At 44.8% G+C, this 288,358-nt stretch overlaps 2 protein-coding genes across 5 annotated transcripts in view; one reads left to right on the plus strand and one right to left on the minus strand.

The window, feature by feature from the left end:
• The window catches only part of PAK3 (p21 (RAC1) activated kinase 3), a 228,843-nt gene extending 222,729 nt beyond the window's left edge, over window positions 1–6,114 (plus strand). For all 4 annotated transcript variants that reach the window (XM_073547658.1, XM_073547655.1, XM_073547657.1 and 1 more), the window contains one exon: window positions 1–6,114. This exon is cut by the window's left edge and continues 785 nt beyond it. The gene's annotated coding sequence lies outside the window, so the exon portion shown is untranslated.
• A 9,525-nt stretch (window positions 6,115–15,639) lies between these two features.
• On the minus strand, window positions 15,640–224,984 carry CAPN6 (calpain 6). The gene is made up of 13 exons (XM_073547659.1): window positions 224,812–224,984; window positions 171,026–171,200; window positions 69,982–70,113; window positions 69,630–69,838; window positions 69,070–69,262; window positions 65,809–66,002; window positions 65,066–65,143; window positions 63,180–63,375; window positions 57,912–58,034; window positions 41,802–42,004; window positions 39,304–39,425; window positions 35,742–35,878; window positions 15,640–16,394 (listed from the first exon to the last, which is right to left on the minus strand). Exons 2-13 carry the CDS (start codon window positions 171,188–171,190, stop codon window positions 16,212–16,214), a joined length of 1,935 nt encoding a protein of 644 aa, XP_073403760.1. The 5' UTR covers window positions 171,191–171,200; window positions 224,812–224,984; the 3' UTR covers window positions 15,640–16,211.
• Window positions 224,985–288,358: the final 63,374 nt, after the last annotated feature.

The raw sequence follows: 288,358 nt of genomic DNA on the forward strand, positions 1-288,358 counted from the left end.
TCTGTCACTTGGTTCAGTTTGATACTGTTCACCCTTTAAAGTGGATCTGTCACCAGGGTCAATTATGCTCCTATTTTATTCCTGCTGCTCCTTTAACTGTTCAGGGTTTTTTTTTTATCCACCATACATTTCCAGAGATATGAACCTTTATTCAGTGCTAATGTTTATGGTCTTTACTAAAGGGGCTTGGCTCACATGATCCTCTGGGGCGTGTCTTTAGGCTGCTCTGCATTATTACCCTTTGGGCCACGCCCTCTTGGTTCAAACCATGAGAAAATTTGCCATAAAATGGATCCAGAGAGGGCCACATGGCCGATTTTTAAAAAACAAAAAGCAGAATATTAAGGGAAGCACTGGGAATAAAATAAGAGCAGAAATTGTCTACTTTTGATCTGGTGACAGATCCTCTTTAAGTGCTGGTGTTTTACCATACAACATTATTTATGGCCAGATGGTGACTTCTTCTAGACGATAGAGAATAGAAACTCTGCACCTATAGCTTACACTCAGGGGACACTGTCATTTTGTAGGGAAAATTTTCATTTTGGTTCTTCAGGTTAGTCATAAAGGAATAAAATTCAGTTTATAAAATAGTAATTATTATTCGGGCCCCACTGGTCATGAAAGTGGGTCAGTGAGCTGACCACCCAATGACTGCCGATATTTGTGTATAGACCACATCCGTTATATGAAAGTTACTCTCTTGGTGAATCTGGCTAAACAGCACTGGAATAACCCTTGGATTACATTTTTTTTTTTTTTTTTTTTTTTTTTATTTTATGCACCAAAGACAGAATGGACGTAAAATCATAATTTTCCACCCTTAGAAATGCTGTACCTTTTGTCATACATATAGGCACGCCTGTACTAAAATGGCCTAGTTTCTTATATAAACTAGGATTTTTGGCTCTTTAAAACAAAAAGTTGTGATACATGAGGTCCATGGTATTCACTCCGTGACTGTGAGGTGTGAGACTGTGTCGGGCAGGATATCCATTTTAAGTGCCCTTAGTAAGGGAACCATTGGTGCCATGAGGATTCTGTCCGATGCCGCAGTGAGCGGTGTAAATGACAGGAGGCAGAGCAGAGATTTGTCTAGATACATGGGGATTATGACTGAACCCCCTCCTTAGATGCTAGATCTTTGTGACCAATTCCAAATCTACCAATCAACCGCAGAAATACTAATGATTTTCCCATTCATTAGCACAAAAATTACTATTTTTTTTTCCTTGAAAAGCCGTAACCACTTTAAAGGGATATTGTAAATTTAAAAGAATATCATAATACATGTTTTTTTTTTTCCTGATCTCCGCCATGCTGCATCACTGCATGGATTGTGCTTGCGGAGAGACCTTGTTAATTATGAAAGTCACAAGATGAGACATCGAAGAGTTAAAGGACCTAAAGTGTACTGAGCTACCTTCTTTTAATGCAATATCCCTTAAACTGTGGCTGTGATATTTTCTTTCAGGTCTACAGAAACTTGAACTGAGATTACAAATCCGAGTTCATTGCAAGGGATTAGAAATTTTTAGCTAAGAAACATGAACCAATATAATTCAAGAGATGAGCAAGAGTTGGGTCCCAGTAATGGTAATAGATCTTCATGTGTGGCACTGCAGTATCGGGGTGGTGGCATGCAATTTGCTATCCGCGTTCGATACACAAGTTATTTGAGCCTTTAAAGCAGTTAAATTGATTCTCAAAAGCCTGAACATATGAACAGCAAGTTGGTTTTACACTGCAGTGCACATGTTCATTAATTTTAGCGCTTTTTCAGGGGGCTTCCGGAGTGCCTGACAAAGACGTTGTGTCCACATACCCTAATAGTACATATGGTCAGGGATTATCCCAGTGCAGCAAGCATTTCTTCAACAGTCACGACACTTGCTTTCTGTGTTGTTTTATATATATATATATATATATATATATATATATATATATATTATAATATAATTATTTTTTTATTATTTTTCTTAAGGGCAGTGCACAGCCGAGACCAAAAAAAAATCTGTATAGTTTAGGCTTTAGGAGTGGTGCAGGTAAGCAACATTGTAACGGTACCTATAGAGGAGTTTCGGGTCTTTACTTGGAGTAGCACAAAGAGCAGAATATGGGAATTTTTAAAATGTAAATGTCCTTTTCCCTATCCTTGATATTGGTCCAAAATTAAAAAATAAGAGGAAGAATCTTTTTGTGTCCACATGTGGCAAAAATTGGCCAGGGGGAAAAAAAATTGACCTAAAGCGTCAGTTTAAATTTTCACTATGAGTCTCACCTGTTAAAGGTATAGAGTGAAATCCAACGCAAATCTGCCTTTTTTCACATTGTGAAGGTAAGATTTATTAGAAATCTCATCCAGTTTGCTGCTACTAGAATATGTTATGGATTTTCCACTCATAAATCCAGATGGGAAATCCGCAAAATGTCAAGCAGGCGTGAACATAGCCGTAACGATGTAAGATACATTTGTTGGACCATAGCACAGATGTCCCATCCTATATTTATTTATCAATTTTATTATCTTTATTTTTGCTTTTAATATCATTTTATGTTATGCAATTCGGTACAATTGTACAAATTTTTTTGGTGTTTTTCTGAATGTTTAGCGTTGTTTAATTTTCCTAATTTCATGAATAAAATGATTACCGGGCTTCTTCTGTAAAAGTAATAAGTACACACCAAAAAGGGTGAGGGAAAGCAGCCATGCAAAATTGAGTTACCGTAATTCTTGCCTCTGTGTGATCGAGGTGGAGAATATTCGTCAGTTGTGTGATCACGTCTCCATCTAATTTAGGATCTGAGGATCTGATTTCTTTTTCATTGCTGATAACATTTGGACAATATGTGCAGGTATGACATCAGCCATGATGGGAAGTCATGAAAGCAACAATCTAAATACTTCCAATATCTCTTATTGACAGATTTTGCTTGAGTACAATTGGTTTCCGTATTCAAGACGTCAGAAGTCATAGACGTGCTTTTATGTTCCTTATTGGTAATTTTGTAATAAAACTGATATCTAATGGAATCTTAAGAATGGGATCATTAAATAAGTCAGAACTCAGTTATTGCACTTGGTCAAAATTGCATTATTTTAACTGTCTGCTTCCATGTTTGTTATAAGAATAATGTTACAGGCCGATTATCAAAAAACATGTGACTCTAAAATGGCTGGAATTTTAATAGGTTATTCCCCAGGTTGTAAGTGATTTCATTTCCTAGAACCAGTAGTCAGAGCCCTGGGAATCCTGATATCAGGGATCTGGAACCCAGTTACCAAGCTTTACAGAGCCCAGTCTCGAATGAAGATGAGCCTTTGCCGACCTCCGCTCTATTCATTCTATATGCGACTGCTGGAAATAGAGTGCAACGCTCATTTTTCTCCTGCAGTCCCATAGACAATGAATCGAGCATATGTCGAGCACGATCCCCTCCTTTTCAGTCAAGATGGAGTTCTGCAGAGCCTGTTTAATTGGGTTCTGGAGATCCAATCTGTCTTAAGGCCCCGTTACACGCAACGATATTGTGAACGATATCGTTGCAACGTCACCAGTTTGGTGACGTTGCAGCGATGTCGAAATGACATCGTTGCGTGTGAAATGTAGCAACGATCAGTGGGCTGATCGTTAATCGTTGTCTTATGATCTGGGCCATAAATCTATCGTTGGTCTCCCGTTGGGCAGCACACATCGCTGCGTGTGACAGTGAGAGACCAACGATCAGCGAGCTCCCAGCGCCATACAGCAGACACTGGGAGCTGGTATCCAGGGTAAACAGCGGGTAACTAAGCGCCACGTGGCGCTTAGTTACCCACTGTTTACCCTGGATACCAGCGTGCTCGCTGGTCCTGATCGGGTATCCAGGGTAAACAGTGGGTAACTACGTGCCGCGCGGCGCTTAGTTACCCACTGTTTACCCCTTTGAAACCAGCATTCTCGCTGGTCCTGATCTCTGGTGAGTCTGCCTATGTGACAGCTCACCAGCAATCAGCTAACTATGTCTCAGCGATCCCATCCACGTCAGATCATTGGTGGGATCGCTGGGACATTGAAGCGTGTAACGGGGCCTTAACCTTGGCGATCAGTTATCTGCTATCTAGTGCATAAGGGGTAACTCTGTATGTTGGAAATAACCCTTTGAAGAGAACATGTCACCACATTTTTGCTATCTCATCTGAAAACAATGAAATGTGGAGAAAGAAACCCCGTTTTCAGCATTGTAACCCTTATTCTTTTGGGTGCAGCAGTTATGATACAATCAGAGTTTCTAGATGTAGCATAGCTCAGAAAGCTGACCCTGCCCACACTCCCGATTAGCAACTCTTTGTACATTGTATATGAACAGTAAGGGCAGAGACAGACTGCAGTATTTCTCGTGCGAGAATCGCATCATAAACCTTGTACTGGCTGTCGACTCTCCTGACCTGTGCTTGACAGCTGCATAGTAATCCATCATGTTGTCTTGCTCAGGTCAGGAGAGGTGTCGGGCCAGTCCCGTGCAGTGCGATGCAATTCTTGCACGAGTGATACGGACGTCTGACTCGGCCCTAAAGGGCGGAGTTGGATCAGGAAGCATGGGAGCTGCTGCTGATAAAACACTTGTATTGAAGCAGCACACAGCCTAATAAGTGACAAATCCCTGAAATCGGTGTCTCAGCCCCTATTTCATGCTGCACCCAGATTACATAGCAAAAACCTGCTGATAGATTCCTTTTAAGACTTATATGAAATATTGTGACCAGGTAATGAAATTGCTGCTGCTTTACTAGTATTAGTTTAGAGTCTTAAACTTGCATTACCAGTCAACTTTATTTCAAGGCTACGTGCACACATGCGGTTTGGGGTTCGGTTTTGAGAACCTGTCTCAGGAGTAGGGGGAAGGGGAGGAAAACATTACAAACGATGGAAAAGTTGAGCTTATGGATGCAAGTGTGCCTATAGCCAAGAAGTAGTGGGTATTCAGGGCATAAAAAAATACCATTCCAGATTTTTATTTTTTTATTTTTTGCTTCATTTACTTTGGTTGCCATCTTTAAGGTACTGTATGTATGACTGAGCCGGTTGTCCCCAACGTTCTAGCCATAATGTATAGATATTTGTACAGCAGAAAAGCCTTCTGGAGGTATCTAGCGTTTTTCCTAACCTGAACTTGTGAACGTGCAGCATCGTACTGAGCCAAACGTTACTAGCAGACATCTGCTATACATGATCAATGGTACAGGTGATTACTCTGTAACACAAAAACCCACTGTTGAATTATTTTCCTGTTACGCACTCTATGATCTATGGTACACCCTCTCACAAGTTTTATATGTTGGGGGATAAATCCGTAAAGAATTGTACTCTTAAATAAAAGTGTCACTTTGTATTCCACGTCCTTGGGCCATCATGTCTCATGTAATGCGTCATCCAGCAGACACCTAGCTTCTGTGTATGTGACCATACTGTCACCTGAAAATGATCCATCCACATCTGGAGTTCTAGTTTTACAATTTCTGACTGAGCAGTATAATTCACAGGGTACCTGTTTTTTTTTGTTTGTTTTTTTACAGTACTGTAACGGGACAGTTTGTCAATTTTTGCAAAATTTTCTTCCAATGAAAAAAAAAAAACAAAAACCGAAAAAACAAAAACAAAACAGGCTTACGAAATGAAATCTGGTGTTATAAATATGATATATTCCCATTGTCTCTCTCAACTGTAACACATTTGCTGTACATTCCTCTTTCTCTTTTTTAGGGTGTGTTATCTGTAAAATACAAAAATGTGTAGTGATATCATTCTGTAACTTTTTGAAGATTTTTTTAAAATTGCAATTTAAGTTATTTATGTTGGGTTTACGCTGAGAATGCAGGATGATCTGAATACCTCAGTGTCTAATCTTTCCTTTTATTTTTATTTCTTTTTTTTTTTTTTTTTAAAGAAAAACAAACAAAAAAAAAACTAAACCTTTTGCATTTTATTTTGAAACCTTTTTAAGTTTAATTTAAATTTGTGGTTGAAGCAATAGAAAATTGAAATATGGATTGTGCATGACTGTGTCTTGAGTGTAATAATATTGCAGTTTGAAACCTGGACCTGCAGTATTGTGAATAAAAGTTAGAAATTCTGTGGTTTGAGGCTTTTAATTTATGTAGTCTTTATGCTGACTTGTGCACACAGGTGACAAGATGATGGGAATGGCTTAAAGGGGCTGTCCACTGCCGGACGACCAAAGTAACCCAATTAAAATAAAAAACATTAACTCCCGTACTGGCGACGGTCCTCAGGGGTTGACTCCATGTCTCATGTTACATTCTTGTATCTCGTCACTGTTGCAGACCATCTCAGACGTCTGCTCTGAGAGAATATTGGTATATGTGGGAAACCCCAAAGTGACTGCATTTTACAGATACACGTCTGAGTATTCATCTAGGGTATATTGAGAAGTAGTAGTTTTGTTTGGGAATTTGCTAATATTTGTTTCTTATTTTAAGGAATCTTTAGCGTTATTTACCACATGGTTATGCCCCTCATATGGCTTTGGGTTAATTTGGGGGGCACTGCAAAAAATCCACTGTGGAATATTGCCTAAACTTTGGCTTAACTAGCTTCACGTATAGCAGAAGTCATTATTTCTTCTGCATCTACTATTTGTGAGTTCTTGCAAATAATTATGTAGGGTTTGGGGTGAAAAATTTCTGGGCGGATAATTTATTGAGTGCCATTTTGCATTATTGTGTTGCAAAAGCCAAAGTAAGTAGCATATGTTTAATTACTTTTATAAAACAAAAAACTCTTATGCCTGCATATTCTCAGAGCCATTACATTATTTTTTATTCTTATTATTAATCAAAGGAACTTTGTAATGGCATGTTTTTACATGGCTAGTTGACCTTTTCATTTGTGCCATTCCGTGTCATACATTACTTTTTGAACTCTTTGTTTATTTCTTATCCAATTTTATGGGGAGGTGGAATGACCAAAAAAAGGCAATTCTGGCATTTGCATTTTTTAAACTTATTTTTCTCATTTTATGGAATTTTTATTTTATTTTTTTGCATTTAGCTCCCCAAGGGGACTTTATCAACTGATCATTGATAATTTCATTAATGCATTACTTCTGTACTGCAATGTCTTAGGCCTGTTAAGGGGGTTTTACACTAAGTGATATCGCTAGCAATATCGCTAAAACGTCACTGATTTTGTGACGTTATAGCGATATCGCTATGTGTGATACTTACCTCCGACCGGCTCCCCCGCTGTCCATCGCTGATCACGCGAGAATGTCCGGCTCCATTTCTCGTCGGGCGCTTCCTGCTGGGCTTTCTGCTGTGACGACGAGCGACGCTTGGAGTTGGGCGGGAGGACGCAGGATCGCTGTGTGTGAAAGGTGAGTATCGTGCACTGCGTCGCTGCTGCATCGCTGTGAGGTCTTTCTGTATGAAAGCTCACTAGCGATCATTTAGCGATGCACCAGCGATCCTGACCGGGTCGGATCGCTGGTCGGATCGCTGGTGCATCGCTAAATGTAAAAGGGCCTTTAGTCTTACAGGGACTAAAAGGCTAAAGGTCCCGTTATATTTAGTGATGCACCAGCACTAGTGAGCTGTCAAACAGGCAGATCTCATCAGCGATGCAGCAGTGGTCGGCAGTCGTCACTTACCTGTCACACGCAGCTCTGGTGACATCTTCCGCCCGCGTCCATGGAGTCGCTCGTCGGCGCCAGCAGGAAGCCGATGACGAGAAATGGACCATCCCGTTCTCGCGCGATCAGCGATATCCAGCGGGGAGCCGGGTCGGAGGTAAGTGTCACATGTAGCGAGATCGCTAGCGGTATCGCTGTTGCGTCACAAAACCTGTGACGGCTTAGCGATATCGCTAGCGATCTCGCCATGTGTGAAGGGGGCTTTAGATACATGGTACAACCAGATGTTCGGGGGAGGGTGATGGCATTCAGAGAGAGCCTCATTCCACTGTGATCATAATCTTTGATAAAGGTCGTGGCAGTAGGAGCCTGGTTGTATATCACACTTGACTCCTGCTGCCAGTGGGCCCATCTGAGCCTGCTATTTTTTCTTACTGTCAATAATACACCCCCAATTCCAAAAAAGTTGGGATGCGGTGTAAACTGGAAAGAAATTAAGAATGCAATGATTTGGTAATCTCTTATAGCCATATTTTATTCACAGCACAACACACATCAGATCGTAGAAGTTAAACATTTTTCCATTTTATTTGGAAAAAAAACTCCTTTAGGAAATTGATGTCAGCAGCACATCTCACAAAAGATGGGACAGAGTTAACAAAAGATTGGAAAAGTAAGTGTTACATCGGTTAGGGTTGTGTTTTTTTTTTGTTTTTTTTTGTTTTTTTTACATCGGTAAAACGGCTGGAGGGACAATTTTCACATGTCTGTATAAAAAGGGCATGTTAGAGAGTCAGAGTCGCTCAGAAGAAAAAATGGTTAGAGGTTTACTAATCTGTGAGCAACTATGTCAAAAAATTGTGGAACAATTTCAGAAAGATTCCTCAACATAAAATTGATAAGATTTTTTAATATCCCTCAATCTACAGTACGTAATATCATGATATTCAGAGATACTGGATAAATCCAGGTGCACAAGGGGCAAGACCAATGGTATTGATAGACCTCATCAGTGATCAAAAGTCAATAGTTAGTAAAGCATCTTCCCCTGTGTCATCACCTTAGATTAGTTTTTTCATTTTATAATATTTAGTTTTGTCATTCTTTGCCGTTACGGTTGTTTTTTTTTTAAAAAGTTGAAGAAAAGACGAAATGATGACTAGTGTTGAGTGCCCAAGCTCGCTACTCGAGTTTGCATCGTGTGCTCTGCTATTCACTAAGTATTGCCAGCCGTACACCCTGCAGTCCCTACATGTTCTTTGGCTGTCTAACAGCCATGAAAAATATGGGACAGGGACTCGAGCACAGGACTAGTGTACGTCACTTGAGCACCCACGATACTCTGTACATACGATGCAAACTCGAGTAATAAGCACTTGCGCTCAACACTAATGATGACATTCAATATGACAACGTAATGTTACATAATTCTGTGTTGTACCTGTGGGTTCAAAATCCTCACTATACCCCTGGATAAAATCCTTGAGGGGTATAATTTCCAAAATGGGATCAGTAGTGGGGGGTTTCTGGTGTTTGGGTACCTTAGGGGCCCTGTAAATGTGACTTGTCCCCCGCAATCTTTCAGCCAAATTTGTCTTCTAAAATTCAAATATTGCTCCTTCCGTTCCAAACCCTGCCATTTGTTCAAATAGAACTTTTGATTACATGTGGGGTATCGTTGCACTTGTAAGAAACTGGGTAACCAACTGTGGGGTCCATTCTTTGCTGCTACTTCTTGGAAAAGTGAGAAATTTGGGGGCGAAAGCAAGATTTTTGTGATTAAAAATAAACTTTTTCAGTATGATGACCTAATGTTGCCAAATTCAATATCGTACTTATGGGTTCAAAAGGCTCACTATACCCCTGGATAAAATCCTTGAAGGGGTGTAGTTTCCAAAAGAGGGTCAGTTGTGGGGGTTTCTGCTGTTAGGCACCTTAGGGGCCCTGCAAATGGGACATGGTGTCCGCCATCTTTCAGCCAAATTTGTGTTCCAAAATTCAAATATTAATCCAGCTGTTTGTCCAAACAGGATTTTTTTTATTACGTGTGGGGTATCACCATGCTTGCAGGAAAGTGGGTATCAAACATCGGGGTCCACTTTTAGGTGTTACCTCTTGAAAAAATGAGAAATTTGGGGCTAAAGCAAGATTTTAGAGGTAAAATGTATTTATTTTTTTCATTCCAATTTGCATTAACTCCTGTGTAGCAACTGAAGGGTTAAAAACTTTCCTGACAACAATTTTAAAGTATTTGTGGGGTGCGGTTTTTAAAATGTTATCACTTTTGGGGAGTTTCCAATATATAGGCCCCTCAAAGTCCACTCTCCCAGTGGGTCATGGCATCCGCAAATCCTAAAAGTAAAATCTGCACTAAATTATGGTGCTCCTTACCTTCTGACCTTTTCTCCGTGCCTTAAAAGTAGTTCCTGATTTACTTGTAGGGTATTGTCATAGGAGAAATTGCAAAACAGAAGTCCATTTTTTCCTATTAGCCTTTATAAAAATAAAAAATTTGGGGCTAAAACAACTTATTAGCTGTAAAAATAATTATTCCTTCTTCACCTCTCAATGGTATAAAATTCTGTGAGGCACATGTGATCACTGCACCCCTAGGTGAATTAATTGAAATGTGTAATTTGTAAAATGGGGTCACTTATGGGAGGTTTTTTGCTGATCATCTTTGAACCCTTCTAAATTCTTAACAAAAAAATTGTTTAAAAACTGAAGCAGATGTAAATTAGACATATGGGAAATGTTATCTGATTTAAGGGCATAAAAATGTAGTTAAATACACATAAAAGGCCACTGTCTGGACAACCAAAAAGAGAAGAAAGGTAAAAGGACGTGCCACAGACTCGGGGATAAGGGAAGACTGAACCAGAGATAATGGTTTTATAGGAACATAACATGGAATGCAAGAGGCAAGGAAGGTCGTAAAATAGATAATAGGAAATGTATGTATTCAGGGTATAGCCGATGACCGCAGTGGATATTTTGACAATGTATTGAAGTGGAGAGGATTAATATTAATGAAAATAATATAGAAAGTAAAATAAAGGTGTGTGTGTGTATGTATATATGTATGTGTGTGTGTGTGTGTATATGTGTGTGTATATATATATATATATATATATATATATATATATATATATATATGTGTATATAATAACAAAAAATGAGGGTAAAATTTTTATTTCTTTTATCTTTGACATATCAGAGGATCATTTTTGCGTTTTCATTTATATTAGTTGCAGTCAGGATTGTCACCTAGCATAGCATTGAAACTGAAATCTGCATTAGTATAAAATATATATTAACCTTTTTTCCAGATCCTTCTTATTTTAGGCGATGTACGTGAACAGTGATTTGAATGATTTTATCTTTCTTAAGCGTTGAGGCTTCTTAAAAAAAAAAAAAGCAATGAATACAGGATTGCATAATGTGAATAGTTTTATTAGTCACGTGTGCGCCGGACACAGCATCTTGCATTTCGGCGCACCTTCAAAAGTGCGCAGCTCACGCCAAAATCCTACTAGCGCACGGCCAGCGCGCGATCTGCGCACCCTATGCTAAAGATAGGGTGCGCAGATCGCAAGCGTCCATGTGCGATAGTAGGCGGCGATGACTGGATGGGGCGGGCAGGGAGCCGGCAGGGGGTGGGGCTTAGTGGCGCTGTGTGGAATAAACGCTAGTGTGAAACTAGCCTTAGATACCCGATGTTTACCTTGGAAACCAACGTCGCTGGTCCTGATCGCTGGAGGGGCTGTCTTGTGACAGCTCACCAGCGATCAGCCTAGCGATGCCCCAGTGATCCCATCATGTCGGATCGTTTGTGGGATCGCTGGGATATTGTTATGTGTACGGGGCTTTTAGACATACTGGTGAATGTATGAAGAACATCAATGAAAGGTACAAGTGTTGGTGTGTACTAAATTACATAGATTGTTGGGTTTTTTTTCTTTAAATAAAAGGGTTGTCCATTTTGGGGGCCATTTTGATAACATTAATGTATGTAATTGGGGCTAAAATCATTTTTGCACATGGGGTTGATTAAGGCTGTGTGCCCACGTTGCGTTTTTTAAGCGTTTTTGCTGCGATTTTCGTTGCAAAAACGATTAAAAAACTCATACTGAACGCACCCCCATGCATTCCTATGGCATTCTGCACATGCTGTGCTAATGCTGCGTTTTTTTCCGCGGCGGAATCGCATCACGGAAAAAAAACGCAGCATGCTCATTCTTTTTGCGGAATCGCCGCGATTCTGCAAAGATTTGCCGCGATTTCACACCCATAGGAATGCATGAGATCCGCTTACTTCCTGCATGTGGCTATGCCCACCATGCGCAAAGTGAGCGTCTCGTGCGGTTGGTACCCACGGTGTGGAGGAGAGGAGACTGTCCTCCAGGCCCTGGGTACCATATCCCTGTTAAAAAAAGAATAAAAAATACAAAATCGGGTTATATTCACCTTCCGGCGTCTCGCGCAGCCTTCCCGGGCCTCAGCGATGCTTCCGTTCCCAGTAATGCCTTGGGGCAGTGGCAAGGGCCTGTGATGACGTGAGTCACGCGAGACCTCGTCATCAAAGGTCTCGCGATACTGTAGCGGTCTCGCGTGACTTCACGTCATCACAGGCCGCTGCTGCAAGACATTACTGGGGACGGAAGCAATGCTGAGGCCCGGGAAGGCTGCGCGTGACGGCGGAAGGTGAATATAACCTGATTTTTTTAATTTATTTTATTATTTTTAACATTCTATCTTTTACTATTGATGCTGCATAGGCCGCCTCAATAGTAAAAAGTTGGTCACACTTGTCAAACACTGTTTGATGAGTGTGACCAACCTGTCAATCACTTTCCAAGCGGTGCTTCAAATCGCTTGGAAAGTGTTTGAATTCCGCACGCGAAAATCGCGAAAATAACCGCGCAGAAAGCGCGTGGAAAAAAACACGCGTTTTCTGGGAAGGAGTCCGGTTTTAAGCGTTACGTGGGCACATAGCCTAAATATTTTAACACTGTCAATTGCTTGCTGAAAAATGAGTTACCGTAACTTAGAATATGTCAGCCTATTCTGACAGACTTTTTAACTTTCATTTATATTTCCTGAAAGCCTGATTTATGACCATGGACCGCATCAAAGTTGAATGTCAAGGAAAACAAAGGGCTCAAAAAGCCAAATGTTGCAACATTTTTGATGAAGCACATTTGCAAAAATGATTCTCGCTCGATTCCCCAAAACTAAAATTGTCCATAAAGGTGGATAACCCCTTGATATACGGTGAGGCAGCGCACAGTGAGATGTGATTTTTTTTTTTCTTTTCTTTTCTTCCCCCATCTGCTTTTTCTGACATTTCTGCTTGCGGACCTACAAGTTCAGTGGCCATTTGCTATAATTATCACTTGCTTTGAATGCTAGGGACAATAATGCACTTGTGCAACCATCAAATATAGCCTATAATCTGACCAAAAATTATGCGTTACGCCAGTAAATACAATAGTCTTTTGGAATACATATTTTATTAAAAATATAGCACATTTTTAAGAGCATTTTAATCAGGGCTGTGGAGTCGGAGTCGGAGTCGGTGCTCATTTTGGTGGAGTCGGAGTTGGAGTCGGTATAAAATGGACCGACTCCGACTCCTAAAATATATAATAAATTGGGTACAGTAATTCAATGCAGGATGAATATTTTTTCATAGGAATTTGGGAAAGTTATGAAATGTCCTATAAATGGCTGTTCTATTCCTGATCTAAGGCTACATTCACACACAGCGTTTTTCCTGTGTTTTTTGAGGATACGTTTTTCAGCTGCAAAAGCTGATCATCTATTTAAAAAACCGCATCACCTGAAAGGTTTTTGAGCTCATAGATAATGTTTTCAATAGCAAAAGCAGATTAGAAATCTGCTCTATCTATCCATTTATCCATATCTGTCTATCCATATCGTATCTGTACCAAAAAGAATGAAAACCGGGTAGTACACCAATATATATTCTGTTCTATCTAAATATCTTGATTATGGGATCATAAAAATGATTAAATGTCTGAGGTTCACATTGTACTACAATAAATTTTTCACTTAAATATAAGCAATATGTGTGGGAGTCGGAGTCGTGGAGTCGGAGTCGGTGTAAGGGAAATTGAGGAGTCGGAGTCGCAGGTTTGGCTTACCGACTCCACAGCCCTGATTTTAATAGTAAAACATCTGACCATATCTAAACAAACAAAACACTACATTAATGTGAACTACAACAAACTGCATTGCCCATTACAGACACTACATAACCGATATGGAGGAGGAAAAGAAATAAAAAATTGCTGTATAAATAAATGTAAAAATCAATATGTTATCAGAGTTACAAAAGATTTGTATTTTCGTGATTCTCATTGTATAGAATACGTACCTGTCCCTCAGGTTCCAGTTATGGCACGAGTAGTTTATGTAGTTTATGTACCATTGTTATTCTTGTCATACTGCAGTACTATGAGTGGGTTATCATAGTGTTATCTAGCGTATTGTTCTTTATCCTCCCTCATATCTTTTGTTAGCGCAATGTAAAATACAAAATAAACACTTTAAATAGGATAATACACAAGCAAATAAACAGGTAAATATTCTATTTTCTAGTACTATAAACCTTGAAATGTTTATTCTATACACAACACAAAGCTTTAAAAAAAAAAAAAAAAAAAAAAAAAAAAAAAAAAATCTAACTACCCACCTTAGGCTATGTGCACACGGGCGGAATTCCCACGGCTTTTATGCGTTTTTGCCACAAAAATGCTGTGAAAACACATAAAACAAGCAACCTATTGAGTTCAATGGCATTCCGCACATGCTGTGTTAATGCTGCATACTTTTCCGAGGTGGAATCGCATCGTGGAAAAATACGCAGCATGCGCATTCTTTTTGCGGAATCACGGGAATTCCGCACACATAGGAATGCATTGTCCCGCTTACTTTCCCCATGTGCCTGTGCCCACCATGCGCAAAGTAAACGGAAAATGTGCGGATGGTACCCAGGGTCTGGAGGAGAGGAGACTGTCCTCCAGGCCCTGGGTACCATATCCCTGTAAAAAAAAAAAAAAAATGATATTCTCACCTTCCGGCGTCCCTCGCAGCGTTCCCAGGCCTCAGCGATGCTCCCGGCAAGTCCCGCTCCCAGTGATGCCTTGCGACAATGACCTGTGATGACGTTGTCTCGCGTGATGCTACGTCATCTGGGATCATTGTCGCAAGGCATCACCGGGAAGGGGACTTGCCGGGAGCATCGCGAGGACGCTGTGTGGGTCGTCGGAAGGTGAGAATAACACGATTTTTTACTTATAACGTTAAAAATAAAAAAATATCTTTTTACTACTGATGCCGCAAAGGCTGCCACAATAGTAAAAAGTTGGTCACAATAGTCAAACACTATGTTTGACAAGTGTGACCAACCTGTCAATCAGTTTTCCAAGCAAGCAACGCTAGTATTCTGCAAGCTAATTACGCTTGCAAAACGCTAGTTTTCCGCGGCAATTATGCATGCGGATTTCTCGCGTATTTCCCACGGCAGGGAGTTGCGGAATTCCCACGGAAATTTCCGCGGCAATTCCGCACGGTTGCACATAGCCTTATGTTGTCAGATCAGGTCCTGTTTCAATGTTCTGTGACAAACCAATGAAAGTGTTATATTGAGGTGTTTTCATGAATTTAACCCTAATACTCTACAAACTACATCTATTCATTTAAAAGTTAAAACTGCTTCTGGTCCACTTAAGCCTATTATGTCCTGATGCTCATTCTCTGTAACTATTCTTTTTGAATTGGAGGTTCTTCTTTACCAGTATCCTTTCAGCACTATAGGTGCTGGATCTTCCATTTCTGGGTCTTCCATTTCCTCTATTTCTAAGCATGCATTATACTTGTTGTCCATAGGCTTGCTTGCCAGCTCCATACTCAAAGGATAACACTTGACAACAGGCAGGTAACAGCAAGTTAGCCAAAAGATATTCTTCCTCAAAGCCAGATTTATAACCAAACACCATATTTTATTGTGTTCTTGTAAATTCCCTGAAACTATTCCATATTTTGTCTAAATGGTCTCATAGTGCTAATATACATATTTTATATTTAGTCGGCTTTCACAATTTAAAGCCACTGGTCCAACTTCAGGATCTGTCATTGGAGAGCTTGAAAATGAGTGGAGTACAGGACCTGAAGCCTTAGTTCACCATTCTCCATAGGTCACCTTCATGATGTGATGTGGCTTCAAGCTAATATTGAGAATGGCTATTTACTCTTTATGAACAATTGCTCCAAAATAGATAAGTAATAATGTATACTGGCTAAGTATGTGAAACTATAGAGGCCTCTATCTGCCATCAGTATCTCAGGATTGCTTGTATGTATAAGATTTGATGCTTGAGAATAAGAAATGTAGTACATTTCTATGGTTTTGCCAGATGACTTGAAATACTGGATGTTCTCGACTTCAATACAAATCATCAGGGTATGTGCATGTGAACAGAGAAGACGTCATCTGCTCAGGCATGTCAGACAGTCTTTAGCTCGCAGCCCTGTCTGTATCTGGGAGACTCTATTCACAGTTCAAGCAGGTCATTAGAGGAGACAATCTTGACATTTATCCGGCCTGGCATCTGCTGCACTGCTTGCCCATCCTTGTTGTGCAGTTGGAGACTCTGCTCTTCTACTGAGTCATTCGGCGATGCCGCCAGAAGCACTTGACCCAGGAACTGGTCACACATGATCTTGCTCCCCCAGACCTGAGGGTCAAAGTAGGAGAATATGGCTTTATGTTGAATTAATTCAGCAAATTCTGTCTTAATACATTAAAGTGAGTTATTGCCTTTGGGATTCACATGCCATGCAGTGATTCAGTAAACAATTCAAGGGCACTGCAAACAATATGGCAAACCAACGCGACACAGCAAATAAATATACTAAAAAAACAGCAAAAGGAATATCAGAATGGTTATTATCCGTAACGGGCTGGAAAAGTATATAACAAAAAGCTCATCACGAGGGTGGGTTTTGTTGTAGTTTAATAACTGACTGGTTGTGACCCAACTTCTGGTATCTCCGCCAATCTGCATGATGTAAGGGCTGCCTAGGAAATGTTAGGAGAGCTAAATAAGTCATCAGTAGCAGGGAAAATCTCTGGTACTTTGCTCCAAGGTAGTCTGGAGCCCAGGCGGTTGAGCTCACAGAGCATTGCTGAGACTGGACTATATAACTTGGAGACATCCATGGTCAGACATGGCTCAAGTAACTCTAGTTAGTAGTAGTAGGATTCCTGTTTTTCATCCTTTTAGTACACTTAAGGCCCCGTTACACATAACAATGTCCCAGCGATCCCACCAACGATCCGACATGGATGGGATCGCTGGGACATCGTTAGGCTGATCGCTGGTGAGCTGTCACATAGACAGCCCCTCCAGCGATCAGGACCAGCGAGTAAGCTGGAATCCAACGTAAACATCAGGTATCTAAGAGCCGCTGCTCTTAGAAACCTGATGTTTACGTTGGATACCAGCATGACACTGGTTTCCAAGGTACACATCGGGTTTCTAAGAGCAGCGCGGTTCTTAGAAATCCGATGTTTACGTTGTATACCAGCGTGCAGCACCTCTGGCAGCGGGAGACCAGCGATGAAAAAACGGCCCAGGACAATCCAGCACGGGGGGGCGGTCGCTGCTGGATGTCACAAACCGCGATATCGCTGGAGAGATCGCTGATGTATCACAAAATCAGCGATATCGCTGTGTGTAACTGGGCCTTTAGCCTTTACTGCAGGAATCCTTGGGTAGTAATTTGTATAGAAGTCCAGCTCACCCACGTCTGACCTCACCGCACCTCAGACTCGGATCCGGCCCTGCCCTGGCCGCACAGCAATAATGAAAGAAGAAGCGATCCAGCTGAGTGCTCTGGTGATTTATTGAATGCTGTTCAAACAACAGAACGTTGTTTACGCGTTTCTGGCTAGACGCCCTTAATCATAACAGGTTATGTGTTAGCTGGATCACTTCTTCTTTCATTATCCTTGGGTAGTGTCCACACAAAACTACTGACCAATGGATCAAACCAGAGATAAAAAAAAAAGCAAGCTAGGTTGGAATTGGAGAGATGGGAGCAAGGACAAAATCAGATTCGATCCAAAGAGTCATGGGTCATCCACCAGATTAAGTGGAGATAACTGGCTAAGAGCTGTTAGTACAAAAAAACATGAAAGAAGGGGGAGAGAGATTTATCTGTACACTGCTCAAAAAAAATAACACAAAAAAAAAATATATACACTGCTTAAAAAAAAAATAAAGGGAACTCTAAAATACCACATCCTAGATACAGTGGGGCAAAAAAGTATTTAGTCAGTCAGCAATAGTGCAAGTTCCACCACTTAAAAAGATGAGAGGCGTCTGTAATTTACATCATAGGTAGACCTCAACTATGGGAGACAAACTGAGAAAAAAAAATCCAGAAAATCACATTGTCTGTTTTTTTTTTTTTCATTTTATTTGCATATTATGGTGGAAAATAAGTATTTGGTCAGAAACAAGCAATCAAGATTTCTGGCTCTCACAGACCTGTAACTTCTTCTTTAAGAGTCTCCTCTTTCCTCCACTCATTACCTGTAGTAATGGCACCTGTTTAAACTTGTTATCAGTATAAAAAGACACCTGTGCACACCCTCAAACAGTCTGACTCCAAACTCCACTATGTTGAAGACCAAAGAGCTGTCAAAGGACACCAGAAACAAAATTGTAGCCCTGCACCAGGCTGGGAAGACTGAATCTGCAATAGCCAACCAGCTTGGAGTGAAGAAATCAACTGTGGGAGCAATAATTAGAAAATGGAAGACATACAAGACCACTGATAATCTCCCTCGATCTGCTGCGCCACGCAAAATCCCACCCCGTGGGGTCAGAATGATCACAAGAACGGTGAGCAAAAATCCCAGAACCACGCGGGGGGACCTAGTGAATGAACTGCAGAGAGCTGGGACCAATGTAACAAGGCCTACCATAAGTAACACACTATGCCACCATGGACTCAGATCCTGCAGTACCAGACGTGTCCCACTGCTTAAGCCTGTACATGTCCGGGCCCGTCTGATGTTTGCTAGAGAGCATTTGGATGATCCAGAGGAGTTTTGGGAGAATGTCCTATGGTCTGATGAAACCAAACTGGAACTGTTTGGTAGAAACACAACTTGTTGTGTTTGGAGGAAAAAGAATACTGAGTTGCATCCATCAAACACCATACCTACTGTAAAGCATGGTGGTGGAAACATCATGCTTTGGGGCTGTTTCTCTGCAAAGGGGCCAGGACGACTGATCCGGGTACATGAAAGAATGAATGGGGCCATGTATCGTGAGATTTTGAGTGCAAACCTCCTTCCATCAGCAAGGGCATTGAAGATGAAATGTGGCTGGGTCTTTCAACATGACAATGATCCAAAGCACACCGCCAGGGCAACGAAGGAGTGGCTTCGTAAGAAGCATTTCAAGGTCCTGGAGTGGCCTAGCCAGTCTCCAGATCTCAACCCTATAGAAAACCTTTGGAGGGAGTTGAAAGTCCATGTTGCCAAGCAAAAAGCCAAAAACATCACTGCTCTAGAGGAGATCTGCATGGAGGAATGGGCCAACATACCAACAACAGTGTGTGGCAACCTTGTGAAGACTTACAGAAAACGTTTGACCTCTGTCATTGCCAACAAAGGATATATCACAAAGTATTGAGATGAAATTTTGTTTCTGACCAAATACTTATTTGCCACCTTAATATGCAAATAAAATGAAAAAAAAACAGACAATGTGATTTTCTGGATTTTTTTTTTCTCAGTTTGTTTCCCATAGTTGAGGTCTACCTATGATGTAAATTACAGACGCCTCTCATCTTTTTAAGTGGTGGAACTTGCACTATTGCTGACTGACTAAATACTTTTTTGCCCCACTGTATCTCTGAATGAAATATTCCAGTTGTAAATTTTTATTCATTGCATAGTGGAATGTGTTGAGAACAATAAAACATAACAATTATCAGTGTAAATCAAAATGAATATCCCATGGAGGTCTGGATTTGGAATAAGGCTGGGGTCACACTAGAGAGAAATACGAACAAGCGAGAGGCGTAAAGACCACGCATTGCACACAGTCCAATGATTCTCTATGGGGTTGCTCCCATGAGCCGTATATTTCTCGCCCATATTTTACAGTCCGTGCCAATCGCGGCATGCTGCGATTGTCAGCGTACTACGCCCATAGTACGCCAATGCAAATCTATGGGTGCGCAAAAACAATGCATTACACATGGACCAGATGTGTGACTTGCGAGAAATACGCAGGACTTTGGCAGGTGAAAGGAAATGGGCCAACCAATAATCAGTAAGCTTAGACATGCTAATTAGCTCAAAAAGGGCTCCAGACATCCAGGAAGTACGCCTCCACGGAGTCCTGCAGCATCATGGCACTCTACTACCTGAATGTGGAGATGCTGATTGTACTAGAGCAGGAGCGCCCGGAAATCTGGGACCAACGTGATGCCCATTATGCCAACTGGGCAAGAAAGGAGGCTGGATGGAGGCGCATATGTCGCCAGATGTTCCACGATTTTGGTGATCAGCCACGTGAGGAGCAGCAGCAGCAAATGATTAAGTACAACCAAAAAAGGGTTGAAAATTACCTCACATCAAAAAAGGCTTTTGGAATAAGGCCCCCCCTTCCTTCCTGTGCTTGGCCTTTTTGCCTCTTGAGACCTGTAGATTTTTATTTGACCCATTGTTTTACCCTGACATAATTGGTCCCTGTCCACAAGCTCCTCATCCTCCTAGGCAAACAATTTAAGAGTAGTTACTTGACCCCTGAGCTATTGTGACCCTGTGTATCTGGTCTGGTTGCCCCAATTATATATGCCACCCTGGATAGAAAGCACACCCTAAAAGGTCACATGACTATGCTACTTTTTGAAAATTTTATTTAGCAAATATGTGAAATTTAGAATATTTCCTGTCACACTGCAGTTGAAGATGTGATGAGACGCTGGTGCAGCATCCGCGACCAGCAGTGGGCCAGGAGTGGTGATGCGGGCCACACAAAGAGAAAATATGTGTATTATGATCGCCTCTCCTTCCTCGCTCCAATTCTGGATCTGAGACCGTAAGTAGATACCTCACACCACATTACACAGATACTTTACAGGGCCAAAACTAATGTTTCTTGTTTTGGCTATTTTATATTTCATAACAGAACTCAGTCTAACCTTATGGAAAGGGAAACTGGGTCAGATACAGAGCCCATCATCAATCCTGTGCCTGGAGGGGAAGAGGTGGCTGGCCCATCTTCTCCCCCTCCAAGAAGCATGGGTCAAGTTTCATCTCCTGATCACCCTGTGCCTGCCCTTGCATGTGGACCTGCACCACAAACCCCACCAACAGGACCACATCCACAAATAGGACCGTCTGCTGCAGCACCATCCTCCATACAGGATGATCAGGGCAACATCAGCAGCAGCCCAACTGCCCAGCTACAGGGCTCCCCACAGCCTGCTGGACCATCCCAGCGAGGAAGAAGAAGGCGCCAGATCCCTGCCCAAGATAGCCGACACAGGGGTACTCAACTATCTTGCTAGAGTGAATAATGATGATGGGGAGGAGGCGTACTCACGCAGCCTGGCCCGTTATCTTCGGTCCCTTCCCTGTGAAGAGAGGCTACGTATTCGAGGATGTTTTCAGATCCTGCTTGATGCAAGCACACCCCCCAATACCCCATATGAGTTATTTGAATATCTGGAGAGGTGGAAGCTTTCCCCAAGGAATCTGATGCGCCTTAGACCACAGACATACATGCTTGCTCAATCAGGCTCTGAGGATCCTCCAACACGTGGGCCTACACCTCACCCCCTTCCTCCCCCTTCCCAACCTTGCCCACAGCAGCCACATATGTTGGCCTCTATCCAACCTCACCAATATGGCCACTTGTTCCCACCCAGTGTTGGAGGCTGGTCCCAACCTGGTTGGGGACGACATTGCTATTTTGGGGGGTATGAGCCACAGGCCTAACAGCCCCAACAGGAGGCCCCTCTCCATTATCAGTCTGCCCAGTACCCACCACAATCACAGGAGGCAGTACACTCCCAACATCATGGTCAACAGTATGCCCCCACACAGGGTGACCTACGCCCGACCTACCACCATTTGTAATGTTGGAATATTGTTTTTGCAATTTTTTTATTTTTAGTTTTTTTTTTCTGCAAATGTGTTGTTTGTAACTTTTCTAATCTGTAAAAAGGGCACTTTGTGCCATTGACACATTTACCAGATGGCAATAATATGGTTTGAAAACCAAAAAAAAAATGGCAAAAGTAAAAATTTGTCAACACAATTTTATGTCTCTGTCTCAATTATGCAAAAAGTTCACGACATACTAACATACGCTTACCAAGGCAATTACAGAGTGAGAGAAAGATAAGGAATTGAAATATATATATTTACACAGACAAAAAAAATTATAACATAGACACAGCATGCTCTTGCCAAGAAGTTTCCCCCTCAGGTGACATAAAATAATTTGTGAAAATGTCACGCACTTTGAGACCAGAGAGCGGTCTACGTTGAGGGTTGATATGTGGTCTCACCCTGCGCACATTGTCCGACTCACGCACAACACCAGCAGAGGATGAACAATCATGTATCCTGGTGAAGTTATGAAGAACGACACATGCTTTTATAACTTCAATCACATTTTGTTCACTCAGCTGAATGGAAGACTGGAGGACCCGCCATTTGGCACAAAGAATGCCAAAGGAACACTCCACCAGTCGCCGAGCACGTGATAGGCACAAGTTAAAAATTCTGTGCCGGTGGTCCAGGTTGAGCTAGGGATATGGCCTCATTACATTGCTCGTTAACTGAAACACCTCATCTGCCACAAGAACTGATTCTTGAGTCGAGCTTGGTAGCTGGTGTGGTGGGGGTAGATCCAACTGGTTGGTGCGTAGCTGCCGACCCATAATGGAAGTATTGAAGACTCTTGAGTTTCCCGTCCTTCCATAGACCCCAATGTCGACAATTATAAACTTGTATTGAGGGTCGGCCAGAGCCAACAATACAACAGAAAAGTATTGCTTATAATTGAAGAATTGGGAGCCAGAGTTCGGCGGCTTACGCACCCGGATATGTTTCCCATGAAGGGCCCCAATGCAATTTGGAAACTGGCATTCCTCCTCAAAGTCCCTTGAGATCTTCAACCAGTCTTCCATCCTGGGCTCGGGCATGACGAGTTGATGTAGTCTTGACCAGATTTCACTACATGTCGACCTGACAATGCCAGAAATGGTAGATCTTCCAATGAGAAACTCATGGTGGAGGGCGGCATAAAACAGGCCAGTGGACAGGAAGCTGGAGAACAACAGAAATGTAACATTTTGAATCCAAAAATGAGAAAAACAACAGCTACATATATACCAAACATTTTCTTTTTTCAGATCTACTAACACACATATTTTTTTAAGCATAATGACTACGTGATATTCAGTACATATTACACATAACAGTCTGGTCTATAAGTTTAAATATATGTGGACTAAGATCAGGCCAAAAAAAGAGCACAAATAAGAAAATACACATACTTTGGGCCACACATCATGAACATAGAGAATGTGGTTGTGTAGTACATACCGTAATGTGAGTAGAAGTTGCTTCTCTGTAAATATAGCTTTGCGTATTCTTGTGTCCTGAAAAGTTATCCTAGGGCGCACTGTCTCCAAAAGTAGATCAAATGTTGCAAGGCTCATGCGACAGTATTGAAAAAAATTTTCCGGATGATCCTGCTGAGAAGAAAAGAGCCGGTGGAAATTACCTCTTGTGAGTCGTTGCCTCGAAAGTGGATGGACCCACATGCGTCGCCTCCTCCGCGGATCCACTATCACTGGGTATGTCTGATGAAAGCGGCGTGACAAAAGCCAGTGGAAGAGAACCTGCTCATTTGTGTTGAAACTCAGACTGTCCGTCATGTTGGCCATACAACACCAACACACCTAGTCAAGGCAAGGTCAAAAATGGACAGAATGGAGGCAGGCACCTGTTACAGAGCCAATAAATAGGGTGTAGGCTAATGATTTAAATAGTTTGCAGGCCTCAAAACCGTTAAATGTCCATTTTGCAAGTTGGAGAGAAAATCTCGCCTTACGGATGCCATCCGGATTACGTACAGATGCTTACATGCGCAAAATACGCGACCACACCTTGATTACGGCTGACATACGGAGCACGATTTACGGGACATTTCTCTGTATTAAGCATGTAAAATACGGACCGTATTTTGCGTCGGTTAGTGTGACCCCGGCCTAATACTCAAAATCAAAGTGGAAAATCAAATTACAGGCTGATCCAACTTCAGTGGAAATGCCTCATGACAAGGAAAAGATACTCAGTAGTGTGGTGGCCTCCACGTGCCTGTATGACCTCCCTACTGTACAACGCCTGGGCATGCTTCTGATGAGGCGGTGGATGGTCTCCTGAGGGATCTCCTCCCAGACCTGGACTAAAGCATCCAACAACTCCTGGACAGTCTGTGGTGCAACGTGACGGTGGATGGAGCGAGACATGATGTCCCAGATGTGCTCAATCGGATTCAGGTCTGGGGAAAGGGTGGGCCAGTCCATATCTTCAATGCCTTCATCTTGCAAGAATTGCTGACACACTCCAGCCACATGAGGTCTGGCATTGTCCTGCATTAGGAGGAATCCATGGCCAACCGCATCAGCATATGGTCTCACAAGGGGTCTGTGGATCTCAGTACCTAATGGCAGTCAGGCTACCTCTGGTGAGCATATGGAGGGCTGTGCGGCCCTCCAAAGAAATGCCACCCCACACCATTACTGACCCACTGCCAAACTGGTCATGCTGAAAGATGTTGCAGGCAGCAGATTGCTCTCCACTGCGCCTTCAGACTCTGTCACTTCTGTCACATGTGCTCAGTATAAACCTGCTTTCATCTGTAAAGAGCACAGGGCGCCATTGGTGAATTTGCCAATTCTGGTGTTCTGTGGCAAATGCCAAGTGTCCTGCATGGTGTTGGGCTGTGAGCACAACCCCCATCTGTGGACGTCAGGCCCTCAGACCATCCTCATGGAGTTGGTTTCTAACCGTATGTGCAGACACATGCATATTTGTGGCCTGCTGGAGGTCATTTTGCAGGGCTCTGGCAGTGCTCCTCCTGTTCCTCCTTGCACAAAGGCAGAGGTAGCGGTCCTGCTGCTGGGTTGTTGCCCTCCTATGGCCCCCTCCTGGGGTACTGGCCTGTCTCCTAGTAGTGCCTCCAGTCTCTGGACACTACGCTGATACAGCAAAACTTCTTGCCACAGCTCGTGTTGATGTGCCATCCTGGATGAGCTGCACTACCTGGGCCACTTGTGTGGGTTGTAGTCCATTTCATGCTACCACCAGTGTGAAAGCACAACCAACATTCAAAAGTGATCAAAACATAAGCCAGAAAGCGTTGGTACTGAGATGTGGTTTGTGGTCCCCACCTGCAGAACCACTCCTTTATTGAGGGTGTTTTGGTAATTGCCAATAATTTCCACCTGTTGTCTCTTCCATTTGCACAACAGCATGTGAAATTGATTGTCAATCAGTGTTGCTTCCTTAGTGGACAGTTTGATTTTTGCAGAAGTTTGATTTACTTGGAGTTATATTCTGTTGTTTAAGTGTTCCCTTTATATTTTTTGAGCAGTGTATATTCCCCCACCACCAATTATTCCGCAATAAATTCAGGGAAATGGCAAGAGTGTGGTAATAAAATGTAACTTTTACTAGAAAGTTCATAAAAAGAGGGTCAAGACCTCTATAAAATTATGTGCAAACAATGGTACCAACACACAAATACAATTAACATGCAAATACAAAAATTGGCTATATGTCAGGTATACAGTTGAGATTGCAGAAAGAGAGGAACAATCTCACCGGGTATTGCGTTTTCTCAGGGCTTTCTCTCCTCCTTCATCTGTAGGCATTGCCTACTTGATATCCCTGGCTGGAGGGATATGATGCCCAGTTAGTGCTGATAGGGCCTACATGTGCCATTCCCCTGATGAATCAAGCTGTTGAGAAAACACGTCGGGAGGTACACAGGGTCATAGAATCATAGAATGGTACAGTTGGAAGGGGCCATCTGGTCCAACCCCTTGCTCAAAGAAGGATTCACTAAATCATCCCAGACAGATGTCTGTCCAACCTTTGTTTGAAGACTTCTATTGAAAGAGAACTCACCACCTCTCGTGGCAGACTGTTCCACGCTTTGATCACCCTAACTGTCAAAATGTTTTTTCTAATATCTAATCTGTGTCTCCTCCCATTGAGTTTCATCCCATTGGTACTAGTCTTTCCTTGTGCAAATGAGAATAAAGATGATCCTTCTACAATGTGACAGCCCTTCAGATATTTGTAGACCGCTATTAAGTCTCCTCTCAATCTTCTCTTTTGCAAGCTAAACATTCCCAAATCCTGCAACCGTTCCTCATCAGACATGGTTTGCAGACCGGTCACTATTGTGGTCGCTCTTCTCTGAACTTGCTCCAGTTTGTTCATGTCTTTTTTTAAAATGTGGTGCCCAAAACTGGACACAGTATTCCAGATGAGGTCTGACCAAAAAGAGTAGAGGGCAATAATGACTTCACGTGATCTAGACTGTACGTTTCTGTTAATACATCCTAGAATTGTATTTGCCTTTTTTGCTGCTGCATCACACTGTTGACTCATGTTCAGTCTATGATCTATTAGTATACCCAAATCTTTTTCACATATGCTGTTGCTTAGCTTTATTCCTCCCATTCTGTATATGCTTTATCATTTTTATTGCCCAGATGTAGTACTTTGCATTTTACCCTGTTAAAACCATTCTGTTAGTTGCTGCCCACTGCTTCAGTTTATTTACATCTTTTTAATCATCTCTATATTCTCTAGTATTCGCTATCCCTCCTAGCTTTGTGTCGTCAGAAAATTTAATCAGTTTACCCTCAATTCCTTCATCTAAATCATTGATAAAGATGTTGAACAATACAGGGCCCAGAACAGAGCCCTGTGGTACCCCACTTGAGGCATTCTTCCAACTGGATGTGCATCCATTTACGACCACTCTTTTGGGTCCGATCACTAAGCCAGTTATGAATCCACCTAACAGTTGCCTTATCCATTCCATACTTAGTCATTTTTTATAAGGATTGTGTGAGATACTTTGTCAAATGCTTTGCTGAAGTCAAGATATACTATATCTACAGCATTTCCCTGATCCACCCAGTCAGTGATTCTGTCATAGAAGGAAATTAAGTTAGTCTGACATGACTTATTAGGTCCAAACCCATGCTGACTCTGTTTAATCACTTATTTCTTATCCAGTTACTTACATACATGTTTTTTAATAATTTGTTCAAAGATCTTTCCTGGTATAGAAGTCACTCACTGGCCTATAGTTCCCTGGGTCCACTTTCTTGCCCTTTTTGAAAATAGGAACAACATTTGCTCTTCTCCAGTCTTCCGGGACTTCTCCTGTTCTCCAAGACTTTTCAAAGATTATGGAGAGTGGTTCAAAAATTTCTTTAGCTATCTCCATCAGTACTCTGGGGTGTAATTCATCTGGACCTGGACACTTGAACTCATTTAGGTTAGCTGTTTCCTCACTATCTTTCTGTTTATAGATATCCTGGATTCTTCTATTCCCTTGATAGGACAGTGAAGATGAGTTGATCAGTCCAGGGCTGGCTAGTGCACAGGGCTAGCTATGGCTTGCCCTTGTATGAGTAGGAGTCTCGGGGTGCCAGGATCAGACTAATAACAGGGACTGAAGGGGATAATATCGGGACCCCCTCTGGAGGTCGCAGACGAAGGAGGAGAGAAAACCCTGAGAAAACGTAATATTTGGTGAGATTGTTCCTCTCTTTCTGCAACCTCTACTGTATATCTGACTTTTAGCCAATTCCAGTACTTGCATGTTAATTGTATTTATGTGTTGGTATCACTATTTGTACATAATTTTATAGAGGTCTTGAACTTCTTTTTATGAACTTACTAGTAAAAGTTAAGTTTTATTATCTCATTCTTGCTATTTCACCCAAAGAAATGTCGAACAGTCCAAGGGTCAAACTTGTTTCATGGGTAGTCGATGATTAATCAGAAGAATAGTCAGGATTCCTGACTATTCTTCTGATTAATCGCTGAATACCCATGAAGCAAGTTTGACCCTTGGACTGCCTGACATCTTTGCCAGTTATCTCAGGAACCAAGCTGAGTAATAACACAGAATAGAAATCCACAAGTGCACACAAGGATAGTATTACTATCACTTATCTGGTCTGCTGATCTGCTCCAATGATTGACAGCTCAGCTAAATCACCTGATTAGCCAAAAGGAGGATCTAGCAGATGCTGATCTTGGAAGGGTAGTAGTATAAGATAATATTGGTAATATGAGAAATTTATGCACAGCCTGAAAAACTCATTTAATAAGGGTGGATTTACACTTACCTTATTTTTGCTGGCCGATTTTACGGCCCCAATTGCTTTCTATGAGGCGGCAAAATTGGCCCGCATAAATTCAATGGTGCGCTGTGTGCCGTGCGGCTGTGAGGGCCATATATACGGCTGTGAAAAAATATAGAGCTTGCTCGATATTTTTCATGGCGTACGGACACGGCGCCCATTTAAATCAATGGGGCAGCAAAAACAAACCGAAATTTTTTTTTGCAGCGCGCCGTCACTTTCGGTTTTGCGGAACGCCATTTTTTTTCTTTCTCCAACACTATTTCCAAGCATTTTTTGAGGCCCGTTATTGTGGTACACCACAAAAAATGCGACGATAAGGCCTGCAAAAATGGGCCGCAATAACGGACCGCAAAAAATGCGGTAAGTGTAAAACCACCCTAAGTCTACCCAACATATGTTTAAAAATGTGGATAATGTTTCATTTACATAGAAAACCTCTTAAGGACTGAACCTATTTTGTCGTTCACCTCTTTGTGCACCGGTTCATACATGTACTGTATGTCCTGGTGGGGAGTAATTACCAAACCAAGAGCAACAGTATAACAGAAAACCATGAGGCGTTCAAAAAGTACAAGTTTTGATTAGAGAGTTGGAAGTTACTGCTCTAAAAACCTAGTGTGAACACATCCTTAGTCTCCTTTAAATACAGCTTTCAAAAGTTGGCAAATATTTGTAATAAACAAGTAAAGTTCCCACTGCTGGGACCGAAACGAGCACTGATCCCGGCAATGAAACCCCTCTAACGCTGTAGTCATTATTGTCCACGGCATTCAGGGAGATTTACATAGAAATCACATGCTGCCTCTCTGCTTTCGCCATGCCATATACAGAAGCCTACTGGATCTTGCTCAAGGCCTCATATGACTACATTGAAGCTCTTACAATGAGACAATTTAAAAAATATATAAAAAATAGAAATAAATAGAAAAAAATGTTTTATCCTAAATGCATAATAGTACCAAAATTGGCTGGTCCTGATGGATTTAAGTACTGCAGGAATATTTTTTTTTCTACATTCAGAGAATTAAACTTTTTATTTTTCCATCAGCCTGGATGTATAAGTGCTTGTTTTATTTGTGTTTTATTTGTGACTTGTAATTTTCACCATTTTGTGATGCATATAACTTGTTGATTAACTTTTACTAATACTTTTCAGAGGAATAAAAAAAGGAATGTGTGTGCTTTTTTTTCCCTAAATACTTCAGAATGAACAATTAAGCATGGCCTCATGGGCATGTAGCTAGAATATGGAGGCGGTAATGTCACGATGGGGGCAGGCTTTGCAGCATTGAGAATCTCTCCCCCCATGTGCTCACCCACCTATCCACTCTCTTTCCCCATGTGCTGACTTCTCCCGTCTGTGCTTTCTTCTTTGACCTGTCTACCCCATGTGCTATCCCCCTTGTCTGCTGTCTCTCTCCTTCCTGTGCTGTGTTCTCCCCTAATGTGCTGGCCTGTTTGAGCTTCTCTCTCACCCCTGTGTCTGACAGTGTACAGAACATACCACAGCTTCTGGGCAGGGGAGGAAGCAAAACACAATACTGACATTACAGCAGGAGATCGGAGAGGATACATTTTGTGAGGTAAAATATTGTTTATAAACAGTCAGTGAAATATTTGACCTCACAAAATGAATCCTCTGTGATCCCCTGCTGTAATGTCAGTATTGTCTTTTGCTTCCTCCCCTGCCCAGGAGAAGTGGTATGCTCCGTACACGGTCAGACAGACAATTTTTAAAATGAACTTTTGTTTGTGGGAAAACCCCTTTAATGTGACCGGCTTCCTCTGCCTGTAGACATATCGCGCATCTGCCACTGGGATCGCCGAATGATTCAATGCGCCTGCGTGGAATTTGCGCAGGTGCTGTGCTATGGTGTTCCGCTGGTGGTATCATGCAAGAGGCTGCGTGAGTGTGTGAGTCTGAGTGTGTGTGAGTGTGTGTGTGTGGTGCGATGGTGTTCCGCTGGCGGTACTACGAAAAATCTGGACAGAATAGGAAATGAAAACATTGCAAGGCAATTATATAAATAGATATATACGGTATATTATAATTTATGTATTGTGACAGCGTCTCACTAGTGCTGTATGTGAGGAAAGGTGTGTGTCACGAAGGTTGCTATCTTCCATAATGTGAAACCCAGAAGTTTCTCTCCAGCATGTTAGGTCTGAAGGGTTACTCAGCTATTACAAGAGTTTGTTTTTTTGTAAGTACATGTGAGAGATGGGCAGGATGCCTACTGGCCATATCTCCACCTCAAGGGTTTGGTTGGGGAGTCAAATGTCCAGCTCCATTTTTTTTTGTTTTCGTTTTCCTGCAGCTATGTGTTTGGAGACAAGGAAAGTCTCCAGGCTTGAGCTCCAGTGGGAGCTGAAGTGTGTTGTTTTCCTTAAGCTGGAGCCATGGTGAAAAGGACTTTTGTAAGAACTGTTTATTTTCACTTGTGCCAGAAAAGGCTGCTTTGTGTTACTATTTTGCTTTCTGGTTTATGAAGCAACAAACCATCTACAGACTTTAGTACCTAGTGTTCCTGTGTCTACCTCTGAGAGCAGCAGAGTGAGTAAGCCTACCACAATATATGTAAAAGTATATACACACACAACATTAAATCATTTAAATTTCTAAAATCTCATTTTTTTCTTGAATTACATTTTGCAATTTATCTCTGAGCTATATTTATTTCTGCCTCTACCTCCACTTCACCACACATAAAGAAGCGTGAGCGAAACGCTTGTTGGAGGTGGAGGGGACACAGCATTGTTTACGCACATGGATATTTTAGGTCTTATTGGTCCAAATGATCTAATTGAATATTTATAGTTTCGTAGTTTTTAAGGTTGAAGGTAGACATAAGTCCATTAAGTTCAACTTATAGCCTAACATGTTGGTCCAGAGAAGGCAAAAACCCCATGAGGCAGATGCTATTTGCCCCATAATGAAGAAAAATTCCTTCCCTACTCTTTACTTCCTTCTTTATATTTATTCCTGTTACATTTGACCAGTGTCTCTAACAGCTGGTGTAGATGACATTATTCTATTGGTCAGTATATGTTGTATATACTGATATTTATGTTGGTTGCTTACCATTAAGTCCATTGTTCAGTTATTTGCAGTTCTGCGTGACTTTGGATATTGACAATATTGACCAGTATATACGGTAATCTTTAGGTTGCTGTATTAATCGCATCTCTGTTTTTTAATCTAGGTCTTATGTTTTGTTTTTTCTTAATTGTTTTATTTCCAGTTAAATTATTTTATTTTTTTTTATCATTATTTGGGCTATTTGTTGAAGCACATTTGGGATATTCAGTTGCTACATATGATTAGAATACCATATTTTATATTAAGAATTTCTTTTTTATTATTTATTTATTGCGGATGTCCCTCTGATTAGGTGCTAAATATAGCCAAGGCAGGCCTAAGAACTTTCATGGTAACCTTATTGTGGAGTGCTTACCTTGTTAAACAATTTAGATGTCGTGTTACTGGCATAGAAATGTATAATACTGCCAGCACCAACTGTTCACTCTGACCATGCCATCCACAATACTGTAAATTGTCTCTTCAGAGAGGAAGAGGACTAGAACTCTAGCGCCACCTATAAGAAGTAACAATCCTAAAAGTCAATCTCAACTCTTTAACGAGCCTTGTCACCTGACTTAGGGTAAAAGCCAAATCACAAAATCTCAATTTGCAGACACTGTGTTTCAGGGTGCTGCCCCTCATCAGTGCAAAGTGTGAGATCTGGTTTAGCTGGGAGAGAGGCATCTGGCCCGGGATCCAAGGGGTAATGTTGCTCTTCTTGCAGAGAGTGACATGTCAAGCCTGACATGTGGAAGTGAGCAGACTTTTAAGCCACAGTGATCCTAGCCACCTAGGAAGTAGCAATCCTACCAACCACTTAGATTGCGGTCAGACTCCTCTCACCCAGCCAAACCAGGTTTCACACTTTGCACTGATGAGAGGCAGCACCCAGAAACACAGTGTCTGCAAATTGAGATTTTGGATTTGGCTTTTATCCAAAGTCATGTGACAAGCCTCGTTAAAAGGAAAATATTAACTTTTAGGATTGCTACTTCCTATAGGTGGCACTAGATTTCTAGTCCTCTTCCTCTCTGAAGTGACAATTTGTAGATTTCACAGAGGAGCTTTGCGGCTTAAGTCTCCTTACCTTGGCATGTCAGGCTTGACATGTCTCTCCCCAAATAAGTAACGTTACCCCTTGGATCCACAATATTAGAATGCCTTTTCGCCATCAGTACATCAAATATAGAACATTATATTAAATTTAACCCCTTTCTGACATCAGTCGTACTATTCCGTCCATGTGCCCTGGGCCCCTATGACCATGGATGGGATAGTACGCCTGAGCAATCGTCTGTGCACACGGATGGTGTGCAGCCGATCGCGTCCGGGTGTCAGCTGATTCTCACAGCTGACACCTGGCACTAAAGGCCAGAAGCAGTCATGGACCGCTCTCGGCACTTTAACCCCCGAAATGCTGTGATCGAACACGATCGCAGCATTTCGGGAGCAAGCAGAGGGCTGACAGCCCCTCTGCCTTTGGATTGGAGACTCCGCAGTGTGACGCGGGGTCCTGATCGCTGCCATGGCAACCTGATGTCATCATGACGACATCCCGGTTACCAGAGCTAAGAAACTTCCTGTCATGCGCAATGCATGATGAGGTAGTCTCTCAGGTCAGTGTGAAGTAAGTGCAGTGCTGATAGCTTCTATAGCATGCAGCTGCTGCTTCATCTGCATGCTATAGAAGCGATTAGCCTGCAAAAAATGATTGTCCCATAGTGGGACAAAGTGTAATAGATAGAATAAAGCAAAAAAATTAAATAATTGTAAAAATATTTAAAAAGTAATAATAAATCAATATTCTATCACTAAATAAATATTTGAATGGAAAAAAATCTAAACAATAAAAGTCCACATATTTGGTATTGCCGCGTCCGTAATGATCTGACCTATAAAACTGTCACACTAGTTAACCCCTTTAGTGAACACCATGAAAAAGGCAAAAAACAATGCTTTATCATCATACCGCCGAACAGAAAGTGGAATAACACGTGATCAAAAAACGGATATAAATAAACATGGTACCACTGAAAATGTCATCTTGTCCCACAAAAAACAAGCCCCCACACAGCTCTATCACCGGAAAAATAAAAAAGTTATAGCTCTCAGAATAAAGCCATGTAAAATAATTATTTTTTATGTAAAGTAGTTTTTATTGTATAAAAGCACCAAAACATAAGACCTCACATGACTATGTGGGCCAAACTATGGAAAAATTATAGCTCTCAAAATATGGTGATGCAAAAACTATTTTTTGCAATGAAAAGTGTCTTTTAGTGTGTGACAGCAGCCAAACATAAAATCCTGCTATAAGGCCTCTTTCACACGTCCTGATATTTCCGGTACCAGAGATGTCAGTGTCTGTGTGTGTAATAATTATTATTATTACTATACATTTATATAGCGACATTTACTCCATGGGGCTTTACAGGGATGGGTAAGGATACACTATGAGAGGGTAGAGCTGGTTGTGCTGGTGGTGGTAATACTTGCGGCACACGTGTGGCATGCATCTGCCGCATCAGTACCACAAGGACGGGCACCAGGGAAGAAGCGTTACAGTAAGCGCTGTTCCCTGGCGCCGGGTGCTGAACACAGCTCTCATCATTCTCCCTTGCTCTGCCGGCAATCAGCATAAGCAGGGGAGAATGATGAGAGCCGTGTTCAGCACCCGGCACTGGGGAACAGCGCTTACTGTGACGCTTCTTCCCCAGCGCAGATGTGTTTCACATGGATGATATCCATGTGTGTTATGCGTATGCACATGTGCTGGATGTTTTGAGGCCCATGCTGACATTAAAAACTGGATATGTCAGAGTGTTTTGCCCACAGACACACTGTCCGTGGAAACACGCTGACATGTGCACAGACCCATTCACTTGAATAGGCAAATGGCGCTCCATCCTCCCTAGTCTCTCAGCATGGCAAAGTAGCACTGTGCAACCACATATGGGGTATTGCCACGTTCAGTATAAATTGTGGGACAAATTTTGTTGCCATTTTTGCCCACTTGTGTGAAAATGTAAAATCTTTGACTAAAGCAAAATTTTGGTGGTAAAAATGAAGTTATTTTGTCCTCACTGCCCAATGGTATAAAATTCTGTGACATACCCATGGAGTCAATATGATCACTGCACCCCTAGATGAATTCATTTAGAGGTGTAAACTGGGGTCACTTAAGGGGGGTTCTGCTGTTTTGGCACCTCATGGGCTCTCCCAGTGGGTCATGGCACCTGCACACCATAACAGTAAAATCTGGCGCTCCTTCCCTTCCGAGCTCTGCCATGTGCCCAAACAGTGGTTTACCCCCACATATGGGGTATCAACGTACTCAGGACAAATGACACAATAACTCGTGGGGTCCAATTTCTTCTGTTATCCTTGGGAAAATAAAAAATTGGGGGTGAAAAGAACATTTTTGTGGAAAAAATGATTTTTTTATTTTTACGGCTCTAAGTTATAAAGTTCTGTGAAGCACTTGGGAGGGTTCAAAGTTCTCACCACACATCTAGATAAGTTCATTGGGGGGGTCTAGTTTCCAAAATGGTGTCACTGGTGGGGGGTTTCTACTGTTTAGGCACATCATGGGCTCTCCAAACGCGACATGGCGTCCAATCTTAATTCCAGAAAATTTTGCGTTGAAAAAGTCAAATGACGCTCTTTCCCTTCTGAACTCTGCCATGCTCCCAAACAGTGGTTTACCCCCACATATGTGGTATCAGCATACTCTGGACAAATTGCAAAACAATTGTTGGGGTTCAATTTCTCCTGTTACCCTTGGGAAAATAAAACAAAATTGGACCTGAAGTAATTTTTTTGTGAAAAAAAGTTAAATGTTCATTTTTTTTTAAACATTCCAAAAATTCCTGTGAAGCACCTGAAGAGTTAATAAGCTTCTTGAATGTGGTTTTGAGCACCTTGATGGGTGCAGTTTTTTAGCATGTTGTCACTTTTGGGTATTTTCTATTATATGGACCCCTCAAAATGACTTCAAATGTGATATGGTCCCTAAAAAAAAATGGTGTTGTAATAATGAGAAATCGCAGTTTATCTTTTAACCCTTATAACTGCCTAACAAAAAAATTTGGTTCCAAAATGGTGCTGATGTAAAGTAAACATGTAGGAAATGTTACTTATTAAGTATTTAAGTGCATGAAAATTCAAAATTGGAAAATTGCAACATTTTTAAAATTTTCACCATATTTTCATTTTTTTCACAAATAAACGCAAGTAATATCAAATAAATTTTACCACTGTCATGAAGTACAATATGTCACTAGAAAACAATGTCAGAATCACCAGGATCCATGGAAGCATTCCAGAGTTATTACCTCATAAAGGGACAGTGGTCAGAATTGTAAAAATTGGTCTGGTCATTAACATGCAAACCACCCTTGGGGGTAAAGGGGTTAAAGGAGGGAAGTGGTTAAACACAAAATCCCAGCTTTATAACTATTACCTACAGTATTATGAGTTTGGTCATTTAGTGCATTACCTGAATAGCGATTGGATCATTCATTCTCCTCCGATAAAAAATCACTTTCATATCAATAACGACACTTGTTGTATTCTTGTGGACTTCAGAGCGAACAATTTCATTTTCACATTTCATTAAAATGTACAGATCAGCCCCTGAAATTGTAAGAGATTTCCCATATGTAACAGTAGTTCACTAATAACATTAGCGGAAAAGTGTTTTAACTGAAGTTTAATTTTTGTTATAAAGATATCACTTTGCTTCATCAGAATCGGTCTGATAGGTTATTGCCTGATGACTGACGTCAATAGCACATGCACAGATATGAGGGTCCCAACTATGGGGCTGGACCAGTCTTCAGGAAAGCGGTATCCAATCCCCCATCCTGAATGGTGCCCCAGCCTCAGTGACCGCAGAGATGGCTGTGCATGCGCGGCTCTGAACAGTCACTGTTACGAGAGTTCAGAATACAACAGACAGAGTTGGAACGAGCATCATTTAGGCATTTATGACCCCTCCTGGGGACATGCCACTAATGTCTTCCATGAGACATCCTCTTTAATATTCTTGTTACATTTCCCCCAAAACTAAAGCTGTAAATATGTATTTTGTTTAGGAGTCAGGATCTTGGATGTCATTATGAAACCTTAAATGGTAAAGGAAATGAGTGATTGTGTTGTAGCTCTAAACCCCGGAGTGGCAAGTGTCTGTGTGACAGAAGGGCACAAATACACTCTGCCCTGGCAGGGTATTTCGATGCAGGGCTCTAGCTGCAAACTAATTCTTCACCTAAAGAAAAGCTTACCAACGACTTTTATATAGCTGCAAGTTATAGGTCTATTACATATGAATATACTGGCAGACACAGACAGAAGAGACCCCTGTGCAAGAACAATATATGGGCTCTTTGCAGTCTAATAACTCATCATAATGCACCATTCCACCTGCTCTGGAGGTGGAAATGGGCCTCCTTTCCTCTTGGCCCCCCATGCAGCTGCACAGGTTGCACCAATGATATATCCACCCCAGTATGAATAAATTCAACCATACTGAAATATAATCACAGCAGAGGACTCACCTAATTGCTTTGTAAATTAATCTCCATTAGGTTTCAGACCTGTGTTCTAATTTACACGGCAGCTGAAAAATTCCTAGACATTGCCAGCATTATTTACCACTTACAATAAATCAGTTCTGTAAGTTAACCATGGATCTGGCTCCTGGAGGCAATATTGTGCAGTATATAGAGGCAATTAGCGACCGCCGACCAGGCCAAGAAACTGGAGCTTACAAAACCAAAACTCTTTGATAGTAAATCTTTAAAAATTGTTACATTTTTTTTTTATCATTGGAGCCTATGAGCTGGGACCCCTACAAATCACTAGAAGGAAGGAGTCCCATGAGCTTTTATTATAAAGGGTAAATGTGCATTTACACTGCACAATTATCATGCATTCTTAGGCATGTTGGTCTCACTGTAAAGAAGCAGTCAGACAACAGTCTAAATTGGACCGAAATCTGAACGCAGTGCACGAACTGGCTGGCGGCTCTCCCGACTTGAGCGTGATCGCGTCATCTATTTGTATGCAGCTGTCGCCAGTCTGTGCACTGCGTTGCAATCTCAGTCCGATTTATATGGAGGTCTGACTGTGGGTTAATTGCGCAGGCAGTGGATCACCCAATGGAAAGAGCAAAATACCCATTTGTCAAGTGGTGAAATGATCTTACACAAAAGATGATCATTCTTGGCAGCAAATCGTCTTGTGCAAACACAACTTACGCTGTTGAGAATAATAGCAGCTGTGTGCAGTGATCTATTACATGGCTTAAACATCTCCATGCAATGAAGCACCCCAGCAGACTGATGCTGCCACCCTCCCCCCCCCCCCCGCACTTCACAGTTGGCAAAGTGTTCTTTGGTTCATAGGCCTCATTTTTCCTTCATACGAAATGATGGTGGTTACGGCCAAACCACTTCAGTTTTTTTCATTTTTGCTACAGTAAACTAGAGGACACTTTTCCAAAATGTAAGATCTTTGTCCTCTGATGCCATCACCAACTGTATCTGGGCTTTTCTTACGGCAGTTTTGAATCAGTGGCTTCATCATTGCTGAACGGCCTTTTAAGTCATGTCTATAAAGGACATTTGTACTTGTCTCCTACAGCAGCTTCACAAGGACTTTTGCTGCTGTTCTCCAGTTGATTTGTGATTTTCCCACTAAGGTACACTCTTCAGTAATAGACAGAACTGATCGTTATGATGGCTGCTGGTCCCATGGTATTTAAACCTGCGGTGTATTATTAAAGGCATGTCACACTAAGAGATATCGCTAGCCATATCGCTATAACTAGTGACGTTATAGCGATATTGCTAGCGATATCTCTGTGTCTGATACTTACCAGCGACCCGCTCCCCCGCTGGTTATCGCTGATCGCGCGAGAACGTTCAGGACTGTTTCTCGTCGTCAGCTTCCTGCGGCGCTTCCTGCTGTGAAGATGAGCGACGCGTGGAGCCGGGCGGGAGGACGCAGGATCGCCTAGTGTGACAGATAAGTAGCGACCCCTACGATGTCGCTGGTGAGATCTGCCTATGTGGCAGCTCACTAGCGACCACCTAGCGATGTACCAGCGATCCTGACCGCGTCATATCGCTGGTCGGGATCGCTGGTACATCGCTAAGTGTGACAGCACCTTTAGAGAAGATGAACGTGGCATCTTCAGAGATTTGGTCATTTCTCCCAAGAACGTACCAGCTTTGTGGATGTCCACAATTCTTTTTCTTACATCTTCTCATTTGTTTTAATTTTCCCACAATGTGAAGCAAAGAGGCAAGTAGGATTTGAAGACGAGCCTTAAAATATGGCCACATGAAACCCTCCAATTAACGCAAATGATGTCCATGGTTCTTATCAGAAGATTCAAAAGCCCCGAAACATTATTTTCTGAAACTTTCAATACTATTTATAAAATAACATGAATTCAGGCTGGCTAGCAGCCGCAAATCATGCAGCTACGGCGACAGAAACTAAATCTCCGAGCACATCCAAATACTCGGAGATCACCCGAGCATGCTCGAAAAATCTCGAGTGACGAGTATACTCGCTAATCACTAGAAAACACCCTTTTATAGTGACATCATGTTCCACAGCGCTTTACAGACACAATCACTGTCTCCACCGGCCAGCATAATCTATATTCCCTATCAGTATGTGTTTGGAGTGTGGAAGGAAACTGGAAACCCCGGAGCAAACCCACGCAAACATGGGGAGAACAGACAAATTCCTTGATGGCGTTTGACCTCCGGACCCCAGTGCTAACAACTGAGCACCGTGCTAGCATGTCCTTACACTGTTTCCATCCAGCTGTTCCTGGAGTTGGGATCGGTTGATCTAATGGGGGTTTTTGGTTGGAGTTCAACACCCATCTGGCAGGTCAGCAATATGTTTGTTATGGATAACCCCTTTAAACTACGGTTTCTTGATATGAAATCTGTGGAGGGGATAAATTAGTGTTTTGTTTTTTTCTATTTCCATCTAAGCTTTTGTAAACTTGTGATTTGATTTTAGTTTCCCCATATTACCTTCTGCTTTCCCCTGTGGGTCTACTCCTTCTACGCTCCGCACCACCACTTGACTGATTCTTTTTGGATATCCCAACAAGAAGTTCCAACAGGTAACACTGGGCTTGTCCTGGAGCAGCTCCCTGCGGAGGTCATCAGATAACATGTGAGAGGGAGGAGGCAATGCCGAAGCTAGAAACATCTCATCACTTTACTGAGGTCATTAGTTAGAACAGTTTTTTGTGTCAAAACATCTATTTATAATAAAAATCTAATTATATAACAACATAACTCATTATTATAGCAATAACAATTTTTTATTATGTTATGGCAACAAAATAACTTTAATTTATGTAACAAATATGAAATTTTATGTGCCATGTCTTTTAAGCCCTTTACATATCCATAGATTCATAATTGGGTTTAATGAATGGTGGAACTTAATACGTAGAAGGGGTTCTCCAATGAATTCTTACACAGGCAACTATAGTTTTTTTCTTTGTTTTTGGCCAAATGTGAACAAAATTTTTCTGCAGTACTGTTGGTCACCACATGGTGATGCAGTATCATTATACTAAACCTGTGGATACTGGAAATGTCACAATCGCAGTGTCACTACAGAATATACCATAGTTTTGCATAGTATATGTATGAAAGTATGCAATCATGAAAATAATGACTTTTTTTTACGAAGAATGAGTATTTTCAAGAATATAGGCGGATATAACACAAGGTAATTAACGAGCTACAGCCATTGTGGATGAGAAATCCATTCGTGATCACCTATTTTAAAAGTATACCGATATATACAGAAAGTTATTGAGGTTTAGCACCCAAAAACAGCACTAATTACATAGATGAACTTCAATTACTATTATACAAAAATATATTACTAAAAGAAGATGACAAATTATTGGCCAGAATCTGTAACGGTTGCAATTTTGTAGCAAAATGTGCAACCACTTTGGATAACATGTTATACCCCCAGCCGGTACTGTGATAATAATATGGAGGTGACTTTGAAAAGTAATGGATGTTGCTGATGCGCTTTATGTGGTTCCATCAAAAATCCACACATTTTATGTCTTTCTATGCACGTATCAATTATCAAGCTAGATCATAGATCAACTGTAATCTTCCAAGTGTAACAAACAATACGTCGGTGCACTGCACATAGACTCAAAATACACCTTGGAGAGCCCTTCAGAAAATAACCATTACAAGAATATCTTTGGGGCTCCATAACTTCTGGGATGTGCATGCTGGTTACCTTAAAGGGGTTGTCCACTAATAGGACAACCCCTTCTTCATCCCTATGTTTCCTTCTTGTAAGATAATAACTCCTATACTCCCGGTGCCAGAGCTGTTCCAGAGGTGGCAGCACTGGTTCTCCCAGAGATGGCATAACATTATGGCAAGCAATTCCTGGGGCCAGTCATGGTTGGCTTCACTCTTCTGTCAAGACACCCAGAGGAAGTGAGAGCTGCTGCTGCCCTCTTACTTCCGTCGGTTGTCAATTACTTACATAGGAGGGGAGAGTGAAGTCAGTGCTGATGGCTGCAGCGATCCCCAGGACAGCAAGTGGAATAGCGTCGACACCAGAGAATATTATAGTGCTTAGATGCGAATAAAATCGGTTCATTGCCGGAAAATCGGAGGACAGACGGATCCCTGGACAAGAAATCTTTGTGCGATTTCATACCGTTAAAATCGGACCGATTTTTTATTTGTTGAGTGTGACTCCAGCCTTAGGGGGAAAACCTAGTGATTGAAAAGGGATTGTCTGAGTAGTGGACAAACCCTTTAACTATATCTTGAAACAAGATCCCCAATTGGACCTAGTCTGTAGACCAATGCTTAATTTTTCCAGCTTCTTCATTAGCCTGCGATATTAAACTTGAGTATATACTTCTAGACTTGATAAAAAGCACATGATTGAGTCTGATATTGGAAATGCACACCTTTATTTTACATTGCAAAATTTATGTTTTTTCTTAGAATCTGCCCTACATCTTTTCACAGTCTAAAAATGAAACCCCCAAAATAATTAAAAAAAAAACATTTGGTATTGCCACACTTGTAAAAATCTGATCTATCTAAATTTATTGTTAATTGACATGATTGGTAAATGTCGTAACAAAAAAAAAAAAATCAAAGGGACACAATTGCGTTTTTTAATCATCGCAAAGCTGAAAAAAAATGTACAGAAAATAAGAAGCATCTAAAATGTATCTAACCCAAAGTAGTATAAATAAAAACCTCAGTTTGCCCTGCAAAAAAACAAGCCCTCACATAGCTGCATTGGCAGAAAAATGGAAATGTTCTAGGTGCAAGCTGGTGCAGGGAGAAAATAAGTTCATTATCTCTCTACAGCTGCACGTTAATAGGTGATTTACCTGCAAATAAATATGATTTACTTTTAGGTGACGGGTTCTCTATGTCTTTTCTGTAGGACTCCTGGAGAACTTTAATTTTAAGCATGGTAAGGAGAACCTTTTGGGTTATAGACTTAGTACTACCTGAAATTGGACGACACATCAGTAAAGATTCTGAGGTTGAATTCACAGGTGATTGCAGCCTGAAATGTTGTAGGGATAATGACGTATCTTCCTTTCTTCAATAACTTCCTCAAGAAAATAGACCTGAGGTTCATGTATGGGGAAGATGCGGCTCTTTCCTGTCCTTGCAGCTTGTGCATTCTGTATAATCTGTTCTGTTCCACCTACGGAAAAACTGCAATAAATTATTTTTTAAAAACTGTACTACATAATATAAGATAACACGTCCTTAAAAATAACTTGTGTAGCAGCTGGAGGTAAATCCTATCTCTGCCCACACAATAAGCAAAATTCTGCATTCTGTAGATTGCTTTTTGTGTTGCTATATTAGGAGCGTTATTGGTTCCTAATTTTATCATGACTAGCGGTCCCATAATACATAGTAACATAGTAATTAAGGTTGAAGGAAGACTTTAAGTCCATCTTGTTCAACCCATATCCTATCCTAACTTGCCCTAACATGTTGATCCAGAGGAAGGCAAAAAAAACCCATGTGGCAAACAGTAAGCTTCACATTGGGGAAAAAAATTCCTTCCCGACTCCACATACGGCAATCAGACTAGCTCCCTGGATCAATGCAACACTAAGGAAACTAGTGTATATACCCTGTAATATTATACTTTTCAAGAAAGGCATCCAGTCCCCTCTTAAATTTTAGTAGGGAGTCACTCATTACAACATCATATGGAAGAGAGTTCCATAGTCTCACTGCTCTTACAGTAAAGAATCCGCGTCTGTGAGTATGCTTAAACCTTCTTTCCTCCAGACGTAGATGATGCCCCCTTGTCCCCGTCACAGGTCTAAGAGTAAAAAAATCATTAGAAAGGTCTTGGTATTGTCCCCGCATATATTTATACATTGTAATAAGATCACCCCTAAGCCTTCGATTCTCCAAACTAAATAACCCCAAATGTAATAACCTGTCTTGGTATTGCAGACCCTCCAGTTCCCTAATAACCTTGGTCGCTCTTCTCTGCACCCGCTCCAGTTCAGCTATGTCTTTCTTATACACCGGAGACCAGAACTGTACACAGTATTCTAAGTGTGGTCGCACTAGTGACTTATATAGAGGTAAAATTATGTTCTCCTCCTGAGCATCTATGCCTCTTTTAATGCATCCCATTATTTTATTTGCCTTTGCAGCAGCTGCCTGACACTGGCCACTAAATGTGAGTTTGTCGTCCACCCATACACCCAGGTCTTTTTCAGTGACAGTTTTGCCCAGTGTTTTACAATTAAGCACATAATTATACATCTTGCTCGTTCTACCCAAGTGCATGACCTTACATTTATCCCCATTAAAGCTCATTTGCCATTTATCAGCCCAAGCTTCTAGTTTACATAAATCCTCCTGTAATATAAAATGGTCCTCCTCTGTATTGATTACCCTGCAGAGTTTAGTGTCATCTGCAAATATTGAAATTCTACTCTCTATGCCCCCTACAAGGTCATTAATAAATATGTTAAAAAGAAGCGGGCCCAAAACTGACCCCTGTGGTACCCCACTGCTAACCATGACCCAGTCCGAGTGTGCTCCATTAATAACCACCCTTTGTTTCCTATCCCTGAGCCAGCTCTTAACCCACCTACACATATTTTCCCCTATCCCCATGGTTCTCATTTTATGTATCAACCTTTTGTGTGGCACCGTATCAAAAGCTTTTGAAAAGTCCATGTATACCATGTCCACTGCATTCCCTTGGTCCAGTCCAGAACTTACCTCTTCATAAAAGCTAATCAGATTAGTCTGACAGGAACGGTGCCTTGTAAACCCATGTTGATATTGGGTCATAAGTTTATTCTTCTCCAGATACTCCAGTATAGTATCTCTTAGAAAACCCTCCAGGATTTTACCCACAGTTGAAGTTAAACTCACTGGCCTATAATTTCCAAGTTCAGTTTTTGTCCCCTTTTTGAATATTGGCACCACATTTGCTATACGCCAGTCCTGTGGTACAGACCCTGTTATTATGGAATCTTTAAAGATTAAAAATAATGGTCTATCTATGACTGTGCTTAATTCCTGCAGTACTCGGGGGTGTATCCCATCCGGGCCCGGGGATTTGTCAATTTTAGTGATTTTTAAACGCCACCGTACTTCCTGCTGGGTTAAGCAGGTGACATTTAATGGACAATTTTTATCCCTGATCATGTTATCCATCATGGGATTTTCTTGTGTAAACACTGTCGAAAAAAAGTCATTTAGCATATTGGCTTTTTCCTCATCCTCCTCCACCATTTCACCCAGACTATTTTTAAGGGGACCAACACTATCATTTTTTAGCTTCTTACTATTTATGTAGTTAAAGAATATTTGGGGATTATTTTTACTTTCTCTGGCAATGAATCTCTCTGTCTCAATCTTTGCTGTCTTGATTTGCTTTTTACAGAATTTATTTAATCTTCTGTATTTAGTTAATGCCTCATCACTACCTACTTGCTTTAATTCTCTAAATGCTTTCTTTTTGTCACTAATTGCGCCCCTTACTGCTCTATTTAGCCATAGTGGTTTCCTCCTATTTCTAGCATGTTTATTATGGAATCTTTAAAGATTAAAAATAATGGTCTATCTATGACTGTGCTTAATTCCTGCAGTACTCGGGGGTGTATCCCATCCGGGCCCGGGGATTTGTCAATTTTAGTGATTTTTAGACGCCACCGTACTTCCTGCTGGGTTAAGCAGGTGACATTTAATGGACAATTTTTATCCCTGATCATGTTATCCATCATGGGATTTTCTTGTGTAAACACTGTCGAAAAAAAGTCATTTAGCATATTGGCTTTTTCCTCATCCTCCTCCACCATTTCACCCAGACTATTTTTAAGGGGACCAACACTATCATTTTTTAGCTTCTTACTATTTATGTAGTTAAAGAATATTTGGGGATTATTTTTACTTTCTCTGGCAATGAATCTCTCTGTCTCAATCTTTGCTGTCTTGATTTGCTTTTTACAGAATTTATTTAATCTTCTGTATTTAGTTAATGCCTCATCACTACCTACTTGCTTTAATTCTCTAAATGCTTTCTTTTTGTCACTAATTGCGCCCCTTACTGCTCTATTTAGCCATAGTGGTTTCCTCCTATTTCTCGCATGTTTATTCCCATACGGTATATATTGTGCACAGGTCCTATTCAGGATGCTAATAAACGTCTCCCATTTTCTTTGTGTATTTTTATGTCTCAGGATATCGTCCCAGTTAATTGCACCAAGATCATCTCTCATCCGTTGGAAATTTGCCTTCCTGAAGTTTAGTGTCCTTGTAACCCCTCTACTACACATCTTATTAAAGGATACATGAAAACCTATTAATTTGTGATCACTATTACCCAAGTGACCCCCAACCCTTACATTTGATATGCGGTCTGGCCTGTTGGTTAATATTAGGTCTAGCAGTGCTGAGAGCAAGATTCTACAAATTGGATGGTCATGTATAATAAAATGTCCAGCACGCTCACAGTCCTAACAACATGGCACGGTAACTGCCGCCTTAATGGAAAACATGCCCAAAAATCTTAATGGAAAGGATTGGGGTCACTGTACAGGCACTGCTGGTGAGATGTACCAGGTCAATCTTGTATCACATAATTTCTTTCACTTTCTATCATTGCCGGGAAGACATTTGCCCTCCACTGTGCATTCAGTTATGATGAGAACAAATTGGACTATATGCACAGGAACATAGGAAAAGAATATGTCGGCATATTTTTGCTATGTAATCTGAGAGCAGAAGCCCAGAACCTGATACCAGGGATGTGTCACTTACTAGTCTGTGTGCTTTACTTTCAATACAATCATTGTTTTATCAGCTGGAAACTATGATTTATCACTACAGGAGTAGGTGTTTGGTGCAAGCCAGCAACCCCGCTCCTACCCCTGATTGGCAGCTTCCTTGTTCATTATAAGCCAGCTGCCAATTGAGTGGGGTTACACAGAGCTCAGCATTCACAGCACTGCTATGTCTAAAGCAGAGATAACAGGTATTCTATACAAACTGCACCAAGCAGACCAGTAACTGCTATATTGCTGGAATTAGGGTCTCTGCCCATACATCATGCTGTTCTCAGATTCCAAAGCAAAATGCTATTGACCGAGTCTCTTTAATGTAAAAGTTTAATTCAGCAGCAGACCACAGACTGCTGATTTACATCTCCGTTCATACCTTTGGGCATTTTTCTGTCTTTTTGCATCATGTGCATATAGAGGTGTGGCCTGCCTTTCCTTTGAGCTGGGTATTATATTGATGTGGTTCCCCATGGCTGTGTGTCCATTAGTTGGGCTCAGTCCCTCTCAGCCCTTATCCACATGCATGTCACTTGATAAACAGTAAGGTTTTAATATTAGAGTTAGGACTGTTCCAATTACAGTCACTGTGAAGTGGTGGGATGGCTATTGCATTTTTTCATAAAAAAACATTAACTAAGTACCCTATATTATTTTCCTGCAATATTGCTGTTTATTTACTGCAGGATATTTAATCATTGTTTCTGTTTTTTTCTGTTCACTGGCCAGTGTGAATGTCCACTTACATGCATACCAATTTATATAGCAGTTAATAACTTTTAGTTTTTTTTTTTGGTGTTTATTTACAGTAGCATGTATTCTGTTTATGGAGCAGCAGATTCAGGCTCCCATAAAATAAGAATTGAAAAATTTGTACCGTAGCTTCTCTGATCTAAATCAGGATTTGTTGGCAGCGGATTATTCAGGATACTCTCCAAGCGTGTGACAACAGATCTTCTTTATTCAGGAACAATATATGATGAGCTTGATAGACACACAAATGATTTATTCCTGATCTATCTGTGCATCATCTACAGCAGGCTGCTTCTCTCATACACAGACACAGAAAAACATGAAATACAGTCACATGCTCTCCCTGTGTGAGCCTCTAGGAGGTTTTTTTTGTTCTAACTTTATGAACAGCATACAAATCTAGCAACTAAACACTCATAGATAGGAATGGAGTTGTTGCACCAAACATTTTCCAACACCCAACACTCAACAACTTCTTATCCTGTTAGTCCCACTGAGGTTCTGAAGTCCACAAACTTGGCTTTTGATAATGGCTTCATCATACCATCAGCTATCATAGTGTCAGACTCGCAATAAACAAACTCGAGTACACCAAATTCCACTAAGTCACGTAAGTGGTGATGTTTTACATCAATGTGCTTAGTCCTTGCACTAATCTTCTCACTGCTGGCAAGTTTAATGTATCCTTGGTTATTCTCACAGATAACTGTTGGTTGAACTAATGGCTTGCCAAAATCTTCCAAAAGTTGTTTCAACCAAATTACTTCTTGCCTTGCATAAGCAGCTGACATATATTCTGCTTCTATAGAAGATAATGCGACTGACACTTGTTTTCTGCTGGACCAAGAAATTGAATTTTCCCCCAACTTGAACAAGTAACCACTTGTTGATTTACGATCACTTGAATCTCCAGCCCAATCTGCATCCACATAACCTCTGAGAGTGAGATCTCCTGATGCAGATATCTTAAGATATAGCCTTTGAGTTTCTTTAAGATATTGAAGAATTCTCTTAATTGCATTCTAGTTTCTTTGATGTGGCTTGTATACACGTCGGCAGAGAATTCCAACTGTGGCTGTGATATACGGACATGTTGTGGTTGTTATGTACAGAAGCGCCCCCCACTGCTTGTCTGTAACTCATTGCTGGGTAGCACATCTTTTTCCAACTTTAAGTAGGACGGATCCATTGGTGTTGACGCACCTTTGGCTTCTGACATTCCAAAACTGGTTTAGCACTGCAGAAATTTTATAACTTTGGTTGAGAAGAAAAATACCATCTTCCTCTCTCTGGATTTGGTTTCCCAAATTATATGTCACATTTCCAAGGTCCTTAGTCTAAAAGTGCTAGTTGAGAATTTCATCTAGCTTTGCAATTTCTCTTTCATTGTGGCAGCTCAGTAAGCTCCCATGTCTAGAGTTGGTGAAGGGATTCCATCTCCTCATTAGCGGCATTTATCCACTTCTGCTTCTCGTGGACAGGCAGTTTTTGCATCTCTTGCCATGACTGTGGCTCTGGTTCAGGAAATGTTCTGAACATATAAGAAAGGCGTCTAGCTGGGATACCTTTGTTTAGCATTTCTAATCTGACTGGAGGTTGACTTGGTTCTTCTGTGTCTTCCTTGGTGGATTCAGAGCTTATCCACACTTTAGTGTTTTCCTTTTCGGCATCTGGGTTTGGTGATTGAGATTCTTGTTCTTGCTTCTTAGGGTGAATAACTGGTGTAACTTCACGGAATTTGAATGATATAGAGTTTTCATCAATCACTACATCTCTGCTGATTGTTACTGTATTGGTCTCTGAGTGCAGGATTCTGCATCCCTTTTGAGTTTCGCTATAGCCCACCAGGACTCCTTGCTTTGCATATGATTCCCACTTGGAACATTTGTCTTTGGAAACATACATAAACGTTTTGCTTCCAAATATCCTTAGATGCTTCAGGTTAGGCTTCTCGCAGTTCCATAGCTCATATGGAGTTTTATTTGTGGCTTTACCTGGCACTCTGTTTTGAAGATAGCAAGCTGTCATAATGGATTCTCCCCAATACATGGTAGGTACAGTTGTGGCCAAAAGTATTGACACCCCTGCAATTCTGTCAGATAATACTCCGTTTCTTCCTGAAAATGATTGCAAACACAAATTCTTTGGTATTATTATCTTCATTTAATTTGTCTTAAATGAAAAAACACAAAAGAGAATGAAGCAAAAAGCAAAACATTGATCATTTCACACAAAACTCCAAAAATGGGCCAGTCAAAAGTATTGGCACCCTCAGCCTAATACTTGATTGCACAACCTTTAGCCAAAATAACTGCGACCAACCGCTTTTGGCAACCATCAATGAGTTTCTTACAATGCTCTGCTGGAATTTTAGACCATTCTTCTTTGGCAAACTGCTCCAGTTCCCTGATATTTGAAGGGTGCCTTCTCCAAACTGCCATTTTTTGATCTCTCCACAGGTGTTCTATGGGATTCAGGTCTTGACTCATTGCTGGCCACCTTAGAAGTCTCCAGTGCTTTCTCTCAAACCATTTTCTAGTGCTTTTTGAAGTGTGTTTTTGGTCATTGTCCTGCTGGATGACCCATGACCTCTGAGGGAGACCCATCTTTCTCACACTGGGCCCTACATTATGCTGCAAAATTTGTTGGTAGTCTTCTGACTTCATAATGCCATGCCATGTCAAGCAGTCCAGTGCCAGAGGCAGCAAAGCAACCCCAAATATCAGGGAACCTCCGCCATGTTTGACTGTAGGGACCGTGTTCTTTTCTTTGAATGCTTCTTTTTTCTCCTGTGAACTCTATGTTGATGCCTTTGCCCAAAAAGCTCTACTTTTGTCTCATCTGACCAGAGAACATTCTTCCAAAACGTTTTAGGCTTTTTCAGGTAAGTTTTGGCAAACTCCAACCTGGCATTTTTATGTCTCGGGGTAAGAAGTGGGGTCTTCCTGGGTCTCCTACTATACAGTCCCTTTTCATTCAGACGCCGATGGATAGTACGGGTTGACACTGTTGTACCCTCGGACTGCAGGGCAGCTTGAACTTGTTTGGATGTTAGTCGAGGTTCTTTATCCAACATCCGCACAATCTTGCGTTGGAATCTCTTGTCAATTTTTCTTTTCCATCCACATCTAGGGAGGTTAGCCGCAGTGCCATGGGCTTTAAACTTCTTGATGACACTGCGCAAGGTAGACTCAGGAACATTCAGGTCTTTGGAGATCGACTTGTACACAACTATATATTCGCATCAAAGAACATACTTCCATTTTCACAGAAAGTACGGTTCTTTCTCTCTGCAATGCCATTTTGTTCTGGGTTGTATGGAATGGTCGTCTGGAACACGATTCCATCCTTTTTGAAAATGGTTTGCACCTTACCACTTGTATATTCGGTTCCATTATCTGCACGCAGGGCTTTTGGCATTTTTCTAAATTTGTTAAACACTACAGCAAGATATTCTTCAAGTTTCTGTGGAACTTCATCCTTACTGTGAAGCAGGTAGGCAACTGTATATCTGGAGTAGTCATCAATAAATGACATAGAGAACATACTTTACTGGGATCTTTCTGCTTTGTGCTGAGGAAGCTGGACAGTGGAGGTGGCTGTCTCATAATCTTTCTGAAGTCATATAGTGACCATTAGCTTAGATGACCTTTTCTGACCTGCTTTCATTAAGGTCAATGAAGAAACCCTTGTTATTTGTCATATGACTGCTTGCACAAGAATCAATACACTATATATACTTTGCAGATGGGCCTGTACTGGCATTAAATGCAGCTTCAACACATGCAGAATCTTCCTTTACAGCTGTTTTAACCCTTTGATGACTGTTCTGAATTTTAAGCTGACTCATTATTGCTTTCCAAATTCTGTAGTCTGCTTTAAGGTGGCCAGGCTTTTTACAGTCTAAACATTCACGAATTTCTCTTAGAAAGCTCTTATATTTAGGGAAATCCTGTGTCTTTAATGCTGTTTCTGCTCTGGATTCATTACTGCTGCTTACATGCTGTGGCTTTCTTTTGAATTTATCCACAAGTTTGCATTTAGCAAACTCTAGTGTCAGCTCATCATCTGGCCGTGCATCTAATGCAGTCATGAGTTTGTCATAACTTTTTGGAATACCACTTAATAGAAGTGCAGCAATATGAAATCTTTAATTTCTTCTCCAATACCCCTGAGACGCTCCTCAATTTCTAGGGTGTTTCTTGTATAGTCCCGCATATTCTGTCCATCACTTAGCTTAGACTGATACAGCTTTCTCATGAGATAAAGCTTATTGCTGAGATTTGATCTTTCATAACTTTCTGCAACACATCCAACATCTCCTTTGCAGTTGCACATTTGCATATATTCACAATCTGATTATCATCTACACTGAGGGAGATCATGCTTTGTGCTTTCCTATCCTTCTCTAGCCAATCATCTGGTAATGGAGGCACTTGTTCCTGAGTATAGTTCCACATACCTTCTCTTATGAGTAGCATCTTCACCTTGAATTTCCAGAACTGGTAGTTCTGGTTAATGAGGCTTGGCACTGAGAACTTGACAAGATTGTTGCTAGTGGACATCTTCTCTGTTGTTCTGTGCTGCTTTGACTCTGGGCTTCTGTTGCTGTGTTACCCTGGGGTTTTGTGTCACTCTGGGCAGTGGATGAATTCAGGATAATCTCCAAATGTGTGGCAACAGAGCTTCTTTATTCAGGAACAATCAGGAAAAATATGCTTAATAGATCAGGAATAAATCATGTGTGTCTCTATCTGTGCAGCATCTACAGCAGACTGCTTCTCTCAAACACAGGAAAAAATGGAAAATACAATCACATGCTCTCCCTGTGTGAGCCTCTGGGAGGTTTTTTTGTTCTAACTTTATGAACAACATACAAATCTAGCAACTAAACATTCAGACAGGAATGTAGTTGTTGCACCAAACATATTCCAGCAGGATTGCTTTGGCATTTGGAAGGTGGGAATCCAGTGATCTGTGTATGATCTGGAGATTGTCAGTTCTTCTGTGCTTCTCTAATACAAAGAAACAGAATTTTAAGACCGAAATAAGTGCTGTTTCATTGCTTCACCGATTTCATAAGTACATCACCTGTAGTTCCTACAGTCCGGCACCATGTTCTACAATATTATAGATAGGAGTGATGCGCTATATACCAGTGAGCAGGTTGGCAGATGCAGTGACAGTCAGCAAGCAGATCAAGGGTTAAGAAGTTTTTACTTAGGCTGGTTTCACACTTGCGTTTTTTTGCGCTGCGTTTTTGCGCATACATGCGCATGCGTTTTTTTCCCTATATCTAACATGGGTGCGCATTGGTATGTGTTTGTATGCGTTTTTCGTGCGTTGCTTTTTTTTCCCCTGTGCGTCCATAATTTCCAGATGCTACATGTTGCATTTTTTGGTCCGCCCAACCGCTTTAAAAAAAAGCATGCCGTTTTGCGCAAAAAATTAACATTATAGTCTATGGGTGCGCATACGTGCGCATTGTCATGCGCACGTATGCGTTTTTTTTGCGCTTGCATTTTTTAAGTCAACATTGTCTAGACACATAATAACCCCCCCCTCCAAAAAAAACATGTCTATATAAAAGTAGGTGTCTGCCAGAACTGTACCACAACTATAGAGACAGCCTGGAGAGCAGACAGACTGCAAAAGAAGACACCATTTTCAATTCCTGCTTCAGCGCAAGAATGTGAGTATTATTACATCTAAATGTATGCCTATCCTTTTAAATTGTATATGTACTAATGCTTTGTATTATTTTTACATGCAGTATGTCTTCGGAATCTGAATATTCACCATCCCGGCAGGAACTGGCGCCAGCAGACCATGAGGTGATTATTTTTGTGCGTTTGGTAAGTATATCTGCTGCTTCTCAAAATATATAACTTTTTTCAGACATCGTCATCTTCAGCGGACGCGACTAGTGAGGGCGAACAGCATGAGCAGCCGAGCCAAGTCCTGGTGGTGATACGGAATGTAAGTATCAAATGATTTGTAATGTCCTTTATTTTTTATCTTCTATCTTTCCTCTTTTCTGGATCTTTTTTAACTTTTTATTCACACAAAATTCAAACATTCTAATGAATGTTTTTTCTCTAGGTTCCACAACGGGATGAAGACGTCTACCTGGATAATGAGTATATTATCCACCTGGTCCAGGAGCGTGCCCCATTGTGGGACAGCCGTGACCAGCTGTACAAGGACAATATGGTGACCTGGCAGCTATGGAGTGGCCGCAGCATTGATGGATGGCTGGGACAGCGCCCCCTGCAACCTCCAAAAAGGCCTTTAGTAAGCATTTCCCTGCTCTGCTATGCCGCAGTGACTATTGTCCTTGATGGCACTGTTGTGTTTGTTGCTAGATATATTCTAGCAGGAAACCCAACAGTGTCATCTGGCTCAACAGTGGCTGCTTTGGGTATTGTATTGCTGTATTGTGCCGCATTGACTCTTGTTCGTGATGGCACTGTTGGGTTTCCTGCTAGATATATTCTAGCAGTAAAGCCAACAGTGTCATCTGCCTCAACAGTGACTGCTTTGGGTATTGTATTGCTGTATTGTGCCGCATTGACTCTTGTTCATGATGGCACTGTTGGGTTTAATGATAGCATATATCGTGCATCATACACAATTGTTAAATGTTGTTTGTTTGTTTTTCCAACAGTGAACAAAGTCCGAACACGTTGGCGCTCGATCAAGGACCGCTTCAACAGTGATGTTCGTGCTGAGGGGCAAGTTCACAGGGGTTCAGCGGCAAGGACCAGAACAAAATACCGGTACTTTCAAGCTTTGCAGTTCCTAAGACTGGTCCTTGCCACCAGAGCGTAAGTATTATAATTTTTTGGTTTTTATTTTTATTAATCTGTGTTTTTCTCTTCCACAGCTGATGCTTCTTGTAAATGCATGATAGTAATGTTTTTCCTTTCTTTCACAGCACCTGGAGCAGTACCCTGCAACATGGCCCTGGAGCGGTCCTTCATCGGATGACCTCGGACCCGTCTCAGCCATCCGACAGCCAGGAAGCACCTTGCACGTCTGCAACACGGACAGCTGCTGACCAGGAAGCTGGTCAATCAGGTGTTTCCCTGTCCCAGGTCTCTGCCACTGGTTATGCGGGCACTACCCGCCAGCGGCAGAGGGCCTTGGACAGGAATGTCTTGCCCGAGTTTATGCACTTGAGCGAGGCCTTTAATGCCAGCCTCAAGTTGCTGTCAGACAGAGTGGAAAGCGGTTTTTCACTCATGGAACGTGGTTTTAACCACATGGAACACCGCTTCCACTCTGTCGAACAGCGCCTTGACCATCTGTAGGCCGACCTCAACAGACCAGCGCACCATTTTTTTAGTAAAATTGAAAAGGGCATGGCGGAACACCTTAGTCCTGAGCAACAGCTGAGTGTGCTGCAGACCTGCAACAATGCTTTCTTGCAGGCTATGCAGCAGAATCGGTACAGGCAGCAGTCAGTGGTGTCATTTCCAACTGTGCCACGATTGACTCGCTTCACCTCAGTACCGACTTGTGCTGCATACCACTGCACGGACACCTCTATTCAAAGCCAGGACACCTACCGTTACACCACCACAAGTCTGAGTGCTGCTGGTCACGTCACCGACACCACCATGGCAAGCGCTGCTCCTGTCTGGAGCACCACCGCCACCCCCATGCATGCTTGGAGCACAGCCACCGTGACCACTCCTCAAACGTGAAACAGCCCTGTCGCCAACACTATAACATGTACTAGCCCTGCCACCACCACTCCGCAAACCTGGACCATCACTGCCGCCACCAGTTCTCCTGCAAGGATGAGCACTGCCACCATCACAACAGAGCATCAGCAGCAGCCACAGCAACAGCAGCAGGCACAGCAGCAGGCACAGCAGCAGCAGCAGCCACAGCAGCAGACGGGGGACCCACATTCCTTATTTGCCCCAAGTTCCAGGCGGGGCCAAAAATCAAGGCAGGCATTGGGCACAAGGAGGTCCAGGCAGGCCAGTTTAAGGAGACAAAAAACAGGACCACTGTCGCTGAACCTCTGTCCTCTCCTCTTAGTGTGTCTAGCTCCATTCCCATCACTGGCCTCCCTTCCCCCACAAGTTTTGTTGCCCCTTCCCCTAGAACACCTTCATCCACTATAAGCTGTTCATCTTCACTGCACACCCCCAAGTTGCAACCATCTGCCACCAAATGCAGAAAAAAATAACGTTTTTTATAATTTTTTTGGTTAAAAATAAATTTAAATTTCTGGTTTAACATAACAAAGTTTGATTAATATTTTTTGCGCCACCTACACACACTGCGCCGTACACACAATGCGCCTTAAACTTTGCAAGGTGTCATAAAAAGTGTTTTGAGGATGGGCTGTTTTTACCATCCTCATTTCACTTATTGTGATAGTAGGCCAGGGGGATTATAGATATACCTTGTAATTAACAACATACTCTTACTAAGTGTGTGCTGAATCAACTGATGGGTAAAATACATGTCATATGGCCAATATCCAGGTCTATGGCCAATAGCCAGGCCTAGTATCATAACTATTTATCCATCATGGGCAGGTGAATACACATATGATGTTTAACCTTCAGCATCACTTACGTACCAATATATTTCACGCAGACTAGCGATGCTGCAGTTTAACTCATATGTGTATTTACCTGCCCAGGTGTGAGAATATCATGAATTCACAGGTATACATGGGAAGTTGTTTATTTTATTGGAATGTAAAAAGACATAGTGCACTCGGTACAGGTATCAAAACAGGTTTTTTATTGACATACGCACACGAAAACATTTTTACACCATTTCATCTTGCCAGTGCACCCGTCCTATATCAGAGATAAAGTAGGCCGCAAATTGGTCCCTCATTTGGCCAACTTCAATGGATGACCTGAGAGGGTGCTGAGTGAATTCAGGCAATGGGTTAGGAGCAGCATCATCGAGTTCAAAGGTCGGGTGCTCTTTAGCCATCACAAAATTATGAAGAACCACACACGCCTTCGCCACCTCATCCACTGTTTCAAGTTTAAGATTAATGGCTGTGCCGAGAATTCCCCATCTGGAGACAAGAATCCCAAAAGCACACTCTACAGTTCTTCTGGCCCTGGTCATCCTGTAATTAAAGATTTTTTTGGTGTGGTCCAAGTCACAGCTGGAGTAGGGTTTCAGTAGGTTTGCGCACATTTGAAAAGCCTCATCCCCAACCATTACAAAGGGCAGTGGCGAGCTTCGGTGTGGGGAAGAGGCCGTGGCATAGGGAAATTAAATTGGTTGCCATACAACCTCCGGCCCATGTCTGAGTTTTTAAAAGCCTGGGAGTCATTACCACGGCCAAATGCTCCAATGTCCACTGCTACAAACATACATCCGGCATCCGCAATGGCCATGAGTACTGTTGAAAAGTACTTTTTGTAATTATAGTACTCTGATCCAGTTCTTTTGGGTTTGATGATCCGTATGTGTTTACCATCAACAGCTCCCAAACAGTTGGGGAAATTGCAGACTGTCCAGAATTTGTCAGCAATTTCCATCCACTTTTCAGCGGTGGGCAGTGGCATAATTTCTGGACAAAGATAGTTCCAGAGAGCCCGGCAGGTGTCCGCAACAATTCCAGACAAGGTGGAGATTCCAATACGGTACTGGAAGTGTAGTGAAGATAGGGTCTCTCCAGTCGCCAGGAATCTGCGAAACAGAGAAAGAAGTAAAAAATTAGTACATTCACGAAAAATAATTAGGCCAGGTTTTGAATAGTACATGTCACAAAAAAAAAGAAGACACCCCCCCTTGGTTTTTAAATATTACGTACCGTAATGTCACCAGGAGCCGTTCCCCAGGAGGAATCGCACGACGGAGCTGTGTGTCCTGTCTCCGGATGGATTCTTGGACACGAGCAAGCAAATCCTTGAAGCTTTCTTGGGACATCCGGATATAATTTGTAAATATATCCGGGTTTGCCTGTAGCTCGCTGTAGAAGGTTTGGTACACCCCACGGCTCTCCCGAAGTTCAACAATCGGATGTATCCACAAACGCCTCCGCTGCCGTCTGAAGTGAAAACTCTTCCAGCGCAGATCCATGTTGACACAAGAAAAATAAAGCAAATGTGAAGAATACGGCTGTAGACAGGGTCTATATATTACCATACCACACCGCCACTGATGTCCCATTGGTGGTGTGTGTTGCAAGATTGTTATCTATTTTTTTTTTTGGTGAAGACAAACAATGTGCAAAAAAAAATGCAAACGCATTGAAAACGCATGCAAATGCATACAGGGCAGCACGGTGGCTCAGTGGTTAGCGCTGCAGCCTTGCAGTGCTGGGGTCCTGGGTTCGAATCCCACCAAGGACAACATCTGCAAGGAGTTTGTATGTTCTCACCGTGTTTGCGTGGGTTTCCTCCGGGCACTCCGGTTTCCTCCCACACTCCAAAGACATACTGATAGGGAATTTAGATTGTGAGCCCCATCGGGGACAGTGATGAAAATGTGTGCAAACTGTAAAGCGCTGCGGAATATGTTAGCGCTATATAAAAATAAAGATTATTATTATTATTTATACAAACGCTGCGTTTTTTTGCTTCATGCGCATGAAAATGCTGCAAAATAGAGCAGCGTTTGTATGTGTTTTTTAATGCGTTTGTGTGCGCAAAGAATGCAGCGCAAAAAAATGCAAATGTGAAAGTAGCCTTAATAGGGTATTACTCCACGCAGGGAGATAGGGAAAACATGAGGAAAAATGCAGGCAGTAAAGGGAATACAAGGGTGTAGTAGGGAAAAAATCAATGTAGGAATAACAAATAAAGTCGTTCTCAAAGAAGTCACTTATTGATCGAATGTCTTCCTGACAGAAAAGTTCCTGGAGTATATGATGGTGCCAACCGCCGTCGGCACGACGTGGATCCGGTGCTGTCCTGAAGGAGGCGACGGTACATGTCCAGTTGGCAATGTTGAGTCTTTGAAGCATCCTGTGGAGTCCTAAGTATGGAGACTCCTGTGACCTGGCAGAGTACGGGCCACTGTGCTGGCAGAGTAAAGCGAGGCTCGACAATTATTCACCAAGGGTTCAAGAAACCGTCCCCGGTAAAAGTCACAGTCTTGTGCACCTCAATGGGTCGGAGTCAACCTATACACGGCGGGCTTCTGGTCCGCGTCCCTGCTGTAGGTTTCTGTCACGGCCGGGCGCGAATCTGCGTCACTAACTGTCTCTAAAGCAGGAGTTCTCACTCTCCTCAGCTGCGCTGCTCCTTTCCACCAACTCCCCCTGTGTCCGCACGCTGCTCAGTCCCTGGTCACGCTTAGCCACGCCCCCTGTCAGCAAGCGTAGAGATCGGGCCGGTTGCTTAAACCTTTCCCTGGACAACAGAGGAGACAGCGCTGACAGTTCCAGACCCGACAAGCAGGTACCCGCGGTCTGGTCGTCCCCTTACATACCCACACGTATATAACATGAGGTGAGCTGGCTTTTACACTTCCCTGGTCTATAACACATGATCATTGTTATTTTTTTTCTTATCTTTGTCTTATCTTTATGTTTTCTACCTTGAGAATTTCAAAGCCAATAATGAAATAGTCTCCTTTTCCTGACTTCTTGTATAGTCGCTGATCCTCTTGTTGCAGAGACACCAGCACCTCATCTTCTTCTATCTTTATCTCAAAGATGAACTGAAAAATAAAATTGGAAGAACATGGTATAATACTTGTTTCGTAAAATGAAAAGATACTCTGTACATTGTCTAGCTACACATTTTCAGCTACCAAAACCATAAAACTTTTTATTGCGGGGTCTCACACAAGGGGCCTTTGCTTTTTGCTTGGTAAATGTTCTCTTACAAGGACTTGACTGCAGGGTTTTTAATTTTGAGGATTGTCACCCTAAGTACTGGTTAGCCATCCCTTACACGTAGAACTCTTGCCTGAAGTTGATAGACAAGATCCATAAATAAAAGCCCCCACATGATGTCCATATACTATACAGTAGGAAATGGGTATGTATAGCAGACAAACTACTAAAGCACAAATATATATTGTATGTGTAGGAAATATAAGCTCCTCGGAGGCCAATTTACTCCTTTACTATTGTACTGTCAGTAACTGTTCAGAATCTCTGCACTCACTGATAATATTTAAGGGATATGAAACTTCTGAGCTTCTCACTGAAGTAGTAGACCCTGCTCACAACACTTATCAGGACCCTCTGTTAATTCCTCACACTGTATGTTACAAATCGTTCCACTGATACCACCCACCTATATTTATTAATTAATTTTCTTTCCTCCCCTCAGTTTCCACATACTACATAACTTCTAATCATGATGCACAGGATGCACGGCCATTTATTAATATACAACAATAACCAATTAAAGAATTGGGGGAGATCCTTGAGCCTACAAGATCTGGCACATGTATAACAAAGTATCTTCCAATAGAATATTTACCCTCAGCCGTAACCCCAAGCTCGAGGGCACAACACCACAATCAGTAGTAAATGAACCCAACCATTGGCTTCCAGGTTAAACCCCTGTCCAGAGCCCCACTAAGTTCCAGATCAGCCGATCAGTAATTCCATTCTGAAGGGAACCATCTCTGTAAATTTTCCCAATCCTAAATTCCACCAACCCCAAGGACCCCCCCCCACTGCCCCAGCCACTGTGACTTACAGTAAAGATTTTGACTTTCAGCATAAGCCCAACCAAAGAATATAACAAGATATACATTTCCATAATAAATCCCTGAAACAAATAGAAGGTAGGCAGGACTCTTCTTACTGATATCCTCACAAGAATGGTCCCTTTTCCTGCACCTTTTCTTTTATACACCCCTTTTACTGCTCCCTCCCATGCTTTATTGATTCAATCCCATACTCACACTTTATTTTCCTCTCTGGCCCAATCACCATCATGTGGGCCTCTGTCTACAAGTATGGCTCAGGCCCCTTCTTTAGCAGCAGGCACAGTATTGTGAGCTGGGGGGGACTGATGCTCCTCAGTGCAGGAGAACCTCATAGTAGGTACAGTGGGTACGGGAAGTATTCAAACCCCTTTAAATTTTTCTTTCTTTCATTGCAGTCATTTGGTCAGTTCAAAAAAGTTCATTTTTTTCAATAATGTACACTCTGCGCCCCATTTTGACTGAAAAAAACAGATGTAGAAATTTTTGCAAATTTATTAAAAAAAAGAAAAACTGAAATATCACATGGTGATAAATAAGTATTAAGACCCTTTGCTCAGTATTGAGTAGAAGCACCGTTTTGAGCTAGTACAGCCATGAGTCTTCTTGGGAATGATGCAACAAGTTTTTCACATCTTGGTTTGGGTATCCTCTGCCATTCTTCCTTGCAGATCCTCTCCAGTTCTATCAGGTTGGATGGTGAACGTTGGTGGACAGCCATTTCCAGGTCTCTCCAGAGGTGCTCAATTGGGTTTAGGTCAGGGCTCTGGCTGGGACAGCCAAGAATGGTCACAGAGTTGTTCTGAAGCCACTCCTTTATTATTTTAGCTGTGTGCTTGGGGTTATTGTCTTGCTGGAAGGTGATCCTTTGGCCAAGTCTTAGGTCCAGAGCACTCTGTAAGAGGTTTTCATCCAGGATATCTCTGTACTTGGCCGCATTTATGTTTCCTTCAATTGCAACCAGTTGTCCTGTCCCTGCAGCTGAAAAACACCCCCACAGCATGATGTTGCCACCACCATGTTTCACAGTTGGGATTGTATTGGGCAGGTGATGAGCAGTGCCTGATTTTCTCCACACAGACTGCTTAGAATTATCACCAAAAAGATATATCTTTCATCAGACCAGATAATCTTATTTCTCATAGTATGGGAGTCCTTCATGTATTTTTTAGCAAACTCTATGCAGGCTTTCATATGTCTGGCATTGAGGAGAGGCTTCCGTTGGGCCACTCTGTCATAAAGGCCCAACTTGTGGAGGGCTGCAGTGATAGTTGACTTTGTGGAACTTTCTCCCATCTCCCTACTGCCTCTGTGGAGTTCAACCACAGTGAACTTGGGGTTCTTCGTTACCTCTCTCACCAAGGCTCTTCTCCTACGATTGCTCAGTTTGCCTGGACTGCCAGGTCTAGGAAGACTTCTGGTGGTCTCAAACTTCTTCCATTTAAGGATTATGGAGGCCACTGTGCTTTTTGGAACCTTGAGTATTCCAGAAATTCTTTTGTAACCTTGGCCAGATCTGTGCCTTGCCACAATTCTGTCTCTGAGCTCCTTGGCCAGTTCCTTTGACCTCATGATTCTCATTTGGTCTGACATGCACTGTGAGCTGTGAGGTCTTACATAGACAGGTGTGTGCCTTTACAAATCAAGTCCTATTAGTTTAATTAAACACAGCTGGACCCCAAGGAAGTAGTACTAACATCTCACGGAGGATCACAAGAAAATTGACAGCATGTGACTTAAATATGAATGTCTGAGCAAAGGGTCTGAATACTTATGACAATGTGATACAGAATAGATGTATATCTTTGTACCGTGTTATCCAGTAGATAGAAAAATATTCAGAATTGAGAGTCCTCAGTGGTTGATACCTTTTAATGGCTAACTGAAAAGATGGTAACAATGGTGTTACCATCTTTTCAGTTAGCCATTAAAAGGTATCAACCACTGAGGACTCTCAATCCTGAATATTTTTTTATGACCATGTGATATTTCAGTTCTACTTTTTAATAAATTTGCAAACATTTCTACATTTGTTTTTTTTTTTCAGTCAAGATGGGGTGCAGAGTGTACATTAATGAGAAAAAAAGAACTTTTTTGAATTTACCAAATGGCTGCAATGAAACAAAGAGTGAAAAATTTTAAAGGGCTCTGAATACATTCCGTAACCATTTCAGGTAAAACTAATCAGTAAAGATAGAGCATCCAATGGAGGAAAACTATTGTAACTATTGTAAAATAACTATTAGGAGTTAACGTGTGAACAGAAATGACTAATAGCAGGAAATTCACCTGGAATAATTATGTGAAAGCGGTGGAAAGAAAAGTTATGACTAGTATACTGGCAAAGAAAAAAAAACAACAAAAGAATAACCAGCATCAAGGTGAATAGATAGGATCACAAACTTTAGAGGACTTGTCACCAGATCAAAAGCGGTCAGTTTTTGTTCTTATTTTATTTCTGATACTCCCCTAAATATTCTATTTGTATTTTTATTCCACCATACGGTTAGAGATATGGACCTTTTTATTTAGTGGTCATTTTTGTGACCTTTACCAAGGGAGCTCACAAGGTAATAATTCAGAGTAATCTAAAGATCTGCCCCTAGAATATTCAGTGACGAATATGAATTAGTACAAAATAAAAAGGAACCATATAGTGGATTATAAAAAACAAACAGAATACTCAGGAGAGCAGCAAGAATGAAATGAGGGAAAAAAACTGGCCACGTTTGACACCATTGAGAAGTCAGAGGATCCAAACAGAAACACAGGACCGATTCATCAAAGCAATTTTGCCGGAATTCTTGTATAAATTGTTTTAAAAAGTTGCAACATTTTGGGGTTGTGCAAAAAAAAAATAAATTGCAACTTGTTGCGTTTTCACCCATCTTTCCCAGCTCCTCTAAAGTGGTCACCACTGCTCATCGAATTCATGATGAGCTGCAGTGTTTCCTACAGCAGAATTCTTATTCTAATAAGGGACGCACGCCGGTCATCAGATCAGGGCCGGCCCGAGAGATTACGGCGCCCTAGGCGAAACTATTTTGTTGCGCCCCTATTATTCTTGGCAGTAGATGAAAACTTGGGATATAAATTTAGGAGCAAAATAAACCACAACAACAATGATTAATTAACTCTCTCCTAACTCTATAATCTTCTGAGAAGTTGTATAGGACAAATATATACAAAGTAATCAATAACACAAAACAAAAACGACCATAGGTAATTAAAATTTTTGTTTCCTTGCCTTTTTTTTGAAAAGGATGACACTAAGTCACCGAGATTAATTTGTTTAGCAACTTCAGATTCTATCGAAATTGTTGCCAACCCAACCAACCTCTCTTGCGTCATATTTGCCCTTAAATATGTACACTTTTCTTTCCATCCCTAAAACTTTTTGCCTTTTGAAAAGATTTTTTATAATTTTTTCTATTTTTTCTCTGGCGCCCCCTTTGGGTCGGCACCGTAGGCGGCCGCCTAGTTCGCCTATACATTCGGGCCGGCCCTGCATCAGATGCTCCAGATTCATGAAGAAGTGTGCATCACTTCATGAATTAGGAGAATCTGACTCCAGCTCAGCCCCTCATCAAAACGATCAAGAAAATCACTAGTCTTAATGAATTAGGACCAAAGACTTTTTGGAGAATACCATGGATGCAGAAATCTTGGTGTAGAATACTTATGGGTCCTTGCATAATGCTGACAATTTAGCTTTGTTTAATTTCCCATTACCATTTTATAACCCACTTCTTTTATGCCACATTCTCAAGCTGCGCAGCTGCATGGGTCTGTGCTACCCAGAGGGTATCCCACTGCCTGTTTTTTTTTCTATATCCTAAAATTTGTGTAGTGCAAAAATGCCTACTATGATTTCGTTAAGGCCACGTTCACACTTTCAGTATTTGGTCAGTATTTTACATCAGTATCTGTAATCCAAGACCAGGAGTGGGTGATAAATACAGAAGTGGTGACAGGTTTCTGTTATACTTTCCTCTGATTGTTCCACTTCTGGTTTTGGCTACAAATACTGAGGTAAAAAACTCACCAAATACTGATGGTGTGAACGTGGCCTCAAGCAGCTTACGAGAAAGACCCCGGCTACTATATTTATAAAGCTGTCTCTAACAGTTTAGCAGTCACCTGTGGATTCTGAAAAAATGTACTTTTAGTATTGAAGCATCCTCCAGAACGATTGAGCAGAGCATCAGTGTTTTCCGTCCATTTCCCGCGAGCCTCTCCCCTCTCCCATGTTTTGTGTTGGCTGAGATATGAAGTGTTAATCATACGGCAGATGTCAGCATGAGTGAAGTTATTACACCAGTCCTCGAACGTCATCCTACGGGAAAGAGAACAGCGCTCAAACGCAGCATAAAGTAACTGAATGGTGTCTGCACACTGCACGGAGCATTAACCGTTAACAGTCTTTTTTTTTTTAACAGCACTCTTTTTTCACAGTTCTACAAACTAGATTATAAACATCTTTGTAAACTTTTTTTTAATTTATTTCAATGTATTTGGCATTAAAATATGAATTTTTGATGTTGGGTTTCATTAAACATGTAGCATTGTTTGGATTTTACAGCCTTTTTGTTTCTCTGCACGCTGCTAGCTGTTAAAGGAGTGAAATAAGAATCCGTGAATGAGCGCGTTCTGACAGGAGAAAGTAGAACTCTTTTATCTGTCTTTTTCTGAGCTCCTCTCAGCTGATATATTGCTACAAGGCTCAGCTCAATTTTATTGTGGTCATAAATCAGTATAGTAGAGCTCATAAAAAGACAAATATAACAGACTCACTCCTCAGTACGAGCTCACTGATGGATTCTTGGATAACCCATTCTGCAGCCAGCAATGGACAGTACTACAGAGAGGCTTGAGAAAGCAAACGGTGAAAAATGTTTAATGAAACCCAAATGCAAAAATAATTTCCAGTCAAAAAATACATGTCCAACTTAAAGCATTTGTGTCTATAGGCTAAATAAGGCCAAATAAATTACCAATGAAGATATAATCTACTGCTGTTGTAGTGTCTGCTATAAATTCACCTAGTAAAGTCACCCCCAAACACATTAGATAATTGTCATCTGAACCAGCAAGACTCGCCATCTAATGGGTAGGAAGGCAGGAGATTTCTAGGGTTGCATAGGGGGCAGAGCATAGGGCATCATGTTGAGTTTCAATTCAAGGGTTTGCTCACACGATCATATGTTTTATTGGATAGCACTTGGCCCAATGTTATATTATGGGGTAGTGCAGATCTGTGTTTCTTTTTCATGACGATTCGGCATGATAAAAAAAATAGCATCCATTTTTGACACGCACCCATACAAGTCTATGGAAGTATGTAAAACACCGGACTGCACTTGGATATAATCATGAGTGCAGACTCAGACAATGGAGAAGATGGAGAAATTAAATTCTCCATCTTCACACCTGTGATCCAATTTTCTCATGCGAGAGAATAAGATCACACTAAGCTGACACTCAGATCAAACTTGGGGCAGAATTTGAGCCAAGTGTCATTAACATAATTAATCCGATAAGCTCTCCGAGAGAAAATAAGATTGATCATGTGACCCCGGGCGGCCTCAAGTGGTATTCAACAGCAGCTTACTCCCATCTCCCTGTTGAAAACACATGCATGATTGATGAATGAAAGCAAGCATGTTATTTTTATAGAAGTTAACGCTTAGAGGGGATCTGTCATCAATTTTCACTGTGAAATAGTAAAATGCTGCACTTGTTTATTTTGCCAATCTTGGCAATTCCTATTGTTAGAGGTGTAACAAGTAACCATAACTAAATTATTTTCTCTATTTTGTTTTCCATCATTTCTTGACCAGTGGCCACCAACGGATATTGGAATATATCCTGGATTATGGAGTAATTTGTGAACATTGTGATAAATAACAACTTCCATTTATAAGAAAATAAAATAAAGTTTGATAAAAAAATTAAACCCTGCATTTAATGTGTATGGAATGTACAGCTGATCTAATTTCATTACATTGTTGGGGTCCTAATCTCACCAGAACTCGCCATCGTTCCGCACAGTTAATCCAAGCTTCCCTTTCTCCGATTTGCTCACTTTTTTCCACTCTTCAGATCTTCAAGACAAAAAAAAAAAGACTTTTCTGGTATCTCTTTTTTTTCCTTGGGAGAACTATGTATTGTTTGCAGTTATCCTCGCCTTTTATGGAAGAAAGTTCCTTTAGGCATGCATGATAAAGAACAGTAAGGGCCGTGGATTGGGATCCATTGTCTCTGCCAACTTGTATGCAAGCGGCTTAGCAAGGTATAAAGTTTTCTGTATCTCTTGGCAGGACTCAAAGATTGCGACATCTGTCTTAAATAAAGTTATATACCTCTACTGCTCAATTCCCCATCCTAGCATTTGTCAGTACCATATTCTAGCAATGGCTATGCAGAAATTGAATGGTCACTAGCAGTGGTTATGGAGTATTGTGTGCACTACTGGACTGGAGTGTCAAGGGCCCACCAATAACACTGACTCTGGTGGCCCACTGCTCAGCTACATGCAAATGTCACATTACCATCATTCACAAGTTTGCCTATGTTTCTATATAATATATGGAGTAGTTTGTTAAATGAATGATGAGATGCTGCCCTAGTCTGTACATTGTGAAACAAATGTATTGTGCCAACTTTAGGTTGAGTGGGGCCCACCTGAGGAATCTCCTGTGGGCCAGTCCAAACCTGATTCCATGCGTTGCACTATATTAGTAAATCATGCTAATTACATTTTACATACTCATCATGCCATGCGCCTCTCCACTCCCTCTTTCCCCATGGGTTCCTCATTCTGATCATGAAAAGTTTGGAGGTCTTTCCAAAGCAAAGGGTCTTCTCTCCCAAAGATACCTTCTTTATGTCTGTCACCGAATATGCATGTCCTTTGATAAGTCCCATTGGAGTCACTGCCTCCATATCTTTGGCAGAGACAGCCTTGGGAGACAGTAGGATAATATCAGATCAGCACATGTATAAAGAGCTCACATATCAAACCAGCTTTATATGTATAGTATAAGACTTGTCTGCACATATATGAATGTTCTCGATTATATTTTCTAACTTCTAAAATTAAAAGCATATTGGTAAATGTGTGCACTTCTGCTGAATTAAGGAAAACATTAAAGGGGTTGTCAGGTCTTCTGATAAAATTCTGTAGTCATTCACAGAGTGACTGCAGACTTCTGAATCCTAACAGCATTCAGTGCGCATGCTCTTAGCATGCACCGGTATTGCCGGTGGGAGCAGGTGGTCATGTGATGGCAAGTATGCAATATGCTTACATGTGTTCACATACTCACTAGACGTGCTCGACTCCTCTCAATTCACTTGTATTGAGGGCAGCCAGGCAAATCTAGTCATAATGTGGCTGGAAGTATTTAAATCACACTTTATCCTGAAGCTTGTTTTTGTCTTTTCTTGCTTATTTCCTGAGTGACTATAGATAATGCCTTCTATACTTACAGTTGTGGCCAAAAGTATTGACACCCCTGCAATTCTGTCAGATAATATTCAGTTTCTTCCTGAAAATGATTGCAAACACAAATTCTTTGGTATTATTATCTTCATTTAATTTGTCTTAAATGAAAAAACACAAAAGAGAATGAAGCAAAAAGCAAAACATTGATCATTTCACACAAAACTCCAAAAATGGGCCAGACAAAAGTATTGGCACCCTCAGCCTAATACTTGGTTGCACAACCTTTAGCCAAAATAACTGCGACCAACCGCTTCCGGCAACCATCAAAGAGTTTCTTACAACGCTCTGCTGGAATTTTAGCCCATTCTTCTTTGGCAAACTGCTCCAGTTCCCTGATATTTGAAGGGTGCCTTCTCCAAACTGCCATTTTTAGATCTCTCCACAGGTGTTCTATGGGATTCAGGTCTGGACTCATTGCTGGCCACCTTAGAAGTCTCCAGTGCTTTCTCTCAAACCATTTTCTAGTGGTTTTTGAAGTGTGTTTTGGGTCATAGTCCTGCTGGAAGACCCATGACCTCTGAGGTAGACCCAGCTTTCTCACACTGGGCCCTACATTATGCTGCAAAATTTGTTAGTAGTCTTCAGACTTCATAATGCCATGCACACGGTTAAGCAGTCCAGTGCCAGAGGCAGCAAAGCAACCCCAAAACATCAGGGAACCTCCGCCATGTTTGACTGTAGGGACCGTGTTCTTTTCTTTGAATGCCTCTTTTTTTCTCCTGTAAACTCTATGTTGATGCCTTTGTTGATGCCTTTGCCCAAAAAGCTCTACTTTTGTCTCATCTGACCAGAGAACATTCTTCCAAAATGTTTTAGGCTTTTTCAGGTAAGTTTTGGCAAACTCCATCCTGGCTTTTTTATGTCTTGGGGTAAGAAGTGGGGTCTTCCTGGGTCTCCTACCATACTGTCCCTTTTCATTCAGACGCCGACGGATAGTACGGGTTGACACTGTTGTACCCTCGGACTGCAGGGCAGCTTGAACTTGTTTGGATGTTAGTCGAAGTTCTTTATCCAACATCCGCACAATCTTGCGTTGAAATCTCTTGTCAATTTTTCTTTTTCGTCCACATCTAGGGAGGTTAGCCACAGTGCCACGGGCTTTAAACTTTTTGATGACACTGCGCACGGTAGACACAGGAACATTCAGGTCTTTGGAGATGGACTTGTAGCCTTGAGATTGCTCATGCTTCCTCACAATTTGGTTTCTCAAGTCCTCAGACAGTTCTTTGGTCTTCTTTCTTTTCTCCATGCTCAATGTGGTACACACAAGGACACAGGACAGAGGTTGAGACAACTTTAATCCATGTCAACTGGCTGCAAGTGTGATTTAGTTATTGCCAACACCTGTTAGGTGCCACAGGTAAGTGTCAGGTGCTGTTAATTACACAAACTAGAGAAGCATCCCCTGATTTTTCGAACAGTGCCAATACTTTTGTCCACCCTCTTTTTTATGTTTGGTGTGGAATTATATCCAATTTGGCTTTAGGACAATTCTTTTTGTGTTTTTTCATTTAAGACAAATTAAATGAAGATAATAATACCAAAGAATTTGTGTTTGCAATCATTTTCAGGAAGAAACTGAGTATTATCTGACAGAATTGCAGGGGTGGCAATACTTTTGGCCACAACTGTATACTATCGAGAAAAGCTGTTAAGTGATAAATCAAAATCGGCACAGAGAAAGTAATTTATTAATTATTTTATTTCTATATTTCCCTTTTGGACTGTATCCATGGCACTCTGAAAACAATGGAATATATTCTTATTATCCAGACTACACACTAATTTATAAAATGTGTTATATTTTAGTCTGTCTCATACTTTTTATCATTTCTGTTGTGAGGGCAGAGGGAGTCGTTACTACTTATGGGTAAGCAAGCTTTACTCACTGTTGCAGCATATGGTTTTGGTATTTAAGATACCGCATATATGCTGCTTACTACTTCTTACCAATCTTTTGCTGCCTTTAATCACATATTAGGTATTTACTTATTTTCCGGCGTCCCCTTGTCAGACTTTGATTTTTCCTCTCCCCTCTTTGCCTACCTTCATGTCTCCTCTATATTTTCCTCAATATTGGTTGTTTATTGTGCATTTTTACAACTTGTATGCGGTACTTTAATAAAATTCATGTTTTATTATTCTCTGTCGGCTTTTTCTGCACTCCATTTTTTCTTAGTTTGTAACATGTAAACCTTCAGTAAAGTCTATAGGAAATACCAAAACAGTACTAAGCTTGTATCTGCCATATAAAACAGAGCAAAATATCCCTACGCTGTACATCTGTGTTCTACCTACTGATGGACTGGGCCTGAAGCTTTTGAGATATTATTGTCTAGAAGAGTTTATACTCTTTATGTAATCTTTGGAAACTTGTTATTCTACTACTAATAAATAACCTGCAGTAAAGAGCTCCTCGAATTCTCCTCCCCAAATTGGAAAAAAAAGAGCTTACTATAATAGGACTTGGTATCAAAACTTATAATGCTGCTGTCGCCACAAACATTTAAATCATTACAATACCTTCAGGTGACAGCATATCAGTCCTCCTCTTTTATAAACTTTCAAAAGTTCTTCAAACAACTTTGTTTGTTCACTTATATTAACTTTGTATTTGCCATCTGATAAATCAATGCTTTCTGCCACTGCTCCTGTAAAATCCACGATGGCGTCTGCTGTGCTGCCACCATCAAGAGCTTCATATGATCCAGCCAACCTGCAGAGAAGCATACATCAGGGGTCAATATTTCACAATGGCCTAATACAGTAGCAGAAGTAGGGTAGTGGGTTCATTACCAAAAACTAGCTTCCATTCTGAGCCACAAGTAGTGAGTTCATTTCCAAAAATTATCTTCAATACTGAGCCACACTGATTAAAGGGACAATGTGAAAAGCAATACAGACCTAATCCAAATGCAGGCGCGCAATGGATGTAAATTTGATACAATAACTAAATAATGGATTTCACCTGCCAAAGCCAGAGTTGTTACAGAAAGAAATATAGCATTAGGAATCTTTTTGGCTTTCAGAAGAACCCTGGATCTATTTCAGCATTCACATCATGAGATTTAGAAGGTTCTCACTTGGCATACGCCTTCTCCAATAGAGCACACCAGAATTCATTCTTCACATTAGAATGGCAGTAGATCAAATTCCCATCTTCGCTTGGCAAACGATCATCAATTACAACATCGACCCAGTCTCCCAAGCACCAGAACTGGAAATGGAAAATTCCTGAATATCTGTGTGGTCTTTTTGGATCCCATTCCTGTTTATTCCACTGTGGAATAACCTAGAGTACAAGTACAAATGAGCTATGAAACAGTAAAATAACATGAGTAAATAACAAAAGATTATTGACCTTGTCTGCAAAGCAAATGTGTTCTATCTTTTATATCTAGACATTTGGATGGATAGTACATGTATTATTGGTACCTTTTTCCAAAGAGTCTTTCTCAGAGCAAGACAGGAGCAAGCAGCCACAAACCAGCAGTTTCCCAGCTTGCCTTGATGCAAATCATGATGGCTGATCCCATCTACAAACAGGTGAGGGTCATCACAGAGCTCCTTTAAATAAAGATAATATCATTAAGGATCTATCTGGGTTAACCATAGATATGTGTTTGTTACATTTTAGAGGCTCATTAGAGGGTCTTTAATCACTTTTAGGAATGCTACTTCCAATAGGTGGCCCTAGAGTTCTAGCCCTCTTCCTTTCTGAAGAGTCAATGTGCATATTTCCCATAGGAGCTTTGCAATGGTTAAGTCTCCTCCCCTTGGCATGTCAGGCTTAACATGTCACTCTCTGCAAGGAGAAACATTACCCCTTGGATCCCAGTCAGACGCCTTTCACCTAGCCAAACCAGATCTCACACTTTGCCCTGATGAGGGGCAATACCCTGAAACACAGTGTCTTCAAATTGAGATTTTTGTTTCAGCTTTTATCCTAAGTCAAGTGACAAGGCTTGCTAGAGGGTCGATATTGACTTTTAGGATTGCTACTTCCTATAGGTAGCACAAGAGTTCTAGTCCTCTTACTCTCTGAAGAGACAATTTGCGTTACATTTTAACTAATAACATAATTGACTACTTAGTGATATTGGATATTAAAGAGCTGCCATCATTTATTTATAATCCATACACGATAGTTGCAGATAACTGACATTATATGTATTAACCCCCTAAGAATCTGACGTTTTTTCTTTTTTGTGCTTTTGCTTTCACCTCCCCTTGTTCTGAGACCCATAACTTTTTTACTATTCCATACACATAACCATGTATGAGGGCTTGTTTTATTGTAGGATTTGTTGTAGTTTTGAATAACACCACTGATTTTATAATGTAACGTACTAAAAAATTAGCAAAAAACCCCAAGTGGGGTGAAACAAAACCATCATTGTTTTTTGGGTTTTGTTTTTCATTGCGCAGTAAAAGTGACCCTGTAGTACGATTTTGTATGCTAGTATGGTTACAACAATATCAAGTTTAAGTCTATATGTATATATATATATATTGTAAGGTAGCGCTCACTGAGGGTATTGAGGGACACTCACTTGGCTGCAAATAAACCAGGTCCGGCACAGGCTTTTCACATAACACAGTCCATACGGTTTATTGTATACGGCATAAACCATGGCAGCATGAGGAAATTATATCAGTCTTACAGCAGACCAAACAAATGGTCATAGTGGAGCTCCGTTCTCGTAGCCCTGTGTTCACACAGGCTGTGCTTCGTCCAGCAATCAGACTCAACAGTCTCTCAGTTAATTCCCCCTATCCGGGTTACCTCTTGGAGCTCCTGCTCCAGATGCTGACTCGCTTTTAGTCCTTTCTCTCAGGGGAGCGGCCGCACTGGGCTCACCGTTCCGGACAGTGCCTTATTAACTAGGCCACCTCACGGTTCCAGAACCACAGCCGGACAGTGGCTCCCCAAATGCAGACTGTCACAGACGCTGCTCTCACACGTGGTCTTCCGGGACCTTCCACATGGACCAATCAGATCCAAGCACTCTCCCCCTGTGACCTACTCTGGTCACCTTATATGGTCCGTAACCACGCCCACCGGTGGTTCACATGGCTATGACCTCATCACTGGTCCTATTTCACACAGACACATGCAGGCTTTATCCTGGGCGTTCAGATCCACGCCCCTGGATGGGTTTGTAGGTGACTAGTCCCACCCATCTCACCAAGTCACCTAGAAGCTTTCCCAATACACACTGTAACAAAACCTCAGCAGTACCTCTGCTGATCAACATGTTTCAGCTTCCATCACAAGGCACCCACCCTTGTGATTCATCTCGGCTATTTACAACCCTACCAGTCATCCTTTCTCCATTACCACAATGGATATGCCTGTGTGCATAACCCATACAGCGCCCCCTAGCTGTCACAGGGGTCACTGCATCACAATATATACACACATGTATATACACTCACTGGCCACTTTATTAGGTACACCTGTCCAACTGTGTGTTAAGACTTAATTTCTAATCAGCCAATCACATGGCGGCAACTCAGTGCATTTAGGCATGTAGACATGGTCAAGACAATCTCCTGCAGTTCAAACCGAGCATCAGTATGGGGAAGAAAGGTGATTTGAGTGCCTTTGAACGTGGCATGATTGTTGGTGCCAGAAGGGCTGGTCTGAGAATTTCAGAAACTGCTGATCTACTGGGATTTTCACGCACAACCATCTCTAGGGTTTACAGAGAATGGTCCGAAAAAGAAAAAAAATCCAGTGAGCGGCAGTTCTGTGGCCGGAAATGCCATGTTGATGCCAGAGGTCAGAGGAGAATGGGCAGACTGGTTCGAGCTGATAGAAAGGCAACAGTGACTCAAATTGCCACCCGTTACAACCAAGGTAGGCAGAAGAGCATCTCTGAACGCACAGTGCGTCGAACTTTGAGGCAGATGGGCTACAGCAGCAGAAGACCACACTGGGTACCACTCCTCTCAGCTAAGAACAGGAAACTGAGGCTAAAATTTGCACAAGCTCATCGAAATTGGACAGTAGAAGATTGGCAAAACGTTGCCTGGTCTGATGAGTCTCGATTTCTGCTGCGACATTCGGATGGTAGGGTCAGAATTTGGCGTAAACAACATGAAAGCATGGATCCATCCTGCCTTGTATCAACGGTTCAGGCTGGTGGTGGTGGTGTCATGGTGTGGGGAATTTTTTCTGGGCACTCTTTGGGCCCCTTGGTACCAATTGAGCATCATTGCAACGCCACAGCCTACCTGAGTATTGTTGCTGACCATGTCCATCCCTTTATGACCACAATGTACCCAACATCTGATGGCTACTTTCAGCAGGATAATGCGCCATAAAGCTCGAATCATCTCAGATTGGTTTCTTGAACATGACAATGAGTTTACTGAACTCAAATGGCCTCCTCAGTCACCAGATCTCAATCCAATAGAGCATCTTTGGGATGTGGTGGAACGGGAGATTCGCATCAGGGATGTGCAGCCGACAAATCTGCGCCAACTGTGTGATGCCATCATGTCAATATGGTCCAAAATCTCTGAGGAATGCTTCCAGCACCTTGTTGAATCTCTGCCACGAAGAATTGAGGCAGTTCTGAAGGCAAAAGGGGGTCCAACCCCTTACTAGCATGGTGTACCTAATAAAGTGGCCAGTGAGTGTATATATACACACATAATATGTTAGTGGTTAAAAAAATTTGAACCTTTTGTGGGGAAAAATTGTCACCATTTTCTGAGACCTTTTTTTTTTTTTACCACGGAGCTGGGTGAGGGCTTGTTTTTTTTGTGTGCAGAACTAATGTTTTTATTGAAATCTTTGGGCTACATACTGTATAACATTTTGATCTTTTATTATATTTCTTTTTAGTGAAGTGTGATGAGCGAAAAATGGCAGTTTTGACATTTGATTGTTTCTTTTTATTTCGCAATTTAAATGCTGTTCTATTTTGATGGGATCTGACTTTTTCTGGCATAATGTTTATTTTTTCATTTCTTTAATGTTGAATTTTTTCATTTCTTTAATGTTGAATGGGGAAAAGTGGGATGATTTAGACTTTTATTTAATTTTTAAAACTATTTTTAAAATTTTTTAGTCTCCCTAGGGGATTTGAGCCTGTGATTGTCTGATCCTATATACTGCAATATCACAATTCCTTTTATTTATCATATTTATTTCCGCAAAACTATTAGTCTTGACTTGATTAGTGGTTAAAACCATAGTTAACAAACTGGTTAGGTTACTGGTGGTGACCTAGGGTGGAACAGTGTACATATAATTTAATTTTATCTTATTTAAGCATTGTCTTAAACTATTTATGGAGGCTGACGTTCCATTTTGCTGAAATAAAACTCCAACTCCCCTACTTTGCTTCGGATGCTGTTTAGGTAAATTGATAAAAGGAAGCCTGACTGTGGCAGGTAGCGCCCATCATATGGATTTATATAGATCCCATTATGCGCAAAAGTAGCAGAGATAGTTTTAGCCTTGAAGGCCTTATTCACATCTGTGTTGGAGACTTTGTTGCAGATTCCAACAAAATGAAGATCACCACTAGAGATGAGCGACTTTCCCTTTTTTCGGGTCGAGTTGGGTTCGGACCACCCGACTTTCGCAAAAGTCGAGTCGAACGCAATCCGCCGATTATAGTGAAAAGTTGAAGGCCAACTGAAACACGAAACCCAATGCAAGTCAATGGGGAAGAAATGTCGGCAGTCAGTGGAGGACAGGAAACACACCTACAGTGCCCATTTTAATGCCAAAAACATCAATTCTTATTACTTAAGCTTGTCAACCTTAATTTACTTTATAATAATAGTTAGGCATTGAAAACTGGGGGTTATTTGGCTAAAGTTGTGGGGAGGTTAGGGCTGGCTCCAGATTTTCGTGGGCCCAGGGCCAAAGAGTGTCCCTGGGCTCCTTTAACACATGCCACAATTCATGATCCTCTGATACGGCAGAGAAATAGCGGTATAGCACAATGAAAAATACTTCACTTCTTACATCACATGACTGATATCCATTTTAAATTCTCCAATAGCTCCAAAAACGGACAGTATATTACGCCATACAGTATTATGGCCACCGCATAGTGCGCCATACAGAGTAATGAGGCCCATATATTTCTCCATACAGAATCATTGGTCCCATATAATGTTCGATACAGTATATGATGAGCTCCACATAATGCTACAGTATATGTTGGTCCAAATGGATGAAGCTCCACTGTCTTATGGGCCCAAATAATGCTCCATATACAATGGGCCCCATTTCTAATTCTCCAGTGTATAATGGGCCCTATAAATGCTGCTCCAGTGTCTGATGTTCCCCATTTGGAAAGCTCCAGCATATGATGGGCCTCACGGATGATGCTCTAGTGTACGACTGGTCCAAATAATGCTCCAAATATAATCTGCCCCATTTACAATGCTCCAGTATATGATGGGCCCCATGGATGATGCTCCAGTGTCTTATGGGCCCAAATAATGCTCCATATATAATGGGCCCCATTTCTAATACTCCAGTGTATAATAGGCCCTGTAAATGCAGCTCCAGTGTCTGATGTCCACCTTTGGAATGCTCCAGTGTATGGTGGGCCCCATATATAATTCTCCAGAGTATAGTGCTCCCCAAAATTTGCTCCCAACATTTAAAACAATTAAATAAGTCTCCTCGCTAGGGAATCCCTGTACTCTGGACTCCTCGTTGTCCCCATCTTCCATATCTCTGCACTTGGACTGTTTAGGCAGAGGGCGTACAGACATGATGTCATCGTGCTCTCTGACCAGAATGTCACTGTCAGGAAACGCGGAAGACGTCACGGCGGTGGAGCAGGGAGAGGTGTTTCAACTTTGCAAGTGCTGTGATCCTGAGCAAGCAAGGGGGGCCCACTCGTTGGCGACGGCACTGGCACAGGGCCCCTCATAGTACGGCGGTGTGTCTGACGGCAGGTGGGCCCTCCCACCGGCAGAGACACTTGCATACTATGAGGGGCCCTCTGCCAGTACCGTCGCCCATGAGTATGCCCCCCCACCTGCTCAAGGAACCTGCACTTTCATCTGCACCTTCCTCTTTGTCACCGTGTAAGGTGGTATAGTATGCGGGAAGGGGAACTTGAGTTTCATCAGGGTCAGATTCTGGCTGTGTAGAGTGCGAGGGGAATGTAGTGGTCTGGGTCAATGTACCAGCAGAATCATCTGACAGTGGCTGGGCATCAGTGCACTTGTGGCGCCCCCAGGAGTACGGTCGCCACAGTGGCATTACCTTCCTCCTAGGGAGTGTGATGTCATGCTTGGGAGCAACGAAGGATCTCTCTAGCAGTTAAACCAACACACAACACAGTTCCCAATCCAGGCCAGCAGGGAGAGCTCTGAACCTGACTGCTGAGGAGCTGCTCTCTGTGGTCGGGAGGAGGGAAGTTAGGGCAGTCTGTGAAGGGAAGGGGAAGTGTGTGGACGTGAGAAGGGGAGCTGGAGGATGAGCAGAGTTAAGGCTCACTCCTAGCTGGAGCGCATGGTCTGGATTCCGGTCTCCGAGTTTGTAGGGACACTGACGGTCCTGCAGCAGAAACCGGAGGAAGTAGCAGCTGTAAATGCTCTGTTCCCAACTAAGGCTCGGAGGCCCCAGCAGCGACGTGTGTGAGCCAGAAGGAAAAGGCTACGGCTGCCTGTCATACGAGAAAGTTCCAAAAGAGAGTCAACAGGGGGAACTTCAGTGAACCCAGTACTGCGAGTACCTCAGATAAGCGCTAGAACGGAGCCCTCACTACCTATCTGCAGAGAGAGAATTCCAAATTTGCTTCCAGGCTGACCAACTCCTTCTACATCTGTACTCTGGGTCCTGGACAGCACTTACCAAGTACAGGTAAAGGAACTGCACGACTGTGTCTGTCATCTTTCTCCTGCGCCTGGCGCACAGCTCTGCTACATCCTGCACTGCACACCATCTACCAACTCTTTCATCTGCCCTGCGACTACGACCCTACCTGTGCAGGGCTTCTACATTTTAGCTGCACCACAACATCTGTCCCAGAGAAGCAACACTGCAGCGCTGGTCAATCTGATCAGAAACCACAGGTGGTGTCACGTATCATTCACCTATAAACGTTATTCACCCCTTTGCATGGACGCCCAGGGCCACGGACCAGGTCACCACCACCGTGACACATCCCTCTGAGACACCGGTCTTGTACCGATTAACCCCACTGCCTTGGCTGGCGACCCACACTCCATGTCAGATTCATCTTGGACTGAGGAATTCACGATTTGACTTGATAACCCAGGCATGGTATGTGAAGCTACATGGACTAATGTGAAGTGTGGCCTTCTGCATCATTCACATTTGGTGGGGTGAAGGACACAAGGAAAGGGGTTCTTTCTGAGCAGGAGCCAGCACTTGATGACTCAGTGCTTGCATTTTTTGAAACTTCAGAAGAGGAGGGCATATTAGCTGGAGTCTGTTTCGGCAATGTAAGCCAAAACCATTTCCTGATGCTCTGGCTTTAAAAGCGGTTAACCTACTCCCAGAAAAGGTAGCCTTCCAGGCCTTCCGGAGCCAGACCATGACGCAGGCTCAACACCTCCTCCCTTAGCTGCTATTGTGCTTTTGCCACTACCAGCAGATGCACCACTACTATCAGTACCAGCTGGCCCCCCCACGCCCATGTCCGCGGCCTCTTCCACCATACTTCCAAATTTTGGAGAAAATGTACCCAAAATAACATCAGATATATGGTACTGTATCAGAAGCGTACAGTTCTATACAGTCAAAGGATAATTGCAAATGTCTGTATATATTTCATGAGTCACACAGAGACACTCACAGGCTCAGTATGGATTAGAATAGAATATAAAAAGTAGAAAAAGGGTACAGTATAGTCACATAGCAGGTATAGTATAGTTTAAACATTCTAAATCTCCATATATATTTCAGGAGGCAGACACAGACGCTCTCAGGCTCAGTATGGATTACAACACAATATAAAAAGCCGTAAAACGGTAATGGATCTGAAGCGTACAGCTGTATACAGTGTAGGGGTCATTGTCAATCTCGGTATTTATTTCCACAGTCAGAATCAGACTCTCACTTGGTCAGTTTGGATTAGACCAGAATATAAAAAGCAGTAAATGGGTAATGTATTACAAGCGTAGAGCTGTATACAGTGTTGGGGTAATTTTTAAATCTATATATAAATTACAGGAGTAACCCACAGACTCTCACACACTCAGAATGGATCACACCATAATATAAAAAGAAGATCTGCAAGAAATAATCACACATGTGGGCCAATGTTCCAGGTGTCAATGATACACTTAGAGTGGTGGGTGGAGGAGGACTTTCTGGCAGAAAGGGTACAGTATCACCAGATACCAGGTATATATAGCATAGTTTAAACATTAAAAATGTACGTCTATATATCAGGAGTAGTGTTGAGCCACCCCGCTAGTGTTAGAGTTCGGATCGTCGAACAGGAGGCAAGTTCATCGAATGTTCGTCGAACACCGTCGAACCCCATTGAAAACAATGGCAGGCAAACACAAACACATAGAAAACACATACAAAACACCTTAAAAGGTGTCCCAAAGCAGACAAAATGCTCAGAAGACACAAATAACATATGGAAAAGGGCAACTACATATAGAAAAGAGGTGGAGGAGTAAAAGGAGGAGGAGGAGACACAGATATAGGCATGTCATGCCCTTATAAAGTCAAGAAAGGCTGGAATAAAAATCTAAAATAAAAAAATTCTAAAATTCTAAAATCGAAGACGATCATATACCGTCGGACTTCCCACCATAAATTATGCCAACTGCCGATCGTGCGGCGTTTTCCCATGACCCTCCGAACAGCGTCCATGAAGGCAAAGTGTTTGGTTTCCTGGGGCAGTATGGTTGCAAAGCTGAACCTTAAAGGAAAGTCCAGAAGGGCACCACCTGGAGTGTAGCCTGCGGCTTATTTGGACTCCACACGGGCAACCTCAACCATGCTAGCCACGGGAAGGATGGACAGATTGCAAGCTTTGTCGATTCTGTGGGTGGTGGTGCATGGCCGTTTTTAGTTGTGCTAGCGATTTGTCAGCTTAATTCCGTTAACGAATGAGACTCCGGCATGCCCCCACGGTCCGCGTCCAGCTTACTAGAGGGACACGCGAGGCTCTGGCACGCGGGATCGAGCAATAACAGGTCTGTCATGCCCTTACATGTCCGGGGCTGCACGTGCGCTACACTGAAAGGACCAGCGTGTGTCGCTTACAGGTGCGGATAACCTGCTAAACCCCGTTAGTGATGTGGATCTGGGATTCCAATTCTTCCCCGCGAACGAGGATTTCCCAGTAAGTGCAGGTCAACCGGAATTCCGGAATTAGGCCTAACTGGCATTCCAGTAAGAATGTGAAAAAATTAAGTGTCCAAACCACAGGTGCTGTAGCTTGCTTAACAGCTGGGCTCCTCTGCTGAGTAGCACACAGTTCTTACATAAACAGGCGGCATAGCTTGGTTCATGGGTGGGCAACTCTGCTGAGTAGCAGACAGTGCTTACATAAACAGGCGGCATAGCTAGGTTCACGGGTGGGCTCCTCTGCTGAGCAGTAGACACAGGTACTAGGCCCAAAGTATTCACTGGGCTAAATGGAGTTAAAAAATGGTTCTTACATAAACAAGCGGCACAGTTTGGTTCACGGGTGGGCTCCTCTGCTGAGTAGCAGACACAGCTACTAGGCCCAAAGTAGTAACTGGGCTAAATGCAGTCAAAAACTGGTTCTATCATAAACAGGCGGCATAGCTAGGTTCAAGGGTGGGCTCCTCTGCTGAGTAGCAGACAGTGCTACAAGGCCCAAAAGGATTTTCTGGACAAGATGCGGTAAAAAATTATTAGAAACACACACGGTGTAGCTCCTTGACAGGTGTACTACACCGCTGGCTACCAGACACCGCTACTATGCTATGAAACTGTCTATTAACATTGAAAACCATTATTAATGTGAAAATAAAGTTACGCGTTTGGTGAACGAACCATTATCGAACGGAACATCGAACAGCCGAATTTTAAGCAAAGTGTTCGAGTTCGATGAATGGCTCGAACACCGCCCAAAACAGCTCGAATTTGAACTTGGCAAACAGTTCGACTCGAACACCGCTCATCTCTAATCAGGAGGCAGACTCAGACGGTCTCAGGCCCAGTATGGATTCGACAAGATTGTGGAAAGTTGAGAAAGGGTACAGTATCACCGGATACCAGGTATATATAGCATAGTTTGCGCATTAAAAATCTATGTCTGTATATCAGGAGGCAGACTCAGATGGTCTCAGGCCCAGTATGGATTCGACAAGATTGCAGAAAGTTGAGAAAGGGTACAGTATCACCGGATAACAGGTATATATAGCATACTTTAAATGTTAAAAATCTCCGTGTATATTTCCGGAGTCCGACAAAGACACTCACAGCCTCAGTATGGATTAGACAAGAATCTAAAAAGTAGAAAAAGGGCAATGTATTCATATATATTTCAGTCTCAGTAAGACAGTCCAGACTCTCCGCAAAAGGAAACGAGATGGATACAAGTACAGACAGAAAGTCGAGTGATTGCAGAAATTTTGGAATTACTAATCACGGGAAAAACTCCTGGGAGAATTCTCAGAGGCGATGCTGACCCTCAATTACTTTGTCTGTGGAGACAGAGAAAGCAGTTCTTTGTGAAGAAAGGGTTGCTGTATCGCAGTACCGTGGATTCCATCACTGTTACTCATCTCCATCAAATTGTGATCACAGGGAGAGATGTAGACATGGTCCTTACTGCCTATCATGATCTGTCAGGTAACTTTGGAGTGCAAAAGACAGAAGCCACAGGCCGTAGGCAATTATATTGGATTGGCATGAGAGGACACATTTAAAAATGTGGGCAGGAATGTCACACGTCTGTGAGTAGGAAAACTGTGAAAGCTGAAGATAAACCACCACTGCATTTCATTGTGAGTTGACGTCCATAACAAATGGAAGCCATTGATCATCTGAAGATAGAGCCCAGCAGGACAGGGCATAGCTACGTCTTAACCATCATCTATCAGTTCACCAAATTTGTAGTGGCAGTCTCAGTGAAGGATTTAACAGCCCAGACTACACTGCGGTGGAGCAGGGAGAGGTAAGTATTGCAAGTGCTGGGGCCCTGAGCAAGCTGGGGGGGCCCACTCGTGGGCGGCGGTACTGGAACAGGGCACCTCATAGTACGCCGGTGTGTCTGACGACGGGTGTGCACCCCCACCGTGAGAGACACTTGATTGTACTATGAGGGACCCTTGCCAGTGCCGTTGCCGAAGAGTGGGCCCACCCACCTGTCTAGGGCAACGGCACTCGCACGGGTTGCATGCGCCAGGTGGTGATCCCGGCGCTGGGGGGGAGGCAGCCCAGTTAGGGAGGTTGAAAAAATGGCATATGTTGATGTTGGACATTCAGCAGCTGCAAATGGAGGAATTGGAGAAGTCCAAGGAAGAGGAAGATAAAAGCGAACCATTTTTCTGGCAACCTATGTGTCAGCAGGGGAAGGTGGGACAAAATCCTTTGAAACCCTTGCATGGTTCATTTTAATGAAGGTTAGATCATCAACATTTTGGGAGACAGATGGGTCCTTTTTTCTGTCAGGATTGATCCAGCAGCACTGAAGATTCTTTCGGATAGCACACTAGCAGCAGGGCAAGCGAGCTCCTGTAAGGCATATTGTGCCAATTCTGGCCAGGTGTCCAGTTTACAGGCCCAATAGTCAAAGGGGAATGACCTGTGAGGAAGAACATCGATATGGGAGGAGAAGTAGTTTGTAACCATAGTTGACAACTGCTGTCTCCTGTCACTTTCAATCGATGCAGTATTACCAGTCGTGTGAGCGGTACTTGAAAAATCAGTCCACAACATGGTCGTGAAACCCCTGTCTCCAATGCCACTTCGGATGTGTGCACCACGAACATCTCTACCATGTTGCCCCCTACGGCTCGTGGGAGAACCATCACCGCTGCTGTGTGCTGGGAATGCCTCAAACAAATGGTTTACCAGAGTTGCTTGTTTGTTAGCCAATATTAGCTCTAGGTTCTCCTGTGGCATGATGTTTTGAAATTTGCCTTTATAGTGTGGATCCAGGATGCTGGCCAACCAGTAGTCATCTTCGTTCATCATTTTGGCAATGAGGGGGGGTCCCTTTGTAGGATTTGCAAGGCATAATCACACATGTGGGCCAATCTTCCAGGTGTCAATGATGCCCTGCGAGTGCTGGGTGGAGGAGCACTTTCTGGCAAATCAACATCCCTCCAGTCACGCACAAACCCTGTACCTGACCTTGCCACGCCAACATTTTCTCTTGCCCCCTGAGAAGCATCCTCCTCCCCTAAATAATCATCCCCATCATCCTCCTCCTCCTCTTCTTCCTCCACCTCCTCCAGGAGAGTTCCCTGAGCAGACAATGGCTGACTGTCATCAAGGCTTCCCTCCTTCTCTTCCTCTTCCTCCTCGGCTGCAGACGCCTGCTCCTTAATGTGCGTCAAAGTTTGCATGAGCAGACGCATAAGTGGGATGCTCATGCTTATGATGGCGTCGTCTGTGCTTACCAGCCGTGTGCATTCCTCAAAACACTGAAGGACTTTACATAGGTCTTTCAGCTTTGACCACTGCACACCCGACAACTCCATGTCTGCCCTCAAACTGCCTGCTCTTGTATCCTCCCACAAATGCATTACAGCCTGCCTCTGTTCGCACAGCCTCTCAACCATCTGCAGGGTGGAGTTCCACCTTGTTGCAACGTCGATAATTAGGTGGTGCTTGGGAAGGTGGAGCAATCGCTGCAGCTTCTGCATACGACTGGAGTGTACAGGCGACTGGCGGATGTGCGAGCACAGTCTTCGCACCTTATAGAGCAGGGCTGTTAACTCCGGATATTTATTTAGGAAGCACTGCACCACCAGGTTCAAGGTGTGAGCCAGGCAAGGTATGTGTCTGAGTTTTGAAAGGGCTATGGCTGCCACAAAATTCCGGCCGTTATCACTAACTACCTTGCCTGCCTCAAGATGTAGACTGCCCAGCCATGACTCAGTTTGTCGCTGCAAGTAGTCGCCAAGTACCTCCGCGGTGTGTCTGCTGTCGCCCAAACACATCATCTTCAACACAGCCTGCTGATGCTTACCACTAGCTGTTCGATAGTGGGACACCTCGTGTGCAACACTGGCAGCTGCGGATGGAGTGCTCGTGCGACTGCACTCTGTGGATGAGCTTTCGCTTCAGGAGGAGGAGGAGAGTCGAACGCCTACAGCCAAATGTTTCCTATACCATGGGCTAGGCAGCACTGTCCCACCGCCGCTGTCCCCTGTGGACCCTGCATCCACCACATTAACCCAGTGCACAGTGATGGACACATAACGGCCCTGGCCATGCCTACTGGACCATGCATCTGTTGTGAGGTGCACCTTTCCACTCACTGATTGCTTGAGAGCATGGACAATGCAGTCTTTCACATGCAGGTGGAGGGCTGGGATGGCTTTTCGAGAAAAGAAGTGCCGACTGGGTAGGTCATAGCGTGGTACTGCGTAGGCCATGTGCTCGCAGAAAGCTTCGCTTTCAACCAACCGGTAGGGCATCATCTCTAACGAGATTAGTTTGGCAATGTGGGTGTTCAAACACAGTGTACGCGGATGAGAGGATGAGTACTTTCTTGTCCCACTCAGAGTCTGGTAGGGTGACCTGGACTTGAGAGCTGCATATGGTGGAACTAGCGGTGGATATGGCGGACTGAGAGAGGGTTGGTGATGGTGTTGGTGGTCTTGATGATGGCCTAGATTCAGTCTTTCGCAGCAATAACATTGTGATTCCCTGACTGCTTTGGCCTTGCGACGACACCTCAAAATTTGCTGCGGGTGGTCTGCTAACCGGTGGGCTTACAGTGGGGGAAGCGATGCAGCATTGCTGACTACCTTCATTTGGAGCAGGTACACATGTGGTACGTGAGGTTTGGTAGTCCGTTCATGCTTGCAAGTACATGGTGGGTAAATGTCTAAGCATGCAACTGGTATTCAAATTTCTCAGATTTTTCCCTTGGCTAAAGGTCTTTGCGCACTTCTTACAGATAACCTTTGCCTGATCATTAGGATTTTGTTCAAAAAAGTGCCACACTGCACTCTTCCTGCTATGGAAGTCATTTTGAGGCCTTGCACGCTGTGCTAATTTGGCCATCTGGCCAAGCTGTCCTGCAACTCTTCTGGTTTTTGTAACCCATTTTTGGACTGCTACCGGCCTGCCAGATAACAGCTGTTGCGATGTCGATGCCGCCTCCTCTTCTGAGCTATTGGCAGCGGCACCCTCTTCCCCAATGGATGTCAATCTGGGTCAACAACTGGGTCATCCATCACCTCCTCTTCAATTTCATGTGCACCTTCCTCTGTGTCACCGTGTAAGGTGGTATAGTATGCGAGAAGGGGCACCTGAGTTTCATCAGGGTTAGATTCTGGCTCAGTACACTGAGAGGACAATGTAGTGCTCTGAGTGAATGTACCAGCAGAAAAATCTAGCAGTGGCTATGAATCAGTGCACTCCATGTCAGATTCATCTTGGACTGGGGAATTCACGATTTGACTTGATAACCCAGGCATGGTATGTGAAAAGAGCTCCATGGAGTAATCTGTAGTGTGGCCTGCCGCATCCTTCACTTTTGGTAAGGGTGAAGGACACAAGGAAAAGTGTTGTTCCTGAACAGGAGCCTCCACTGATGACTCAGTGCTTTTATTTTTTGAAACTTGAGAAGAGGAAGAGAAGGCCTATTGGATTCACGAGCTCAATACCCTGACACCCAAGGGGTTAAATAAAGACTATGATTCACAGGCCTTCTTACAAGTATAATGTCTGACACCATCCGATACGTTTACCCTTTGTTTCTCTACAATGTCACTACTGGGTTAATGCTATAAATAATGATCATCTTCATCTCTTTTTTAGTACTCTTGAATGCCACTGTATATTGAATGTCATGGATACTAATTTAATTATGTCTCATTTACAGAACCAACAACTGTGATTGTTTGAATAGTCACCCTCAAAGCACTGAATAGCCACTATCTTTACCACTGGCACCTACGATGTCGGCGCTGCGGTAGTTAACCCAGGGTAGTTCACTAATGTCCACCGCTCTGCCCTGTAAGCCAGCCTGACAGGCAGTAGTACACTCCCAGTGCTCTCTGCTGACACGCCCCCTCTATGTCTCTCTCGGCGTCCGGAGCTTATGGTGACGTGTCTAATACACGCCCACTGACTTCCGGTGGCGCGCCCCCAACCAGGGTTCATAATTCACAGGGTTATATAACCCTGTCACTCTCACACTTTGCAGCGCTTGGGATTCGCGGCGGATACCGCGTCCACACTCCACATACCACCACGGTAAGAGTTGTATGCCTCATATAGACAGATTTTGTGACTTTACGTCACGTCACTGTAGTATTACTCCAGCGCTATTCTTTGCCTTCAGCAGTGGGACGGCTTCATGTGCCTCCTCACAGGATTGGTATGTAACTTAGGTAACACAAACCATCTCATCACTCACTAAGTTATATTGGCTATTATAGCACTTTTATCCTCCCTCAGGTCTATCTCACTAAGCCCAGTCACTAAGAACCTCACAGTACAATATATCGGTATGTGTGTTCTTTTCTACGTTGATCTTGCTTTTCATGATTACTTATTGCCATTATCTATCATGTGCTATAATGTGACCGATGTCGCAGCATTTTTTCAAAAGTGTTTACCTGGAAAACCCATATATTGTTGTATATACTTTCTTTTTTAATTGTATTATTTTCATCTTTATTTATATTTCACAGTACATTGATGAAGGTGCTAAACCGAAACGTCTGTGTATGTATGTACTGTTATATTAAAATCACCTTTCTGCATCAGAAACCTTTGGTGTGTGCCAAGTCTATATATATTTAGCAATGTAAGCCAAAACTTGTTCCTGAAGCTCCGGCTTTAAAAGAGGTTTACCTACTCCCAGAAAAGGGAGCCTTCGAGGCCTTGTGGAGCCAGACGATGACGCAGGCTCAACAACTCCTGCCTTAGGTGCTATTGTGCTTTTGCCACTACCAGCAGATGCACCACCACCACCATCAGAACAAGCTTGCAACCCCCGCCCACGTCCATGGCCTCTTCCACCATACTTCCTCATTTTTGGGAAAATGTACCCAAAATACCACCAGCTATATGGTACTGTAAAACAAGGTACAAGGTGTATATAGTATTAGGGAAAATTTGAATTTTCCTAGAGATTTTAGGAGGCTGAACAATTATCTCAGGTCCACTATAGATTACACCTCAATTTAACAGGCTGAAATTGGCTGGTGTATGGCAAGGCACAAGGTGTATATAGTATTGGGAGAATTTGAATCTCCCTAGAGATTTTAGGAGGCTGAACTATTATCTCAGGCCCACTATAGAATACACCTCAATTTAACAGGCTGAAATAGGCTGGTGTATGACAAGGTACAAAGTGTATATAGTATTGGGGAGAATTTGAATCTTCCTAGAGATTTTAGGAGGCTGAACTATTATCTCAGGCCCACTATAGATTACACCTCAATTTAATAGGCTGAAATAGGCTGTTGTATGACAATGTACAAGGTGTATATAGTAGTGGGGAGAATTTGAATCTCCCTAGAGATTTTAGGAGGCTGAACTATTATCTCAGGCCCACTATAGATTACACCTCAATTTAACAGGCTGAAATAGGCTGGTGTATGACAAGGTACGAGGTGTATATAGTATTGGGGAGAATTTGAATCTCCCTAGAGATTTTAGGAGGCTGTACAATTATCTCAGGCACACTATAGATTAAAGGGAAGCATCGGCAGGGAGGGGGCTCCTTCCGTGCTTCACTGAGCCCCCCACGGCAGCGCAATGTGCAGCGCTGCTGCGGGGGGCTCCATCCCTGCAGGCCCCCGTATCAAAGATGGCGACGAGAACCTTCAGGGGCCTGCAGGGAGCCAGCTTCCTCAGTGCCTGCAAAGTGCAGGCACGAGGAAGCCTGCTGCACTGCCTGTGACAGATCGCTGATCTGTCACAGTGATCTGTGATGTGACAGATCAGCGATCTGTCACAAGACAGTGATGTCCCACCTGGGACAATGTAATAAAGCTAAAAAAAAAAAAAAAGTGTTAAAATAATTAAAAAAAATTTCGCCAAATAAATTAGGAAAAAAAAAAAATATTCCCCCAATAAATTCATTTTGTGGAAATAAAAAAAAAAACAATAAAAGTACACATATTTGGTATCGCCGCGTCCGTAACGACCTGCCCTATAAAACTGTCCCATTAGTTAACCCCTTTAGTGAACCCCTTAAAAAATAAAAATAAAAAACGAAGCAAAAAAAATGATTTATTATCATACCGCCGAACAAAAAGTGCAATAACGCGAGATCAAAAAGACGCATATAAATATCCATGGTACCACTGAAAACGTTATCTTGTCCCGCAAAAAACGAGCTGTGATACAGCATCATCAGCGAAAAAATAAAAAAGTTATAACTCGCAGAATAAAGCGATGCAAAAATAATTATTTTTTATATAAAATAGTTTTCATTGCATAAAACCGACAAAACATAAAAAAAGACCTATAGAGGTATCGCTGTAACCGTACCGACCCAAAGAATAAAACCACTTTATCAATTTTATCACACGCGGAACAGTGTAAACGCACCCCCAAAAGAAATTCATGAAACGCTGGTTTTTGTTCATTCTGCGTCCCAAAAATCGGAATAAAAAGCGATCAAAAAGTGTCACGTGCCCAAAAATGGTACCAATAAAAACGTCAACTCGTCCCGCAAAAAATAAGACCTCACATGACTCGGTGGGTGAAAATATGGAAAAATTATAGCTCTCAATATGTGGTGATGCAAAAACTATTTTTTTTTACAATAAAAAGCGTCTTTTAGCGTGTGACAGCTGCCAAACCTAATAACCCACCATAAATAGTAAATCAAACCCCCCGCTATCACCCCCTTAGTTAGGGAAAAATAATACAATTAAAAGAAAATGTATTTATTTCTATTTTCCCAGTAGGGTTAGGGTTAGGGTTAGGGCCAGAGCTAGGGTTATGACTAGGGTTAGGGCTAGGGCTAGGGTTAGGGCTAGGGTTAGGGCTGAGATTAGGGTTAGGGGTGTGTTGGGGTTAGGGTTGGAGTTAGAATTGGGGGTTTCCACTGTTTGGGCACATCAGGTGCTCTCCAAATGCAACATGGCCTCAATTCCAGCCAATTCTGAGTTGAAAAAGTCAAATGGTGGTCCTTCCCTTCCAAGCTCTGCCATGCGCCCAAACAGTGTTTTACCCCTACATATGTGGTATCAGCCTACTCAGGACAAATTGCAAAACAACTTTTGGGGTCCAATTTCTCCTGTTACCCTTAGGAAAATAAAAAATTGTGGGCAAAAATATCATTTTTGTGGAAAAAAATGATTTTTTTATTTTCACACCTGGGCGTTATAAACTTCTGAGAAGCACTTGGGGGTTCAAAGTGCTCACCACACATCTAGATAAGTTCCGTGGGGGGTCTAGTTTCCAAAATGGGGTCACTTGTGGGGAGTTTCAATAGTTTAGGTACATCAGGGGCTCTCCAAACGCACATGACACCCGCAGACCATTCCATCAAAGTCTGCATTCCAAAACGTCACTACTTCCCTTCCGAGACCCGTCGTGTGCCCATACAGTAGTTTTCTCCCACATATGGGGTATCAGCATACTCAGGACAAATTGGACCACAACTTTTGGGGTCCAATATCTCCTGTTACCCTTGGGAAAATAAAAAAATAGGGGACTAATTGATCATGTTTGTGGAAAAAATACGATTTTTTTATTTTCATGCCCGGGCATTATAAACTTCTGTGAAGCCCTTGGGGGTTCAAAGTGCTCACCACACATCTAGATAAGTTCCTTAAGGGGTCTAGTTTCCAAAATGGGGTCATTTGTGGGGGGTTTACACTGTTTAGGTACATTAGGGGCTCTCCAAAGGCAACATGACACTCGCAGACCATACCATCAAAGTCTGCATTCCAAAACGTCACTACTTCCCTTCCGAGCCCCGACGTGTGCCCATACAGTAGTTTTCTCCCACATATGGGGTATCAGCGTACTCAGGACAAATTGGACAACAACTTTTAGGGTCCAATTTCTCCTGTTACCCTTGGGAAAATGAAAAATGGGGACTAAAAGATCATGTTTGTGGAAAAAATACGATTTTTTTATTTTTACGCCCGGTCGTTATAAACTTCTGTAAAGCACTGGGGGGTTCAAAGTGCTCACCACACAACTAGATAAGTTCCTTCAGGGGTGTAGTTTCCAAAATGGGGTCACTTGTGGGGGGTTTCCATTGTTTAGGTACATCAGGGGCATTCCAAAAGCAACATGACACCTGCAGACCACTCCATCAAAGTTTGCATTAAAAAAGTCACTACTTCCCTTCCGAGACCCGACGTGTGCCCATACAGTAGTTTTCTCCCACATATGGGGTATCAGCGTACTCAGGACAAGTTGGACAACAACTTTTGGGGTCCAATTTCTCCTGGTACCCGTGGGAAAATAAAAGAATTGGTGACTAAAAGATAATGTTTGTGGAAAAAATACGATTTTTTTATTTTCACGCCCGGGCGTTATAAACTTCTGTGAAACACTGGAGGGGTCAAAGTGCTCACCACACATCTAGATAAGTTCCTTGGGGGGTCTAGTTTCCAAAATGGTGTCATTTGTGGGGGGTTTCCACTGTTTTGGTGCATCAGGGGTTTTCCAATCGTGACATGGTGTCCGATCTCAATTCCAGCCAAAAACGTCAAATGGCGCTGCTTCCCTTCCGAGCTCTGCCATGCGCCCAAATAGTGGTTTACCCCCACATGTGGGGTATCAGCATACTCAGGACAAACTGCACAATAAATTTTAGGGTCCTGTTACCCTTGGGAAAATAAAAAATGGGGGTGAAAAGGTCATTTTTGTGGAAAAAATATGATATTTTAATTGTACCGCTGTACGTTATAAACTTCTGTGAAGCCCTTGTGGGTTCAAAGTTCTCACCACATATGTAGATAAGTTCCTTGGGGGGGTCTAGTTTCCAAAATGGGGTCACTTGTGGACTTGTGGGGGTTTCCACTGTTTAGGTACATCAGGGGCTCTCCAAACGTGACATGGCGTCCGATCTGAATTCCAGCCAATTTTGCATTGAAAAAGTCAAACGGCGCTTCTTCCCTTCTGAGCTCAGCCATGCGCCGAAACAGTGGTTCCCCCCCACATATCAGGTATCAGCGTACTCGGGACAAATTGCACAATAAATTTTGCTGTCCAATTTTTCCTGTTACCCTTGGTAAAATAAAAAAAATTGAACCTGAAGTATTTTTTTGTGAAAAAAAGTTAAATGTTCATTTTTTTTAAATATTCAAAAAATTCCTGTGATGCACCTAAAGGGTTAATAAACTTCTTGAATGTGATTTTGAGCACCTAAAGGGGTGCAATTTTTAGAATGGTGTCACTTTTGGGTATTTTCTATCATATAGACCCCTCAAAGTGGCTTCAAATGTGATGTGGTTCGTAAAAATAAAATGGTGTTGCAAAAATGAGAAATCGCTGGTCAATTTTTAACCCTTTATAACTTCCTAACAAAAAAAAAATTTTGATTCCAAAATTGTACTGATGTAAAGTAAACATGTGGGAAATGTTATTTATTATTATTTTTTGTGCCACATCTCTGTGATTTAAGGGCATAAAAATTCAAAGTTGAAAAATTGCGAAATTTTCAAAATTGTCGCCAAATTTCTGTTTTTTTCACAAATAAACGCAAGTTATTTGAATGAAATTTTACCACTAACATGAAGTACAATATGTCACGAGAAAACATTGTCAGAATCACCGGGATCCATGGAAGCGTTTCAGAGTTATTACCTCATAAAGGGACAGTGGTCAGAAATGTAAAAATTGGCCCGGTCATGAACGTGCAAACCACCCTTGGGGCTTAATGGGTTAACAGGCTGAAATAGGCTGGTGTATGACAAACTACAAGGTGTATATAGTATTGGGGAGAATTGGAAGCTCCCTAGAGATTTTAGGAGTTTGAACTATTATCTCAGGCCCACTATAGATTACACCTCAATGTAACAGGCTGAAACTGTCTGGTGTGTGACAAAGTACAAGGTGTGTATAGTATTGGGGAGAATTGGAAGCTCCCTAGAGATTTTAGGAGGCTGAACTATTATCTCAGGCCCACTATAGATTACACCTCAATGTAACAGGCTGAAATTGGCTGGTGTATGACAAAGTACAAGGTGTGTATATAGTATTGGGGAGAATTGGAAGCTCCCTAGAGATTTTAGGAGGCTGAACTATTATCTCAGGCCCACTATAGATTACACCTCAATTTAACAGGCTGAAATTGGCTGGTGTATGACAAAGTACAAGGTGTATAAAGTATTGGGGAGAATTGGAAGTTCCCTAGAGATTTTAGGAGGCTGACAATGATGCTCTCAGCCCAAGTATGGCAGCAGGCAGCCTAATAAGCAGGACTGATGCACACAAAAGTGTGGAAAAATGAACACTTGGTAACTGTGCAGAAAAGAGGAAGAAAAGTATTTTTGCTTTTAAAAAAGCAGTTTGCACCGCAGTGTGCAAACAGCAATGCAGCTATCAGGGAGCCTTATAAGGCAGCCTAATAACCAACAGAGATAATGCACAAAAAATATATCCTCCCCTGTCACTGCACACAAACTGTTGTGTTGTACAGTGAAAATCGCTAACAGCAGGAGCAGTTTTCTTTTTTTTCCTTCACTTAAACACTCTCCCTATTCAGAAAGAGCAGCAGCAACCTCTCCCTATGCTAAGATCGGCAGAAGTAAGATGGCGGTCGGCGTGCACGCCCTTTTATAGCCCCTGTGACGCCACACAAAGCCAGCCAATCACTTGCATGCCCTTCTCAAAGATGGTGTGACCGCTGTCCATGTCATCGCGTTGCCCACAGTGTGCGTCCTCCATCATTGGCTGAAAAAGGGCGCTGGACGCATCATTTGAAACGCGATTTTGGTGCTCTGGTCGCCGACCTCATGGCCGACCTCACGCTATGGTCGGGTTTCGTTTCATGAAACCCGACTTTAGCGAAAGTTGGCGACTTATGAATTTGACCGACCCGTTTCGCTCAACTCTAATCACCACAACTCGAAATAGTTCAGTGTAAGGCAATAGGTTCCACCAAGCATGGATGACATCTGATGGATGGACCAATGAAGTAAAACATTATGGCATGCATAAAGAATAGAAGCCACAGCACAAGTAGTGTGAACATAGCCTAACCCCATGTTTTTCTTCTCATTCTACTCAGAGATAGCACTGAATCCATGGGTCCCTCAGTGACAGAGTGTAGTTGATGTATTTCTTTACGCTTTAAAAAAAAGGAGTATACTGCCTAACATTACGCTTTTATTTCCTATAGAAACATTTAGGAAATGAAGGCAAGGATGGGATAGTCACATTCCACAATATTATTTTTACTTATTTGGCAGTTAATAACACAGCAGCTAGATGTAATGTATTCATCCTTATTCCCTAATTCTCTAGACATTATCTTCAGGTATCTGAATCTTTAAGACTGTAGTTAGTGGTTATTTTGTACTAATCGCTGGATATCACTTTCCTACTCTAACCTTGTACCGTGTAGTATGCTTTCTGTTACTTAGTGTGTATTATATTACTATCCTGTATAGTGGACCTCTCTTGTCACTTTGGTTCAGTGTTCACTAGATTACATGCGTTGATGATTTCAGTTTTCCACTGTTCTCTTCCCCTTACCACTTTACCTGTCAACTTTCTTTTTCTGCTCCATTTAATGTAGACAGCGGGCAAAGTGCAATACACATCTCTCCCTTAGTGATCTGGTGTGTTGGCTGTCAATTAAATCTGCATCAATGAATGTGATTGGCCTTTTCCGTAGTTCTGTGTATTTCCAGGTGTTGTAGTTACTCTTTTCAGGTCACTTCTCTTACAATAATAACATGCCAAGTTTGTTGTTAGTAATATACAGTGTGAAATGTCCTTAATATAGGTCATCAATATAACATCATGGGGGCACGACAACGGCACCCCTACCATCTGCACTGCAGGTATCGGGTGATCGTGCCATATATCGGTCCTCCACTATTCCAGATAAGTTATCGATATATTAGTCCCAGGCAACCCATTTGTTCTTCTCTAATTTATGTAGACTCATCGGTGGCATTTGAGAAAGGCATAGCTTTTTTCAAATGCTGTGCTCTTTGTGTTGACAGGTTGCAGGTTTTATTGTGGCTCAGCCCCATTGACATCAGTGGAGCGGAGATTGAATGACATACAGAACATATAGAGAAATGGGACTGTTTCTAAATTAAAGCTGCCATGCATTTTCATTCCTTTACAACCCTTAAAAAATGTCAAATTCATGACGCACCTTCCATATCAACATCAGTACTTTTCACTGACGATCAAATTTGGGCTTACATGCCCAACGTTACCAAGCTGAAGGAGTTGTCTGGTGAAGATGACTGGACACTATAGGAGAGGGCTTAGTACTTTTCTATGAACAAGAATGTGGATCCAGCAGTCCCATGGTTACATGGTGTAAAAGACACAAGTCTGTCAAGTTCCAGTTTTTTCGGAAGAATTATACAATATTCATTACTACTGTAGGTAAATTGTAATCATAACTACTATTTTTATGCAAATCTTTAAGCATTTTTTTAAATGCTGATATATACTGCTCAAAGAAATAAAGGGAACACAAACAGCCTGTTGCAAATGAAATAGTGTTCCCTTTATTTTTTTGAGCAGTATAGTAACCGCCAATACCACTCCATTCATTCAAATGACGTCCATGTAATGTTACACTTCCTTACCCATGACTTTGAGAAGCAAAACATTAAATATGCTGCTTCTATGTATAATCTTCCATATATAACAAACAATGTACTGTATAAACTATGCAATAAATGAGACTTTCAGCAGATGTTTTAATCTACCCTGATAATATGTGAAATCTATTCCGTTTTGCTGAAAAGTCTTTTTTCCACTGTATTGTCCATGTCTGAAGATATATTAGATATCAGTATACCTAAAGACCAGTGATCGCGAACCTTTCTGAGACCGAGTGCCCAAACTGCAACCTAAAACCCAATTATTTATGACGAAGTGCCAACACGTGCCAAATACCCCATCATGATCGCCTTCTTGTAGTAATATGCCCCATCATGATCCCCTTCATGCAGAAATATGCCCCATCATGATCCCCTTCATGCAGAAATATGCCCCAGCATGATCCCCTTCATGCAGAAATATGCCCCATCATGATCCCCTTCATGCAGAAATATGCCCCATCATGATCCCTTTCATGCAGAGATATGCCCCATCATGATCCCCTTCATGTAGAAATGTAGAAATTGCCCATTCCGCCACCTCCATCATTTCCTCCTCCCCATCACTCCCATCATTGCCTTCTCCCCATCACTCTCATCATTCCTCTCTTCCTGTCTCTCCCATCATTAGCCCTCTCCCCATCACTCCCATCATTCCCCTCTCCCCATCACTCCCATCATTAGCCCTCTCCCCATCACTCCCATCATTCCCCTCTCTCCATCACTCCCATCAGTCCCCTCTCCCCATCACTCCCATCATTGACCCTCTCCGCATCACTCCCATCATTATCCCTCTTTCCATCATTGGCCCTCTCCCCATCACTCCCATCATTGCCTTCTATATCACCCCCATCATTCCCCTCTCCCCATCACTCCCATCATTAGCCCTCTCCCCATCACTCGCCTTCTCCCCATCACTCCAATCATTAGCCCTCTCCCCATCACTCCCATCATTAGCCCTCTCCCCATCACTCCCATCATTCCCCTCTCCCCATCACATCCATCATTGGCCCTCTCCCCATCATTGGCCCTCTCCCCATCACACACACACCAGCGGCCACACACACACACACACACACACACACACACACACACTCACCAGCGGCCACACTCACACCAGCGGCCACACGCACACACCAGTGGCCACACACACACCAGCAGCCACACACACATCAGCGGCCACACTCATTTCTCCGTGTGCTGGCATCTTCCTTCCTCTCACTTCCTCTCACACATTGAGCGGCGCGGCCGCTGCTGGTTGACATCATCATTCAGCTCCGTGGCTTCACCGCTCAATAAGTGAGAGGAGGTCAGTGGATGGAAGCTGCAGCTTCGGTGCAGTGAGGCAAGGCCACTTGCCAGCTGAGAGGGCTCTGCGTGCCCTCGGTTCGCCATCACTGCTATAGACCATGCTATGGAATAGACAGTCCTTAGTGCTGCCTAACATGGACAGTACTAGTAACTATTAGTAAAGTAAATATGAAATACTGCACAAATCTCATGAACTGCGCTGTTTGTCTCTTTTATTGTCAGGATTCCATTTATTAATGAAGGCCTAAAACATAGCAGAAAAAAGGCATCAGTATTTACCAAGACAGGTCACAAAACTAATGCACTAATTTAAAGGGAACTTGTCACCTCAGAAAAAAACTACCTGCAGATATAGGTTAAGTCTGCAGTTAAATAGCATACCAATGCTGACTTGCTGCATTACTGAAAGTGCAGCTACTGGCAGAAAATTAACTTGTTTCCTACAGGGAGCTGCTGGCTTTTAGTCATAGTGGCGTGCACAAAGCAATGACTTAGTGCCCAGTATGCAGTGTAGTGTGATTGGCGCTACTGTAATGGATAGCTCCCTCTGCACAGATGAGCTGCAGAGTGAGTTTTCAATCAAAGTGCCAGGGGGCGCTTACAGTACCTGTGAGCGATAACTGTAACCACTTTCGTCAACACCCCATGACTGAAAGCTGGTGACTCCTGGGAGAAAACAGGCCGATATTCTCTTCGCTACATCAGTAAGAGCTCATGTAGACATCCGTGGATATCAGTCTAACTACTGGCGCATGACTGCTTCATATATTTCTATGAGGCAGTCACACTCATGTCAGGAGACCCACAGCCAGTTTTGAGTTTTGTGATTGGACTGAGATGCAAGGACGTCTGCATGAGCCTTTAGGTGGTTGGACAGCATTGGGACTCTAGTTAAATGCAGAGAAACCCTATATCTGCAGATAAATAGCATTTTTCGAAGTGACAGGTTCACTTTATGTCCACATTTACCCCAGTATTGCATTCAGCATGACTTTTGCTCTGTTGCATCTGACTAGATGTTCCACGATCCAACCGCATAGATGACAATTTATATTTTCACTGACTATAAGGCTGAGTTCACACGTGGCGTTTTTTTTGCGTTTTCGCGGCGGTTTTAACCGCGCGATTTTGCAGCGAAAACGCGAAAAATAAGCATCCCATGCATTCCTATGGGATTCCGCAATGCTGTGCTAATGCTGCGGTTTTTACTGCGGCGGAATCGCTTCGCGGTAAAAAACGCAGCATGCTCATTAATTTGTGGAATCGCGGCGATCCCGCACCCATAGGAATGCATTGTTCCGCTTACTTCCCGCATGTGGCTGTGCACACCATGCGGAAAGTAAGCAGAACAATTGCGGATGGTACCCACGGTCCAGAGGAGAGGAGACTGTCCTCTGGGCTTTGGGTACCATATCCCTGTAAAAAATAGAATTTAAAATAAAAAATATTGTTATTCTTACCTTCCGGCGTCCCGCGCAGCATTCCCACCTCTCTTCACGCTCCCGTTCCCAGTAAGCCTTTGCGAAAATGCCCGCGATGGCGTCTGTTCTCGCGGGATCGCGAAGTCTCGCGGTCATTCGCGCGACGTCATCGCGAATTACCGCGAGACATCGCGATCCCACGAGAACGGACGTCATCGCGGGCATTTTCGCAAAGGATTACTGGGAACGGATGCGCGGGATGTTGGAAGGTAGGAATAACACCATTTTTTATTTTTTTTTACATTCTATCATTTACTACTGATGCTGCATAGGCGGCCTCAGAAGTAAAAAGTTGGTCACACTCGTCAAACACTATGTTTGATGAGTGTGACCAACCTGTCAATCAGTTCTCCAAGCGATGCTACAGATCGCTTGGAAAACGCTAGCATTTTGCAAGCTAAATACGCTTGCAAAATGCTAGTTTTTCCGCGGGAAAATCGCGGGAATTTAAAATGCGATTTCCGGAATTCTCGCGGTAATTTCCGCGAGAGTTCCGGTACATGTGCACTTAGCCTAAGACCTTATCAATTTGTTTTTTATTTTTGCTTGGTTTAAAAATAATCTGCCAATATATATTGTATCAATATAACTTTCCAGCATTTTTTGAACTAGTTAATATGCTACATACTTCCTTTCATTGCAGCAGTTTCTTGGAGCAGCAGTTTCTTGGAACAGCAGTGTGGGAGTCTGAAGTTACAGATTTTTTTCTTAAAACATTGCCAGCTGTTGCCTCCCACCCTATGAAGCTCAGTGGGATGTCAGGCGTTCATCATACTTTAAAGGTTCTCTCTGACATTATTTCACTTTTTTATTTACATGTATGAGAGTTTTCTAAAAAAAAAAAAAAAGTAAAATAAGTGTCAATAATAACATGCAGGTGCAGAGTTATAACCTGTGGTCCAGGAGACAGTTTGTGCTTCCGTTCCTTGAGGAATGGTCATAACTCAGTCTGCATCACTGATTGTTCTTAGTTATGCCGCCAACTCTCCCACAGACAAGTTATAAAATCCAGATGTTAGGTGTTGTGCAGAGCATAAAAGGACAGGAGATACAAAGGAAATACAGAATTTTTGTGTCTTGTAATCTTCTCAGTGGTTTTTGGCAAATGTTTTCTTTTCATCATCAGAGAAGATGCGAAAATAAAATGAACCTATCTTGAGTGACAGATCATCCCATGATAAAAGGGTTGTGTGGTTTTTGAGCTCCAAATGTTCAATCACTCTACCAGAGAATTTAGGAAAAAAACAGGCGTGTTCCTTATTTGACAACTTAAAGGAAATGTCCACTACTTTAAGACATTTTAGTAATAGGCTCATGGTTGCCAAAATGTACAAAAAACAAAAAGGATAGTCGCCTACCAAAACGGCTCCAGTCCTCCATACAGCTGCTGGCATCCCTGCTTGCCTGGTGGCTTCCTCTTCTGGTAATGAGATTATGAGATAACTGCTGCAGTCAATCAATGGCAGTTGATTGGTTGCAGCCTTGACATTCCATCTGAATAGGAAGAAACATATCCAATATTGTGGTATTTGACTTTTATGACTTAAGAAATCCGTGTCCTATTTTTTGGACCGTGGGGGTGGAAATAGTATCTGCCCCAATAGCTGAAACCTTTTTGAACAAACTGATTAATAGTAAACAGTGGTACAGCCAAATTGAAAAATGTATGTCCCTATTGGAAAAAATAACCTTGCATTACTCCAAAGGAATTGTCTATCTTTGGGACATTTTTTTTTCTTCATTTAAATGCAAGTGTGAGCAGGTTGCGGGATGCAGTGACGGACAGGAGGCAGAGCAAGGGTTAACAGATTTATTAACAGAGGTATACACCATGCAAGGAAATAATGGGTTAAGCAGGGGGGTAAGGGAGGTGGTATCAGCACGTTATGAGCAGGGGCGTAACTAGAACTGATTGGGCCCCTTAGCAAACTTTTAAATGGGGCCCCCTCAAAGACACACCCCCTCAAAGACACACACCCTTCGAGACACACCCCTTTCAAGACGCACCCCCTAGCAGTTCATACTTATCATTTAATTATAACCTTTATAATGTGACTCAACTCACCATAGGTTTTGAATGAGTGGGAGTACCTGGCTTGTTTCTCTGTTTCAGTGGGAGCACTGGGCTACTTCTACTGATGACCGTCACTGCTAATGATGATTGGAGCCTACAAGGAAATGGAGCATTGAGCACTTAGAAAAGATTGTACTGGAGTACTGTACATGCTGATTATTTTCTAATCATCAGAAAATGTATGTGTGGTTCCCCCCGTCCTGTCCAGCTCTGTGTGGCTCCCCCTGTTGTATGCATGGCTCCCCTGTCCCATCCTTGTATACATGGCTTTGCTCACATGCTCCCATCCTTGTATACATGACTCCGCTCCCACCCTCCCATCCTGTATACATGGCTCCGCTCCCACTCTCCCATCCTGTATACATGGCTTTGCTCCCACCCTCCCATCCTATATACACGGCTCTTTTCCCACTCTACCATCCTGTATATGTGGCGCCCCTGAGGGTTCAGTCTCCACAGAGGTAAGGTGTGGTACCCCACTATCCAGGTAAGGTGGAGACACCTGACCACACTCCAACACCTGCATCCCACACCACAAAGTAGTGTAGCAAAGCACCTTTGGCGGCTCCCTGCTTGGAGTGTAGCATAGCACCCCTTGGTGGCTCCCTGCTTGGAACACGAAACGTGCTGGGAGGTGGGTGGAGTTTAGTTCGCACAAAAAGAGTGAAAAGAGTTGAGTCAGTCAGTCTTTCATTCAGTCAGTGAGTGAGGATATAGAAGGACAGAGAGTGAGAAAGAGAAGATCCCTGGGAGAGGGATGGAAGAAGGAAGTGCTGCAGCAGGCCACAGTGATCTGGGTCTGCTGGCACAGGAAAGAGACAGAGAAAGGAAGCTTGATTCTCCATTGGAAAGAAGAATTAGTACGGAACGTAAGGAGAATAGGAGGACTAAGGATCGGGGTTGGAAGAGAGAACCCTTCCCAAGTTCTAAGCACAAGGCCGGGGTCCGGTCCCTGAGGTTGTATGGATACTAATGGTCCAGCAGCAGACACAGGAGGAATAGAAGTAGTGACCACTTTATTCCCACACAAGACTTGGGGGGCACAACAGCAACGATAGTGAGCCGGGACTAGGTAGTAAGGAGTCCCCGAAGCAGGCTACAGCTGTCTGCCGTACAAGTAGAGTTCATAGGAACATCTGACAGGAGGAACTCCAGTGTAACTCAGTACTGTGAGTACTTCACTCAAAGGTGCTATACGAGGAGATGTTCAGAAAAGGCACATATGTTGGCGGAGTGTTGGAAGGGAGTACTTCATCTTGCCTGGAAGTTGGCTGAGCTCCTGACCTGGAGGACACAGCATCGAGGCGGGCATCTGTATGCACAACAGACTGTGAGTAAAGCTTTGGAACTACATGCCCTGGTGTCCTCCACTTCTTCCTGCACCAACCCACTCAGCAATGCTACATCCCTAGCGCCCGACACTACACCATCTCAGTGTCACTTCACCTACTCTGCCCTGGGACTACAGCCCTGCCTGTGGAGGGCTATAACATCATTGCTGCACCACATCATCTGTCCCAGAGGATCTGTCTGCAGCGTCGGCTTACATCTTCCTTGCCGAACACCACAGGGGGCGTCACGAATCACTTATAAACTTTACCCTTTTTACAATGGGTGCCCAGGGCCACAGGCCGGGTCCCAGCTGCCATGACATCTCCCATTGAAGCTCATCGGGCCCGGTACCGAGTACCCCACAGCCCTGGGAGGGCGATCCATATACATGGCTCTGCTCCCACTCTCCCATCCTGTATACATGGCTCCCCTGTCCCATCCTGTAAACATGGCTCCGCTCCCACTCTCCCATCCTGTATACATGGCTCCGCTCCCACTCTCCCATCCTGTATACATGGCTCCCCTGTCCCATCCTGTATGCATGGCTCCGCTCCCACCCTCCCTCCCTTGTATATATGGCTCCGCTCCCACTCTCCCTCCCTTGTATATATGGCTCCGCTCCCACTCTCCCTCCCTTGTATATATGGCTCCGCTCCCACTCTCCCTCCCTTGTATATATGGCTCCGCTTCCACCCTCCCTCCCTTGTATATATGGCTCAGCTCCCTCTCCCTCCCTTGTATATATGTCTCCGCTCCCACCCGTGTATGTATGGCTGGGCTCCCCCATCCTCCCCCATCATACTCACCCTCATGTCGCTGAACTTCCCTCACTCCATCTCACGGTGCTTCAGCTTCTTCCTGTGTGGAGCGGTCACGTGCTATTGCTCATTAAGGTCCATGAATATGGACACCACGCCTATGGGAGAGGAGTGGTGTCCATATTCATGACCTTAAATGAGCGGTACACTTGACCGTTCGGCGCTGGATGGACCGCTATGCAGGGTATCAGCTGCTACACAGCCTCCAGCTCCCCTTGTGTCCGCGGACCGGCAAGAGCACTGCAACGGCCCGGTGCTAGGCCACGGACCGTGGTTGGGGATCCCTGATGTACTTAATTAAATTGCACTACCGGGTAGCGCCGATCGGAGCCGGGGACTCGGGCCCCTATATGGGCCGGGCCCCAAAGCAACCGCTTCGGCTGCTACCCCGGTAGTTACGCCAGTGGTTATGAGTGCAAGGTGATGTAGAAGGTAAAGCAACTGTTCATGAAAGGGTTAACTTATCAGTCCACCTCCTTCCTGGCAGCAGAGCTGTAGATTCCAACGGAATGCAAGTGGTGTTTGATGTCTCCGGTTTTGTCCTGAAGAAGTTGGGGGTCTAATTTCCGGTGACAATGATGAGTCCTCGTTGAACTAAGTGGGTTCCTTGATCCATGGTTCGTCGTACGGGATGCAGAGCAATCTGTGTCTGTGTTACTGCCGGAGTGTGACTCAGCTCGGCTGTAGCATGCGGGTAAGGAATTACACAGTTCAAAATGTGTCACCATTTCTGTCTTAGGTGGAATGCGTGCAGCAACGTATGGTCCGGAATGTCAGCAACTTTCGATCACTGGGTACAAATGGGCACTCGGCAGATTGCTGTCCACAGTCAATGTCCCTGGATGCGGGAGTCTACAGCTCGGGCCTGCGCTGTCACGATGCTCGAAGGACGGAGCACCAACCTTCCCATGCTGCGCGCTCTGTCTTCCCGCCAATTCTCCTTTCCCTTTCCTGTGCACAGCACCTTTTATCACAGACACGCCCCCTACTGTTGAGTGCAAAGGTCGGTCCGGGTCGGAAAGTTTTCCCCCGGGCAACAATGTTGACAGCCCCGATAGTTCCGGAAGCGGCGCAAGAGAGGTACCCCCGGTCTGGTCCATCTTCTTACACAAGCATATGGGGTTAAAAATAATTTTTACAATTGGTTTTAACCTCTATTTTTCATCTGTTAGATTTCTCTCTTCTTTAAAACATGTCAGCATACACCCATTTCTTAAAAACCATCCTTTGACCAGAACTGTGCTACTAACTACAGACCTGTTTCTAATCTCCCCTTCATTTCTAAACTCCTGGAACACATGGTCAACTCCTGTCTGACTCCTTATCTCTCAGATCACTCTCTTTTTGACTCTTTACATTCCGGTTTCCGCTTTTTACAGGCTACTGAAATTGCCCTCACTAAAGTCTCTAATGATCTGCTAACTGCTAATGTTGAATGATGAATCTCTCAGCAGCATTAAACACTATGGATCACCAGCTCCTCCGCACTTTGCTCCACTCTATCTGGCTCAATTATACTGTTCTCTCCTGGCTTTCCTCCTACCTCTCTGATCGCTTCTTCACTGTATCTTTTGCTGGCTCTTCTGCTCTTGCCCTTACTGTTGGCATTCCTTAGAGTTCAGTTCTAGGTCCTCCTTCTCTTCTACCTATATACTGCCTCTGTTGGACAAACCATCAGTAGATTTGGTTTTTAGTACCATCTCTATGCTGACATCCAATTATACACATTGCCTCCTCACACATCCCCTGCATTTGCTACAAAATACCAACAATTGTCTTTCTGCTGTCTCTGACATCATGTTCTCTCTCTATCTAAAACTGAATTTGTCAAAAACTGAACTACTTGTGTTTCCTCCCTCTACTAACCTTCCCAAATCCAATATTGCCACAGCACACCCGCTGTCTTGAGGTTATATTTGACTCAGATCTTTTCTCCACTCCTCACATCCGATTACTCACTCATGTCTCCTACACCTCAAAACCATCTCTAGAATTTACATTTTCTTAAATTTCACTATGCAACAACTCTTATTGTGGCTCATATTTATTCACATTTGCACTGCTACAACTCTGTACAAATCTTTTCCCTCTTAATAAACTCCCCACCTTCTCTAATCCATCCTGAATGCAGCAGCCAGGATCATATTCCTCTCCAATCCCTACTCCAATGCCACTACTCTGTGCCAGCCATTGCACTGGTTTCCCATCCATTATATGTAAGGTTAATGCCGGCGGCCCTACATAGTTCCCCTTCCCCCTTCATGCAGGGACTCTTACTTACTGCTGCAGCCATGGGTTACCCCCCCCCTTCTCCTAGCATGTAGCCTGCCTTCTGCAAATTATCTCTTCAGAGGGAAAGAGGACTAGAACTCTAGTGCTAAAAGCCAAACCAGAATCTCAATTTGCAGACACTGTGATTGGGGTACTACCCCTTGTCAGTACAATATGTGAGATCTGGTTTGGCTGTGTGAATGCACACAGCACTTTCTGGTGAGCGCGCTCCTCCGTTCTTATACCTATACCTGCAAAGCTGTCCCCAGCCAGTAGCTGGGAGAATCTTGCATGAAAGACTTGCAAAATTGACTTTTAGTCCCAAGTACATTACATTTAAGTAAAAAAAATATTGTCCTGATAGGATTAAAGAGGTTCTCCATCTTTCGTTGGGAACATCACCACATCACACAAAAGCAGTCATTTCTTAATAGACTAATAGATGCTTATGTAATTCTTACTGTAATTCTATTTCTTGATGTGTGTCTGACATTTATAAAATGTTTTCCTGACCTCACAACTCAGTAATTATTTTTATGGTGATTAAAAAATAAAGGGAGCCTGTCAGATCGGATATCGCCATTTCCCTGAAGATTTATGGTTAATCTGCAGGTTAACAGCAATATGTAGGTGCCCGGCCGTAGTACTGAAAGTGTAGCTACCGGGAGAACATGAATTTTATTCCTTGCAGGAGCTGCCGGCTTTCAGTCATGCAGTTATGTCAGCGCAGCAGCAGTCACTACTTAGAGTGCTGTTGGATGCTTACAGTCGCCACTCTCAGTCCTGTGAGCAGTAACTTAAGCCATGCCGGCACACCTGCATGACTGGAAGCTGGCAGCTCTTGGGATGAATGAAGTCATTTTTTCCTGGGTGCCGCAATTTCAGTACAGCAGCCAGATACCTTCATAACACAATTAGCATGCAGGTTAATGCAATTATCCTGCGCAGATATTTTGGGTTAATCTGCAGGTTAATAGTATTCTAAAGGTGTGCGGTTGCCGCACTGAAATTAACTTTATCCCCCACAGCCCACAGCTTTCAGTCATAGAGACGTAACTTCAGTCACCACTCAGTACATAGTGATCAGCAGCTGTAACCAAGCCCCCAGCACTGACTAACAGCAAAATATTCGTTGATGCACAATAGAGCAATTCACACCTGAATGCACTTTGTAGCACATATATTGCATAGCACAAGTCTGCCAAGACTTTAGTCTGCAGTGTGTATCCTAGAAGTGTGTATGTTAAAAGTGTGAGATGATATGAATATATGAATTAATCCAGAATTGAACCAGAAAGGAACAGAAGGTAACTGGAAAGAGTCATTGTAAACAATGTTTCTGTTTGTTTCCACTCTGACCCCTATAACCCTTCACTTTCTGTTAACCCCACTAATCCCTATACCAAGCAAGGAACTGTTCATCTCTTCTTCAATCCTTCCAATCCATCTCACCTCTTGCTCAGATCTGTTTCTCAACATACTATCCTCTGTCTCCAAACACAGACAGCCCCCTTATGCCCTCTCCTGCTTCCACCTGCTAACACTCTCTCTGCTCCTCCTCACTGCCGGCGATATCTCTCTAAATCCTGGTCCTCCTCACCACATTCCCACAGTCCTTTCTACCTCCCATCCATGCTCAATCACAATTTCCTGTAATCACTCCAACCTTATACACATTCGCCCGGCCCCAGCTTCCCCAGTCTCACTAACAGGAGCTCTGTGAAACGCTCGCTCTGTCTGCAACAAACTTTCCTTCATCCATGATCTTGTTATTACTAACAAACTTTCCTTCCTCGACATCACCGAAACCTGGCTCACCCCCTCTGACACAGCCTCTCCTGCTGCACTCTCGTATGGCGGATTCCACCTTTCCCACACCCCCTGCCCCAGCAGCAAGCATGGTGGAGGAGTTGGTTTTCTCCTGTCAGAAAACTGCTCCTTCACCCCAATCCCACTGCCACCCTCTGTTACCCTCCCTTCCTTTGAGGTACACTCTGTGCGCATCTACTCCCCCTCCAACCTCTAACTAGCTGTCATATACTGCCCTCCAGGGCCAGCCACCACCTTCTTTGACCACTTCACCACCTGGCTACTTCATTTCCTTTCTACTGATATCCCCACTATCATCTTGGGTGACTTCAACATCCCCATTGACACTTCCCTCTCAGCTGCCACTAAACTTCTATCTCTCCCTTCCTCCTTCGGCCTCACTCAATGGTCTTCTGCAGCCACTCACAAAGATGGCCACACACTAGACCTCATCTTCACCCGCCTCTGCTCCCTATCTAGCTCCTCTAACTCACCTCTTCCTTTCTCTGACCACAACCTACTTACATTCTCTTCCCTCTCCTCCTCAGGTCCACAATCCCCACCTCAAAAACTTGCACACTCTCGCAGAAATCTTCAACACCTCGATCTACACTCACTGTCTGAATCCCTCCTCCCTCTTTCAGACATAAGTTCCCTACACAATACGGATGCTGCTGCCGCTCTATATAACACCACAATAGCTGTAGCTTTGGAATCAGTTGCCCCTCTCAAACATACCAAAGCTCGGAAAATCAACAGACAGCCCTGGCACACCAGTCTGACCAAAGCACTGAGGCGGGCTTCCAGGGCTGCTGAACGGAGATGGAAAAGATCCCAATCCAATGAGGACTTTATCGCATTCAAACAGTCCCTCACTACTTTCAAGGCCACACTTGCTGCAGCAAAACAAACCTACTTCTCGTCTCTCATATCCTCCCTGTCTCACAACCCTAAACAGTTATTCAACACCTTCAATTCTTTCCTCCGCCCCCCAGCACCTCCTCCCTCCCCACTCATCTCCGCTGAAGATTTTGCCTCATTTTTCAAGGAGAAGATTGATAACATCAGAGACAGTCTTGGTCAACAACCCCCAGTACCCTTCCTCCTAACTGCCCTGCCCTCCTCCAAAACCAACTTCTCCACCATTACAGAAGATCGACTCTCCACTCTACTCTCAAGATCACATCTCACTACCTGTGCACTTGACCCGATCCCATCCAACTTCAACCCAAAACTCACCAGTCTTCATCCCAACACTAACCCACCTCTTCAACCTATCACTAGCAACTGGTGTTTTCCCCTCAAGCTTTGAACATGCCTCAATCACACCTATCCTCAAAAAGCCCTCTCTTGACCCATCCTCTGTATCTAGCTATTGCCCTATGTCACTTCTGCCCTATGCCTCAAAACTACTGGAACAACATGTCCATCTTGAACTGTCCTCCCACCTCTTTTCTTGCTCCCTCCTTGACCGATTACAATCTGGCTTCCGGCCACACCACTCCACTGAAACTGCCCTAACTAAGGTCACCAATGACCTACTAGCCGCCAAGGCCAAGCGACACTACTCTGTCCTTCTCTTCCTGGACCTGTCCTCTGCCTTTGACACAGTGGACCATTCCATATTACTACAGACTCTCTCATCTCTTGGTATCACAGACTTGGCCCTATCTTGGATTGCGTCATACCTAACAGACCGGACATTCAGCATCTCCAGCTCGCACACCACCTCCTCACCAAGCCCCCTATCCGTCGGAGTCCCACAAGGTTCAGTCCTAGGGCCCCTGCTCTTCTCCATTTACACCTTTGACCTCGGACAGCTCATAGAATCTCATGGCTTTCAGTATCACCTCTATGCTGATGACACACAGATCTACGTCTCTGGACCAGATATCACCTCCCTACTAAACAGAATCCCTCAATGTCTATCTGCTATTTCATCCTTCTCCGCTAGATTTCTAAAACTTAATATGGACAATACAGAATTAATCATCTTTCACCCATCTCACGTGACCGCCCCAATGGACCTATCCATTAAAGTTAACGGCTGCCCACTCTCTCCAGTCCCACCAGCTCGCTGCCTCGGGGTTATCCTTAACAGTGATCTCTCTTTCAAACCACATATCCAAGCCCATTCCACTTCTTGCTGACTTCAACTCAAAAATATTTCACGGATCCGTACATTCCTCAAACAAGAATCTGCAAAAACCCTAGTCCATGCCCTCATCATCTCCCGCCTTGACTACTGCAACATCCTGCTCTGTGGCCTCCCCTCTAACACTCTTGCACCCCTCCAATCTATTCTAAACTCTGCTGCCTGACTAATCCACCTGTCCCCCCGCTGTTCCCCGGCCTCTCCCCTCTGTCAATCCCTGCACTGGCTCCCCATTACCCAAAGACTCCAGTTCAAAACCCTAACCATGACATACAAAGTCATCCACCACCTGAGTCCTCCATACATCTGTGACCTCGTCTCCCGGTACTTACCTGCATGAAACCTCCAATCCTCACAAGATCTCCTTCTGTACTCCCCTCTTATCTCCTCTTCACACAATCTCATACAAGACTTCTCCCGTGCATCCCACCTACTCTGGAACTCTATACCACAACATATCAGACTCTCCCCTACCATGGAAACCTTCAAAAAGAACCTGAAGACCTACCTCTTCCGATAAGCCTACAACCTGCAGTATCTCACAATGAACTGAGCACACTACATAGAAACCATGGCAACAGGAGCCCAGCTGACCCAGCAAAAACTCCTTGCCCGCATAGGAAACCGGAACTTCGTCTACGCCGGGCGACTCAGAGATTACACGGTGCCACCGTTGAAGACCGAGGAGCTGCAATCAAAAAGCCAACAGACTGATAAGTTTATTTTCTCTTGAACATTCGTTTGCCCTTTTTCTACTCCTTCCTTCCCTTCCATTACAACCTTGCTTCATATCATACGCCATAATCACTTTCTCCCTGCAAGGAGTATTAATCTGTTAATAAAATCTATTAACCCTTGATCTGCCTCCTGCCAGTCACTGCATCCTGATTTCTACACTTGGCGTAGTTGGCAGGATGCAGTCTATGGTCGCAGAGGTGGTAGATTAAGCGGTTGGAGGAGCTCCAAGGGCCAGTATACCGCGGAGACAATATTTAGTAATCTCGCCAAGTTTACACGGAGCAACGTTCTGTTATGGAGCTGGACTGAGCGAGTTAGGGAAATGATGAGGCTGTACTCCATGACTCTTGCGTTAGCGGCAAAAATTGCCCTGATGGCCTTAGATGGAGAGGCCAGGGATTCCGTCATGCTACGACCCCCTAGAGAACAAGACACTTTTGACAAGGTGTTGCAAATATTAGAGGAAACACACGGAGACCCCACGGACGTAGGAGAATTGTGGATGTGGTTTTTCCGCCGTGTCCAAAGGGAGAGGGAGACGATGACCCAGTACATGAACATGTTACAGGAGATTCACTGTTATGAATGGGTCACCGAGGAGGAAAGCAGGAACAGACTAAACCACCAGAACACCAGAGAAGTTGGTAACTAAGCGGATTGCAGACCCCTGATCCTATCCACACAACTAGCAGTAGCCGTGGAGAGTACCTACGATGCCCTAGATGCCTCGGCACAGCCGGATAGCTAACTAAGCCTAAAGCAAGAAAGGTGAAATCTAAACTGCCCCGGAGCAGACCCCAAAAGGAATAGATAGCCCTCAAACATATATTGTTGGTGAGACAAGATGACAAACGCAGGCAGAAAAATAGACTGAGCAAACGATGGGGCCCAAACTAACTAGACAGGACGGGAAAGGAAAGACACTGTCTGCAATCACGCAAAAACCCTGAAAAATCCAACACGTCTGATGTACAAAAAAACACTGAAGTCACACAACTTCGCCCCCACTATATCAGCACTCTGGTATGAACTGGGAGCAAAGCAAAAGAGACCAATATAACAAGGGACTGAGCAAACTGACACAGGCTGTAACATATGGAGCGGTGGTCCAATAATCAAAAAATATTAATTTTATTTTTGGACACAACAAACAAACACTTTGTTTAAAAACAATTAAAAAGTCTGAACAAACAGACGCTGATGACAAAACAGAGACAATGGGTCATATTGATAAATAGTTAAATACTATGGGTCCCAAAACCAACCATTCAGTGTAATGCCAGGTATCTGCTAGTTATCATAACCTAGGGTCTATCAGCCCACTTGTACTGACAATCATGACCTTGAATCAAAGAGTTAACATACCATATTGTCAAAAACTACTATGGTTACATAGAAATTCTACATATGCCATAAATAGAAAACTGAGTACTCATCATGTTGCCAACACAAAATAATAAATTAGCAAGCCCCTTTCCCTAGCATGATATCACCTGGTTTCTGAGGATAAACAAGCCACCTGGTAGGTTACATGGGACCCCCAAACCCACGCGTATCGACACAGTAATATGTCTTTCTCAAGGACTGACCTTGAGAAAGACATATTACTGTGTCGATACGCGTGGGTTTGGGGGTCCCATGTAACCTACCCGGTGGCTTGTTTATCCTCAGAAACCAGGTGATATCATGCTAGGGAAAGGGGCTTGCTAATTTATTATTTTGTGTTGGCAACATGATGAGTACTCAGTTTTCTATTTATGGCATATGTAGAATTTCTATGTAACCATAGTAGGTTTTGACAATATGGTATGTTAACTCTTGGATTCAAGGTCATGATTGTCAGTACAAGTGGGCTGATAGACCCTAGGTTATGATAACTAGCAGATACCTGGCATTACACTGAATGGTTGGTTTTGGGACCCATAGTATTTAACTATTTATCAATATGACCCATTGTCTCTGTTTTGTCATCAGCGTCTGTTTGTTCAGTCTTTTTAATTGTTTTTAAACAAAGTGTTTGTTTGTTGTGTCCAAAAATAAAATTAATATTTTTTGATTATTTGACTTTTGTGGTGATCCCTATTTGTGTGCATATACTTTTTTCTCTTCATGTGTTTTCATGTCAATTTATCTATATGCACTAGGCGATCCTACCTAAATTGATATTGTGGATGGTGCCCGTTTATTCCTTACTTTATTAGATATGGAGCGGTGGTCCAGCACAGCCCCCAGAGGAGCAAGCTGAACCCGCACAACAAGGAGATAGAGACAAAACCAGATCAGATGCAAAGGATTAGCAAATGAACCACTTAGCTGAACAATGCAGGATCAGGGCAGGAGACATCAGACCTCTGAATGCACAGTAAAGCAATCACCAGCAGGGATTACAGGAAGTCTGCAGACTTAAATACTCCAATCAGTAACCCCAGATCTCAAATCATCATCATCATCATCAGGTGGCAGACCTCTGTCAATCTGACCAGCTCCACTACCTCCAGTAACCACCGGAGGGAGCAGGGGGAGCTTCGGCTCAGAAGTCTGAGCCAGGGAATTCACAACAATTCACACTGCCATTACTAGAAAGGAAGGTGTAGGCATAGGACCAACAGATGTGGTGCTGTGAGACCAGTTAGTGACTGGCCTTAGAGATGCGCTGCTTGGGCGACTGCGAGCTAATCCGCACATGACTTTTGCAGACATTGGGGCCAAGGTGCACATAAGCGAGCAGTGGATCGCAGCCTCGACAGGGATGGTCCGTAGCTGCGAGGTATCCACCCCAAACGAGGAAGAGCTGAAGTGGTCCCGCGACTTACAGCAAGGAATGAAAAGAATATGGGAAGAAGTCGAAAGCCTGAAGGAAGCCCTGAGTGCTGTCTTGGAGTCCAGTGTCATACCCCAAGGTAGAAATTAGAGGAGAGGTGTGGAGTATGAAAGAAACTCCAGTGGCATTTACGTAGTTTAACTACGTATCCTGGGGTGAAGAGCGAAAGCAGAGGAGATATGGTTCTCAGAGAGGACTGTGATCCAGACCGAAGTGCCCACCAGACAGGCGCAGGAGTGGGTGTTGGATGTGTGGAAGGATGAGACACCTGTCCAGAAGTTGCCCTACCTGGGACAGACAACGGTGAAGTTCCGTTCATCCCTCCAAAGGTCCTGCGAGTTGGAGAGAATGCCGCCCCTGGGAGAAATTGTACGGTGAGAAGAGAGGAGCCGCACCCAGAGCCAGGTGGAGCCACGAAGTCGGACACCGAGAAGAAAGGGAGAAGGTGTCAACCGTCTACGGTGAGACGACTGCATTGTTCAGGCACGTGGAGGCGAGTCTGGTGAAACTTCAACTTGGATCTGAAGGAGCTGTGTGTGAGACTCAGGCCGAAGGGAACAAAGGGACGTCCTTCCAAGGAGTCCACCGGAGTAAATTGCTACCTTGCCTATCACAAGTTCCCGAAAGAGAGGAAGAGTCAAATGTCTCCGAAACGCCCACTCCCATGGTTCCAGATTGTGCGAAGGAAGGATTTCTCGAATCGCCACGTGCTTACCCAGGAGAGGAGCAGGCTCCTGAAATATCCACCTCCACAAACTTGGGCGCATCCCCATCTTTGCCCACTCATCCTGAAATTCTTAGTACTCCTGGCAAGCAAATCCAAGAAGAGTATCAAGGTATTCAGTACGATCAGGCTGGTGCACGGAAGCGTTTCGTTCAGCAAGACGTAGTACAAGAGATACAGAAATGGATGAGAGAACTATGGCCGTCTGTCCCACCTCAGAAGGAGCACGAAGAGTTCTCGCCTGTGGAATGGTGAGGAAAAGGAGAGGGGGAGTGTAAGGGGGCCAACGAGACAGCGGGTACCTGCGATCGAAATCTGGAACTAGAGAGGCTGCATCCTCTGTTCCCAGGGGGAAGCTTTAGTGAGGCGGACCTTCCCCTGCTGTCTGGGGGAAGCCCTAGCGAGACGGAGCTTCCTGCTGTGAGAAGGGGATGGAGAGAGGAGAAAAGCGTGCGCAGCAGCGGGGGGGATAAGAGCAGAAGGCGTGCGCTGGAGGACAGTTTGGCGCCGACAGAGTGCAGTGCACAGAGAGGTGAGAGGCGTGCCCTGTTTCCCTTCCCTCAACACCGAGTATCGGCGCTGTGACAGGCCGCGTAGAGGGAGCCCCTGTCGCCCACAGAGGGATCATCTTAGATCAGAGCAGTGCAGAGCAGAGCCGTGCAGGACAGAGCCATGCACACAGAGCAGAGCAGGGCTCCAGAAGGACAGGGACTGCTGTGCTGAGGAGAGCTGTGGGTTCAGCCTTAGCAGCAGCCAGGGCGAAGCGTTCTTAATCCGGGGAGCACCAGCATCGTGCAAGCCAGCGTCCGCCATCGCCCACCACCAGCAGCGAGGACCAGAGGGAGAGGCACGTGCAGGGTGCTGGTGACTACCAGAGAGAAGCCGCGCCAGTGGTTGTCAGCACATGAGTCTTGGTGGGAACAGGTAGCGCACAGCAAACAGAAGAAAGTGCGACTTGCCCAGTAGCTGGCAGAGATCAAGGTGCCGTGCTCTTTTTGACCGTGAGTACAGCGCACATGCCGCAAGGAGAGAACTTAGGACTGTATAGACGTTTATAACCCACCTCACCAGCATACACCGCAGAGCAGAGCTACCCTCCGGCGGTATCTCACAACGAACTGCACACACTACGTAGAAACCATGGAAACCAGAGCCTAACTGACCCAGCAAAAACCCCTCGCTCGCATAGGAAACCAGAACTTTGTCTACGCCGGGCGACTCAGGGACTACACGTGCCGCTGTTGTCGGTGCCACCGTTGGAGACCGAGGAGCTGCAATCAAGAACCCAACAGACTGATAAGTTTATTTTCTCTTGAACAATCGCTTGCCCTTGTTTTACCCCTTCCTTCCCTTCTGTTACAACCTTGCTCCATACCATATCCCATAACCAATTTCTCCCTGTGAGGAGTATAAATCTTTTAATAAATCTGTTAACCCTTGATCTGCCTCCTGCCGGTCACTGCATCCCGCATTCCTGTGATTTCTACATAATGACACACTGAGCTCACAACGCACAGAGCACTTCTCACTTGCAGACTCCCACTAGGGTTGCTAACTGTCCATATCGATTGTCATAAATGCATTTGGAGAAAGTAATATCTCTGGCATCTAATCGAAACCTATTATTCAATGTATATCTACATACAATACTACAGTGGCAGGGACACAACAGCGGCTGTTAGCTTGAGTGACAAATTCTATGGGGGCACAACATTTTGGGCATCCACCACTCTTCACCCCAATAACAAATAATCCTGCCTTGGGCAATGAGCAGCGCCAACAAGAACCGTATTTTCTTAAAGTGGTGCACAGACACAGTGAATGCCCAGTTAAGCTCTATGAATAAAGCAGAGTGTTTCTGCTTTGTCATCTTGGTCATTGCCGCCAGTACTTATGCAGAGTACAGCAGTTGAGATAAGTTTGTATTCGGCTGCTGCACTCTGCATGGACAGTGACCGAGATCACAGTTTGAGTATAATGAAGTGTGCTTTGTCATCTTGGTCTCTACCCATGCAGAGCACAGCAGTTGATGGCAAATTTATCTCAATTGCTGCATTCTGGATACACATGGATATGGACAGATGGAGATTAGTATAACATAGGCTAAGTAGCTAATGAATGAAAACCATATTGAATCATGTGCAATGTTCTTGTCATGTACTGTGCTCTCTGCAAGTCCTTCAATCTAATCTCACTTGCAATTTTGTGATGGAAACCTGTTGGGAAAGCTAGCTCAAATTTAATTTGTGTCCTCTGTTAAAAAAAAACAAAAAAAAACAAAAGCAAAAAACCACTAGCATTATGATAAGTTTTTTTTCTACATACTTTTTCCAACCATAAGAAGGGCTAGGGCAATGAAATGGTTAAAAAAAAGCAAACAAGATAAATTTTCAGGAAAAAGTCAGAAAAAAACTAGAAGGCCAAAGGGCAAACTATAATTACCTCACTATTTTCTTAAAACACAATACATAAGTTTAGAAAATGATGGGCTCAAAATGGACTCATGGTAAAGGACTCAGGAAGTGCTAACCACCTTTTATGGGCTGCAAAATACGAGCCTTGCCCTGAACAACCCTCATTATGCCACTGCAATATCATGCCCCAACATTACAAAAGGTTTTCTCTTTTCAATGAAAATAAAGCTTACTTTTTTATTGTTAAGCAATAGCAAGTTTTCTAGAGAAAGCAGCTGTTCCTGTTTAATGGTTCTCCAAAACAGTAATTGGAATCTGTCCCCTCTGAAGCACTTTTCCATTTTATGTTCTTTTTCCTAGTTAAAATAACAATTCATATGGAATGCTCATTTGGAGATAATTTGTGCTGCCTACAAGGTAGATTAATAGGATACATATAGCGTGTAAAGCGTGTAAAATGATCTACGTTCTCTTTCTACTGATTAATTCTATTGGGTTTCTCATCCAGTGATGATGATACAATAATCTGCACCTTTTAAAATGTGTTGTGAATTTTTCGGTACAAACGGCTCAAATATTTCGGCATTAATATAACTGTTGAGCCAAAAAGCTGCTGACCGTTGAATCATGTTCTCCCAAATGAAGTGGGAGCATTTTCTTATGTTGCTGAGATAAGCAGGAAACCGTTTATATCCTCCTTAATGCTCAATAGATGTTCTATTCGCGTGTGCCTTTTTCAACCCTGAAAAGTGCATTGATGTTACAAGTTTGCTGTTTATTGATGTACTATTATTCATGAAAATGGTCAGACACACTCTTGTGACAGTTTGAAGTAGTCCGCTCAGTGGTGGACACAGACAGAAAAGGGCCTCTGTGTAAGAACAGTATATGGGCCCCAATAATTTAGCTACGACAGAAGCTCTTGGCTGTTGTGGAGGTGTTAGTTGGCCTCCTTACCTCTTCGACCCCCGGGCGGCTGCACCAATGTTTGTCCACCCCTGATTGTGCCTATAGATTTCACTTTTCTCCATGAGCCATTTCAGCATCTTTCAAAGCTGGAGAAACGTCTACATGGCTTATAACTAATGATTTTGAAAAGATACAAATTAGAAATGGTTACAAGTTGAGCATAACAAAATAAATTGTGTCTATGACTTTTGCATCTAAATTAATTAATTACTATTGTAAATCCCTGTTTTTTTTATTCTTTCTTTCTTGTTTCTCCTCTTACACATGCCCACTTGCCTTGGACAAGTTCAATAGTGCACCTAGACTTTAGATTGTGAGCCCCATCGGGGACAGTGATAATGTGTGCAAACTGTAAAGCGCTGCGGAATATGTTAGCGCTATATAAAAATAAAGATTATTATTATCATTATTACCTAGACTCTGAGCCTGTTTTGCTGCTGTTGACAGAATGAGATCACATCTAGTGACTGGTTTCTACAAAGGACATTCTAGTGATTGTGAGTTGTCTTGCAGCATTTGGTCAATGTTCTTTTTTTATTCTGTAGTACAATGTCTAAATTATATCTGTGAGACTTGATTCGAAAATATGGTTGCACCCAACATTTTTACTGTTCAAGCCAAAAGAGATGCTTATAATTAGGGAGGATCAGGCCAAGATTGGTGATCTTCTGGGTTATCTTGCAGAGTTCACGAAGGTTTGATACCAGAGGCATAGCTAAGGTTTTTCAGCACAGGAGGTAGATGGGGTATGGAGATGGGTGGAGGGGGGAACTTCTGAGTGGACCACTAACCAGGTTACCATATGTACAACCACGGTGGTGCACGCGAATAGTGGGCATGGGGGAACCTCAGCAGATGGTCATGCTGTTATTGAAAAAATGACTATACAAATGTCCACACCGATATTACAGCCACATGGACATAACATGTGTGATGAAGTTTAATGTTGATAATTGTAGAGAAATGCACCGCGGCTGCAATAACGATTTTGATCAAAGGAAATATAGCAGTGACTACAGAACAGAAGAGGGACTTTGGTATTCTGATTACAAGTAAGCTAAGCAGCAGTACTCAATATCAGGCAGCAGCTACAAAAGCAAACAAGGTTTTAGGGTGTATAAAAACTTGTAAGACCACATCTAGGATATGGGATCCAGTTTCGGGCTCCTCAGACAAAATCTCATTTATATGTATTGTGACAAAGTCACTGGTAAAGTGCTGGAGTGGAGATATGTATCGCAATGCCTAATTGCGTCAGTAATAGAAAACCCAGAGTATTTTCCTCCAGCACACTAAGTGTTGTGAGGGGTTAAGTCATTACCATAATGGGCTGGCTTTTATGTGGACATCCATAGAGTGGGTGGGACGATGTCTACCTTATCTCTGCCCCAGGATGTGGTCTGGGGCTTAAGTAGCTGACCTCGGGGTGTGGTCAATACAAAGAACTGGCACATGGCTTATTCCTTCCAAAGACCAGGGGTCATTGATAACGTGTGTAGAAAATGCAATTCCAGCTACTAAATAGGCATACTGCTTAAAGAGGTTCTCAGTGGCTACTTCAGGAGAAATGTATGGCTGGCTGTGATCTTGGAAGTTTGTGACTTCCAACCAAGGCACAATCATAGTTGTCTCATTTCATAAACTTATTGTTTAAAATAGAAAATTGTTTTAACTTGCTGTTGGATTTGTAGACCCAGGGGTGGACATACCGCCGATGCAGCCGGTGCAACTGCACCGGGGCCCAGAAGAGGAAGGGGGGCCCCTGCAGGTAGGGGCATACTGCCCATAGCAGCAGAGTATGCAGCCGCTATGGTGCCAGAGACAAGATTACGGGCGAGAGTGTAAGAGGCTCGGTGTTATGAAGCATCAGGCACCTCTCACTCCCTTCGGTAATCATGCAAATACCCAGAGTTGGGGAGCGAGCGGCGCGTGGAGTGCAGGAGTTCAAAAAGGAGGCATGTCATGCAGGGAGAGACGCTGGCCAATGAATGCTTTCCCCACCAGACTGAGGAGAAAGCTCACTGGCTGCCATCTCTGTTCTGCAGCATGGCGCATCCCAATGGTGAGTGCTCAGCCGTAGACAGGGCGCACAGTACACAGTGGACAGCAGTGGAAGGAGAGCAGGACTTACAGGGGGTTTTCTGCTCCCTCCACTGTTCCATTCCCAGAAGCCTGCAGCATTTCAGAGAACAGGTTGGGGGAGGTGGCTCCCTGCATGGGACAACTCACAGAGAGGAGGTTGGGGGAGGGGAGCTCACTGCACTGGAGAGCATGGCAGCAGCAGGGAGCTGAAATCCTCTCTGCTCTGTGTCCCCATCCCCCACAGTGGGCCCTGCAGTCTTCTCCAGCTGATCTCTGATCTATGAGGTCCATCTCCTCCATGGCTCATCTGAACAGAACACCTGAGGTCATAGAATAGTATGTGTGTGTTTCTGTATGTACATATTTGTGTATCTGTGTGTGAATGTGTGTATCTATCTGTGTGTACGGTATATGTGTGTGCATGTATGGTATATGTGTGTGTGTATGTATGGTATATGTGTATGTATGTACGGTATATTTGTGTTTGTCTATATGAATGTACAGTGTTTGTATTTGTGTATGTATATGTGTATACTATATGTGTATAGAAGTGTGTGTGTATGTATGGTATAGGTATGTACAGTATATGTATGTACGGTGTATGTGTGTTTGTATGTACAGTATATGTATCTGTGTGTATGTACAGTGTGAGACTGTTAGGCGTCGGATTCCTGCAGAGACACAACAGGAATCCAGAGCCTCACATGCTGCTCTGCAGCAAGCCATTCCTGAGGCTAAGTCCCTCTGCCACTCTACTGAGCATGCTCACGAGACGATCTCCCATTGGAGGTCGGGAGTCACATGCTCAGGTCCTTCTCCAGATCTGAATGGTCCATCTCAGAGATCTGGAAGGTCCCGGCAGCGCACGGCTATAAAAGGCCCGCCATGCGCTAGTATAGACTCTTCTTGCTAGATGTGTGAATGGTGATGGATGTAAGATTCTGGTCACTGACTTATTAAGATTCCCCTCCCCCTGATATTATGCATGTGGATAGGGAACTATAGAAAGAGTCAGCGCCAGTCAGTGGCAAGCCATAGGCCACTGTGCACACCGCACCTCTACACTAGCGTCCGGTGGTGTCTCGTCTCTCATGGCACTATCGCATAGTGGCTATGTCTGCTGCCGCGCTGCATTCAGCAGCACTTACCGATGTCCGCAGTAGCGATGCCGCACGCATGGTAGGTCTAGACGGACACCGTCCCCTGTCTTGGACCCGTGTCCTGTGACCTGACACTGAGCGTGCAATTTCGCTGAGACCTGTGAGTCTAACAGGCTCGGTGTTTATGTTTATGTTACAGTGCCTCTGTGAGTTAACAGAGTCTGCTCTGCGCATATCGGGTGACGTTGAACCCGTGCGCATTATACCACCATATAGCGTGTCTGCCGTTAATTAGCAGCAGTGTTAACACCTTCTGCACGGTGGACCCCGAGCGGCGAACGCACTTTATTATTTATTTATTTAGTGCGCTCTGCCATTGTGGTGAATGGCCGGTATGTGGCACAAAGGAGGAGGTCTTCTGCGCTGTAAGACTGGGATGTTCTCTGGGACTTGTAGTGAGCATCCCTGTTATGCAACCCAGAGTATTTTGTCTTTAGTGCACATGATAGCTAATATATCGATTAGTGCACCTGGGTCCGGGTTGCAGGTAACTATGAGAGATGGGAGGGTCTGGCTACCCATATTACCTCGCCTCTGGGTGAGGGTGCTCACTGTACCCCTGTTTTCCTTCAGGACATGCAGGTGTTTGAGCGCCTGCAGTGAGGTCATGACCATGTGACCAGCCCATGTGATCCATATCTCACCTGTGGGTGTGGTTACAAACTATGTAATGGAGGTGTGTTTAGCACATGGCAGTGAGTGTGTGGGAGTCTGTCAGGGTGGACAGATTTCCCTGTGTCCAGGCAGGACACTATAGAGTGGTATATGAGATACCTCCAGAGTGGATGGTCTGACAACCGAGAGTGATACTGACCGGGGTCATTGAGGGACTGTGGAGACCCATGTGCATGACTGGAGAGGTTGAGTTCTCCTGTGGAGTCCAGGAGGCACTGAGGATCCGGGCTGACATGACCTATATGAAGCCAGGCTGGAAAAACTGCAGACCTCGTAAGCAGGTAACCCTTAGCCTGGAGAACTGTGTGTGTTTGGCTCTGGACCTAGTCTGAATCCTGGACAAATAACCAGACCTGTGTGACCACAGGTCTGACGGAGCTAAGCCCTGTTTATGGACATTGTTATTTTGTTTTGCCAGATCGAAAGTCTGTTTTACTTTGTGTTTCATAGAATCATAGAATCGCAGAGTTGGAAGGGACCTCCTGGGCCATCTGGTCCAACCCCCTGCTCAAAGCAGGATTCGCTAAATCATCCCAGTCAAATGTCTGTCTGTTTGAAGACATCCATTGAAGGAGAACTTACCAATTCATGTGGCAGCTTGTTCCACTCATTGATCATTCTAACTGTCAAAAAGTTTTTTCTAATATCTAATCTGTGTCTCCTCCCATTCAGTTTCATCCCATTGCTTCTAGTCTTTCCTTGTGCAAATGAGAATAAAGTTGATCCTTCTACAATGTGACAGCCCTTTAGATATTTGTAGACAGCTATTAAGTCTCCTCTCAGTCTTCTCTTTTGCAAACTAAACATTCCCAAATCCTGCAACCTTTCCTCATAAGACAGGGTTTGCAGACCGGTCACCATTCTGGTCGCTCTTTTCTGAACTTCCTCCAGTTTGTTGATGTCTTTTTTAAAATGTGATGCTAGGGTTATGGAGCAATAAACCCAGGTGAACTTTTAAGAAAATACAGTCTTCCTGCATGTTATATCGCTGCCAAGCGAGTACACCCCAAACTCGCTAGTGATCGCTACATCACAACAGTATATGTGTGTATGTTTCTCTTGGGATGTGTATGTGTTTGAATGTACGATATATCTGTGTGTATGAATGTATGGTATGTGTATGTATGTATGGTATGTGTGTGTTTATCTGTGTGTATGTATGGTGTATTTGTGTATGTATGTTATGTGTATGTGTGTATGTACGGTATATGTGTGTGTATGCCTGTTTGGTATATGTATGTGTATCTGTGTGTATGTACGGTATGTGTATTTATGTATGTACGGTATATCTGTGTGTGTATGCATGTACAGTATGTGTATGTGTATGTACGTACGGTATATGTATGTATGATGTATGCGTGATCCAGCAGATCATGGATAACTTGCTGATTACTGGGGATTCGACTACTGGGCCCTCCAGCTCTATTCATTATCTACGGATATATAGATATACTAGCTAAGAACCCGTTCTACGCCCGCGTGGCGAGCATTTTTATTGGTATATGGTCTCCCATCCTGGTATGTGCTGCCCCCCTCCTATCCTGGTATGCATGGCACCCCTCATCCTTATTCTGGTATATATGGTCCCACCTCATCCCTATAATGGTATGTATGGCCCCCTCATCCCTATCCTGGTATGCATGGTACCCCCTCATTCCTATCCTGGTATGCATGGTACCCTCACCCCCCTATCCTGGTATGCATGGTCCCCTCACACCACAATCTTGGTATGCATGCTACCCCTCACCCCCAATCCTGGTATGCATGGTCCTCTCGCCCCCAAATCCTGGTATGCATTGTCCCCTCGCTCCCCATTACGTGGTATGCATGGTCCCCTCACCCTCCCTTTCGTGGTATGCATGGTCCCCTGACCCTCCTTTCATGGTATGCATAGTCCCCTCACTCCCCTTTCGTGGTATGCATGGTCCCCACACTCCCCTTTCGTGGTATGCAAGGATCCCTCACCCCCGTTTCATGGTATGCGTGGTCCCCTCACTCCCCTTTCCTGGTATGCATGGTCCCCTCACCCCCCTGTCATGGTATGCGTGGTCCCCTCACTCCCCTGTCATGGTATGCGTGGTCCCCTCACCCCCCTATCCTGGTATGCGTGGTCCCCTCACTCCCCTTTTGTGGTATGCGTGGTCCCCTCACCCCCCTATCCTGGTATGCGTGGTCCCCTCACACTCCTTTCCTGGTATGCATGGCCCCCTCACCCTCCTTTTGTAGTATGCGTGGTCCCCTCACCCCCCCTTTCGTGGTATGCGTGGTCCCCTCACCCCCCTTTTGTGGTATGCTTGGTCCCCTCACCCCCCTTTCGTGGTATGCGTGGTCCCTTCACCCCCCTTTCATGGTATGCGTGGTCCCCTCACCTCCCCTTTCGTGGTATGCGTGGTCCTCTCACCCCGCTATCCTGGTATGTATGGTCCCCTCACCCCCCTTTCCTGGTATGCATGGTCCCCTCACTCCTTTTTCGTGGTATGCATGGTCCCCTCACCCCCCTATCCTGGTATGCATGGTCCCCTCACCCTCCTTTCCTCGTATGCGTGGTCCCCTCACTCCCCTTTCGTGGTATGCATGGTCCCCTCACCCCCCTTTCGTGGTATACATGGTCCCCTCACCCTCCTTTCGTGGTATGCGTGGTCCCCTCACCCTCCTTTCATGGTATGCGTGGTCCCCTCACCCTATGTATGCCCCTGCTTGCAGGGCGGTAGTAATGAGGGCAATCTGGCTTGTTTCTCAGAGTCCGAGGCTCCAGGGGTCCCATTTCCAGATTGCTCTCATCATATGCAGCGTACTGGGCAGGAGGGGGCCCAGACACATTTCTTGCACAGGGGCCCCAAGCTGTCAATGTCCACCCCTGTGTAGACCTATACTTGTTTGGACTTAGATTATTTATTTCTGTATTTTTTTTTTGTATTTATATTGATGCAGCTATTTAAGGCTATGCATCTTCTATTTCTATTATATTATATAAAGCTGGCCTACATTTTAAGGGATGTGATTTTAGACTGTGAAGGTCGTAGTCTTAGACAATACAACCATACAACCAATTGATCTAGGATGTGATTTATGGCCTTGTCTGGGCTTCCAATGACCTCTTTGGCATACATTGCTTTTCCACTACATCATCCAACAGAATCCAAAAAATTCCAAAATGGCATATCTACTTTTTGACAGATGTCTGCTGTTATTCCCCGTCTGTCACACTTGTTTGTGTGAGAAAAAGATCTAAGGGATAAAATTTCTTCTTATGGAGAGAGTGAAGGAGACTACTTTGCCATACAATGCTCCTCTGAGAATATAAATATGTAAAGGTCCATAACTAAAAGGGAACCTGTCACCTAAAAAAATGCAATTAACCTGCAGATATGGGGCTTCTCCTGTGCTGCCAGGAGGAAATGAACTTTATTCCCACTGGCAGACCCCAGCATTGACTGACAGCTCACTTAGCATTAGGGCCGGCTGTCAATTAGTGCTGGTGTCGCTGTTACAGTTGAATCCGCACCTGTGTCACCCCCGTGAATGAGACCAGAACACTGCTGGGGAAAATCAAGTTAATCTCCTTCCGGCAGCGTGGCAGGAACCCCATATCTGCTGGTTAACAGGGTTTTTTCAAATGACAGGTTCCCTTTAACAGTTTAATCCTTGTTATCTAGTTTGTGCTTTAGGGTTAATTGCACAACTATATACTTACCTGTTCTTTGGCTGTTGTTTAACAGCTATGTAGTCACTGTTATCTTGGTTACAGATTGGTTTACTATTTTAAAAGTTTATTTAATAGGGGAAATGAGATGACAATCTGTGTGTACTTTGTACAATAAAGTGCACAGTTAATTTGAGACTTACTTTACTGTATAGTTTAGTCCCGACTTACACATCCTATTTCGTTCTGTAAATTCTCTACAGTTTAATCCTTTTGGAGGCTCCAATGGGTTGTGAGTTGTACAACACACAGAGCAGTCTTGATTCCATCTGCTAGAGGACTTGACATGTCATAGACTTCTTCTACAATATATTATCCAAGTCGTGTAGATTTATGGAGTCTGGCACAAACCAGACATACACTAGAGACGTGTCTCAAGACAAAGCATGAACGGTACAAGACACATGTTTTGTTTCAGCAGATTGAATAAGTCCCCTGAAACCAGACGTAAGCTCTGCATGTTTTAATAATGACACATTGCAAAATAAACCCAACAAGTAATTTATGACAAATAACACTGACAAATTATTAAATCACCACCTTTTGTCCTTCTCCTTAAATGGGGTATAATAGCAATTGTTGCACTGATTTTTGTTACACTAAATCAGATAATTCCAGCCAGTCACATCCATCTTCTTGTCATTGTATTGTTATTTCTATACAGTTTGGTAATGGAAGAAAGAATGAATGTTCTGAAATCTGATTGTGATTAACTCTTAAAGGGTTTGTCCAGGATGAAGAAAAAATGAGCTTCTTTCATTGATTACATTGCATTTCCCAAAACTCTGAACCTGGGCAAGGAGGGCATTAATCAGAGAGGCAGCACAGAGACCAAATGCAACCGTGAAGGATCGGCAGAGTTCACAAGCAGAGACTGGAGTATCTTTCCATACGACCACATTAAGACGTACAGTTAGGTCCATATATATTTGGACAGAGACAACATTTTTCTAATTCTGGTTCTAGACATTACCACAACGAATTTTAAACAAAACAATTCAGATGCAGTTGAAGTTCAGACTTTCAGCTTTCATTTGAGGGTATCCACATTGAAATTGGATGAAGGGTTTAGGAGTTTGAAGGGTATATGGACCTAACTGTATGTCTTAGCATGTTTTTCTGTAAATGTCTTCTTCAGGGAGGAAGAGGACTTGAACTCTAGTGCTAACTATTGAGGGTAGCAATTTTAAAATTAAAATTGGATGAAGGGTTTAGGAGTTTCAGCTCCATAACATGTGCCACCCTGTTTTTAAAAGGACCAAAAGTAATTGGACAATTGACGCCAAGGCTATTTTATGGACAGGTGTGGGCAATCCCTTCGTTATGTCATTCTCAATTAAGCAGATAAAGGCCTGGAGTTGATTTGAGGTGTGTGCTTGTATTTGGAAGGTTTTGCTGTGAAGGAAACATGAGGTCAAAGGAGCTCTCCAAGCAGGTGAAACAAGCTAATCCTTAAGCTGCAAAAACAGAAAAAACCCATCCGAGAAATTGCTACAACATTAGGAGTGGCAAAATCTACAGTTTGGTACATCCTGAGAAAGAAAGAAAGCACTGGTGAACTCATCAATGCAAAAAGACCTGGGCGCCCACAGAAGACAACAGTGGTGAATGATCGCAGAATAGTCTACATGGTGAAGAGAAACCCTTTAACAACAGCCAACCAAGTGAACAACACTCTCCAGGAGGTAGGCATATCAATATCCAAATATGTTATTTAGTGACCCTTATAAGTAGGTGCTAGTATCAGTACAAAATGGAGATCATACCAACCCTGGTTTCCTATGGTTCCCCTGCACACATCACTCCAACGCACGTTTCGCTATTGCTTCATCCCTGATCCCTCATTTTGTACTGCTACTAGCACTTATAAGGGTCACTAAATAACATATTGGTGAGGCACAATAAGACTTGCAAAGCACTTAGCACTTTATGTATTTATTTGCACAGTCTCACAATGACTAATTAAATTATCTATGCATAAATTATAGTGATTATAAACTTCATTTTGCACTAAGCACATCAGCATATGCATAGACTCACAATGAATAATTAATTTGTTATGGTTGCCCATGTATAAATTATAGGGATCTAGGAGATTCATTTTTTGCACAAAGCACTTTTTTCATTATATGTATTGCACAAATTTATATGGTGATATTCTTATTTATTATATGACACCACTTGTTTTGTTATAATGCACTAATTTTTATATTTATGAATTTCTTACATTATAATTGATTTTCCTGGTGCACTATTTTTTAATTTATATATTTTATAATTTTTTATTTTCTCACCAAATAATTTCTAATGGTGCTCTCTTGCCAATTGTTTGGTTTCCTTGTGTACCCCTGCATACATTTGTGTCAGATATGTTTGTTTTTAATGCTAAATTTTATTGCATTTTGTGTAAAATTTGCTGAAAACTGAAATAAAAATTCTTATTCACACAATTTTTTTGTCATTAATATATTATATGGAATATATTTTATTTTTATTTTTTCTTCGGTGGCATCTCAGGAGTAGTTGGTATTTTTTGAATATCTCTTTTTTTGGTATTCAGAGTAATATGTGGACTGCCTGGATGTTTATAGACTATGGGCAGTCCAGAAGTAATAAAAATTGATTTTGTTCTCAGCTAAGATATGCTCTATTTCATATTATGTAATATCTATGAAAAGGTAATGATGAAACCAATATTATTATATATAATATCCATTTTCTGTAGACTGTGAGACCTCGCGGGCAGGGTCCCCTCTCCTTATGTACTTTTGTGTCCCTTGTCTTACACATGTTTATTATACTTGTCTATATTTCCCCTTTTCGCATGTAAAGCGCCATGGAATAAATGGCGCTATATAAATGCATAATAATAAATAATAATAATAAATAATTTTCTATTAAGTAAACACTTGCATTTTTTTCAATGCATTTTCATCATGTTTTTGACTATGCATTTTTTTTCTTCTTTGTATGCCATATGTTATATAAAACTGCTTTGTTTAAGATGCTTCCTGGTATTTGACTTTGCCAAAAATTGATCGATTCATGCGCTATTCATGTGTTTGCGCCTCGAACACACTAAAAAGCATGTGAGTTTTTTCAACATCTAATGCATGTCTATGGGGAAAAATGTGTGCATAAAACTCAATGTACCCGCAAGAGACATTCTGCGTATTAGAAAAATGCACCACAGGTCAGTTTATACTGAGTAAAATAGAAGCACAGTGGGCATGAGATTTCTGTAAATCCCATCCACTTAGATGTAAAGACAAGATGCTGCATTTTTGATGCAAGGAAAATATGCAGCGTCAAAACCTCATTGTGGGAACACAGCCTAACAGAGGGAAATGCATGTTATTATACAGTGGGTATGGAAAGTATTCAGACCCCTTTACATTTTTCAGTTTGTTTCATTGCAGCAATTTGGTAAATTCAAAAAAAGTTCATTTTATTCTCCTTAATGTACACTCTGCACCCCATCTTGACAGAAAAAAACAGAAATGTAGATTTTTTTTGCAAATTTTATTAAAAAAGAAAAACTGAAATATCACATGGTCATAAGTATTCAGATCCTTTGCTCAGACACTCATATTTAAGTCACATGCTGTCCATTTCCTTGTGATCCTCCTTGAGATGGTTCTACTCCTTCATTGGGGTCCAGCTGTGTTTAACTAAACTGATAGGACTTGATTTGTCAAGGCACATACCTGTCTACAGCATCGGACTGGAACACCTTGGACCCACCAGAGAAAATCAATCTTGGGGCCCACTATGCAGCTACATAGAAATAAATACTAGACCACCAATTGTGCGGTAAAACACGCTAATATCCGGGTATAATATAAGGTAGTGCAAATCTTAATTATGTAGCAGGAGTTGGGGTAGCCTCCCTCATAGAATATAAAGCAGCCCCCTCATATAGTATAATGCAGCCCCATCATAGAATATAATGCAGCCCCCTCATAGAATAAAATGCAGCCATCTCATAGAATATAGCCCCCTCATACAATATAAATAAGCTCTCCATAGAATATAATGCTGCCCCCTCATAGGGTATAATGCACCCCTCAGGGTATAATGCTGCCCCCCCTCATAGGGTATAATGCTGCCCCACTCATAGGGTATAATGCACCCCCTCATAGGGCAAAATACTGCCCCCTCATAGGGTATAATGCACCCCCTCACAGGGTATAATGCTGCCCCCCTTCATAGGGTATAATGCTATATATATAGATACAGATAGCTAGGAAGAAATATCTATGGATAGATGGATAGATAGAAAGATAGATAGACAATAGATAGTGGATAAATAGATATAGAGATGCTAGATAGATAGATATAAAATAGATAATGGATAGATAGATATATACAGTAGATAGAAGACAGATAATGCATAAATAGATAGATATAGAGATAGATGATAGATAATGGATAGATAGATAGATATGTGGTGCGCCTGAGGGTTCAGTCACCACAGAGGTACTGCACCTCCTCCTGAGGTGTGGTACCCCACTATCCAGGTAAGGTGGAGACACCTGACCACACTCCAACACCTGCACCCCACACCACAAAGTAGTGTAGCAAAGCACCTTCGTCGGCTCCCTGCTTGGAGTGTAGCATAGCACCCCTTGGTGGCTCCCTGCTTGGAACACGAAACGTGCTGGGAGGTGGGTGGAGTTTTGCTCACATAAAAGAGCGGGAAGAGTTGAGTCAGTCAGTCTTTCATTCAGTCAGTGAGTGAGGATGTAGAAGGACAGAGAGTGAGAAAGAGAAGATCCCTGGGAGAGGGATGGAAGAAGGAAGTGCTGCAGCAGGCCACAGTGATCTGGGTCTGCTGGCACAGGAAAGAGACAGAGAAAGGAAGCTTGATTCTCCATTGGAAAGAAGGATTAGTACGGAACGTAAGGAGAATAGGAGGACTAAGGATCAGGGTTGGAAGAGAGAACCCTTCCCAAGTTCTAAGCGCAAGGTCGGGGTCCGGTCCCTGAGGTTGTATGGATACTAATGGTCCTGCAGCAGACACCGGAGGAATAGAAGTAGTGACCACTTTATTCCCACACAAGACTTGGGGGCACAACAGCAACGATAGTGAGCCGGGACTAGGTAGTGAGGAGTCCCCGAAGCAGGCTACAGCTGTCTGCCGTACAAGTAGAGTTCATAGGAACATCTGACAAGAGGAACTCCAGTGTAACTCAGTACTGTGAGTACTTCACTCAAAGGCGCTATAAGAGGAGACTGTTATGATGAGTCACCGAAGGAGGAAAAGACAAAATACAAGCTAAGTCCAGAAAAACCAGAGAGGTTGGCAGTAGAGTTGAGCGAAACGGGTCGAAAAAATTCAAAAGTCGCCGACTTTTGGCAAAGTCGGGTTTCATGAAACGAAACCCGACCCTAGGATGAGGTCGGCCACGAGGTCGGCGACTTACGCGCCAAAGTCGCGTTTCAAAAGTTTGTTTTGCGCTCTTTTTCAGCCAATCAGGATCCACGGACACTGTGGGCAACGTGATGACCTAGGCACGGGTCACCACCATCTTTCAGAAGGGCATGCAAGTGATTGGCTTGCTTTGGTGGGCGTCACAGGGGGTATAAAAGGGCGTGCACGCCGACCGCCATCTTACTTCTGCCGATCTTAGTATAGGGAGAGGTTGCTGCTGATTCTGTAGGGAGAGCGTTAGGCAGGGAAGAAGACAAAAAAACTGCTTCTGCTGCTAGCGATTTGGCCTGCACAACACACAAGTCACTGTGTGTGCAGTGCAAGGGGAGGCTATATAGTGGTGTATCAGTGGTGTTGGTTGTTGGGCTGCCTTTTAAGGCTTCCTGACACGCTGGCATTGCTGTTTACCCACTGCTCCGCAAACTGCTTTTTTAAAAGCAATCCAATCTCCCTTATCCTCTAGTCACTTTTGTCACAGCTGTGCCATCGAGCCTGTCACAAAGCGCTCAGATATCAGTGGGCCTCACACAATCCACAAGTGTCCAGTGTCCAAAAGTGTGCGCAGAGATTCAAAATCTCCATTATCCTCTCGTCACTTTTGTCACAGGCAGCTGTGCCATCGAGCCTGTCACATAGCGCTCAGATATCAGTGGGCCTCACACAATCCACAAGTGTCCAGTGTCCAAAAGTGTGCGCAGAGATTCAAAATCTCCATTATCCTCTCGTCACTTTTGTCACAGGCAGCTGTGCCATCGAGCCTGTCACATAGCGCTCAGATATCAGTGGGCCTCACACAATCCACAAGTGTCCAGTGTCCAAAAGTGTGCGCAGAGATTCAAAATCTCCATTATCCTCTCGTCACTTTTGTCACAGGCAGCTATGCCATCGAGCCTGTCACATAGCGCTCAGATATCAGTGGGCCTCACACAATCCACAAGTGTCCAGTGTCCAAAAGTGTGCGCAGAGATTCAAAATCTCCATTATCCTCTCGTCACTTTTGTCACAGGCAGCTGTGCCATCGAGCCTGTCACATAGCGCTCAGATATCAGTGGGCCTCACACAATCCACAAGTGTCCAGTGTCCAAAAGTGTGCGCAGAGATTCAAAATCTCCATTATCCTCTCGTCACTTTTGTCACAGGCAGCTATGCCATCGAGCCTGTCACATAGCGCTCAGATATCAGTGGGCCTCACACAATCCAAAAGTGTCCACTGTCCACAAGTGTGTGCAGAAATTCTAAATCTCCCCTGTCCTATAGACACCTTGTACCTTGTTTTACATTACTATATAGTTTGTTGGATTTTGTCTACATTTCTACCAAAAATGAGGAAGGCTGGTGGAAGAGGCCGTGGAATTGGGCGGGGGTTGGCAGCTGGTAATGATGGTGTTGGTGGTGGATCTGATGGTAGTGGCAAGAGCAAAATAGGACCGAATGCAGGAGGTGCTGACCCTGCGTCATCGTCTGGCTACATAAGGCCTCGAACGCTTAGTTTTCTAGGAGTTGGCAAACCGCTTTTAAAGCCAGAGCATCAGGAAAAAGTTTTGTCTTACATTGCTGACTCAGCCTCCAGCTCTATCGCCTCCTCTTCTTCAGTTGTAAAAAGTAAAAGCACTGAGTCGTCATTGGAGGCTCATGTTCATGAACCACACCTTTCCTTGTGTCCTTCACCCCAACCAAGATTGAAGGATGACGCAGGCCATACTACTGATTACTCCATGGAGCTGTTTTCACATACCATGCCTGGATTATCAAGTGAAATGGTGAATTACCCAGGCCAAGATGAATCTGACATGGAGTGCACTGATGCACAGCCGCTGATGGATGATTCTGCTGGTACATTCACTCAAATCACTACATTGTCCTCGCAGTGTACAGAGCCAGATTCTGACCCTGATGAGACTCAGGTGCCCCTTCCCGCACACTATACCACCATACACGGTGACACAGAGGAAGGTGCACATGACATAGAAGAGGAGGTGATGGATGACCCAGTTGTTGACCCAGATTGGCATCCATTGGGGGAAGAGGGTGCTGCTTCCAATAGCTCAGATGAGGAGCATCCACAGCAGACATCGACATCGCAACAGCTGTTATCTGGCAGGCCCGGAGCACTCCAAAGACAGGTTCCAAACATCAAAAGAGTTGCTGGACAGCTTGTCCAGAGGGTCAAAAGATCACAGCGTGCTAGGCCGCAAAATGTCTGCCAAAGTAGGAAGAGTGCAGTGTGGCACTTTTTTGAACAAAATCCTCATGATCAGGCCAAGGTTATCTGTAAGAAGTGCGCAAAGACCTTTAGCCGAGGGAAAAATCTGAAAAATTTGAATACCAGTTGCATGCTTAGATATTTAACCAGCATGCACTTGCAAGCGTGGACACAACACCAAACCTCAAGTGCCACATGTGCAACTGATCACAACGAAGGTAGTCAGCAACGCTACATTGTTTCCCCCACTGTAAGCCCACCGGTTAGCACAGCAGCAAATGTTGAGGTGTCGTTGCAAGACCACAGCAGTCAGGGAATCCCACTGTTATATCAACGAAAGACTGATTCTAGGCCATCAGAAAGAACACCAACTCCATCACCATCATCAACCCTCTCTCAGTCCGCCCTGTCCACCGCTACTTCCACCATATGCAGCTCTCAAGTCCAGCTCACCCTCCCAGACACTATGAGTAGGTCAAGAAAGTACTCAGTCTCTCATCCGCGTACACTGGGTTTGAACGCCCACATTGCCAAACTAATCTCGTTTGAGATGATGCCCTTTCGGTTGGTGGAAAGCACAGCTTTCCGCGAACTCATGGCCTATGCAGTACCACGCTATGACCTACCCAGTCGCCACTTCTCTCGCAAAGCCATCCCAGCCCTCCACCATCATGTGAAAGACCGCATTGTCCATGCACTCAAGCAGTCAGTGAGCGGAAAGGTGCACCTCACAACTGATGCATGGTCCAGTCGGCATGGCCAGGGCCGTTACGTGTCCATCAATGCGCACTGGGTAAATGTGGTGGATGCAGGGTCCACAGGGGACAGCGGTGGTGGGACAGTGCTGCCTAGCCCACGGTATAGGAAACAGTTGGCTGTAGGCGTTCGACCCTCCTCCTCCTCCTCCTCCTCCAGAAGCGAAAGCTCGTCCACAGAGCGCAGTCGTACGAGCACTCCATCTGCAGCTGCCACTGTTGCACACGATGTGTGCCCCTATCGAGCAGCTAGTGGAAAGCGTCAGCAGGCTGTGTTGCAGATGATGTGTTTGGGCGACAGACACACCGCCGAGGTGCTGGCCGAGTACTTGAAGCGACAAACTGAGTCATGGCTGGGCAGTGTACATCTTGAGGCAGGCAAGGTAGTTAGTGATAACGGCCGTAATTTTGTGGCAGCCATAGCCCTTTCAAAACTCAGCCACATACCTTGCTTGGCTCACACCTTGAACCTGGTGGTGCAGTGCTTCCTCAAAAATTATCCGGAGTTAACAGCCCTGCTCCAGAAGGTGCGAAGACTGTGCGCGCACATCCGCCGGTCGCCTGTACACTCCGTTCGTATGCAGAAGCTGCAGCGATTGCTCCACCTTCCCAACCACCGCCTCATTATCGACATTGCAACAAGGTGGAACTCCACCCTGCACATGGTGGAGCGGCTGTGCGAGCAGAGGCAGGCCATAATGCATTTGTGGGAGGATACACGGCCAGGCACTTTGAGAGCAGACATGGAGTTGACAGGCGTGCAGTGGTCGAAGCTGAAAGACCTTTGTAAAGTCCTTCAGTGTTTTGAGGAATGCACACGGCTGGTAAGCGCAGACGACGCCATCCTAAGCATGAGCATCCCACTTATGCGTCTGCTCATGCAAACTTTGACGCACCTTAAGGAGCAGGCGTCTGCAGCCAATGTTGATGAGGAGGAAGAGGAGGAGGGAATCCTTGATGACATTCAGCCATTGTCTGCTCAGGGACCTCTCCTGGACGAGGAGGAGGAAGAAGAGGAGGAGGAGGATGATGGGGATGATTACTTAGGGGAGGAGGATGCATCTCGTGGGGCAAGTGAAAATGTTGGCGTGGCAAGGTCTGGTACAGGGTTTGTGCGTGACTGGAGGGATGTGGATTTGCCAGAAAGTGCTCCTCCACCCAGCACTCGCAGTGCATCATTGACACCGGGAACATTGGCCCACATGTCAGATTATGCCTTGCGGATCCTAAAAAGGGACCCCCGCATTGCCAAAATGATGATCGATGACGACTACTGGTTGGCCAGCATCCTGGATCCACGCTATAAAGGCAAATTACAAAACATCATGCCACAGGAGAACCTTGACCTAATATTGGCTAATAAACAAGCAACTCTGGTAAATCGGTTGCTTGAGGCATTCCCAGCACACAGCAGCGGTGATGGTTCTCACACGAGCTGTACGGGCCGGGGGCAGCTTGGCAGAGGTGTTCGTGGTGCACACAGCAGAAGTGGCGTTGGAGACAGGGGTTTCATGACAATGTTGTGGACTGATTTTTCAAATACCGCTCACACAACTGGTAATACTGCATCGATGGAAAGTGACAGGAGACAGCAGTTGTCAACTATGGTTACAAACTACTTTTCCTCCCATATCGATGTTCTCCCACACAGGTCATTCCCCTTTGACTATTGGGCCGCTAAACTGGACACCTGGCCTGAATTGGCCCAATATGCCTTACAGGAGCTCGCTTGCCCAGCTGCAAGTGTGCTATCGGAAAGAGTCTTCAGTGCAGCTGGATCAATCCTGACAGAAAAAAGGACCCGTCTGTCAACCCAAAATGTGGATGATCTAACCTTCATTAAAATGAACCATGCATGGGTTTCCAAGGATTTTGTCCCACCTTCCCCTGATGACACATAGGGTGACAGAAAAATGGCTTGCTTTGGTCCACCTCTTCCTGGTACTTCACTTATTTCGCCTTTTGCATCAGCTGAATGTCCAACATCAACATATGCCACTTTCTAAAACTCCCTAACTGTGCTGCCTCCCCCCCATGGCCGGGGTCAACACCTAGCGCACGACACCGTGCGAGTGCCGTTGCCCTGGACAGGTGGGTAGGCCGACTCTTGGGCGCGGCCACTGGCACAGGGTCCCTCATAGTGCAATCAAGTGTCTCTGACGGTGGTGGTGCACACCCGCCGTCAGACACACCGCTTGACTATGAGGGGCCCAGTGCCAGTACCGACGCCAACGAGTGGGCCCTCCTTGCTTGGGCAGGGCCCCAGCATTTGCAATCTTTACCTCTCCCTGCTCCTCCGCTGTGTAATCTGGGCCGTCAAATCCATACTGGGCCTAACACCGTCTGAGCCTGCCTCCTGAGACATATATTTTGAATGTGTACGCTATCCATACATGTTATCCAGGGATACGGTACCCTTTCTAACCTTTGTGCAATCACGTGCAATCCATACTGGGCCTAACACCGTCTGAGCCTGCCTCATGCTGTATAGACATATATTTTGAATGTGTACGCTATCCATACATGTTATCCAGGGATACGGTACCCTTTCTAACCTTTGTGCAATCACGTGCAATCCATACTGGGCCTAACACCGTCTGAGCCTGCCTCATGCTGTATAGACATATATTTTGAATGTGTACGCTATCCATACATGTTATCCAGGGATACGGTACCCTTTCTAACCTTTGTGCAATCACGTGCAATCCATACTGGGCCTAACACCGTCTGAGCCTGCCTCATGCTGTATAGACATATATTTTGAATGTGTACGCCATCCATACATGTTATCCAGGGATACGGTACCCTTTCTAACCTTTGTGCAATCACGTGCAATCCATACTGGGCCTAACACCGTCTGAGCCTGCCTCCTGAGACATATATTTTGAATGTGTACGCTAGCCATACATGTTATCCAGGGATACGGTACCCTTTCTAACCTTTGTGCAATCACGTGCAATCCATACTGGGCCTAACACCGTCTGAGCCTGCCTCATGCTGTATAGACATATATTTTGAATGTGTACGCTATCCATACATGTTATCCAGGGATACGGTACCCTTTCTAACCTTTGTGCAATCACGTGCAAACCATACTGGGCCTAACACCGTCTGAGCCTGCCTCATGCTGTATAGACATATATTTTGAATGTGTACGCTATCCATACATGTTATCCAGGGATACGGTACCCTTTCTAACCTTTGTGCAATCACGTGCAATCCATACTGGGCCTAACACCGTCTGAGCCTGCCTCCTGAGACATATATTTTGAATGTGTACGCTATCCATACATGTTATCCAGGGATACGGTACCCTTTCTAACCTTTGTGCAATCACGTGCAATCCATACTGGGCCTAACACCGTCTGAGCCTGCCTCATGCTGTATAGACATATATTTTGAATGTGTACGCTATCCATACATGTTATCCAGGGATACGGTACCCTTTCTAACCTTTGTGCAATCACGTGCAATCCATACTGGGCCTAACACCGTCTGAGCCTGCCTCATGCTGTATAGACATATATTTTGAATGTGTACGCTATCCATACATGTTATCCAGGGATACGGTACCCTTTCTAACCTTTGTGCAATCACGTGCAATCCATACTGGGCCTAACACCGTCTGAGCCTGCCTCATGCTGTATAGACATATATTTTGAATGTGTACGCTATCCATACATGTTATCCAGGGATACGGTACCCTTTCTAACCTTTGTGCAATCACGTGCAATCCATACTGGGCCTAACACCGTCTGAGCCTGCCTCCTGAGACATATATTTTGAATGTGTACGCTATCCATACATGTTATCCAGGGATACGGTACCCTTTCTAACCTTTGTGCAATCACGTGCAATCCATACTGGGCCTAACACCGTCTGAGCCTGCCTCATGCTGTATAGACATATATTTTGAATGTGTACGCTATCCATACATGTTATCCAGGGATACGGTACCCTTTCTAACCTTTGTGCAATCACGTGCAAACCATACTGGGCCTAACACCGTCTGAGCCTGCCTCATGCTGTATAGACATATATTTTGAATGTGTACGCTATCCATACATGTTATCCAGGGATACGGTACCCTTTCTAACCTTTGTGCAATCACGTGCAATCCATACTGGGCCTAACACCGTCTGAGCCTGCCTCCTGAGACATATATTTTGAATGTGTACGCTATCCATACATGTTATCCAGGGATACGGTACCCTTTCTAACCTTTGTGCAATCACGTGCAATCCATACTGGGCGTGAGAACGGCTGGCGAGCTGTTAAGCAAGCTACAGCACCTGTCCAGACAAGTACAGGGATTCCCTAGCGAGGAGACTTATTTGATTGTTTTCAATGTTGGGACAGCAATTTTTGGGGAGCAATTTTGGGGAGCACTACCTTGGATCTAATCCTTATAAACAGGGAGGAAATGGTTGAGGAGGTAAAAGTGGCTGGAACCCTAGGAGGTAGCGACCATGCTATTTTAGAATTTTGGATAACTAGAGGCGGAAGACCTGTGAAGACTCAGACGTCAAGGTTAGATTTCAGAAAGGCAGATTTTAAGGGATTCAGAAAGATAATTGGAGGGATCCAATGGCTGGATATCCTTAAAGACAAAAATGTCCAGGAAGGATGGGAAATCTTGAAAAATGAAATTCTCAAAGCACAGTTGTTAACAATTCCGAAAAGAGGGAAGAATAGGAAGCATTTAAGGAAACCAGGATGGGTGAACACAGAACTTAAGCACATGCTAAAAAGGAAGAAAAAAATGTTTATAAAATGGAAAGAGGGAGGCATATCTAAAGAAGAATATAATGCTGTCTGCAGAATCTGCAGGGCACAAATCAGATTAGCTAAAGCTGAAAATGAATTGAGGCTTGCAAGAGATGTCAAAAGCAATAATAAAGGATTTTGGGGATATGTCAAAAGTAAAAGAAAAGTCAAAGATGCTATAGGATTTTTACAGGATGAAAATGATGAAATGGTAAGACAGGATGTTGAGAAGGCTGAACTTTTAAATTCCTATTTTGCATCTGTTTTCTCTCAGAAAGGAAATGTAACACCAACTGTTATTCACTGTCCTATTAAGGGAATTAGAAGAATCCAGGATATCTATAAACAGAAATATAGTGAGGAAACACTTAGCTAACCTAAATGAATTCAAGTCTCCAGGTCCAGATGAATTACACCCCAGAGTACTGAAGGAGATAGCAGAAGAAATTTCTGAACCACTCTCCATAATCTTTGAAAATTCTTGGAGAACAGGAGAAGTGCCAGAAGACTGGAGAAGAGCAAATGTTGTTCCTATCTTCAAAAAGGGGAAGAAGGTGGACCCAGGCAACTATAGGCCGGTGAGTCTGACTTCTATACCAGGAAAGATCTTTGAACAAATTATTAAACAACATGTAAGTCAATACCTGGATAAGAATGAAGTGATCAAACAGAGTCAGCATGGGTTTGTAACTAATAAGTCATGTCAGACTAACTTAATTTCCTTCTATGACGGTATCACTGATTGGGTGGATCAAGGAAATGCTGTAGATATAGTATATCTTGACTTCAGCAAAGCATTTGACAAAGTCTCTCATACAATCCTTATTGAAAAAATGACTAAGTATGGAATGGACAAGGCAACTGTTAGGTGGATTCATAGCTGGCTTAGTGATCGGACCCAAAGAGTGGTCGTAAATGGCTGCACATCCAGTTGGAAGAATGTCTCAAGTGGGGTACCACAGGGCTCTGTCCTGGGCCCTGTATTGTTCAACATCTTTATCAACGATTTAGATGAAGGAATTGAGGGTAAACTGATTAAATTTGCTGATGACACAAAGCTAGGAGGGATAGCTAATACTAGAGAAGAGAGAGAGAGGATTCAAAAAGATTTAAATAAACTGGAGAAGTGGGCAGTAACTAACAGAATGGTTTTTAACAGGGAGAAATGCAAAGTACTACATCTGGGCAATAAAAATGAAAAAAGCATATATAGAATGGGAGGAATAGGGCTAAGTGACAGCACATGTGAAAAAGACTTGGGTATACTAATAGATCACAGACTGAATATGAGTCAACAGTGTGATGCAGCAGCAAAAAAGGCAAATGCAGTTCTAGGATGTATTAACAGAAGCATACAGTCTAGATCACGTGAAGTCATTATTTCCCTCTACTCCTCTTTGGTCAGACCTCATCTGGAATATTGTGTCCAGTTTTGGGCACCACATTTTAAAAAAGACATCAACAAACTGGAGCAAGTTCAGAAAAGAGCGACCAGAATGGTGACCGGTCTGCAAACCCTGTCTTATGAGGAAAGGTTGCAGGATTTGGGAATGTTTAGTTTGCAAAAGAGAAGACTGAGAGGAGACTTAATTGCTGTCTACAAATATCTAAAGGGCTGTCACATTGTAGAAGGATCAACTTTATTCTCATTTGCACAAGGAAAGACTAGAAGCAATGGGATGAAACTGAATGGGAGGAGACACAGATTAGATATTAGAAAAAACTTTTTGACAGTTAGAGTGATCAATGAGTGGAACAGGCTGCCACGAGAAGTGGTGAGTTCTCCTTCAATGGAAGTCTTCAAACAGAGGCTGGACAGACATCTGACTGGGATGATTTAGCAAATCCTGCTTTGAGCAGGGGGTTGGACCAGATGGCCCAGGAGGTCCCTTCCAACTCTACGATTCTATGATTCTATGATTCTATACTCTGGAGAATGATAGATGGGGCCCACCATACACTGGAAAATTCCAAAGGTGGACATCAGACACTGGAGCAGCATTTACAGGGCCCATTATACACTAGAGCATTAGAAATGGGGCCCATTATGTTTGGAGCATTATTTGGGCCCATAAGACAGTGGAGCTTCATCCATGGGGACCAACATATACTGTAGCATTATGTGGAGCTCATCATATACTGTTTCAAACATTATATGGGACCAATGATTCTGTATGGAGAAATAGATGGGCCTCGTCATGAGATGTAAAAAGTGAGGTATTTTTCATTGTACTATACCGCTATTTATCTGCCGTATCGGAGCATGATGAGTTGTGGTATGTGTTAAAGGGGCGCTCTTTCGCCCAGGGCACATGAAAACCTGCAGCCAGCCCTCCCCCCCCCACAACTTTAGCCAAATAACCCCCATTTTTCAGTGCGTAACTTGTATTATGAAGTTAATTAAGGTTGACAAGCTTAAGTAAGAAGAATTGATGCTTTTGGCATTCAAATGGGCACTGTAGGTGTGTTTCCTGTCCTCCTCTCACTGCCGACTTTTATTCCCCATTGACTTACATTGGGTTTCGTGTTTCGGGACGACCCCGACTTTTCCCTATAATCGGACGATCTTGCTCGACCCGACTTTTGGAAAAGTCGGGTTTCACGAAACGAAACGCGACCCTAAAAAACCAAAAGTCGCTCAACTCTAGTTGGCAGCTATCGGATTGCAGACCCCTGAACCTATCCACAACAACTAGCAGTAGCCGTGGGGGGTTCCTACGGTGCCCTAGACCCCTCGATCACAGCCGGAGAATTACATAGCCTAAAGACAGAAAGGGGAAAAACTAAACTGCCCCAGAGCAGACCCCAAAGCAATAGGCAGCCCCCAACATATAATGACGGTGAAGCAAGATGAAAACACTAGCACAGATAGAAAGATAGGTTGAGCAAATGATGGGGCCAAGCTAACTACATAGGACAGGATAGGAAAGCTGCTGTCTGCCATCCGCAAAAACCCTATTCAAAATGAGCCAAACGACTGATAGGAAAAACAGGCCCTGAAGTCGCTAGGCTTCAAAAGACTATATCAGCACTCAGGTATATTCTGAAGACAGAGCAAAAGATCAACAGATCAGAGACAAAAATGAAATTCAGCTCACCCCCGGCCGGGGATGGCAGAACTCCCAATAAAACAAGGCAAAACAAAAACAAAACTGAGGAGTACAAAGCAGAGCAGAAAAACCTAGCTTTGAGATGCAGGAATCAGACTGGTCTCCAAGAATCCAGCAGGAAAATCACCAGCCAGGAAGAAGGGCGTCGGCAGCCTTATATCCAGTCCTCAATTCCAGCCACCCAGTCATCATCTAGCTGCCCAGGTGTTTGGTAATCAGCCTCACTACCTTCCTTCACTAGAGGAAGGAGTTCATCAGACCTCAATGGTGAAGGGAAAAATGAACTCAAAACAGTACCTCCCCCTTGAGGAGGGGTCACCGAACCCTCATCCATGCCACCAGGGCGATCCGGGTGAGCCCGATGAAAGGCACGCACCAATCTTTCGGCATGAATATCAGAGGCAGAGACCCAGGAATTATCCTCCTGACCATAACCCTTCCACTTAACCAAATACGGGAGTCTCCGTCTAGCCAGATGGGAATCCAGTATCTTCTCTACCTCATATTCCATGTTACCTTCAACCAATATAGGGTCAGGAGGTGCCACCACAGGAACTACTGGTTCAATAAACCTCAGTTTTGGAGGAAGAGAGGGCTGGTGATTCTGTTATGATGAGTCACCGAAGGAGGAAAAGACAAAATACAAGCTAAGTCCAGAAAAAACAGAGAGGTTGGCAGCTATCGGATTGCAGACCCCTGAACCTATCCACAACAACTAGCAGTAGCCGTGGGGGGTTCCTACGGTGCCCTAGACCCCTCAATCACAGCCGGAGAACTACATAGCCTAAAGACAGAAAGGGGAAAAACTAAACTGCCCCAGAGCAGACCCCAAAGCAATAGGCAGCACCCAACATATAATGACGGTGAAGCAAGATGAAAACACTAACACAGATAGAAAGATAGGTTGAGCAAATGATGGGGCCCAAGCTAACTACATAGGACAGGATAGGAAAGCTGCTGTCTGCCATCCGCAAAAACCCTATTCAAAATGAGCCAACCGACTGATAGGAAAAACAGGCCCTGAAGTCGCTAGGCTTCAAAAGACTATATCAGCACTCAGGTATATTCTGAAGACAGAGCAGAAGATCAACAGATCAGAGACAAAAATGAAATTCAGCTCACCCCCGGCCGGGGATGGCAGAACTCCCAATAAAACAAGGCAAAACAAAAACAAAACTGAAGAGTACAAAGCAGAGCAGAAAAACCTAGCTTTGAGATGCAGGAATCAGAGAATCCAGCAGGAAAATCACCAGCCAGGAAGAAGGGCGTCGGCAGCCTTATATCCAGTCCTCAATTCCAGCCACCCAGTCATCATCTAGCTGCCCAGGTGTTTGGTAATCAGCCTCACTACCTTCCTTCACCAGAGGAAGGAGTTCATCAGACCTCAATGGTGAAGGGAAAAATGAACTCACAACAGGAGACGTTCAGAAAAGGCACATATGTTGGCGGAGTTGCCTGGAAGTTGGCTGAGCTCCTAACCTGGAGGACACAGCACCAAGGCGGGCACCTGTTTGCACAACAGACTGTGAGGAAAGCTTTGGAACTACATGCCCTGGTGTCCTCCACTTATAGCTGCGCCAACGCACCAGCACGGCTACATTCCTTGCGCCCGACACTACACCATCTAAGTGTCACTTCACCTACTCTGCCCTGGGACTACAGCCCTGCCTGTGGAGGGCTATAACATCACTGCTGCACCACACCATCTGTCCCAGAGGATCTGTCTGCAGCGTCGCCTTACATCTACATTGCCGAACACCACAGGTGGCGTCACAAATCACTTATAAACTTTCCCCTTTTTTACAATGGGCGCCCAGGGCCACGGGCCGGGTCCCAGCTGCCGTGACATCTCCCATTGAAGCTCATTGGGCCCGGTACCGAGTACCCCACAGCCCTGGGAGGGCGACCCAGAGAGATATGGAGATAGATATAGAGATAGATAATAGAGATATTGGGATAGATAGATAGATACTGTAGATAGATAGAGAGATAGATAATAGATAGAGATAGATATAGAGATAGATAGACAAAAAAAATCTGACCAGCACCTCCTAAGTATCAATAGGTGTAAGCTGCAGTGACTGCAAAACATGTATGAAAAAGACACAGCAGCACCCTGTGAATGCCAAGACATATGATGTCAATGGAAATAACAACTTCCAAACGCTCTGTCCCTCAGCAAGATGTACTTACAAAAAAAGGGAAGGTTCTTAGCGCATGATTTGGCCAATTTATGTGTGCCTGTCAACCACGGAAAGGTGACACTTCTCTGACGGGTCCTGTCTTAACCCTTCCATATCCTATTGTACATGCCACTTTCTGGTTAAAAAACCTACAATAATGGACAAACATGTCTCTCCTGGGCTGCAAGCCTACAATTTGAATGGGCAAGTAGAACTGGTTGAGAACACCTGCAGGGTAATGGGAGGAGTGCATGTGTCCGAGCAGAGGGAGTCACCCCCCCCCAAAATAGCTATACGAAAAAACCTGACCAGCACCTCCTAAGTATGATAGATAGATAGATAAATAGATAGATAGATAGATAGATAGATAGATATTGGATAAATAGATAGATCTATGGATAGATGGATAAATAGACAGAAGTTAGATAATGGATGAATAGCTATAGAGATAGAGAGAAGATGGATAATGGATAAATAGATATAGATAGATAGATCGGTAGATAGGTAGAAGACAGATAATGGATAAATAGATAGATATAGAGATAGCTATAGATAGATAGAAAGATAGAGATAGATAGAGCTATAGATAGATCTTTATCTATCTATAGGCCCCGTCACACACAGCGATCTCACCAGCGAGATCGCTGTGTGGGACGGGGATCAGCGACCGGCACCCCTGCCGGGTATCGCTGATCGTTCTCGGCTCCTGGATACCCGATGTTTACATTTGAAACCAGCGTCCAGCGTCGCTGGTCCTGATTGATGGGGATGTCTTCTCAAGCTTGAGAAAGGCTCAGTTGAGCCGAAATGTTGCCTTGATATGTGGGCTGAATAAAACTCACCACCACTTGAAAAGAGCTAATATGGAGTGCTGCCTTTATTTGGAGTGAATATTGGATATTGTGGCTGAAAACGGGACTTTCTGTCAGGGGCCGGGCACCCGAAGCTAAGTACTGTGCTGTTTCCTTTTTTCTATCTATATCTATCTATCTATCTATCTATCTATCTATCTATCTATCTGTCTGTCTGTCTGTCTGTCTGTCTGTCTGTCTGTCTATCTATCTATCTATCTATCTATCTATCTATCTATCTATCTCATATCTATCTATATCTATCTCTGACTAAGATAGATAGAGAGATAGATAGAGAGATATAGATAGATATAGATTCAGGCGGCGGCTTTTCTTCAGTGTCAGGAGCTACCGTCTGCCAGACACACAGCAGGTGCGCGATAAAGTGACGTCATTGCACACCGGCTGTAAGTCAGAAGCAGAGGGGACTGATGGGAGAGAAAGCGTCACCTGACATGCTCTCTTCCATTACAGTTGAGGGTGGCGCCGGCTTTGACTTACTGCCGCATAGCGGCTGCCTGGGCTGGGGGCCCCTGGTCCCCCAGTCCTGATAGTGGGCAATGTTAGCCGGCTGCTGCGGCTAACACTGTCACTGACCAGAGACCACCTAAACTGAAATTATAATCACCCCTTTCCAAGCCCATGTGGGCGTGGGAAGCAGTGAATATTCATTTCTCTTTAGCAGCAGGGACAGGGGCTCCTGTCACCCGCTGCTGCTCCGCTGGCAGAGGCCCCCATAGTAGCTGCATGGTGTGTCGCTATTAGCAACATGCCACTGACTGGGGGCCCCTGGAGCAGTGGGGGCCCTAGGCAACTGCTGGCCCTGTATGCCAGCAGATGCCAGGGCTCAGTCTGTCACTGCCTGTCTATATAAGACCTCACAGCTCACAGTGCATGTCAGACCAAATGAGAATCATGAGGTCAAAGGAATTGGCCAAGAAGCTCAGAGACAGAATTGTGGCAAGGCACACATCTGGCCAAGGTTACAAAAGAATTTATGCAGTACTCAAGGTTCCTAAGAGCATAGTGGCCTATATAATCTTTAAATGGAAGAGGTTTGGGGCCACCAGAAGTCTTCCTAGACCTGGCCATCCAGCCAAACTGAGCAATTGTGGGAAAGAGCCTTGGTGAGAGAGGCAAGGAAGAAGCCCAAGATCACTGTGGCTGAGCTCCACAGATGCAGTAGGGAGATGGGAGAAAGTTCCACAAAGTCAATTTTCACTGCAGCCCTCTACCAGTTGGGCCTTTATGGCAGAGTGGCCAGATGGAAGCCTCTCCTCAGTGCCAGACTTATGAAAGTCCGCATAGAGTTTAACACATGAAGGACTCCCAGACTATGAGAAATAAGATTCTCTGGTCTGATGAGTCGAAGATAGAACTTTTTGGTGATAATTCTAAGCAGTATGTGTGGAGAAAACCAGGCACTGCTCACCCAATACAATCCCAACAGTGAAACATGGTGGTGGCAGCATCATGCTATTGTGGGTGTTTTCAGCTGCAGTGACAGGACGACTGGTTGCAATTGAAGGAAACATGAATGTGGCCAAGTACAGAAATATCCTGGATGAAAACCTCTTCCAGAGTGGTCTGGACCACAGACTTGGCAGAAGATTCACCTCCCAACAAGACAATGACCCTAAGCACACAGCTAAAATAACAAAGGAGTGGCATCAGAACAACTCTGTGACCATTCTTGACTGGCCCAGCCAGAGCCCTGCCTTAAACCCATTTGAGCATTTCTGGAGAGACCTGAAAATGGCTGTTCACTGTTCAGTAGACTCTGTATGGGAACTGTCTCTTATAATGTTTCGGCCACCACTACCCCCCCGGTTGCCCTTGTATTACACTTGGCGTAGTGGCGTCAGGATGGACCCCCAAAGCCTAAAGACTTATGAATCTGAAATGGGTGATGTGCTGCCTGAATTGGAAGAAATAGAGCAGTCGGCTGACAGCGATTCTGAATTTTATGACTGTGAATTTGGGAGTTGTGCTTTGTTGTCCGCCGTTGCAGTATTGCAGACAGATGATAGCGACTTTGACAAGTGGACTGCCGCAAAAGAAGTAAAGATGGCAGATGTTGCTGATCTACAAATGGCGTAGACCGCTATGGAGAAGATGGCAGTCGTTGGTGCGAAAAATGGGGAAATTGCCCCCTATTGGGGGCACCATGCAGAGAATTTGTCGCCAGGAGAAAATAGGCCGTGCCCCGTTGTGATGGATGCTCGCCCTATCTGGGTGCGGGCGAAGACAGAGCTCCTGCCCCCACAGTTGAACTAAGAGAAATGGGTGGGGCCACAGTAAATGACCCCACCCACGAATGGGTGGGACCCAGGAAAGACAAACTACCTGATGTTGGACGAGGCACCATTATCTGCTGACAGAGAGAGACACAAGATGTCACAACACAGCGGTATGGTCTGCCAAGACTGGAGGCAATCCAAGGTCCGGGTGGAGGTGGGCCTGCAGTATGAGGCCTGGTGTACAGAAGACCAAAAGGATCGGCCTTCATCCCGACGGCCGCCTTTGCTATCCACGGAGGCCAAGGACTATGAAGAGGAAGGACAAGGAGTACCCCGATGGAAGCCCGCAGGTGAACAGGATATGCTGGAAGCGGTTCTGCGAGGCATCGTGTCGGCCACAATTGCTGGACCCGGCAGCCATACCAGTCAGTTAACATGGGGCGTGGCGGTGAGTAAATACTCCCTCATCGGACTGTCCTGTCGGCCGGTTACCTGCTTCCCGTTGTCCCGCCTTCCTCACCGGAGCTGTCCCATGGGTCCTAGTCATCGGCTTTGGCAGCACAGGCCCCGGTGCTTCCTCGGGCCAAGCCTGCTCCGGCTGACACCCATGGCGAAGGTGTGGAGGAGCACCATGCAGCTGTGGAGGAGCCCTTTGTCCCTATAGAAGCCGAGTGGAAACACAAAGTGATCCGGGATAAAAGGCAGCGCCACATTCACAAGGAACTACAGCGTCCGGACAGAGGAACAGCAACAGGCCGGATGACCTGCGGCCTTGTCATGTACCTGGATCTGCGCAAGGGGTATGGCTTCCAGCAGGGGTTAAACACTGGGGCCAAGGTCTATTTGAATGCCAAGACCCTCATCTTCCGCGATCCTCTCTGGCAGGGGGACTATGTGGAGTTCATCAAAGAACAAGGGCCCTATTCTTTGGCCATAAGAATGGCCTCTGATTTTGACACCAGTTCTCCTCAGGGGACCCCGCAGGTGGAACAGTCGGCTGCTGCGGCCGCAGTTGTCCCGGCTGCACAGGAGCAAGCGGTGCCTGGGAGCAGTGAGGCGGCCGCAGAGGTGTTTACAGAGCCAGAGGCTCAAGGAGCTGCAGGATCACCACTGGAGGGAGTTCGGCGCCTGAAGAAAAGTGGGGACTCCTCCTCCTCCAGTCGGTCCTCATCCAGTGTGGACGTAGTAGTACAGGGTCCCCATGTGGCCCGTTATGCAACCCAGAGGCTGTCTACGGACTAAGCAGCCCCTTTAAGAGAAAAAAATGTTGTCGGTGCCCGTTGCACTCTATGGAGCAATACTCAGGGACTGTTCGGCGTCCTTAGGAGGGCAGGCATCCCTAGGAGAGCAGTCGGCCCTGCATGATGCATAGAGACAATGGTGTCTGATGTGGCCCCATGTTAATGGCCACAATTGCTTGTTTTCCCCTCCTCCCAGGTTTGTTTGCACCTGTTGGTGCTTCCCCTACTGGATCTCGAGATCAATACCCCATGGTGGTTGATGGTGGACTCCGCCGGATGTGGCTGCTGGACTGCATGTTCCTGATCTTTGTCCCTAATCTTAACCCTGAACTGGCCCCATGTTTAAATGCAGTCCACCACTGTCAAAAAGAGCCCGTGGTCCACCGATAGGAGGGAGGGGAAGATTGTCCCAGAAGGACCAGGGTCACGTGGACCCCTAAACAAAGAAGAACTGTCAGGTCCTAAGTGAAGCCCACTTTGAGGACTATGGCCACCAGTGTTAAAAAGATGATCGGCCAGTATAAGACTGTTTCTTTATGTGTTTTACTCAGGTTGCCATGGCCGGGGACGGCAATGTTAAAGGAGGGGAGAGTGTAAGGAGGTGGCCGGTTCCCTCAGTTATGCTCTTTCTTTCTGCCATGTGACCGCTGTGCACTTCCTATGTTTATATGTTTTATGCCTTATTATGTTGAGCTGTGTTTGTCTGTTCTTAATGTAATGTAATGTACCCGTTGTATTTGTATTGTAATAAGTATGTTGCCCCTTAAGATTGTCTAGTTAGGGACAGCAACAGTTAACAGGGGACTGGGCCAGCAGCAGTAAGGCCACAGGAAACTGCTGTTTCCCTCCAGAACTGCCTGAGATGTTGGACAGTGCAGACGTACATGGACACAGGGCACTGCCAGGCCTCCAGGACAGGAGGGAACTATTGTCCTGGATTCCCAAGGACTATGGAATAAGGAAGGCTAAGGACTGCAATATGGGCCTCAGGACTCCCAAAGGGCCCCCGCTTCTGAAGGATTAATCCCGGCACGGGAAATTCCCCTGTACTTTGGCTGCTTCAGCTGCTGTGGGTGCGGCTGGAGAGTGTGACAGGGACAGAGCAAGAAAGCCAGTATTCTACTCTTGTCTTCTTCCTTTTTTACCATCATCCAATAAAAGTTATTTTCCCCATTGGAAAGCTGCTGCATTCCTGGATCCTTTATTTCCTGGACTGCTGGAGCCCAAGGAAGGGAAGGTAACTTGTGAGAAAGACTGCAGCAACTAATATGACATGTACAAGGGGCCAGAGGGGGTACTGTCTGACTGTATGCTCAGTAGACTCTGTATGGGAACTGTCTCTTTAAATATCAACGTTGCCCTTGTATTACACTTGGCATAGTGATGGCAGGATGGACCCCCGCAGCCTAAAGACTTATGAATCTGAAATGGGTGATGTGCTGCCTGAATTAGAAGAAAAGAAGCTGTCAGCTGACAGCGATTCTGAATTTTATGACTGTGAATTTGGGACTTGTGATATGTTTCCCGCCCTTACAGTATGGCAGGCAGATGATAGAGACTTTGAGCAGCGGACCGCCGCAAAAGAAGTAAGATGGCGGATGTTGCTGATTTACAAATGATGCCGACCGCTATAGAGAAGATGGCGGTCGTTGTTGCGAAAAATGGAGAAATTGATGCCTTTGGGGGCGCAATGCAGAGAATTTGATGTCAGGAGAAAATAGGCCGCGCCCCGTTGTGATGGATGCCCGCCCTATCTGGGTGTGGGCGAAGACAGAGCTCCTGCCCCACAGTTGAACGTAAAGAAATGGGGGAGCCGCAGGAAGTGACCTCAACCATGAATGGGTGGGACCCAGGAAAAACAGACTACCTGGTGTTGGATGAGGTGCCATTATCTGCTGACAGAGAGAGAGACACAAAACATTTTAAACAGCGGTCGTATGGTCTGCCAAAACTGGAGGGGGATCCAAGGTCCGGGTGAGGCGGACCTGCAGTATGAGGCCTGGTTGACAGAAGAACTAGAGGAGCGGCCTTCATCTCGACGGCCACTTTTGCAACCCATGGAGGCCGAAGACTATGGGGAGGAAGGACCAGCAGTACCCCGACAGAAGCCCGCAGGCGAACAGGAGATGCTGGAAGCGGTTCTGCGAGACATTGTGAGAGCCGCAATTGCTAGACCCGGCAGCCGCGCCAGTCAGTTAACATCTGGCGCGGCGGTGAGTAAAAACTCCCCATCGAACTGTCCTGCCATCTCGTCGGCCTCTTACCTGCTTCCCGTTGTCCCACTGTCCTCATTGGAGCTCTCCCGTGAGTTCTCGTCATCGGCTTTGGCAGCACAGGCCCCGTTGCTTTCTCGGGCCGCGCCCGCTCCGGCCAACACCCGTGGCGAAGGTGTGGAGTAGCCCCCTGCAGCTGCGGAGGAGCCCTTTGTGCCTACGGAAGCCGAGTGGAAACACAAAGTCATCCAGGAGAAAAGGCAGCTGGGGAACCGCATTCGCGAGGAACTACAGCGTCCAGGCGGAGGAACAGATAACCAGAATTGTACTCGTGCCTTCTTCCTATTTCACCATCATCCACTAAAAGTTATTTTCCCCATTGGAAAGCTGCTGCATTCCTGGATCCTTTATTTCCTGGACTGCTGGAACCCAAGGAAGTGAAGGTAACTCGTGAGAAAGACTACAGCAAACTAGTATGACATGTACAAGGGGCCAGGGGGGTACTCGCTGAAAGTGTGCTCAGTAGACTCTGTATGGGAACTGTCTCTTTAAATATCTCGTCCACCTCTTCTCCCCCCCCCCCGGTTGCCCTTGTATTATACACACAACACACACAGCGCACACATGTATACACACATGCATGTATACACACAAAGTGCACACACGCATGTTTACAAACACACACATGTATACACAGAGCGCACACACAGGTATACACACACAGTACACATACACATGTATACACAGAGCCCATAAACACACACCCGTATTCAGAGCACATACATACACATATATGTCTTCACACGCACACATATACCACCAAGAGTCCATACAGTCTAAGCTTAACTGGGTTGCCCTCCCAGGGCTGTGGGGTACTCGGTACCGGGCCGGTGTCAGGGGAATGTGTCACAGCAGCGGTGACCCGGTCCGTGGCCCTGTGAGCCCAAGTAATGGGGGAATGTATATGTAGTTAATGGAATAGTTTGTGACGCCACCTGTGGTGTTTGGCAAGCAAGATGTTAAGCCAACGCTGCATGCAGATCCTCTGGGGCTGATGGTGTGTTGCAGCACAGATGGTGTAGCTCCCCACAGGTGAAGCTGTAACCCCAGGGCAGTGTAATTGCAATAGATGAGGAAAGGCGCAGGCGGTGTGAGGAATGCTGGTACTCAGATGTAGCAGTGCTGATGGTGTTAGCGCACAAATGAATGGAAGACACCAGGGCTTGCAGTTCCAAAGCTTTACTCACTGTTTGTGGTACACACTGGTGCCTGCCTCCGTGCCGTGTCCTCCGGGGCAGAGACTCAATCAACCTCCCGGGCAAGTCAGGATTCTCCTCTCCAACACTCCGCCAACATGTACCTTTCCTGAACGACTCCTCTATTGCGCCTTAAGGTGTGAAGAGCCTTGCGCTGAGAACCTATAGGCAGGGTTCCTCTTCCAACCCACGTCTCCTCTCTGTTCTCCTACTCCTTCGTTCCGTACTGATCCTTCTCTCTCCTATGGAAGCTTAGGTTGCTGTTCTACATCTTTCTCCTTCTGTTCCTTTCCCGTGCCAGCTGGCTCAGATCACTGAGGCAGCTGCAGCACTCCTTCTCCTCATACCCGTCCTCAGACTCTCCTGACTGACTGTCCTTCTCTCGCCTGACCTCCCGTCAGGCTGACCTGAACTGTCATTCTAAACCTTCCCAACCTTTTATATGGATCTCAACTCCACCCACCTCCCAGCACATCCAGTGTTCCATGCAGGGAACCATCAAAGGCACTCCTAATGTCTAGGAGGAGAAAGAACCCTCAATGTGGATGTGCTGAACTACCCTGTCGTGTGGGATGCGAGTGTTGGAGTGTGGAAAGGAGCTCCCAACTTACCTAGGTGGTGGGGCACTACACCTTAGGAGAAGGTGCAGTACCTCTGTGGCGACTGAGCCTCAGGGGCACCACATAACCACACACAGACACGCAGAGTAGACACAAACTCACACACAAATGCATTCACATCAATGAGCTGACTGTGTCACACAAGATGGGTCCCCCAGAGAGTGATGCTCTTTGTAACCAGTTATACTCTGGCCAAGAGATTCTGAATACAGGACTCCTTATATTAATTAAGAATTTCCTATACATGTTTAATAAAATATGTTTTCCAAACTGGATAGTTAGTAAGAAGAATATTTTCATAGGATCAGCTACATAAATTAATTTAAATTTGAATTAAGCACCATCCTTGTATTCGAAAATCCCTATGATAACACTTCCTGTCTTGTGCTGTTATGGAGTCACTAGGGTGCTCACTACTGGAAATGTTGAACTTATTGCCTTGTAAGCTCTGCTTGATAACTGTGCACACATTTAGAAATTAACGAGGTAGCCTAACCCTAATTACATTTTATAGATATGATAATTTTTTAGTAAGCTCACCATGAACATCCAAATTTGCTGCTGTTATTTACTAGGATTTTAATCCCTTCACCGCTGGGAGATTTTATGTTTTGTTTTTCTCCTTCCCTTCTTACAAGAGCCATAACTTTTTTATTTTTCTGTCCACATAGCGGTGTGAGAGCTTTTTTTTTTTTTGCAGGGCAAGCCGTACTTTTGAATGTCACCCTTCATTCTACCACATAGTGCACTGGAGAATGGGAAAAAAAATTCAATGGCTTTGAAATTGCAAGTTAAGTTTTTATTTACTGTGTATATGGTAAAACTGATATGATTCTCCGGGTCAGTACAAGTACGTAGATATGAAACATCAGAGCCGCCATCAGGTCATTACTGCCCTGACTGGCGTATGGGGCCCAGTGGGCAGAGTGGGCCCGCATCGGGCCTGGTCTCCTCTGCTCACCGGGCCCCTACCAGCAGGTAACCCGGGCCCTTAGCGCGGCGCTGTGGTAGCTGAGTGCTATTGACATGCGGGCCCAGCAAAAAGGCTCATAATAGAACCCACCACCTGTAACCAAATACTCCACAATATATAGGTTTACAAAAAGGCCCTGAGTGCATATAAACACTGTTAAACACCTGTTTGTGGCCTATTCCTTTCTTTCTCTGTTTAATGCTACAGGGGCAGAAGGCAGGACATGATGGGGGCAGAAGGCAGACATGAGGGCAGATTTCAGGCATGGGGGCAGAAGACAGGACATGGGGGCAGAAGGCAGGACATGATGGGGGCAGAAGGCAGGACATGATGGGGGCAGAAGGCAGGACATGATTGGAGCAGAATGCTGGACATGATGGGGGCAGAATGCTGGACATGATGGGGGCAGAATGCTGGACATGATGGGGGCAGAATGCTGGACATGATGGGGGCAGATTGCTGGACATGATGGGGCAGATTGCTGGACATGATGGGACAGAATCCTGGACATGATGGGGGCAAAATGCTGGACATGGGGGCAGATTGCTGGACATGATTGGGGCAGAATGCAGACATGGGGACAGAAAGCTGGACATGATGGGGGCAGAATGCCGGACATGATGGGGGCAAAATGCTGGACATGGGGGGCAGATTGCTGGACATGATGGGGGCAGAATGCTGGACATGATGGGGGCAGAATGCTGGACATGATGGGCAAAATGCTGGACATGATGGGCAAAATGCTGGACATGATGGGGGCAGAATGCTGGACATGATGGGGGCAGAATGCTGGACATGATGGGGGCAGAATGCTGGACATGATGGGGGCAGAATGCTGGACATGATGGGGCAGAATGCTGGACATGATGGGGGCAGAATGCTGGACATGGTGGAGGCAGAATGCAAGACATGATGGGGACAGATTGCTGGACATGATGGGGACAGAATGCTGGACATGATGGGGACAGAATGCTGGACATGATGGGGACAGAATGCTGGACATGATGGGGACAGAATGCTGGACATGATAGGGACAGAATGCAGACATGGGGGCAGAATGCTGGACATGATGGGGGCAGAATGCTGGACATGATGGGGGCAGAATGCTGGACATGATAGGGGCAGAATGCTGGACATGATGGGGACAGAATGCTGGACATGATGGGGACAGAATGCTGGACATGATGGGGGCAGAATGCTGGACATGATGGGGGCAGAATGCTGGACATGATGGGGGCAGAATGCTGGACATGATGGGGGCAGAATCTGGACATGATGGGGGCAGAATGCTGGACATGATGGGGGCAGAATGCTGGACATGATGGGGGCAGAATGCTGGACATGATGGGGGCAGAATGCTGGGCATGATGGGGGCAGAATGCTGGGCATGATGGAGGCAGAATGCTGGGCATGATGGAGGCAGAATGCAAGACATGATGGGGCAGAATGCTGGACATGATGGGGCAGAATGCTGGACATGATGGGGCAGAATGCTGGACATGATGGGGCAGAATGCTGGACATGAATGAATGGAATGTGGAGGGAAAAAGAAACATTTCCTTTTCTTTCACAAAAATTTTCCTTTAGACCCTTTTTTTACTTTCACAAGGGTAACAGGAGAAAATAGACTATACATTTTGCTTTGCAATTTCTCCTGAGCATGCCGATACCCCATATGTGGGAGAATACCACTGTTTGGGTGCACGGCAGGGCTTGAAAGGGAAGGAGCGCCATTTGACTTTTGGAATGCAAAATTGGCTGGAATCGATAGTGGACGCCATGTTGCGTTTGGAGAGCCCCTGACATGCCTAAACAGTGGAAACCCCCAACAAGTGACCCCATTTTGGAAACTAGACCCCTTAGGGAACTTATCTAGATGTGTATTGAGCACCTTGAACCCACAGGTGCATCACAGAAGTTTATAACATAGAGCCGTGGAAATAAAAAAAGCAACATTTTTCACAAATAAATCGTTTTAGCTTCATATTTTGCATTTTCATAAGGGTAACAGGAGAAATTGCTCCATACAATTTGTTGAGCAATTTCTCCTGAGCACGCCGATACCCTATATGTGGGACAATACTACTGTTTGGGCACACGGCAGGGCTTGAAAGGGAAGGAGCACCATTTGACTTTTGGAATGCAAAATTGGCTGGAATCGACAGCGTAAGTCATGTTGCGTTTGGAGAGCCCCTAATGTGCCTAATCAGAGATTTACACAGAAATCCTGGTGTAAGCGCTCAGCACAGAGCGCAGGATAAATGTGCGCCAAGCCTTACTGCGATCTTTGGGAGGCAGAATGAAAAAACCAATAGCCTGTGTAGAAGTAGTTTTTTTATTTATTTTTTATGCCGCTCCTTGTGCGGTATTAGTGATTAGGTGACTTTATTCCTTGAGTCGGTGCGATTGCAGCGATACTAGATTTATACCGGGTTTTTATGTTTGGCAGCTGTCACACACTAAAATAATGCTTTTTATTGCGAAAACTAGTTTTTGCCTCACCACTTTTTGAGAGCTATAATTTTTCCATATTTTGGCTCACAGAGTCATGTGATGGCTTGTTTTTTGTGGAATGAGCTGACGTTTTTATTGGTACCATTTTCGGGCACATGAAAATTTTTGATCGCTTTTTATTCTGATTTTTGGGAGACAGAATGATCAAACGCCAGGAATTCTGGAATTTTTTTTTTTTTATTTAATGACGTTCTGTGGGTAGTAAAATTAATAAGGCAGCTTTATTCTTCAGGTCAGTACAATTGCAGTGATACCACATTTATATTTTTTTTTTTACGTTTTGCTGCTTTTGCACAATAAAAACTATTTTATAGAAAAAATAATTGTTTTTGCATCGCTTTATTCTGAAAGCTATAACTTTTTTATTTTTCCACTGTTGGAGCTGAATGGCGGCTTGTTTTTTGCGGGACAAGATGACGTTTTAATTGCTACCATTTTTATTTTGATATGACTTTTTGATCGTGTCGTATTCTACTTTTTGTGTGGCGACATGACGAAAAAGCAAAGGTTTTTCCTCCTTTTTTTTTTTCTTTTTATGAAGTGCACTGAAGGAGTGAACAAGTGTGACCATTTTATAGGTTGGCTCCTTCCGGACACGGCGATACCAAATATGTGTACTTTTTTTGTTTTTAAAAATATATATATGCATTTATTGGTTTAATATTTTTTCTTTTTTTTTAATTTATTTTGTGATTTTTTTAAATAGTTTTAAAACATTTTTTTTCTTTTTTTTTACTATTTTACTTAGTCCCTGTATGAGACTTCAATTTTCATTTTCAGATCACTGGTCTCTTACAATGCAATAAACATGTATTGCATTGCAAGAGGACCTGTCAGTGCTGCAGAGGGAGATCCTTGTTAGACTCAGCTGCAGGCTGAGCCTAACAAGCCACCGTAGCTGACGGAGCAAGAGGACTTCACGTGACCTCTGGCTGCCAGGCAACGCTGATCTGACTGGGGGGGGCGTCTGAAAGGTAAAAATAGCAGGGGTCTCCTCCTGCTATCTTCTAAATGCCGCGATCGCGGCATCTAGAAGATAGCAAAGGGTTAACACCATTAGGACCTGATCTAATCAGGTCCCGATGATGTCACCTGTCAGAGCAATGGCTCTGCACAGGAATTGTAGCGCTTGCAGCCTCCTGGGGGTCCTGAGAGCTGCGAGACCACCCACCGTAGACAAACGTCGGCGCTGCACAAAGCCCAGCTAGCGCCGACGTTTAACTATTGTTGGCGGTCGGGAAGCGTTTAATTTTGGTCATTTTGTAATGAAATGTTTATGTGTTTGCATTTGGTTACTCTACCCCACAGCTTCCTCTTTGTGAGCAGCAGGGTAATTAACCCCGACATGATATAAACTGTCAACCTTTGATTTGTCTTCATCCTTGTACATCCGACCTGAGGAAGAGGTCATGGAATGGACCTCGAAACGCGTTGTCTTTGTATGTACCATGAAATAAAGCATTGATATTGGAACCTACTCCTAGAATCGACTGGATTTCCTCCATTCGAGGGTTGAAATATAGCAGCGCGGGAACCAGGTGTTTTTTTTTTTCCCTTTTGGGATCTGCTCATTGCTTATGGTATTGTCACTTGAATGTGTTACCATTATATAGAAAACTGTAATATATTGCTTTGTATTCCTGTATTATAGTATTGCATATATATTATGTGTTCTTGGTATATGTACAGTCAGGGAAAGTTAGTGTATCCTCCTTGGGACATTAGAGGAGGGCACTCTTAGTATATAGTTTCCCCTATAGACTGGGTAGTTATAATTATGTTGCAGGCCACTAGATGGGGGTATACTAGTGGGGTCTGATAAGAGCTTCATAGAGGATTAATTGTAGGAGGGGCTGCTGAGAGTAAAGGTTAGTGATGAAGAGTGGTTCAGTCAGTCGGGGCCATGGCGCCAAAGTGTCCACATGGGCTATAGGCCTGGACAGCTCGGCAGTCACGTAACGTTAAGTTGTTATTGCCCATGTTACCCATGGCCACTGCATGCCTTAGCAGTGGGTCAGAACAGGAAAAGGAAGATGCGGCATCTTAGCGCCTGGGCCAATGCTTTTAGGGCAGAAGTTGACTGGACTAAGGAGATGAAAGGAGTTGAATCTTTGACGAGATCGGTAAAGACGGGCCGGTTGCTTCATCAGGGGTCGCCAAACGTAGTGATTTATGAATTCATGTCTGCGGCGAAACAGGCTGAATGAAATGTCATTATAGTGAGGTCAGGCTTGGATGAAACAGGGAAGCAGTCTAGTATGGTCCGGTCCGGGCGTGTACTGCACAGAAGTGACAACAAGCAAGGGAAGGTTCAGGAAGCAAGCAAATGTTATAATGTACCAACTGTGTATGTAACGTGCAAAATCCTAAGTAAAGAAAGTGTTAAAGTTGTCTCGCACTGTGTCTCCATTGGTGGGGGTTGCCTAGAAGAGGGTCGGTTATGGCCTGGGAAGTGCCCGGGTGAAGCTGAATCTGGAGATGCAAGTATGCCAAGGAGAATAGTATTGTTACATGTAGGGGAAGGACTGGACACAGCTGCCACCGGAATACAGGTCATGACTACAGTCCTGTCCCTCCCTTACAATGGTCAACCATCAGATAACAGCCACCTCTTCCTCTTTGCTGCACTGAGCATGACCAACTTGACATTATCATTGTCACTGTGGAGAAAGTCTTTAAGATCCTCCTGATGAACCTGAAAACTTCTGTAATGGATCTGAGAATGAACACCACTGTTGTCTTTACAAAGAATTTTTCTTAATTTTGCCTATTTGGCACTTTTCTTTACTTCATACCAGTAGGGGGGAGTCACATAACCATTAATTGGATATTAATGGCATAATCCAATCCCAGTGCAGGAAACACCTTTTAATTATAGGTACTGGCAAAATAAGTTCCATTAGAAACACCTCTATGTGCAAAAGACCTAGCAGTTCTGAGAAAAATGCAAAAATAAACACTAACTAAATAAAATTTGAAGGATTTACATTGGCTGTTGCTTATATCCTCCTTTCCCTGCCTATCTTACGCCCAAAAAAACACACACATAGTGGAATCTCTCAGCTCAGAAGTATGAAGACTCTCTCAGCTGTCAAAATACAAAGACAATGGAGAACTGGGGGTTTGCATAACTTACTCTCCCATACTTTATAGGTTGTAGGTTTTATATCTGAAATAAACATGTTTTTTAAAGTATATTTGTGATATATGATATCATTTTGATTTCTGATGGAATTCCCCATCTAAATAAAGTTTGGCCCAAAACTGCTTGCTTCAGACCACTCAGCCCCCTCCCTTGGCATGCATAACACAAGGCCATAAAAAGCAATGCAATGTTTGTCTTTAATTAGAAACTCAAGGAACAAGCTCTTTGAAGCTCGGGTAACTAGCAATTAACACAAGGGTGTGAACTCTTATGAACTCGAAATGTAAAGGGCTGCAGAATATGTCGGTGCTATAGAAATAAAATTTATTATTATTAAAAATGTACTATTAACTCTCCTGCAGCTACAGCCAGCTGGCTCCCTTTGTCTGACCAAGCACATGGAGACCTCGTGGCACTATAGGTCACAGCAGGCTCTGAGGCATTGAAAATGGAAAATGACCTATAATAACAAAATGCAATATCTCTGAGCCTAATAGAGCACATTCTCTGAACCGGCATTCCTTCTCCAGACGCATGTGCCCAGCAGCCACCTGTAGCACTCTGCATTATTGAGTTATAAAGCATAGTAGCTACTAGGTATTACATATGGTAGGCATATTTAGTCTCTATGTACACATAAAATCCAGCAGAATCCAGTGGCACCACTGCCATTCCATTCAGAGCTTCGGGCGGAAAGTTATGAGCCTCCACGGTTCTGGACAGAAAAATCATACTCTCATATATGGGAGGAGAGAGGCTGCACAAGCCCATGGGTGGGCAAAGAATGTGGGAGGGAGCAGCCTAGGAGATATAAGGCAGCCCCTCATTTTGAACTTAGCTGACGCAGCATAGGGAAACTAAGATTTGGACCTGTGATCCATCAGCGCCTCCCTGTGGTCACATACTACATAACACCGTAATTGCAACCCATCTATACCCTATCCTTTTACTACACTCCTGACTGTATGCTTGTATATTGCTCTGTAAATATATACCTGTATATTTCTAGTGCGCCATTTCGGCGATTAAATGTAAATTAATCTTGGGCAGCTCTTTTATCTCGATGCACGAATCCCCACATCCACACACTCAGTTGGTTATATTATACACTACCCGGGTTGGTTTCTGACCTGATATAAGCCTGTTGTCGGACAGAGCGTATTTCGAATGAGGAACTGGTGCAACAAACCGTTTTAGTGAGGTACTCTGGCAGTGATGGCCGGGAGGTTTATATATATATATATATATATATATATATATATATATATATATATATATATATATCCCCAGTCTGGACTGGTGATATATATCCCCCCTCACAGGGAGTGCCTCATTAACTTGTACCTATAAGGTAAGCGACTAGTTGCCCTTGGTGTTCCCTGACTGACATGGGGCAAGTGGTGGTGCTGGAGAGCTGGGTCCTTCTCTCCCCTCCCCCGAGGTGAGCGAAGTCGACTCTCCCTTACCCTGTGTGATCCATCACAATATATATTTGAGAAAGTTTTATTTCTGGTCTTCTTTCTCCCACAAGGAGATAGGATCCTTCTGTGTGGATAAATAATAATTAATATGGTAGAACTATATGAGCAACAAGAGGTAAATATTGAATGGTCGTGTTATGGGTGAAGAAAGATATTTTCTAACATACTTCAAGATGTTTCCTAAAGAACAATTTTATATTATATATATGAGGGGCAAACATCCTTAAACATGTCTTCAAGTGATGTGTCTGGTTTGGCTTTTTATCCTAAGTCATGTGAGAAGGCTCGTTAAAGGGTTGATATTGAGCTTTAAAATTGCTACCCTCAATAGTTAGCACTAGAGTTCAAGTCCTCTTCCTCCCTGAAGAAGACATTTACAGAAAAACATGCTAAGACATACAGTTAGGTCCATATACCCTTCAAACTCCTAAACCCTTCATCCAATTTCAATGTGGATACCCTCAAATGAAAGCTGAAAGTCTGAACTTCAACTGCATCTGAATTGTTTTGTTTAAAATTTATTGTGGTAATGTCTAGAACCAAAATTAGAAAAATGTTGTCTCTGTCCAAATATATATGGACCTAACTGTAGAAGCCTGCAGATGCTCGTTGGATGACAGGGGAAGGAAATTAAATTAAAATAAATTACAGCAGCCTGTATTTCTAATATTGATACATATTGTCTCAAAAGGTTGTGAGAAACACAAAGCTTGCAAAAATCAGGAGCCTCAAAAGCTGTCAAGCTGATTCTAGGAATTACGTTAGTATCTTCTATTCATGATCATTTTACCAGATGGCAGAAACTTCCCTTCCACAAATATTTCCTTGCCTTGTAAGTATGTTAATATTGTTACATCGTCTACATATTTTTTTCCTTTATGAAATGTCTTAAAGTATGTTAGAAAATATCTTTCTCGACCCAAAACATGACCATTCTGATTAAAGTTGCTTATATAGTTCCATCATATTAATTATATTTCTGAACACAGAAAGAAAACCTATCCCGCCTTGGGAGAAGAAAGAAGACCAGTAATAAAACTTTCTCATTTACATTTAATGAAAAAACATCTTTCTCAGTTATAAAACTTATTAAGAGTTGGAGACTAAGATATTCAATGCTCAGACTCTCCATTGTCTTAGTATTTTGACAGCTGAGTGAGTCTTCATGCTTCTGAACCAGTAGATACCACTGCGTGTGAGGTGGAGATAGGCAGAGTGCAGCATTTAAGCATAGAAGAGATGCCCTGCAGCAATCAATGTAAAAACTTACAATTCATTTAGAGTTTATTCTTATATTTTTCGCAGAACTGATTGGTCTTTTGCACATAATGGAGTTTCAGATAGAATGTAGTATGCCAGTACATATATTTTAAAGGGGTATTCTGAGACTGTAATAGTTATTGTCCATGCTTGGATTATGGAATTAATATCTGATTGATGATCATGTGACACCTTGCCTCCCTACAGGTATGAAGTAAAGAAAAGTTTCACATGGGTAAAACCAAAAATCCTTCTGATTCTTAGAGAAGCCCTCTTCCCATCAAAGTTTTTATCTTCTTAATATATTGCAGTTATCATATTATATGACACTGTGTACTTACAATTGATCATTTTTCCTTTCTACACAGTTATTCTCTGCTATATGTTGAAACAGGAAGTCTCTTCTCCCTGCATGTGTTATTCCCCTCTTCAACTCCTGAACCAGCTGCTCCATCCTCCCCTTGCAATAGACTTTTGCAGTGACTCTTGACCTCATGTTTCTACATAAAACGTAGAAGGATTCAGCTAGTCAGTTTTTAATTACGTGATGTCATTGACCTAATGGAAAAGAGAAGAATTAGCAGGGTAGCAAGGCAAAATGATCAATTGTAAGTACACAGTGTAATATAATATGATAACTGCAAAAACATGTGTTTGGAAGTCGCCTTACTTCTCATCAGGAGAGCTTTAAACTAGAACAACATGGGAAGGGAAGCAAAAGACCAGAAAAAGCCATACACCTGACAAATACTATTGAGAACTCTGCTATTAGAAGTGGAAAGGAATAACAAAGACAAAAGAATCTAATTAATAAAAATATTGGAGAAAGAGAAACCAATCACAAACTAAAATGTTTCTATACTAATGCACAAAGCATGGGCAACAAACAAGGAGAATTGGAACTACTAACAGGAAAAGAAATATGATGTCATTGGAATCACTGAAACTTGGTGGGACGATACACATGATTGGAATACAAGGCTAGAAGGATACAACTTATTTGCTAGAAACAGACTAGATAAACGAGGAGATGGTGTCGTATTGTATGTTACAAAAGCGTATATCGGCACAGAGATTGAAGCTTCAGAGACTGGGAGTTCTGTGAAAACTGTGGGCATTTACTACAGGCTGCCTGTGCAAGCTGAAGATATGGATGAACTCTTTTTGCATCAAATGGCCAAGTTCTCCAAAAAATATGACATTATGACATAGTGGTCATGGGAGATTTCAACTATCCAGAGATTTGTTGGGAATCTCTCTCAGGCAAAACTAACAGGTCAAGCAAATTCTTATCTTCTCTTGCTAACAACTTTATCTTACAAAAGGTAGGGGAGAAAACAAGGGGAACTGCTACCTGGGATCTAATCCTTATAAACAGGGAGGAAATGGTTGAGGAGGTAATGGTTGAGGAGGTAAGAGTGGCTGGGACTCTAGGAGGTAGCGACCATGCTTTTGGATAACTAGAGGAGGAAGACCTGTGAAGACTCAGACTTCAACGTTAGATTTCAGAAAGGCAGATTTTAAGGGACTGAGAAAGCGAATCAGAGGTATCCAATGGCTTGATAACCTTAAGGACAAAAATGTCCAGGAAGGATGAGAAATCTTGAAAAATGAGACTCTCAAAGCACAATCGTTAACAATTCCAAAAAGAGGGAAGCATATGAAGCATTTCAGAATGGATGAACACAGAACGTAATCACATGCTAAAAAGGAAGAAAGAATTGTTTATCAAATGGAAAGAGGGAGGCATATCTAAAGAAGAATATAATGCTGTCTGCAGAATATGCAGGGCATAAATCTTACTAGTAAAGCTGACAATGAATTAAGGCTTGCAAGAGAGGTCAAAAGCAATAAAAAAGGATTTTGGAGATATGTCAAAAGTTAAATAAAAGTCAAAGATGCTATAGGATTTTTACAGGATGATATGATGAAATGTTGAGAAGGCCGGACTTTTAAATTCCTATTTTACATCTGTAATGGTGGACCATATCACTAGGAAGAAGCTCAGGGCGAAACACGCGTCGGAAGAAGCACAGCGTGAAACGTGCGTCGGGGCGCAAAGGGGAGACCTGTCCTGTCCATACACCGCACCCAGTGGTCCACTGATTGTCTGATGAAGGTATTTTACATTATAATGTTTCTACCTTCTTGCAGTTTACCTGTTATATATGCAGTATACTTAATGGTATTTAAAGGATACTTATGAAATTTACATATGTTTTACAGTTCCTTATGATATATCTTTGGAACTTTAAGCTGACCTAGGCTTTGTTCAGTACACTAACATATAGTATTATTTTCATTATATCTTCCAGTCACCACAATTTTGTTTACAATAGACAATAGAGATGAGCAACTTTGCCTTTTTAGGGTCGAGTTGGGTTTCATGAAACCCGACATTCTCAAAAGTCGAGTCGAACGTAATCGACCGACTATCTGGAAAAGTCGGAGGTCCGACTGAAACACGAAACCCAATGCAAGTCAAAGGGGAAGCAAAGTCGGCAGGGAGTGGAGGACAATAAACACACCTACAGTGCACAATTCAATGCCAACAACATCAATTCTTATTACTTAACCTTGTCAACCTTAATTTACTGTACTTTATAATAATAGTTACGCATTGAAAACTGGGGGTTATTTGGCTAAAGTTGTGGGGGGGGTTTGGGCTGGCTCCAGGTTTTCGTGTGCCCCAGGCGAAAGAGTGTCAGTGGGCCCCTTTAACACATACCACAATTCATGATGCTCCGATACGGCAGAGAAATATAAGTATAGTACAATGACAAATACTTCACTTCATTACATGACTGATATCTATTTTAAATTCTACAACAGCTCAAAAACCGGACAGTATATTCCTCCATACAGTATTATGGCCACCACATAGTGCGCCACACAGAATAATGAGCCCCATATATTGCTCCATACAGAATAATTGGTCCCATATAATGTTCCATACAGTATATGATGAGCTCCACATAATGCTACAGTATATGATAGTCCCCATATAATGTGCCATACAGTATAGGACGGTCCCCATAGAGTAGAATGAGCCCCACATATTGCTCCATACAGTATAGTGAGTCGCATATAAAGCTCCATACAGTATATGATGGGCCCCATATATTGCTCCATACAGAATGTGTTCCATATAATGCTCCATACCCTATATGATGCCCCATAAATAATGAACCCCACATGATGCTCCAGTATATGATGGGCCTATATAATGCTCCATATATAATGGGACCCATATGATGCTCCAGTATCTGATGGGCCCCATGGATGATGCTCCATTGTATGATGGGCCTGTATAATGCTTCATACATAATGGGCCCCATATGATGCTGCAGTATATAATGGGCCCCATGGATGATGCTCCAGTGTATGATGGGCTTATACACTGTGTGCAGAATTATAAGGCAAATGAGTATTTGATCATATCATCGTTTTTATGCATGTTGTCCTACTCCAAGCTGTATAGGCTTGAAAGCCTACTGCCAATTATGTAAATGAAGTGATTTGCATCTCTGTAATGAGGAGGGGTGTGGTCTAATGACATCAACACCCTATATAAGGTGTGCTTAATTATTAGGTAACTTCCTTTCCTTTGGCAAAATGTGTCAGAAGAGAGATTTGACGGACTCTGAAAAGCCAAACATTGTGAGATGTCTTGTAGAGGGATGCAGCAGTCTTGAAATTGCCAAACTTTTGAAGCGTGATCACTGAACAATCAAGCGTTTCATGGCAAATAGCCAACAGGGTCACAAGAAGCGTGTTGATAAAAAAAGGCTCAAAATAACTGCCCATGAATTGAGGAAAATCAAGCGTGAAGCTGCCAAGATGCCATTTGCCACCAGTTTTGCCATATTTCAGAGCTGCAACATTACTGGAGTATCAAAAAGCACAAGGTGTGCAATACTCAGGGGCATGGCCAAGGTAAGGAAGGCTGGAAAACGACCACCTTTGAACAAGAAACATAAGATAAAACGTCAAGACTGGGTCAAGAAATATGTTAAGACAGATTTTTGAAAGGTTTTATAGACTGATGAAATGAGAGTGACTCTTGATGGGCCAGATGGATGGGCCTGAGGCTGGATCAGTAAAGGCCAGAGAGCTCCACTCTGACTCAGATGCCAGCAAGGTGGAGGTGGGGTACTGGTATGGGCTGGTATCATCAAAGATGAACTTGTGGGACGTTTTTGGGTTGAGGATGGAGTGAAGCTCAACTCCCAGACCTACTGCCAGTTTCTGGAAGACACCTTCTTCAAGCAGTGGTACAGGAAGAAGTCGGTATCGTTCAAGAAAAACATGATTTTCATGCAGGACGATGCTCCATCACATGCATCCAAATACTCCACAGCGTGGCTCCCCAGTAAAGGTCTAAAAGAAGAAAAAATAATGACATGGCCCCCTTGTTCACCTGATCTGAACTCCATAGAGAACCTGTGGTTTCTCATAAAATGTAAGATCTACAGGGAGTGAAAACATTACACCTCTTGGAACAGTGTCAGGGAGGCTGTGGTGGCTGCTGCATGCAATATTGATCGTAAACAGATCAAGCAACTGACAGAATCTATGGATGGAAGTCTTTTGAGTGTCATCGTAAAGAAAGGTGGCTATGTTAGTCACTTTTTTTTTTTAGTTTTGAATGTCAGAAATGTTTATTTCTAAATTTTGTGTTGTTATATTGGTTTACCTGGTGAAAATAAACAAGTGAGATGGGTATATATTTGGTTTTTATTAAGTTGCCTAATAATTCTGCACAGTAATAGTAACCTGCACAAACAGATATCCTCCTAAGATAGCCAAATTTAAAAAAACCCCACTCCAACTTCCAAATATATTAAGCTTTGATATTTATGAGTCTTTTCGGTTGATTGAGAACATAATTGTTCAATAATAAAAAGAATCCTCTCAAATACAACTTGCCTAATAATAATTATGCAAACAGTGTATAATGCTCCATATATAATGGGCCCCATTTATAATGCTCTAGTGTATAATGGGCCCCGTATATGATGCTCCAGTGTATGATGGGCCACATTTATAATGCTCTAGTGTATGATGGGCCCCATTTATAATGCGCAGGTGTATGATGGGCCCCATAGATGATGCTCCAGTGTATGATGGGCCCCATTTATAATGCTCCAGTGTATGATGGGCTCATATAATGCTCCATATATAATGGGCCCCATATGATGCTCCAGTGTATAATGGGCCCTATCTATGATGCTCAAGTGTATGAAGGGCCCCATATATAATTCTCCAGTGTATAATGCTCCCCATATATTGCTCCAAACATTAAAAAAATGAAATACCTCTCCTCGCTGGCACTGCTCTACTCTAGACTCCTCAGCATCACCATCTTCCAGCACTCTGCACTTGGACTGTTCAGGCAGAGGCCATACAGACGTGATGTCATCATGCTCTCTGACCTGAATGTCACTGTCAGGAAACGTGGAAGAGGTCACAGCAGTGGAGCAGGGAGAGGTACGTATTGCAAGTGCTGGTGCCCTGACCAAGCGGGGGGGCCCACTCATGGGCGACGGCACTGGCACAGGGCCCCTCATAGTACGACGGTGTTTCTGACAGCGAGTGGGCCCCCCCACCGTCAGAGACACTGGCGTACTGTGAGGGGCCCTGTGCCAGTGCCATCGCCCACAAGTGGGCCCCCCACCTGCTCAGGGCACAGCCGCTTGCCTGGGTGCGCCAGGTGCTGACGCTGGCCCTGGTGGATACAGCCCAGTTAGGGAGGTGGAAAAACTGGTATATGTTGAGGTGTAGGCTGGACATTCAGCAGCTGCAAATGGAGGAATTGGAGAAGTCGGAGGAAGAGGAGGACAAAGCAAGCCATTTTGCTGGCAACTTATGTGTGTTATGAATGAGTCACCGTAGGAGGCAAAAACAGAAATACTAGCTAAGTCCAGAAAACCAGAGAAGTTGGCAGCTATCGGATTGCAGACCCCTGAACCTAACAACAACAACTAGCAGTAGCCGTGGGGGGTTCCTACGGTGCCCTAGACCCCTCGATCACAGCCGGAGAACTACATAGCCTAAAGACAGAAAGGGAAATCTAAACTGCCCCAGAGCAGACCCCAAAGCAATAGGCAGCCCCCAACATATAATGACGGTGAAGCAAGATGAAAAAACACTCACACAGATATAAAGATAGGCTGAGCAAATGATGGGACCCAAGCTAACTAAATAGGACAGAATAGAAAAGTTGCTGTCTGCAATCCGCCAAAACCCTCTCAAAAACAAGAGCCAACAGACTGATAGGGAAAAAAGCCCTGAAGACGCTAGGCTTCAAAAAGACTATATCAGTACTCAGGTATTATCTGAAGACAGAGCAAAAAGGAATTCAGCTCACCCAGCTGGGAAAGGCAGAATTCCAGAAAAACAAGGCAAAACAAAACCAAAACACAAATGCAAAAGGTAGAGCAGAAAACTTAGCTTTTGAGGAGCAGGAATCAGACTGGTCTCCAAGAATCCCTCAGAGTAATCACCCGCAAGGCAGAAGGGCGTCGGCTGCCTTATATCCAGTCAGCAATCCCAGTCACCCAGTCATCATCATTCTGCTCAGGTGCTTTGTAATCAGCCTCACTACCTTCCTTCACCAGAAGAGGGAGTTCATCAGACCTCAATGGTGAAGGGGAAAATGAACTCACAACATATGTGTCATAAGGGGAAGGTGGGACAAAATCCTTTGAAATCCTTGCATGGTTCATTTTAATGAAGGTGAGATCACCAACAGTTTGGGTCGACAGCTGGGTCCTTCTTTCTGTCAGGATTGATCCAGCAGCACTGAAGACTCTTTCTGATAGCACACTACCAGCAGGGCCAGCGAGCTCCTGTAAGGCATATTGTGCCAATTCAGGCCAGGTGTCTTGTTTACAGGCCCAGTAGTCAAAGGGGAATGAACTGTGAGGGACAACATCGATAGGGGAGGAGAGGTAATTTTGAACCATAGTTGACAACTGCTGTTTCCTGTCTGTTGCAATCGATTCAATATTAACAGTCGTGTGAGCGGTACTTGAGAAATCAGTCCACAATATCGTCATGAAACCCGTCTCCAACGCCAGTTTGGCTGTGTGCACCACGAACACCTCTTCCATTTGGCCCAGTACGGCTCGTGGTAGAACCTGCACAGCTGCTGTGTGCTGGGAATGCCTCTAACAAACGGTTTACCAGAGTTGCTTGTTTGTTCGCCAATATTAGCTCTAGGTTCTCCTGTGGCATGATGTTCTGTAATTTGCCTTTATAGCGTGGATCGAGGATGCTGGCCAACCAGTAGTCATCATCCTTCATAATTTTGGCAATGCGGGGGTCCCTTTTTAGGATCCACAATACATAATCACACATGTGGGCCAATGTTCCAGGTGTCAATGATGCACTGACAGTGGTGGGTGGAGGAGGAGTTTCTGCCAAATCCACATCCCTCCAGTCACGCACTAACCCTGTACTTGACCTTTGCAAGCCAACATTTTCTTTTGCCCCCCGAGAAGCATCCTCCTCCCCAAAATAATCATCCCCCTCATCCTCCTCCTCTTCCTCTTCCTCCTCCACCTCGTCCAGGACAGTTCCCTGAGCAGACAATGGCTGACTGTCATCAAGGCTTCCCTCCTCCTCTTCCTCCTCCGCTGCAGACACCTGATCCTTAATGTGCGTCAAAGTTTGCATGAGCAGACGCATAAGTGGGATGCTCATGCTTATGATGGCATCGTCTGCGCTTACCAGCCGTGAGCATTCCTCAAAACACTGAAGGACTTTACAGAGGTCTTACAGCTTTGACCACTGCACGCCCGACAACTCCATGTCTGCCCTCAAACTGCGTGCCCATGTATCCTCCCACAAATGCATTACAGCCTGCCTCTGTTCGCACAGCCTCTCAACCATGTGCATGGTGGAGTTCCACCTTGCTGCAACGTCTATGATTAGGCGGTGCTTGGGGAGGTGGAGCGATCGCTGCAGCCTTTGCATATGACTGTAGTCTATGGGCGAGCGATGGATGTGCGAGTACAGTTTTCGCGCCTTATGGAGCAGGGCTGTTAACTCCGGATAATTTTTTAGGAAGCACTGCACCACCAGGTTCAAGGTGTGAGCCAGGCAAGGTATGTGTCTGAGATTTGCAAGGGCTATGGCCGCCACAAAATTACAGCTGCTATCACTGACTACCTTGCCTGGATCAAGATGTAGACTGCCAAGCCATGACTCAGTTTCTCGCTGCAAGCAGTCGGCCTGTACCTCCGCGGTGTGTCTGTTGTCTCCCAAAGACATCATCTTTAAAACAACCTACTGACGCTTACCACTAGCTGTTCAATAGTGGGACACCTCGTGTGCAACACTGGCAGCTGCGGATGGAGTGCTCGTGTGACTGCACTCTGTCGACGAGCTTTCACTTCTGGAGGAGGAGGAGGGTCGAACGTCTACAGCCAACTGTTTCCTATACCTTGGGTTAGGCAGCACTGTTCCGCCGCCGCTGTCCCCTGTGGAGCCTGCATCCACCACAATAACCCAGTGCACAGTGATGGACGTAACGGCCCTGGCCATGCCTACTGGCCCATGCATCTGTTGTGAGGTGCACCTTTCCACACTCACTGATTGTTTGAGTGCATGGACAATGCGCTCTTTCACATGCAGGTGGAGGGCAGGGATGGCTTTTCGAGAAAAGAAGTGCCGACTGGGTAGGTTATAGCGTGAGACAGCATAGGCCATGAGCTCTCAGAACGCTTCGCCTTCAACCAAATGGAAGGGCATCATCTCTAATGAGATCAGTTTGGCAATGTAGGTGTTCAAAGCCAGTGTACGTGGATGAGAGGATGAGTACTTTCTTGTCCTACTCAGAGTGTCTGCTAGGGTGAGCTGGACTTGAGAGCTGCATATGGGGAAACTAGCGGTGGACATGACGGACTGAGAGGGGGTTGGTGATGGTGGTGGTGGTGGTGATGGCCTAGATTCAGTCTTTCGTTGCAAAAACATTGTGATTCCCTGACTGCTTTGGTCTTTCGACGACACTTCAACATTTCTTGCTGGTGGTGTACTTACCGGTGGGCTTACAGTGGGGGAAGCGATGGAGCGTTGCTGGCTACCTTCAGTCAGAGCAGGTGCACATGTGCTCCCTGAGGTTTTGTAGTCCGTCCACGCTTGCAAGTGCATGGTGATTAAATGTCTAAGCATGCAACTGGTATTCAAATTTCGGAGATTTTTCCCTCAGCTAAAGGTCCTTCTGCACTTCTTACAGATAACCTTTGCCTCATCAATAGGATTTTGGTCAAAAAAGTGCCACACTGCACTCTTCCTACTATGGTATATATTTTCAGGGCTTGCACGCTGTGCATCTGGCCAAGCTGTCCTGCAACTATTTTGTTTTTTTACCACGTTTTTGGACAGCTACGGGCCTGCCAGATAACCGCTGCTGCGATGTCGATGCCTGCTGCGGATCCTCCTCCTCTTCTGAGCTATTGCCAGTGGCACCCTCTTCCCCCAATGGATGCCAATCTGGGTCAACAACTGGGTCATCCATCTCCTCCTCTTCAATTTCATCTGCACCTTCCTCTGTGTCACCGTGTAAGGTGGTATAGTATGCGGGAAGGGGCACCTGAGTTTCATCAGGGTCAGATTCTGGCTCAGTACACTGCGAGTGTTCTGGGTCAATGTACCAGTAGAATCATCTAGCAGTGGCTGTGCATCAGTGCACTCCATGTCAGATTCATCTTGGACTGGGGAATTCAGAATTTGACAGTGCTTGCATTTTTTGAAACTTCAGAAGAGGAGGCGATAGAGCTGGAGGCTGTTTTGGCAGTGTAAGCCAAAACCTGTTCCTGATGCTCCGGCTTTAAAAGCGGTTTACCTACTCCCAGAAAAGGGAGCCTTCCAGGCCTTCTTGAGCCAGATGATGACGCAGGCTCAACACCTCCTGCCTTAGGTGCTATTGTGCTTTTGACACCAGCAGATGCACCACCACCCACGTCTGCAGCCTCTTCCACCATACTTCCTCATGTTTGGGAAAATGTACCAAAAATACCAGCAGATATATGGTACTGTATCAAAAGCGTACGGCTGTATACGGTGAAGGGGAAAATTGTAAATATCCGTTTATATTTCAGGAGTGACACACAGACGCTCTCAGGCTCAGTATGGATTAGACAAGAATATAAAAAGCTGAAAAAGGGTACTGTATCAGAAGATACCAGGTGTATATAGTGTTGGGGTAATTTTAAATCTCCGTATATATTTCAGGAGTCACACACAGACGCTCTCAGGTTCAGTATGGATTAGACAAGAATATAAAAAGCTGAAAAAGGGTACTGTATCAGAAGATACCAGGTGTATATAGTGTTGGGGTAATTGTAAATCTCCGTATTTATTTGAGAAGTCACACACAGACACTCTCAGGCTCAGTATGGATTAGACAAGAATATAAAAAGCTGAAAAAGGGTACTGTATCAGAAGATACCAGGTGTATATAGTACTCCCCTTGAGAAAGCGGTGCGGTGTACACGCGAAACGTGCGTTGGGGTTCTTTACCCGCTCCTGGGGTCTGGTCTATTGCCCTTTACTTCACTGGTGAGTCTTCTCTTTCGGTTTTGTACTTTGGCACTGGTTCCCATGAGACATTTTCAGCGCAGCTGTTCAACTATAGGTTTTATTTGCACATGCATACTGTCATATATTTACGCCTCATGTGTGAACTGCCACATATGCCTCAATCATCTACCGTTCAGAGTCCTCTCCTTGCATTTATACCTTTTTTGTCACGCTATATATTTGTTATTAACCTTTCACCAGGTGTTAAATGCATTTATTGGGGCATTGACTCCCTCCCAGTGACGCACCTGGATTATTCTGCTATGGTCCTAATATTTTTACATTTGTAATTATTGTAAGTCCTGACTATTTATCTAATAAAAATGGAATTTTTTTAGACTTCTTTACCTAACAGCTCTTGTTTCTCCTTATACATATGTCTTGTTTGAGCGGGTATTGTGTTTCCCTTGTTAGGGATTTTTGGCATTTCGCCAATTGGCGTTTTTTTCGCCACCAAGTTGCTTTGTATTCAGGTGTATATAGTGTTGGGGTAATTTTAAATCTCCGTATATATTTCAGGAGTCACACACAGATGCTCTCAGGCTCAGTATGGATTAGACAAGAATATAAAAAGCTGAAAAAGGGTACTGTATCAGAAGATACTAGGTGTATATAGTGTTGGGGTAATTTTAAATCTCTGTATATATTTCAGGAGTCACACACAGATGCTCTCAGGGTCAGTATGGATTAGACAAGAATATAAAAAGCTGAAATAGGGTACTGTATCATAAGCGTACAGCTGTATACAGTCTAGGGGTAATTGTAAATCTCCGTATATATTTCCAGAGTCACACACAGATAGTCAGCATGCATTTGTCCGTGATACCAGCCGGTACATGGTAGTGTGTGAAGAGCGCACAGCTCTATACGGTGTGGGAAAAAATGAACACTCGGTAAGTGTGCAGAAAAAAAGAATAAAAGTATTAGTGCTGTGTAAAAAGCAGTCTGCACAGCAGTGTACACACAGCAATACAGCTAGCAGGCAGCCTATTAACCAGCTCTGCTGCTGCACAAAAGAAAATCCTCCCCTGTCACTGGCAGGCAGCCTAATAACCAGCGCTGCTGCACACAACAAAATCCTCCCCTGTCACTGCACACTAACTGTACAGCACAATTGCTATCAGCGCAAGCACAGAATCACTTTTCTTTCATGCCTAATAGAGTTGAGCAACTTTGGTCGGATCGGGTTTCATGAAACAAAATTTGTTTCAGATGAAACTGGTCCGACTAGGGCAAAAAAAGTTGGCGTTTCGTCCAAAACCCGACCCCAATGCAAGTCAATGGGGAATAAAAGTTGGCATTGAGTGGATGAATGTCATCCGCTCAATGCCGACTTTTATTTCCTATTGACTTGCATTGGGTCGGGTTTCGGACGAAACTCTGACTTTTTTTGCCCTAGTCGGACCAGTTTCATCTGAAACAAATTTTGTTTCATGAAACCCGATCCGACCAAAGTCGTTCAACTCTACTGCCTAACTCTCTCCCTACTAAGAAACAGCGGCAGCAACCTCTCCCTACGCTAAGATTGGCAGAAGTAAAATGGCGGTCGGCGGTCAGGGCTTTTATAGCCACTGTGATGCCACGCAAAGCAAGCCAATCACTGCAATGCCCTTCTCTAAGATGGTGGTGGCGCTGCCCATGTCATCTCGTTGCCCACAGTGTGCGTCCTTGCTCATTGGCTGAGAAAAGGCGCCTGCAAGCATTATGGGAAATGTGACTTTGGCGCTTGGGTCGACGACCGCATGGCCGACTTCCCGCTATGGTTGGGTTTCGCTCGGTAAAATCCAACTTTGGCGAAAGTCGGAGATTTTTGAATCTGACCAACCTGTTTCGCTCAACTCTAATTGACAATATTGGGGCTACTTACAGCATTTATATAACAAACTTATTGTATTTCTTTGATTTATAGTACTGCATATTTGATAATTGTTTGTTGCTAGGATATTCTTGCTATAATTTGTGCCTTTAGTGAGCTTAAACAGCATTTACCCTAGAAAGTATGATGTTATGGGGTCAGACTCCCCTGCTAGACACATTGTTACTTACTGTTTTTTGCCATGTTTTATGTTTTAACATGATTCAAATAAAGCCTTTTATATTTTTATTAATATGGTTCTCTTCTTGCTGCAATTTTTATGTAGGTCCGCATTGGATTACATACTTCCTATAAATGTTATGTTACGGTGCATACAGTAAAACACTTACCCCCGGGCGTTTCCACTCTATTCTATGTGGAGGTGCTTTGCTGTAAAATAGGGATTCATTTGCTGCTGGGAACTCTGGATCTTCAAACAATCTTCCAGCTTTTTTGCATTCATTCTTCAGCTGCAAGTAATCCTGATTTTTCAGGTGTCTGATTGGTGATGTCATGTTCTATACACTGAAATTTAAAAATTGCCTTTTATTGTTTATACAATGATCTTCCTACTGTTTTTTTCTATCAGTATCATAATCAGGGAGATTCTGTACTTCCATTCATTGCATCTGCCATGAAGCACACTTACCTTTTTGCATCGTTTACACATGCACTGTATGTGTATTCACAGATTGCTGAGATAACTTTGACAAAGGTTTCAGACCTTAATTAGCCTGTTAGCATTATGGCTTGTTCACTATCATCATTAGGAAAGGCCAGATGATGCAAATATCCCAGCTTTATAAAATCCTATCCTCCTCTAACCATGTGCCAAAAAACAGCAGCCATGGGTACTTTTAAGCACAATGGTGGAGGCTCACAAAGCAAGAGAAGGTTATAAGAAGATTGTAAAGCGTTTTCAAGTTGCCTTTTCCTCAGTTAGAAATGTAATTAAGAAATGTCAGTTAGCAGGAACGGTGAAAGTCAAAATAAGGTCTGAAAGACCAAGCTAAATTTTACTGAGAGCTGCTCGTAGGATTGCTTGAGAAGCAAATCAGAATCCCTGCTTGACTGCAAAAGACCTTCAGAAACATTTAGCAGTCTCTGGATTTGTGGTACATTGTTATATTGTTCAGAGACACCTGCACAAATATGGCCTTCATGGAAAAGTCATCAGAAGAAAACAACTCCTGCATCCTCACCATAAAATTCAATATCAGAAGTATGCAAAAGAACATCTAAACAAGCCTGGTGCATTTTGAAAACAAGTTCTGTGGACCAATGAGGTTAAAATAGAATATAAGTGAGTAAAATAAAAAAATAAATAAATAAACTCTTTGGCCACAATGATCAAAGGTATGTGTGGAGAAAAAAGGGCACAGAATTTCAGGAAGAGAAAACCTTGCCAACCATTAAGTATGGGGGTGGGTCAATCATGCTTTGAGCTTGTGTTGCAGCCAATGGCACTGGGAACATTTCACGAGCAGAGGGAAGAATGCATTCAGTGAAATTTCAGCATCTTTTGTGTCATCTTTAACTTTAGGCCTTTTAGAGATCATTTAATTTTCAATTTGCTTAACTGTTCACAACAACAGTCATTTTGAACAGGAGTGCCCACATTTTACATGCCACTGTATCTGCCCATAAGTCACATCAATCGAACCCTAAAAATCCTGTGATGCGTCTTTGAATCCCAAGAACCAGAGCCCATCTTTGTTGGCATTGGATTAATCTCTGTACAGTCCAGCCATTCAACATTGAATATATGTTTATTCAAGAGCAAACACAGCACAGCTTTCATCTGGTATTTCTCCCAACTTTTGAGCTTAGCATCTTGTCTATCATCTTTCAAAGTGAAAGTAAAATGTGCTCCAGCTACACACAGACAATGAGTGAATAAGAACATCCTGTTTTTTTTTCTTTTCTTTGATAGTACTTTACAAGTAATATAACACTATTGCTGGAGAGAGAAACTCTCTCTATATATACTGTACATATATTAAGAAGCAACACCACTCAATAACTACTTAATCTGTTAATCCCATCGTGGTTCTGAATTCCTAAAATTTGGCTCTGGTCAGTCTCACAATAAATTAAACTCAATTTTGGCATGATCTATCAAATCACACAGGTGATAGTGTTTAGCATCAATATGTTTGGTTCTCGCATTGATCTTCTCATTGGATGCAAGTGGTTGTCTTCATAAATCATCATTGCACTGAGTTGATGGCTTACAATGATCGCCTAACAATTGGTTTAACCAAATGACCTCTTTACATGTATGGGCTGCAGACACATACTCTGCTTCTGTAGATGACAAGGCTACAGACACCTGTTTCTGCTAGACCAAGAAATTGAACTTTCTCTAAGTTTGAGCAAATACCCACTTGCCGATTTATGATCACTTAAGTCACCACATAGCCTGTGAGTTTTAGATCTCCTGTTGCAGCTATCCTTAAATTTATATCTCTTTCAAATATCGAATAACTGTCTTAACGGCATTTCAGTCTTTTTGGCGCAGTTTTTCCACATATCTGCAGAGAATTTCAATTGTTGCTGTGATAGCCAGTTGAGTCATAGTTGCCATGTATAGAAGTGCCACCACTGCCTGTCTGTATTTCTCATTGTTAGGTAACAGACCATCTTCTCCTTCCAACGTTAAGAAGGGTGGAACCATTGGGGTTGATATACATTTGGCTTCTGACATTCCAAAGTGATTCAGAATTGAGTTGATTTTTGTACTTTGGTTTAGAAGAAAGCTTTATTCAGCAACCTGGGCGTCAGATATATGAACTGACTTCCAGTTTCTTCCCAAATAGGGGCCAACAATTTCAGCAGGGTAGGCAATAAAATAGAAAACATAACCTTTAATGAAATCCCATAAAAACAAGGGGCTCATAGCCACAATGCATATACAGACAACCAAGCAATACCTTAAAGTGCAAGTGCTCAAAACCAATTGTGTTCAAGATAAAAAAAAAAAACTGGTATGGTCTCACCAAAGTAGAGTTTCCTTCTTCCCAGTTATAGAGAGGTCACTTGACAAAGGGATAAAGAAAGATAGGGGGGAGTATTTTTTAGTTTTACCACTCCGTGTTATGTATTGCTGCTGTTATGTTTTATATTCATATTGCCTACCCTGCTGAAATTGTTAGCAGAAAGCTTCCATCTTCTCTTTGGACCTGGATTCCTGGGTAATGTCACATTTCTAAGGTATTTTGTTCCAGAATGCTGATTTGGAATTTTAGTCATCTTTATAATTTCTGTTTCCTCTTGATGAACCATAATCACATCATCCACATATAAGAGAAAATACTTCCACCTTCCATCTTTAGCTGCACCTGACTATCTCTGCATATAAACAGACTAGGTGTTCATCTAAGTCAGTCTGCTGGGAAGGCTGGGCAGACTAGACGTGTTTTGAAGTTTGAGAGAAACAAGCCAGAATCTCTTTGAGAAGAGTCTGCACAGGCCATGTGCACCAAACTGCAAGTATCAGTAGATGTTATGGACGATAGCAGTTTTGCTTGACTTAATTGGGGCTAGTTCAGCAGTGTCTGAAGTAATCTGGGTCTATACTGTATAATTATTGTGGCACCCCAGGAGTACGGTTGCCACAGTGCCATTTCCTCCCTCACAGGGGGGTAATGTCATGCCTGGAAGCAATGAGAGGTCCCCTGACCAGGTGGAACCAGCATCCAACACTTGTTCTAATTCCAGACCAAAAGGGGTGGAGCTTAAGGGAGTGACAGTTGTTGGGAGCCGTTAGTGCTGAGGTAAGGAGATTGTTCTGGAAAGGGTCAGTCAATCAGAGGGGAATGAAAGAAGGAGTGAGGGCTGACAGAGTCTGCGTAGAGTTGGGGAGGAAAGGAGAAATCTGGGGAGTGGAGCTGAGAGAAAGCTCACCCCGGAGCTGAGCACTGGAAAGAGGATGCAGGAGTCCGTGGTTGCACCGGTAAAGAGAACCCAACAGCTAAATCAGGAGGGCGGGGGACTGCAGGCTTCCTAGCCCCATAAAACACTTGGCGGCACAGCAACATAAGAGAGCCCGTGCTGCCATGAAGGAGCGACACCTGTAAAAAAGGCTCAAGCTGCCTGCCATATGGGCAAGTGCTTCAAGAAAAGCAGGAATAGAGGCCCAAGCACAACTTTAGGCAGCAAGGACCTCAGAGGATAGCGCAGTAGGGAGGCCTCCATATCCATCTGGCTCAGTGGATCCTGAACTGCTTCCAGGCTAACCGGATCTCCCTCACCATCTGTGATCCCCTGGTCTGCACCCTGGACTATCAAGTAAAGATAAAAGGAAATTGCAACCCTGTGTGTCCTCAGCTTTATTACGGCATCATCTTCTCTGCATTACAACCGTCACCACCATTTTAAATAAAACATACAACTGCTCTGGGGCCTATCTCTACCCGTGGAGAGCTGTAACATCTATGCTGAGTCACCAACTACCCCAGTGGACCTGAACTGCAGCGTCGGCCATCTTCTCATTACTGAGTACCACTGGTGGTGTCACGAATTAATCCCCCATAATAACTATTCCCTTCATCATTTGAGTACTCGCCAAGGGCCACGGACCGGGTAACTGCTGCCGTGACATCCCCTGAAGTAACAGAACCGGCCCGGTGCCAAGTTCCCCACGGCCCTGCGGGGTGAGGCATTAGCACCTGGGCAAGGCTAAGGATTTATGATGATGATTTTGTGGTTTTGGTGCTGTTCAACATGTGGGAAGTAATAAAACCTGCATGTGTTTGGACCAAAACTACACTGCCTGTGTGAACGCTACCCAAGGCCTAATGTCTAGCAGAGCGAGTGAATCCCTACATCACCTCTCTATCTATTTTCTTTGCTGGAAAAGTTAGTAGAACTGACATCAGAAAGAGTAAGTAGTGAGGATTTTTAGGTCCTAAAGGTGGTATAGACTCCAGGGCATGTGGCACATGTAATTAACCTATATTCTTGCCCTAATGGCATGTTACTAAATATCAATATTTTAATAACTGGTAACCTTAAAGGGAATCTGCTTTCAGGTTTTTGCTGTGTAACCTGAGAGCAGAATGATGTAGGGACAGAGACCCGTATTCCAGTGATGTGTCGCTTACTGAACTGCTTGTTGTAGTTTCAACAAATTAGCAGGAGATTATCATGACAGGACAGACTTGTCATGAAGTCCTCCTGCTCTGTATAACCCCGCCCCATCAGTGATTAGCAGTTTTCTGTCAATGTTCAGTGTGCACTGAAAGCTGCCAATCAGGTGTAGGCGGGGTTATTCAGAGCTCAGCATTCAGAGCACTGCTATATCTACAGCCGAAAAACTGTGATTTTATCAAAACTATAGTAAGCATTCCAATAAGTGAAACATCACTGTAATCGGGGCCTCTGATCCTACACCGTGCTGCACTCAGATTACCTAGCAAAACATGAGTACAGATTCTCTTTAAGGAAATGATCCATAATTGGATGTATGGATGTACAAATGTAAGCAAGCACACACTAAGCTTGTACTATTCATCTCAATCATGTGTCTCATTGGTGGTATTCATACAGCAAGTACTTTAGCATGATTTTCCTTTATTTATTGTCATTTTAGACATGTATTCTCGCTGTCTGTTTTAGTTTATTGTATTCTGTGTAGTCTTTTCAACAGTTTTCTAAGTGCTTTCAGAAAACTGCAAACATTATGTCTGGATGTGAATGTATCTATTAGCTCAGCTTGGTCGTCTTGCTGCCGAATCAATGCAGTGATAAAGTCCTAGGTCAGCACTTCCCTGATGTACTCGTACATGAATTTGTATTTATTCCTTGAAATATCAAGGCTCTATGTGCCAAAATCATCATGATAATATCCAATATGGAGAAAGGAGAACACCAGATATATTTACTGAGAAGAAAATTCAGAATTATCACTGCAATGCTTTTGTCAGAAATTATGTCTGCCCACCATTTTCAGCATTACATATTGGGGAGTTGGGGAGGGCTATATTAACCCCTTCACTGCCAAGGGTGGTTTGCACGTTAACTCCCGGGCCAATTTTTACAATTCTGACCACTGTCCCTTTATGAGGTAATAACTCTGAAATGCTTCCATGGATCCCGGTGATTCTGACATTGTTTTCTCGTGACATATTGTACTTCATGTTAGTGGTAAAATTTCATTCACATAACTTGCGTTTATTTGTGAAAAAAATGGAAATTTGGCGAAAATTTGTAAAATTTTGCAATTTTCCAACTTTGAATTTTTATGCCTTTAAATCACAGAGATACGGCACACAAAAAATTTAATAAATAACATTTTCCACATGTTTACTTTACATCAGCACAATTTTGGAACCAAAATTTTCTTTTGTTAGGAAGTTATAAGGGTTAAAAGTTGACCAGCGATTTCTCATTTTTACAACACCATTTTATTTTTACGGACCACATCACATTTGAAGCCACTTTGAGAGGTCTATATGATAGAAAATACGCAAAAGTGACACCATTCTAAAAACTGCACCCCTTAAGGTGCTCAAAACCACATTCAAGAAGTTTATTAACCCTTAAGGTGCGTCACAGGAATTTTTTTGAATATTTAAAAAAAAATGAACATTTAACTTTTTTCACAAAAAAAATACTTCAGGTTCAATTTTTTTTATTTTACCAAGGGTAACAGGAGAAATTGGACTGCAAAAGTTATTGTGCAATTTGTCCTGAGTACGCTGATACCTGATATGTGGGGGGGGACCACTGTTTCGGCGCATGGCAGAGCTCAGAATGGAAGGAGCGCCATTTGACTTTTTCAATGCAAAATTGGCTGGAATTCAGATCGGACGCCATGTCACGTTTGGAGAGCCCCTGATGTACCTAAACAGTGGAAACCCGCCACAAGTGACCATATTTTGGAAACTAGACCCCCCAAGGAACTTATCTAGATATGTGGGGAGAGCTTTGAACCCACAAGGGCTTCACAGAAGTTTATAGCGTACAGCAGTACAATTAAAAAATCATATTTTTTCCACAAAAATGATCTTTTCACCCCCAATTTTTATGTTCCCAAGGATAACAGGACCCTAAAAGTTATTGTGCAATTTGTCCTGAGTACGCTGATACCCCACATGTGGGCGGTAAACCACTATTTGGGCACATCCCTCGGAAGGGAAGCAGCGCCATTTGACTTTTTTTGGCTGGAATTGAGATCGGACACCATGTCGCGATTGGAAAACCCCTGATGTACCCCACAAATAACACCATTTTGGAAACTAGACCCCCAAAGGAACTTATCTAGATGTGTGGTGAGCACTTTGAACCCCCCAGTGCTTCACAGAAGTTTATAACGCCCGGGCGTGAAAATAAAAAAATCCCATTTTTTTTATTTTCCCAAGGGTAACAGGAGAAATTGGACCCCAAAAGTTGTTGTCCAATTTGTCATGAGTACGCTGATACCATATATGTGGGAGAAAACTACTGTATGTGCACACGCTGGGGCTCGGAAGGGAAGTAGTGACGTTTTGGAATGTAGACTTTGATGGAATGGTCTGCGGGTGTCATGTGCGTTTGGAGAGCCCCTGATGTACCTAAACTATTGAAACTCCCCACAAGTGACCCCATTTTGGAAACTAGACCCCCCACGGAACTTATCTAGATGTGCGGTGAGCACTTTGAACCCCCAAGTGCTTCACAGAAGTTTATAACGCCCGGGCGTGAAAATAAAAAAATCATTTTTTCCCACAAAGATGATATTTTTGCCCCCAATTTTTTTATTTTCCTAAGAGTAACAGGAGAAATTGGACCCCAAATGTTGTTTTGCAATTTGTCCTGAGTAGGCTTGTAGGGTCGGTGGTGGGGTGCCGAGCTGGGGGGGGTGGTCCTACTTTTGTACCGCGCAGAGATGATGACAGAGACACGATGAGGCAGATTCTGGGTGCAACAGGTCCAAGTTTATTTCATTACTTGCCGTCCGCCTGACGGCCTCCGCAGCACACCGCACGTTTCTTCACTTATCGGCCCTCCGTTTCCAGAGCCGTTTACACACCGTACTTTTACAATAGGGACGTACATATGCGTACTGTCCCTCCTTCACTTGTTCGACGCTCCTGCCAGGTCCGCCACTGTGGCCGCCCTAGGCCCAATAACCAACAGCGCTTTCACTGGTCAGTCGTCGTGTCAAATACGGTATGTGGCACTCACTGCCTCGTCTCTTCTGCGGTATCTTTCTGTCAGGACCACCCCCTGACGTTTCCCTCTCCTCAGTCCCCTTGGTCGGATTCTCCTCAGGGCACACAGACTGGCGAAGTCCTCCTGTCACCTGGGCTCCCCCTGGGGACTGGAATCTTCTGGAACCCTCCCTCAGAATTTATAACTTCCCCGGTTCCTTGAAACTGTCACTAACTATCACCACGCCCCCCATGACCAACGGTTTCTAAAGCCCTAAGCTGCTGTAAAGTCCTTTGCTCACACTCCACCCTGCCATCTAATGGTCATCCCAAGGTACTGCACGTCCACTACACTTTCCTAGCTGTTTCCCCTCTATAATAACTGACACCTACCTATACTGTGCATACCTATCTTTCTCCATTCTGACACGTCCGTCCGTACGTCAGGTCACCTTCCCTACACTCCCCCTTCCTTTGTCCATTGTCGTCCTCGACAATCGTCATCCCTGCCTTCGTCGTTCTGAATCTACACCTACATTCTGTTGTCGGACCAGAAGTTGAGCCAAGCCCACTATCTGCGGGGGCCGAACTATACTGGGAGCACTATGCTCTGAGCAGCCTACTGCTACTCACCAGCGCGCACGCCACATGACAACGTCTTTCAAATTGGGCAAGGTACACCCGTATTCTCTCTACGGCGTGTATCTTTCCCCTACTCTCCCCTACTGTTACCTTTCACTATCCGGTACGCCATGATCGAGGCCACTCACCTACCAGATCATTGCCGGCGCCCGCCTTTCCTTCTTCAGGGGTGTCCGTGGTGTTGGGGACCTGACCTAGGACGGCTGTCTTTCTCACGTCTTCCAACTCATTTTCCTTCTTTCAATTACATGTCATGGTCGGCGTCCCGGTCTCCCAGACCTCCTCAACTCTTAGATCCCTACCGGATCTCACACTTTCCTTTGGTCCCGCAGACCTTCCCTTAACCCGGACCTGTTGCATTTTACTTTGCATATTATACATCATACAACTTTATAATAGCACAAGTACCCCATTTTTTTATAATTTTTTTTTTTTTTTCTCTTGCTTTTAAAACCAAAATATAACATAACATTGCATTTCCTCTTTCTTCCTCTCCCCCTTCCTTGGACCTGGACACTCCTCCACTTTTCCGTATCCCCGTTCTGTCAGGTAAACATATTTTCGTATATAAAGAACATAGAAAGAAGAAAGAAAGAGAGAGAGAAAATAGTTGCATCAGTTAAACAACAACAAAACTTTTTTCTAAATGCAACTGTCCTTATAATCTGCACAACGGTGCATCGAACTCCTGACAGTCTATACCACTCTCAATGGACAGAGGTGAGGGCTCCACAGCCGTGGAGCCCCCGGGGATACTGAGGGTGTCCATTCAAGTCCTCTTCTTTTCCATGACGGCCTCTCCTTGAGTGTGGAGCAGGTTCCACACTTCCTACTCCTGGGCCTTTTTCTTCCTGATCACCTCCGCTTCCCACACGGAGGGAACAGCACGGGCCCTGGAGTCCGGTGGGCGGGACTCCGCTGAAAAAGACCGCAAGACAGAAACGGCCGAAGATTTCTGCGGCCCAGCAGCCGCTGGGGTCAGGTGGCAAATGGGGAGAACCGGGTCCTCGGGGGCTGGAATCACAGGGCCCGCTAAATCGGTCGCAGCCGACTCCAGCAGCGGCATAACCGCGGCCTCAGGACAGGCCGCATCCACTACTTCCAACGGAGTCGGAGTAACGGCCGATTTCAACAATGCAGCTGCTATTAGCAGGGAAAGCGCAGCAGCATCTTCTTTGGGTGAGCTCTGCACTGGTGACTCCGGGCGGGGTAGTTCGGGGACATGAGCGGGGACCTCGCTCAGCTCTGCATACACCACGGGGCCCGTGGTAACTAGGCCTTCCGGTGCGCAGGGGGCCGCGTGCTGCAGCAGAATGGTGGGGGCCGCTTGCGGAGGCACTGGTAGGGCCGGGGGTACTCTCACCTTCCCTGGCGCTGCGGCCTCCGTTCCATCATCACGCAGTTTCCCCCGCAGCCTCCGTTCCTTGCTCCACTGTCCTGCGGGCCTTCCCTCCAGACTCGGGGGCTCCGCTGAGAAGTCCTCTGCTGGTATTGGTGACAGCCGTTCTCGCTGACTCCCCTCAGGCTCCGCTCCCCGGCTCAGCATCCCGCTGCCTGCCCGTAAATCTGAAGATGACTTCTGGTGCAGCTCCATCTCTCGCCGCCATTGCCACTCTAGGCGGCCGATGCCCCGACACCCGCAGCATCTCATACCGTCCATTGGGCAGCACTCGAATGGCGTCAGACAGCCGCAGCCAAGTTTTTCTTCTGTGCCACTCCTCCTGCTGGGTGGGGCGTTGGCAGACCTTTCCATCCATCTGCCAGGGTCCAATATATGGAAACGTCGGTCTCCGGGCATATACTGCTTCCTTTTGGGGTACGTTGGAGGGGGTCCCAGTCCATTCTGAACAACTGCAAACACCCGGACCTCTCCTCTGCGCTGAAGTAATACCGCCATCTTGGGCAGAATCAGCTACTGCCTTGGATCCTCTGCAAGCAACACAGATCCGACACAGCGTCCCAATTTGTAATCCACAGGTCAGTAATTGGTAGTCCACAGGTATTTATAATCCGAAATAGAGCAGTCCAAGTTTTCCTCAGTCCTTCAGTTGCAGGCCTGCCGCTGAAGATAGCGTATTAGCGGCGGCGATCCTGCCGACTACGCCAAATGTAGTGTCGGTGGTGGGGTGCCGAGCTGGGGGGGGTGGTCCTACTTTTGTACCGCGCAGAGATGATAACAGAGACTCGATGAGGCAGATTCTGGGTGCAACAGGTCCAAGTTTATTTCATTACTTGCCGTCCGCCTGACGGCCTCCGCAGCACACCGCACGTTTCTTCACTTATCGGCCCTCCGTTTCCAGAGCCGTTTACACACCGTACTTTTACAATAGGGACGTACATATGCGTACTGTCCCTCCTTCACTTGTTCGACGCTCCTGACAGGTCCGCCACTGTGGCCGCCCTAGGCCCAATAACCAACAGCGCTTTCACTGGTCAGTCGTCGTGTCAAATACGGTATATGGCACTCACTGCCTCGTCTCTTCTGCGGTATCTTTCTGTCAGGACCACCCCCTGACGTTTCCTCTCCTCAGTCCCCTTGGTCGGATTCTCCTCAGGGCACACAGACTGGCGAAGTCCTCCTGTCACCTGGGCTCCCCCTGGGGACTGGAATCTTCTGGAACCCTCCCTCAGAATTTATAACTTCCCCGGTTCCTTGAAACTGTCACTAACTGTCACCACGCCCCCCATGACCAACGGTTTCTAAAGCCCTAAGCTGCTGTAAAGTCCTTTGCTCACACTCCACCCTGCCATCTAATGGTCATCCCAAGGTACTGCACGTCCACTACACTTTCCTAGCTGTTTCCCCTCTATAATAACTGACACCTACCTATACTGTGCATACCTATCTTAAAAAAAAAAAAAAAAAAAAAAAAAAAAGAGTGTAGGGAAGGTGACCTGACGTACGGACGGACGTGTCAGAATGGAGAAAGATAGGTATGCACAGTATAGGTAGGTGTCAGTTATTATAGAGGGGAAACAGCTAGGAAAGTGTAGTGGACGTGCAGTACCTTGGGATGACCATTAGATGGCAGGGTGGAGTGTGAGCAAAGGACTTTACAGCAGCTTAGGGCTTTAGAAACCGTTGGTCATGGGGGGCGTGGTGACAGTTAGTGACAGTTTCAAGGAACCGGGGAAGTTATAAATTCTGAGGGAGGGTTCCAGAAGATTCCAGTCCCCAGGGGGAGCCCAGGTGACAGGAGGACTTCGCCAGTCTGTGTGCCCTGAGGAGAATCCGACCAAGGGGACTGAGGAGAGGAAACGTCAGGGGGTGGTCCTGACAGAAAGATACCGCAGAAGAGACGAGGCAGTGAGTGCCATATACCGTATTTGACACGACGACTGACCAGTGAAAGCGCTGTTGGTTATTGGGCCTAGGGCGGCCACAGTGGCGGACCTGTCAGGAGCGTCGAACAAGTGAAGGAGGGACAGTACGCATATGTACGTCCCTATTGTAAAAGTACGGTGTGTAAACGGCTCTGGAAACGGAGGGCCGATAAGTGAAGAAACGTGCGGTGTGCTGCGGAGGCCGTCAGGCGGACGGCAAGTAATGAAATAAACTTGGACCTGTTGCACCCAGAATCTGCCTCATCGAGTCTCTGTTATCATCTCTGCGCGGTACAAAAGTAGGACCACCCCCCCCAGCTCGGCACCCCACCACCGACACTACATTTGGCGTAGTCGGCAGGATCGCCGCCGCTAATACGCTATCTTCTGCGGCAGGCCTGCAACTGAAGGACTGAGGAAAACTTGGACTGCTCTATTTCGGATTATAAATACCTGTGGACTACCAATTACTGACCTGTGGATTACAAATTGGGACGCTGTGTCGGATCTGTGTTGCTTGCAGAGGATCCAAGGCAGTAGCTGATTCTGCCCAAGATGGCGGTATTACTTCAGCGCAGAGGAGAGGTCCGGGTGTTTGCAGTTGTTCAGAATGGACTGGGACCCCCTCCAACGTACCCCAAAAGGAAGCAGTATATGCCCGGAGACCGACGTTTCCATATATTGGACCCTGGCAGATGGATGGAAAGGTCTGCCAACGCCCCACCCAGCAGGAGGAGTGGCACAGAAGAAAAACTTGGCTGCGGCTGTCTGACGCCATTCGAGTGCTGCCCAATGGACGGTATGAGATGCTGCGGGTGTCGGGGCATCGGCCGCCTAGAGTGGCAATGGCGGCGAGAGATGGAGCTGCACCAGAAGTCATCTTCAGATTTATGGGCAGGCAGCGGGATGCTGAGCCGGGGAGCGGAGCCTGAGGGGAGTCAGCGAGAACGGCTGTCACCAATACCAGCAGAGGACTTCTCAGCGGAGCCCCCGAGTCCGGAGGGAAGGCCCGCAGGACAGTGGAGCAAGGAACGGAGGCTGCGGGGGAAACTGCGTGATGATGGAACGGAGGCCGCAGCGCCGGGGAAGGTGAGAGTACCCCCGGCCCTACCAGTGCCTCCGCAAGCGGCCCCCACCATTCTGCTGCAGCACGCGGCCCCCTGCGCACCGGAAGGCCTAGTTACCACGGGCCCCGTGGTGTATGCAGAGCTGAGCGAGGTCCCCGCTCATGTCCCCGAACTACCCCGCCCGGAGTCACCAGTGCAGAGCTCACCCAAAGAAGATGCTGCTGCGCTTTCCCTGCTAATAGCAGCTGCATTGTTGAAATCGGCCGTTACTCCGACTCCGTTGGAAGTAGTGGATGCGGCCTGTCCTGAGGCCGCGGTTATGCCGCTGCTGGAGTCGGCTGCGACCGATTTAGCGGGCCCTGTGATTCCAGCCCCCGAGGACCCAGTTCTCCCCATTTGCCACCTGACCCCAGCGGCTGCTGGGCCGCAGAAATCTTCTGCCGTTTCTGTCTTGCGGTCTTTTTCAGCGGAGTCCCGCCCACCGGACTCCAGGGCCCGTGCTGTTCCCTCCGTGTGGGAAGCGGAGGTGATCAGGAAGAAAAAGGCCCGGGAGCAGGAAGTGTGGAACCTGCTCCACACTCAAGGAGAGGCCGTCATGGAAAAGAAGAGGACTTGAATGGACACCCTCAGTATCCCCGGGGGCTCCACGGCTGTGGAGCCCTCACCTCTGTCCATTGAGAGTGGTATAGACTGTCAGGAGTTCGATGCACCGTTGTGCAGATTATAAGGACAGTTGCATTTAGAAAAAAGTTTTGTTGTTGTTTAACTGATGCAACTATTTTCTCTCTCTCTTTCTTTCTTCTTTCTATGTTCTTTATATACGAAAATATGTTTACCTGACAGAACGGGGATACGGAAAAGTGGAGGAGTGTCCAGGTCCAAGGAAGGGGGGGAGGAAGAAAGAGGAAATGCAATGTTATGTTATATTTTGGTTTTAAAAGCAAGAGAAAAAAAAAAAAAAAAAATTATAAAAAAATGGGGTACTTGTGCTATTATAAAGTTGTATGATGTATAATATGCAAAGTAAAATGCAACAGGTCCGGGTTAAGGGAAGGTCTGCGGGACCAAAGGAAAGTGTGAGATCCGGTAGGGATCTAAGAGTTGAGGAGGTCTGGGAGACCGGGACGCCGACCATGACATGTAATTGAAAGAAGGAAAATGAGTTGGAAGACGTGAGAAAGACAGCCGTCCTAGGTCAGGTCCCCAACACCACGGACACCCCTGAAGAAGGAAAGGCGGGCGCCGGCAATGATCTGGTAGGTGAGTGGCCTCGATCATGGCGTACCGGATAGTGAAAGGTAACAGTAGGGGAGAGTAGGGGAAAGATACACGCCGTAGAGAGAATACGGGTGTACCTTGCCCAATTTGAAAGACGTTGTCATGTGGCGTGCGCGCTGGTGAGTAGCAGTAGGCTGCTCAGAGCATAGTGCTCCCAGTATAGTTTGGCCCCCGCAGATAGTGGGCTTGGCTCAACTTCTGGTCCGACAACAGAATGTAGGTGTAGATTCAGAACGACGAAGGCAGGGATGACGATTGTCGAGGACGACAATGGACAAAGGAAGGGGGAGTGTAGGGAAGGTGACCTGACGTACGGACGGACGTGTCAGAATGGAGAAAGATAGGTATGCACAGTATAGGTAGGTGTCAGTTATTATAGAGGGGAAACAGCTAGGAAAGTGTAGTGGACGTGCAGTACCTTGGGATGACCATTAGATGGCAGGGTGGAGTGTGAGCAAAGGACTTTACAGCAGCTTAGGGCTTTAGAAACCGTTGGTCATGGGGGGCGTGGTGACAGTTAGTGACAGTTTCAAGGAACCGGGGAAGTTATAAATTCTGAGGGAGGGTTCCAGAAGATTCCAGTCCCCAGGGGGAGCCCAGGTGACAGGAGGACTTCGCCAGTCTGTGTGCCCTGAGGAGAATCCGACCAAGGGGACTGAGGAGAGGAAACGTCAGGGGGTGGTCCTGACAGAAAGATACCGCAGAAGAGACGAGGCAGTGAGTGCCATATACCGTATTTGACACGACGACTGACCAGTGAAAGCGCTGTTGGTTATTGGGCCTAGGGCGGCCACAGTGGCGGACCTGTCAGGAGCGTCGAACAAGTGAAGGAGGGACAGTACGCATATGTACGTCCCTATTGTAAAAGTACGGTGTGTAAACGGCTCTGGAAACGGAGGGCCGATAAGTGAAGAAACGTGCGGTGTGCTGCGGAGGCCGTCAGGCGGACGGCAAGTAATGAAATAAACTTGGACCTGTTGCACCCAGAATCTGCCTCATCGAGTCTCTGTTATCATCTCTGCGCGGTACAAAAGTAGGACCACCCCCCCCCAGCTCGGCACCCCACCACCGACACTACATTTAAGTGTAGGGAAGGTGACCTGACGGACGGACGGACTAGTCAGAGTGAAGAAAGAAAGGTTTGCACAGTGTAGGTAGGAGACAGTGATTACAGTGGGGAAACAACTAGAAAAGTGTAGTGGACGTGCAGTACCTTGGGATGACCATTAGATGGCAGGGTGGAGTGTGAGCAAAGGACTTTACAGCAGCTTAGGGCTTTAGAAACCGTTGGTCATGGGGGGCGTGGTGACAGTTAGTGACAGTTTCAAGGAACCAGGGAAGTTATAAATACTGAGGGAGGGTTCCAGAAGGTTCCAGTCCCCAGGGGGAGCCCAGGTGACAGGAGGACTTCGCCAGTCTGTGTGCCCTGAGGAGAATCCGACCAAGGGGACTGAGGAGAGGGAAACGTCAGGGGGTGGTCCTGACAGAAAGATACCGCAGAAGAGACGAGGCAGTGAGTGCCACATACCGTATTTGACACGACGACTGACCAGTGAAAGCGCTGTTGGTTATTGGGCCTAGGGCGGCCACAGTGGCGGACCCGGCAGGAGCGTCGAACAAGTGAAGGAGGGACAGTACGCATATGTACGTCCTTATTGTAAAAGTACGGTGTGTAAACGGCTCTGGAAACGGAGGGCCGATAAGTGAAGAAACGTGCGGTGTGCTGCGGAGGCCGTCAGGCGGACGGCAAGTAATGAAATAAACTTGGACCTGTTGCACCCAGAATCTGCCTCATCGTGTCTCTGTCATCATCTCTGCGCGGTACAAAAGTAGGACCACCCCCCCAGCTCGGCACCCCACCACCGACACTACATTTGGCGTAGTCGGCAGGATCGCCGCCGCTAATACGCTATCTTCTGCGGCAGGCCTGCAACTGAAGGACTGAGGAAAACTTGGACTGCTCTATTTCGGATTATAAACACCTGTGGACTAAAAATTACTGACCTGTGGATTACAAATTGGGACGCTGTGTCGGATCTGTGTTGCTTGCAGAGGATCCAAGGCAGTAGCTGATTCTGCCCAAGATGGCGGTATTACTTCAGCGCAGAGGAGAGGTCCGGGTGTTTGCAGTTGTTCAGAATGGACTGGGACCCCCTCCAACGTACCCCAAAAGGAAGCAATATATGCCCGGAGACCGACGTTTCCATATATTGGACCCTGGCAGATGGATGGAAAGGTCTGCCAACGCCCCACCCAGCAGGAGGAGTGGCACAGAAGAAAAACTTGGCTGCGGCTGTCTGACGCCATTCGAGTGCTGCCCAACGGACGGTATGAGATGCTGCGGGTGTCGGGGCATCGGCCGCCTAGAGTGGCAATGGCGGCGAGAGATGGAGCTGCATCAGAAGTCATCTTCAGATTTACGGGCAGGCAGCGGGATGCTGAGCCGGGGAGCGGAGCCTGAGGGGAGTCAGCGAGAACGGCTGCCACCAATACCAGCAGAGGACTTCTCAGCGGAGCCCCCGAGTCCGGAGGGAAGGCCCGCAGGACAGTGGAGCAAGGAACGGAGGCTGCGGGGGAAACTGCGTGATGATGAAACGGAGGCCGCAGCGCCGGGGAAGGTGAGAGTACCCCCGGCCCTACCAGTGCCTCCGCAAGCGGCCCCCACCATTCTGCTGCAGCACGCGGCCCCCTGCGCACCGGAAGGCCTAGTTACCACGGGCCCCGTGGTGTATGCAGAGCTGAGCGAGGTCCCCGCTCATGTCCCCGAACTACCTCGCCCGGAGTCACCAGTGCAGAGCTCACCTAAAGAAGATGCTGCTGCGCTTTCCCTGCTAATAGCAGCTGCATTGTTGAAATCGGCCGTTACTCCGACTCCGTTGGAAGTAGTGGATGCGGCCTGTCCTGAGGCCGCGGTTATGCCGCTGCTGGAGTCGGCTGCGACCGATTTAGCGGGCCCTGTGATTCCAGCCCCCGAGGACCCGGTTCTCCCCATTTGCCACCTGACCCCAGCGGCTGCTGGGCCGCAGAAATCTTCTGCCGTTTCTGTCTTGCGGTCTTTTTCAGCGGAGTCCCGCCCACCGGACTCCAGGACCCGTGCTGTTCCCTCCGTGTGGGAAGCGGAGGTGATCAGGAAGAAAAAGGCCCGGGAGCAGGAAGTGTGGAACCTGCTCCACACTCAAGGAGAGGCCGTCATGGAAAAGAAGAGGACTTGAATGGACACCCTCAGTATCCCCGTGGAGCCCTCACCTCTGTCCATTGAGAGTGGTATAGACTGTCAGGAGTTCGATGCACCGTTGTGCAGATTATAAGGACAGTTGCATTTAGAAAAAAGTTTTGTTGTTGTTAAACTGATGCAACTATTTTCTCTCTCTTTCTTTCTTCTTTCTATGTTCTTTATATACGAAAATATGTTTACCTGACAGAACGGGGATACGGAAAAGTGGAGGAGTGTCCAGGTCCAAGGAAGGGGGGGAGGAAGAAAGAGGAAATGCAATGTTATGTTATATTTTGGTTTTAAAAGCAAGAGAAAATGAAAAAAAAAAAATTATAAAAAAATGGGTACTTGTGCTATTATAAAGTTGTATGATGTATAATATGCAAAGTAAAATGCAACAGGTCCGGGTAAGGGAAGGTCTGCGGGACCAAAGGAAAGTGTGAGATCCGGTAGGGATCTAAGAGTTGAGGTCTGGGAGACCGGGACGCCGACCATGACATGTAATTGAAAGAAGGAAAATGAATGGGAAGATGTGAGAAAGACAGCCGTCCTAGGTCAGGTCCCCGACACCACGGACACCCCTGAAGAAGGAAAGGCGGGCGCCGTCAATGATCTGGTAGGTGAGTGGCCTCGATCATGGCGTACCGGATAGTGAAAGGTAACAGTAGGGGAGAGTAGGGGAAAGATGCACGCCGTAGAGAGAATACGGGTGTACCTTGCCCAATTTGAAAGACGTTGTCATGTGGCGTGCGCGCTGGTGAGTAGCAGTAGGCTGCTCAGAGCATAGTGCTCCCAGTATGGTTCGGCCCCCGCAGATAGTGGGTTTGGCTCAACTTCTGGTCCGACAACAGAATGTAGGTGTAGATTCAGAACGACGAAGGCAGGGATGACGATTGTTGAGGACGACAATGGACAAAGGAAGGGGGAGTGTAGGGAAGGTGACCTGACGGACGGACGGACTAGTCAGAGTGAAGAAAGAAAGGTTTGCACAGTGTAGGTAGGAGACAGTGATTACAGTGGGGAAACAACTAGAAAAGTGTAGTGGACGTGCAGTACCTTGGGATGACCATTAGATGGCAGGGTGGAGTGTGAGCAAAGGACTTTACAGCAGCTTAGGGCGTTAGAAACCGTTGGTCATGGGGGGCGTGGTGACAGTTAGTGACAGTTTCAAGGAACCGGGGAAGTTATAAATACTGAGGGAGGGTTCCAGAAGGTTCCAGTCCCCAGGGGGAGCCCAGGTGACAGGAGGACTTCGCCAGTCTGTGTGCCCTGAGGAGAATCCGACCAAGGGGACTGAGGAGAGGGAAACGTCAGGGGGTGGTCCTGACAGAAAGATACCGCAGAAGAGACGAGGCAGTGAGTGCCACATACCGTATTTGACACGACGACTGACCAGTGAAAGCGCTGTTGGTTATTGGGCCTAGGGCGGCCACAGTGGCGGACCTGGCAGGAGCGTCGAACAAGTGAAGGAGGGACAGTACGCATATGTACGTCCTTATTGTAAAAGTACGGTGTGTAAACGGCTCTGGAAACGGAGGGCCGATAAGTGAAGAAACGTGCGGTGTGCTGCGGAGGCCGTCAGGCGGACGGCAAGTAATGAAATAAACTTGGACCTGTTGCACCCAGAATCTGCCTCATCGTGTCTCTGTCATCATCTTTGCGCGGTACAAAAGTAGGACCACCCCCCCAGCTCGGCACCCCACCACCGACACTACATTTAATGTAGAGTCGGTGGTGGGGTGCCGAGCTGGGGGGTAATAGGGGGTGGTCCCACTTCTTACCGCGCAGAGATGATACAGAGACACGATGAGGCAGATTCTGGGTGCAACAGGTCCAAGTTTATTGCTCACCGTCCGACTGACGGTCCTCGCGGTACACCGCGATATCTCTCTCTGCCCTCCGTGTTCAGGGCCGCTCCAACACCGTATGTTACACTAGGGACGTATTTATACGTCACGTCCCGTCTCACACTGTGACAATCTTGACAGCTCGGTCACTGTGGCCGCCTTAGGCCCGTACACCAACAGCACTTTACTGGTCAGTTTCGTCGTAACACATACGGTGTCTTCCACCCAGAGCCTTGTCTCTGCTGCGGTCCTTTCCTGTCAGGACCACCCCCCTGACGTTTCCTCTCCTCAGTCCCCCTGGTCGGATTCTCCTCAGGGCACACAGACTAGCGTAGTCCTCCTGTCACCTGGGCTCCCCCTGGGGACTGGAACCTTCTGGAACCCTCCCTCAGTATTTATAACTCCCCCGGTTCCTTGAAACTGTCACTAACTGTCACCACGCCCCCCATGACCAACGGTTTCTAAAGCCCTAAGCTGCTGTAAAGTCCTTTGCTCACACTCCACCCTGCCATCTAATGGTCATCCCAAGGTACTGCACGTCCACTACACTTTCCTAGTTGTTTCCCCACTGTAATCACTGACTCCTACCTACACTGTGCAAACCTATCTTTCTTCACTCTGACTAGTCCGTCCGTCCGTCAGGTCACCTTCCCTACACTCCCCCTTCCTTTGTCCATTGTCGTCCTCGACAATCGTCATCCCTGCCTTCGTCGTTCTGAATCTACACCTACATTCTGTTGTCGGACCAGAAGTTGAGCCAAGCCCACTATCTGCGGGGGCCGAACTATACTGGGAGCACTATGCTCTGAGCAGCCTACTGCTACTCACCAGCGCGCACGCCACATGACAACGTCTTTCAAATTGGGCAAGGTACACCCGTATTCTCTCTACGGCGTGTATCTTTCCCCTACTCTCCCCTACTGTTACCTTTCACTATCCGGTACGCCATGATCGAGGCCACTCACCTACCAGATCATTGCCGGCGCCCGCCTTTCCTTCTTCAGGGGTGTCCGTGGTGTTGGGGACCTGACCTAGGACGGCTGTCTTTCTCACGTCTTCCAACTCATTTTCCTTCTTTCAATTACATGTCATGGTCGGCGTCCCGGTCTCCCAGACCTTCTCAACTCGTAGACCCCTTTCGGATCTCAACTCTTCCTTTTGGTCCCTCGGACCTTCCCGCACTCGGACCTGTTGCATTTTACTTATGCATATTATACATCAAACAACTCTATAATAGCACAAGTACCCATTTTTATAATTAATTTTTTTTTTTTTCATTTTCTCTTGCTTTTAAAACCAAAATATAACATAACATTGCATGTCTTCTTTCCTCCTCCCCCCTTCCTGGGACCTGGACACTCCTCCGCTTTCCATATCCCCGTTCTGTCAGGTAAACATATTTTTGTATATAAAGAACATAGAAAGAAGAAAGAAAGAGAGAGAAAATAGTTGCATCAGTTAAACAACAACAAAACTTTTTTCTAAATGCAACTGTCCTTATAATCTGCACAACGGTGCACCGAACTCCTGACAGTCTATACCACTCTCAATGGACAGAGGTGAGGGCTCCACAGCCGTGGAACTCCTGGGGGAACCGAGAGTGTCCATAACAGTCCTTTTTCACGGGGGGTCCGCTTTGCTCAGGCTCCGCCAGCACTGCCACCGCATAATACCCGCGGGGGCAGTATTCCTTATAATAAGAGACCAAGTCCCCTACTTCCAGAGCCCGGCCATGCCGTATAGAGGCCACGTTCACATACACTTTCTGGCCAGTCTTATCACGGATGAAACCGTACCCCTTCTCGAGGTCGGTGTATACCAGCCGCCCCTGTGATCTCTTCTCTGCCATGCCAGCCTCCCCCTTGTCATGCAGCTGTTTCCAAATCGCTTTCTCCCGTGTCTTCTTTCCCTTAATAACCTCCGCAACCCAAACGGAGGGTACCGCACCAGTCCCAGAGTCCGATGGGTGGGACCTTGCCGAGAAAGGGCGTGGGGTAGAGGCGGCCGATGATATCTGTGGCCCAGCAGCCACTGGGGCCAGGTAGCGGATGGGAGCAGCCGTGACTCCGGAGGGCTGGTCCACAGGGCCCGATAAACAGACCCCAGCCGGTTCCAATACTGGCTTCACCGCGGCCACCCGGTAGGCCGCATCCACAACTCCCAGTAAAGCCGGGGTAACGGCCGGTTCGGGCGATGAGGCTGACACCGGTCGAGGGAGCGCAACCGCGCCTTCTGTAAATAAGCTCCGCCCTGGTGACTCCGGGCGGGAAGGTTCGGGAACGGGAGCTAGGGCCCTGCTCAATTCCACGTATAGCATAGGGCCCTCCGCAGCCGGGCCTTCCGGTACACTGGAGGCTGCGTGTTGTGGCAAAATGATAGGGGCCGCTTGTGAAGCTGTCGGCAAGGCCGGGGGAACTCTCACCTTCCTCGGCGCCACGGCCTCCGTCACACCACCGCACGGCTCATCCCGCAGCCTCCGCTCTCCAACTCGCTGCTCAGCGGGCCTAGCCTCCAGACTCAGGGGCTCCGCAAGGAGACTCTCCGCCGGTATCAATGGCGGCCGCTCCTTCTGGTTCCGCACGGGCTCCGCACAGATTCCTCTTCTTGCCCATGGACCCGAAGATGACGTCTTCTGTCTCAGCTCGTTCTCCTGCCGCCACTGCCATTCTAGGCGGCCAATACCCCGACTTCCGCAGCGTCTCATACCGTCCGGTGGGCAGCAATCGAATGGCGCCAAACAGTCGCTCCCAGGCTTTTCTTCGGTGTCACTCCCTCTGCGGGGTGGAGCGTTGGCAGGCCTCTCCACCCACCTGTCAGGGTCCAATGCTTGGAAACGTCGGCCTCCGGACACATACTGCTGTCCACGGGGGTACGTTGGAGGGGGTCCCAATCCATTCGGAACTACTGCGAACACCCGGACCTCACCTCTGCGTTGAAGGAGCGCTGCCATACTGCACTGTCTCTGGTTCCGGCCCGGATCCTCTACTGGCCACACAGATTCGTCACTGCGCTCCTCATTTATAATCCACTGGTAAACAAATTGTAATCCACCGGTAATTATATTCCAGACTGAGTAGACTAAGTCCTTTTCCATTTTTTTGAGGCAGGCCTGCCGCAGAAGATGATGTATTAGCGGCGGCGATCCTGCCGACTACGCCAAATGTAGAGTCGGTGGTGGGGTGCCGAGCTGGGGGGTAATAGGGGGTGGTCCCACTTCTTACCGCGCAGAGATGATACAGAGACACGATGAGGCAGATTCTGGGTGCAACAGGTCCAAGTTTATTGCTCACCGTCCGACTGACGGTCCTCGCGGTACACCGCGATATCTCTCTCTGCCCTCCGTGTTCAGGGCCGCTCCAACACCGTATGTTACACTAGGGACGTATTTATACGTCACGTCCCGTCTCACACTGTGACAATCCTGACAGCTCGGTCACTGTGGCCGCCTTAGGCCCGTACACCAACAGCACTTTACTGGTCAGTTTCGTCGTAACACATACGGTGTCTTCCACCCAGAGCCTTGTCTCTGCTGCGGTCCTTTCCTGTCAGGACCACCCCCCTGACGTTTCCTCTCCTCAGTCCCCCTGGTCGGATTCTCCTCAGGGCACACAGACTAGCGTACGCCAAATGTAGGGTCGGTGGTGGGGTGCCGAGCTGGGGGGGGTGGTCCTACTTTTGTACCGCGCAGAGATGATGACAGAGACACGATGAGGCAGATTCTGGGTGCAACAGGTCCAAGTTTATTTCATTACTTGCCGTCCGCCTGACGGCCTCCGCAGCACACCGCACGTTTCTTCACTTATCGGCCCTCCGTTTCCAGAGCCGTTTACACACCGTACTTTTACAATAAGGACGTACATATGCGTACTGTCCCTCCTTCACTTGTTCGACGCTCCTGCCAGGTCCGCCACTGTGGCCGCCCTAGGCCCAATAACCAACAGCGCTTTCACTGGTCAGTCGTCGTGTCAAATACGGTATGTGGCACTCACTGCCTCGTCTCTTCTGCGGTATCTTTCTGTCAGGACCACCCCCTGACGTTTCCCTCTCCTCAGTCCCCTTGGTCGGATTCTCCTCAGGGCACACAGACTGGCGAAGTCCTCCTGTCACCTGGGCTCCCCCTGGGAACTGGAATCTTCTGGAACCCTCCCTCAGAATTTATAACTTCCCCGGTTCCTTGAAACTGTCACTAACTGTCACCACGCCCCCCATGACCAACGGTTTCTAAAGCCCTAAGCTGCTGTAAAGTCCTTTGCTCACACTCCACCCTGCCATCTAATGGTCATCCCAAGGTACTGCACGTCCACTACACTTTCCTAGCTGTTTCCCCTCTATAATAACTGACACCTACCTATACTGTGCATACCTATCTTTCTCCATTCTGACACGTCCGTCCGTACGTCAGGTCACCTTCCCTACAGGCTGATAACCTGTATGTGGGGGTAAAACAATGTTTGGGCGCATGGCAGAGCTGGGAAGGGAAGGAGCATCATTTGACTTTTTCAACGCAGAATTGGCTGGCATTGAGATCAGACGCCATGTTGCATTTGGAGAGCCCCTGATGTGCCCAAACAGTGGAAACCCCCCAATTATAACTCCAACCCTAACCCCAACACACCCCTAACCCTAATCTCAGCCCTAACCCTAGCCCTAGCCCTAACCCTAATGGGAAAATGGAAATAAATACATTTTTTTATTTTATTATTTTCCCTAACTAAGGGGGTAATAACGGGGGGTTTGATTTACTATTTATGGCGGTTTTTATATTTGGCAGCTGTCGCACGCTAAAAGACGCTTTTTATTGTAAAAATAGTTTTTGCATCATCACATATTGAGAGCTATAATTTTTCCATATTTTGACCCACCGAGTCATGTGAGGTCTTATTTTTTGCGGGACGAGTTGACGCTTTTATTGGTATCATTTTTGGGCACGTGACCTCTTTTGATTGCTTTTTATTCTGATTTTTGGGACGCAGAATGAAAAAAACAGCATTTCATGAAATTCTTTTGGGGGGTGCGTTTACACCGTTCCGCCTGCGGTAAAATTGATAAAGCGCTTTTATTCTTCGGGTCAGTACGGTTACAGTGATACCTCCTGTAGGTCTTTTATGTTTTGGCGCTTTTATGCAATGAAAACAATTTTATATAAAAAATAATTATTTTTGCATCGCTTTATTCTGCGAGCTATAACTTTTTTATTTTTTCACTGATGATGCGGTGTGGTGGCTCGTTTTTTGCGAGACAAGATGATGTTTTCAGCGGTATCATGGATATTTATATGCGTCTCTTTGATCGCGCGTTATTTCACTTTATGTTCGGCAGTATGATAATAAATCATTATTTTTGCTTCGTTTTTTATTTTTATTTTTTAAGGGGTTCGCTAAAGGGGTTAACTAATGGGACCGTTTTATAGGGCGGGTCATTACGGATGTGGCGATACCAAATATGTGTACTTTTATTGTTTTTTTTTTTATTTCCAAAAAATGAATTTATCAGGGAATATTTTTTATTTTAATTTATTTAGCGATTTTTTAAAAATTATTTTTACATTTTTTTAAATTTTTTTTAACTTTATTACATTGTCCCAGGTGGGACATCACTGTCCTGTGACAGATCGCTGATCTGTCACATCACACTGTGACAGATCAGCGATCTGTCACAGGCAGTGCTGCAGGCTTCCTCCTTGCCTGCGCTTTGCAGGCATGAGGAAGCCAGCTCCCTGCAGGCCCCCGAAAGTCCCCGTCGCCATCTTGGATCCGGGGACCTGCAGGGAAGGAGCCCTCCGCAGCAGCGCTGCACATTGCACTGCTGTGGGGGCTCAGGGAAGCACAGAGGGAGCCCCCTCCCTGCCGATGCTTCCCTTTAACCCCCGGTACACCGCGCGATCATGTTTGATCGTGGTGTGTAAGGGGTTAACATGTTGGGGGCAGTCCGTGACCGCCCCTGACACATTGTGCCGGGTGTCAGCTGTGATAATCAGCTGACACCCGGCCGCGATCAGCGCGCTCACCACATGGGCGCCGCTGATCGCTATGACGTAATATTCCATCCATGGGAATTAGGTCCAGGGTCACATGGACGGAATATTACGCCCATTGTAGGTAAGGGGCTAATATATATATACACTACCGTTCAAAAGTTTTGGGTCACCCAGACAATATTGTGTTTTCCATGAAAAATCATACTTTTATTAATCAAATGAGTTGCCAAATGAAATTAAAATTTAGTCCAGACATTGACAAGATTCGAAAAAAAGATTTTTATTTGAAATAATAATTTTCTCCTTCAAACAATGCTTTCGTCAAAGAATGCTCCCTTTGCAGCAATTACAGCATTGCAGACTTTTGGCATTCTAGCAGTTAATTTGCTGAGGTAATCTGGAGACATTTTACCCCATGCTTCCAGAATCCCCTCCCACAAGTTGGTTTGGCTTGATGGGCACTTTTTGCGTACCATACGGTCAAGCTGCTCCCACAACAGCTCAATTGGGTTGCGATCTGGTGACTGCACTGGCCACTCCATTACAGATAGAATACCAGCTGCCTGCTTCTTCCCTAAATAGTTCTTGCATAATTTGGAGGTGTGCTTTGGGTCATTGTCCTGTTGTAGGATGAAATTGGCTCCAATCAAGCACTGTCCACAGGGTATGGCATGGCGTTGCAAAATGGAGTGATAGCCTTTCTTATTCAAAATCCCTTTAACCTTGTACAAATCTCTCACTTTACCAGCACCAAAGCAACCCCAGGCCATCACATCACATTACCTCCACCATGCTTGACAGATGGCGTCAGGCACTCTTCCAGCATCTTTTCAGTTGTTCTGAGTCTCACAAATGTTCTTCTGTGTGATCCAAACACCTCAAACTTGGATTCGTCTGTCGATAACACGTTTTACCAATCTTCCTCTGTCCAATGTGTGTGTTCTTTTGCCCATATTAATCTTTTCCTTTTATTAGCCAGTCTCAGGTATGACTTTTTCTTTGCCACTCTGTCCTGAAGGCCAGCATCCCGGAGTCGCCTCTTCACTGTAGACGATGACACTGGTGTTCTGCGTGTACTATTTAATGAAGCTGCCAGTTGAGGACCTGTGAGGGGTCGATTTCTCAAACTACAGACTCTAATGTACTTGTCTTGTTGCTCAGTTGTGCAACGAGGCCTCCCACTTCCCTTTATAATCTGGTTAGAGCCTGTTTGTGCTCTCTTCTAAAGGGAGTAGTACACACCATTGTAGGAAATCATCAGTTTCTTGGCAACTTCTCACATGGAATAGCCTTCATTTCTAAGAACAAGAATGGACTGTTGAGTTTCACATGAAAGTTCTTTTTTTCTGGCCATTTTGAGAGTTTAATGGAACCAACAAATGTAATGCTCCAGATTCTCAACTAGCTCAAAGGAAGGTCAGGTTTATAGCTTCTCTAATCAGCCAAACTGTTTTCAGCTGTGCTAACATACTTGCACAAGGGTTTTCAAGGGTATTCTAACCATCCATTAGCCTTCTTACACAGTTAGCAAACACAAAGTACCATAAGAATACTGGAGTGATGGTCGTTGGAAATGGGCCTCTATACACCTATGAAGATATTGCATTACAAACCAGAAGTTTGCAGCTGGAATAGTCATTTACCACATTAACAATGTATAGAGGATATTTCTGAATCATTTAATGTTAGCTTCAATGGAAAAAAAACTGTGCTTTTCTTTCAAAAATAAGTAAATCCATTTATATGGATACACCTAAATAAAATGGGAATGGTTGGTGACCCAGATCGGCGCGCTGAATTTGCAGAATGGGCAAAACAAAAATTGGAACAGGACCCTCAGTTTACACAGAACATTATGCTCAGTGATGAGGCAAACTTTTTTGGGTGGGCCATTTATATAGATAAGAAAAAAATCACTAATTCATGGAGATTGGAAAAAACTTTGTGTACATAAAAATCCCCTTAAAAAACACAATTTTTATTAATGATCATAAAACACACCTTCCCAGTGACGTTGAAAAATGTCAAAAATTAGACCAGATGGGCACGCTGAATTTGCAGAATGGGCAAAACAAAAATTGGAACCAAACCCTCAGTTTACACAGAACATTATGTACAGTGATGATGCAAGCTTTTTTGAGTGGGCCATTTATATGAACACACAAAAAATAAAATGGGAATGGTGACAGTTTTCTTGCGTAGGATGTCTTGCATTGAAATCTGCTGCAATGACCTGGTTACTGCGCTCACCAGACATCACCACAATTTCTATCCGTTCCTCACGTGTTAACCTCTGCAACATGTCAATAGTTGTAAATAAAGAGAAACTTGTAAATAACTCATGAAAGACTAAAGTAATGTTAAAACCAAGCACGCTATTGTTTTTCTTGTGAAATTCTCAATAAGTTTGATGTGTCACATGTCCCTCTTCCCATTGAAAAAAATTAAGTTAGATCCAAAATGGCCAACTTCAAAATGGCCGCCATGGTCAGCACCCATCTTGAAAAGTTTTCCCCCTCCTATATACTAATATGCCACAAACAGGAAGTTGATATCACCAACCATTCCCATTTTATTTAGGTGCATCCATATAAATGGCCCTACCTGCATATATATAATATCTAATATATACTTACCTTGTAATGTCTTCCCAGAATTCCAAGTGGCAGAAGTTTACCGACCGCCATATTGGGACACCCAAGTGATGGGTGTCTCAATATGGAAACTGCTGGTGGTACCAGCCTCTTGTGTGGTACCACCAGCGGAATATCATCGCACCACACACACACACACACACACTGTAAATGCCATACACACCACACACACACTGTATACGCCGTACGCAGCCTCTTGCGTGATATCACCAGCGGAACACCGTCGTCAACACGCTGCCGCCCTGATTAGCCGAAATATTCACTGACTGCCACCATCTTTGTACAGGAGGAGTGCATCCGCAGTTTTAGCCTATGTGCACACATTGCGGATTCTCCCGCGGTTTTTTCCGCACTAAAACCGCAGCTGCTGGCTGAAACCGCTGATGCGGTATTGCTACGGTTTTTGATGCGTTTTGCTGCGGAAAACATGCGTTTTTACCTGCGTTTTTGGTATCAGGAATTGTCTGCGTTTTCAACAGCATCACATATCAATAAAGTTTTACAAAGTTTGCAATTTTGCTTTGCTAAATATAGTCATATGCATGTACACACACACATACTCACACACATTTCACACACACGTACTCAAAGATGTACTCACACACGTACTCACACACACATACACACGTACTCACACACGTACTTCACATGCACTCACACACACGTACTCACACACACATGCACATGTACTTAGAAACACGTACTCACACACGTACTCACACATACATACACACGTACTCACACACGTACTTCACATGCACTCACACACATGTACTCACACACACATACACACGTACTCACACATGTACTTAGAAACACGTACTCACACACGCACATACTCACACACGTACTTCACATGCACTCACACACAGGTACTCACACACACATACACACGTACTCACACATGTACTTAGAAACACGTACTCACACACGTACTCACACACACATACACAGGTACTCACACACGTACTTCACATGCACTCACACACACGTACTCACACACATACACACGTACTCACACATTTACTTAGAAACACGTACTTCAAATGCACTCACACACACGTACTCACACACACTTTCACATGTACTTAGACACATCCCATAGTTTAAGGTTAATATGACGGTCTCTTTTGCTGTTGACGATCTAGGTTGTGGCACACACTCAACCAGGGAGATCTGACACCGTGAGGAACCACTACCAATACATGGAGTGTCTCAGGGGCAAGAAAAATGGTGTGAGGCACTATGACTGCTGTAACTAGAAGGCCGGCTCAAGGAAGACACAAGTGTGTCTGACAAAAGGGTATGTGCATGATACAAGACAAGACCAAGTGTGGACACAGGGCAGGACGGTGGCTCAGTGGAAAGCACTGTAGCATTGTAGCGCTGGAGTCCTGCGGACTATGTTACTATGTCATATAACATATTACTATGTCCTGCGGAATATGTTACCGCTATATAAAAATAAAGATGATTATTCTCATCATTAAAGCGTGTGTTAAGGGTAACAAGCGTGTAAATACTTAATTATGAGGACAAAGTGATACACATCAAGGTGCGTGCGACTGCACGCCAACATCCAAGGCATGTTATGTTAGTCCGCTCAACCTGCATCATACATAGTCCTTTTTTTGTTTTATTGCAGCTCATTTTTCCTGATTTTTTTTCTCCTATTAGAGTGCTCCCATCCGTATCCATCTACATTGGTTGGTTGCAAACACTATATGGGAGTAGATAGAGGAGCCTTTTTTCTGGCTTTTGCCCTGCAGCCGCAGCCAGATTAGTATTAGCCTATTTTTTGGAGCCTCATCTATTGCATTGTAGGTTACCTTCCTGCATTGTAATAGCTCCAAAAAGTTTGTGATACTATCACTTTCACATCTTTGGTCACATCCTTTTTGTTTTTTTGAAAAAAAAAACCACGTAAATAAAGTTCACCAAACACTCCACTTGACAGTTGTGTAGGCCACATTAGCTCATATTAAAGTGTAGTGCATACACTTTATAAAATTACTGTTTCTTATACCTGTTAGCAACTGTTCAGGAATAAGCACACTAAGCCCCCCCTTTGTACTTTTCTGCCTATCTTTATCAGTCTACCAAGATGAAGAAGGCAGGGAGTAAGGCACGTGGTCGTGGGCGTTGAGTTTCAGCAGGGAGAGGACGTGGGGATTCTGTGCCTGCTGCGGGCACCAGTGACACAGCATCCCCTAGTTTTACCAGGCAACAGTCCTTTATGGGCAGCTTTGTAGGACCTCTCCGTACCCCACTGCTGCGGGACGAACAAATTGAAGCCGATGTCGGATGGATGGCAGCTAACGCATCGACTTCAATTACTTCCACATCCTCTCAGGGCCAGGGCCAGAGCACTGAAGAGCAACCATCTGTCTCTTCACCACCTGCCAAATTGCCCAGGCAGTCAGAGAGCCCTGGACATGAGCCATCTCTACTTCTGTTCTCTGAATCTCTTTGCTTGGAAAGAGGGGGCCAGCCAAGCTCATTCTAGATGCGCAACTGCTTTGTCCCTCTGAACCTGAAGAGGCGGGTGGGCCAGTGTCTATGATCAGCACACCTCAGTACGCATCAGATGATGAGACTCAGGTGCCACTTTCTGGTGTGTACTGTGCTGGCGAGACTACCCAGGAGAAGCAGGTGTTTTAAGAGGGGTGTATAGATGATGAGGTCCTTGACCCATCATGGCATGAGGAACAGGAAAGTGGTGGAAGCAGCTCTGAGGAAGAGATTCCCCGAATGGCCAAAACAGGAGGGAGAGGGAGGGGGCAGACTTGGTTGCCTGTAGCCTCCACTTCGGCACCCGTTAGGAGCATTCCTCTTCCAAAGCCCAAAACGGGCGCTCCCAGGATTTGCAGTACGTGGTCCTTTTTTGACACAGTTGCAGATGACTTTTGCTTTGTCAAATGCAAGCTGTGTAATCAGAAAGTCAAAAGAGGGAAAAGTGTCAGAAACCTCAATACCACAAATATGTGGAAACATGTGCGGACCAAGCACATGGTGGAGTTACAAAGACACATTGAAGATGTAGGCCAACCTACAGCACCACCTACCACCTCTTCAGCTCGTGTTGTAGCCTCATCCTCCAGCTCACACACAGCTGGTTCGGCTTCCTCACAGGATTGCCATGGAAGAACCTCTGGCACTGTTGTCCAGAGACCCAGTGACATTCCACCCACAGCACCACGTACCCTGCCATCCTCACACTCCCAGGCCACTCTACAGCCATCGGTAGCACAGGCATGGGAGAAAAGGCGGCCATACTCGGCAAACCATCCCCGAGCACAGGCTCTGAATGCTAGCATTGCAAAACTACTGGCCCTTGAAATGCTCTCATTCAGGCTGGTGGAGACTGACACCTTCCGTAACTTCATGGCATTGGCAGTCCCACAATTCACCGTGCCCAGCCGCTTTTATTTCAGCAGACAAGCTGTCCCTGCCCTGCAAAAGCATGTGGAGGGAAAAATTAAACATGCGCTACAAAACGCCATCAGTAGCAAGGTCCACCTGACCACCGATCCAGTAACCATGGACAGGGACGATACCTTTTGGAAGTGCATTGAGCAGCAAGGTGGTGTGCTGGTAAAAGGGGAAAAAAAAAAAAAAAAAAAAACTCTTTTAAATCTTCTTCCTGAGCGAGTGTGAACGAGCTGAGTGTGACCTGAGCGTAAGTGTGAACTGTGGTAAGTGTGTGACTTGAAATTCAGTGACTTTAGATTCAGGGAGTTTCCAAGGGAGGTCTTACTGAATTGCTGTTATATTAATACTTTTTTTTTTTTTTAAATTTATTTTTGCTTATCTTATTGTCTGGTGCAATCCCCATTAGGATGTGCTCCACTATTGCCAATGCCATCCAGTGCACGTCATGCCGTATGTATGGAATCCTTGAACAGCCGGTCGAGGGTGCATACTGCTGTGCAAGATGTGAGCACGTTGTGCATTTGGAAGCCCAGATACTGGATCTAAATGTGCAGCTGGCAACACTGAGATCCATAGACAATATGGAAAGGAGTCTTCTGCTCACTGAGCAGACGCTCAATGGGATAGATGAGGGGGGGGATGCTAGGTTGGAGCTGCAGGACAATGAAGCAGCTAGCTGGGTGACAGTTAGAAGGCGGGGTAGAGGGAGGAGCACCAGGGAGGCTAGTCCTGATCTGGCACACCCCAATAAGTTTGCTAAGTTGGCAGATGAGGGGAGTGTTAGTGGAGGAGTAGCACTGCTGCAGCAAGGCATGTCCTCTGAAAGCCGGAGGAGTGTCTGCTCCAGTAAGGGGGGAAATAGGAGAGCAGGGCAGGCCAGACAGGTTCTGGTAGTGGGAGACTCAATTATTAGGGGAACAGATAGGGCAATCTGTCACAAAGACAGGGATCGTCGAACGGTGTGCTGCCTACCTGGCGCTCGAGTCCGACACATCGCTGATCGGGTTGACAGATTACTGGGAGGGGCTGGAGAGGATCCAGCGGTCATGGTGCACAACTGCACAAATGACAAAGTTAGAGGTAGGTGGAAGGTCCTTAAAGATGATTTCAGGGAATTAGGCTGTAAGCTTAAAGCAAGGACCTCCAAGGTGGTATTTTCGGAAATACTTCCTGTACCACGTGCCACGCCAGAGAGGCAACGGGAGATTAGGGAGGTTAATAAGTGGCTCAGGAATTGGTGTAGGAAGGAGGGGTTTGGGTTCCTGCAGAACTGGGCCGACTTCTCAGTTGGCTACAGGTTCTACGCTAGGGACGGGCTGCACCTCAATGGGGAGGGTGCAGCTGTGCTGGGGGAGAAAATGGCTAGCAGGTTGGAGGAGTGTTTAAACTAGGGACGGGGGGAGGGTATTCCTTTTATAGGAGGGGAAGACAGTGCAGATAGAGACCTGGGCACAAATAATGACATTGGGGGTGGAGGTGGCATGGGGGGTGGGGTTAGAACAGTTAATAATTTAAGAAAGAATAGAGGTACAGAGAGATACATAAAGTGCATGTATACTAATGCCAGAAGTCTCGCCAACAAAATGGAGGAATTGGAGTTAATGTTGTTGGAACATAATTATGACATGGTGGGGATATCTGAGACATGGCTGGATGAGAGCCATGACTGGGCGGTTAATTTACAGGGCTATAGTCTGTTCAGAAATGACCGTACAAATAAGCGAGGGGGAGGCGTGTGTTTATATGTAAAATCATCCTTAAAACCCATCCTTCGTGATAATATATATGAATCTAATGAAAATGTAGAGTCCCTGTGGGTAGAGATAAGGGGAGGGGGGAAAAATAATAAATTACTGATAGGGGTTTGTTATAAATCTCCAAAAATAATGGAAGCTACAGAGAATATCCTCATAAAGCAAATAGATGAAGCAGCGACTCAAGGAGAAGTCATTATTATGGGGGACTTCAACTACCCTGAAATACATTGGGGAACCGAAACCTGCAGTTCCAGCAAAGGTAATAGGTTTCTGACAACGATGAGAGACAATTACCTTTCACAACTGGTTCAGGACCCAACAAGAGGGGGGGCACTGCTAGACCTAATATTAACCAACAGGCCAGACCGCATATCAAATGTAAGGGTTGAGGGTCACTTGGGTAATAGTGATCACAAATTAATAAGTTTTCATGTATCCTTTAATAAGATGTGTAGTAGAGGGGTTACAAGGACACTAAACTTCAGGAAGGCAAATTTCCAACGGATGAGAGATGATCTTGGTGCAATTAACTGGGACGATATCCTGAGACATAAAAATACACAAAGAAAATGGGAGACATTTATTAGCATCCTGAATAGGACCTGTGCACAATATATACCGTATGGGAATAAACATGCGAGAAATAGGAGGAAACCACTATGGCTAAATAGAGCTGTAAGGGGCGCAATAAGAGATAAAAATAAAGCATTTAGAGAATTAAAGCAAGTAGGTAGTGATGAGGCGTTAAATAAATACAGAAGATTAAATAAATTCTGTAAAAAGCAAATCAAGACAGCAAAGATTGAGACAGAGAGACTCATTGCCAGAGAAAGTAAAAATAATCCCAAAATATTCTTTAACTACATAAATAGTAAGAAGCTAAAAAATGATAGTGTTGGTCCCCTTAAAAATAGTCTGGGTGAAATGGTGGATGAGGATGAGGAAAAAGCCAATATGCTAAATGACTTTTTTTCAACAGTATTTACACAAGAAAATCCCATGACGGATAACATGATCAGGGATAAAAATTCTCCATTAAATGTCACCTGCTTAACCCAGCAGGAAGTACGGCAGCGTCTACAAATCACTAAAATTGACAAATCCCCGGGCCCGGATGGGATACACCCCCGAGTACTGCAGGAATTAAGCACAGTCATAGATAGACCACTATTTTTAATCTTTAAAGATTCCATAATAACAGGGTCTGTACCACAGGACTGGCGTATAGCAAATGTGGTGCCAATATTCAAAAAGGGGACAAAAACTGAACTTGGAAATTATAGGCCAGTAAGTTTAACCTCAACTGTGGGTAAAATCCTGGAAGGTTTTCTAAGAGATACTATACTGGAGTATCTGAAGAAGAATAACCTCATGACCCAATATCAACATGGGTTTACAAGGGACCGTTCCTGTCAGACTAATCTGATAAGCTTTTATGAAGAGGTAAGTTCCGGACTGGACCAAGGGAATGCAGTGGACGTGGTGTACATGGACTTTTCAAAAGCTTTTGATACAGTGCCACACAAAAGGTTGATACATAAAATGAGAACAATGGGGATAGGGGAAAATATGTGTAGGTGGGTTAAGAGCTGGCTCAGGGATAGGAAACAAAGGGTGGTTATTAATGGAGCACACTCGGACTGGGTCACGGTTAGCAGTGGGGTACCACAGGGGTCAGTTTTGGGCCCGCTTCTTTTTAACATATTTATTAATGACCTTGTAGGGGGCATAGAGAGTAGAATTTCAATATTTGCAGATGACACTAAACTCTGCAGGGTAATTAATACAGAGGAGGACAATTTTATATTACAGGAGGATTTATGTAAACTAGAAGCTTGGGCTGATAAATGGCAAATGAGCTTTAATGGGGATAAATGTAAGGTCATGCACTTGGGTAGAACGAACAAGTTGTATAATTATGTGCTTAATTGTAAAACACTGGGCAAAACAGTCACTGAAAAAGACCTGGGTGTATGGGTGGACGACAAACTCACATTTAGTGGCCAGAGTCAAGCAGCTGCTGCAAAGGCAAATAAAATAATGGGATGCATTAAAAGAGGCATAGATGCTCATGAGGAGAACATAATTTTACCTCTATATAAGTCACTAGTGCGACCACACTTAGAATACTGTGTACAGTTCTGGTCTCCGGTGTATAAGAAAGACATAGCTGAACTGGAGCGGGTGCAGAGAAGAGCGACCAAGGTTATTAGGGAACTAGGGGGTCTGCAATACCAAGACAGGTTATTACACTTGGGGTTATTTAGTTTGGAGAATCGAAGGCTTAGGAGTGATCTTATTACAATGTATAAATATATGTGGGGACAATACAAAGACCTTTCTAATGATCTTTTTACTCTTAGACCTGTGACGGAGACAAGGGGGCATCCTCTACGTCTGGAGGAAAGAAGGTTTAAGCATACTCACAGACGCGGATTCTTTACTGTAAGAGCAGTGAGACTATGGAACTCTCTGCCATATGATGTTGTAATGAGTGATTCACTACTAAAATTTAAGAAGGGACTGGATGCCTTTCTTGAAAAGTATAATATTACAGGGTATATACACTAGTCTCCTTAATATTGCGTTGATCCAGGGAGCTAGTCTGATTGCCGTATGTGGAGTCGGGAAGGAATTTTTTTCCCCAATGTGAAGCTTACTGTTGCCACATGGGTTTTTTTTGCCTTCCTCTGGATCAACATGTTAGGGCAAGTTAGGATAGGATATGGGTTGAACTAGATGGACTTAAAGTCTCCCTTCAACCTTAATAACTATGTTACCTTTCCCTCACTGCCCATTGGGTCAATGGTGTGGAGGCGGGTACAGATCTTGAGAGTGGCACTGTACGTGTTCTGTCAACTCCAAGGATTGCAGGAATCCAGTCTGTACACATTGACTCCTCCTCATACTCCAATTCCTCAGAATCAGCGCTGCAGGAGCCGTCATGGTCTACCTCCACATGGACCCGTGAACGCTTACCCGATATGAGCACAGCCATGGCCAAACGTCAGCAGGCCGTACTGAAATTAATTTATTTGGGGAATCGAAGCCACACAGCGCAGGAGCTCTGGAATGCCATCAAGCAGGAGAGCGACGTGTGGTTTGTGCCAGCGAATCTCCAGCCAAGCTTGGTAGTGTGTGACAATGGCCGAAATCTGGTGGCAGCTCTGGGCCTAGGCAACCTCACTCACATCCCATGTCTGGCACATGTGCTCAACTTGGTCATGCAGAGTTTTCTGAGGGACTATCCGGATCTTGATGCACTGCTGCACAAGGTCCGCATAGAGTGTGCTCACTTGCGGCGTTCCAGCATGGCAAGATCGCGCATTGCAGCTCTGCAGCGCCGATTCCGCCTTCCGGAACATCGCATCATATGTGACCTACCCACCAGGTGGAATTCAATGTTACATTTGTTGGAGCGGTTGTGTGAGTAGCAGGCAGCAGTAATGGAGTACCAGCTGCATCAGGTGCAAACAAGTCGCACTGTGCGCCGGTCACACTTCAGCACCACTGAGTGGGCCTCTATGAAGGAAATCTGCCACGTTTTGCGTGCCTTCGATGATTCCACGCGGATGGCGAGTGCAAATGATACACTAGTCAGCATGACTGTCCTCCTTATATGCCTGCTTCAAAAAACACTGCAAGCACTAAGGGAGGAGGTTTTGGAAGAGGTGGAGGATGAGGAGTCACAAATGCCATCTGCTTCTGGACAGTCTGTGCAACGTGGTTCCTCACAAAGGCCTAGGCAGGGGACACTTTGTGAGGAGGATGAGGAGGAGTCAATGGAGGAGGAAGACATCTCTCCAGAGGAGGGAGGTACACAATGCTCTAGTAGTCAGTATGTAGAGCGAGGGTGAGGTGATGCAGAGCAGGCAGAGATGACGCCTCAAGCAGGGGACAGCGTTTCTTGGGCAGTTGGGAGTCTGCAGCACATGGTTGATTTCATGCTGCAGTGCCTGAGAAACGACCGCCGCATCGCCCACATTCTCAACACGGCTGATTATTGGGTGTACACCCTCCTAGATCCTCGCTACCGGGACAACTTACAAAGCCTCATAACACCATTGAACCGGGAGCGTAAAATGCGGGAGTACCAAGATACACTGGTGCATTCCATCATGTTCTCCATTCCACCCGAGAGCAGTGCTGCTGGTGCTTTACAAAGCAGCTCTGTGCGTCGAGGCAGTGGAGGAAGCTCTGCACAAAGAGGGAGCAGAGGCAGTGCCTCAGCACAAGGCAAGACCAGTATGGCCCAAATGTGCCCGCCACAAATGTCTACACCATCACAGACGGCTCCAGTCAGCAGGAGGCAACCTTTCCATCAGATGGTGACAGACTACATGTCTTGCCCTCTCAGTGTACTCCAAGACGGCTCTTGCCCATTAAAGTTTTGGGTCTCTAAGCTGGATACATGGCCAGAGCTTAGCCAGTATGCATTGGAGGTGCCGGCTTGCCCTGCTGCTAGTGTATTATCGGAATGCGTCTTTAGTGCCGCAGGTGGTGTACTAACAGACCGTTGCACGTGACTATCCTCCGATAACGTTGAGCGGCTTACTTTTCTGAAAATGAACAATGCCTGTATCTCGCCAGAATTTGCCAAGTCCTCTTCCAGAATAAATAATTGGTTGGCAACAGTATCCAGGTCTCCTGTTGTGTTCATGCTTCTACCACGTGAACTGTAATCCCTGGGCTCCAACACCGCCAGTTGTTGCTCAGAAGTGCCGTCTGCACAGAGAAAAACACATGCTCCAGTGTTAGTGGGGTTCAGTAACGCCAGATGCTACCCTGCTGTGTGTCCGGCAATATCTCCTGCTCCCTCCACATTCATCCCAACATCAGATATTAAACTTGCTCCAATTCGGCCTTAGCTTACTCCATGAATGACCCTGGGCTCCAACACCGCCAGTTGCTGCTCAGACGTGCCGTCTACACAGAGAAAAACACTAGCTCCTGTGTTAGTGGAGTTCAGTAACGCCAGCTGCTCCCCCCCTGTGTGTCCGGCAAAGTCTCCTGCTGCCTCCACATTCAAACTACATCAGATATAAAACTTGCTCCAATTAGGCCTCTGGCTCCACTCTGTCTCTAGTATTTACCCTGGCCTCCAACGTCGCCAGTTGCTGCTCAGAAGTGCCGTCTGCACAGTCAACATATGCTCCAGTGTTATTGGGTGTAACAACTATAGTGGATACTACAGGGGTCTCTTGGCAAGAAGCACAATCACAGCAGAGTCCAGAGTTAAGTGAATCAAGTTTATAAGAACACAGCAAAACCATGCGTGCACAGTGTGAACAAGGCAAACACAAAAGTCAATAAACTGCCGCTAGGGGTCAGCGGCCAGTTGCAGGGTATACGCTTTTCAAAGTATCGAATGCTTGGAGCATAGTTTAGAAACAAAGTCCAGAATGTTATAACCGGCCACTATGGAAACAGATGCCGTTATCAGTACGGTATAGTTCTCAGAAAGTCTATCCAGTGGGTACCCTAACCCTGGTCCGGTTAGGGCACGGCACGGCCGCTGAGTCAGCCGGAATCGCAGAACCACAAGTAGCAAGCACACGGTAGATTCTTTAGGACGGAGCAAACAGTAAGTCTCACCGATCAGGTGGCAGCGGGTAACGAGACAGCAGAGCAGCGGAGACAGCCAGCGGCTGTGGAGCGGGCAGCAGCAGAGGTGTGCAGTATAGTCTCTTGAAGCAACCACGAATGGAACAACCTCAGCAGGCTACAGCAGCTGTGAAGCCAGGACAACCCAGTACTCAAAGGAACACAGGCAGAATACTCCAGCATTGATTAATGACTGGGGTGGAGTCTTAAAGGCAGCAGACAGGAACACATGAAGGCCCGACCACCATCTTGGAGAAGGGCAAAATTCCAGAACATAGCAAAAGTGTCCAGAGTCCTGACATTGCTCCCTTCTTAGAAGCGGCCTCAGGACGATCCCGAACCTGGTTTCTCGGGGAATCTCTGATGGAAAAGAGAAATCTTTCTTTGAGCGCTGATGTTCTCCACCGGTTCCCAAGAGTCTTCTTCAGGGGGATACCCCTGCCATCTAATCAAATACTGGAGCCGACCTCTGCGAATTCTGGAGTCAATAATGTCATCGACCACAAATTCCTCTTGCCCATCAATTATCACCGGCCGTGGAGGTGGCACAACACGACCCTGAAAAGTATTGGGTGAGACAGCCTTTAGTAGGGAAACATGAAATACGGGATGTACCTTCATAGTCCTAGGTAACTTCAGGCGACAGGCCACAGAGCTCACAATGCCATTAATCCTGAAAGGGCCGATGAACTTCTGTCCCAGCTTCTGTGAAGGAACATTCAATTTTAAATTCTTGGTGGATAACCATACGGAATCCCCTACCTTGAACACAGGTGCTGGTTTGCGGAATCTATCTGCCGATCTTTTGTAGCGCTCTTGGGCTGAAGTCAGGGTCTCTTTTAGAACCTCCATATTCTGTTTCATCATAGTAAGTCTTTCCTCTACAGCCGGAACCGGAGACTTTATTGGAGACCTGGGAAAGATACTGGGATGGTAACCCAGGTTTGCAAAAAACGGTGTTACCTTAGTAGAGGCGTTCTGAGAGTTGTTATAAGAAAACTCCGCCAAAGGAAGTAAGTCCAGCCAATCATCTTGAAGGTGGCTGACGTAGCACCGAAGATACTGTTCCAAGGTCTGATTGGTCCGTTCTGTCTGACCATTTGTCTGGGGGTGATAGGCGGAAGAAAGGCACACATCTATATTGAGTGTAGAACAGAACTCTTTCCAGAATCTTGACGTAAATTCGGAGCCTCGATCAGAGATGATCTCATCTGGGACCCCATGCAACCGAAACACATTCAGTAGGACCAGATCTCCAGTCTCTTTAGCTGAGGGAAGACCGGCGCATGGGAAGAAATGAGTGGCCTTTGTTAAACGGTCTACAACCACTAAGATCGTATTCATGCCTTTAGAGATGGGCAGCTCCACAATAAAGTCCATAGATATCGACCCCCATGGGCGGGATGGAATAGGTAAAGGTTGCAGGAGGCCTGTAGGTGACATACGCGGGGTCTTATGACGAGCACATACCTCGCACGAGAGAACGTAGTCCTTTGTGTCCTTCAGGCATGTTGGCCACCAGAAGAAGCGACTTAGGAACTCTTGGGTCTTCTGTACCCCCCTATGACCTGCCACCTTGGAATCGTGAACCACTCTGAAGATTTTGAGACGGACCGCCTCTGGGATGTAAACACGTTGTCCTCTGAACCACATGCCCCCTTTAAGGACCAGATTGACATCAGCAGGTGGGTTAGTCAAGAGTACGTCACCTACATACGCTTCCTTGATGTCCTTCCACAAGTCCTTATCCTGGATGACCCCGATGAAATTGGCATCGGAAAGAATCGTTTTCGGCGAGGGTCCTGGTAAGGCATCTGCAGCATGAATCCGAGATAGTGCATCTGCTTTTCCATTGCGAGAACCTGGTCGAAAGGAGATAATAAAATCGAATTGATACAGAAATAAGCTCCAGCGGGCCTGACGAGGAGAGAGACATTTCGCGGATCTAAGAAACTCCAGGTTACGATGGTCTGTCAACACAATAACTTGTTGAGCGGCTCCTTGGAGATGGTGCCTCCATTCTTTAAAAGCCGCAATAATGGCCAGCAGCTCCTTATCCCCTACATCATAGTTCTTCTCTGCTGAGGTCAGCCTACGAGAAAAGAAAGCACATGGATGAAGTAAGGCCTTCTCTCCGACTCTCTGCGAAAGGATGGCCCCCAAGGCGTTGTCTGAGGCATCCACTTCCACGATAAATGGAAGTGTCGGATCAGGGTGGACCAACAGTGGGGCTGAAGTAAAACAGGTCTTAAGCCGTATAAATGCTTCCTGAGCTTGTGCGGACCATTTAAATGGATTCTCCTTCTTTGTCAATGCAGTGATGGGACGGACAATGTCAGAAAAATTTCGGATAAAACGTCTATAAAAATTGGCAAAACCGATAAAACGTTGTACCTGTTTTATATTTTTGGGTACCGGCCAGTCGGTGATTGCCTGGATCTTTCCAGATTCCATATTCAGCCCCTGAGGGGAGATGACATAGCCCAGAAACTGTATCTCGGAGCGATGGAACTCGCATTTCTCCAGTTTAATATATAGGTGGTTCTCCTTCAGCCGTCTTAAAACCGTCTTGACATGTTCCTCATGTTCCTGCAATGAGTCTGAAAAAATCAAAATGTCGTCCAAGTATATGACCACGAACTGGTCCAATAGATCCCTGAAAATATCATTGACAAGGTGTTGGAAGGTCGCTGGCGCGTTACACAGTCCAAAGGGCATTACTAGATATTCAAAATGTCCATAACGGCATCTGAAAGCTGTCTTCCACTCATCCCCAGGACGAATACGCACTAGATTATACGCCCCACGAAGGTCTAATTTGGAAAAGACCCTTGCTTGGCGGACTCTCTCCATTAATTCAGGTATTAGCGGTAGAGGGTAGCGGTTACGTATGGTTACCTTATTAAGTCCCCGATAATCGATGCATGGTCTTAGTGTCCCATCCTTCTTTTTCACAAAGAATATAGGCGCCCCAGCTGGCGAGGAAGAAGGGCGTATGAAGCCCTTGGCGAGATTTTCATCGATGTACTCTTTTAGGGCCTGAAGTTCTGGTGCAGCCAGAGGGTAGACATTACTAAAGGGGATCGCTGCCCCGGGAAGGAGTTCAATAGGGCAGTCATAGTGTCTGTGTGGCGGGAGCTGGTCCGCCTTCTCCTTGTCACACACATCAGAAAATTCTTTATAGACAGTTGGTAACCCCACTACCTGTATAGGAGATTCGGCCTTCAAGGATGTAGAGATTGTCTCCGTAGCAGACTTCTCCCTTGTTGGGAAAGTGATCGCCTTAGTCTCCCAGTTGATGGTCGGGTTCTGAGAGCGCAACCAGGGAATACCTAGGATCACGGGAAAATGTGGAGAAGAGATTAATAAGAACGACAATTGCTCCTGATGATCCGGCTCCAACAAGATCGTGAGAGGTATTGTCTCCTGGTCTACAGGGCCAGAGATTAGGGGTGAGCCGTCTACTGTCTCCAAATTAATTGGAGAAGCCTTCTGACAAGACTGAATGCCATGTTCCTTGGCAAAGGAAATGTCCATAAAATTGCCCCCCGCCCCTGAGTCGATCATAGCTGAGCTGGAAATCCATCTTCCAGCACACAAGATTCTAATAGGGAGGGAACAATGAGAGCTCTTTTCCTTCACTTCCCCGGGGGGTGAGGTCATAGCAAGCGACTGAAACACTGCATCTATAGGCAGGCTCCACTCAGAAGTGTCGGATTCCGTATCACTGCCATCCAGCTCCCCAATCGCAGCTACCACTTTGTTCTGACGTCTAGGACATTTTGGGCAGTTAATCAGGAAGTGATCTGACTGGCCGCAATAAAAACACAAACTCTCCCGAAGGCGATGTTCCCGGCGTTCATTACTATCACGCCTCTGAACTGAGTCAATCTGCATCGGTACCTCCTCCGCACCCCGAGATGTCTTACCTGCAGTTTCTTTGGGAGGAAGGGAAAAATTAGACATGCGGTTATACACAGCCAGCTTTTCCTGCCTGCGCTCTGTAAGGCGAATGTCTATGCGCACGCAATGCTGTATAAAAGCCTCGAGCTCCTGTGGGGATTCTGAGCGGGCTAATTCATCTTTTACCACGCTGGACAGGCCTCTCTTAAAAATGGGAACCTGTGCATAAAGGTCCCAATTAGTATCTACTGCTAGTCGCCTGAAGTCGGTCGCATATTCAATAACCGAGCGCTTGCCCTGGCGCAAAGATAGCAGCGCGGTCTCAGCAGAAGCGCGACGATTTGGATCATCAAACATTAGTGCCATGGCGGCCAAAAAATCATCTAGCACATTCAGGCGTGGGTCACGAGACTCGATCATAGGGTTCGCCCAAGCAAGCGCACGTGAGGTCAGCAGCATGATTATACATAGCACTTTAGAACGGCCCGTTGGGAAATGATCAGCATGGATGTCAAAGTACAGCATACATTGGTTCACGAATCCACGAAACTTGTCGCGGTCGCCATTGTATCTAAATGGTGGTAATTTAGGAAGGCTAGGTGGTGGTACGTGCCCTGCAGGCAAAGTCACGGGTCGAGCCCCCTGGGCTGCCATTTGTGTACTGATGTCCTGGAAGTTTTGTCCACACTGGGTCTCCAATCCAGTCAATCTGCTTTCCTGTGCTGCAACTCGAGCGTCTAAGTCCTGCAGGTTCTGCCCAAAAACCCGTTGACTACGTTCCACGCTCTCAACTTTCTTTTGCAGAACATTCATATCCTGCTGCAGGGAACGGAGCATGGTGTACACCTGTTCCATCTTGCTGTCTGACATAGCTCCTGCAAACCCCTCTTTTTTGGGCTGGAGTATCCTGTAACAACTATAGTGGATACTACAGGGGTCTCTTGGCAAGAAGCACAATCACAGCAGAGTCCAGAGTTAAGTGAATCAAGTTTATAAGAACACAGCAAAACCATGCGTGCACAGTGTGAACAAGGCAAACACAAAAGTCAATAAACTGCCGCTAGGGGTCAGCGGCCAGTTGCAGGGTATACGCTTTTCAAAGTATCGAATGCTTGGAGCATAGTTTAGAAACAAAGTCCAGAATGTTATAACCGGCCACTATGGAAACAGATGCCGTTATCAGTACGGTATAGTTCTCAGAAAGTCTATCCAGTGGGTACCCTAACCCTGGTCCGGTTAGGGCACGGCACGGCCGCTGAGTCAGCCGGAATCGCAGAACCACAAGTAGCAAGCACACGGTAGATTCTTTAGGACGGAGCAAACAGTAAGTCTCACCGATCAGGTGGCAGCGGGTAACGAGACAGCAGAGCAGCGGAGACAGCCAGCGGCTGTGGAGCGGGCAGCAGCAGAGGTGTGCAGTATAGTCTCTTGAAGCAACCACGAATGGAACAACCTCAGCAGGCTACAGCAGCTGTGAAGCCAGGACAACCCAGTACTCAAAGGAACACAGGCAGAATACTCCAGCATTGATTAATGACTGGGGTGGAGTCTTAAAGGCAGCAGACAGGAACACATGAAGGCCCGACCACCATCTTGGAGAAGGGCAAAATTCCAGAACATAGCAAAAGTGTCCAGAGTCCTGACATTGGGGTTCAGAAATGTCATCTGATCCCCAGCTGTGTGTCCGGCAATTTCTCCTGCTCTGTCCACATTCACACAACTACAGATTTTAAACTTGTGCCAATTAGGCCTCTGTCTCCACTCTGTTTGTAGTATTTTCCCTGGGTTCCAGCACCGCCAGCTGTTTCCCGGCATTGTCTTTGGCACAGGTACTCCCTCCTGCCCAGCCTGGTTCCAGCACGCTTGCTGTTTCCGGGTAGTGTCAACGTCACTTTGCCACCAATACGTTGTCCTGTCGTGTTGCGGTCGGGTTAGCCGTGTCTATGGTGCCTGCAGTTTATGGGCTTCCTATGTGGGCTGTGGGATCTGGCAACAAAGGCTGTTTACGTAGTGCCAATAGGACAAGCACCCCCTGTAGGACTGTGGGTTTCGGTAACTGCGGCCGGCTCGCGGCCTTGCAACTTTGATTTTCATGGGTACCTTCTGCTACCCATCCGGGTTCCAGTACCGTCAGCCGTTTCTCGGCAGTGCCTTTGGCTTAGGTGCCTCCTTCTCGGTGTCCGAGTTCCAGCAACGTTTGCTGGTCCTTGGTAGTGCTTTCTAGCACAGGTACCTGCTGCTTAGTAACCAGGTTCCAGCACCGTCAGCTGGTCCTCGGTAGTGCCATTGGCTCTTGTTCCTTCTGCTGCCCCTCCGGGTTCCAGCACCGTCGGCTTGTCCTCGCTAGTTCCATTGGCTCTTGCAGCTTCTGCTACCCATCCGGGTTCCAGTACCGTCAGCTGGTTCTCGGCAGTGCCTTTTGCTTAGGTGCCTCCTTCTCGGTATCCGAGTTCCAGCAATGTCTGCTGGTCCTTGGTAGTGCTTTCTAGCACAGGTACCTCCTGCTTAGTAACCGGGTTCCAGCACCGTCAGCTGGTCCTCGATAGTGCCATTGGCTCTTGTTCCTTCTGCTGCCCCTCCGGGTTCCAGCACCGTCAGCTGGTTCTCGGCAGTGTCTTTGGCACGGGTACTCCCTCCTGCCCAGCCTGGTTCCAGCATGCCTGCTGTTTCCGGATAGTGTCAACATCACTTTGCCACCAATACGTTGTCCTGTCGTATTGCTGTCTGGTTAGCCGAGTCTATGGTGCCTGAAGTTTATGGGCTTCCTATGTGGGTTGCGGGATCTGGCAACAAAGGCTGGTTCCGTAGTGCCAATAGGACAAGCATCCCCTGTAGGACTGTGGGTTTCGGTAACTGCAGCCGGCTCGCGGCCTTGCAACTTTGATTTTCATGGGTACCTTCTTCTACCCATCCGGGGTCCAGTACCGTCAGCTGTTTCTCGGCAGTGCCTTTGGCTTAGGTGCCTCCTTCTCGGTGTCCGAGTTCCAGCAATGTCTGCTGGTCCTTGGTAGTGCTTTCTAGCACAGGTACCTCCTGCTTAGTAACCAGGTTCCAGCACCGTCAGCTGGTCCTCGGTAGTGCCATTGGCTCTTGTTCCTTCTGCTGCCCCTCCGGGTTCCAGCACCGTCAGCTGGTCCTCGGTAGTGCCATTGGCTCTTGTTCCTTCTGCTGCCACTCCCGGTTCCAGCACCGTCAGCTGGTCCTCGGTAGTTCCTGTCATGGTCACACATATGTCTGGACGCAGCGACTACCGCAAGGCGAACCCATAACACACGTGACCCTGGATACACCGCCTCCAGTGGGGCGAGTTTAAATAATAAAACGTGCAACTGGATACGCCGCCTCCAACTGGCGAATTTAGGTAATACACGTTATGTACAATAGTCTGGAAACCCCGCCTCCAGTAAGGCGAATTTAAATAATAAGGGGGAACCTGGGTAACATTAACAATGGTGGGCCCTGCGATAGGGAATAGGGACGTGGAGACCTCCTGTGCTCCCCTGAGCCAGTGTCCCTGCACTCCTAACGTTCCCTATGCCGGTTCCACACCGGGCGACACACGCGTACCTCAAACCCTGACTCGCCCTGACCTAAACCCTCACTAGGGAATTGGACGGTGCGGAAACTAATCCCACTACCTGCACTAAACACACATGAGGAAAGATGACAAAACAGGGGAAACACCACTTAGCTTTGCTCTGTTGCGTACGTTCCTAGCAACAGAGCCCACTACCTGCGTGCATCTTCTCCACCCGGATCCATCACCAATATCGGATCCTTCACCATAGTGCAGCCTTGGAGCAGAGTCCGCCACCAATTGCAGAAGTCCAGTACCATCAGCTGGTCCTCGGTTGTGCCATTGGCTCTTGTACCTTCTGCTACCCATCCGGGTTCCAGTACCGTCAGCTGGTTCTCAGCAGTTCCTCAGCCTTCTTGTACCTTCTGCTACATTTCCAAGTTCAAGCTTTTGGGAATGGTTTTTGGTTATCACTCTGGATCTCCCTGATGACTACCCTGAAGATGATGACCCTGAAGACCACCCCGAAGAAGACAACGACCACAAAAACGATGACCCTGAAGACGACGACCCGGAAGACCACCCCGAAGAAGACCAAAAAGATGACCCTGAAGAAGATGACCAAGAGGACAAAGAACATGAAGACAACCACCAAGATACAGAACAACAAGAGACAGAAGACCAAGAAGCAGAAGACCAAGTAGCAGAAGAACAAAAAGCAGAAGAACATTAAGCATAAGACTAAAAATCAGAGCAAAAGATATTATCTAAATTATAAGCAGAAGAAGACTAAGCAGTGTATGGGGGTGAATCTGTTCCTCCTCGTGGTGCCCCTGGAAAATGCCTGCTGCTGCAGGGCAAACTGAACGCGGACAAATCCTGTTGTAAATCTTTTGTGACAGGCAGAACGGAAGGTGTAATCTTCAAACTTTTATAGATAACAACTACAGGAATGCCTGTCACAAATAAGAATATGATAAAGAAGAAGAATAGGAAGAAGATGAAGAAGTAGAATATGAAGAAGAATAATAGTTGAATAAGAAGAATATGAAGAATGTAAAAAAAAAGAATAATAGGAAGAAGGTGAAGAAGAAGAAGATGAATAAGGTGAAGAAGAAGTTGATGAAAAAGATGCTGCTGCTGAGGATCATGAAGGAGAAAGTGTGGGAGAAGTAAAAAAGAAGGTGAAGAGCATGGAAGTAGTGAAACATAAATATCTGATAAAATATAAAAAAGGTTAACATAGTCAATATCTTTGTAACTCCGAAAGTCTTAAAAAAATTTTTTATTCCTGCTATTCCATTTGATTGGGCTAAACCTCTATGCCTTTAATGTCTCCTCCACCTCCCCCAATACATTCTACATTATTATTAGTTGTTTTTCTTCATGTAGAATTAACCTATAAGGAAAGAAAGGGTTTATTTTTATTACGATATTTCTGTCCCATTGACTTGCATTGGTTTCCGGTATCGGAATCGGCAATATCCGATACTTTTTGGGTATCGGTCTGATCCAATCCGATCCAATATTTCACGATATCGGATGGTATCGCTCAACACTACTGGTGAGTGGCATGTGCCTCCTTGTGCCATGCCAGAAATTTTACTCCAGTCAGGGACTGGAGTGAGATTTCTTGATTAGGGAAGCCCACATCTCATCATAAGTTAGATGATCTGTGGAGTTATGCACCTAGTCTGGACCCAGTTTCAGTGATTTTAGCTGGGAGAAAACGCCAAAAGGCTGAGATGGGCCAGAATAATGTGACTTTTCAAAGCAATTTACTCCAGAATTCTGGAAAAATTGCTTTGATGAATCAGGACCTATATTTTAACAAATTAACCAATAAAGTTATTGTTTTTAATCAATGTGAACATAGTACCAAAATTTTTCTTTTGCTAAACAAAATTCTTTCAAATCACATATAAAAGAGTCTAATCCTCCTATGTTCCCACAGGGAAATAGTGATTACCTTAAATCTATTTATGCCTATTGTTCATAAAATTGGAGTTACAACTTGAATTAAAATCTAATCAGAACTCAACGCACAGCAATAAATCTGTAACATTTCATAATCATTACAAATAAAACTCACTTCATTCACAGCTTCACCCAGAGGACTTCTTTACCCTCATCCTGCTGAGAAAAAATCCCCCTGTAATAAACAGAAGTGCCCTGTAACTAATCCACCTCACAAGGATCATAATGCGCATGAAATTGGACACAGTATCTAACTAGTTGGATTAAAGGTGATGATTTATTTCCCTGCGCAGCTTGCTTATTATTTCCTCTTTATCTTGTTTTTATCTATAAAGATAAGTGCTTGAATTGATAACATAGAATGTTTTTTTTTTTGAAAAGTGAAAATATGTAATAAGGAAAAAAATCGGCGCCGCACCTGTTAATCAGTTAAATCCCACTGTCAGTCACTGATGGCGGGATTTAACACATGGCAGACGGGGGTCAGTCATTCATCCCCACGATCACGTGATCGGGGCGCTGATGGGTTGTCGTGACAGCACAGCTGGGAGTCTGTTGATGGCCCTCGTGTCTGTCATTATGATCCTCCTGTGAAGTCAGGCGCGTGGACTGTGTTCATAGGAGATTGTGATTTTTGCTATGAATAACGGTAATGATGCTATAGCACAAGACATTAGATGATCGCAGCTTCAAGTCCCCTAAGAGGACTGTTCAATACAGTAAAAAGTAATATAAATAAATATGAAAAAGAAAAACCATAAGTTCTAATTACCCCCGTTTTGCCCCTTTAAAAATAGAACAATAAAATAATACCAAAAACACATATTTGGTATCGCTGCTTTTGTAAAAGTTTGATCTATGAAAATGTAAAATAAATTAATCTGATCGGTAAAAAGCTTAAAGAGAAAAAAATAAAAATGCCACTTAAATAAAATAATAAAATGTAATAAAAAGTGATCAAAACATTGTATCTACCCCAAAATGGTATACAAAAAAAAATCAACCGAGGGCACAAAAAATATTCCCACTCACAGCCACATATTCTAAAAAATGAATATTTTACGGGTCTCGGAAACAGGCAATATAAGTGAAATTTGTTTTCTGTGTACTCACACTGACCTGGAGAATCATATTACCTGGTCAGTTTTACCATATAGTGAACATGTTAGATAAAAGCAAAACAGCAATTGCGGAATTGCCCTTTTTTTAAAAAAATGTTTTCACACTTTTCTGTGCATCAGATGACAAAATGAATGGAGTCATTTAAAAGTACAACTTGTTCTGAAAAAAAAAAGCCCTCATATGGCTACAGGGACAGAAAAATAAAAAAGTTAAGGCTCTTGGAATAAGGGGAGGCAAAAACGGAAAATTGCAAGGTTATGAAGGCGTTAAAGGGAAAGAAAGGCGCACTGCCAGGCGGAAAGTGCAGCTCCAGGGAGAAAATGAACTTTATTCCTCCCTGAAGCCACCAGCTTTCAGTCATACAGATGTGCCGGTGTGGCTATGGTCACAATTTTGAATATGTCTTGCCACGCACAGAAATCCCTGCACTTGTACATCTCGGCTGCTGTCAATGAGGTTTTTAATGGTTGTCTCAGGAATGTTCTGCCGTGCTGAATGCACTTGGGCAAGTTATCAAGATCCACTGCTGGCACATGGTGGCATATTTGCTGGCCAATCAAGCACAGTGATACTGTTGTTTTTAAACCAGGAATTGGTACGTTTGGCAGTGTGGACAGGTGCCATGTCCAGCTGGAGAATGAAATTTCCATTTCCATTTCATTCTCCAGCAGGACTTGGCACCTCTCCACACTGCCAAAAGTACCAATACCTGGTTTACAAACAACAGTATCACTGTGCTTGATTGACCAGCAAACTCATCTGACCTTAACCCCATAGAGAATCTATGGCATATTGTCAAGAGGAAGATGAGAGACACCAGACCCAACAATGCAGACAAGCTGAAGGCTGTTATCAAAGCAACCTGGGCTTCCATAACACCTCAGCAGTGCCACAGGCTGATCGCCTCCATGCCTTGTTGCACTGATGCAGTAATTGATGCATAATGAGCCCCGACCAAGTACTGAGTGCATTTACTGAATATACATTTCAGTAGGCCAACATTTTGGAGTTTAAAATAATTTATCAAGCTGGTGTTATAAAGTATTCTAATTTACTGAGTTAATGACTTTTGGGTTTTCATTGGCTGTAAGCCATAATCATCAACATTAACAGAAATAAACACTTGAAATAGATCACTCTGCTTGTAATGACTCTATAAATTATATGAGTTTCACATTTTGTATTGAAGAACTGAAATTAACTTTTTGATGATAGTCTAATTTTATGAGATGCACCTGTAGATGGAAAAGACTATGAATCAAAAACATTTTATTTGTTATTTATATGCAAGCAGTAGCAGGTAATCAACATACTTAATTCTGCTCAATATTGAGTGTTAAAATTATTACGGTAAAGTAACACGGGCGCTACCTATCCAAAAAGACTCAGATGCAGCTGGTGAAGAGACAGGACTGTGTCGGCTCCTGTTATAAAGTCTGAGCGAACTGTATATTTGTGTGATTCACCGCGCTATGCTTAAGTAAGTACGTATAACTGCTGTTGAGTGTTAAAATTATTATTAAGCAGAATTCCATTCAGCCTATTGGTTTGGCCCTCCACAACAGGCATGGACTCTCATGTGGACCCTTAGGAAAATTAAGTGCCAACCCCTGGTATGGATCGTTTTATTCAAACCTAGATGAATATGTATGGTATATTTGTTTTCCTAATTGGTCAAATTATATGAAACCCCCTGGTATTTTTGTAGCTTTTATCTATGTGACACTTTAACACATCCTTTTATTTTGAATAATTGGATATAATGATACCTTACATTGTGCCGCTTGGATGTTATTGGTGGACTGGTATTATAGTAACATAGTAACATAGTTATTAAGGTTGAAGGAAGACTTTAAGTCCATCTAGTTCAGCCCATATCCTGTTCTAACCTACCCTAAAATGTTGATCCAGAGAAAGGCAAAAAAAACCCATGTGGCAAACAGTAAGCTTCACATTGGGGAAAAAAATTCCTTCCCGACTCCACATACGGCAATCAGACTAGCTCCCTGGATCAGCGCAATATTAAGGAAACTAGTGTATATACCCTGTAATATTATACTTTTCAAGAAAGGCATCCAGTCCCTTCTTAAATTTTAGTAGAGAATCACTCATTACAACATCATATGTCAGAGAGTTCAATAGTCTCACTGCTCTTACAGTAAAGAATCCGCGTCTGTGAGTATGCTTAAACCTTCTTTCCTCCAGACATAGAGGATGCCCCCTTGTCCCGGTCACATGTCTAAAGACCCCGTCACACTAAGCGAGATCGCTAGCGATATCGCTTAAGCGTCACCAATTTTGTGACGCAGCAGCGATATTGCTAGCGATATCGCTATGTGTGACACTTACCTCCGACCGGCTCCCCTGCTGGCTATCGCTGATCGCGCAAGAACGTCCTGGGCCATTTCTCGTCGGCCACTTCCTGCTGGGCTTCCTGCTGGTGCCGATGAGCGATGCGTGGACGCGCGCGGGAGGACGTCTTCATCGCCACGTCTGACGGTAAGTAACGCCCGCCGACCGCTGCTGCATCTCTGGTGAGATCTGCCTGTTTGGCAGCTCACTAGCGACCATTTAGCGATGCATCAGCGATCCTGACCGGGTCGTATCTTTGTCGGGATCGCTGGTGCATCGCTAAATGTGACGGTACCCTAAGAGTAAAAAGATCATTAGAAAGGTCTTTGTACTGTCTGCGCATATATTTATACATTGTAATAAGATCACCCCTAAGGTTGGGTTCACACGTAGCGGAATTCCCGCGGAAGTTACGCGAGAATTATGGAATTCCATTCCGTGGGAAAATCGCATTTTAAATTCCCGTGATTTTCCCGCAAAAAACTAGCAATTTGCAAGCGTAATTACCTTGCAGAATGCTAGTGTTTTCCAATCAATCTGTAGCATCGCTTGGAGAACTGATTGACAGGTTGGTCACACTCGTCAAACATAGTGTTTGACAAGTGTGACCAATTTTTTACTATTGAGGCTGCCTATGCTGCGACAGTAGTACATAGATCTAATGTTAAAAATATTTTAAAAAAATAAAAGATTGTGTTATATTCACCTTCTGACGTCCCGCACAGCGTCGCTAGGCCTCCGCGATGCTCCGGCAAGTCCCGTTCCCAGTGATGCATTGCGGCAATGACCTTTGATGAAGTTGCGGTCTCGCGAGACTGCTGCAGCATCGCGAGACGCGACATCAGCAAAGGTCATCGCCGCAATGCATTACTGGGAACGGGAGCTGCCGTGCGTATCGCTGAAGCCTGGGGACGCCACGCGGGATGCCGGAAGGTGAATACAACCTGATTTTTTATTTTAATTCTACTTTTTACAAGGATATGGTACCCAGTGGGTACCATCCGCAAATGTTCTGCTTACTTTTCGCATGGTGGGCACAGCCACATGCGGAAAGTAAGCAGAACAATGCATTCCTATGTGGGTGGAATCGCCACAATTATGCGAAATAATGAGCATGCTGCGGATTTTTCTGCGATGCGATTCCGCCGCAGGAAAATCCGCAGCATTAGCACAGCATTGCGGAATCCCATAGGATTGCATGGGATGCTGTTTTATTGCGTTTTCGCGGCAAAATTGCGCAGTAAAAACCTGAACGTGTGAACGCAGCCTAAGACTTTGATTTTCCAAACTAAATAACCCCTAGTGCAACAACCTGATTTGGTATTGTAGACCCCCCAGTTCCCTAATAACCTTGGTTGCTCCTCTCTGCACCCGCTCCAGTTCAGCTATGTCTTTCTTATACACCGGAGACCAGAACTGTACGCAGTATTCTAAGTGTGGTCGCACTAGTGACTTACATAGAGGTAAAATTATGTTCTCCTCATGAGCATCTATGCCTCTTTTAATGCATCCCATTATTTTATTTGCCTTTGAAGCAGCTGCCTGACACTGATTATGTGCTATATATACAGCAGCACTAATTTTTAGATGCAAATTTGGTATAAAATATAGTAACAGCTATCATAAAATGCACAATACAGACCCTCAATAGCCAATGATCAGCATGACCTTCTGAAATGCTCTGACTCAATGGGAAGTGTCAATTTGCTGGAGTGTAAGTAATGTGTCTGTTGTAGGAGCAGTAAATCACTCCGGTTGTCATTTTTTTCATGCTGCTCTGACTTTCTGGAGTAAGAAAAATCTCATTGCCTTGTTACTATTTAACCTCAATGAACAATGGTTTCCAACAGCGTTATTAAATCAATAACAAATATGTCACTTCCCGCAGATTTGTGGATGTAAATCAATATTTCAGATTCAGTTATGCTTGCCAAAAATGTGACAGCTTACTAGAGACTGCGAAAGTCAGAATCACGGTATGATTGTCATTCTCTTTTTCTCACCTTGAATAAACTACATTGTAACTTTGTAACAACTTGCAAATTCTGATAATAATAATAGTAATAATAATATACTTGCAATTAAGATCCGGTTTAATTATATTTTTAAATATATTTACAAATATAGCAGAACTAATTGTAATTTTAAGGCAACGCTTTGCTTATGCAGTGTAGACTACAGTTCCAAGTAAAGTAACAGAAATCTAATTTACAAGTGATCATAACAGGTTGTGCAACATGACTGTTGTTCAGCTACGTCTGACAAACTGAGCACAGATACATCAGGATATTCTGTTATCTTATAGGTTCAAAACTTGTTCATGATGAATCTTACCTCTGCTGTGCAATTTCCTAAAAGAATGATCTGTGTCCGTCAGAGTGATGAAAAGCAATCCCAAAATGTAATCCAACTTATGCGTTCCAGCTGACAAAACTGAATGGTTGCTGTTTGCATTAAATAGGCAGCTGAGGACTCCTGAGGGCTGTCGAAAGTTTTCAAATGGTATTCTAGCTTTCTTTTATATGGCAGTGAGTCATAGTAGAGGGCTGGATTTCTGATGTGTTGAAGAGGACCTGGGGGGGTGGATGTTTTAAAGTTACACTCTGGATCTATTATGGGAGGTGAAGAGTGGAGATTGCCATAGGAGAAAAATGAGTTCCATTTGACCTTCACTGATTAACTACAGCCAAGTTCACATGTAATACAGCACCATAATACCTATATTGATTTAGTTGCACGGAGTTAAAAGATTTATATCGAGGAGTTAAAGGAGATGAACTTTTCTGGTTGACAGCGCTGCTGCTGGAAAAATAGACATACCACGCGGTGGTAGTATTAAATAGTAGCTCTTCTACGCGTTTCAAGTTCATACCAAACTTTTTTAAGTACTCGTTCACACGAGCGTATAACAAGACCAAGTGCTAGCTGATGTTTTTTTGAATAGTACTCGGCCCTATGTTATACTATATGACAGTGCAGATCTGCTATTTTTTTCTCATGCCTATGTGGAAGGACCGGCCCCCGTCGAGTGTCCGGGCCGGAACCAAGGGAGCCATCATCTAGGTATCGGGGGGAAACTATTCCCGGGGGACAGAGTTCGGGGATGGACCATTGAGATGGAGAGCTGGGCTAGGGGAGGGGCAGTATAAAAGGGGCGGGGAGCGCCAGTCACGATGAGTCAGCAGACCGGGACAGAGGCAGCAAGAGATCGTGGGAGCGACTGAGAGCTAGAGCGACTTACCATGCCAGGGAAGACGCTCACTGAGGACTTCAGAGGGATGGCACCGAGACGACCATCTGAGACTTGCTGCCCCGCTCCAGCCAGCAGCCGCCTCACCACAGCCCGCGGCTGCGGCCTACCCGTGGTCGCCCGCGGCCGTTGCCGTCCCGCTCTGGCCCGCGGCTGCTGCCTGTTCCCCGCCACCCGCAGCCGCCCTGCTCTCACTAGTGGCCGTGGCAAGTCCAGTGCCGTCGGCGGCCACCACTGTCCTGCTCCGGTCCACGGCAGGGGCCGAGCCTCTGCTCACCGCGGTGTCCCCGTCGCAGCGGCTAGCTGCACAGGTGGCCTGTCACCTGCCACCCCGCATCACTGCCACTTGCCCCCATCCAGGGGCTGCGGCCTCCCCCGTCCAAGGACTCCTCCGGGGCCGGAGGCACCCCAGCGCCACAGGAGCGGCGGACCGCTCGAAGACTACGCCAACTCTTCAGCAGCTGAGCCCAGCAGCTGCACCGCTGAAGAACCACCGGCCAGAACGCCGAGGGACGTCTGGATGGCTAAGTTGACTATATAGTTAAGGACCCATAGTCGGCCATACCGCGGCCCTATAGTGACCGGTTCTCACCGGACGTTGTCGTGTTCTCCTCTGTTTGTGTGAACTTTATTGAGCCCCGGTGAGGGCAACACTTGTTACCCCCTTTGGTTGAACAGGCTGAGACTGAGGAAAGTCTCCTTTAGGCCTATAATCGTTATTATAAAAATCAAGCCGACTCGTGACTCGTCACTGCATCCTGCTTACCTGCTAGTACCACACCTATTCAGCATGAGAAAAAAGCTCTTCTGTTGTCCAGGGAAAAGAGTAAGAGACTGGGCAGACCTTTCCACTAGAAAGCAGGGGATGTTGCTAAGGGGCAGCAGTGACAGCGTTCGCAGAAGCAGTCAGTTTTGGCAGGGAAAGAAGAGTGCTCTGTCCCTCGAGCAGCGGGACTGCGCCAGCCCGCGTCCGTGTACTCCCGCCATCACCAGCGGGGATTCCAGAGAGAAGTGCAGTGTGCCCGGTAACAGCCAGAGAGCGAGGTGCCGTGCGCTTTGTGATCTTGAGTACAGCGCACGTGCCTCATAGATAAAACCGGGTACTGGACAGACATTTGCGGCCCAACTTGCCAGTTTATACCTGCCCACTCACGTTGGACCCTGATAGTGCTGTGGCCTTGTTTGTTCCTGCTACACATGCTTATGGACTAGGGGCTCAGCAGAAGGTGCCGGAGACCTACCGCTGCCACCAGAAGATAGACCGCTGTTACCAGCAGGACCTGCTTGGAGAAGCACCGCGCCAGCCTTGTTGGCGCTGCTAACCCCTAAGTAGAATCTGCAGCCTGAGGAAGTTCTGACAAGATAAGTGTACAAAAGAACTGCCCTTACCTTGTGTTAGGGCTGACAGAACGCACCAAATTACAAAATAATAGTAGGTGCGTTCGCAGCCCGGGGTCCACCGTGCAGAGGTGGTACACTGCTGCTAGGTAATGGTATAAAGCAGTGTGGAAAGGTCACACGTGGGTTAATGTTACCCAATGTGAACAGAAGCAAATTCTGTTAACTCAAAGAGCCGTACTACCGCTGAACATAAATGCTGGAGCCTGTTTAGCTCACAGAGCCTGGCCAAGGAGCGCACAGAAAGCGGTCACAGAACTCTGCCCCAAGGACATGGGGTCAGAGTCCCTCTAGACCTTCTGAGCGCGCATTGTCGCAACTGCGGACGCTGCTATAGACGCTGACTACGGAATGTAGAGCACGTGCACGTGATGCCTGTCTCAGACTCTGCCCTACCTACACCTAAGCCTGGGCGCTTAACAGGCAAGGCTGCACAACACATGCGTACCAAGGGTAGGGGTTTCTTAATGAGTAAGTCACCAGAGAAACTCATACATGCATACAACACTCACTCCTCATAGTCTGATAATGCAGTCTATACTAGAACATGGCCGAGTGGCCATGCAAACCTTTTATCGCCGCGTGCTTCCGGGACCTTCCTGGCCTTTCGGATGGACCAATCCAAGCTGGAGAAGGACCTGAGCATGTGACCTTCGGTGTCCAAAGGGAGATCACTCCACGGGCATGCTCAATAAGCGAAAGGAGGACTTAGCCCCTGGAGAGACTCGCTGCTGGCCAGCCTGCGTTGCTATATGTGGACCAGAGGTGGCAGCAGCCAGCAAGCCCACAGTGCTGGGGTCTGAGCATAGCGCTGGGCCGAAGGAGAATGGAAGACCGCCGAGTGCAAGGCTCTGGATTCCTGCTGTGCAGAGGCAGGAACCTGACGCCTAAAGGTACTGTCACACTTAGCGATGTACCAGCGATCCCGACCAGCGATATGACGCAGTCAGGATCGCTGGTACATCGCTAAGTGGTCGCTAGTGAGCTGCCACACAGGCAGATCTCACCAGCGACATCGCTGGGGATGGGGGTCGATACTTACCTGTCACACTAGGCGATCCTGCGTCCTCCCGCCCGGCTCCACGCTCGTCGCTTGTCTCTCAACAGGAAGCGCCGCAGGAAGCTGATGACGAGTAACAGTCCTGGACGTTCTCGCGCGATCAGCGATAAGCAGCGGGGGAGCGGGTTGTAGGTAAGTATCACACACAGCGATATTGCTAGCAATATCGCTATAACGTCACAAGTTATAGCGATATTGCTAGTGATATCGCTTAGTGTGACAGTACCTTAACACCTTGTTCATTAACTGTGCATATCCTTTGCAATTGAACTGTTTATTCCCTCTTTTAACCCTTCATCTCCCTGAGAGGAGTTAACCCCCCCGTTCAATTAAAACGGTTAAAGTCGTTAACCCTTGCTCTGTCTCCTGTCTGTCACTGCATCCCGATCCTGCTTTCACTATCATGAACCGTTATAGGGGATTCACATATGGCATACTTCTCCACTGCAGCAAATCCACCATGAAATATAAATTCAAACTTGCTAGGGGTCTCATCTTGCAAAGAGAAAAATCCTCAGCTAATCCACAAACAAAATATCATGTTATTTATATGTAAAAAGGCAACATCTGTCCATATGCCCTGATTAGACTTCCCTTCTGTTAGTCAAAGCCAAGAGATGCTCCTCCTCCAACTCCGAACCATTGGTATATTACTTGTTCCGCCATTCATGTGAATGAGCAGCATTTAATACTACAGCAGCCAGCCTACAGTATGCTTCACCCAGCAAGAATTGCTGATTATATCCAGAAGTCCAAATTCTTGTAATGGTAATAGACTACATTACATCGCCTGATATATCCACTTGTAAGTTCAAAGCAATTGTAGATAGTTAAGCCTAGTAAATCATTAATATGCTTAACCCTTCCCATCCTATCTTTAAAAAAAAATATTTCCACATCATATTTTGTTACTATAACTACAGAAAAGAGATTGTATTTCACAAAAAAGTAATTTCAAAGGTTTTAGCTTTAACCTCTTCTTGGTGAATGCTGAAAATCTGTCACATTGAAAACTATATAGTGAGCTGTGTCTGGGAATGCTTTAAATTCTTTCCTAGCAGATTAATTTATCATATGCTTACACAATAGCAAAGCTTTTGCAATAGGTAAAGGCAAAGTACTTTACTACATTCCTTTTTACTTATTCTGTTTACTTTACACTTTGTATATTTACGTTTTTAAATTAAATGCTTAACCCCTTAGTGACAGAGGCAATTTGCTACTTAATGACCAGGCCAATTTTTACAATTCTGACCACTGTCACTTTATGAGTTTATAACTCTGGAACGCTTTAATGGATCCAGCTGATTCTGCAAATGTTTTTTCGTGACATATTGTACTTCATGCTAATGGTAAAATTTCACCGATATGACTTGTGTTTATCTATGAAAAAAAACAGAAATATGGTGAAATTGTTTAAAATTTTGCAGTTTTCAAACTTTGAATTTTTATGCCCTTAACTCAGTGTAATATGTCACACAAAATAGTTAATAAATAACATTTCCCACATGTCTACTTTACATCAGCCGGTGAAATACTAGGGATACTATTGAAGAGAAATAGCGCAATAGTGCACTATCCAGTGTAGGTATATCAATTTAAAAATAATACACTCACCAGACGGAGCTTGTAATAAGCATGGAGGATTTGCTGCTGCAGGAACCACAGATCCACGAGGGACCGACGTAGAAGATGGAGGATAGGAAAAAAGTGGTCAGACAATCCGCACTGAGAATCACTATCAACAATGATTATTACAGTGGTTTTTATTCAACGCGTTTCGAAGTTTCACAGAACTCCTTCCTCAGTGTTTTTTTTCCTGAGGAAGGAGTTCCGTGAAACTTCGAAACGCGTCGAATAAAGACCACTGTAATAATAATTGCTAATAGTGACTCGCAGCATCTAGGACCACCGTAGGCACGCTCCACGGCTACTGCTAGTTGTTGCGGATAGGATCAGGGGTCTGCAATCCGCTAGTTACCAACCTCTCCGGTTTTCTGGGCTTAGCTTGCTTTTTGTTTTTTCCTCCTCAGTGACTCATTCATAGCACCTAACCCTAATCCCAATGCTAACCATAACCCTATCCACAACCCTAACCCGAACACACTCCTAACCCTAATCCCAACTCTAACCATAACCCTAACCACAAACCTAACCCTAATCCAACCCTAACCCTAATCCCAAACCAAACCGTAATCCTAACTTTAGTCCCAACACTAACCCTAACTTTAGCCCCAATCCTAACCCTAACTTTAGCCCCAACCCTAACTTTAGCCCAACTCACTTTAGCCCATCTCTAACCCTAATGGAAAAATGGAAATGAATACTTTTTTTTATTTTATTATTTTTCCCTAACTAAGGGGGTGATAAAGGAATGTTTGATTACTATTTTTTTTATTTTGATCACTGTTATAGGGTCTATCACAGTGATCAAAATGAACCAATAGGGAAAATATATTGTTTCCGGGTACTGGCTGGCAGATCTCGGTGGGCGTACTGCTCATGTGCCTGCCATTTTCTTCCCAGAAGCAGACGCTGGTGGCCTTGGGGGGAAGCAGGAGGGCCCACAGACACCAGGAGGTACCGGGGGGTGATCGGGGACCCTATTTCTATCTCCTCTGATATACTATCACATCAGAGGAGAGAGAAATTAAATGGGAAACAGGACTTTTTTTGCGGGTGCCGTTATACCATTAATAACGGCGATCGCAACACCGGGGTCGGTAAAAACTGACTCAAATCATGTTCTCTGGGGTCTTGGCTACCCCAGCAGCTGAGACCCTGGAGAAATTCCAACTCTGATGGTGCTGTGGTTTAAGTACCATTAATTGCTGCCATTAAAAGGCGTATCGGCAGTCATTAAGGGGTTAACTTTAGCCAATGGGAGCAAAAGGGTTATAGTTACTTTATTATATTATTCATGTTACTTTTTTCCTTTTTCTTTCACTAGCAAAAATTATACTCTGCTTTTTTTTCTGTATTACATTAGAACTCTGTGTCATCACAGTCTATGTCCCCATCAAGCATTTAAGTGGATGTGCGAGACCAGCAATACCTTACACAATGCTATGGACAAGAATGGTGTTGTGATGTAGAGATGATTGAAAAGATCCAATGCCAATCAAATTTGAGTGGAATTTGTTGAACCCGATAATTTAAAGAAAATTGCCATTTGATCTGCCCAAATTGCCTGAAATTTTACCACCATTTTACACATCAAAGAAGATTGCATCAATCAGTCGAGGCTCACGTGACCTCAGCACAGCGATACGGGCTCTCTCACAATGTCTTACATGTATCATATTACATTGTATAGCACAACCAATTGCAAAGGTCTATTAGTGCCTACGTAAAAGCAAAAGCAGAGAATTCAGCAGCCATTTTATGGTGAATCCGGATAGTGAATGGACGTCACAACTCATAGATTAGCCATTCCATAGAGAGAAAGCCATAAAACACTGAACCATTTTGTACACATAGTGTACGACATCAAGGCAATGAAGAAGATTACTTTGTGAAGAATTGATAGAGAGAGATAAGAGAACTGGCAGTGGCAACTGCTGCTTGATTGATCCTGTGCTGCTTACCTGCTGCATTTTAATTAAACATTTTTTTGCAATTATGTAGAAGCAGGTCACTAATCCAATTGAAAGAAAACAAATATTTACGTACATCTGTGACTGCTTCACAATGTGTGCATATTACACACCACACTACTACTGCAGCCTGTTCATTTTTTGGAGTGCCGTGTACAGAGCATTTCTTGGTCATTTCTGGGAACAGGGGAATTATGTTACAGACACAAAAGTGAAGTAAAAAAATAAAGACATTTGACTGTGTGACTGCCTTTCAAAGTAAGAGTTTACCAACATTTTTTTGCACACCATTAATCAATTTTGAGATGTGTCCATACTACACCAATACTGTGGACTGTTTTTGCTGTTGTTTTATGGACATGTACCTAGCATTTTTTTGTTGGTCCTTTTGGGGCACAGAGAAACAAGGTGATGTCATCAGAGGAAAAGGGTGATTGCATCAGCGATAAAGAGTGGAGTTTATTTTAGGCCAAATTATGTTCCAAGCAGAGACCTGCTTCTTCTGCAGTCAATTCCAGAGCAGGTGATGCCACAGCTGCTTTTGGTGGAAGAGACACAACAGGGCTTAACTCCTTCCTGACATGGTTAATTTCCATTTTTGCCTTTTTATTTTTGCTCCCCTTCTTCCAAGAGCCATAACTTTTGATTTTTCTGTCCACGTAGATGTATGAGGGCTTACTTTTATTGCAGGTAGAATTAGACTTTTTAATGACACTAATCATTTTACCATTCATTGTACTGGGAAACTGTAAAAAATTTTCAAGTGTGGCAAAATTCTGAAAAAAAGCATAGCTATATATTACTCTAGTTAACATTTCAAGTACTTATGCGCTGATTAGTATGTCTTCAATGTTCAATAAAGCTGCACACTTCAACTAGCAGGACTTATGGACTCAGGATATGCAACACTGATGACCTCATAACAATTTTTGCACCTCTCTGTTGCTGCCTGCTTATGATTGGTCAACGTCAAACAGGAGGCAGAAGCACACCTCCCCCAGTGAAAATTACCTAATAACATCTATATGGATTGATAATATCTCAGCAACAGAGATACAAAGAACAACAACAACAAAAAAATTTAATTCCACCCTGCAGGCAATATTACATCAATTGTCCAGTTCAATATGAAACATTTGGTGTAAGGCCCTATTTAGCAAGCAACTAATCTGTTGCTACTTCCCAAATAAGGACAATTTTGGACCACAACTTGTCAAAAAGTCATTACTTTACCTGTGCTTATCACGTGTGTATAAAAACCGTCATGGCCATCATGTACCCCCCAAAAGGGATCACTTTTAGTAATTGTAACATTTTAAAAAGCAGAAAATTTTTCATATAGTACCCTGAGGATAGGGAATATAAAAGGGACAGCACCACACAGTATCTAAGTGCAATATTAAAAATGTCCCAAATAAAAATACAAAGCTGATGCACTCACCTAATTGAGGTTGAAGGAACAGCGTATAGGCCCTGGGGGAATGTCCCAAACCAAGGTCCTAATTATTCAGTTTGCTGCACGGCGCCTGGTCAACGGAATGGTCCTCAGTTGTCCGCAGGTACAAGATAAAAGAAAAAAAATCCAGTCTGATGCCAGCGCTCCCGAAAAAAGTGAAATTTGAGAGATCGGATCACTTAAAAAAAATTTTTAAAAGATTTTTATTCTGAAGTAAAGTAGTAAAAACAACTGCTTTACGTCAGAATAAAAATCTTTAAAAAATTTTTTTTAAAGCGAACCGATCTCTCAATTTTCACTTTTTTTGGGAGCACCGGCATCAGACTGTATTTTTTTTTCTTTTAAAAAGCAGAAAATGTATGTGAGTACAATGTGCTATTAAACAGGTTGTCTCATCAAAGATCTTGCTGTTTACAATGTCTTTCTACTGTATTGCATACTGCCTTCTTTAACATAAAGTGTTGCAATATATCACCATACTCTAGTCTTCAATTCTACCTGCAGAAGCTCTAACAGTACTCACCAAATATTTTATCAAGTACAGTAGGTACGATAGAGAACTAAAGGAATTTCTGGTTATGTCATGGTCTCCTTTTTCAGACACATTTTTTTTTTCAGTTTTAATTAGGAATATTATTTTAAAGTGAAAGGTATGTCCATAGGGTCAAATTCTCATACTTATTCGCTATTTTATAATTGTGTGTTTGGGATGAAGAATATCTACTTTCTATGGATTGGTTTGGCCATTTCATAGACATTTGTTTGGAAAGGGTCTAAAAATAAGTTTCATGAATGAGTTGCCTTTGTGAATCGGAATTATATGAATTTGTTATTTACAACTGTTTATGGAAAATGTCAAATTTAATTCTTTGACATTACCCTAACAAGAGTGAAGGGCAGAGTTTACACATCACCATATAGACAGAGCTCATATGCTATATGCCACCTTTTGCCACCCATACCATGCTATTATTAATAGCCCAAATGGAGAATTCACAAAACCTTGCAGAGGCTGAACAGATGAGAAGGTGTTTATATGAGAAGCATTCCCCTTGTGTGACAGACAATGTGGGCATTCATAAGCAGTAATTAATTAAGCAATGGCAGATGTGCATAAATTAAGTAGGAGAACTCTGTAGAGAGAGAAGTATTGTGAATAGATCAGGCAAGACAGAAGCATAATGTCATGTTGGTAAATCAGTATTCAGTTTTCTCAAATTATCAAAAAAACAAAACAAATCAAATGCACTCCTCAATATTGAAATTTCAACACCAATAAGGAAAAGTTATAAACAGAAAACTTCTAATCAACATCATGATGGTTTATGCATGCATATGCAAAGAGTGCCAATATATTAGGTTTGATAGCAACTCAATCAAATATCAATATGAAGAGAAACACCAGCGGATGCTATACCATAAAAGTCATTTACAGTTTATTAGAACAATTTTAAAACAAAATTGTAAGCATACAAACACGTAAGCAAAATTAAGCAAAATATAATAATAATAAAGGTGAAACCAGTGACACTAGAACCAGAGTAGATAGAGCAAGGGGTGCTATATGTGTAAAATAACCGTTGTGTTAATGCCAACAGAATAATCAAAATATTGCAGCCATCCTATACACAGTCAGGGTGACAATGCACATAGTAATAATATTTACACATGTGTCATTAAATATTCAGTGCAGCGTCTATGTGGACTGCAACAGTGTATTGGTACCAACAATCTAGTGAAGGTTGGCAAAAACGTAGATATGGATGAAATATAGCGGCCATTACCCATTGATGTGATGTGAATTTGGTAGCACCCCAGCTCTCTGTCCCCAACGCACGTTTCGCTAGGCGGTAGCGTCTATTCATAAAGTGTCACGTTCATGATGCATGTACCTGCACGCCTCCCCCTGGGGTCCTTCACTATACATCTTCCTATCTTTTTTGTCTGGTGCGGCTGCGTGGTCACAGCCAGGTGCTGGCTGCCCCATGTGACCGCGCGGGCTGTCTGGTGGATGCACACTTACAGGACTTTACAGGTATTGCTGCATCATGAATGGTTCCAGCAGATCAGCTGATTGGAGGAACCGCATACATATAGAGAGACATCTAAAATATAAAGCCAAGCCCCCTGAGGAAGCTACCGCCTAGCGCACCCTTATCATTTTCTTGATTTGAACACTCCTAACTACTTTTTACTGACTTCCTGAAGCACTAAATTGGTTGTAACCTCATTGAGCTTTGAACTTCATAGCCAGGTGTATCAAATCATGAGAAAAGGTATTTAAGGTGGCCACTTGCAAGTAGTTCTCCTATTTGATTCTCCTATGAAGAGTGGCATCATGGGCTCCTCAAAACAACTCTCAAATGATCTGAAAACAAAGATTATTCAACATAGCTTTTCAGGGGAAGGATACAAAAAGTTGTCTCAGAGATTTAACCTGTTAGTTTCCACTGTGAGGAACATAGTAAGGAAATGGAAGAACACAGGTACAGTTCTTGTTAAGCCCAGAAGTGGCAGGCCAAGAAAAATATCAGAAAGGCAGAGAAGAATGGTGAGAACAGTCAAGGACAATCCACAGATCACCTCCAAAGACCTGCAGCATCATCTTGCTGCAGATGGTGTCACTGTGCATCGGTCAACAATACAGCGCACTTTGCACAAGGAGAAGCTGTATGGGAGAGTGATGCGAAAGAAGCCGATTCTGCCAGCACGCCACAAACAGAGTCGCCTGAGGTATGCAAAAGCACATTTGGACAAGCCAGTTACATTTTGGAAGAAGGTCCTGTGGACTGATGAAACAAAGATTGAGTTGCTTGGTCATACAAAAAGGCGTTATGCATGGATGCTAAAAAACACAGCATTCCAAGAAAAACACTTGCTACCTACAGTAAAATTTGGTGGAGGTTCCATCATGCTTTGGGGCTGTGTGGCCAATGCCGGCACTGGGAATCTTGTTAAAGTTGAGGGTCGCATTTATTCAACTCAGTATCAGCAAATTCTTGACAATAATGTGCAAGAATCAGTGACGAAGTTGAAGTTACACAGGGGATGGATATTTCAGCAAGACAATGATCCAAAACACCGCTCCAAATCTACTCAGGCATTCATGCAGAGGAACAATTACAATGTTCTGGAATGGCCATCCCAGTCCCCAGACCTGAATATCATTGAACATCTGTGGGATGATTTGAAGCGGGCTGTCCATGCTCGGCGACCATCAAACTTAACTGAACTGGAATTGTTTTGTAAACAGGAATGGTCACAAATACCTTCATCCAGGATCCAGGAACTCATTAATAGCTACAGGAAGTGACTAGAGGCTGTTATTTTTGCAAAAGGAGGATCTGCGAAATATTAATGTCACTTTTATGTTGAGGTGCCCATACTTTTGCACCGGTCAAATTTTGTTTAAATGCAGATTTCACATTTTCTGTTAGTACAATAAACCTCATTTGAATCCAGAAATATAACTGAGTCCATCAGTTATTAGATATATGAAACTGAAATAGCTGTTGCAAAAACCAAAATTGTTATAAAGAAAAAAGGTTAACATTAATAGGGGTGCTCAGACTTTAACATATGACTGTATATGTCATTGGTGACATTGCACATATAACTACTTTCTTCAGTGTGGATGTTGATTTGGATGTGCAACAATACTTGACATTATGCTGATATCGGTCCCAATATATTGTTGAAGTCCACATAGACACCACACTGAATATTTAATGACACATGTGTAAATATTATTACTATGTGCACTGTCACCCTGAAGGTCTATAGGAAGGCTGCAATATTTAGATTATTCTGCTGGCATTAACCCAATGGTTATTTTACACATATAGCACCCCTTGCTCTATCTACTCTGGTTCTAGTGTCACTGGTTTCACCTTTATTATTATTATATTTTGCTTAATTTTGCTTACGTGTTTGTATGTTTACTATTTTGTTTTAAAATTGTTCTAATAAAATGTAAATTATTTTTATGGTATAGCATCGACTCATGTTTCTCTTCATATTGAGGAATAATCTTTATATAGCACTAACATATTCCGCAGCACTTTACAGTTTGCATACATTATCATCACTGTCCCCGATGGGGCTCACAATCTAGATTCCCTTTTTGGAATGTGGGATGAAACCGGAGTACCCGAAGGAAACCCATGCAAACATGGGGAGAACATACAAACTCCTTGCAGATGTTGTCCTTGGTGGGATTTGAACCCAGGACCCCAGCGCTGCAAGGCTGCAGTGCTATCCACTGATCCACTGTGCCACCCATGAAGAAGGAAAAGTTGTGGAATTATGGAAATCACAGAATAGATAGACATGTTAATGACATGGAAATGATGAAAAAAATGGAAACAAAATTTTCAAAAGCATCTTGAATTATTTAGTATCAAATGTGAGCTCCACATGCAGAAATACTTACACCTTGGCTACTATCAGTGAGGTTACTAATAATCATCTGAGGAATCTTCTAACACTCCGAATGCACTTGGGCAAATCGTCTAGATCCGCTGCTGGCAGCTCCCTTTGCAATTGCCGACCAATGACATTGCAGATATGTTCAATGTGAGATAAGTCCAGACAGAGATGTTACAGTCCATGGTGGCACGATTAGACCACGCAGACTGTTACTGGGATTATAAGAAAGCAAGAGGTAAGGTCCTGTATTGCAGGTATGTGTCACCGGTGTGGTTGGCCTTGGTAATGTGAAGTCTGTATCAGTAACTTTGTGTTAAGGCCCCGTCTCACTAAGCAATCTCGGTAGCGAGATCGCTGCTGAGTCACAACTTTTGTGACGTAACAGCGATCGCACCAGCGAGATTGCTGTGTGTGACAGCGATCAGCGAGCGACCCCCCTGCCGGTATCGCTGATCGCTGCAAGAAATCTCTGGACATTTCTTTTGTCGCTGGTCTCCCGCTGGCCAGCACGCATCACTGTGTGTGACAGCGGGAGACCAGCGATCAGCTGTAAAAAATAATAAAAAAAATAAAAAATATAGTTATTCTCACCTTCCGACGTCCCGTTCAGCCATCCTGCCTCTCTCCACGCTCCGGTCCCAGTGATCCTTTGCACGAATGACCGCGAGACTTTGTTATCCCGCGAGACCGTGACATCTCGCGGTCATTCGTGCAAAGGATCACTGGGACCGGAGCGTGGAGAGAGGCCGGAAGACTGCGCGGGACATCGGATGGTGAGGATAACAATATTTTTTATTTTGATTCTATTTTTTACAGGATAGCAAGCGATGCCAGGCGCTCGGCATCGCTGTGCTGATCGCTGGTGAAGCTGTCTGTGTGACAGCTCACCAGCGATCACATAGCGACTTACTAGCGATCCTGACACCTTGATATCGGTGTCGGGATCGCTGGTAAGTCGCTTAGTGAGACGGGGCCTTTACTGAGAGAGTGTTAATTTGACTGGATTTAGAATTTAGGAACAACCAAAGAGTCTATTTGGGAAAGGTTGTGCACATAATCCAGCCTGGGTCTTACAGGCCTAATGACCGGCAGCTAGTTCAGCTCAGGAGAGTGGAGTTGTGCTAGAATTGAACATAGGTGTTTATCTAGTAAACACGTTTACTGTAATACTATTGCTAATTGCTACTATTGATAATTCTGCCTGGAATAATGAGATTGGTGGGGTTCCTACATTTTCTTTGTTCATTGTACCTGAAGAAAGGACTATTTATGCTATGCATTTTTACTGAAGGAAGGCTGTGCTCGTTTTGGAGCTATAAAATTTACGATGAACAAGAAACCTTATGCTGTTTTGATCTAAAAACCTTGTGCATGTTGGAATCAAAACAGCTACCAGAGAGCTGAAGCCCAACAGGATACTTTGGAGAAATGACCTTAACACTGGTCCACAAACAATCCATTCTGTACTGCAAGGGAAACTAGACGTCACATACCAAGTCTAAGATTTCCTCTGGGTCAGATTCTGGCTGTGTAGAGTGCGAGGGGAATGTAGTGGTCTGGGTCAATGTACCAGCAGCATCATCCAGCAGTGGCTGGGCCTCAGTGCACTTGTGGCGTCCCCAAGAGTACGGTCGCCACTGTGGCATTGCCTTCCTCCTAGGGAGTGTGTTGTCAAGCTTGGAAGCAACGAAGGATCTCTCTAGCAGTGAAACCAACACACAACACATTTCCCACTCCAGGCCAGCAGGGAGACCTCTGAACCTGACTGCTGAGGAGCTGCTCTCTGTGGTCGGGAGGAGGTAAGTTAGGGCACTCTGTGCAGGGAAGGGGAAGTGTGTGGATGTGAGAAGGGGAGCTGGAGGATGAGCAGAGTTAAGGCTCACTCCTAGCTGGAGCGCATGGTCCGGATTCCGGTCTCCGAGTTTGTAGGGACACTGACGTTCCTGCAGCAGAAATCGGGGGAAGTAGCAGCTATAAATGCTCTGTACCCAACTAAGGCTCGGAGGCCCCAGCATCGACGTGTGCGAGGCAGAAGGAAAAGGCTACAGCTGTCTGCCATACAAGTAAAGTCTGAGGAACATCTGTTAGACAGGAGGCGTTTCAGTGAACCACGGTCCTGTGAGTGCTTCCCCCCACAAGCGCTAGAAAGGAGACGTTCAGGAAGGTACATGTTGGCGGAGTGTTGGAAGGGAGCTTTCCATTCTGGTCCCGGAGGTTGGCAGAGGTCCTGACCCGGAGGACACAGCACGGAGGCAGGCATCTGTGTAACCTGCAGACTGTGAGTAAAGCTTTGGAACTGCACGCTCTGGTGTCCTACAGTTATTCCAGCACCGCTACATCTGGGTACCAGCACCTACACCGCCTGTGCCTTTCCCCCATCACTACATCTACACTTCCCTGGGACTCCAGCTCCACCTGTGGGGAGCTTCACCATCTTTGCTGCACAACACCATCAGTCCCAGAGGATCTGCATGCAGCGTCGGCCTAACATCTATGTTGCCGAACACCACAGGTGGCGTCAAACTATCTATATAAACTCTTTACCATTATACCACGCCATTTACATGGGTGCCCAGGGCCACCGTCCGGGTCACCGCTGCTGAGATACATCCCACTGACACCGGCCCGGTACCGAGTACCCCACAGCCCTGGGAGGGCGACCCATATGCCGACTGCTGATCAGGCGACGTTATTCCCATGAACCTTCAAACAGCGTCCCTGAAGGCAAAGTTTTTGGTTTCCGGGGTCAGTATGATTGCAAAGCTGAACCTTAAAGGAATGTCCAAAAGGGCACCACCAGGAGTGGAGCCTGTGGCTTAATTGGACTGCACCCGGGAAACCACTACCATACAAGCTACAGAAAAGATGGACAGATTGCAAGCTTTGTCGATTCTGTGTGTGGTGTGGTATGTCCGTTTGTAGTTGTGCTAGCGATTTCTCAGCTTTATTCCGTTAATGACCAAGACTCCGGCATGGCCCCGCGGTACGCGTCAAGCTTACTAGAGGGATACGCGAGGCTGTGGCACGTGAGATCGAGCAATAACAGGTCTAGCATTCCAGTACATGTCCGGGGCTGCATGCACGCTACACTGAAAGGACCAGCTTTTGTCGCTTACAGGTGCAGATAACCTGCTGAACTCCGTTAGTGATGGGGATCTGGGATTCAGATTATTCCCCGCGAACGGTGATTTCCCAGTAAGTGCAGGTCAACCGCAATTCCGGAGTTAGGCCTAACCGTCATTCCTGAAAAAATTACGTGTCCAAACCACAGGTGCTGTAGCTTGCTTAACAGCTCGGCAGCCGTTCTCAGGCCCAATATGGATTCAACAACATTGTAGAAAGTTGATAAAGGGTACAGTTTCACTGGATAACACAAATATATGTAGCCTAGTTTACACATTAAAAATACATGTCTATAGATCAGGAGGCAGACTCAGATGTTCTCAGGCCCAGTATGGATTTGACCAGATTGTACAAAGTTGAGAAAGGGCACTTTATCACTGGATAGCAGGTATATATAGCATAGTTTAAACATGTAAAATCTCCGTGTTCTCAGTATGGATTACACAGCAATCTAAAAAGTGGAAAAAAGGAAATGCATTTGAGGCGTACACAACTATAAACTTTTGGTGTTATTTTTAAATCTTCATATATATTTCTGTCTCAGAAATACAGTCCAGCCTCTCCGCAATAGGAAATGAGATGCATACAATTAGTGACATAAAGGCTATTGATTGCAGAAATCTAGGAAATATTATTCATGGGAAAAACTTCTGTCACAATTCTCATAGGCGATGCTCACCCTCAATTAATTTGTGTGTTGAGACAGTGAAAACATTTTTTTGTGAATAAAGTCTTGCTGTATCGCACTTCCGTTGATTCCATCACTGTTACTCATCTCAATCCAATTTTTATCACAGGGAGCGATGTAAACATGGTGCTCACTGGCTATCATGATCTGTCACGTAACTTTGGAGTGCAAAAGAATGAAGCCACAGGCCGTAGGCGATTCTATTTGATTGGCATGAGAGGGCACATTTTGAAATGTGCGCCGGAATGTCACACGTTTGTGAGTAGGAAAACTGTGAAAGCTGATGATAAACCACCACTGCATGTAATTGTGAGTCGACGTCCATAAGAAATGGAAGCCACTGATCATCTGGAGCTAGAGCCCGGCCAGCAGGACTGGGCATAGCTACATCTTAACCATCATCTTTCAGTTCAATCAATTTGTAGTGGCAGTCCCAGTGAAGGATTTGACAGCCCACACTACACAGCGGAGGAGCAGGGAGAGGTAAACATTGCAAATGCTGGGGACCTGCCCAAGCAAGGGGGGCACACTCGTGGGCGTCAGTACTGGCACTGGGCCCCTCATAGTACGGCGATGTGTCTGACGGTGGGTGTGCACCACCACTGTCAGAGACACTTGATTGCACTATGAGGGACCCTATGCCAGTGCCCGCGCCCAAGAGTCGGCGTACCCACCTGTCCAGGGCAACGGCACTCGCACGGTTTTGTGCGCTAGGTGGTGACCCCGGCCATGGGGGGGCCGCCCACTTAAGGAGGTTTACAAAGTGGCATATGTAGATGTGGGTCATTCAGCTGCTGCAAAAGGCGAAATAGGTCAAGTTCGCGGAATAGGAGGAGGACCAAAGCAAGCCATTTTTCTGGCAACCTATGTGTCATCAAGGGAAGGTGGGACAAAATCCTTGGAAACCCATGCATGGTTCATTTTAATGAAGGTTAGATCATCCGCATTTTTGGTTGACAGACGGGTTCTTTTTTCTGTCAGGATTGATCCAGCTGCGCTGAAGACTCTTTCCGATAGCACACTTGCAGCTGGGCAAGCGAGCTCCTGTAAGGCATATTGTGCCAATTCAGGCCAGGTGTCCAGTTTAGCGGCCCAATAGTCAAAGGGGAATGACCTGTGTGGGAGAACATCGATATGGGAGGAAAAGTAGTTGTTAACCATAGTTGACAACTGCTGTCTCCTGTCACTTTCCATCGATGCAGTATTACCAGTTGTGTGAGCGGTCTGTGAAAAATCAGTCCACAACATTGTCATGAAACCCCTGTTTCCAACGCCACTTCTGCTGTGTGCACCACGAACACCTCTGCCAAGCTGCCCTCGGCCCATACGGCTTGTGTGAGAACCATCACCGCTGCTGTGTGCTGGGAATGCCTCAACCAACCGGTTAACCAGAGTTGCTTGTTTAGTAACCAATATTAGGTCAAGGTTCTCCTGTGGCATGATGTTTTGTAATTTGCCTTTATAGCGTGGATCCAGGATGCTGGCCAACCAGTAGTCGTCATTGTTCATCATTTTGGCAATGCGTGGGTCCCTTTTTAGGATCTGCAAGGCATAATCTGACATGTGGGCCAAAGTTCCCGGTGTCAATGATGCACTGCGAGTGCTGGGTGGAGGAGCACTTTATGGCAAATCCACATCCCTCCAGTCACGCACAAACCCTGTACTAGACCTTGCCACGCCAACATTTTCACTTGCCCCACGAGATGCATCCTCCTCCCCTAAGTAATCATCCACATCATCATCCTCCTCCTCCTCTTCTTCCTCCACCTCGTCCAGGAGAGGTCCCTGAGCAGACAATGGCTGAATGTCATCAAGGTTTCCCTTCACCTCTTCCTCCTCGTCAACATTGGCTGCAGACGCCTGCTCCTTAAGGTGCATCAAAGTTTGCATGAGCAGACGCATAAGTGGGATGCTCATGCTTAGGATGGCGTCGTCTGCGCTTACCAGCCGTGTGCATTCCTCAAAACACTGAACAACTTTACAGAGGTCTTTCAGCTTCGACCATTGCACACCTGTCAACTCCATGTCTGCTCTCAAAGTGCCTGGCCATGTATCCTCCCACAAATGCATTATGGCCTGCCTCTGCTCGCACAGCCGCTCAACCATGTGCAGGGTGGAGTTCCACCTTTTTGCAATGTCGATAATGAGGCGGTGGTTGGGAAGGTGGAGCAATCACTGCAGCTTCTGCATACGAATGGAGTGTACAGGAGACCGGCGGATGTGCGCGCACAGTCTTCGCACCTTCTGGAGCAGGGCTGTTAACTCCGGATAATTATTGAGGAAGCACTGCACCACCAGGTTCAAGGTGTGAGCCAAGCAAGGTATGTGGCTGAGTTTTGAAAGGGCTATGGCTGCCACAAAATTACGGCCGTTATCACTAACTACCTTGCCTGCCTCAAGATGTACACTGCCCAGCCATGACTCAGCTTGTCGCTGAGGGTACTCGGCCAGCACTTCGGCGGTGTGTCTGTCGCCCAAACACATCATCTGCAACACAGCCTGCTGACGCTTTCCACTAGCTGCTCGATAGGGGGACACCTCGTGTGCAACAGTGGCAGCTGCAGATGGAGTGCTCGTACGACTGCGCTCTGTGGACGAGCTTTCCCTTCTGGAGGAGGAGGAGGGGGGTCGAACGCCTACAGCCAACTGTTTCCTACACCGTGGGCTAGGCAGCACTGTCCCACCACCGCTGTCCCCTGTGGAACCTGCAACCACCACATTAACCCAGTGCGCAGTGATGGACACGTAACGGCCCTGGCCATGCCGACTGGACCATGCATCAGTTGTGAGGTGCACCTTTCCACTCACTGACTGCTTGAGTGCATGGACAATGCGGTCTTTCACATGATGGTGGAGGGCTGGGATGGCTTTGCGAGAGAAGAAGTGGTGACTGGGTAGGTCATAGCGTGGTACTGCATAGGCCATGAGTTCGCAGAAAGCTGCGCTTTCCACCAACCAATAGGGCATCATCTCTAACGAGATTAGTTTAGCAATGTGGGCGTTGAAACCCAGTGTACGCGGATGAGAGACTGAGTACTTTCTTGACCTACTCATAGTGTCTGGGAGGGTGAGCTGGACTTGAGAGCTGCATATGGTGGAAGTAGCGGTGGACAGGGCGGACTGAGAGAGGGTTGATGATGGTGATGGAGTTGGTGTTCTTTCTGATGGCCTAGATTCAGTCTTTCGTTGATATAACAGTGGGATTCCCTGACTCCTGTGGCCTTGCAATGACAGCTCAACATTTGCTGCTGTGCTAACCGGTGTGCTTACAGTGGGGGAAACAATGTAGCGTTGCTGACTACCTTCTTTGTGATCAGTTGCACATGTGGTACTTGAGGTTTGGTGTTGTGTCCACGCTTGCAAGTGCATGCTGGTTAAATGTCTAAGCATGCAACTGGTATTTACATTTTTCAGATTTTTCCCTCGGCTAAAGGTCTTTCAGCAACTCTTTTGATTTTTGGAACCTGTCTTTGGAGTGCTCCGGGCCTGCCAGATAACAGCTGCTGCGATGTCGATGTCTGCTGTGGATGCTCCTCCTCCTCATCTGAGCTATTGGAAGCAGCACCCTCTTCCCCCAATGGATGCCAATCTGGGTCAACAACTGGGTCATCCATCACCTCCTCTTCAATGTCATGTGCACCTTCCTCTGTGTCACCGTGTATGGTGGTATAGTGTGCGGGAAGGGGCACCTGAGTCTCATCAGGGTCAGAATCTGGCTCTGTACACTGCGAGGACAATGTAGTGCTCTGACTGAATGTACCAGCAGAGTCATCTATCAGTGGCTGTGCATCAGTGCACTCCATGTCAGATTCATCTTGGCCTGGGTAATTCACCATTTCACTTGATAATCCAGGCATGGTATGTGAAAACAGCTCCATGGAGTAATCAGTAGTATGGCCTGCGTCATCCTTCAATCTTGGTTGGGGTGAAGGACACAAGGAAAGGTGTGGTTCATGAACATGAGCCTCCAATGACGACTCAGTGCTTTTATTTTTTACAACTTCAGAAGAGGAGGCGATAGAGCTGGAGGCTGAGTCAGCAATGTAAGACAAAACTTTTTCCTGAAGCTCTGGCTTTAAAAGCGGTTTGCCAACTCCTAGAAAACTAAGCCTTCGAGGCCTTGTGGAGCCAGACGATGACACAGGCTCAACACCTCCTGCATTCGGTCCTATTTTGCTTTTGCCACTACCATCAAATCCACCACCAACACCATCATTACCAGCTGCCAACCCCCGCCCAATTCCACGCCCTCTTCCACCAGCCTTCCTCATTTTTGGTAGAAATGTAGACAAAATCCAACCAACTATATAGTAATGTAAAACAAGGTACAAGGTGTCTATAGGACAGGGGAGATTTTGAATTTCTGCACACACTTGTGGACACTGGACACTTTTGGATTGTGTGAGGCCCACTGAATATCACAGCGCTATGTCACAGGCTCGATGTCGCAGGTGTGAAAAATGTCACTAGAGGATAACGGAGATTTTGAATTTCTGCACACACTTGTGGACACTGGACACTTTTGGATTGTGTGAGGCCCACTGAATATCACAGCGCTATGTCACAGGCTCGATGTCGCAGGTGTAAAAAATGTCACTAGAGGATAACGGAGATTTTGAATTTCTGCACACACTTGTGGACACTGGACACTTTTGGATTGTGTGAGGCCCACTAAATATCACAGCGCTATGTCACAGGCTCGATGTTGCAGGTGTGAAAAATGTCACTAGAGGATAACGGAGATTTTGAATTTCTGCACACACTTGTGGACACTGGACACTTTGGATTGTGTGAGGCCCACTGAATATCACAGCGCTATGTCACAGGCTCGATGTCGCAGGTGTGAAAAATGTCACTAGAGGATAACGGAGATTTTGAATTTCTGCACACACTTGTGGACACTGGACACTTTTGGATTGTGTGAGGCCCACTGAATATCACAGCGCTATGTCACAGGCTCGATGTCGCAGGTGTGAAAAATGTCACTAGAGGATAACGGAGATTTTGAATTTCTGCACACACTTGTGGACACTGGACACTTTTGGATTGTGTGAGGCCCACTGAATATCACAGCGCTATGTCACAGGCTTAATGTCGCAGGTGTGAAAAATGTGACTAGAGGATAAGGAGATTTTGAATTTCTGCACACACTTGTGGACACTGGACACTTTTGGATTGTGTGAGGCCCAGTGAATATCACAGCGCTATGTCACAGGCAGAAATTGGCTAGTGTATGACAAACTACAAGGTGTATATAGAATTGGGCAGAATAGGAATCTCCCTAGAGTGTAGGTCTGTAAGAACGGAACAAGTCCTCGACTTATCCTTACAGAGCGACACACAGATAGCTTCACTGTGGCTGTGATAACAGCCGTTACACGGTACTGAGAGAGGAGCGTGCACGTACACGGTTGTCCGGTGTACGTAAAATTGTTAAGCTCCGTGTTTTTTAAGTATACGGACTGACACACGCTGTCTCTCTATAGTTTTGAATGTGATTAAACAGCAAATATATTTAACTGTTTGAAAACTAGACAAAACTAGAAGGTGCAGGTCTGTAAGAACAGAACATGTCCTCGACTTATCCTTACAGAGCGACACACAGATAGCTTCACTGTGGCCGTGATAACAGCCGTTACACGGTACTGAGAGAGGAGCGTGCACATACACGGCTGTCCGGTGTACGTAAAATTGTCAAGCTCCATGTTTTTTAAGTATACGGACTGACACACGCTGTCTCTCTATAGTTTTGAATGTGATCAAACAGCAAATATATTTAACTGTTTGAAAGCTAGACAAAACTAGAAGGTGCAGGTCTGTAAGAACGGAACATGTCCTCGACTTATCCTTACAGAGTGACACACAGATAGCTTCACTGTGGCTGTGATAACAGCCGTTACACGGTACTGTGTGAGGAGTGTGCACCGCTGTATGGTGTGAAAAAATGCACGCTCAGTACCTCACCAGGACAAAAAAAAAAATTGGGATTGCTTTTAAAAAAGCAGTTTGCAGAGCAGTGGGTAAACAGCAATGCAGCCGTCAGGAAGCCTTAGAAGGCAGCCTAACAACCAACACCGCTGATCTAGCAAAATATAGCCTCCACTTGCACTGCACACACCGTGACTGGTGTGTTGTGCAGGCAAAATTGCTAGCAGCAGAAGCAGTTTTTGGTGTCTTCTTCCCTGCCTAACGCTCTCCCTACAAAATCATCATCAGCAGCTCTCCCTATTCTGAGATCAGCATGAGTAACATGGCGGTCGGCGTGCACACCCTTTTATACCCCCTGTGACGCCCACCAAAGCAAGCCAATCACTTGCATGCTCTTCTGAAAGATGGTGGTGACCCCTGCCTATGTCGTCACGTTGCCTACAGTGTCCGTGGATTCTGATTGGCTGAAAAAGAGCGCAAAACAAACTTTTGAAACGCGACTTTGGCGCTTAAGTCGCCGACCTCGTGGCCGACCTCATCCTAGGGTCGGGTTTCGTTTCATGAAACCCGACTTTGCCAAAAGTCGGTGACTTTTGAAATTTTTTGACCCGTTTCGCTCAACTCTAACGATCACTGATCAGTAAAGGTTACCGATTGGCAGTCATATCGTGCCGTTGTTCGGTCTGTATAAATGGATCCTTCCTGGATGTTTGTACTTCAGATCTGCCGATCCAATGGCGTAAATGTACATCAGGATTTTATATGCTACCATGCTCCCTGATATGCATATATACTGCTTGTTTTGTATCTGTGTTCACAGGTAAATCCAAACCTGGCTACATACATGGGAAATATTTTATGGCAGATTTCTCAATGTGTCGTTAGAGGTGAGCTGATGTACATGTGCCCTGGTTTTTATAGCACTAAAAAAGGCTACCATAGGTGTGTTATTTGGCTATGGCTTGTTAGCTGTAGCTGTTCCACAGGTTTATCAATGTCTTATCATAGGTTTTGCTGCCCAAAAGTGGAACTCGTGTAGGACAAGAATTGTGTGGAACTGATGCCTATTTCAGAACATTATTAACACGCAGATAATGGGGTCAATCTGCAGGTTAGAGTCTTGAAGCTGCCTATGTTACGTATGGTACAAATGCACCCTATGTTATTTATATCCACTACTGCTCTTTAATTACAGCAGGGTACATATTCATTTTGTTTCTATCTTGGGTTTTGTTTGTTTAATGGCCACAGTGTGAACATGCTCCTACAGATTGCATGCATACCAACTTATTCTCTGGTTCATTTTTTTTTTTTTTGTTTTGCTTTAGGATCTTGTACTCCATTCAAACAAGGGTTCTTTGAGCTTGGCGTTACATTTATATAACTTCCCATTGATGGGTGCCCACAGTTTGGGCCCTGGACCTGCTCAGCCCTTATTCACATTGAGGTCAATTTTAACCCATGGTAAGGTTTTAATTCTAGAGGTTAGAACTGTCCCGACTGGGTACACCTTGTCGCGGTGGGATGGCTTTTATGCTTTTTTTGGGGTCAAATCCAGTTTTTACTAAGTACCCTATGTTATTTATATGTGCTATTACTATCTACTTAAAGCTGTGTATATGTTCATTTTGTTTTTATCTTAGAACGCTATTAACATGATAATAGTCGGCAATAAATAATGCAAGATTATTATACCAATAGTGTAAATATATGAGGTATATAAAACATTTAAGTGAAAAAATACAAGGACAAATTCAAGGTCCTGACGAAGGCCAAGTCAAAACGAGCGTTGGGGTGGGTGCGGGTGCCACGGTATTCCGGACTTTGTAATTTGTGGTAAGATCTATTATGGATGTTTCTATATTCTTATACTCTCTATGAGTGTCATCTGATGAAATCTATGTTGTTTATATTTGCTACTACTATTTCTTGTAGACATTTGATCTGGATATGTACTAATTTGTACCTATATACTAGCCACTTTCTCCCTGCACCCTATGGATGTTCTTTTTTGACACACATATGCACTTTGTTCTCCTTTTCCCTTTTATGTAATGATTTATAATAAAGTATAGATTTTTTTTATGAGCTGTTGGATCTTTTTGGTTGCTTTTTTCTTGTTTTTCAATGCTATTAACATGCAGATTAACCCCATATCTGCAGGATAATAGCTTTTTTTACTACACAAGTTCTCTTTAAGAGACATTTGTCATTAGCTATGCTGTATTAAAAATAAGATTTTTTCCAGACATCACTCAAGTAAATTATTTTTATGACAATATGATACTCTATTATGTGTAATTAAATTCAATATTTTACAAATTGGAAACTTTTTGTGAGTGTATAGAATATTTCACATATTTGACTTAAAGTGAAACTCACATTTACGAATGTATTAGTTCTGGCAGCCATTGGATCAGGTGGTCTAGCTTAGTCTGTATTTGCTCCTAGGTTTTCTCTCCATTGCTCAGTACACTCTGGTGTAGCAATACACTCTGGTGTAGAGCTTCCCATTGTAAGCTCTGTTGCTACAGTATGCAGCTGCTTTTGATGATCTAACTAAGATCTGTCTAATAACCCAGTAAGTGCCATCATTCCATGGCCTGAGGGTCCACATACAATACACAGAACAGATCCTATGTCCAGTTCAATCTAACTGCTAGTCTGTGTGTGACCACATTCCAGTCCTGCATTTTTTTCTGGACCCTTTGCATGACTAAATAGCTGTCAATCGGCAGAAGGTGGGACCCAGCTCAGAAGACATCCAGGGAATTCATGAAAATAGCTGCAAGAAAAAAAGTACCGTAAGTAGTACACAGCGAGAATCAGGGTTTCTTTAGATTACGCTGAACTCAGATACATAACAAACCTGGTGATATAATCCCTTTAACAATGCACCGGTAATTGTAAGCCACTAGATTTAGAACCTCAATAGGAAGCTGCGGTCCCATACCTGTGCACAGGTTGCATATTTGTATATGGCATGTCCACCACTTAATAATGCGCTGATTTCCGCATTGGATAGAACTCTTGCATGATACCTATTGATGATGCATGCGTCCTGGTAGTTGTCTGTCAATGTAATGTCATCTGTACCACTCACCAAAACAGCCAAATGGTCAACAGTATTAGCGGCCTTTCTAGATAACGTATTCTACGTTTTGTGATGTCATACTGGCTTTGTAAAATAGTTTAATCCTAGAAAAATTAATTATGATTATTCTAAATTATCAGCTAATTAATAATGATTATATGGATGAGGACAAGTGTATGGCCATTTAGTGTGTAAATTAAGCTCTATCCACTCGCAGTGGCAGTAGCGTAACATGAAGCTCTTGGGGCCCAATGAAAAATCTCCATAGGGCCCCCAATTATCACAGATTGGTAACAATATTAGTCTTTTCATATAGGTCAAAAGGACCTTTTGGGCCCCATAGGCTCCAGGCCCAAGTGTGATTGCAATCCCTGCATCTGTGGATGTCGGGCCCTTAGACCATCCTCATGGAGTCGGTTTCTAACTGTTTGTGCAGACACATACACATTTGTGGGCTGCTGGAGGTAATTTTGCATGGCTCTGGCAGTGCTCCGCCTGTTCCTCCTTGCACAAAGGTGGAAGTAGCGGTCCTGCTGCTGGGTTGGTGCCCTCCTACGGTCCCCTCCACGTCTCCTGGTGTACTGGCCTGTCTTCTGGTAGCACCTCCAGCCTCTGGACACTATGCTGACAGACACAGCAAACCTTCTTGCCACAGCTCGCATTGATGTGCCATCCTGGATGAGCTGCACTACCTGAGCCACTTGTGTGGGTTGTAGAGTCCATCTCATGCTACCACGAGTGTGAAAGCACAAACAACATTCAAAAGTTACAAAAGACAAAATGAAAAAATACCTGCTGTAATTAAATAAGTAAAATGCAAAAGTGCATTTAAATCATACAGAATTCTTAGTAATACTGTGTTTGATCAAACATAGCATAAAAGCCATCCCACCATCGACAAGGTAACTCTGTGGTCGGGGCGGTCCTACACTGTCTAATATTAAAAACCTTATCATGTGTCAAAGTTGACGTCTGTGTGAATAAGGGCAGACAAGGACCGGGTCCCAACCACTGGACACCAGTCAGGGGAAGCCTTTAAATACAATTTCCAGCTCAGGAGAGGGAGGCCACACCCCAGCTTGCATAGAATGCAAAGCTGGTGTCCAGTGGTTGGGACCCGGTCCTTGCCTGCCCTTATTCACACAGACGACAACTTTGACACATGATAAGGTTTTTAATATTAGACAGTATAGGACCGCCCCGACCACAGAGTCACCTTGTCGATGGTGTGATGGCTTTTATGCTATGTTTGATCAAATACAGTATTACTAAGAACTCTGTATGATTTAAATGCACTTTTGCTTTTTACTTATTTAATTACAGCAGGGTTTTTTTCATTTTGTCTTTTGTAGGTTTTGTATGCTTTTTTGGCCATGTGAACATGCATTTATCTGCTGCATGTGTACCAACTCAAACCAAGCTCAATTTTTGTGTTTTTTCTTTGGATTTTTGCATTCTGTGCAAGCTGGGGTGTGGCCTCCCTCTCCTGAGCTGGAAATTGTATTTAAAGGCTTCCCCTGACTGGTGTCCAGTGGTTGGGACCCGGTCCTTGTCTGCCCTTATTCACACAGACGTAAATTTTGACACACGATAAGGTTTTTAATATTAGACAGTGTAGGACCGCCCCGACCACAGAGTCACCTTGTCGATGGTGGGACGGCTTTTATGCTATGTTTGATCAAATACAGTATTACTAAGAACTCTGTATGATTTAAATGCACTTTTGCTTTTTACTTATTTAATTACAGCAGGGTTTTTTTCATTTTGTCTTTTGTAGGTTTTGTATACTTTTTGGCCATGTGAACATGCATTTATATGCTGCATGTGTACCAACTCAAACCAAGCTCAATTTTTGTGTTGTTTCAACATTCAAAAGTGACCAAAACATCAGCCAGAAAGCATTGGTACTGAGATGTGGTCTGTGGTCCCCACCTGCAGAACCACTCCTTTATTGAGGGTGTTGTGATAATTGCCAATAATAGCATGTGAAATTGATTGTCAATCAGTGTTGCTTCCTAAGTGGACAGTTTGATTTCACAGAAGTTTGATCCACTTGGAGTTATATTCTGTTGTTTAAGTGTTCCCTTTATTTTTTTGAGCAGTGTAGTTATGCCCCTATGCAGTGAGCCAATGGCTGCATGATTGTGAAATGTAATTATGCAACAGTTGACTATAATGGTCAGCATAGTTCTGGCCATATGTAGCCAACCGCACCATCTTGTAAACCCTAAGGTCTCATTCAGACGTCTGATTTTGGCCTGACAACATGCACAGAAGTTGACACAAATGGGTTTGAATGGCTACTAAAAGTAACATCCTCACCTGTGACCTGTTTGCTTGTAATCAGTGTGTGTGCATAAAAGCTGAGTAAGTTTCAGGGATCCAGACAGACTCCTGCATCTTTCATCCAGCCACTGAAGTTTCTGGATTGCAAGTCATGGGGAAAGCAAAAGAATTGTCAACGGATCTATGGGGAAAGGTAGTTGAACTGTATAAAACAGGAAAGGGATAAAAAATAATATCCAAGAAATTGATAATGCCAGTCAGCAGTGTTCAAACTGTGCTTAACAAATGGAAAATCAGGGGTTCTGTAAAAACAATACCACGGTCAGGTAGACCAACAAAAAATTTTTCCCAGAACTGCCAGGAAATTTGTAATGCAAATATAATTGTGATACAAAGAAAAACGCACAAATAACATCAGCTGAAATATAGGTCTCTCTGAAAACAAGTAGTGTGGCTGTTTTAAGATGCACAATAAGGATGCACTTGAAGAAAAATGGGCTGCATGGCCGAGTCGCCAGAAGAAAGCCATTATTACGCAAATACCACAAAGTATCTCACATACAATACGCAAAACAGCACAGAGACAAGCCTCAAAACTTCTGGAACAAGATAATTTGGAGTGATGAGACCAAAATTGAACTTTTTGGCCACAACCATAAACGTTACATTTGGAGAAAGGTCAACAAGGCCTATGATGAAAGGAACATTATTCCTACTGTAAAACACGGAGGTGGATCGCTGATGTTTTGGGGATATGTGAGCTACAAAGGCACAAGAAACTTGGTCAAAGTTGAAGGAAAGATGAATGCAGCAAATTAAGAGCAAATAATGGAGGCAAATTTGCAACCATTAGCCCAGTAGCTGTGCATGGGATGTCTTTGGACGTTCCGACATGACAACAATCCAAAACACGAGGCCAAGTCAATCTGTGTTAGGCCTCGGGTTCCTATCGCTGTACAGCAGGAATCCCAAGCCTTGCATTCGGCATTCTCCCATTCCTCTCCAGCCGCAGAGGAGGCTGCTCAGCAGACTCGTCGATCCCGGCGCTCTACTCAGACCAGCTATGTGGGTTTGGTTGCTGCCACTTCTGGTCCAGCTATAGCAACGCATGCTGGTCAGCAGCGAGCTACTCCAGGGACTAAGTCCTCCTTTCGGTCCACTGAGCATGCCCGTGGGACGATCTCTCATTGGAGATCAGAAGTCACATGCTCAGGTCCTTCTCCAGCTCGGATTGGACCATCAGAAAGGTCAGGAAGGTTACGGAAGGACGCTGCTATAAAAGGTTCGCATGGCCACTCTACCAAACTATGAGGAGTGAGTGTTGTATACATGTATGAATGTCTCTGGTTAATGACTCATTAAGAAACCCCTACCCTTGGTACGCATGTGTTGTGCAGCCTAGCCTGTTAAGCGCCCAGTCTTAGGTGTAGGTAGAGGCAGAGTCTGAGACTGGCATCAGTGTCCACCGCTGACTCTGCACGCAATGGTGCACGTGCTCAACACTCCTCCATAGTCAGCGTCTATAGTGGCGTTCGCAGGTGCAACGCCACACGCACAGAAGGTCTAGAGGGACTCTGACCCTGTGTCCTTCTGTGCGCTCCCTTGCCGAGCTCTGTGAGCTTTAAACAGACTCCGGTATTTATGTTCTGCGGTATTGCGGCTCTGTGAAGCAACAGAGCCTTCCCCTGTACACACCGGGTGACGCTAACCCACGTGTGTTTTTCTATTATACCGCCATATAGCGTCCACTATTACTGAACAGAAGTTTACCACCACTGCACGGTGGACCCCGGGCTGCGAACGCACCTTATTATCATCTTTTAATATTTGGAGCATTCCGCCAGCGCTAACAACCTGTCATTGGCTGCAGCAGAACAAAGTGAAGGTTCAGGAGTGGCCATCTTAGTCTCCTGACCTCAATATCATTGAGCCACTCTGGGGAGATCTCAAGCATGCAGTTCATGCTTGACAGCCCAGGAATTTAAAGGAACTGGAGGCTTTTTGCCAAGAAGAGTGGGCAGCTTTACCATCTGAGAAAATAAAGAACTTCATCCACAACTACCACAAAAGACTTCAAGCTGTCATTAATATTATAGGGGGCATACATGGTATTAAGAAATGGGGTATGTGAACTTTTGATCACTATCATTTGGATGTTTTGGGTTGTGATTTAAAAAGAGAAAACACAGTAGTTTGACAATAAATGGCTTCACCCAACCACTAACCATGAGTGGAGAAAAAGTTTTGGTGTTATCAATCATATTCTCTGAAAAAAGGTCAAGAAAGCAAAAATTCTGCCTGGGTATGTAAACTTTTGAACACAACTATATGTGAATGCACCACCCTAAAGAGATCCTAAGGAGGCATATTGAGGTGTGAACCAGTGATCATTGCTTATTTTCAGCGACTGATGCATAAGGCTATGTGCACATAAGGCGGATTTGTTGCGTTTCCGCAGCGTTTTTTCTGCGTGGAAATGTTCCAAAAAATGTAAATGATTACTTAAGCAATGTTAATCAATGGCATTCCTGAATTGTTGTTCAAATACTGTGGAAATTGCCGTCCTTATTTGCAGCGTTTTATTTTCCACAGCATGTGAATTCTTTTGCAGATCTGCAGCGTTTCTGCACCCATTGACTTCCACTGAGTCAGTCAAATCCGCCGGCATTGTCGGTCACAGCACTGCGTGATCATGCTGGCAGATGTCAGTGTGATTCCGCAGCTGACTGTGACCCGGAGCTGTTACCTGCAGTAAAAAAGCAGGCGTGGGCCGATGAGACTACTGCTCCCATCGGGCCTTGTCTGCTGTCACTGATAACAGTAGAAGGGAAAATGACGAGCACTCTTGCTAAAATAAAGGTGCAGACTGAACGTGGATCTGTATAGAAAATATAACGTGCTACTGTTGTGAGTGGTGCCTAAGTAGGATCCCAACCCGTGAGTAATATCAAGAGAAAACTGGGCACTCTTATGAAAATTTTAATGCAGTCCAAAATCAACAACGTTTCGGTCCCAAAGTGAACCTTCATCAAGTACGGCAACAAATGTGTATCATATATAATAAGTAAACGACATATCTCAAATACGTGATACTTTGAACATAAACATGAGACAAAAAAATATAAATGTCAAAACTGAAAATTAATCAACAGCCAATCAGGCATCATATACGTGCTTAAAGTGCAAAAGAGAAGTTGGGAAGGAAAAGAGGGGTATGGGGATACCTACCCGATTGCTCAGTGTGAACACATTCCAATATGTTGGGATAGAAACCAGCCTGAAAATATTAAATAATCAACCTGAGTGGTCATGAATACTAGATTGAGGTAAGTATCTCAGGTAAGTGAACGTACCGTGTAGACTGGGGTGCACTTTCCAGAGGGATAGTTAAATGATCAGTGGGTAAATTGACCCTATGGAGATAAATAAATCGATTGACATATCATATTGAGTGTGAGGGATTTGTGTCAGTAATCATTTCAAAGCAGTAGTACCAACCAAATTGCTCATTTGTATAAATTGCATCTAATGATCATCCACTACCATGAGTATCAAAAAATCTGTAAAAGGAAGAGATATGTATGAGCATGTAAATAATAAGTAAAGAGCGCTCAAAATTAGTAAAAATCAGTGGTGCTTACTTTCATGGATGGCATAAGGCACTTAAATATGGCCAGATGTATTCAGGAGAAAACGTCCTCTAATAGGATAATGGAAAAGTGTTTAAATCTCTCATATAGGGAAAAGCCTTTACCTATAATGATAATATGTCCAATAAATATAAGAAAAAATATGTCCAGTTAGTGTAAGAGGAAACAACAACATATGGGGGAACTGGAGCCAGAGATATTCTTACTTATGTATGGTCTCACTGTGTCCCCAGGCAGTATTAGCGTCAGCCCTAAGAAAATAATATGGCCCATTACTGCTACTAGTGGAAAGCATTATAGGGTTAAATGTATTCAGAAGCACAGTGTATCTACCAGTGGTGGTTCAGTGGGCGGTGTGTCAGACTCATCAGCATGGTGTCCACCGCTTGCTGTGGTGAGCTGAAGTGTCTCTGAGACGCTGTATAAATGGGAAAGGGGCGGGACATGCCTGTGTGATCATGCAGGCAGTGTGTCACAAGAAGTGATGTCATTTGCCCGGTTTGTGTTCCAGCAGCCATATTTGAATAGATGTAAGCTAAATCAGTATGTGAAAACAAGAAATAAGCGCTATGTAACTAGAAACGAGTAATCTATATAGCAGCCGAGCTGGGGGTAGGAATCCAGAGGGATGAATCAGGTTAGAGAGTTTTCAAGGTGTGTTCAGTAAAGACGGCTCTGTATGGAAAAAGATATAGGTATTAATAAAATGCCCATAAATACAGTTGATGAAAGAACAAGTCATATAAAGATATACTATATATATATATATATATAGTGGAACAATATGCAAATACAGAATTGATTGACTTCAGATAACCACAATAGTTCTCAGAGGCATACGTAAAGGATACAGTACAGACAAAAAACCCATATAAAAGAATGTAGATCGTACTCTCTATTTAACCCCTTGGGAGACAAGGTCTGTAATTGATGGATCCAATAGGATTCTCTCCTCTTCGATGTTAGGATCCGGTTGCCCCCTCTTCTGGGAATAGGAATGTGCTCAATCACCTGAAATTTCAATTGGGCTATGGTATGCCCCTTGGTGATGAAATGAAACGGAACCGGTAATAACATATTCTTGCAGCGGATGGTAGATTTATGTTTTGAGATGCGGTCCTTTATGGGTTGTGTTGTCTCGCCTACATATACAGTAATAGTCCGCAGGGGCATTTTATTAGATAAATCACGAAGGATGAGTCACATGTGGAATAATCTTTTACTGTATATTTTTTGCCTGAGTGGGGATGGTAAAAAGCGTAACCCTTTAATACATTATTGCACTGATTACAATGCAGGCAGGGGTACGTGCCTAACTTAGGCGTATGGAGGAACCTCTGTGTGGATAGTCGTGTCCGGGTGCCAACGTCTGCACGCACTAGTGAGTCCTGGATGTTGGAGGGGCGTTTGTAGCATGGCAAAAAAGGGTTGTAAAACTCACTGACATTGGGATAGGCTGTCTGTAATAGGTTCCAGTGTTTACGTATCGTGCGGTGTAAGATGTGCACATATGGATGGTATGTGTGTACCAGTGGAATGCGCTTCTCAACCGATCACCGTGGTGTATCAGAGGGTTTCTTGGCTTCTGCTAGCAGTGTTGGAGGATAGCCACGTTCTACAAATTTCATCTGCATCTCATTAATCCTCTGTACGCTCTTAGTGGGGTCAGTGACAATATTCTGTACTCGTCTGAACTGTGACCTAGGAATGGATTTTTTTATGGATGGAGGGTGGAGACTGTTATAGTGCAGAAGGCTATTCCGATCGGTAGGTTTGGTATATAAATCAGTGCTAATTCTGCCATGTTCATCTTTGAGTACAAGGGTATCCAGAAAGCTCACTTGGTCACTGTTATGGGTCATTGTGAAAGATAGGCCTGCCCAGGATGAATTGAGTTTAGAAAAAAATAGATTCAGAGAATCCAAAGTACCGGTCCAAATACAGAAGATGTCGTCGATAAATCTTCTCCAAAGAAGACAATGGGATTTATAGAGGGGGTCAGTGTATACTATTCCCTCCTCAAATGCAGCCATGTATCTATTTGCATAAGGAGGTGCTACATTCGATCCCATCACGGTGCCCCTTGTCTGTAAATAGAATGTGTCTTCAAACATGAAGTTGTTACGGGTGAGAACTATTGTAAGGAGCTCTAAGCATAGCTCAATCACATCAGGGCTTTTGTTAGAGCTAAGGAGAAGATGTCTTACACAGGCTATACCCTGTTGATGTGGGATAGACGTGTATAAATCCTTCACATCGAAGGAAATATAGAAGTGGTGGGTATTTGGCCAAGGTTATGGATAGTTTGTAGGAAATCCCCTGTGCCCAGGAGAAAGGATGGTGCTCGACGTGTCAACGGAGTGAGAACCTTCTCCAAGAAGATAGACAGTGGTGAGAGAATATACTCAGTGGAGCCAACTATAGGTCTACCAGGGGGGGTTTCCAAATTCTTGTGAATTTTAGGTAATATATAATACAGGAACTATGGGATCTTTTTTGGTAAGGAATTCCTGTGTTTTCTGGTCAATGACTCCCCTGGATAGAAAATTCTTCAGGATCAAGTTAATCTGGTCCCTAATCCCATTTGTAGGATTGTCAGATAATACGGTGTAGACCGTATTGTCATTTAGTTGACGAAAAAACTCATTGGTATAGGCTATATTGTCCATAACCACGATCGCTCCCCCTTTGTCTGCGGGTTTGATAATAATGTGATCGTCTTGGTGAAGGGCCTGAAAATCTAAGGGAGTCAAATTAGATTGATAGTGTAGCCTACCACTTTCAATGTCATGTCTCAATGCATATCAGGGTTCGGGGACCATGCATATCAGGATAGGGGGGGTGAGGGGACCATGCATATCAGGATAGGGGGGTGAGGGGACCATGCATTCCAGGATAGGGGGGTGAGGGGACCATGCATACCAGGATAGGGGGGTGAGGGGACCATGCATTCCAGGATTGGGGGGGTGAGAGGACCATGCATACAAGGATTGGGGGGTGAGGGAACCATGCATATCAGGACAGGGGGGTGAGAGGACCATGCATTTCAGGATAGGGGGGTTCGGGGAACATGCAAACCAGGATAGGGGGGTTCGGGAACATGCATTCCAGGATAGGTGGGTGAGGGGACAATGCATACCAGGGTTGGGGGGTGAGAGGACCATGCATACAAGGATTGGGGAGGGTGAGGGGACCATGCATACCTGGATAAGGGGGTGAGGGGACCATGCATACCAGAATGGGGGGGGTGAGGGGACCATGCATACCAGGATAGGGGGGTTAGAGGACCATGCATTTCAGGATAGGGGGGTTCGGGGAACATGCATACCAGGATAGGGGGGTGAGGGGAAAATGCATTCCAGGATAGGGGGTGAGGAGACCATGCATACCAGGATATGGGGGGTGAGGGGACCATGCATACCAAGATTGGGGGATGAGAGGACCATGCATACAAGGATAGGGGGGTGAGGGGACCATGCATAACAGGATAGGGGGGTGAGGGGACCATGCATACCAGGATGGGGGGGCGAGAGGACCATGCATATCAGGATAGGGGGGTGAGGGGACCATACATTCCAGGATAGGGGGGTGAGGGGACCATGCATACCAGGGTTCGGGGACCATGCATACCAGGATAGGGGGATGAGAGGACCATGCATATCAGGATAGGGGGGTGACAGGACCATGCATTCCAGGATAGGGGGGTTTGGGGAATATGCATACCAGGATAGGGGGGTGAGGGGACCATGCATTCCAGGATTGGGGGGTGAGGGGACCATGCATACCAGGATAGGGGGTGAGGGGACCATGCATACCAGGATGGGGGGGTGAGAGGACCATGCATACCTGGAAAGGGGGGGTGAGGGGACCATGCATACCAGGATAGGGGGGCACGGGGATCATGCATGCCAGGATGGGGGGTGAGGGGACCATGCATACCAGGATAGGGGGGTGAGAGGACCATGCATACCAGGATAGGGGGGTGAGAGGACCATGCATACCAGGAAAGGGGGTGAGGGGACCATGCATACCAGGAAAGGGGGGCGAAGGGACCATGCATACCAGGATTGGGGGGGAAAGGGGACCATGCATACCAGGATAGGGGGGTGAGGGGCACCATGCATACCCGGATAGGGGGGGTGAGGGGGCCATACATACCAGGATTGGGGGGTGAGGGGACCATACACACCAGGATTGGGGGGAGAGGGGACCATGCATACCATGATAGAAGGGAGGCAGCACATACCAGGATAGGAGACCATGTACCAATAAAAATGCTCGCCACCCGGACGTAGAACGGGTTCATAGCTAGTTATATATATCATTCAGAAGAAAGAAAAAAGGTGGCACTCACCGTTCTTAAAAATCCAAACTTTATTCTGTAGCGTAAAACATCTTCATACAGGCAGGCAAGATTTAGAACCAGTGGATGATAAACGGACGGCGGCCATTTCGCACACCTGCGCTTCTACAGGTTTTACGCCTCAGAATAAAGTTTGGATTTTTAAGAACGGTGAGTGTCACCTTTTTTCTTTCTTCTGAATGATATGTATTGGACTGTTTTCAATGGGTTGGTACCCGTGAGTTTGTGCAATTTGGCTAGAAGCGTGGCAATTGTTTAAAACAGACATTTGGCTCTAGAGCAATAGCGGTGTGGTTTTTTTCTTCTTTGGATAATTATATATATTTTCCTTTTCTTCTGGTCCGCCATTTTTTCTGTTTATATTTTTTCCGCATATATATTTATCAATTTTAATTTTTGTTTATTTTTGTATTATAACATGTATATTTCTAGTATGTTTTGATGTAGTACTACCGTTTGACATTTTTGTAAAATAAAGGCAATTTTATTTGAATATCTATTTGTCTGATATTCCCTTCAGTCCATATATTTGGGTTTCTTTTTCAGTTCTTCTGGTATCTGAGTGGTTGCCATTCTCTCTTACAGAGCACCTGTATTATGCACTATAGGTATACAGTACATATTGATTGATGTGTCATTTTATTTTGTGATTTACAGGTATTGCTGTATCTGTTAACCTAAAAACTCTGCTGGGTAACCTTATCCTGACTTAATATACAGTATATACTGTATATCTTTAAAGTAATAAAGCATGTTTCCATAGCAATTCATCTGTGATTGTATGCCCTTATTGCAGAAGTTTCCCTCACATTAAAAGTCATTATTCTCAATGGGGCCCAGGTGGGGTAATAATATATATATATATATATATATATGCACTCTCTCCATCATAGAAAATATTAAAATCTCTAAGTGAAGGGGGCACTCACCCCCTCCTTCCTTCTCACACAGATTTCCAGTGATAAAGCGAATAGCTGATAGTCTGAATCTCCTAGACTCAAAGTAGTACATAGGACATAATGGAGTAGGAAGTTGGGTATACTTTGAAATGACAAACTTAATAAACATACAGGCAGTCCCTTTTTGAAGTGAAAGACCCCAGAAGTGCCCAAGTGACTGAACGAGGATGACTATTGTGCGTGGACAAAGAGTTATAGATTGGACAAATAATTAATACAGGAAAAGGTCTTTTCAGAACAAAGGTACTTGAGTTTACACATAGATAGCAAAATTGAAATGACTTTTTCCACAGTTACACTGCTGTTTTCTAAGAGGCAAATACTATATATTGACCCAGACGTATGTCTCTGAAAGAACGTTAGAAATACTGGAGTCCATATAGACATACATTTTCAGCTTCGGGACAAATCAGGAAAGAAGATGCATGTTTTTTCATAACTGTAACACACTGCTTATAAGCCACAAATCAGTAGAGGACAGACCGCTGACAACATGTGATGTTTGATCTCTGAGTAATGGTAAAATCCCAATAAAAAAATATCGTCGATCTCGAACTTCTGCGATCATCAGGAATGAAGTTAAAGCATAAAACTGGAATTTCATAAAATCCTGAAGGGCTGAGGACATCCCATAACCTGGCCAACGTGAGGTCATCTTGGGGGGTGTAACTCAAGTACTGATCAAAGGTCATGACAAAATATGATCTGTGTTCAATGCTGAGAAAAATATATACCAGTATAGACGTTATCCCGTTAACCAGACATTTCAATCGGATTGCTTCTCTCCACTATGCTGAATCTTCTCTGTGATTGGCATATTAAGTCTTTGTTAATCCCTTTTATTTTCTGCAATTGTAAATGCTGTTTTATTTTGTAACCTTTGTATAATATTTTGTATATTTTTTTTTCTAAAAACTGCCTATCATTTGGATTAAATATAACATTTAATAGTTATATTCCTTTTTTTCTGTAACCCACACACTGAAGCCACATGCTACCAGAACCAGGCCTCCAGTCAGCCTGTATAAATGACCGGTGGTGGCAGCGAGTAGTTTGGGGTTGTTGTGGAGTTCGCAGTGATTGTATTGGGGTATATATGTGAGGAGACTGCAGGCACGTAGGATGCAGTAACGGACTGTACACAGACCAAGGGTGAAAGTGGTTTATTATTATTCAGTAGAAACTTCACGATGGGAGAAAACGGAGGGATAATATTCCCTAATACAGCAAAAGGCTAATGGGGATAACTTAAGCAACACAGACAAGTAAAGCCTACACTACAATAAAATATAAATTATCACTCAGGTACCGGTCATGGTTGAACTTCTGTTTGTGACTGGTCCTGCCTAGATTGCGACGTAGTGGGGGTCTGTCACAATCCTGAGGTAAATGATGTAGTATCTTTTGATGTTGGCGGTGTCCTCTCGTGGTCCTGACGATGGTGGCGAATCCTCAGGATCCTGATGCGGGTCTTGAGTGCAGCAGATGAGGTGATGAAGAGAGATATGTCCTTATCCTCAGTGGTGAGTGTCCCAACACTATGGAGATTTGCAGCATTGCCCAAACACAGTTTACAATGGGCAGCCCAGTTGGCTGTGCCGAATTGACACAAGTCTAAGTCCCGTTCATAGACCTTATCTCTCACAGTCAGTACTGTCGACGGCTGTGGCAGCATTGTCGGCTGTGTCAGCGGTCTCAGAGAGGGCAGTGATGTCAGCTGGGACAGTGGTGTCTGAGTGGTACTCAGTCGATGGTCTCCTGTCAAAGCGCTCTGCCGTCCCAGGCTCTGCTCTGCCCAGACGCCTCTCACCTGATTTTACCTCACAGGCGGCCCGCGCGCCCAAAGTTCCCGCCCAAACTGTCTGGTCACTCGCGCGCTGCAGCTCTGTCTGCCTAGCCATGCCCCCCTTTCTCAAACACAGAGTACAGTTTGGAGTCTCAAGCTTTCTACCCCGCAATGACAACTCCGACGGTTCCGAACCCTTCACGGAGGAGACATGCTTAGTTAGTTCCATCCCCTTACATTCCCCCTCTCTGTGTGCTCGCCATTCCATGGGCAAGAGTTCTTGAAGTATGTGTTGACATTGTTCTATGTTTCGAGCAACTTGTTGCCAAACAAAACTATCCTGATCAAATTAGTGAGGGGGTTTTCCTGCTGTCGAACGTTCAGAATGTTGTAAACTGGGAATATCAGTTGGTTCAACTTGAGTAATAGAAACAGGCTGAATGGAAAAAGGTGTGGGTGTGCTCAGCCCTGGAAAAACAGCCCTTGTAGGAATTTCAGGGGTCCCAGGGGTCTCAGGTTTCTGTTCTTCTTCTGGTTCTGCCCGTGGTGGTTCAGGGCATTTGTCATCTTCATCTTCACTAGTGAATGATAGAAGATTCTCAGGAGCATTATGCTCTTCTTTCTATATTCACGTAGGGTCTCTAGACACGCAGGGAAGTAACATGTTTCAGTGCACAATACGAGTTGGAGCATCATCGGCCCCCTCAGGCTGAATTTCTTAGATAGGACCTTCAGAACTGACTCGCTGCCGTAGACGATACAGTGTATTCTCCCATCTATGATCTAACTATTGTAAACAACTGTTCAGCACATTCAACTCTCTCCTCCACTCACCACTGCCACCTCCAACTCCCCTCATCTCTGCTGAGGACTTTGCCACCTACTTCAAAAACAAGATTCACCAAACAAGGCAAACCTTTACAGTTCCACCTCCCCAACCACTCCACATACCAGACCTCTGCCCTTCCCTAATACCCTCCCTCTCCAACATCACTGAAGGAGAGCTTGCTAATCTCCTTTCCAAATCACGCCTCACCACCTGTGCACTTCCCACCTGCTCCCCAACCTCACTAACACGATCATTCCAGCCCTAACCCATCTCTTCAACCTATCCCTAACTTCTGGTACCTTCCCATCTGCCTTCAAACATGCCACCATAACACCCATCCTCAAAAAATCAAACCTTGACCCAACTGCTATGCCCAGCTATTGCCCCATATCACTGCTCCCGTTTGCTTCCACACTCCATGAACAGCATGTCCATGCTCAACTTTCTTCCCACCTCCCTCCTTGACATCCTGCAATCTGGCTTCCGCCCCCACCACTCCACTGAAACTGCCCTGACCAAAATTACTAATGACTTACTCACAGCCAAAGCTAACAGACAGTTCTCCATCCTCCTCCTTCTTGACCTGTCCTCTGCCTTTGACACACTTGACCACTGCCTACTGCTAAAGATTCTTACTTCCCTTGGCATCAAAGACCTTGCCCTGTCCTGGATTTCCTCATACCTTTCTGACCGCACATTCAGCGTTTCCCACTCCCACACTACCTCCTCATCCCACCCTCTATCTGTTGGAGTCCCCCAAGGCTCTGTCCTGGGGCCCCTACTTTTTTCCATCTATACTCTTGGCCTAGGACAACTCATAAAGTCCCATGGCTTCCAGTACCACCTGTATGCAGATGACACTCAGATCTACCTCTCTGGCCCAGATGTCACCTCTCTGCTGTCCAGAAGCCCGGAGTGTCTATCAGCCATATCCTCCTTTTTCACCTCTCCCTTCCTAAAACTCAACGTAGACAAAACAGAACTCATTATCTTTCCTCCATCTCACGCATCTTCCCTACCCGATCTATCTATTGTGGTAAACGGCATCACGCTCTCTCCAGCACATGAAATCCGCTGCCTTGGAGTAATTCTCGACTCTGCCCTGTCCTTCAAATCACACGTCCAATCTCTTGCCACCTCCTGTCACCTCCAACTCAAAAATATTTCCAGAATCCGTCCCTTCCTCATTCCTCAATCTACTAAAACTTTTGTACATGCCCTCATCATCTCCTGCCTTGACTACTGCAACACTCTCCTCTGTGGCCTCCCTGCTTACTCTCTTGCACCACTCCAGTCTGTCCTCAATTCTGCTGCCTGACTAATCCACCTCTCTCCTCGCTACTCCCCTGTCTCCTCCACGGCAAATCCCTCCATTAGCTCCCAATTCCCCAACGAATCCAGTTCAATCTACTAACACTGACCTACAAAGCCATCCACAACCTTTCCCCTCCCTATATCTCTGAACTAATCTCCCAATATCTTCCCTCACGTAATCTTCGATCCTCCCAAGACCTCCTACTCTCCTCCACACTTATTCGTTCCTCACACAACCGCCTCCAAGATTTCTCCCGAATATCTCCTATCCTCTGGAATGCCATGCCTCAACACGTCCGATTATCCACCACCCTCGGATCCTTCAAACGGAACCTGAAAACCAGTTTTTTTCAGGAAAGCTTACAGCCTGCAATGACCATTCTGCCGCCTCACCACCGCCTGAGCTGCCCCCTCATCACCACCAGAGCTGCTGCACCGCCGACCTTCTGTCTCTTCCCCACTATCCCGTAGAATGTAAGTCCGCAAGGACAGGGTCCCTTCCCCTCTGTACCAGTCTGTCATTGTAAATTTGTTTACTGTTAACGATGTCTATAACTTTGTATGTAACCCCCTTCTCATGTACAGCACCATGGAATTAATGGTGCTATATAATTAAATAAATAATAATAATAATAACTTGCCTCGAGGATGTTTTACTCTAACTAGTACCCGGTCTCCATCCTGTAGAGCTGTCCCCTGTAGAGAAGCCATCTCTCCACCAGACGACGTAAAGTCTGCAATCGATGATGGTGCTCTCGGACCCAGGTGGACACCCCCGTCCATGGTAGTCCTCCTCCAGGTCCAGCTCCAGTTCGGGGATCTCTTTTCCTGGCCTGCCAAAAAGTACAAAAAGTAGAGTATAGAGCGTGTATCCTGTGGTGCGATGTACCCGATTGTTTTACACCCACACTAGTTTTGCTACAAATTCCGGCCAATGGGCCTTTCCATCTTCTTCTAAGGTCCCCAACATTTGAATAAGGGTTTGATTAAACTGTTCACATGGTCCATTGCCCTGAGGGTGGTAAGGGGTCGTACGAGATTTCTCAATTCCATACAAATGGTGTAGCTCCTCCATGACTCGCCCTAAGAAGCAGGCACCTTGGTCTGAGTGAATTATTTTCGTGCAGCCATATACTTGAATGAAATTTTTACAGATAGCGAAAGCTGCAGATTCGGCAGTTTGGTCCCGAGTAGGGGTTACGACAGCGAACTTAGTGAAGTGGTCCACCATCACTAAACAATGTTCATACCCTTGATGGGCTGGGCCTATTGTCAGATAGTCTATCATCAACAATTTTAAAGGGGCGGAGGTTACGATAATTTGTGTGGGAGCTCTTTGTTCCGGATGTTTGGACAGTTCACAGTTCCTACAGAGTCTACATACTTCTTCCACCATTGTTTTAAGCAGTGGATGGTACACCAGTCTCTGCAACCACTGAAAGGTTTTTTCTTGACCAAAGTGGGCCCCTTTTTCATCTGCATCTATGGCCACTTGATGTAACAGCTTCTCAGGAATCACTACTTGCCAACTGACAGTCAGGTCCCGCTGTTGCTGGAATTTTCTATACAGCAATCCTCTCAGGTGGAACCTCTCCCATTGCCATAGGATTTGTTTCGTACCAGGAGACAGGTTTTCTCTCTCCTCCCGGCTAGGCAGTTGTTTGAGGGCCACCTACTGCCGAAGTCGGGCGAGCTCTCCATCCTCCTGCTGAATACGTACCCACTCATCACGAGGCTGTCCCAGCACACCTTTCTGAGATTCTGCCCAATTTTGTTCCCTAGTAGCTGCCAACATCCTGGCAGATCCTCCGAACTCCGGCACTTGGTCGGCCTCCAGCTCTTCATCTCGGTTAGGGCCAGGCTGCTTATATGGAACCCTGGATAACGCATCTGCATACGTGTTTTCAGTCCCCTTTAGTAGGCTATTTTGTACTGGTATTTGACAATTCTAGCGACCCAGCATTGCTCCAGAGCCCCTAACTTCGCATTCTCTAAGTGGGCCAGTGGGTTGTTGTCTGTGCGCACCAGTACCTCAGACCCGGATTGGTATTCCACAAACTTTTCTGTCATGGCCCATACCAGTGCCAACAATTCTAGTTTGAATGGAATCCAAACAACTACAGCTCATTCAGAGTGATAGAAGGATCGATACACATTGGCAATCACCCTTTCTTTTCCACCTTGGATCTGCAACAGTACGGCTCCGAACCCATGTAAACTCCCATCTGTATGGAGAATGAAGGGTTGAGAAAAATCAGCTTTCTCCTGGCGCTCTCCCCATTGAATCTTATGATTTTTTTGCTACTGCCGGTACTCCTTTCAACAGTTCTAACAACGGATCCACAATGTGGGTGAAGTCTTTCACGAACCGTCGATAATACCCAGTCAGCCCTAAGAAGGCTCGAACATCCTTTACGGTTCTTAGAGTAGGCCAGTCTTGCACTGCCGCAATCTTCTCACGGGATGGACATACGCCTTCTGCAGAGACCACATGCCCCAGGTACTCAATCTGGGTGCGGAACAGGTGACATTTAGATGGTTTCACTCACAGCCCATGTTTCTGGAGTCGGCTGAGTACTTCCTCAAGGTGCTGTAAGTGTTCTTCGAACGTGGGGATGAACACAATTATAACATCCAGGTAGATGAGAGTGGCCTCAAAGTTTAGATCTCCCAAACATCGCTCCATGCGTCGCTGAAAAGTACCGAGAGCATTAGCCAATCCGAACTGCATTCTGTTGAACTCGTACAGGCCCATAGGTAGTATAAAGATCGTTTTCGCTTGGTTGTGTTCTGACATAGGCACTTGCCAGTATCCGCTAGCCAGGTCTCGAGTGGAGAAGGATCTTGCGTTCCCCAGAGCTGACAAGGATTCTTCATTACGGGGTAGTGGATATGAATCTCGCACTGTGGAGTCATTTCATTTGCGATAGTCCACACAGAACCACAGAGTACCATCTTTTTTCACACTAGGACAATGGGTGCAGCCCATGGGCTTTGGCTCTCTTGGATTACACCGTTCTGTAGCATTTGTGTGAGCATTCCTTTTACCTCCTGGTACATTTGTGGAGGAATCTGTCGATAACCCTCTTTCACAGCTGCAGCATTACCCATTGGAATCTCATGTGTGTGTGGCGCCCCTGAGGGTTCAGTCACCATAGAGGTACTGCACCTCCTCCTGAGGTGTGGTACCCCACTATCGAGGTAAGGTGGAGACACCTGACCACGCTCCAACACTCACATCCCACACGCACACCAGTAGTGTAGCAGAGCAACCTTGGTGGCTCCCTGCTTGGAACACGAAGAGTGCTGGGAGGTGGGTGGAGCTTAGACTGCACAAGAGAGCGGGAGAATATTAGGAAAAGGTCAGTCTGTAAGAGAAGATACCCTGAGTGAAGGAAGTGCTGCAGCAGACTCCTGTGACCTGGAGATGCTGGCACAGGAAAGAGCCATAGAAAGCCTGACTCTTCAGAAGGAAGATAGTTTAGTACGGAATGAAAGGAGAAGAGGAGAACTAAGGACTAGGGTCAGAGCAGAGCCCTTCCTCAAGTTTGAAGCGCATGGCTGGGGTCCGGTCCCCGAGGTTGTATGGATACTGATGTTCCAGCAGCAGAAACCGGAGGAATAGAGGTCGACACCACTTTATTCCCATCTAAGCCTTTGGGGCACAACAGCAACGTGGGTGAGCTGGGACATGATAGCAAGAAGTCCCCGAAGCAGGCTACAGCTGTCTGTCATACAAGTAGAGTTCTAAATAACATCAAGAAGGAGGAACTTGAGTTTAATACGCAACTACAAGTACTTCAGATTAGGCGCTAGTGTGGAGACGTTCAGAGAAGGCACATGTTGGAGGAGTGCTGGAAAGGTGTACTTTACCTGGCCTGGGAGTTGGATGAGCCCCTGACCTGGAGGACATGGCACCAAAGCGGGCATCTGTGTGCACCAGACTGTGAGTAAAGCCTTGGAACTACATGCCCTTGTGTCCTCCACATATTCTTGCGCCTTACACCTGGCTCTGCTACATCTACACTTCTTAACACCATCTCCCCACTTGCCAACCTCATCTACTCTGCTCTGGGACTACAGCTCCACCTGTGGGGATCTTTAACATCATTGCTGCACCACACCATCTGTCCCAGAGAAGCAACTCTGCATCGCTGGTCAAACTGACCAGAAACCACAGGTGGCGTCACGAATCATCTCAACAACTTTATCCCCATCACTCTACCCCTTTTACATTGACCGCCTGAGGCCACGTACCGGGTCACTGCCACTGTGACATCTCCCATTGAAGTCAACTGGCCCGGCACCGAGTGCCTCACAGCCTCTTGGGCGAGTCATGTGATGGCAGTCGTACAGCCGAAATCATCCTCATGTCGCGCGAACTCGTCCTGGTAACGTCCCAGTAAGGCCTCCACCTGCTCCAGTGTAAACTCTGTCAACTCTGCGCCGGAAGAAAATGGAGGGATAATATTCCCTAATACAGCAAAAGGCTAATGGGGATAACTTAAGGAACACAGACAAGTAAAGCCTACATTGCAATAAAATGTAACTTATCACTCAGGCGCCAGTCACGGTTGAACTTCTGTCTGTGACTGGTGCTGCCTAGATTGTATCAGTGGGGGTCTGTCACAATCCTGAGGTAAATGATGTAGTATCTTTTGAAGTTGGCGGTGTCCTCCCGTTGTCCTGACAATGGCGGTGAACCATCGGGATCCTGAGACGGGTCTTGGGTCCAGCAGATAAGGTGATGAAGAGGGATACGTCCATATCCTCAGTGGTGAGTGTCCCAACACTGCGGAGATTTGCAGCGCTGCCCAAACACAGTTTACAATGGGCAGCCCGGTTCGCTGTGCCGAATCGACACAAGCCTAAGTCCCGTTCACAGACCTTGTCTCTCAAGGTCAGTACTGTCAGCGGAGGTGGCTGTGGCAGCGTTGTCAGGTGTGTCAGCATTCTCAGTGAGGGCAGTGATGTCAGCTGGGACAGCGGTGTCTGAGCGGTACTCAGTCGACGGTCTCCTGTCAAAGCATTCTGCCGTCCCAGGCTCTGCTCTGCCCTGATGCCTCTCAGCTGTTTTACCTCACAGGCATCCCGAGCACCCAAAGTTCCCGCCCAAACTATCTGGTCACTCACGCGCTGCAGCTTTGTCTGCTTAGCCACGACCTCTTTTCTCAAACACAGAGTACGGTCTGGAGTCTCAAGCTTTCTACCCCACAATATAAGTGACAGCCCCGACGGTTCCGGACCCTTCACGGAGTAGACATGCCTAGTTAGTTCCTTCCCCTTACATATACATATATTCCATGTGTTCGAATCAGAGGTTTATACAGTTGTGGCCAAAAGTATTGACTCCCCTGCAATTCTGTCAGATAATACTCAGTTTCTTCCTGAAAATGATTGCAAACACAAATTCTTTGGTATTATTATCTTCATTTAATTTATCTTAAATGAAAAAACACAAAAAGAATTGTCCTAAAGCCAAATTGGATATAATTCCACACCAAACATAAAAAGAGGGTGGACAAAAGTATTGGCACTGTTCAAAAAATCATGTGATGCTTCTCTAATTTATGTAATTAACAGCACCTGTAACTTACCTGTGGCACCTAACAGGTGTTGGCAATAACTAAATCACACTTGCAGCCAGTTGACATGGATTAAAGTTGACTCAACCTCTGTCCTGTGTCCTTGTGTGTACCACATTGAGCATGGAGAAAAGAAAGAAGACCAAAGAACTGTCTGAGGACTTGAGAAACCAAATTGTGAGGAAGCATGAGCAATCTCAAGGCTACAAGTCCATCTCCAAAGACCTGAAAGTTCCTGTGTCTACCGTGCGCAGTGTCATCAAGAAGTTTAAAGCCCATGGCACTGTGGCTAACCTCCCTAGATGTGGACGGAAAAGAAAAATTGACAAGAGATTTCAACGCAAGATTGTGTGGATGTTGGATAAAGAACCTCGACTAACATCCAAACAAGTTCAAGCTGCCCTGCAGTCCGAGGGTACAACAGTGTCAGCCCGTACTATCCGTCGGCGTCTGAATGAAAAGGGACTGTATGGTAGGAGACCCAGGAAGACCCTACTTCTTACCCGGAGACATAAAAAAGCCAGGCTGGAGTTTGCCAAAACTTACCTGAAAAAGCCTAAATTGTTTTGGAAGAATGTTCTCTGGTCAGATGAGACAAAAAGTAGAGCTTTTTGGGCAAAGGCATCAACATAGAGTTTACAGGAGAAAAAAAGAGGCATTCAAAGAAAAGAACACGGTCCCTACAGTCAATCATGGCAGAGGTTCCCTGATGTTTTGGGGTTGCTTTGCTGCCTCTGGCACTGGACTGCTTGACCGTGTGCATGGCATTATGAAGTCTGAAGACTACCAACAAATTTTGCAGCATAATGTAGGGCCCAGTGTGAGAAAGCTGGGTCTCCCTCAGAGGTCATGGGTCTTCCAGCAGGACAATGACCCAAAACACACTTCAAAAAGCACTAGAAATTGGTTTGAGAGAAAGCACCGGAGACTTCTAAGGTGGCCAGCAATGAGTCCAGACCTGAATACCATAGAACATGTGTGGGGAGATCTAAAAATGGCAGTTTGGAGAAGGCACCCTTCAAATATCAGGGACCTGGAGCAGTTTGCCAAAGAAGAATGGTCTAAAATTCCAGCAGAGCATTGTAAGAGACTCATTGATGGTTACCGGAAGCGGTTGGTCGCAGTTATTTTGGCTAAAGGTTGTGCAACCAAGTATTAGGCTGAGGGTGCCAATACTTTTGTCTGGCCCATTTTTGGAGTTTTGTGTGAAATGATCAATGTTTTGCTTTTTGCTTCATTCTCTTTTGTGTTTTTTCATTTAAGACAAATTAAATGAAGATAATAATACCAAAGAATTTGTGTTTGCAATCATTTTCAGGAAGAAACTGAGTATTATCTAACAGAATTGCAGGGGTGTCAATACTTTTGGCCACAACTCTTTACCATACACTCACTGTTAGTTTCCCGATAACGGCCTATTAGTGGAAACAGCCTGCGGCCTCCCCTGTTGATCGTCGGTCAATCGCGTAATTGTCTGGATGATGGGGGTCAGCAGAGAGCTGTTCGCTCCAAAGATAACAGCGGATGGATGTGAGTTATGTCCCCCCCACCCCCCGGGCTGCGATCTTTGACACTTCCCTGCAGGACTAGAGCTGAATATGAAAGCTGCAGTTGATCAGCTACACCTGCACAATCCATTTGAGTGGCTGCAGCTTTCACATCCAATCAGTAGCACCTGTATGAGTCACGCTGTGCCTCTTCCAGAAGATGATGCCAAATGACTAGCTGGGGACACAGTAGCAAATGTGGAGTATCAGAGATGGTCTGGGGGGGTGAAGGTAGGGTTTTTTCCCCACAATAGACACATTGAGAATACATTTTAAACCACTTTAAGTACAAATAGATGAGAACAGACCCACAATAGCCGAATAGAGAATTTAGCGGTGAAAACTAGACTGCCTATTGACACAAATTTTTATTATAGATGACCCAGTATGTCAACGTCCTGCTAAAATGTTCATTGTCCATATGAGGAGATGGACTTTGCCAACACGATACAATGTTAACTGGGAACATCCCATCATCATCTCATGTAAATATTTTTTCAGTAAAGGCTAAACTGAGATGCAGTTGCCACAATTTGGTAATATCATGTACAGTATATCTATTATACCACAACCAGTATACACAAGGGCACCTGGTTCCTACAAGGAAAGCAGCAGCCCCCATTTGCATGTTATTAACTGCAGTGAGTAGAGGAAAGCATTTCCTCTCGTTTTAGAACATTGCTTATGGCAATCTCCAGGGGCTGCGGTTGCACTGAATTTCTTAGTATTATTTAACAGTTTCATATTGTGCACTGTAAACTGCAGGATCCATTTGATGAGACTTGTCATAATTGTAATGGCTTACACAAATAATATATTATGTGAACAAACGTTGCAAGACTGTATTTACACGCTACCAAAAAAAAAAATTTGAATTAAAAGTGCAACTTTCACCAGATACTGAAACTCTTTTAACTCTTTAAATTAGATCTGCACTCATTAGTAACTGTCATCATCATCATCAGACAATTTACTATAAATATGACAGCATACAGTTAAATATTACAGTTTCTGACTATGCAGAGACAATACTTTTTACAAAAAAGGTTATAGGAAATAGAATACAAATAAGTCTGAAACATTTCTAAAATTAAAAGGAGTGGTACCAGAATCTAAGTGGTGAAGCCACATGGAGTGGCTGGGTAGCATCTGGAAACTCAAGGGACTCTTAGCCACTGCAGTATTTTAACTGCTTGTTAACCAATCGCAATAGTCTTGCAGGGAAATGGTTTTGACTGCAAAATTAAGTGATTGCTTGTTAAGCAAAATATTAATTGCTGTGTCACAGCTGTAACATGGCATCTACCTAACTATCCTATCTGGCTTCAACATGTATTGCAGTTACATGTAGTCTCTGATGTCTTGAAGCTGGAAGAAGAAAGTTGTCAAGCTTGTGGATCATGGACTCATGGACTGCGCCACAGACTGGGGAGAGCCTGGAGGGTCACATAGCAAAGTGACCACCTGAGTTTTCTCTGGAGCCCCTAAATCCTGAAACCACTCCGTCGGTAACTGTGCCTGAATCCCATGATGCCAGTACAGGTTCCAGTATCTGTCACATCTGAACTAGTGGCTATATCAATATCAATATCATCTGTCTTGGACTCCTAGTTCATTCTACTGTTCTGACCCTTGAGGTCAGTTGCCACGGTACCAGGATTTGTCCTGGAGTAGTAGACAAGATGGGAACAGGGTAGCAGAACTGGTACTGGTACAGAGTTAACTTGACTGGTACTTGGACCTAATCACTAGCTAGCAGCTTGTAGACTTACTAACTGTCAGGAACACCGCACTGCACCTGCTCACTGAGCCAGTATGCGTGTCCTGAGTACAAAACTGTGCACAAAGATACCTGTGGAATGGGACAGCAGTGGTGACGATGCATGCTTCAGGCTCACAGGACCTGAAGCATGTGACTGCTGAGGGCGTGGTCTAAACTCCAGAGAGCTAGGAGCTGAGGAAAACTCCTAGAAAGGTAACTACAGGACAATGTTACCAAGGGGTATAGACAGAGACAGAAACCAGATCAAGCCAGGGTCAAAGCACAAGATAGCATGACAGTACCAAAGGGTTAGGCAGAATCGATAGTCAGGACATAGCAATAGATCAGAAAACTAGAACGGGCAATAGACGGTACAATAGGGCCAAACTGTAACGGAGTAATGATAGCCAAGCCAGGAGGTCAGAACCGGAAAAGACAATAATACCAAAATGAGAGACGGAGTACAGAGTGAGGGGACAGACCGGATCATACACGGGAAGCAAACAAGCAATGCAGTGCACACGCACACCGGGGGGGTCAGACACACAATCAGAACAACAGTATAGCTGACAGAGAACCCTGGTAAAGAGTGAGTATAAATACCCCTCCCAGATCCAGAAAGAAGCCACGTACACTTAACCCTGTGAGTGCAGGGCAAGAACACTGTCCAAACCATGACAGTACCCCCCTCTTAATGGGGAGCCACTGGACCGCCAGGCTTGTCTGAGTATCTGGCGTGGAAAGCCCGCACCAGACGATTGGCATGCACCGAACTGGCCGGAACCCTTGACCGATCCTCCAGAGAGTACCCCTTTCAGTGTATCAGATACTGGAGTCTCCGGCGCACCCACCGGGAGTCAACAACACGCCCTACTTCATACTCCAGCTGCCCCTCTACCAGCGCTGGCAGAGCATTGGATGAGGAATCCTCTCTCACAGTCCCCTGTTGTGAGTTCATTCTCTGGTTCACCAGTTGTGAGCTCCCCTTCTGGACTCCCTCTGGTGGTGACGGGAGGTGGTGCAGCTGGTTTGATCGGTGGAGATCTGCCACCTGAGAGTGAGGATGACGATTGGACCTCGGGATTCTCAGATTGGATTTAAGACAGCCGACGCCCTATTCAGTTGCTGGTGATTCCTTCTGGCTTGTCAGCTCTTGGTTTTCAGCTCTGTTCCAGTCATCTAAAGCTAAGTTTTTCTGCTAATGTTCACACTTGATTTTGTTGGTCTATTCAGTTTTTTGTGTGGTCTGCCAGCCCCGGCTGGGGGCTGAGCTGAATTTCCACTCTTATTTATCAGTATTTTGCCAATTGGCTTTTTGTCCCTTACTAGTTTGGTCTCTTTTGCTCTGTCTCACAATATTCCAGAGTGCTGATATAGTGGGAGAAGTCTAGTGGCTTCAGGATAATTTTGCTATCAGAAGTGTTGGGCATTATTTTTGTAGGGTTTTTTGCAGGTTGCAGACAGTGACTTGCCTTTCCTTTCCTGTCTAGTTAGTTTGGGCCCCATCATTTGCTCAGCCTATTTTCCTGCCTGTGTTTGTGCCTTCATCTTGTTTCACCGTCAATACATGTGTGGGGGCTATCTATTCCTTTGGGGTCTGCTCTGGGGCAGTTAGTTTTCCCTTTTCTTGCTTTAGGCTTATGTAGTCCTCCGGCCATGACGAGGTGTCTAGGAACATCGTAGGCACGCTCCAAGGCTACTGCTAGTTGTGTGGTAAGATCAGGGATCTGCAATCTGCATAGTTACCAACTTCTCTGGTTTTCTGTGGCTTAGCTTGTTTTGCTTTTTTTCTCCTTGGTGACCCATTCATAACAGTCCCCACAGGCTTTAACAGGGACCTGTGGAAGACATCTGAAATTTTAAAGGAGGTGGGCAGCTGCAGTCGGTAGGCTACTGAGTTAACAACCTCCACCACTTTGTATGGGCCAATAAACTTGGGGCCCAGCTTTATAGATAGTATCTTAAGCTTGATATTGCAGGTGGATAGCCACACCTTCTCCCCTACTGCAAATGCTGGACCCGGCCCCCTCCTCCTGTCAGCAAACCGCTTATAGTTTTCCTGGGCCTTGGAAATATTCCTCTGAACCTCCCTCCAAAGAATTCTAAGACGTTGTGTCGTATCCTCAGCACCAGGACTACCTGAATCCATGCGGGAAAACTCTCCAAAATGTGGGTTAAACCCAAAGTTGATCTGAAAGGGAGATTTCCAGTGGATTGGCTCACACGACCGTTGAACGCAAACTCTGCCATGGGCAATACCTCACACCAGTCCTCCTGCCTGGAAGAGGCCAAGCATCTCAGAATCTGCTCCAATGATTGGTTCGTGCGCTCAGTCTGTCCATTAGACTCTGGATGATAGGCAGAGGAGAAGGACAACAAAATCCCCAGCTTTTTGCAAAAAGCCCTCCAGAACCTTGCCACAAACTGTACCCCTCTGTCTGACACCACATTCATAGGCACTCCATGCAACCCAATTATATGCTGAATAAATAAACGGGCCAGGGTTTCAGCAGATGGTAATGCGGGGAGAGGTACAAAGTGTTTTAGTGAACATGTATTCCCATAAAATTTAATTTTATTCAATTGAATTAAAAAACACCTATGCCCGTGAATAAATGATCAAAAAAAGACAAAAAAATAATGTATAAAAAGCCCTGTTAAAGGCTACAATAAACTATCTGTACCCTTCCTTGCCGTGGAGGTTGGCACCCTAATAGATACGATTGTTTGGCGCCCCCACTCAACGTCGACTGACCCTGTCTCCCCTGTCTCACCCTATTTTCACAGGTGGGAAAACAATGCCAAATAGATAAGATATGAAGGAAGGGAAAAAAAGAGGATAAACCTTAATATACACAGAATGCAATGCGAGAGTAACCAGGGCAATTCAATTGAATAAAATTAAATTTTATGGGAATACATGTTCACTAAAATATTATGTTATATTCCTCTTTTTATATAATGATTTTGAGGTACAAAGTGGGCTTGTTTTGAAAACCTATCCACCACCACCCATATCACCGAGTTGCCCCTGGAAGGAGGAAGATTTGTGATAAAATCTATGGACAAATGTGTCCATAGTCTATCCGGAATTGGCAAAGACACCAACTCCCCGGCCGGCCGGACCTGAGAACTTTTAGAACGAGCGCACACCCCACATGCAGTCACAAACTTTTTAATATCTGTTACCATAGAGGGCCACCAGAAACCCCTCGCAATTGCCCCACGGGTAGCTGCAATCCCAGGATGAGCACTCAACATAGAATCGTGAAATTCCTGCATAAGTCCGAGACGAAAACGTTCCGGTACAAACAATTTACCAGGGGGTTTACCACCCGGAGCCCGAGCCTGGGCTTCCAAAATCCCTCTCTGTAATTCAAATGAGATTTCGGCCACCACTAATCCTGGCTGAAGAATGGAGGAGGGAGGTTCTGAAGGGGACACCGAATCAAAGCTTTGGGATAAGGCATCAGTCTTGATGTTTTTAGATCCCAGGCGGAATGTGATGGTAAACTGAAATTGAGAAAAAAAAAAGCACCCACCGAGCCTGTCTGGGGGTCAATCTCTTGGCAGACTTGATATAAGCCAAATTTTTGTGATCAGTGATGACTGTAATGGGATGAACGGCCCCCTCCAGGAAATGCCTCCATTCTTCAAAAGCCAACTTTACGGCCAATAACTCTCTATTGCCGACATCGTAATTTCTCTCTGCAGAGGAAAATTTTTTAGAGAAGAAGGCGCAAGGTCTCAGATTAGTAAGGGTAGGAGGGCCCTGAGGCAATACTGCCCCCACCCCTACTTCTGAGGTGTCAACCTCCACAACAAAAGGTCTTGACGGGTCGGGTTGTGCCAACACAGGGGCTGAAGAAAAGCATTTTTTTCATGAAAGAATTTTTTGCAGCTACAGACCAATTTTTTACATCAGCTCCCTTGAGAGTGAGGTCCATTAGAGGCTTTACCACCTGCGAGAAGCCCTTAATAAAGACATAATGACCCCAACCCTCTGACTCTCATCCCCAGAGGAGCGTGGCCTTAGCGAGAAGAAGAGTTTGCACCCCTCCTTAAAAACCTTAAATGTTTTTTTATCCCCAGAGAAAAAGTCAGGCAATTTAACAGGTGATTCAGGGGAAGTTAAGGAAACATCTGTGGTACCCTCACCCCGGGCCCCAGAAGGAAAAGAACCCTGCATGGCATCAGCAACCTCCCTCTGAACCTGTTGCTGCGACTGAGCCAGGGTTTGCTGCTACACAGACAGGTTTTGCATCATTTGAGTGAGGCTATTCACTTGCTCAGAGAGAGCATGCAGCGGATCCATGATTCAAGAAAAGAAAGTGCAAAGCTCGTTTAAATGTTTGGGTCAGCTATAGTGTCAGGAACACCGCACTGCATCTGCTCGCTGAGCCAGTACGCATGTCCTGAGTACAAAACTGTGCACAAAGATACCTGTGGAATGGGGCAGCAGTGGTGACGATGCATGCTCCAGGCTCACATGACCTGAAGCATGTGACTGCTGAGGGCGTGGTCTAAACTCCAGAGAGCTAGGAGCTGAGGAAAACTCCTAGAAAGGTAACTACAGGACAATGTTACCAAGGGGTATAGACAGAGACAGAAACCAGATCAAGCCATGGTCAAAGCACAAGATAGCATGACAGTACCAAATGGTTAGGCAGAATGGATAGTCAGGACGTAGCAATAGATCAGAAAACTAGAACGGACAATAGACGGTACAATAGGGACAAACTGTAATGGAGTAACGATAGCCAAGCCAGAAGGTCAGAACTGGAAAAGGCAATAATACCAAAACGAGAGATGGAGTACAGAGTGAGGGGACAGACCGGGTCATACACGGGAAGCAAACAAGCAATGCAGTGCACACGCACTCCAGGGGGGTCAGACACACAATCAGAACAACAGTAAAGCTGACAGAGAACCCTGGTAAAGAGTGAGTATAAATACCCCACCCAGATCCAGAAAGAGGCCACATACACTTATCCCCCTGAGTGCAGGGCAAGAACACTGTCCAAACCATGACACTAACTACAATTGTTGCTCAGGCACCTTCCTACAGGCGAAGGTGCCTTAAGTGTTTCCCAACTATTGACACATGGAGACACATTGGATTGAGTGCCTTGTCTCTTTAAAAGATCGGGAGTGCATGAGAATGCAACCTAAGCAAACCGCCAGGGGAGCAGCGCGGCATGCTCCTCAGCTTAATATCCAAAAGGTGACAGATGCAGCACTCTTCAATTCCGTTAAAAAACCACAGTCCTTAAGTTTTTTTGGACAAGGTTAAAATCGAGCTAGGTACATGAAAACATGCAGTGAAAAAGACAGGACTACGGCCGTTTCACCTTATCCACGCTTCAACGGGTCCAGATGCGTGGATAACGCGAAACGGCCATAGTCCTGCCTTTTTCACTGCATGTTGAAGAGTGCTGCATCTGTCTCCTTTTGGATATTGGTCTTCTACTACATGTGCTTTCTTGCAAGCACCGAGTCAACCGTATCAAAACTGCCCAGGTGCTGGAACTCAGAAGTTATCACCTCCACCAGTGAGTAGACATTTCTTAGTGCCGTTCTTCTATTTTCTCAATACGGTCTTGATGCTCCGCAGCTTAGATGTGGGAGCTGGAGCAGGGGACATGGCAGGGTGTTGCATAAGTTGGCATCTCTGCCGGGAGAGAGGAGCAGAGGCATGCAGGAAAGGGTTCACAACAAAGAGTTTGGTCATCTCTAAACATACAATGATTATCTGTAAATTTATTGAAAGAGTCTGAATCACAATGACTGTCTATACTATATGAGACTGTTGGGTGCATTATGTCTAGAGTATTCTGGGAAATTATGCTTTAGCCTGTTTTCCTCCCTCTTTTTTGTAAGAGGTGACAGAAAGAAACCTATCACAAGCAGGAGGCAGGCTGACATCACATAAAGTACATTGAAACTTAGCAAGAGTGAGTTAGGTTACAACAGTGTATTATCATTGATACATCACTACAGCCTTAGATAGAAGCAGAGAAAATTGCAGTTTGTTTCACTTTGCAGAACCAGAGATATCATGTGAAATGTAGTTTACATCAAGGCAACCACATCAGAGGGAAATAATGAATTGATATGGCAGACAAGCTATACTAATACTAGCATGGGCAATGCTTTATGTACTGCATAGGCTGCAGCGCTGCTTTGCCTTCCAAAAGCTTAGTTCAGTTTTATGTGCACAAGAAGATGTTACATGTTGGAAGACAATGATGGGGTGGATTCATGTATGGTCTGTATGCTCCATATCACCACTACATAGTTACAGCAATCAATAGGAAAGTAACTGCCTAAATCCAAGCTGCTCTACTGCAAGGTTTATATAAATTTCTATTTGTAAAGATAATTCTGTATGACAGTTTCATTCTTTCACCTTGTGTGCAAAAACTCCTGCTCCAATGTAACAAGTTCCCAGGCAGTGAAGAGCAGGCTGTCACAGCACATTAAGAGCTGTCCCATTATAATGTCTTCTCCTTACAAGATTTATACATAACTACTGTCGAGTTACACTAATAACATGAAGGACAATCCCTTCACCTGACGTTTCACAGAAGTTCAGACAAAGTTCACATGGTGATAACAGTAAACCTACAGACATAACTGACAGGAGCAAATGTAATATAATTAGGTTCTGGTCATACTCTGTAGCTATTATATTTACTGACTGCTACAGCCGGATGCTATATTTCTAGTGAATGAGATATGTTTAAGTTTGTCCTATAATATTCTGCCTAATGTTCCTATATAGGGCCTTAGAAGGTCAAAGTAAAGTCCCTGATACAAAAAATCAAATCCAGCCATGATGAAGTCAGTTTGCCTACTGGATATTATTATTATTATTATTATTATTATTATTATTATTATTATTATTATTATGAGGTAGCGCTGTTATTCAGTTAGGGGATCCTCGCTTTCAGCCACAAAACCAGATCCGGCACGGATTTTCCATCAAATTAATACAGTCCTTGCAGTTTATTCACCATCATAAACCATCACAGCAACAGACAGTTCACTTACAGTTGTGGCCAAAAGTATTGACACCCCTGCAATTCTGTCAGATAATACTCAGTTTCTTCCTGAACATGATTGCAAACACAAATTCTTTGGTATTATTATCTTCATTTAATTTATCTTAAATGAAAAAACACAAAAAGAATTGTCCTAAAGCCAAATTGGATATAATTCCACACCAAACATAAAAAGAGGGTGGACAAAAGTATTGGCACTGTTCAAAAAATCATGTGATGCTTCTCTAATTTGTGTAATTAACAGCACCTGTAACTTACCTGTGGCACCTAACAGGTGTTGGCAATAACTAAATCACACTTGCAGCCAGTTGACATGGATTAAAGTTGACTCAACCTCTGTCCTGTGTCCTTGTGTGTACCACATTGAGCATGGAGAAAAGAAAGAAGACCAAAGAACTGTCTGAGGACTTGAGAAACCAAATTGTGAGGAAGCATGAGCAATCTCAAGGCTACAAGCCCATCTCCAAAGACCAGAATGTTCCTGTGTCTACCATGCGCAGTGTCATCAAGAAGTTTAAAGCCCATGTCACTGTGGCTAACCTCCCTAGATGTGGATGGAAAAGAAAAATTGACAAGAGATTTCAACGCAAGATTGTGCAGATGTTGGATAAAGAACCTCGACTAACATCCAAACAAGTTCAAGCTGCCCTGCAGTCCGAGGGTACAACAGTGTCAACCTGTACTGTTGTGAGCTCATTTTCGGGTTTGCCTCTGGCTTCTGGTGAGGGTTATGGAGCTGGCTGTGCTGACAGAGGAGTAGTGAGTTCTCTATCTGGACTCCCTCTGTTGGTGAAGGGAGGTAATGAAGCTGATCTAAATGGCAGAGACCGGCCACCTGAGGAAGACGACTGCGATTGGACATCAGGAGTTTCTGATTGGATTTAAGGCAGCCGACTCCCTAGTTTCTTGCTGGTGATTTTTCCTGACTGTGGCTTCTGGTTTCCAGTTTGGTTCCTGCCTTCTTAAAGCTAAGTTTTCTCTGCTGTTGTTCATATGAGTTTTTGTCTTCAATTCCCTATATCAGCACTCAGGTATATTCTGAAGACAGAGCAAAAGAGATCAACTGATCAGAGACAAAATGGGGATTCAGCCCAGTCCCAGCCAGGGCTGGCTGAACACAAAAACTAAGTAAACCAGACAAAAACTCATATGAACAATAGCAGAGAAAACTTAGCTTTAAGAAGGCAGGAACCAAACTGGAAACCAGAAGCCACAGTCAGGAAAAATCACCAGCAAGAAACTAGGGAGTCGGCTGTCTTAAATCCAATCAGAAACTCCTGATGTTCAATCGCAGTCGTCTTCCTCAGGTGGCCGGTCTCTGCCATTTAGATCAGCTTCATTATCTCCTTTCACCAACAGAGGGAGTCCAGATAGAGAACTCACTACTCCTCTGTCAGCACAGCCAGCTCCATAACCCTCACCAGAAGCCAGAGGCAAACCCGATAAGAGCTCACAACACTGTACTATCCGACGGCATCTGAATGAAAAGGGACTGTATGGTAGGAGACCCAGGAAGACCCCACTTCTTACCCCGAGACATAAAAAAGCCAGGCTGGAGTTTGCCAAAACTTACCTGAAAAAGCCTAAAACGTTTTGGGAGAATGTTCTCTGGTCAGATGAGACAAAAGTAGAGATTTTTGGGCAAAGGCATCAACATAGAGTTTACAGGAGAAAAAAAGAGGCATTCAAAGAAAAGAACACGGTCCCTACAGTCAAACATTGCGGAGGTTCCCTGATGTTTTGGGGTTGCTTTGCTGCCTCTGGCACTGGACTGTTTGACCGTGTGCATGGCATTATGAAGTCTGAAGACTACCACAAATTTTGCAGCATAATGTAGGGCCCAGTGTGAGAAAGCTGGGTCTCCCTCAGAGGTTATGGGTCTTCCAGCAGGACAATGACCCAAAACACACTTCAAAAAGCACTAGAAAATGGTTTGAGAGAAAGCACTGGAGACTTCTAAGGTGGCCAGCAATGAGTCCAGACCTGAATCCCATAGAATACCTGTGGAGAGATCTAAAAATGGCAGTTTGGAGAAGGCACCCTTCAAATATCAGGGACCTGGAGCAGTTTGCCGAAGAAGAATGGTCTAAAATTCCAGCAGAGCATTGTAAGAAACTCATTGATGGTTACCGGAAGCGGTTGGTCGAAGTTATTTTGGCTAAAGGTTGTGCAACCAAGTATTAGGCTGAGGGTGACAATACTTTTGTCTGGCCCATTTTTGGAGTTTTGTGTGAAATGATCAATGTTTTTGTTTTTTGCTTCATTCTCTTTTGTGTTTTTTCATTTAAGACAAATTAAATGAAGATAATAATACCAAAGAATTTGTGTTTGCAATCATTTTCAGGAAGAAACGGAGTATTATCTGACAGAATTGCAGGGGTGTCAATACTTTTGGCCACAACTGTAACATCATAGTCAGCATAGCGTCCATTACAGAGTTTCCCTCTGTTAGCAATGTCCTATAGTCATATAGGCTATGCAGTATTCAATGTGTAGGCTTCCTGGCCCCCAAGTTATCTCACCCACGTCTGGGTAACCTCACGGTTCCTTTATCATGCAGCCAACATTCATTCCCTCCAGGGAATGACTAGGTGCTGGCAGCCATTACACACAGCCACTCCACAGGCTGTTAGCCAGGAGATCCTTCTCCTAGCGGGACCTTCCACACTGGACCAACCGGGTCCCAGCATTCACCACATGTGACCTACCCTGGCCACATTATATGGTCTATAGCCACGCCTACCGGATCACATGACTATGACCTCATCTCTGGTCCTTCACACACTCACATAGCCTTTTGATACAGGCGTTTTCAGACCCACCCCTGGGTGGGTTTATAGGTAACCAGACCCACCCATCTAGTTACCTGGAGACAGTTCTTTGTTCACCAACTTCAGGAGATCTCATCTCTTCACTACCCTCTGCCAAGATGGGTACCGGCAGTTCCATCTTGTTATCACTCGGACCCGGCCGCTCTACATCTTCGTCCAAGCTCTTCTCCCACAGAAGACCTTTTACTACTCCTCTGAGTTCTTCCATCTCTTCCCTAAGGGTCTGGTTCACATTTTGCCACATTGACAGGTGATCTCTGAGCTCCAAGAATTCTTTCTCAAGCCCTTCCACATCCTCTCTTAAGGTGTTGTTCACGCTTTGCCACGTTGACAGGTGACCTCTGAGCTTCAGGACTTCTTTCTCGAGCTCCTCCAGTCTGTGCTCGGCCATTTGTCTCATCACTCTTTCTCGTTCGAGATGTTCCTTCACTGTCTCTTTTATTAACTGTATCTCCTGCTCTTGTTCTCTTTTGGCCAGCATATGTTGCACCACTATTTCTTTAATTATATCGTCAAAGGGTACCCCTGGGTTAGTCCCGTCAGTCGAGCCCCCGTTACCCTCTGACCGTGTTTCTACTTCCGTTATCTTCTCGATCAGGTTCCCATCAGTCCTGTCACGAGTTTCAGTCAGCACAGCACTAGATTCTGTCCTAGTGGTGACTACTGGCAACAACACGTCACAATCACACCACACCGTACGGTGAACTCCCAAGGCACTCTCTATCCGTGTGTCAGCTCTGCTCTTTTTGTTTACCACACCCTTCTCATTCATACTGTGGTACCCTTCAGGTGACGTCAGGTCAGTAAGTTCATCCGACACCATTCTTTCTCCGGTCGCCCCTATGTCTGGCCTGTCCACGTTAGGGGTTATCAGCGTCTCAGTGTCTGCTAGACCCACAGTAGAAACGTCTCTATCCTCCTGCCCCACATCATCAAATATGACAAAGTCCCGGCGCCTCTCAAAGGTATGCACTAAGTTTGGTGGCATACTACCACCTTGGCACTCCCCCTTTGTCATCTCAATCAGGACTCTGTCCACCTTATAATTCACAATGACCCCGTGGACATTTTTCTTGGTCAGAGATAAAACGAGCGGAGTTCCTGTCAGAGTCACCTGACTCTTTGAGTCCAGCTTACCAGGGACTCCTTCCTGGTACAGCATCACGGTACACACCTGCGGCCCATCGTTACTATCCGGAAAGGATATACCACATTCTGACCAAGACATTCACACACACTGCGGTACTCCAGACATACCCACTGAGTCACCCAGTGCTGTCATTCCACATTATATGGTCTATAGCCATGCCCACGGGGTCATATGACTATGACCTCATCTCAGGTCCTTCACACACTCACATAACCTTTTAATACAGGCATTTTCAGACCCACCCCTGGGTGGGTTTATAGGTAACCAGACACGCCCATCTCTCTAGTTACCTGGAGACTTCTCCCTCACATATTAGCGCAGCACCTCAGCAATGTCCTTGCTGATCACACATCCACAAGTCTCCTTCTCAAAGCCACCCACTTTGAGATACACAACGGCCACTCAATACTCTGCCATTCATCCATTCCCCTGGGACCTCCACACAGCGCCCCTAGCGGACACAGTGGTTACTACATCACATTATTATTATTTATTATTATTGTTATTTGTTTTACAATGTTGTTGTATCTACAAGTTAGATGAATGGGGAACAGAACACAGAGAGATGGAAATTTTTTATTTTCATGAAGGTAACAGTAGAAAATGGACCTGAAAATGTGCTTTGCAATTTTCTCCTGAGTATGCCAATACCCCATATATGAGGGAAATCTACTGTTGGGACGCAGAGCAAAGCTGGGACGGGAAGGAGCGCCATTTAACTTTTCGAACGCAAAATTGGCTGGAATCATTAGCAGATGCCATGTAGAAACTAGACCACTCAAAGAATGTATCTAGATGTGAGGTGAATTTTATAATATTGAGCTGTGAAAATAAAAAATTGCATTCTTCCCATAAAAATGTTTTTAGCCCCATTGTTTTATTTTCACAAGGGTAACAGGAGAAACTGCACCACACAATATGTTGTGCAATGTCTCCCGAGTACGCTGATACCTCCCATATGTGTTAGAAAGCTACTGTTTGGGCGCACAGCAGGGCTTGGGAGGGGAGGATGTTGTGAGTTAATTTTCCCCTTCACCATTGAGGTCTGATGAACTCCCTCTTCTGGTGAAGGAAGGTAGTGAGGCTGATCACCAAGCACATGGGTATGATGATGATGACTGGGTGACAGGAATTGCTGACTGGATATAAGGCAGCCGACGCCCTTCTGCCTTGCTGGTGATCTCTCTGAGGGATTCTAGGAGACCAGTCTGATTCCTGCTCCTCAAAAGCTAAGTTTTCTGCACTGCTTTTTGCATTTGTGTTTTGTTTTGTTTTGCCTTGTTTTTCTGAATTTCTGCCATTCCCTGCTGGGGTGAGTTGAATTCCTTTTTGCTCTGTCTTCAGAAAATACCTGAGTGCTGATATAGTCTTTTTGAAGCCTAGCGACTTCAGGGCCTTTTTCCCTATCAGCCTGTTGGCCCTTGTTTTGATAGGGTTTTTGACGGCTTGCAGACAGAAGCTTTCCTATCCTGTCCTATTTAGTTAGCTTGGGCCCCATCATTTTCTCAGCCTATCTTTCTATCTGTGTGAGTGTTTTTTCATCTTGCTTCACCGTCATTATATGTTGGGGGCTGCCTATTGCTTTGGGGTCTGTTCTGGGGCAGTTTAGATTTCCCTTTCTGTCTTTAGGCTATGTAGTTCTCCGGCTGTGATCGAGGGGTCTAGGGCACCGGAGGAACCCCCCACGGCTACTGCTAGTTGTTGTTGATAGGTTCAGGGGTCTGCAATCCGATAGCTGCCAACTTCTCTGGTTTTCTGGACTTAGCTAGTATATCTGTTTTTGCCTCCTACGGTGACTCATTCATAACAGGAGGAGCGCTATTTCACTTTTACATAGCAAAATTGGCTGGAATCGTTAGTGGATGTCATGTTGGTTTTTGAGAGTCCCTGATGTGCCTAAACAGTGGAAATCCCCCTGTTATGAGTTCATTTTCCCCTTCACCATTGAGGTCTGATGAACTCCCTCTTCTGGTGAAGGAAGGTAGTGAGGCTGATTACCAAGCACCTGAGCTGGGAGAGGATGACTGGGCGACGGGGATCTCTGACTGGATATAAGGCAGCCGACGCCCTTCTGCCTCGCTGGTGACTTCTCTGTGGAATTCTAGGAGACCAGTCTGATTCCTGCTCCTCAAAAGCTAAGTTTTCTGCACTGCTTTTTGCATTTGTGTTTTGTTTTGTTTTGCCTTGTTTTTCTGAATTTTTGCCATTCCCTGCTGGGGTGAGTTGAATTCCTTTTTGCTCTGTCTTCAGAAAATACCTGAGTGCTGATATAGTCTTTTTGAAGCCTAGCGTCTTCAGGGCCTTTTTCCCTGTCAGTCTGTTGGCTCTTATTTTGATAGGGTTTTTCGCGGATTGCAGACAGCAGCTTTCCTATCCTGTCCTATCTAGTTAGCTTGGGCCCCATCATTTGCTCAGTCTATCTTTCTACCTGTGTTAGTGTTTTTTCTTCTTGCTTCACCGTCATTATATGTTGGGGGCTGCCTATTGCTTTGGGGTCTGCTCTGGGGCAGTTTAGATTTCCCTTTCTGTCTTTAGGCTATTTAGCTCTCCGGCTGTGATCGAGGGGTCTAGGGCACCGTAGCAACCCCCCACGGCTACTGCTAGTTGTTGTTGATAGGTTCAGGGGTCTGCAATCCGATAGCTGCCAACTTCTCTGGTTTTCTGGACTTAGGCCGGTTTCACACTAGCGCATTTTCAACGCGCGCACGGCCGGGGGTAGCTCCGCCCCCGAGCC

This window comes from Dendrobates tinctorius, unplaced genomic scaffold (assembly GCF_039654945.1).
Source record: "Dendrobates tinctorius isolate UK_male_01 unplaced genomic scaffold, ASM3965494v1 ptg000154l, whole genome shotgun sequence".
NCBI lineage: Eukaryota > Metazoa > Chordata > Amphibia > Anura > Dendrobatidae > Dendrobates > Dendrobates tinctorius.

Excerpts from the sequence above, each read along its gene's own strand:
- CAPN6 (XM_073547659.1), bottom strand. The coding sequence starts at position 171,190 with ATGACATCACCAATCAGACACCTGAAAAATCAGGATTACTTGCAGCTG. Across the intron at positions 35,879-39,303 it reads CCCACAGGGGAAAGCAGAAG|GGGCTGATCTGTACATTTTA; the intron begins GTAATATGGGGA and ends TTACAATTTCAG. Across the intron at positions 16,395-35,741 it reads ATGATCCAATCGCTATTCAG|GTCTGGGGGAGCAAGATCAT; the intron begins GTAATGCACTAA and ends TTTGACCCTCAG.